The sequence below is a fragment of the Antechinus flavipes genome, chromosome 5, assembly GCF_016432865.1.
Source record: "Antechinus flavipes isolate AdamAnt ecotype Samford, QLD, Australia chromosome 5, AdamAnt_v2, whole genome shotgun sequence".
NCBI lineage: Eukaryota > Metazoa > Chordata > Mammalia > Dasyuromorphia > Dasyuridae > Antechinus > Antechinus flavipes.
The window spans coordinates 127,415,049-127,703,406 of record NC_067402.1 but is presented as its reverse complement, the minus strand read 5'-3'; positions in this window follow the sequence as shown (position 1 = coordinate 127,703,406).

Genomic DNA, 288,358 nt, shown 5'->3' with positions numbered 1-288,358 from the left:
ATAGTAGAACAAACTTGTCATGAAGACATTATGCTTAGACTCCCCAAAGACCATCTGGAAGGTCTTTTCTAGATTTTACTTACACATTTTCCATTTAATAACAGATTTAGACACCTCTTAATCAATCTCATCTGTCAAATGAGGCTGGAGACAGACCACTAAACTGGAAATCCTCAAGGACAGTCAGGCTTTAACAATTGACTAAGGGTTTAATTCACTCACAGAAAGAAGTTATGGAATTTGATGTGTATCTTTCCTGATGTCCTTTATCTCCACATACATTGGTCAGAGTAGAAAGATGCAGTAGCCACACTGTCATGTTGCATATGTGTTCATAATCTACTCTGACCACCTTCTAGTGCCTTTCATCACTAATAACTATAATTAGCTAACTTGAATTTTTGAATTTATTCAACATGTAGTCTTTCTGTATCATCTCTTTTGTGTATCTCTCTTTGTCTCTGTGACTCTTTCCACTCTTTTTGTCTCTCTACTTGTCTCTTTTCTACATACTGTTTCCTCCAATATGATGTAAGTTACTTGAAAATAGTAATTGAATATATTTTCTTTCCCCCTCTTTTGAAGGGGTGTCTTTGTGTCTGAGACAGCACTTAGTCTAGTACATGGCATATGGCTATTGCTTAATAAATATTTTGGATTGATATTATATATTATAAATGTAAGTGATTACTTGCTTCAATACTTCAAGAACTTGTGATTTAATCAGTGCTGATTCCATAGAAGTTCTCACAGATACATTTTTATTGGTAGGGGGTGGGGGTGAGGAGGAGGTTTCTGAACAAATTCATTATCTGGTACTGAACTTCATTATCTGGTACTGAACTTCTGGTGACCAACATGACTGAGTATAACCAAGTTTCTCCTCAGGTGACACATATGGTATTTTGGAAGCTTTTTTACTCAAGGCAAAGCTTGCATGCTATTGACATAGCTTTGTAAAATACACAGTCATCTTCAGGGGTATGCTAGAAACAGCTTGAATTAGCTTACTCTCTAATTGTTAAATTTTCAGTGTGTAATTTATACTTTGGAATTGAACAAAAATTACAAATCAAAGGTTGATTTGTTTTATTATTGTCTATACTTAAGAAAATGATAAGAGAAAATGTTAAAAATACAAATTAATGTTAAAAGTATGTCAGAATATATGGTTTTGAGGAAAGTCTTGTTAAACATGTACCAAAACTTTATTTATTTTTACTAGCAATTATGTGTAATGAATGCAGGTATAAACTTAAAAGTGATAGTATTGAAAAGACTTGTTGATCACTACTCCTTTCCTTTCATTCCAAGCCCCAAAATAGCAAGTAGAGACATGAAGTGTTAGACTAAAGTGTGTATTAGGGGAGCAAAAGGTACTCCAATTTGGCTAAAGCATAGAATATAGGAAAAGCATAATATGAAGTAAGGCTTGATGGTTTGGATGTTGCCAGATTTTGTGTGTGTGTGTGTGTGTGTGTGTGTGTGTAACTTGCATATTAAGCAAAGGAGTTAGAAATTTTCTCAGTAGAAAGTAGAAAGCCATTAGAGGTTTTTGAGATGAAAACAGAGGAATAAGAAAAATATTTCTGGAAATAATATGAAGGACGTATTGGATGGTAAATATGAAAGTAGGAGGATCTATTAAATCTTTTGCAATAGGCAAGGTGCAAAATAATAAAAGGCTGTGCTTGATTGATGATGGAATGAAAGAGGAGAGAATAGACAGAGAAATTTAGAGATGTTGTGGAGATGCAATTAACAAACTTTTAGTAATTGAGTGGATATTTGAGGTCAGGGAGTAGGATGAGCCAAAGATAAATTTTAAATACAGAAAATAAAGTAAATGTTGATGCCACAGGCAAAAATTTGCAAAGTTAGAAGAATATGCACATTTAAAAGGAAAGATAATAAATTTCACTTTAGATATGTTAAGTTTGAGGTAGCAAGGGGGTGGGGATATTTTGACAGTAGCTGGAAATGTTCTATAACTGAAATGAAAAGTCAGAGATAGAGGTATCAATTTGAAAATTATCTTTATAGATGTGAGCAGGTAAATCCAGGAGATTAATTGAGATAGCAAAACCAAAAAGTGTAGAGAGAGAAGAAAAGAGGGGTAAAAATAATTGTTTGCAAAACATTCTCAATAAAGGGACAGGAAAAAGAGTGCCTAAAAAGCTAAGAAAGTAACTAGAGTACAGTGACTCAAAATGCAAATGAAAAGTGTCCTTTGCTTATGAATGGCTCTGCAAATAAAATTTTAAAATGGTGACAATTTTGGGGGAAAAGACCACCAGGTTTGTCAATTTCTCAACTGATCACTATAGCAGAGTGGTGGAAATGGAAATCCATTTTCAGTGTTGAGAGTAATGAGATCTTGAACTCTGGACGTAGATAATTGTTTCAAAAAGAATAGTAATTAGGTGGAAGAGAAGGATGGGACAGTAGCTAAGAGGTAGATAACAATGCAATGCTGATTTGGAAAGCCAAGATGGTAGAGAGAAGCCAGGACATTGTTTGAGTTCCTCCTAGCTTCCCTTTAGATCAAGCCTCTGAATGGATTTTGGAGCAATAGAACCCACAATTCCCTTTTGTGACTGTTTGAAACTTTCCCCCTCTTTTCTTGGAGTGTAACAATTTTTTTTCCACCTAAGATATCTTGGAAAGATTTCAGAAAAGCTCTGCCTGAATTGGGCAGATGGGGGAACACAGCCCAGTGTAGGCACAATTTAAGGAAGCCTAGTTCAAGATGTCTGGTGTGGGAAATCTAACAGGAAGTTCTTAGCCAAAGTACAGCAGTATTGGCTACTCTGTCCTGGTTCAGGGGATCAGCATCAGCAGGCTATCTGTAAGACAAAGTAACTACAAAAAGCAAACCCAACCTAATAGCTAGGTCATCCCAGCCCAATGGGAAGACCTGCAGCACAGCTGGCCCCACTGAAGTGGAAAGTCTGTGAAAGGACTCTGTTTCCCTGCAAAAAAATAAAGCTTGGGGCCATCTCCCCTGTGCCCTAGAAGCAGAACCCAATTTTTAAAACTGAGCAAAAAAGCAAAAAGAGCTCCAATAAAAGCAAGCTACAGTAGTGACAGGGAAGTTCAGAATACAAACCTGGAAGAGGACATCAGCAATGGCAAAATGTCTACAAGTGAAGCCTTAAAATGTAATATGAATTTCAAGAGAGCTCAAAAGGTTCTCTTGAAAGAGCTCAAAAAGGACCTTTTGAAGAGACATAATAGGAAAATGGGGAAAAGAAATGGGAGGTATGCAGAAGAATTATGAAAGTTTTTTGGGAAAAAAGTCAGCAGTTTGGATAAGGAAGCACAAAAAATGACTGAACAACTCCTTAAAAAATAAATTTGGCAAAATGGAAAAGAAAAATATAGTGAAGAAAATAATTCTTTAAAAATAGAATTGATGAAATGGGAAAAATTCATTGAACAGAACAACTCCTTTAAAAATATAATTAGACAAAAGCAAAAGGAAGTAAAAAAGCTAACCAAATAAAATAGTTCATAAAAATTAGAAGTGGACAAAAGGAATAGCATGATTCAATTGAGATATGAAGAACCAGTCAAACAAAATAATATGATGCTAAAACTGAGGAGACTTGAAAATTTTTTAGGCAATTGGTAATGCCATTTTTCAGTTAAAGTAGACAAACTGAGTGTAAAAAGAGAAAAATATTGCTAACTAAAGTGAAGTCCTGAAGGAAATAAGATGAAATAACTGCAAGGATTGGTTAAGAGATAATAGTGAGTAGAATTGCTTCTCCTATGATCAGATGAAAAGAAGAGAATAAATAATGAAGATGAAAATGAGGGGTATAGGAGAGCCAAGAAAGTTCATATTAAAAGATCTCACTCTTCTGAGTGAAGCTAGAATTCAAGTTAATTTTGTTAAAGTGTGTGTTTGGAAAAAATGTGGAAAGAAGAAGTTGGGGAAAGTTTAAAACTACAAAATGGGATATACTGGAACTTTATTTAAGGATAGCAGAAAGAATGTTAAAAGCTAATTAAACCACAACTGAAGGTTTGTATTACAAGTTTGTAGTAACGAGAACTCAATTAACAAATGTTTGCCAGTCTTAAGGCAGGAGTAGAGAAATTGGATAAGAATGAGGATTTATAGATTGGATATAGTCAAAGGATTCTAGGATAGGAAGTATGATTGAATGAAAATATTCAATTCCTGCTTTGTATCAAGCACTGTACTAAGTTCAAGGACAGAAATATTAAAGGGAAGATTATTTTTGAGCATAAAGTTTACATTCTAATGGGAGAATCCTATAAGATCATCACATTATCTAAAGGAGTGGTTTATCATCATTTGTTAGAGTTCAAATGTTGGAGTTTGTTCTTCTCAGAGGCACAGCTGGTTTAGAGGCTTGGAGCCCTTCGGATGTCTCCAAATCCAAAGGTTCTGTCCTTCAGCCTCTGACTCTGCTTTCTTCTGCCTCCAACCAAGACAGAGATGGAAGGTCTCTCTTATCTCCTTCTGGGGAGCCCAGCCACCAACTTGCCATGGAGAGAGGGCTTCTGGCATAGCTCCACTGAAATCCGTCAAAGTGTTCTCTGCAATAGAGTCGTTCCTTTCGAGTCCAGCGCGATCAGCCAGCCAAGAGGAAAAAATGTATTCTGGAATGGCTGTCTCGCCTTATATGTGAACCTTCTGAAAGAATGGGATTATGGGTTTTCTCCCATAGTGCTCTCTGGCCCAAAGAGCTTTAAGGTGTGGACTCTCTTGAAGTTAGAAAGTGTACTTTGTGAAGCTAGCATACTTGTGGACTCCAATGAGTAAAGGTGGGAACACAAGCCTTGTCTTGATTAGTTCTACTTAGTACATTGTTTCAGGTTCTGGCCAAAACAACTTCTTGTAAGATTAGATCAACTCTAATTACTTAGCAGTTAGTAAGGATTCCAACATCTCCCCCTTTCTTTTGTTTTAAAACACAGGGGTTTTCTGAGGAGGTACACATAAATCCATCAATATGGGAGGCATTATACATAATTTACATGAGCACATAGCAATATAACACAGGCTAGTAGTAATGTAACAAATAACAAGAATCAATCTGAAAATTTACACATGTCCATAAGTCCTAGAAACAGTCCAATAGGATTCCATTGTCCATTAGTTCATGTGCCAGGAATCTAATAATTCTTGTGAGCACAATCAGCAACAGAACCACCCGATATTTCTTGGGTCTTCTCCTTTGTTTCAAGGGTCTGCTCCATCTTTCTGCGATGGACAAGGCGAATGCGGCTCGTAGGCACCCATCTGATTCCTTCTCCACCTGTAGAGATGCAAGCAAATCCTCTCCCCCAAGCAGTTAGTCTATCTGGTCCCTTCCATTCACCACTTTCTGGGTCTCTCCACATCACCTGGCGATTATCTAAAGATAGTGGAGCTGCTCGCACTGGACACTGCTCTTCTGGTGGGTTATAAAACCTGTCTGCTGGAGCCAGTGCATCTTTATCAAAGATTAAAAAATTAATGGTATAGAGAACTAAATTTAGAAGTTCTCTAGGGTTACCCGTGGCTCCCCCTTTCTTTTGTTTTTGGAGGAGTGTCTTAATGTCTCTGTTTCTTCTTTCTACTATTGCTTGACCTTGAGGATTGAAGGGTATGCCAGTAGTGTGTAAAATCTTATACTGTGCACAAAAGTGTTCAAAATGTTTGGTGGTATATGCCGGTCCATTATCTGTTTTTATTTCTTGTGGCACACCCATAATTGCGAATGCTTGAATGAGGAATTCAGTGACCACTCGGGCTGTCTCTTTTGCTGCTGGTATGGCAAAAGTGAATCCTGAAAAGGTGTCTACCACAACGTGGATAAAAGACAGACGACCAAAAGATTTATAATGAGTCACATCCATTTGCCAGATTTCATTGGGTCTCAAACCACGAGGATTCTTCCCTGGAGGCAGTGTAGGAGCGTGGAAGGGAAGGCAAGCTGTACAGCTTTTCACTATGCTCCTAGCTTCTTCTTTTGTAATCCCAAACTGTAAACGCAAAGCTCGAGCAGCCTGATGGTATTTAGAATGGGATTCCTGGGCCTCTTGAAATAAAGGCGTACTGGCCAACATAGTTAAAAGGCTATCTGCCTTTGAATTTCCATCAAAAATAGGACCTGGAAGTCCACTATGTGAATGGACATGCAGGATATAAATCTTTCCTGGATGCTTTCTCACTTGCTCTTGAAGTTCCTTAAAGAGCTGATATATATTAGAAGCTGCAAATTTTATTTGGGCTGTGGCAATTCTTTGTACCACACCTACTGAATAGGCTGAATCATATTATATTTATGTCGCCTGGGTAATAAGTGAGAGCTAGCATGATCGCATATAAGTTATGGAAAGCCAAGGTTTAATTATAAGTTTACAGCAAATCACTGAACTTTTACAAACTGTAAAGGATATATGTCCTTGTTTCTCTCTTGATAAGGAATTAGATCTAAATGAATGGAAATTAGTTGGAGAGGATCTTTGTCAATTCTATGATAAAAATGGGCCTAACTCAATAATTAATACATATAATGTAATACAATTGGCTATAAGAAGTTATTTAAGTGATAGAATTATGAAAAGGAAAGTACAGGAGGAAGAAAAGCCAACTTTACTAGGTGAAAAGGAGGACGAATCAGATGAGAATGGAGTTAATTACAATTCTGAGTATGATACTTCACAGCAGGAGGAATTAGGTGATTCCACATCTCATGACCCTCCCCCCACAATGAACCCTTCATGGGTGGAACAAGGGGGAGGGAGAGAGACAGAAACACAGTCAGCTTCTCCTGTAAAGCAGAATTTGACAAGATTAGAAAAAGCATTAATTAAAGCAAAAAATGAAGGAGAAGATATATCTAATTTTATAAATGCATATCCTGTGATTGAAGAGCTCAACTCCTCAGGTCAAAAAGAGAGAAAATACACTCCTTTTAATTTGGGAAAAATTAAAGATTTGAAAAAGGGTTGCACTCTTTATGGGGCTACATCATCTTATGTGAAGATGTTACTAGATAATTTGTCTTATGAAATCCTAACCCCGAATGACTGGAAATCCATAACGAAAACTTGTCTAGAACCGGGACAAAATTTATTGTGGCTTTCGGAGTTTCATGAATTATGTAGGATTCAAGCCCAACGCAATAGGCAAACAGGAGCTATTGTACAAGTTGCTTTTGACCAACTAGCTGGTGAAGGTCAGTATGCAGAGAGTTCAGAACAGATTTATTATCCCATAACAGTGTATGAGCAAATTTCTAAGGCTGCAATAAAAGCTTGGAATTCTCTCCCTGGACAGAAAGATGGAAATAATGTTTTCACAAAAATAGAGCAAGGTCCCAATGAACCTTTTGCAGATTTTGTGGGACGTTTACAAACAGCTGTAATAAGAACCATTGGAGACAATGCAGCAACAGAAATAATGACTAGACATTTGGCTAAGGAAAATGCCAATGAGATTTGCAAGAGAATTATATGGGGGCTAGACAAAAATGCTCCTTTAGAAGAAATCATTAGACGCTGTGCCACAGTGGGTACAAATGCTTATTATGCCCAGACTATGATGAACATGGAAAGACAAGGTCCTTCTTGGCAGAGGAATTCTAGAGAAACTCGTCGATGTTTTCAGTGCGGAAAAATTGGACATTTGAGAGCTCATTGTAGATATGGAGATAGAGTGAGAAGACAGGGTGAGAGAAAACCCAAAACCCCATGTCCAAAATGTAACGGAGGCTTTCACTGGGCCTCTAAATGTATATTGACCCAGAGGAATGAGAGGCAGGGCCCAGCTCTAAAGTATCAATCAAAGGACAGGTGGGGCATGATAGCAGCTGAGGTTACACCCAGAGAGACTTTAGAACATTACTACTAGCCTGTGTTATATTGCTATGTACTTATGTAAATTATGTATAATGCCTACCATATTGATGGATTTATGTATACCATGTATATCTGTTACAAAGTTCTGGCCCATATTGATGGATTTATGTGTACCCCCTCAGAAACCCCCTATGTTTTAAAACAAAAGAAAGGGGGAGATGTTGGAATCCTTACTAACTGCTAACTAATTAGAGTTGATCTAATCTTACAAGAAGATGTTTTGGGCAGAACCTGAAACAAGGTACTAAGTAGAACTACCCATAATCCCTCTCTCTGGAAGGAGCATAAATAGGCCAATGGGCCAGTCGGAGAGTTCTTCAGAGGAAGACGCTACAAGTTGAGATTTCACCGAGTGAAGAGTGGAGCTGGCTGGAGGCTGAAGAAAGCAGAGGCAGAGGCTGAAGGACCAGACCTTTGGATTTAAAGACATTCGGAGAGAGCTCTTGGAACCAAGCAGAGAGATAGGCCTCTAAGCTAACTGGGCTATATTGGAGATAATAAAAGATCTGAACTTTTACCTGGTTGTGTTTGAGAAGAAAAAGATCACAACATTTTGGCGCCCAACGTGGGGCCGATTCAGATCCATCTGAACTAGACCACCATGTTTTGGCGCCCAACGTGGGGCGCCAAATGTTAGAGTTCAAATGTTGGAGTTTGTTCTTCTCAGAGGCACAGCCGGTTTAGAGGCTTGGAGCCTTTCGGATGTCTCCAAATCCAAAGGTTCTGTCCTTCAGCCTCTGACTCTGCTTTCTTCTGCCTCCAACCAAGACAGAGATGGAAGGTCTCTCTTATCTCCTTCTGGGGAGCCCAGCCACCAACTTGCCATGGAGAGAGGGCTTCTGGCGTAGCTCCACTGAAATCCGTCAAAGTGTTCTCTGCAATAGAGTCATTCCTTTCGAGTCCAGCGCGATCAGCCAGCCAAGAGGAAAAAATGTATTCTGGAATGGCTGTCTCGCCTTATATGTGAACCTTCTGAAAGAATGGGATTATGGGTTTTCTCCCATAGTGCTCTCTGGCCCAAAGAGCTTTAAGGTGTGGACTCTCTTGAAGTTAGAAAGTGTACTTTGTGAAGCTAGCATACTTGTGGACTCCAATGAGTAAAGGTGGGAACACAAGCCTTGTCTTGATTAGTTCTACTTAGTACCTTGTTTCAGGTTCTGGCCAAAACAACTTCTTGTAAGATTAGATCAACTCTAATTACTTAGCAGTTAGTAAGGATTCCAACAAGTCCTCTTCTCCACCCTCTTTCAGTCCCAATATTATTGATGAATCAAGTGTAGATTCTCAATCTTTAGAGGTCTCTATAGTTCAGAACCCTGGAATTTCAGCCTCCATATGGTTTAGAAAAGAACACTTTTCTACCACATCCAGCCATATATAGTTATTTTTTTGTTTTCATTTTTGTTTCAGAATGCTACAGATGTGTTGAGAGAAAAACATTAAGTAACATATCAAGTAATAAACATGGGATATCAAGGTGAATTTAATCTGAGTTAAGGAGAGAGTAGAAGAACAGAAATAGATCAAAGGATTGAAGATAATGGAGGTAAGAATCAGGTTTAATACACATCAAAGAGTGAGAGAGATTGCAAAATATGGGTTTGTATCATATGAAGTTTCACATTTTGGAAATGGAGCAATTGCCAGATGTAAGATGTAATGTATATAACTATACCTTTTGAGAAAGGCAGAAAAATGCTGAAGGTGATGAATTATATAGTTATATTATTAATGAGGTCACCAAAATAAAATTTGGAAATCCTTGAAACTGAAATCAAGAAGCTGCGTTGTCTAGACATGGACAGGATTTTGGGCAAATAGATCCTGAATCTTTTTCTTTTTGAGAATTTGCTCTACAGATTCATGCTCTTTTCCACATGGTTGCTCAGAGAACCATGCTATTTCTGGATATCATACACATCATATGTATGTTTGGACATTTGAAAGGTCCATATGCCAGAAACATATCAGAGGCAAATCTCTGAGAAGCAGCATTTCAAAGTATTCTTAGTGCTCCATTTTCCTCACAGAATCTCCCATTTTTCTTGGTACTATGAACATTTTTTTTTTTTTTTTTTTGCTGAGGCAACTGGGATTAAGGGACTTGCCCAAAGTCACACAACTAGTCTTAAGTGTCTGAGACCAGATTTGAATTCAGATGCTCCTGACTTCAGGGCTGGTGCTCTCTCCACTGTGTCATCTAGCTGCCCCATTTAATAAGACTCATTTCTTCAATTTTTTTGAAAAGCAAGATTAATTTTGATAAAACTACATGAAAAATTACTTGAAAGGACAAATTTTTCTTTTGTTGCTTGGATAATTTACTCTTATCAGGGCCTAATTAATGGTAACATACTTTTAGATGCTTTGAAACTTTGGTGAAGATGTACTTTTGAGGTAAATGCTCTTTCCATTTTATTATTTTGTGGGAGTTCTTGGCACTAACATTTAATAACCAACTATCCTTTTGTAAACTGGATATTTGGAGTTAACAAATTTGTGAGAAAAAATTTTCATACTGTGATATCTTTCTACTTGGAGCCATTTTGTCTGAAAAAAATGTTGTTTGGAGTTTGTATGGTATAAAACTCAGTTCTTATTGAAAAAATATGCTGCCAAAGATATATAACTGATGATAGTTCCTACAATTTGAGTCCTTTCCATAATTCCCAGTTGTGTATTTGAAGGCTTAGAATATAGTAAACAGTGAGAAGAGGAGTTTCCTTATGGCCTACCAGATGCATGCATATTTAATCACTCATGGAAAGTATGAGCTTTTGGAGGATAGTGTTTTTTGATTTTGATACATAGCAAGTACTTTGAAAAATCTTGTTAGATTTTGGTTGGCTTGAATGATGAGTGAAGACTGGAAAGAAGTCAAGAGACAATGCAGAAAATTCTTGAGTGCTAATGGGGAGAGGGATTCTACTGCCCATCTCTGATCCAGCTTCAAAATATTTATGCTTAGCATATAGAGACAATCAAAATCAAGCAGCATCCAGAGCACAAATACTTCAGAAACAGATAGTAACAATATTAATCTTGTTATTCTTAAGGAGGAAACAAGATCCAAATTAATCCAGGTGCCAGGAATGTTTAACAGCATTTATATTGTGGAAAACTTCAAGACTGTTTTAGCCAAAATGAAAAATCTCTTCCTAACTCCCCAGTGAGTTCAAAGAAAAGTCTGGAACAAAAAACAAAAACAAAAAGCAAACCTTTTACTGACCAATTTTTATTGTTGTTGAATTGTTTAGTTGACTCTATATGACTCTAATTTTAAGTTTCCTCCCCCCCTTCTCTTCCTTCCTTCCTTCCTCCCTCCCTCTCTTCCTTCCTTCCTCCTTCCTCCCTCTCTTCCTTCCTTCCTTCCCCCTGTCTCTTCCTCCCTCCCTCCTTCCTTCCTTCCTCCTTCCTTCCTTCCTTCCTTCCTTCCTTCTTTCCTTCCTTCCTTCCTTCCTTCCTTCCTTCTTTCCTTCCTTCCTCCCTCCCTCCCTCCCTCTCTCCCTTTCTCCCTCCCTCCCTCTCTCCCTTTCTTTCTTTCTTTCTTTTCTTTCTTCTTTCTTTCTTTCTTTCTTTCTTTCTTTCTTTCTTTCTTTCTTTCTTTCTTTCTTTCTTTCTTTCTTTCTTTTTTTCTTTCTTTCTTCTTTCTTTCTTTCCTCTTTCTTTCTTTCTTCTTTCTTTCTTTCTTTCTTTCCTCTTTCTTTCTTTCTTTCTTTCTTTTTCTTTTTTTCTTTTTACATAGATACTAGAATGGCTTTTCATTTTTACCTCAGGCCCATTTTACAGATGAAGAAACTGAATCCAATAGGATGATTTGCTCAGCCAGATTTGAACTTAAGAAGATGAATTTTTCTGACTCTAGGCCCAATGCTCTATTCATTGCATCCCTTGCAAAATGAATATAAGTTTAGAACACAATCAAATAACAAGATATTTGTCAGATAATTTAGACTCAGTAGGGGTACATAATCATCCATAGTAAAGAAGGTTTTTATCTGCAGAGGAACCCTTTAGTAAATCTGACCTATAGTAGATCCTAAATCTTGTTCATTTCATGTTAAGTCTCTCTAGGCTTTTCTTAAATCATCCTGTTGGTCATTTCTTACCGAACAATAATATTCATATACCACAATTTACTCAACCATTCTCCACTTGATGGGCATCCATTCATTTTCCAGCTTCTAGCCACTACAAACAGGGCTGCCACAAACATTTTGGCACATACAGGTCCCTTTCCCTTCTTTAGTATCTCTTTGGGGTATAAGCCCAGTAGAAATACTGCTGCATCAAAGGGTATGCACAGTTTGAAAACTTTTGTAGCATAGTTTCAAATTGCTCTCCAGAATGGCTGCCTGTGTTCACAATTCCACTAACAATGTATCAGTGTCCCTGTTTTCCCACATCCCCTCCAATATTCCACATTATCTTTCCCTGTCATTCTAGCCAGTCTGACAGTTGTGTAGTGGTATCTCAGAGTTGTCTTAATTTCTCTGATTAAAAATGATTTGGAGCATATTTTCATATGGCTATAAATAGTTTTAATTTCTTCATCTGAGAATTGTCTGTTCATATTCTTTGACCATTTATCAATTGGAGAATGGCTTGATTTCTTATAAATTAGAGTCAGTTCTCTATATATTTTGGAAATGAGGCCTTTATCAGAACCTTTGATTGTAAACATGTTTTCCCAGTTTATTGTTTCCCTTCTAATCTTGTTTGCATTAGTTGTGTTTGTACAAAAACTTTTCAATTTGATATAATCAAAATTTTATATTCTGTGATCAATAATGATCTCTAGTTCTTCTTTGGTCATAAATTCCTTGCTCCTCCATAGGTCTGAGAAGTAAACTATCCTATGTTCTTCTAATTTATTTATAATCTCATTCTTTATGAGACTATCTTTTTTTTTTCTCATAACACTGATAAGTATGCAACAGAATGAAATTATTTTAAAGTTTGGTTTTGGAGGGCAGACCTGAGACCCAGGAAATCTAATTCTTGCTTTTATTAGTAGATGTGTCTATGAGATAGGCAAATTTGCAGTGATTGGCCCAATCTAGTGCTATCCCAAACAAGGAGGATCATATGAGTAACTTGAGAAAGATGCTTGCAAGAAAGGAAGGAGGAGGTGGTATTGAGCTAAATTAATTCAAACTTCAATAAATATTAAGTATACTTTATGCTCAAAAAATTAAGCTAGGAAGTGAGTGAAAATACAAAAATTAAATTCAAGAGGTTTTTCAGAGATTGATGAGTCCTGTCTTGTAGCTGTTGTATTTACTTAAGACTTGGAGTCAAGATATTCCAAGTTAATCATTAATAATAATAATAAAAATATTAATCATTATAATCCAAGGCAACTAAATTAAATTAAGAAAATCTTGTTAACACTGTACAAAACAACATAGAATCTTCAAACCATTTAAATTTTCTCCACATTTCTCTTACTTAGAATCTGATCTCTCTCTCCCCATTCTTTATTTTTCTTTCCCCAGGCTCTAATCTAGGGACTCACATAGACCCTGTGCTGCATGTACACCTATAGGATGAGAAATCAGGCTGTTTCCTGTTGAATTAATTGAGAAAGAGAATCTTTCAACCATTCATGGAAGTAATGTGGACATTTGGAGGACTGCTTTGAGGTTTGTTGATCAAACTATACTTTTTAGGTTTCAGAACCTTTGGTTGCATTCCTCATTTGGTTCCTTGCACTAATTGATCATTTTGTCTCAGCAGGATGTGAACAACCTACATGCAGGTGCTTTAACTCTTTTGATAGAGGTAGAGCAAGGCATTCTAGACATGGGGAGCACTATTAGTTAACATATTGAGACAGTAAATAGCAGGAAAAGGGGATAATTAGTAGTCTAGGAAGAAAATAGCAAAAGGAACAATGCGAGATAGCTAAAAATGAAAGGATGAACTAAATTGCAGATAGCCTTGAATGCCAGATCTTAGTTTAATCTCAGCTTAATACATATACAATTTCTTTCTTTTATTGAAATATTTTTATTTTTAATTCATGAAACAAAACAAGCTTTCATCATAATAAGTATTTTGCGCATGATACTGCAAATCTATCACCGTTACTATTTTATATTGTATCAGAAATGCTAGCTTTGACAATAAGAGTTGAGAAAGAGATTAAAGAAATTAGAGTAGGCAAATTATTACTCTTTGCAGATGATATGATGGTATACTTAGAGAACCCCAGAGATTCTACTAAAAAGCTATTAGAAATAATCCACATCTTTAGCAAAGTTGCAGGATGCAAAATAAACCCACATAAGTCATTAGTATTCTTATATATCACTAAGAAAATCTAACAGTTAGTTACAAAGAGAAATCCCATTTAAAGTAACTACTGATAGTATAAAATATTTAGGAATCTACCTCCCCAGGAAAATCAGGAAGTATATGAGCAAAACTACAAAACACTTTCCACACAAATAAAGTCTAACCAATTGGAAAAATATTAAATGCTCTTGGATAATAAAAATGACAATACTACCTAATCTATTTGTTTAGCGCTATACCAATCAGTCTCCCCAAAAAACTATTTTAATGACCTAGAAAAAATAACAACAAAGTTCATATGGAAAAACAAAAGGTCAAGAATTTCAAGGGAATTAATGAAAAAAAAAAGTCAAATGAAAGTGGCCTAGCTGTACCAGATCTAAAATTATATTATAAAGCAGCGGTTACCAAAATTATGAGGTATTGGCTAAGAAATGACTAGTTGATCAGTGGAATAGGTTAGGTTCAAAGGACAAAATAGATAATATCTTTAATAATCTAGTGTTTGACAAACCCAAAGACCCCACCTTTTGGGATAAGAATTCACTGTTTGACAAAAACTGCTGGGAAATTTGGGAATTAGTATGGCAGAAAATAGGCATTGACTCACACTTAACACTGTATACAAAGATAAAGTCAAAATGGTTTCATGACCTAGGCATAAAGAATGAGATTATAAATAAATTAGAAGAACATAGGACAGTTTACCTCTCAGATCTGTGGAAGAGGAAGGAATTTATGACCAAAGTAAAACTAGAGATCATTATTGATCACAAAATAGAAAATTTTGATTATCAAATTGAAAAATTTTTGTACACAAAAAAATAATTCAGACAAGATTAGAAGGGAAGCAATAAACTGGGAAAATATTTTTTATAGTCAAAAGTTCTGATAAAGGCCTCATTTCCAAAATATATAGAAAATTGTCTCTAATTCATAAGAAATCAAGCCATTCTCCAATTGATAAATGGTTAAAGCATATGAGCAGACCATTCTTAGACAAAAAATTGAAGCTATTTCTAGCCATATGAAAAGATGGTATACTTAGAGAACCCCAGAGAGTCTACTAAAAAGCTATTAGAAATAATCCACATCTTTAGCAAAGTTGCAGGATGCAAAATAAACCCACATAAGTCATTAATATTCTTATATATCACTAAGAAAATCTAACAGTTAGTTACAAAGAGAAATCCCATTTAAAGTAACTACTGATAGTATAAAATATTTAGGAATCTACCTCCCCAGGAAAATCAGGAAGTATATGAGCAAAACTACAAAACACTTTCCACACAAATAAAGTCAGGTCTAACCAATTGGAAAAATATTAAATGCTCTTGGATAATAAAAATGACAATACTACCTAATCTATTTGTTTAGCGCTATACCAATCAGTCTCCCCAAAAAACTATTTTAATGACCTAGAAAAAATAACAACAAAGTTCATATGGAAAAACAAAAGGTCAAGAATTTCAAGGGAATTAATGAAAAAAAAAAGTCAAATGAAAGTGGCCTAGCTGTACCAGATCTAAAATTATATTATAAAGCAGCGGTTACCAAAATTATGTGGTATTGGCTAAGAAATGACTAGTTGATCAGTGGAATAGGTTAGGTTCAAAGGACAAAATAGATAATATCTTTAATAATCTAGTGTTTGACAAACCCAAAGACCCCACCTTTTGGGATAAGAATTCACTGTTTGACAAAAACTGCTGGGAAATTTGGGAATTAGTATGGCAGAAAATAGGCATTGACTCACACTTAACACTGTATACAAAGATAAAGTCAAAATGGTTTCATGACCTAGGCATAAAGAATGAGATTATAAATAAATTAGAAGAACATAGGACAGTTTACCTCTCAGATCTGTGGAAGAGGAAGGAATTTATGACCAAAGTAAAAACTAGAGATCATTATTGATCACAAAATAGAAAATTTTGATTATCAAATTGAAAAGTTTTTGTACACAAAAAAATAATTCAGACAAGATTAGAAGGGAAGCAATAAACTGGGAAAATATTTTTTATAGTCAAAAGTTCTGATAAAGGCCTCATTTCCAAAATATATAGAAAATTGTCTCTAATTCATAAGAAATCAAGCCATTCTCCAATTGATAAATGGTCAAAGCATATGAGCAGACCATTCTTAGACAAAAAATTGAAGCTATTTCTAGCCATATGAAAAGATGCTTCAAGTCATTATCAATAAGAAAAATGCAAATTAAGACAACTCTGAGATACCACTACACAACTGTCAGATTGTCTAGAATGACATGGACAGCTAATGCAGAATGTTGGAGGGGATGTGGGAAAACTGGGACACTGATACATTGTTGGTAGAATTGTGATTACATCCAGCCATTCTAGAGAATGATTTGGAACTATGCCCAAAAAGTTATCAAACTGTGCATACCCTTTGATCCAGCAGTGTTACTACTGGACTTATATCCCAAAGAGATCTTAAAGAAAGGAAAGGGACCTGTATGTGCAAGAATGTTTGTGGCAGCTCTCTTTGTAGTGGCCAGAAACTGGAAACTGAGTGGATGCCCATCAATTGGAGAATGGCTAAATAAATTGTGGTATATGAATGTTATGGAATATTATTTTTCTGTAAAAAATGACCAACAAGATAATTTCAGGAAGTCCTGGAGAGACTTATATGAACTGATACTGAGTGAAATGAGCAGCACTAGAGATCATTATATACTTCAACAACAATATTATATGATGATCAATTCTGATGGACATATGCCTCTTCAACAATGAGATGAATCAGGTCAATTCCAATAGAGCAGGAATGAATTGAACCAGCTACACCCAATGGAAGAACTCTGGGAAATGAGTATGAACCACTATTTAGAATTCCCAATCCCTTTATTTTTGTCTGCCTTCATTTTTGATTTCCTTCACAGATTAATTGTACACTATTTCAAAGTCCGATTCTTTTTGCACTGCAAAATAACTATATGACATGTATACATATATTGTATGTAATATATACTTTAATATATATAACATGTATTTGTCTACCTGCCATCTGAGGGAGTTACTTTTGTTACTTTTCAGGACAGTAATGGCTTTTTTAAATCTCACTATCTTCCTCTGAAGATAAGTTCAGATCATCCTTTACAACAAAGTAGTCATTTTTTTGGTCATGTTATTTTTCTTTTGCTTATTCATTTTTATTTTTATACTTTTTTTGTTTTTTTTTAAAGTAGCTTATTATTACAATGATGTTTTAATCCATACAATTTCAATGCTGAAACATACTTCATAATATTCCATTTCATCATCCATGTATCCTCAGACAATCACAATGAATGTTTTTGCATTATATTCTATTATTCTTTAAGGTTTCTGTTGATATTAATTTTAACTCAATTAGCTTCCAAAGATATTGAGAACATAAGGGAAGAAGACATTGGAATATAATATGAATAAATAAATGAATTATGTGCATTTATTAAACACTATGTATCAAATACAATGTACTAATTGCTGCGGACAAAAATAGAAAAAAGTCAGGCAGTCCTTTCTTTTCAAGGAACTCATACTCTTATGAGGGGAAACAAAATATCTATCATGATTCAGCTATTGGGTGGATGGAAAGTCTTAGAAATCCTAAGATTATAGCAGCAGGATAGCTAGCAAAATCCAGAGATTCATAGTGTCTGTCACCAGCTTATAAGGTCATTTTTAGGCATCTGACTACTGGGCCAAATGTTAAGTCCTAGTAATCTTTTATCTTACTTTGAGAATTTAATTGAATTTAATATAATTTAACATTATAATATAACCAATTAAATGACATCATTTATTTTAGTTTTTAACCCCTTCATTGGTATAACAACACATATAGTTGTTTTTATTTTTAAATGTTTTAAAAGTTAAAGTGTAAAATAGGTGATATATAATCATGATAATGGAGAAAATCTAACATAGAATTCAATTTAAGGAGGTATTTCCTATCAATAGTGTGGTCTTTAGATACTTCTATTTGCAGATCCTATTTTGTTAATTATATCAGGCACTAAGACATTGTATAATTTCCTGGTAGAGATTTGGAATCTCTGAAAGGAATTTGAGCTGTCCATCCACATAAGATAGAACAAGTGAATGAGGAATGTCTTTTGTTTCAATTTAAATATCCACCTGAAAAGACACCCAAGAGCTTGCCAAACAGAATATATAATGCACATACACACATACATATATATGTATACATACATACATATATATGTATGTATATATACACATATACATGACAATAAAATTGAACAGTGAGCTGGACTCAGAGTATAATAGGCAGAGAGAAGACTGGGTTTCTTTGAGGAATTTGCAAAGAGCTCCTGCTCTCAAGTTTTCCAAAATAATTAAAATGTCTCTTCAATATGAAATGTGCAGTTTTTGCATGGCAAAACATTCTAGAACACGCTCACTTGAAAGATGAGCATATTATAGAAGAGAATGGAAAGGGAAAGGTGAGTGTGAATAGGCTGCAAGAAAAGACCAAAGAGAAAAATCAAAGAATCAAAGGAAATTATGTCATCAAGTAATTTATGGGTTAATCACGTGGCAGAAATAAATAGCCAAGAGAACAAGAACCACAAATGTTTTAAATTAAATAAAATTTAAAAAATTCTCAAGAGCTTTGTATTTTCAAATATATATGCAAAGATATTTTTCAACATTTACCTTTGCAAAACCTTGTGTTCCCAAATTTTCTCCCTCCTTTCCTCCCACCTCTCCTCTAGACAGCAAGTAATCCAATATATGTTAAACATATGCAATTTTTCTATACATATTTCCACATTTATTAAGCAGCACAAGAAAAATCAGATCAAAAAAGAAAAAAATGAGAAAAAACCCTAGCAAATAGCAACAACAAAGGTGAAAATACTTATGTTGTGATCCACATTCAGTTCCCACAGTTTTCTTTCTGGATGCAAATGCTTCCCCCATCACAAGTCTATTGTAAGTAGCCTGAATTACCTCATAGTTGAAAAAAGCTGCATCTGTCACAATTGATCATCACATAATTTTATTGCTGCTGTGTACAACAAAGAACCACAATTTAAGAACAGAGTTTTTAATTAGTATAGAACAATAAAAATATATTTCCCTCCATTCATAAAGGAGTACAATTTGTCAGATTCTGCTATCACCAGTCCCCAGACATCTCCAATAGTTATTCCCAGTTACAACATTTATCATGGCTCTGACTTCTAATAAAAAGAATCAAAAGATAGAAAACATCCAGTATTTTACTAATAAATAGCTATCTTTAATTTAATTTTTGCTTTGCCATAATGGCTACACTATTTTGCTTCCCCAATTATAGGATCTGGAAGTCTATTCTCTGACATTTTTAGTTCTTGATTCTTGCAGCATTGGTCATCTGAAAGCTTCTTCTGACTGTGTTATCAACAGAATAGAAAACAGTGAAGTAGTTTTTAGGTACAGATACAGTATCTATCTCATTCTGGTATGTTCATAATCAAAGTCAAAATTCATAGTTTGAAAAAAATGACTCATTTTTGAGTTGTACTTTAAATTATATCAGAAGTTAACAGTTGATATTGAATATCTAATAGTTTTTTGCAGATCCCTAATAAGTGGAAAAATGGATACTGATAGGCAGTGTGATAATAGGTAATGTGCTGGATTGGATATGAGGTAGGATCCACCCCTAATATTTATTGTTTTACTGTGTGCAAATTTCTCTGAATTTCAGTTTCTTCACTTACAAAATAGGCATGATACCAGTGGTAGCCACCTCACCAGGTTCTCATGGAGATCAAATGTGATAACTTATCAAAAGTACTTTATAAAGTTTAGAACAATAAATGTCAGACATCCATGAGGTGTAGAAATGATTTTAGCTATTACATTTAACAATCCTTTTTGAACATCACATATTTTTAAATTTCATACTAGCAATTTAATCTTATTTTCCCATAGTAATCCTTCTCAAGGTCTTAAATAACCAAATAATGAACTTTGAAGATCGTGTAGTATATGAATGTGTGATTAATGGAAAGCCTAATGTTTTTGTTGTAGCCATTAGTGAGAATTTGCCCTTTAGATTTAGCATTGATTTTGCTTTCTTTTTATTTTGGTGTGGTCTTCTGAGTTTATTGTTGTAGTGAATTTCCTGTGAAGAAATTCCTCTCCATGTCCTGTTTGGTAACTATTCTGCAATTTCTAGGAGAGCTTCCTAGAACATTGAGAAAGTGAGTGATTTATCCAAGATAATACAGACCCAACTTGAATTAAGTTGAAACTTTTTCACATCTATATCTTAAAATCAACACCCTCTGTCCCTTTTATCTAACAGAGTTTCTAACATAATGATCCATGACACTTTAGAGAAAATGAGGGACTTTAAAGCATTGTGTTATAAGCAGCTTTACAGAGTTTCTCTTCTACCAAAAAAAAAAAAAGACTGCTTAATTATCTTCAATAATAAATAATATAATCCCTTATTCCTGATTTTGTAATAAATCTGACAGTTTAATATTGTAGAAGATTGAAACCATTAGCAGTCTTTTAAAAGCTAAGTTCTCTTGGGATATTTTAAAGATATTTTTCAATTCTCAGTCAGCCTGTTTGAATTAAATGCTACTAGTGTGATGAAAATAAAGCTAGCAAATGTTAAAAACATTTTTTCTTTAAAAATGATTTTTCTAATGTGAATGACTATTAATAATTAAACTTTCAGGATAATTACAATTAAATTTTAATGACAATGAACTAAATTTATTCACATTCCAAACACAATCTCTACTTGTAATGTTTTTTCCTTAGGGTATTGATTTATATTAAATTTCATACAGGATAAATAAATCCTGTAATTAACTGTACTTCATAATCAGTTCAGGTTGAATATACTAGGAAGTCAATTTCTTTTTTCCCTGTGTTTAAGAATTGGGATGAAAAATCTCTAAATTTTAGATTAATGCCAATTGAAGATGTGTAGCTATATATTTTAAAACTTAAAAAAAAGGCTACTTTGTTATCTCTATAGCATTTTGGGGGCCCAGCTTTCTTAATTCTGAGTTCCTCAGGATCCCCACATCCCCTTATGGACTCTCAATTGCTCAGCACATATTGTACTTGTGGTTTTTAGTTTTATATTAAAAAGCAGCCAAAAGGTCAGGGAAACATTATTTTCAATAGATGATATTCATTTCTGAGAGTCCTTTTTACTCTTAACTTGAATGATGAAAAATCAAGAATATGACAGAAATTGAATGTCAGTGTGCTACAATGGAAAAAATTATGTTTTTATCATTTTTCTACTTAGTACTTTTAGCCTTCTCTGGGCCACTATTGCATCACCTTAAAAAAGAAAGAAAAGTATGTCTAGGGAATGAATGTCTCTTTAAAATCTTAATCTAGAATCCTATTGCTTATATTAATTCCTAGCTTATTATACATTCCTTTGCTTTATTATATATTCTTCTCTCTTGACCTGTCAAACTGGCTTCCTTCCTGTTTCTCAAATATTTTCCTTTCTTCTTGCCTTTGCACAGAGTCTCCTCATTTGCCTTGATGTATTCCCTTTTTTACTTTGCCTTTGAGGCATCTAGATAGTCTAATGAACATGGATAGAACATTAATCCTAGAGTTGGCAAAACCTGGTTTGAATCAAATCCAGACACTTATTAACTGTGTGAACATCGGTATGCCTCTGCCTCAGTTTCCTCATGCGTGAAATGGGGTAACAATAACATCAAATTTCTGGGTTTGTTATGAGGATAAAAAATATTTATAAAATGATTTGCTATTATTATTATTATTTTAGAATTCCTACTTTCCTTCAAAACTTACTTCATAGGATAGCATAGTATGCTTCACATCCTATATGATCTTTCCTAATTCCTCCAATCTAGTAGTGACCCCTCACCAATTGCTTTATATTTATTGTGTGCCATGTGTGTTTATATTTATATGAATGCATATTATTTCTTCCTAAAGAATATAAATTTCTTTAGAGTAGGGGCCATTTCAGTCTGATTTTTGTATTCTCAATGTCTAGCAGAATGCCTGTCACATGGGAGTGTTTAATAAATTCTTGCTGACTGATTTATCTACTGTCTTTTGCAATTGTAATTAGATCCTGTGGTGATTTTCAAGGTCTGCTTTTCAAAAAAGCAGACTTACCACTTGGTCAACTAGATTTTCTGAATCTATTCCTTATTTTGAAACATCATATGTGTACTTCCAAATTCAAATAATAAACCAAAATTTATTTGCATCTATTTAGTTCATCTGGGAACAAATATGACTTTGGTTTATTCCATTTATATACCACAGCTTATTTAGTTGCAATTACTCTGACATAGTACACCCATAGGAACGACATATATGTTCACATCTTTAGTTATACAAAGACTCAGAGCAGATATTCTCCTGAAAGTGATGACACTAACTGTTTTTAAAATTTTTAAATGTGGAACAGGAAGCAAAAAATGGATGAAACTTTTGGATCTTCTTACATTTTAGGGCCATGCAATAGTAGAGGAATGTCCTGTGAAAAATTTGCTGCCTCTTTGGAAACAGCTCTTTTCTCATTGGCTTCCTTTTGCCCCAGGCATAAAATTTAATATTAGCAAAAGTATTATTATTTCTGTTTAGTATCATTATCATCATTATTGTTTTTATTAATTTTTATATCCCTTCTTATTAGAGTATCAGGATGGCATAGTGAATAGAGAATTGGCCTTGTAGTCAGGAAGACCTGAGGATGAGAAATAATGTGTATGATACTTATAAACTGTATTAGATCTTGAGCAAAGGATTTGATTTCTCAATTCTCCAAGTTCCTAGTCTATGAGTGATGGACCTAATATGTATATATAGAAGGAAGTTTACATACTTGGGAGTGGCTAAAATGATGAATTCACAGAACCTGAAAATGCCTCATATGTGTGGCTCATAGTACTTAGTATTGGTAGTCAAAGAGAAAAAAATATTATAATTCCTGTCCTGTTTTATTTTGTTTGAAGTATAATATTAAAAAAAGATACATAGGGATAAGTACAATTGGGGAAAAAAATTAAAGAACAACTGTAGATTGATAGATTGTGGAATGCATCTGGAGATAAAGTGAAGTATAAAAAAATTCTCAGGTTTAATCTCTACATTTAGGTGCTATTTTTCATTTTATCTCAAGGGTTTTTACCATCATTATCTTTTCCTCAGCTCTACCAAATGGACATCTGTTATTAAAATATTCAAATGGATTGATATGGATGTTCTCTTGAGTGATACCAATCAAAATCCATCTGTATCTTCCCTATCTTATATGATTCTTATCTATGACAAGTTGTAGGAGGTCCATCAGTCTCAGAATCTGTGTGTGTGTGTGTGTGTGTGTGTGTGTGTGTGTGTATGTGTGCACACTCATACATGGGCACACGCGTATAGGAGAAAGACTCCCTCAATTTCAATTTCTCTTGACTCCCTGAGGAAAACAGTGTATCATATAGTGGTCCATCTGTTATCCCTCATTCTCTTCATATGACCAACTAATCTTTTCTTATCATAACATTTCTTTTGAATTAACTGGGCAGAAAATGTGGAATTGTCCTTGAAGGCAATTACAAAAGAGGTTGTGTATTGCAAACTAATGTGCACAAAACAGGTTGTCTGTAACTGAGCTAATATGAAAGTCCCAACATAATTTGATGTCACAGTTCAAACATGTCTACTTTGTTAACAAAATAGAAATAGCAATTAATCTTCAGCCTTCACCATATGGCAGAGATATTGATTTTCAACAAGCTAGCAGTCAAATTAGCATCAACCACAAACCCTGCTCATCTGGATAACTGAGTCAATAATTAGATCTATTCCTTCTCTCTCAACTCTCTGGGATTTACACCAAACCTTATCATCTTTCCTAATTAAAAATATCCAGACTCTTCCTGGCAAATTCATGTAGTGTGAGTAATTAGCAGTAATATAATCATGTAATTCAGATAATTTTCTCCCTTGCCTTGGTTGTTTCATTTAACATTTGTTTTGAGTAAGAAAGCAAATGATAAAAGTTTCTTTGAAAAGTATAGAAAGGTTGATGTCTCTAGCTAATGGAAATGAATCAGTTCCTAATTATATTACCTTAGCAGTCTGGAAATTCTCTGAATTTTTATAGGGGTTCTGGGCATTAAATGACATAAGAAAATTGATTTAGGCTACTCTAAAAGCATAACTTCTTTAAATATAATTCAGTGGAACTGAGTGGCTTTGATGTCTGTTTTAATATCAGTTTATAAAAAACATATTTGGAAAGAAAACTGAAAATTCAGATTTGGCACTTAGCTGTTAATGCAAACAGGATTGCAATTTAACATTTACCTAGTCTTTACTGTTTCAGATTTGTTGCTGTTGAAATCAGAACAATTAAGTATATTTTAACTTTGAAGGAAGCTTGCCATTTGCAAAAGAATTTATTATTTTATTTCAATAAATTGTCATTTTTTTCCTAAACTTGTCCCTGCTAGTTTCTCATAGAAGACAAAGTCCTGATCCTCAGGGATACCGCTTTAACCTGATATTTCAATTTTTCTATTATTTATCTCCCCATTAACCTTCTCAGGTTTTTTTACATTGTTTTCTTGTAACATCCCAATTAAATGCAATCTAGGTTTTGTTCATTATACTTTATAAAACTTTCTTCTCATTTCTGTCCTCAATCCCTATTCATTCTTATCTTCTGTCAAATCTCATCTCAAATATTATCTCTTTCTTTTCCCTCTTCCACGAATTGCCTTGTGCATTCACTCTTACTGTATCATTTATTTATTTCATACATGTTGTACCTTCCAGTAGAACAGAAACTCCATGAATACAAGAGCCATTTCTATTATTTACATATCTCCTTAAGTAAGCTACTTGGCACATAGTATTTATTTAATAAATGTTTGTTGAATAGAATATGTATGCTTGTCTAGCAGTTTAAGAACTAAAATGGCTAGGAGAAAAGAGCAAATTTGCACTCCAAAATTCTATGTATTTTACTAAGGTAAATTAACAACTAATAATAAATAATATTTATATAGCTTTTTAAAAATTACAAAGCACTCTATATATGTCTCGTTTGGTCTTTGAGCAACTCTGTAAGATAGATGCTATTCTATCTATATTACTGATGAGGAAATTGAGGCTGTGAGGTTATGTGAATGACTCAGGGTCACACAACTAGTAAATGTCTGACGCAGAATTTGACATTGACTTCTTGATTCCAAGCTTAGCATTTTATCTATGTCATTTAGCTTCTTATGCACAGGGTAGAATTAATTTTCCTTTATTTTCGATTACAAGTAGACTACATATTTATTTTCAATTTCCCCTAACCACCCCCAGTTTCTATCTTTGTTAATTCTTTTGGATTTTTTTTTTGTAAAAAATCATTTTCTTAACTTTTGAGAGCCATTTCTTTCTTTCCTTTAGCATTTTCATTCCTTTTTTGATTATTCCCTTTAGTTTTTGAAGCTGACCGATCCCTGAACTCTGGCTTGTGAAGCTAGTAAGTACTGAGTTCATGAATTAAAAGTACTGCAAAAATGACATTTATTTTCTCTAAACTCTGATATTGATTGCACTGTAGCTTTTATCAAGAAATATATTAGACATCACATCACTAGGATTGATGGGCTGCAGTTGAAAGTTTTGAAGGCAGCCTGCCATTTATGGCTTATTTTTCCTTTAAGAGACAGCTGTATGGTAAAGGGAAAAGAAAGCCCTGCTTCTAAATGTTTGCTTTAAAATTATTCTAGATACAAATTTGCAAATAATTCCAGAATGAAATATTAATGATAACCATATAAAACTACATTTGTAGAGACATATTGGGTGCCTTTAACATAATATCAAGTACTTCAGGACATACATAATTTGGGTTGAACTGGATCATTCTCTCAACTTTCAGTAGATGAGATAATATGTATGTTCATACATGATATGATATAATGCAAATCGGCAAACATTTATTAAACTTCTTTTAATGTAGAAGGCTCTGTAGCATTTGGGGATATTAAGATAAAATAAGAAAACAATTCCTCACTATAATATTTGGGCTAGCTTTCTGGAGGTCCTTCAGACAGGCCTTGGTCTCAGTAGGATAGATACCATGAGAATAATCAAGAATAGTGTAGATTCTTTATTCTGGCCCAGTCTTGATCTTAGTGCAAGAGGAATGCGAGCTACCATGAGGTTGGTCAAAGATAGAATGTCTATCTTCTAGTCCTTCTTGGCCCTTATATACCTAATTGTAATTACATCATTACAGTACACTGATTATGTGTGAACTAGAGAACTGTTACATCCCCATATTAAGCACTAAGTATATATGTGAACTAGAGAACAATCATAGCATCAATTCCACTGCATTAACACCTTGTTTCAAGTAATCTTCTCCAAAGTTCCACCCTTTACATCTCACTTCAAACAGTATGGTTTCCATTGAGAGGAAAAGAACTAAATCTGTGATTTTATTAATGTAAAGAACTGTGTGTGTATGTGTGTGTGTGCATGTGTTTGTGTGTGTGTGTGTATGTGTGTGTGATCATTTGAGGCAAAGGAAGTGAATACTAATAAAACCAGGAATTTAAAATAAAAGCAAAAATATAAGTATGAACACAGATAGAAGGCATAGAATACCTAGATAAAATTAATTGAAATGAGACCTACTGCAGAACTTAATATACACATTGTAAGAAATATGTTGATAGCAGTTTGTAGAATTCTAGCTCCAACTGAAAATGACTTTGCATCCTCACACTGTTTGAGACTTCTTCATACTTAGCACTTTTTGCCTTGTGTCAGTTATTACATATATCTCACTTTCAGAGCCATAAAACAGCTTGAAATGAATAAGGTTTTTTGAAGGGGGAAAATATGGCCTACTTTCTCCCTGACAGATGAAGTTTCTATTCATGGTGCCAATATATGTATAACTCCCCTCTTAATTTTCTATTAGTTTCTACCACCAAGTGATTCAGTCGTTCCTGAGCCAGTCTCTCTCCCTCTCCACCGTCAAGTCCTGTCATCATAGGGGCAAAACTTGAACTACTCTTTCACTCAATATAAATGTACCCAAAATTATATATTTTCCTTAGATAAAATTATTATTAATTATTGTTCTACTTATCTGTTTATCTCCAGCTGCCCACATTTGTTTAGAATTTCCTTAAAGTCATATTCTTTGTCTATTTCATCTTTGTTGCCTTATACAATTTCCAGCATATACTGGCTAGTCAATATATGTTTGTTTAAATAAATAAATTATATTGGACTCCCAGGGGCAGAGCCATGATGGCGGAGATGATACATGTTTCTCGCTGACCTTCTCTGAATTGGAAGAACCCACAAATATTGGTCATACAGAAAATTATCAGCAGAAAATAATTTCAAAGATAATCAGAAAAGATCTGTTTCAATTGGAACCAGGAAAGAGGCAGCTAGTGCAAACAGCTGAGTACAAATGCCATCACAGACAGCACAGAGTCGTGGGGTAGTGCAGTCTTAATGTGGTAGTGCAGACTCTGAGTGGCAGAGACTCTATGGGAGGAAATAGACCAGAAAAGGTCTGTTTTAATCAGAAATAGGAGGGAAGCAGCCTAACCAAAAAAGCTAACCACAAACACCAATGAAAATAGCACAGAGTCCTGGGTTGTTGCTGACTCTGCCAGGTATTGTTGATTCCACATGGCAGAGATTCTATGGGGAAGAATCCACAGGAATCTACAGTAGTGTTGGGCACTCTGCCCTGGTTGCAAGCCAGTAGATTAGCAGAGAAGTTATAGAACACCAATACAAACACAAAAGATCAATAGTGAACCCCAAAATGTCAGAATCTTAGAGGACCTGACAATGCATACCCCACACCAGGAGTAAATCAGCACTGACCCAGCACAGCTGCAGCTACTTGGAAAACCTCCCTCACCCTAAAGGGAGACCTTAACTTTAAAAAGTGAGTAAATAAAGTAAAGATGACTCTTAACAATTGCCAGCTTTTATGGAAAAAAAAGAGAACAGATTTCAAACCCCAAGGAGACTAAAGGCAGATTGTCTCCAGATGAAGCCCCAAAAGGAAATATAACCTTGTCCCTATCACACAAAGCTCTCCTAAGAAAAAATAAAAATTATCTTAATGAAGAGCTAAAAGAAAAATGAGGAAAGGAGGTAAAAAATCTGCAAGAGGGTCTGGAAAAGGCAACACAGAAACTATCTGAAGAAAATTCACTATAAAATGTACATAGTGAAATGGAAAAAAAGATTTCATTTCATGAAATGGATCAATTTCATGAAATGGAAAAAAAAAGCAACTCCCAGAAAAGCAGAATTGGTGAAACAGAAAAAGAAAATAACTTCTTAAAAACAGAATTTGTGAAATGGAAAAAGAAAATAATTCCTTAAAAACTGAATTTGTGAAATGGAAAAAATCCATAGAACAAAACAATTCATTTAAAAATTCAATTGGACAAATACAAAAAGAAGTAAAGGAAGGAAATAACTCACTAAAATTCAGAATTGAACAAATGGAAATGAATGACTTAATAAGACAAGAATTAGTCAAGTAAAACAAAAAAAATGAAAAAAATCAAAAAAAAATGTAAAATCCCTAATTTGGAAAACAACTTACCTGGAAAATAGATCTAGGAGAGACAATCTAAGGATTATTGGACTCTATGAAGTACATGATAAAAAAAGAGCCTAGAGACTATCTTTCAGGAAATCATCAAAGAGAACTGCTTGGATATCATAGAAACAGAAGATAAAATGACCATTGAAAGATTTCACCAAATGCCTCCTAAAAGAGACCCCAAATTAAAACTCCAACGAATATTGTGGCTAAATTTGATAACTATCAGACTAAGGAAAAATATTACAAGCAGCTAGAAAGAAACAATTCAAATACCAAGGAGCCACAATAAGGAACTCAGGAACTAGCAGCTTCCACTTTAAAGGATCAAAGGGCCTGGAATCTGATATTCTGAAAAGCCCCAAAGGAACTTGGAATGCAGCCATGAATAAATTAATCTGCTAAACTGAGCATTTTCTTTCAGGGAAGAAGATAGACATTCAATGAAACTAGTGAATTTCATTTATTTTTATGAAAAGACCAGAGCTAAACAAAAAAATTGACCTCCAAATATAGAACTCAAGAGAAACATAAAAAAGTAAAAAGAAAAAAACCAAACTCTTGAGAACTGTATTTCTGTTACAGGAGTACATTGAAAGTACATGTATAATCTGATTTTACTGTTATAATATAAAAAGAAACTAGAGATGGAAAGGCAATTGTTACAGAAAACAAAGGGAAAGTGGAGGTAAAATGAGAGAAATTACATCTCAGGAAGAGGCAAAGAAAATATATTATAATTGAGGGAAAGAAGGGAGGATGATGAATATTATAATCTTACTCTCATCAGATTTGGCCCAAAGAAAGAATATTAGACATATGTGGTTTCATTTAGAAATATTTCTCATCTTATAGAAAAGTGTGAAGGGAAAGGGGAAAGGGAAGGGGTAAGCTAAATACAAGGAAAAAGAGAAATAGTAGGGAAATGGTATAGAAAGGGGGAAGATTTTTCTAAAGAGGAAGGAATGCTTGAGGCAAGTATTCTTCATAAGTAAAATACTAAGGAGGAGGGAAAGGAGGAAAGGAAAGAGAAAAGTATAATTTGGGGTTAATAAGATGACCAAAAATACAGAATTAGTAGTTTTAACTGTAAATGTGAATGGGGCAAACACTTCCATAAAATGTAAGTGGATAGAAGACTGGATTAAAAAGTTCAAATCCTTCAATATGTTGTTTACAAGAAACACATTTAAAGCAGAGTGATATACAGACTAAAGGTAAAAGGCTGGAGCTGAATCTGTTATGGTTCAGGTGAAGTAAAAAAGCAGGGGTAGCCATCCTCATCTCAGATCAAGCAAAAGCAAAATTTGATCTAATAAAAAAAGATAAGGAAGGAGCTATATCTTGCTAAAGGGTACCATATACAATGCAGCGATATCAATATTAAACATATATGCACCAATGGTATAGCATCTAAATTCCTGAAGGAGAAGTTAAGAGAGTTGCAAGAAGAAATAGACAGAAAAACTATAATAGTGGGAGATCTCAAACTTGCTCTCTCAGAACTACATAAACCAAACCACAAAATAAATAAGAAAGAAGTGAATAGAATACTAGAAAAACTAGATATGATAGATCTTTGGAGAAAATTGAATGCAGCAGAAAGGAGTACACTTTCTTCTCAGCAGTTCAAGGAACATATACAAAAATTGACCATATATTAGGACATAAAGACATCAAAATCAAATGCAGAAAGACAGAAATAGCAAATGCATTTTCTCAAATCATGATGCAATAAAAATTACATTCAGTAAAGGGCCAGGGGAAAATAGACCAAAAAGAAATTGGACACTAAATATCATCCTAGTAAATGAATGGGTGAAACAGCAAATCATAGGCACAATCAATAATTTCATCCAAGAGAATGACAATAATGAACAACATACCAAAATTTGTGGGATGCAGCCAAAGTGGTAATAAGGGGAAATTTTGTATCTCAAGAAGTTTACTTGCATAAAATACAGAAAGAGAAGATCAAGAAATTGGGTTTGCAACTAAAAAAGCTAGGAAAAGAACAAATTAAAACTTCCCAATCAAATACCAAACTTGAAATTCTAAAAATAAAAGGAGAGATCAATAAAATTGAAAGTTAAAAAAAAAACTATTGAATTAATAAATAAAGTTTAGAGTGGGTTTTATGAAAACACAACAAAATAGATAAACTTTTAGTTAATTTGATTAGAAAAAGGAAAGAGGAAAATCAAATTGTTAGTCTCAAAAATGAAAAGGGAGAACTATCCATCAATGAAAAGGAAAATAGAGCAATTATCAGGAGCTACTCTGCCCAAATTTATGCTGATAAATTTGAAAATTTAAGTGAAATAGAGGAATAACTACAATCTATATATTGCCCAGATTAACAAAAAAGGAAATAAATTACTTAAACAGTCCCATTTTAGAAAAAGAAATAGAACAAGATATTAAATCAACTCCTTAAGAAAAAATCCCCAGGACCAGATGGATTTACATGTGAATTTTACCAAATATTTAAAGAACAAGTAAGTTCAATACTATGTAAACTATTTGAAAACATAGGGAATGAGGGACTCCTACTAAATTCCTTTTATGACACAGACATGGTACTGATACTTAAACCATTCTCTGAAAACAGAGAAAGAAAATTGTAGACCTGTGAAGTCCCGGTTAGTACGCTGGATGCTTTAGAATCAGCTGGAGTCAGGATAAGCAAAAGTCCTTAGTCTTTATTTTTGGTCTTTAGGGGGAGAAGTGAAGGGAATGGACACAAGCTCTCCACGACCTCCCTTCTCCTCATCCACAGCCAAAGTGACTCTGGCTTGTCTTACTCCACCCCTTAAACTCTTCCACAATTATTTGTATACACTGAAAGATCAAACCAGCCCAGAATAGTGGGAAGGGCTATTTTCCAAGCATATGCTAGAAATCTCACTTAAAATTAGTCTGATTCCAGTGCACCTACTCAGAGTTTCAGCCCTTTACATAGACCAATCTCCCTAATGAATATTGATGCAAAAATCTTAAATAAAATATTAGCAAAGAGATTACAGATAATCATCCCCAGGATAATATACCACGACCAAGTAGGATTTATACCAGGAATGCAGGATTGCTTCAATATTAGGAAAACTATTAGCATAATTGACTATTATCAATAATCAAATTAACAACAACCATATGATTATCTCAATAGATGCAGAAAAAGCATCCTATTAAAAACACTAGAGAGTATAGGAATAAATAGATCTTTCCTTAAAATAGTCAGTAGCTTCTATTTAAAACAATCAGCAAGCATCATATGTAATAGAGATAAACTAGAACTATTCCCTATAGGATCAGAGATGAAACAAGGTTGCCCACTCTCACCATCACTATTCAATATTGTATTAGAAATGCTAGCCTTGGCAATAAAAGAAAAAAAAAGAGATGAAAGGAATTAGAATAGGTAATGAGGAAACTAAATTATCACTCTTTGCAGATCATATGATAGTATACTTTGAGAACCTCAAAGAATCAAGTGAAAAGCTATTTCAAATAATTCACAACTTTAGCCAAGTTGCAGGATACAAAATAAATCCACATAAATCATTAGCATTCTTATACATCACTAACAAAATCCAACAGCAAAAGACAAAAAGAGAAATCTCATTTAAAATTACTTTTCATAATATAGAATGTTTGGGAATTTGTCTGCCAAGGGAATGTCAGGAACTATATAAGCAAAATTACAAAACACTTTCCACAATTGGAAAAATCTAAGCAATTGGAAAAATATCACATGCCTGATAGGCCAAACAAATATAATAAAGATGACAATACTCCCTAATCAAATCTATTTATTTAGTGCTATACCAAACTGCCAAAAAACTATCTTATTGAACTAGAAAAAATAACAACAAAATTCATCTGGAAGAACAAAAGGTTAAGAATTTCAAAGGAATTAATGAAAAGAAAAGCTTGCCTCACTGTACAAGATCTAAAACTATATTATAAAGCAGTGATCATCAAAACCATTTGGTACTGGCCAAGAAATAGACTAGTTGATCAGTGGAATATGTTAGGTTCACAAAACAAAATAGGCAATGATTATAACAATCTAGTATTTGATAAACCCAAAGGCCCCACGTTTTGGGATAAGAATTCAATATTTGACAAAAACTGCTGGGAAAATTGAAAACTAGTATGGCAGAAAGTAGGCATAGACCCACACCTAACACCATATAAGGTTGAAATGGGTTCATGATCTAGACATAAAGAATAATACTATAAACAAATTAGAAGAACATAGGATAATTTACTTCTCAGATGTATGGAGGAGGAAGAAATTTGTAACCAAAGAAGAAATAGTGATCATTATTAATCATAAATAGGAAATTTTGATTATATTAATTTAAAAAGTTTTTGTTCAAACAAAACTAATGCAGACAAGATTAGAAGGGAAGCAATAAACTTGAAAAAACATTTTTGCATCCAAAGGATCTGATAAAGGCCTCATTTCTAAACTATATAGAGAATTGACTGAAATTTATAATAGTTCAAGCCATTCTTCAATTGATAAATGGTCAAAGGTTATAAACAATTTTCAGATGAAGCAATTGAAACTATTTGTAGCCACATGAAAAGGTGCTCCAATTCACTATTGATCAGATAAATGCAAATTAAGACAACTCTGAGATACCACTACATATATGTCAGATTGGCTAAAATAACAGGAAAAGATAATGACTAATGTTGGATGGGATGTGGAAAAACTGGGAGACTGATGCATTGTTGGTGGAGTTGTGAATGGATCCAACCATTTTGGAGAGCAATTTGGAATTATGCTCAAAAAGTTATAAAACTGTGCATACTCTTTGATCCAGCAGTATTTCTACTGAGCTTATATCTTTCTTCACAACTTACCCTCCTTAGGGAGATGTTTTGCATGAGACACTTCTACTCTCCTTAAATTTATATGATGTGTGTACTTCCTTATTATGTTGTTTCTAGAATACTAATTTGTGTTCAAGCTATGTTATTTTGTAAAAGAAAATATTTTGCATTTTAAGAGAGACTAACTAGATATAATAACATCTACATGTGTATGTCTCTGTGTATGTGTGTGTTTTTTCTTAAAAGCAGACATTTTCATTTTTGTCTTTTATCCAATGCCTCGCACTATAATTGTTTGTTGATTGATTGTTGCTTGATTAATGTATTAATTGGGGACCTTGTTTAGACTTTTAGTCAATAAGTGCTAAGGTACAGAGAGAGTAAAATATAAAGGAAAAGTTCTTTCAGAAGTAAAGAAAACATTTCATATCTTAGATGAGTACTGAAGCCTGAATAGTTCAATTGAAAATGATGAAGTTAATGAGAAATTGCCCAGGGTATAGACTGCCATCACATCTTTTTTTCTAACTAATCATCTACTTAAGACTCAAAAAGAGTCTAAGAGTAATAAATGGGCTAAACACCATATACACCATATATAAAGGGGAACCCCTATTGAAGGATGGTATCTTCTAATTAGGAAGGATTGAATAGGAGAGGTCTCTCCTACTTTCTGTCTGACAAACTTCAGATCTAAGGCTAATCCTGGTCTGAGGTTCATGACCCTTGTGAAAAGAGCACAATAGCCTTCTAGTTGAAAAGAGTATTGTAATACTGTCGAGGAAGCAGCACATTTAACATGAGTTTTGTCAAAGGTTGAAAATGGAGAAGACCTCAGCTACCCATTGAAAGTGAGTTCAGTGGATTGCCCCATCTAGTGGACTTGCTAAATTTAGTAAAGGGCCCAAAGATGGAAGGGCCTTCTTGGCTCTACTTGACAGCAACAACCCAGCAACAAAGCAATTTGCTTAGCCAGGTTCAGCAATATCTTCAAACTGAGTTAACATAGTGAAGAGTCAGTTCTATAGCTGAGGGACCTGCTTAGCCTGGCTAGCCCAGTGTAACAGTAGACTAATTCATCCAATTTAGACTCAAAGAGCTAGATCATCTCAATAGTAGAGGAGTTCCTCAGATACCACTGTTGTGAATGGTAGCAAACTTCATGAGAGTTTTCTATAAAAAGAAAGAATGTTGAGGCCTTTAGTTCTGGAGTTGTAAGTTGTTTTGACTACTGTTTGTTGCCTTGACTGTCATGTTTTCTCTGTATATGAACTACACTGCCATTGTACTTTAACTTTGTACTCATTCTTTATCCCATAGTTTTAGTGCAGAGTTGTAGGATAGTTTATATTAGATTTTTTTTTTCAGGGAAAACATTGAAACTATTGTTCTACTAGGCCATTTGAGTAAATACCTCTGCAGCATACGGTCAGTTCTCTATAAAAAGGAAGCACTTTAGTGGAAACTTATACACTATGGTATTAACAGAGTAGACACTTCCAGGATTATTTACAAAACTCTCAAAATAGAGCAACTACCTTCTGGCACCAGTAGGAAAATGAACTCAGATAGAATGCTATTTATTTATAGGTACTCTGTTCTTCCAATCACACCAACTCTGTCTACTTATAAATGTTCACTCTAGCCAAAGTGTAAACAGAAAATATTTTAAAAACATGAAAACTAGTATAAAAGGAGCAACAAATTGGTGTTTTCTGTCATATTTATTAAAAAAAATTCAACAATATGCTGGGAATAGTACTTACTAAGGTCCTGAGAAATGAATTTGGTTTGATTTTGATAGGATTATGATGCCTAGGAAGAAATTTTTTTTTACACCTCCAGAACAGAATATCTTGTTTAAGAGAAAATTGTCATGATCTGAGATTGTATTCACTTTCTATTGAGTTGAGTTTTCTGACTTCAAGTCCCAATAAAATTCACATCTATAAGAAGTCTTTCTCAATTACTTTTTTCTTTTTAAAGCATATGAAAGGATAATTTTTTCAACACTAATCCTTGAATAATCTTGTGTTCCAATTTTCCCCTTCTTTGCCTCACCCACATAGTAAAAATATATATTAAATCCAATATAGGCATACATATTTATATAATTATCTTGCTGCACAAGAAAAATCAGATCATAAAATTTAAAAATGAGAAAGAAAATAAAATTCAGTACAGTTCTGTTTCTATCCCTTAATGTCAGAGTCCATTTACAAGCAAAAAGTGAAATGCTATTTTGTAATCCATGCACAGTTTCCACAATTTTCTCTCTTGGTGAAGATGACTCTCATCATCACAAGATCAATGAAACAGGCCTGAATCATCTCATTGTTGAAAAGAGCCATATCCATTAGAATTGATCAGTGTATAATCTTCTTGTTGCCATGTATAACGATCTCCTGGTCCTGCTCATTTCACTTATCATCAGTTCATATAAATCTTTCTAGGCCTCTCTGAAATTATCCTGCTGAAATTTCTTACAGAACAATAATATTCCACAACATCCACATACCATAACGTATTCAGTCATTCTCCAATTGATGGGCATCCACTAAGTTTCTGGCTTTTTTCCACACAAAGAGGGCTGCCACAGACATTTTTGCACAAGTGGGTTCCTTTTCCTCCTTTAGATATTTTTGGGATGTAAATCCATTAGAAACCCTGTTGAATCAAAGGGTATACACAGTTTGATAACTCTTTGGGCAGTTAAAAATTACTCTTCAGAATGGTTGGATATGTTCACAACTCCACCAACAATGTTTTAGTGTTCCAGTTTTCCTATATCCCCTCCAACATTCATCATTATTATTTCCTGTCATCTTAGCCAATCTGAGAGGTGTGTATTGGTACCTCAGAGTTGCCTTAATTTGCATTTATCTGATCAATAGTGATTCAGAGTACCTTTTCATATGAATAGAAATGGTTTTGGTTTCTTCATCTGAAAACTGTTCATATACTTTGAATATTTATCAATTGAACAAATGGCTTGAGTTCTTAGAAATTTGATTCAGTTATGTATATATTTTAGAAATGAGGCCTTTATTAAAATCCTTGAATGTAAAAAATGTTTTCCCAGTTTATTGTTTCCCTCTTAATTTTGATTGCATTAGTTTTATTTTTACAAAAAACTCTTTAGCTCAACATAATCCAAATAATCTATTTTGTGTTCAATAATGATCTCTAGTTCTTCTTTGGTCACAAATTCCTTCCTCCTCCATAAATCTGAGAGGTAAACTATCCTATGTTTTTCTAATTTACTTATAATATCATTCTTGATCTCTAAATAATGAACCCATTTTGACCTTATCTTGGTATATGATGTAAGGTGTGGGCCAATGCCTAGTTTCTACCATACTAGGTTCCTATTTTCCCATCAATTTTTGTGAAATAGTGAGTTCTTATCCCAAAAGCTGGAGTCTTTGGATTTGTCAAATACTAGATTACTATAGTTTTAACTATTTTGTCCTGTGTACCTTACCTGTTGCACTGATTGACTACTCTATTTCTTACCCAGTATCAAATATTGAGTGCTGCTCTATAATATAATTTTAGGTGTGGCACAGCTAAGCCACCTTCATTTGCATTTTTTCTTTATTCTGTTCCTCCCCCTCTATTTTAATAGGTCTTTTGTCTTTTTTCATGGGATCTAATTTGTCCCATTATATCTCCCTTTTCCTCTTCTTCCAATACAGTTCTGTTTCTACCCCTTAATGTCTTTTTCTTTTATATAATCACATCAGAGTCCATTTACAACCATGCCCTCTATCCAAATATGCCCCCTCTAACTGCCTCAATAACAGATATTATTCTCAAAAGTTAAAGATATATTATTTCCCTATTTAGGGATGTAAACAGTTTAACCTTTAAATAATATATATTTTTCCCTTGTTTGCCTTTCTATGATTCTCTTGAATCCTATGTTTTGAAGATCAAATTTTCTGTTTAGTTCTGATTTTTTAATATAGAAATGGTTGAAAAGCTCTTACTTCATTGAAGATTCAGCACCTCCCCTTAAAGATGATGATCATTCTTGCTGTATAATTAATTCTTAGTTGTGACCTCAGGTTCTTTACCTTCTGGAATATGGTATGCCAGATCCCCTGATCCTTTTTGGTAGATGCTGCCAGATCCTGAATAATCCTGACTATGCAAGCTATTTAATTTGGGGCAGAGCCAAGATGATGGAGTTGACACATACATTTTTCTGAGCTCTCCTCTACTCTCAAACTATTTTACGAAACTCAGTCTCTGAATTAGTGCTTGATTGTCAGAACCCACAAATATTGAGAGTACAACATATTACCAACAGAAGATCATCTCAAAATTCACCAGAAAAGGTCTGTTTTTGCTTGCACATGGAAATGGAATGGGGATAGGCCAGGTGCAGACTCAGGCAGATAGGTAGTAAGAGCATAGAAAAGAGCTCATGTTGAGCAGACCAGAGGAGGCCAAGGTGTGGGCTCCATGGAAAATCTGCGTGAAGAACTCTGCCATAGTTTTGGCTACACTGCCCAGGCAGCAAGCCAGTAGATCAGCAGAGAAGCTATAAATATAGAGGGTAAAGACTATAACCCCAAAATATTGGCCACACCCACCCAGCACTGGGAGGGACTCAACAAGATCACAGTTTGCAACAACTAATCACAGCACAGCTATTGCTGTCCCACTCTGGCTTCATTACTATTTCCTGTTGTCTGTAGAGGCAGTTTGGAAATAATTCATAACCCCATAAGCAGACTGCAGAGTTTTTTTTTTTTTTAATGAATAAAAAGGCAAAGCAGAGTCTAATTATAGATAGCTTCTATACTGAAAAAGAGCAGATTTCAAACCCTGAGGAGACTAGAAACAGTCTGTCTCTAGATGAAAACCCAAAGGTGAATATGATCTGGTTCCCACTAAATAAGGCTCTCATAGAAGAAATTAAAAAGGGTTTTTAAAAGATAGAAGAAAAATGGGGAAAGGAAAAAAAAACTTTGCAAGGGGGTCTGGATAAGACATATAACTCATTAAAAGATAGAGTGGAAAAAGAAAACAACTCTCTGAAAAACAGAATTTGTGAATTGGAAAAAGAAAATAACTCCTTAAAAAACAAAATTGGTGAAATAGAAAAAAATTCCATAGAACAAAACAACTCATTTAAAAACTCAATTGGACAATTACAAAAAGAAATAGAAAGGTAAATGTAGAAAACAATTCATTAAAAATCAAAATTGAGCAAATGGAAACAAATAACTTGAGGAGACACCAAGAATCAGTCAGGCAAAACCAAAAAAAATAGAAAAAAAAGTTAAATACCTACTTGAGAAAACAACAGATCTGGAAAATAGATCTAGGAGAGATAATATAAGGATTATTGGACTCCCTAAAAATCATGATGAAAAAAAAAAGCCTAAACACCATTTTTCAGGAAATCATCAAGGAGAACTGCCCAGATGTCATAGAATCAGAAGGTAAAATAGACATTGAAGGAATTAATCAATCATCTACTGAAAGAGATCCCAAAATTAAAACTCCAAGAAATATTGTGGCTAGATTCCAGAACTATCAGACCAAGGAAAAATATTACAAGCAGCCAGAAAAAAATTCAAATACTCAGGAGCCACAATAAGGATTACTCAGGATCTATCAGTGTCCACATTAAAGGATAGAAGGGCCTGGAATATGATATTCTGAAGCACAAAGAAACTTGGTATGCAGTCAAGAATAACTTACCCAGTCAAGCTGAACATTTTTTTCCCCCAGGGAAGAAGATGGTCATTCAATGAAATAGGTGAATTCTGTTTATTTCTGATGAAAAAAAACCAAAGATAAGCAAAAAATTTGACCTCCAAACACAGGACTCAAGAGAAGCATAAAAAGGTAAAAAGAACTCTTGAGATATATATTTCTGTTATGAGTTTAGATAAAGAGTACATATCTAATTTGGTTTTACAGTTATTATATCAAAAACTCTCTAGAGGTTCTATGAAAAAAAACAACAAAATAGGCAAACCCTTGGTAAATTTGATTAGAAAAAGAAAAGAGGAAAATCAAATTGTTAGTCTGAAAAATGAAAAGGGAGAACTCGCAACTAATGAAGAGGAAATTAGAGCAATAATTAAGAGTTACTTTGCCCAACTTTATGCCAATAAATTGGATAACTTAAATGAAATGGATGAATACCTTCAAAAATATAAGTTGCCCAGATTAATAGAAGAAATAAATTGGTTAAATAGTTCCCTTTTGGAAAAAGAAATAGAACAAGCTATTAATCAACTCCCTAAGAAAAATAATCCCCAGAACCAGATGGATTTACATGTGAATTCTACCAATCATTTAAAGGACAGTTAACTCCATTGCTATATAAACTATTTGAAAAAATAGGGATTGAAGGAGTCCTAACAAATTCCTTTTATGACACAGACATGGTACTGATACCTAAACCAGGTAGGGCAAAAATAGAGAAAGAAAATTATAGACCAATCTCCCCAATGAACATTGATAGAAAAATGTTAAATGAAATATTAGTAAAAAGATTATAGAAAATCATTTCTAGGATAATACACTATGAACAAGTAGGATTTATACAAGGAAGGCAGGGCTGGTTCAATATTAGGAAAACTATTAATATAATTGACAATATCAATAACAAAATTTATAAAAAACCTCTCAATAGATGCAGAAAAAGCATTTGATTAAATCCAACACCCATTCCTATTAAAAACACTAGAGAGTATGGGAATAAATTGACTATTCCTTAAAAGAGTAACATTTATTTAAAATCATCAGTAAGCATCATATGTAATGGTGATAAACTGGAACCATTTCCAATAAAATCAGGAGTGAAACAAGATTGCCCATTATCACCATTATTATTCAATTTTGCATCAAAAATGCTAGCTTCGGCAATAAGAGATGAAAAAAAAGATTAAATGAATTAAAAAGGTAATGAGGGAACCAAATTATCACTCTTTGCAGATGATATGATGGTATACTTAGAGAACCCCAGAGAGTCTACTAAAAAGCTATTTGAAATAATCTACAACTTTAGTAAAGTTGCAAGATACAAAATAAATCCACATTAAATCATCAACATTTTTATACATTACTAACAAACTCCAACAGCAAGAGATACAAAGAGAAATTCCATTTGCAATAACTCTCGATAGTATAAAACATTTAGGACTCTATCTACCAAGGGAAAGTCAGTAATTATATGAGTAAAACTACAAAACACTTTTCACACAAATATCAGATCCAAATATTTGGAAAAATATTAAGTGCTCTTGGATAGGTCAAACAAATATAATAAAGATGATAATACTACCTAAACTTTAATCTATTCATTTAGTGCTATACCAATCATACTCCCAAGAAACTATTTTAATGACCTAGAAAAAAATAACAACAGAATTTATCTGGAAGAACCAAAGGTCAAGAATTTCAAGGAACTAATGAAAAAAAAAATCAAATGAAGGTGGCTTAGCTATACCTGATCTAAAACTATATTATTATAAAGCAGCATTCACCAATACCACTTGGTATTAGCTAAGAAATAGACTAATTGATCAGTGGAATAGGTTAGGTTCACAGGACAAAACAGTCTATAACTATAGCAATCTAGTGTTTGACAAACCCAAAGACCCCAACTTTTGGGATAAGAATTCACTATTTAACAAAAACTGCTGGGAAAATTGGAAATTAGTATGGCAGAAACTAGGCATTGACCCACACTTAACACCATACACCAAGATCAGATCAAAATGGGTTCATGATCTAGGCATAAAGAATGAGATTATAAATAAATTAGAACATAGGATAGTTTACCTTTCAGACATGTGGAGGAGGAAGAAATTTTTGATCAAAGAAGAACTAGAGATCATTATTGATCACAAAAATTAAAAAATTTTGATTATATCAAGTTAAAAAGCTTTTATACAAACAAAACTAATGCAGACAAGATTAGAAAGGAAGCAATAAACTGGGAAAACATTTTTATAGTTAAAGATTCTGATAAAGGCCTCGTTTCAAAAATATATAGAGAATTGACTCTAATTTATAAGAAATCAAGCCATTCTCCAATTGATAAATAACCCAAGGATATAAACAGACAATTTTTGGATGAAGAAATTGAAACTATTTCTACTCATATGAAAAGGTGTTCTAAATCATCCAATTTTCTCTGATATTCCAACAATTATTGATCAGAAAAATGCAATTTAAGACAATTCTGTGATACTACAACATACTCCTCTCAGATTGGCTTAGATGACAGGAAAAGATCATGACAAATGTTGAAGGGGATGTGGGGAAACTGGGACATTGATGCATTGTTGGTGGAGTTGTGAATGGATCTAACTATTCTGGAGAGCAATTTGGAACTATACTCAAAAAGTTATCAAACTGTGCATACCTTTTGATCCAGCAGTGTTACTACTGAGCTTATATCCCAAAGAGATTAAAGAAAGAAAAGGAACCTGTATGTGCAAAAATGCCCTTTTTTGTAGTGACTAGAAACTAGAAATTGAATGGATGTCCATCAGTTAGAGAATGGCTGAATAAATTGTAGTATATGAATGTCATAGACTATTATTGTTCTGTAAGAGTTGACCAGCAGGATGAATACAGAGAGGCTTGGAATTACTTACATGAACTGATGCTAAGTGAAATGAACAGAACCAGAAGATCATTAATACACTTCAACAACAATACTATATGAGGATCAATTCTGATAGAAGGTGGCTTTCTTCAACAATGAGAAGATCCAAATCAGTTCCAATTGATCATTAATGAACAGAACCAGCTACACCCAGTGAATATACTGGGAAAGGAATGTGAACCACAATCTATCATTTCCACTCTTTCTGTTATTGTTTGCTTGCATTTTTGTTTTTCTTCTCAGGTTATTTTTACCTTCTTTGTAAATCTGATTTTTTTCTTGTGCAGCAAGATAACTGTATAAATATGTATACATATACTACATTTAACATATACTTTAACATATTTAGCATGTATGGTATTACCTGCAATTTAAGGGAGGGGGTGGAGGGAAGGAGGGGATACATTGGATCAGAAGTTTTTGCAGGGGTCAATGTTAGAAAATTACCCATGCATATGTTTTGTCAATAAAAGGTATAATGAAATGAAAAAAAAAAGATATTTCATTTTTCTGGCTCTCATTTCCTAATATGTAAAGTGAAGCAATGACCTTTATTATCTCTTTCTGCTTTAAAATTCTGTCTTTCAGACTCTACCAATGTACCATAGCTGTGAACACATATTTCATTTCTGCCTCTTCCTGGCATTTACTTTACTCTCATTACCACACTAGCATAGGAAGACAGATGACAATAGTGACCTCTACTATCACTGTATATTACTGAACTTCATCATTAGTTTTAGTATCATCATTGTAATGGATATTTGACAAGAGCATTCAGTAATGTCAGAATTTTTCCTCCCATTATGGCCCAAAGGGATTGTACAGAAATAGCTTATCAAGCATACCGTCGTGGCATGTACAAAAGACCTCAAGGAATAAAGGTCAACACATAAAGAAAAAATACCACGGGAAGATAAACTCTTTCTCTTATTAATGATCAGTTATCTACTTCCTGCTCCTGACAAGATAAAATATAAGTGTTATAAACTCTTGCTTCAATGAGTCAAGAAAAGTACTATGGGACTTGGAAAATGATGTTTTGGTTGGATAAAGTGGAGAAAACTTTAGTCAAATGCACCAAAAAAATAGAATTTAGTTGTTTATCCTAGAAAAAAAAGTAATTGTAGGATAGAGAATCAATAAATTATATAATTTTCTTATGTAAAGATAGTATAATGTCATACTATCATACACTCTGAATTTGCCTTCTTTTCTTCTTTTGATGGATTTGCAATAAGTCTGTGATCTCATCATTAGATTTTTCTTTATTATCACAGAAGAAAAGTCTGGGTTAAAATCCATCATGTTCTAATCTTTTGGCTTGCATGATCCAATCATAAGTTTAACAGTTCATGATTTTGATTTGTTATTACAGTAAAAATTACAGGTGTTTTAATTAAGGTATAACTAAATGGTATGGCAATTTCTGAGTAAGAACTTTGAATAAAAGAAAAAAAGAAAGTATTGTATTTCTATTCTCTCTCTCAAACTTACTTAAAAAGAAAGGGCAACAATAAGTTGAATATTCCCCTGTTTTTTCTTTCTTTAGAACTACTTTGAGGAAAAAAAAAAGGGTTATCTTGTAACACTTGAAGTACCAATAATTAAATGTCAAAATGAGACTTGTATAGCATTAAAGTTTTCCAAAGCTTTCCCCCATGTGCTACTATATAAACAAGATCAGTTAGTTTTGACTCTTTTCATTTTACAGATGAAGAAAAGCATATATGAGAAAGTGAAGAGGCCTGCCTAAGTCACACAGATAAGAGTGAGGCAGTCAAGAATGTACATCTCTCTCTTTATTTCAGATTTAACATTTTGTTCTGTCATATTGCCTATAATAAAGAAGCCCCTTTCCCTTTCTTTTCCCCAGTCTCTCTCCCTCTTTTCTTTCTCTTACTCCCTCTTCCCAGTATAAAAAAATACTGTTTTCTCTCCTAACCTTCATTAGGTTGTGGTTATGTAGAGGAGAAATGACAGAATCCCTGTCTTCAAGGAAGTTAGTAGGTGGTAATGATATACAGAAACAACTATAGATTAGATTTTGATAAATTCACGATAAAGTTGAAACAGTATGGTTGAAAGATTCAAGGAAGAAAAAGTTGGGCATGGAGATCAGGAAGGGCATCGTTAAAGATATAACATCACAACCTTCATTGGGCTTGTCAGTAGGCATATTTGATAGAGGGGCAGAAAGGTCTTTTCCAGGAAGTTGAGGTTTTGGAGATGGGAGAGGATAGAAGAAAATTGGGAAATAATAAATTGTGCTCATTGGCAGAAGTTCAGAATAGAATAATCAAAAGTGAGTATTTTGAAATAAGACTGGAAAAGCATATGGGACAATTTTGTGAAGAACTTTGAATACCTATGTATTTTAGATTTTATTCAATTCACAGATTAACTGAAGATTTTGGATATTGGTAGATGATATGGATGTGACTACTTATTAGGAAGATTACATAATATATATAACTATATATTACATATTGACTATATTATAAAGAATAAATCTTAAAGAGAAGTGAATTGAGGCAAGAAGAAGGGAAAAGGGTATTATTGTTTCTGAAGAAAGATAATAGGGAATTAAAGTAGATTGCTAGTATTGGAATAGAAAAGAAATTGATTTGACAACTATTGTAGAGACAGAATTGACAGGATTTGACTAGTAATCGCTTGTAATGGGTTAGAGAAGTAGAAGATAACTTTGAAGTTTTGGTATTGAATGACTGGGGAATGGTAGGGCCATCAAAAGAAATGGGGGGATTAAGAGGAGAACAGGTTTTGAAAAGGACATAATAAACTCATTTTATGTTTTTTTTTTTTTATAAAAGAAACCTTACACACTGAATACTTGGCTGACAAAAAGGTTTGCGTTCTGATAAGCTAAACAAATCTTTTCTAAAGAAGTGAATTGTAACACATTTTCACTTAAGGTCTATAATATTTCCTCAGATGGTATCTTAGACTTAAAAGTTCTCTAGAGCATGATTCTTATTTATCAGAAAATATATTTGCAATCAATTCTCTGAAGCATAATTGAGTTTTCTTAGTGAATACTGTTATTTCTTTTAGTGTCACAGATTGAAAAAATATAAGATGGTATGTAAGTGGGCTTTGATGCATTACTAAAAAGACAGAATGAATATTAAATATTGTAGATTATAGTTAAAATATTTAAGCATCATGATAAAATATTGTTTTTTTTTTAAATTGATGTCAGATACCAACAGGTGGACAAAGTCCTTGAACAGATATGTAATAAAAAGATGGCATTTAATCTTTTTGCCTCAGAAATGAGAAGAGAGGAGTGGAGAGGAAAAGAGTAAAGGAGAGAAGGTGAAAACAAATATGAGAGAAGATAAGATAAGAAGAGGATGGGAGAAAAATGGAAGGGGAGGAGAGAGAAGGGATGAAAGTGAGGAGAGGGAAGGGGAGGGGAGAAAAGAAGAGGAAAGAGATGGAAGGAAAAGGAAGGGGTGACAGAAGATGTTGAGGAGAGAGAGGAGAGGGGAGGAATGAGGGGTAGAAAAGAGAAAAAAGCAGAGGAGAGGAGAAGGGATCAATGAGGAGCAGAAAAGAGAGGAGAGGAGAGGGGAGAAGTAATGAAGAAAGGAATATATAAGAAGGGAGAAGATCATGTCATCATAAGTCTAGAGGTGCTGGGAACTTCCAAGGTCATCTAGTTCAGCCCTTTCCTTCTATAAATGAGGAGACTAAGCCAGGAGAGGCTTAAAGGATTTGTTCAACATAAGACTGCAATCATCAAAGTACAATTTGATGTTTGTAGCAGCCCTGTTTGTAGTGGCTAGAAACTGGAAAATGAATGGATGCCCATCAATTGGAGAATGGCTGGGTAAATTGTGGTATATGAATGTTATGGAATATTATTGTTCTGTAAGAAATGACCAGCAGGATGAATACAGAGAGGCTTGGAGAGACCTACATGAACTGATGCTAAGTGAAATGAGCAGAACCAGGAGATCATTATACACTTCGACAACGATATTGTATGAGGACATATTTTGATGGAAGTGGATTTCTTTGACAAAGAGACCTGAGTTTCAATTGATAAATGACGGACAAAAGCAGCTACACCCAAAGAAAGAACACTGGGAAACGAATGTGAACTATCTGCATTTTTGTTTTTCTTCCCGGATTATTTATACCTTCTGAATCCAATTCTCCCTACGCAACAAGAGAACTGTTCGGTTCTGCAAACATATATTGTATCTAGGATATACTGCAACATATCCAACATATAAAGGACTGCTTGCCATCTAGGGGAGGGGGTGGAGGGAGGGAGGGGGAAAAAAAATCGGAACAGAAACGAGTGTCAATATAATGTAATTATTAAATAAAAAATTAAAAAAAAAAAGTACAATTTGAACCCAGTTTCTTATTTTAGAGCTGGGACTGTTCAATGTACCATGAAGAGAAGGGACAAGCTACCTTCAGTTTTTCCTTTATCTTTTTACTTGTTTTCCTTCCTTTCTTTCCCTATTTTTCTCTAGATACTCATCTTATGTCTCTTAGAAGATACCTTCTCAACTTAAAGAATAATGAAATCTGTTCTGACTTTGGACAATTAGAGACATGTAAGCCACAGACCAGTTGAAGTAAATGACAGATAAATTCCTAAAATGGAGTTCATTACAAGGGAAGGCTTTAAAAGCCAACTAACATCATTCCAAAAAAACTTCCATGAGAGAAAGCTTAAAAAACTTCATTCAGATAATAAATAAGTGAAGTATAGAATAGTTATATAGTTAAGGATAGGAAGAGAAGGAAGGAGATTAGACAGTCTCCACCCCACCTAACTCCCCCAGTGTAAATTGAATAGATTCTTCAGTCTCCATGTTGCCTATTGGCATTGCATTATACTGCTAAGATTTTTCCATGACTGAATAATTCTTTGAGTAAAGGAATTGTTGTTTCTTTTAGACCTGTGGTTGTGGGTTGCCTCATGATTACTTCCTTTTTCCATAGGACAATATCTATCTATCTATCTATCTATCTATCTATCTATCTATCATCTATCTATCTGCCTGTCTATCCTTCTGTTTATTTATATAGATAGATATATACATATTTATACACACACACACACACATATATATACACACACACATACCCACACATATGTATGTATATACAACTATAATGATGACCATGAATCTTCTTCTCTCCAAGCTAAATATTCTCATTTGTTTTTGACAATTTCTTGTGTGTTGCTTTCTAGACATTTTCCATTCTAGTCACTCTGGAGGCATTGAGCTTGTTAAGGGATCTCTTAAAATATAATAATAAAATATTATGGATGTGATTTGACCAGCTAGAGTACAATGGAGTTTTCTGAATTTATGTACTTTTCCTTATGAAATGTATTTTTGTTTACTGTTGAGCATAGTGCCTAGAAACATGTACTTGTTTACTGATTGATTGAAAGTATCACTTAATGATATATGGATGGATGCAGTGATTTGGATTTTTTATATAAATTTATTTCATAGGTTGGCACCCAGGTGATTCAGCTTAGAGTTCTGGACCACAAATCAGAATGAGTTTAGTCCAAATCAGTCTCAAGCACTTGTTTAAGTCACTTAACTTGGATTTACCTTTGTTTTCCCAAATGCATAATGAGAATAATAAAATAACACCCTTAAGTCAAAGTTATTGTTAAAATAAAATTTGTAAAGCACTTTGCAAACCTAATAGTGCTATGTCAATACTATTATTCTTAGTATTACTGGCTAAGAATGGATGTGATTGGGAGGAACAAAAGAACTAAAGTAGTCCTGCAATTGTGGGATATCTTACAAGTTATTAACACTTTTATGGGAAAAGTTGTTTATCTGATGGTATACAGAAAAAAATACAGCAAAGAAGACATCAATGATGGCATACCAGAAAAAGGAGGTCAGCAGATGTCCTCTGCTTTGTGAAGAAGCAATCAATAGCTTTGGAAGCAGAGAAAGTTTTGGCTGGGATTTTACCGATAGAAAATGTGGCTTTTTTTTTTTTTTTTTTTTTTTTTTTTTACTGTTCTCTTCCATGTTGGTAGGGAATTTGTGCTCCTTTATGTAAATTAAAATGTTGTACTCTATCCTGTTCTTTTACTTTTAATGCCTTTTCTTTTGATTACTATGTCTTCATGTTAGTCTGATAAAAGGGAACCAGCAGATGGGGGTCTGTGAACTGTTGTTTTAAATAGGTAATGGTTCAAAGGTGATTTCAATCTGAACATACCTTTTTTAAAGAGCTTTATTTAAAGGAGATTCTAGGTCTCTTAGATTGGCTAAGATGACAGGAAAACATAATGATAAATATTGGAGGTAGTGTGGGAAAACTGAAACACTAATACATTGTTGGTGGAGTTGTGAAATGATCCAACTATTCTGGAGAGCAATTTGAAATTATGCTCAAAAGATGATAAAACTGTGCATATACTTAATTTTTATTAGTTTTTTTTATTTTCAAAACATATGCATGTATAATTTTCAACATTCACCCTTGTAAAACCTTGTGTTACAAATTTTTCTCATGCCTTCTCTCTACCCCTCCCTTAGATGGCAAGTAATCCAATATATGTTAAACATGAGCAATTCTTCTACACTTATTTCCACAATTATTGTGCTGTTTATATCCTTTAACCTAGCAGTGTCACTACTGGATCTGTATACCAAGAAAATCATAAAGGACAGAAAAGTACCCACATGTGTAAAATGGTGGTAGCTGCTATTTTTGTGGTAGTAAAGTGGAAAATGAGTAGATGCTCAGATGGGAATGGCTGGATAAATTGTGGTGTATGAATATAATGGAATATTATTGTTTTATTAAAAATGGTGAAGAAGCTGATTTTAGAAAGGCCTGGAAAAACTGACATGAACTGATGCTGAGCAAACATATAGAATCAAGAATACATTGTATATAGTAGCAGCAAGATTGTGTGATGATCAACTATGAAAGACTTGATTCTTCTCAGTGCTTCAGCAATCTAAAACAATCTGAATAAACTTTGAATAGAGAATACTATATGCATCCAGAAAAAGAACTACAAAGACTGAATGCAAATCAACACATGCTATGTTCATTCTTATTTCTGCATTTTTTCTATCATGGTTTTTCCCTTTTGTTCTGATTTTTCCCTCCCAACATGATTCATAAAACAATATGTATTTAAATTTAATAAATAAATGAAAATAAAAACACAAAGGATGCTTCTAGGTATAGTGATAATATTGGTGGAATTACATTAGAACAACATTATATCATAAATAATACGATGCATTTTGTTTTGTACCAGGAGTTATCCTCTTCAGAATAATTTTGGTTGTTTCATGCAGATAAAAACAGAAAGTATAACTGGACTGGGATAAATTCCTTTTACAATTTGATTTAAAAAATTAACTAAATATTTAGATTTTGGAGGATAAAACTATTCTTTTAAGGGCAAGATCAAGCAGCCACTACACAGCCTTTAGTGATGAATATAACAAGTATCTCAAATACTGTAGTATGCATCAGTCATCTATGAATGTGTGGACTAGAAGAAAGACCTCTACAATATTTGTGTTACTTGTCTGAGAATGAAGTGTAAAATCATAAAGACATACCAAGAAAATGAGGTGAAGTGAGCATACCAAAACTATAGTGATGTAGTGATGGGCATATTGCAAGAAGCTGGAAAGCTGCTTGCCTGAAATTTATGCCTAACATTAGGTATACATCATTTAACTTTATCCTTGTTCATACTGAGGAAGGTAAAATCATTGAGACTGAGGGTTCACAGAGTAAAACCCAAAATTGACTGATAGTTTCTATTGCTTAAAACTGTATCTAGGCTAGCAGAATTTGTGCCATTGAGAAAAAAAGATCAAAACAAACCTTTCAGGGGTTATATAGAGACACGTAAGAAATGTTCTTATTTGCTGAATAAAACAAAGGAAAATAATGGCCAGATATATATGTTCAAAGAAAAACAAATTTTTTACAGAGGCTCTCTGTTGTCTGTTTTCTATAACACATTTTAGCTGTTATCAAAACAACCTACATTGTTATCTAGTTTTTTACACGTGGGTCTTTTCTGTACAAATAAATTGCAAAATCTAAAAACCAGAACTAGAGATTGTACTTCTTTTAAATCCCACATAACACTGATACAGGTATACTAAATGCTCAAAAAAGTGTATAATGAATAAGTAAAGAATACCTTCTTTAACCAATTTTCCTTTGAATAAATTCATTTCACATGTACTATACACACAGCAGAGTATTAAGTGCTGTAATCCATAAAGAATTATATATAGCAGAATCCATACTCTCTCTCTCTCTCTCTTCTCTCTCTCTCTCTCTCTCTCTCTCACACACACACACACACACACACACACACACTTACACAGAGTACCAAAATAGATCATCACCACTATTAGCAAGGAAGAGACTCAGCATTGTATATAAGTTAAATAGAGCCTCCCCAGAAATGATGAAAGTCTTTTAGAATTTATTTTAGGTGATGTGGCAATGATACTATAAAGCCCCCAGAATTGCAGTTACCTGAATGACATCCATAACCATAAAAACTAAATGGATGAAGAATGCTTATGATACAAATTATGGACATATAGTTGATGGATAATTATAGACCTTTACCTTAACATACATGTGCATATGTGTGTGTATTGAGTGTTCATGTGTATGCATGTGTACAGTAAGTTGGCAAATTGGGTCCAGAATTAAATATGAGGAAGAAGAGATTAGATATTGCATAGAAAAACATTATGAATCTTCCAAATGGCAGAAATGTTAGAGCATTGGGGGTATCTGATTCTGACATTTTGGTTATGGTTAGTTATTAAGTAATATTAAGTTATTTTACTGTCTGGATTAAATAAAAGAAAGAAATTTTTCAGCACTCTAAAAAAAGCTTTTCCAATCAAAAACTCTGAAAGTTACCTAGGAAAACAGTGAGAAAAAGATTCCTGTGTAGATTTTCCTGAAATGATCTTTACTTGAAACTTGAAGTTAGAAAATCTTTAATAGAGTAGTGAAAACTGACTCTGTTGTAAATATTAAAAATATCAAATCTTTAGAATATGATAAGCTAGAACAAATACATTTAATAAAGCTTTTAAGAAAAGAAAGCATTCCTCTGAGGATTGAATTGATGTGTCCTTTAAGGTAACAGAATTGAACTAGGGAACTTCCATCCAGTACTCAATTTTCATAAAATACTAATAGGTCTAAAAGAAGCAGGGAAAATTATCTCCTGGAGAAAGGAACACTGTTTGAAGGATCAGATAATGCAGAGCTGGAAGAGAAATTGAGAGATTATTTAGTCTGACTCCATCATTTTGCTGATAAGGAAGTTATCTGTGGCTTCAGAGAGGTTAAGAAAAGTGAGTTGTCTCAAGTCACATAAGAAATGAGTAGATCCAGAACTACAGCCAAGAATCATGCCTCTAAATCCAATGCTGTTTTCCCTATCCTATCCCATGGTTTTAAGTTATCATTGAAAAGAATACTGCTGTGGAAACAATAATCTTAACAATAACCTAGGTGAAATTAAGAGACAAAGGTTTTTTTTTAAAGTGTTTCAGATATTCTACAAGTATCAAAATATTTTGCTAATATGTTCAATTTTTATTCTTTAAAATAAAAATTTCACATGAACAAATTGTACTTTTATTTTACAAAATATCACTGGACATTTTTATGATTAATAGAGCTGAGAATCAGGCTCAGTGAGTCTCACAGTGTTGAAGCAGTAAGCAATTCGTTGTTATAAATATTTTTGTGCTTCTAGGTTGAGCATTGAAGAGTAATGATGATGATGATGGTTATGATGGTGATGATGATAATGATAATTATAAAAACTCACTATACAGAATACTCTCTATTCCAGTGGAAAGAATATTGGTTTTAGAATCTGTCCTTCTAAAGAAGGACATAAAGAAACATGTGTTTGAATCTGTCCTTCAAAAATAACCCTCCTGAGCTTCTATTTCCTCAACTATTATACAAAGATATTGTGATTATCTTTAAGATCCCTCTAAATTTAAGATAAAAAATTTTGTGCCATCCTTTCTTACAAAAACTCTGAGAGGATTTGCTCATTAGCTCCCTGTTTAAAAAAAAAAAAACAATAATAAATCCACTAATGGAGCCAACAAAGAAAATATTCACTAGGTACATATGACCTAGATAAAGTGGAATATGCAAAGAAGTATAGCATATGATTTCTGCCTTGGAGAAAGCAAAATGTTTCATGAAATGTGAAATAATAAGGAAGCAGGTAATTAAATGTAAAATAAATGGTGAGGACCATCTATCCTACATTTGCTTCTCTTTGGGCAAACCAGATTTCAGGGACTCCCTTGCCTCCTTTGAATGGTTGAAAGAATTTTAATCTCTCAGTGTAGGGACTGATGAAATCCCTTCTCAGCTTATTGAGTATTGATCTTTCCATTACAGAATTGTTATTTGATATCATTGAGAGATAGAAGAAATAAAAGGAACAAGGGAATTCACACATTATATGTGCTTCTGAGAAGGAGAGAAACAAAATATAATTTATTCTATAGCACTGAAGATAACTCAAATGTGAATGTGTTCTAGACTTTGATATGAAATTTAGAACTTTTGCACAATATAAATCAAGAATGGCAAAAGCTGATACAGTGAGACAAAGAATCAAGCATTACTGTTTCTTTTTATGGGAATTTGGTGCTTGTAACAGGTTCTTGTTGGATTAGGATAATTCTTCAGGGGAACTGCTGGAGAATATATAAATGGATAGTGGAGAATTAGTTGCAACTTTATTACTGATACTAAGCATAGTGTCATGACAGCAACAACTATAACCCAACAGTAGTGAATGTGTAGTCTTGGTAGACCTAGCTGAAGTTTAGAAATGGCTTCATCTGAAATAAAAATAAACTAATCATAGCCACCATTGTGAGAAATAGTGACACCCCCCAAAAAAACAAAAACAAAAACAAAAACAAAAACAAAAACAAACAAACAAAAAAAACTCCCTACTTTGTCTTCATGATGCCTTCTTCTAACCAACATGCTAACCAGGCCTACCTGTTACCACTGTTTTTTTAGCCATTGCTATTGAACTGATATTGTTTTATAAATACACTTTAGAAGTAAAACATGGTGGAGGTGAAGATGGAGCTAAGACGACAGAGCAAAGAAAGCCCTAAGCTGGGAGACTTCCGGTTAAGATGGCGGAGAGGAGGCTCACAGCTGCATAAGCTCCACGCTTTCTCTCACTATCCATTTCATTACAAGCCTCTGAATTAATGCTTGACTGAAAAAAAACCCACAAATAGTTACCAAGAGAAGCCATCCTTGAGATTCGCCAAGAAAGGTCTGTCTTTACTGGAGGGCTGGGGCGGTTTTAGATCGGGCGCAGGCGGGTGGGCAGCAGCAGTGAGAGCACAGGAGCAGACTGGAGAGGGGGTGGGGAGTGATTGCAGCCGTCTCTGCAGGGAGAGCTTCGCTACAGGATTAGATACTTTGCTCCGGCAGCAAGTCAGCAGCCCAGCAGAGAAGCTAAAAACACCGGGGGTGAAGAATACAACCCCAAACAGCTGGAGTCTCTCGTGACCTGGCCGCCCCCCCCTTCTCTCCCCCTACAGTGACTCAGCACTCTCTGGGATCTCAGCGCAGGCGCACACAGTCCTGCTAGTGCCTCACTGCTGCCCCCTGCAGTCTGTAGAGGAAGCTCGGTAATACACCCAGCCCCTCCCCCAAAGAAAGACTCCAGTTTTTTCTGTTTTTCTTTGGTAGTTTGTCTCTGATTATTAGACAGAATGAGCAAAAAGCTGAAGAGGACTTTAACCCTTGACAGATTCTATACAGATAGAGAGCAGACTCTAAATCCTGAGGAGACTAAAAACAGACAGTCCCCAGGTGAATCCCCAAAGGAGGAGACCATCTGTTCCTCAGCAAAGATGAACCTCATAGAAGTAATTAAAAGGGCTCTCACAAGGGAGCTAGAAGAAAAATGGGAAAAGGAGAGGGAGGCTTGGCAAAAGAAGAGGGAAGCTTGGGAAAAGGAGAGGGAGGCTTTGCAAAAGAGCCTGGAGAAGTCAGTTAAAGAGAGAGTGGATAAAGAAGTAAAATCCTGGAAAAATAGGATTGGTGAACTGGAAAACAAAATTGGCGAAATGGAAAAAAATTCCACAGAACAAAAGAACTCAATGGGACAATTAGAAAAAGATTTTTAAAAAGTGAGTGAAGAAAATACTTCACTGAAAATCAGAATTGAACAAGTGGAATTGAATGACTCGAGGAGACAAGAAGAATCAGTCAAGCAAATCCAAAAAAATCAAACAATGGAAAAGAATGTGAAATACCTTCTGGGGAAGACAACAGACCTGGAAAACAGATCCAGGAGAGACAATCTGAGAATCATTGGACTCCCAGAAAAGAATGATGAAAAAAAGAGCCTGGACACTATTTTCCAGGAAATTATCAAAGAGAACTGCCAGAAGTCATAGGAACAGAGGAAAAAATAAACATTGAAAGGATTCATCGATCACCCACTGAAAGGGATCCTAAAATCAAAACACCAAGGAATATAGTGGCCAAATGCCAGGACCCTCAGATGAAGGAAAAAATATTGCAAGCGGCTAGAAAAACCCAGTTCAAGTATCAAGGAGCCACAATAAGGATCACCCAGGATCTGGCAGCATCCACATTAATAGATCGAAGGGCCTGGAATATGATATTCCGAAAGGCTAAGGAACTTGGTATGCAACCAAAAATAACTTACCCAGCGAGAATGAGCATCTTTTTCCAGGGAAGAAGATGGACATTCAACGAAGTAAGCGAATTTCATCTATTTCTGATGAAAAAGCCAGAACTTAACAAAAAGTTTGATCTACAAATATAGAACTCAAGAGAAATCTAAAAAAGTAAAGATTAATCTTGGGAACTATATTTTGACTATGTAGATGTATAAAGAATACATGTATACCTTGTTCTAGAAATTGATGTGGAAAGGATATTGTACCAGAAAATGGGGTAAAGTGGGGGTAGTACATCTCATGAAGAGGCATAGGAAAGCTACTATATCTGAGAGAAAGAATGGAGGGGGATGAATATAGTGGGTATCTTACTGCCTTCAGAATTGGCTTTAAGTGAAAAACCTTAAGACATATTCAATCTGTGGTGAAACTTCTCCCACCTCATTGAAAAGTGAGAAGGGAAAAGTGAAAAGGGAAGGAATAAGCTAAGAGGGAGGGAATACGGAAACTGGGAGGGAAAGGGGTAAGATAGGAGGAGGAACTCTAAGGCGGGGGGAGGGATACTAAAAAAGGAAGGCTGTGAGAAGCAAGTGGTGCTCACAAGCCTAATACTGGAAAGGGGGGAAAGGGGAAAGAAGGGAGAAAAGCATAAACCGGGGTTAACAAGATGGCAAGTAATACAGAATTGGTCATTCTAACCATAAACGTGAATGGGGTAAACTCCTCCATAAAGAGGAAGCGGTTAGCAGAATGGATTAAAAGCCAGAATCCTACAATATGTTGTTTACAGGAAACACACCTGAAGCGGGGAGATACATGCAGGTTAAAGGTAAAAGGTTGGAGCAAAATCTACTATGCTTCAGGTGAAGTCAAAAAAGCAGGGGTAGCCATCCTGATCTCAGATCAAGCTAAAGCAAAAATTGATCTAATTAAAAAAGATAAGGAAGGGCACTATATCTTGCTAAAGGGTAGCATGGATAATGAAGCACTATCTATATTAAACATATATGCACCAAGTGGGGTAGCATCTAAATTCTTAAAAGAGAAATTAAGAGAGCTGCAAGAAGAAATAGACAGTAAAACTATAATAGTGGGAGATCTTAACCTTGCACTCTCAGAATTAGATAAATCAAACCACAAAATAAATAAGAAAGAAGTCAAAGAGGTAAATAGAATACTAGAAAAGTTAGATATGATAGATCTCTGGAGAAAATGTAATGGAGACAGAAATGAATACACTTTCTTTTCAGCAGTTCATGGATCCTATACAAAAATTGACCATATATTAGAACATAAAAACCTCAAACTCAAATGCAGTAAGGCAGAAATAGTAAATGCATCCTTTTCAGACCACGATGCAATGAAAATTACATTCAACAAAAAACCAGGGGGAAGTAGACCAAAAAATAATTGGAAACTAAATAATCTCATACTAAAGAATGATTGGGTGAAACAGCAAATCATAGACATAATTAATAACTTCATCCAAGAAAATGATAATAATGAGACATCATACCAAAATGTATGGGATGCAGCCAAAGCGGTAATAAGGGGAAATCTCATATCTCTAGAGGCCTATTTGTATAAAATAGAGAAAGAGAAGATCAGTGAATTGGGTTTGCAACTAAAAATGCTAGAAAAGGAACAAATTAAAAACCCCCAGTCAAACACTAAACTTGAAATTCTAAAAATAAAAGGAGAGATCAATAAAATTGAAAGTAAAAAAACTATTGAATTGATTAATAAAACTAAGAGTTGGTTCTATGAAAAAACCAACAAAATAGACAAACCCTTAGTAAATCTGATTTAAAAAAGGAAAGAGGAAAATCAAATTGTTAGTCTTAAAAATGAAAAGGGAGAACTCGCCACTAACGAAGAGGAAATTAGAGCAATAATTAGGAGTTACTTTGCCCAACTTTATGCTAATAAATTCGACAACTTAAATGAAATAGAAAAATGCCTCCAAAAATATAGCTTGCCCAAACTAACAGAGGAAGAAGTAAATATCCTAAACAGTCCCATCTCAGAAAAAGAAATAGAACAAACTATCAATCAACTCCCTAAGAAAAAATCCCCAGGACCAGATGGATTTACATGTGAATTCTACCAAACATTTAAAGAACAATTAACTCCAATGCTAAATAAACTATTTGAAAAAATAGGGATTGAAGGAGTCCTACCAAACTCCTTTTATGACACAGACATGGTACTGATACCTAAACCAGGTAGGCTGAAAACAGAGAAAGAAAATTATAGACCAATCTCCCTAATGAATATTGATGCTAAAATCTTAAATAAAATATTAGCAAAAAGATTACAGAAAATCATCCCCAGGATAATACACTATGACCAAGTAGGATTTATACCAGGAATGCAGGGCTGGTTCAATATTAGGAAAACTATTAGCATAATTGACTATATCAATAACCAAACAAACAAAAACCATATGATCATCTCAATAGATGCAGAAAAAGCATTTGATAAAATCCAACAGCCATTCCTAATAAAAACACTTGAGAGCATAGGAATAAATGGACTTTTCCTTAAAATAGTCAGGAGCATATATTTAAAACCATCAGTAAGCATCATATGCAATGGGGAAAAACTGGAACCTTTCCCAGTAAGATCTGGAGTGAAGCAAGGTTGCCCTCTATCACCATTATTATTTAATATCGTATTAGAAACACTAGCCTCTGCAATGAGTCGAGAAAGATATTAAAGGAATTAGAGTAGGCAATGAAGAAACCAAACTATCACTCTTTGCAGATGATATAATGGTATACCTAGAGAACCCCAGAGATTCTACTAAAAAGCTATTAGAAATAATTCATAATTTTAGCAAAGTAGCTGGCTATAAAATAAATCCCCATATATCCTCAGCATTTTTATACATCACCAACAAAACCCAACAGCAAGAGATAGAGAGAGAAATTCCATTCAGAATAACTGTTGATACCATAAAATATTTGGGAATCTATCTACCAAAGGAAAGTCAGGAATTATATGAGCAAAATTATAAAAAGTCTCCACACAAATAAAGTCAGACTTAAATAATTGGAAAAATATTAAGTGCTCTTGGATCGGCCGAATGAACATAATAAAGATGACAATACTCCCTAAACTAATCTATTTATTTAGTGCTATACCAATCAGACTTCCAAGAAAATATTTTAATGATCTAGAAAAAATAACAACAAAATTCATATGGAACAATAAAAAGTCGAGAATCTCAAGGGAATTAATGAAAAAAAAAATCAAATGAAGGTGGCCTAGCTGTACCTGATCTAAAATTATATTATAAAGCAGCAGTCACCAAAACCATTTGGTATTGGCTAAGAAATAGATTAGTGGATCAGTGGAAAAGGTTAGGTTCACAAGACAGAACAGTCAACTATAGCAATCTAGTGTTTGACAAACCCAAAGCCCCTAACTTCTGGGAAAATAATTCATTATTTGATAAAAACGGCTGGGATAATTGGAAATTAGTATGGCAGAAATTAGGCATGGACCCACACTTAACACCATATACCAAGATAAGATCAAAATGGGTCCATGACCTAGGCATAAAGAACGAGATTATAAATAAATTAGAGGAACATAGAATAGTTTATCTCTCAGACTTGTGGAGGAGAAAGAAATTTGTGACCAAAGATGAACTAGAGACCATTACTGATCACAAAATAGAAAATTTTGATTACATCAAATTAAAAAGCCTTTGTACAAACAAAACTAATGCAAACAAGATTAGAAGGGAAGCAACAAACTGGGAAAACATCTTTACAGTTAAAGGTTTTGATAAAGGCCTCATTTCTAAAATATATAGAGAACTGACTCAAATTTATAAGAAATCAAGCCATTCTCCAATTGATAAATGGTCAAAGGATATGAACAGACAATTTTCAGAGGATGAAATTGAAACTATTACCACTCATATGAAAGAGTGTTCCAAATCATTATTGATCAGAGAAATGCAAATTAAGACAACTCTGAGATACCACTACACACCTGTCAGATTGGCTAAGATGACAGGAAAAAATAATGATGAATGTTGGAGGGGATGCGGGAAAACTGGGACACTAATGCATTGTTGGTGGAGTTGTGAACGAATCCAACCATTCTGGAGAGCAATCTGGAATTATGCCCAAAAAATTATCAAATTGTGCATACCCTTTGATCCAGCAGTGTTTCTATTGGGCTTATATCCCAAAGAAATACTAAAGAAGGGAAAGGGACCTGTATGTGCCAAAATGTTTGTAGCAGCCCTATTTGTAGTGGCTAGAAACTGGAAAATGAATGGATGCCCATCAATTGGAGAATGGCTGGGTAAATTGTGGTATGTGAATGTTATGGAATATTATTGTTCTGTAAGAAATGACCAGCAGGATGAATACAGAGAGGACTGGCGAGACTTACATGAACTGATGCTAAGTGAAATGAGCAGAACCAGTGATCATTATACACTTCGACAACGATATTGTATGAGGATGTATTCTGATGGAAGTGGATTTCTTTGACAAAGAGACCTAACTGAGTTTCAATTGATAAATGACGGACAAAAGCAGCTACACCCAAAGAAAGAACACTGGGAAACGAATGTGAACTATCTGCATTTTTGTTTTTCTTCCCGGGTTATTTATACCTTCTGAATCCAATTCTCCCTATGCAACAAGAGAACTGTTCGGTTCTGCAAACATATATTGTATCTAGGATATACTGCAACATATCCAACATATAAAGGACTGCTTGCCATCTAGGGGAGGGGGTGGAGGGAGGGAGGGAAAAAAAATCAGAAAAGAAATGAGTGTAAGGGATAATGTTGTCAATATAAAGTAATCATTAAATAAAAATTAAAAAAAAAAAGAAAGCCCTAAGCTGAGCTTTCCCAGCATTTTCCTCTGAAAAATTTTAAAATAACAACTCAAATAGTTTGGAGTAGCTGATCCAACAAAATGACAGAATAAAATATTCTTCAAGCCTAACAAAACTTAGGAGGTCAGGAAAAGACATAGAATGAAGGCTAACCTAGAGATCACATGTATGAAACATCATAGGTATCCCTAGGTAGTAGCAACAGAAGCAGCAATAATTCCAGGGGCTTTCTTCCAGAGATGGTAAAGAGATCTGGAAAATGATCACTTTTGGTCACAAGAGATCAGGAATACTGAGGAATTTTATCATTCCTGGTCACAAGGTTGCAAGATACTGCAGAACAATATTAATTGCAAATTCAAGATATTTGGAGCCCTTCTTGGGTAAGGACAAAAGTGCAGACTAGGAAAGCTGTAACCACACATCTTCCTAGAAGCACCAAAACTTCCATCTTGCCCCTCACTCTCACCTACCTCAAACTAGGTCTGAAAACAGGAGTTTTACCCCCCCCCCCCCCACTCTCACTTTCATGTTGGGAACAGAACTAAACTCTGTTTAGTTGAACAGAGTTCAACTACAGCATAAAGTTAAAAATCAAGAAATATGCTGGAAAAAATGAACAAACAAAAATCTCCACCTGACCATAAAATGCTGTAATTATGACAATTTAGACACAAATTCTAATATATATCTTTGAGGAAGCAGCTTAATGAAACTTACATAGTTTGGCTCAGTTGGCTCAGAGGAAGTGTAAAAAAGGAAATGCTTGTAACTAAATAAATGACAAACTAGAAAACAATTATGATTATCTGGCCAGAATTAAAAATTGCCCCTCCAAAACCTTCAGACGTCTTTGAATGGTCCAAGAAAACAGCACCTCCAAAACTAATAGAAAAGCTGCTTTGTGTGGAGTGTGGGATTGTGGGACCAGAGTAAGCAGATAGAAAAATTTGAGGCATGAAGATAGCGGTAACACAGTTAGCCAATATTCCATTGTAATCATTATTTATGTCCAAGATAAACCTGGACTCTCCTCAGAAGGGATTCTCTGACACAAATGTTGCATTGATTATACATACCACATTAAACCTTTCAAATATTTTAATCTGAAACTTATTCAATGATCCTATACAATCTGCCATACTTGGGCAACAAAGTGTGAAATAGAGTTCATTGATTGTGATAAATTTTTCTTAAATGAGATTGTAACCAAAAAGATTTTTCATATACCATGCCTGTTTTTTACATTAGCATACTGAGTATTTTCTATTTCAAAGGCATCTTCTATTATGAAAATTAGATAAACACCTCACAAGTTTCTAAATAGGAGCCTAATGAAAACTGGTATTTTATATCTGAAAAACCTAATCGCTCATAATTATCTCTTTTTCTGAACAAAGATTTGTGAATAATGAATAAGAAAAATTCCTAGAAGTAAATGAAATATTTTCTAAAGATTTCTTAATTCTGTGGCTCATGTAGAATTCTTCATATATATGTTATATGCATATATATAATATGAATAATAGATATGTGTATATATATATATATATATATATACACATATGTTGTTCCACTATATTATATATTCTATGATATTATTCTGGTATTATAAATGCATATTTTATATATAGGCATATATATTTTCTTTTTTCTTCTCAATTGACATATTGTAACTTTATTTTTCCCTTTAAAATATTTTAACCTACTTTTATAATTCAAAATATATATGCTGTAGAACTGTTTTAACTATAGTTTAGCACTAAAAGTTTGACTTATCCTAAATATTATCCAATGATATTTTGTTACACTTATCATTGTAAAGAATAAAGCAATTTTACCATTAAGGCAATCCCATAACATGATGCCCTAGGGCAATATTGCAGTGAGAATCTGGTTTATTTAACTTTAATAATGCTAGTAAAATTTAGGTTACTTTATCACTAGACCATTTTGCATATTTTATTGATGAGCCAGTCTGGTAAGCTTGTATCAGTAACACTATCAGAAATTATTAAGCCAATCTAAATTGCTGGAGGCTTTTAACAAATCTGTTGGACTTGTTAAAATATCACACACATGGTATTTCCTTAATTGAGTTTCATCTCAAAAGTCATTAAAAGAGCTTAAAAAAACTCACTAAAAACCAAAGTGATTTTCAAAGTTTTACTCACATCCTTTCATACTTGTTAGTGAAATAATTTGGATATGTATATATCAAGGTTTCAGGATGAAACTGCTCAAATACTTAAAAAAAATTTTTTGGGGGGATTTTTGTGTTGTAAGATTGGCACCATCTGTAACAGCTGAAATATGAAAAAAAACAGCTATAATTTGACTTTCAAATATGTAAGAGGCTTTTTCTGTTGTCAGCATCTACCTAGGTCCTTTTAAAAATAATTTTTAGCAGTCACTTTTGACAACTCAAATTTCTAAAATTCTGCTCATTTATTGTACTTCAGTCTAAATAAGAAAAGAATTATAAATGCATAGGGAAGTAATTTAGTGATACTCACACATACACACACACACATACACACACAGACACACAAACACACACATACATTGCATTTTCTTGCTATTAATGGAACTGTTATGGGCCCTAAGGAATTTCCTATGGTATCCATAATATAAATGTAATTTCTAAATGACATTTATTATTTGAGATTTAAAACAGATAATTTAATTTATTTCATTCAATCTCTATGGTTTCTTCCAGCTCTAAAATTCTCTGATTCTTCCTATGAATTCACTCTATTTTCTTGCCTTTAATTCTTCAGAAAATATTTAAATTTGTCTAGCTTAAAATCTTTCTTCTTTATGTAAGTTCAACTAGTGCAGAGGTGTCAGAATCTGTTACAAATAACCTGCAAAACTCATTAGTGCTGTGTAAATCAGATTAAAATGTATTGGAAAACTTAACAAAATAAATAAAAATACAATACTGCAAGGATAATGTTAATCTGTGATTTTCTAGGTCAATATGCTGCCATAGAGATTGATTTTCATTTGAGTTTTATACATCTGGTTTAGTGAATGGGAGCATTGAGTAAGAAAACATATGTGGTGATAGAAAAACTATTTAAATAATAAGCTTAACACACAGCAAATAGGAAAGAAATATACTTATCTGAGTTGACAACAAAATAAAAATCAGATAATTTATACATATGAGAATATATTTTAGACAATACAGTTAGGGATTTCTCCCATTGGGAGTGAAGTAACAACTCAATCAAGAGAGAGAATTTAAGATCTTACCCAAAAGGAAAAATTCCTGAAATCTCTATTGTAGTAAGCTAGAAATAAGGATATGATCTAAGTTCTACATTTTATGTTCTCCTAGAGTTTTCTCCCTCCAGAAACCTAATGTAGGGTTGGCATATTCATTTTCTCTTGAAGCTGGAAGACAGAAAATAAACTCAAAGAAACTGAACAGACTGAAAAGCCTAGATCATTCTTTGTTCTTTCTTTTGCAAACTGTACTCTATCCTTTCCATAGGTGCAAGGCATTGAGGTTCAACAAGGAGAAAATTGTATACCAATGGACTTTGGGGCTCATTTATTTCCATTTTATAATATGAAGAAAAAAAAGAAATGACATCTCTTCATTATTCTGCAAGATTAGCTGATTGGTCCTACAATTTAATTAAGTGTTATAGGAAGTGATTGTAGGAGAAATATGATTATAAATAAAGAATATGTGTCAGTAGTCAAGAACACTATGCTAAAAATGAGTGATCAAAGGTCACTTTCAGGAGAGAAGTGAACCTAAGGGAGGTTGAAAAGACTTAATGGCTTCTAAATTATCCTCCCATTCTATAATTAAATTCTTATAATTCTGATATATAACCATGTTCCCTTTACTCATTACATGAAGAAAAGTTCCTGGAGGGGGAGAAGTAATGGTTTACTTTTCAAGACAATATTCTCTCTAGCTTCCCCCCCCCATTGTATCTATAATGAGGAGATAGAAGAAGATGGAGGCTGATTTTAGCAAGACAAACACCTGCGATAAAAGCATAACTATCTCATTGATGAACAGGAAGAAAAAAAGGTAGGATTGGTGTAGGGGTCAAAAATAATTGTACAATGAGTATAGGATTTAGGCTTCTCAAATTAATTTGTGAATATATTGACTTCTTGTCTTCCTACTTTTAATTGAATTCTGACCAATGTCAAGCAAATGTGAAAAATCATTTAGTGTTATCTTCATCTGTGTTTCTCAAACTGTTTTTCTTGTTAAACTAAGGTTATATGAGATGTTTTGTAGAGGGTGTGGTTGAAATAAAGACTGGGTTATGATAGATGTAAATAATTTGTGGCTCTAGTATTATTTCCAGGCTCATTTCAAGAATTTTTTAAATGAAAAAAATGTACAAGTTCAAAAAATTAATAAGCAAAACCAAAAACCTGGGAAAGGCTATTTTTATCTTATTTATTGGAATAACATGGAAAAAAAGGAATAATGATATGTTAGAACTAGAAGGAAGTTAAGTGGACATTTTGTTCAATCTCTCTATCTCACTTTTTTATGAAACTTTTTTATTTACAAAGCATATGCATGAGTAATTTTTCCAACATTGACATTTGCATAACCTTTTGTTCCAAATTTTACTCTCCTTACCTCCCTCCCCTAGCTGGCAGGTAGTCAAATAAATGTTAAATATGTTGAAATACATGTTAGATCCAATATATGTATACATATTTATAAAGTTATTGCACAAGAAAAATCAGATCAAGAAGGAAGAAAAAGAAAAACTGAGAAAGAAAACACAAGGCAAGCAAATAACAAGAGAGAAAGTGAGAATGCTATGTAATACAAATTTTACATTCTGTTCCCTTGGTTCTCTCTCTGGATGTAGATGGCTCTCTTCATCATTGCACAAGCTGAACTGGTTTGAATCATCTCAATGTTGAAGAAAGCCACATCTATCAGAATTGATTGCAGTATAGTCTTGTTGTTGCCATGTGTAATGATCTCCTGGTTCTGCTCATTTCACTTAGCATCAGTGCATGCAGGTCTCTCCAAGCATCTCTAAAATCATCCTGCTGGTTGTTTCTTACAGAACAATTGTATTCAATAGCATTCATATACCATAAGTTATTCAGCCATTCTCTAATTGATGGGCATCCACTCAGTTTCCTGTTCCTTGTCACTATAAAGAGGGCAGCCACAAATATTCTTGCACATACAGGTCCCTTTCTTTCCTTTAGGATCTCTTTGGGATATAATCCCATTAGAAACACTTCTGGATCAAAGAGTATGCACAGTTTGATAACTTTTTGAGCATGGTTCCAAATTGCTCTCCAGAATGGTTGGATCCATTCACAGTTCCACCAACAATATACAGTGTCCCCGTTTTCCCACATGCCCTCCAACATTTGTCATTATCTTTTCCTGTCATCTTAATCTGACAGGAGTGTAGCGGTATCTCAGAGTTGTCTTAATTTGCATTTTTCAATCAATAATGATTTGGAGCACCTTTTCATGTGGCTACAAATAATTTCATTTTCTTCATCTGAAAATTGTCTGTTCATATCCTTTAACCATTTATCAATTGGAGAATGGCTTGAATTCTTGTAAATTTGAGTCAATTCTCTATATATTTTAAAGATGAGGTCTTTATCAGATCCTTTGGATATAAAAATGTTTTCCCAGTTTATTGCTTCCCTTCTAATCTTGTCTGCATTAGTTTTGTTTGTACAAAGCTTTTAAACTTAATATAATCAAAATGATTTATTTTATGATCAATAATGATCTCTGGTCTTCTTTCATCACAAATCCTTCCTCCTCCACTAATCTGAGAGGTAAACTATCCTATGTTCTTCTAATTTGTTTATAGTATCATTCTTTATGTCTAGATCATGAAAGCATTTTGATCTTATCTTGGCATATGGTGTTAGGTGTGGATCTAGGTCTACTTTCTGCCATACTAATTTCCAATTTTCCCAGTTTTTGTCAAATAGTGAATTCTTATCCCAAAAGGTGGAGCCTTTCGGTTTGCCAAATACTAGACTGTTATAGTCATTGGCTATTTTGTTCTATGAATGTAACATATTCCACTGATCAACTTCTGTATTTCTTAGCCAGTGCCAAATAATTCTGATAAATGTAATGTTGGAATAATATTCTGGAGGTCCTTTGGACGAGCCTTGATTTCAGCAAGATAGATACCATGAGAATGGTCAAGAATAGAGTCTAGATTCTTTATTCTGACCCAGTCTTGATCTTAGTGCAGGAGGCATGAAAGCCATCATGAGACTAGTCAAAGACAGAATGTCTGTCTTCTAATCCTTTTTAGCCCTTATATACCTTATTGTAATTACATCATACTGATTATTTGTGAACTTAGAGAGACATTATATCACCATACTAAATACTAAGTATATATGTGAACTAAAGAACCATTATCTCATCAATCCCACTGAGTTAATACGTTATTTCAAGTATCAATCTACAAAGTTCAGGCCTCTACATCTCTCACTTTCTTTTGTTTTGGAACACAGGTGGTCATGCCCTCTCTGACTTCTCAGGAAGGCAGGTGAAAACACCAAAATAGGGGGTGATCACACCACACCCTGACTTCTCAGGAAGGTGAGAACACAAAACCAGATATTGTTAGCAGGTTTCCTCCAGGCTGAAGGGGCTTACATAAATCCATCCCCTCAGGTTATAATCTTTCCCTCTTAATGTTTGATGAGATGAAGGTCTACTTCAGTTGCTCTGCCCCAAAATCTCAGGCTATAATCATTCCCTCTTAAATGGTTGGTGAGATGAAGGTTTTATATCTTTAGATTATAGACATTCCTTCTTAATGTTTGACAGGATAAAGGTTTATCCATTTTAGATGTCATTAGAATATCAGTAACCTCCCTTCATTGTATCAACCCAGGGGTCTCCCCCACCATTAGGTTATCCCCACCTAGGTACCTCCCCCATTATGTCACTGTTCTTGTTATACTATAAAAAAACTTGCTGTCCCAGTATACATAAATCCATCAGCATGGGCAGTTTTACACAAGCATGTAGTAATATAGCAGAAGTTAGTAGTGATGTAACAAACAATATGAATTAACATGAGGAATTATACATATTCATAAGTCCTAGAGATAGTCCAAAACCAATCTATTGTCCATTACTTCACATGTCAGGGAATCCAATAATTCCTGAAGATTTTGAAGTCCTACAACAGTCTTATCATGTCAAGGAATCCAATGATTCCTGCAGATTTTAAAATCCTACAACAGTCTCATCATCAATTTTTGTTGTTCATTGGTACATGTAGTCAAAGATGGAACCATCTGATGATTCTTGGGTCTTTTTCTTTGTTACAAGGGTCTTCACTTTTTCTGTCTCTCTCTGATGGACAAGGTGAATATGGCTTATTGGCAACCATATGATTCCTTCTCCATCTGTAGAGATAGAAGCAAACCCTTTCCCCCAAGCAGTTAACCTTTCTGGTCCCTTCCATTCACCACTTTCTGGATCACTCCACATCATTTGATGATTATCTAAAGATAGTGGAACTGCTTGCACTGGACACTACTCTTCTGGTGGGCTATAAAACCTGTCTCCTGGAGCCAGTGCATCTTTATCAAAAATAAAAAAAAATAATGGTATAGAGAGCTAAATTTAGAAGTTCTCTAAGGTTACCTGTGACTTCCACTTTCTTTTGTTTTTGGAGAAGAGTCTTGATGTCTCTGTTTCTCCCCTCTAGTATTGCCTGTCTTTGAGGATTAAAAGGTATGCCAGTGGTGTGTAAAATCTAATACTGTGCACAAAAGTGTGCAAAGTGTTTAGAAGTATATGCAGGTCTATTATCTGTTTTTATTGCTTTTGGCACACCCATAATTCCAAAAGCTTGTATAAGGAATTCAGTGACCACCCAGTATGTCTCTTGTCCTGCTGGTATTGCAAAAGTAAATCCTGAAAAGGTGTCTACTACAAATGGATAAAAGACAGATGACAAAAAGATTTGTAATGGGTCACATCCATTTGCCAAATTTCATTGGGTCTCAAACCATGAGGGTGTTTTCCTGGAGGGAGCATAGGAGTATGCAAAAGAGGGCAAGTTGTACAGGCTTTTACTATGCTCCTAGCTTCCTCTTTTGTTATCCCAAGTTGTAAATGTAAAACTCAAGCAGCCTTTCTTGGGCTGTCTGAAATAAAGGAGTATTGACCAACATAGTTAGAAGGCTATCTGCCTTTGAATTACCATCAAAAATAGGACCTGGAAGTCCATTATGAGAGTAGACATACAAGATAGAAATCTTACCTGGATGCTTTCTCACTTGCTTCAGAAGTTCCTTGAAGAGCTGATATTTATTAGAAACTACAAATTATATTTGGGGTGTGACAATTCTTTGTACTATACTTACTGAATAATCCGAATCAGATATTATATTTGCATCTCCTGGATAATAAATAAGAGCTAGCATGATTGCATACAATTCATTCTGCTGAATGGACTGAAAAGGAGTTCTGACTACTCTCTTCACAGAGTATACACATACAGAATATACAGCACAAATGTTATGTTTGGATGCATCTATAAAGATAGTTGGTCCTTTAAGGGAAATTTTAGAAACCTTTTCTTCAAGAATCCATTGCCAATTATGTAATAGTTGGATTATCTTTAATGGAGACCCATATGTAAAATTTGGAGCTGTGGCCAATAAAATTTGCAACTCTGGGATGGTTTCACACCATACATTAATTTGTGCATTGGTATAAAAGGTGTATATCTTGTCAGGCTTTATCCCTGATAATTGTACTATTCATTTAATGGCCTTTAATAAAATTCTGGCTACAAGCACTGGGTAAGGAGTTAGGCTTTGTTCTGGTTGTGCTGGGATGTTCATTCACTCTATCACACTGTCTTCTTGATGAAGGAGTGCTGTGGGTGCCTTTTTGTAGCAAAAACTGACATTTCCAAGGGTTTTTGAGAACTCTTTCAATCACATTGGATAAAGCCAGTTCAACTTCTCTCTAAGCCTCTAGAGCTTCTTTTGTCAGCTGGCATAGTGAGTTTAAAGCATTGTCTCACCTTAAAAATCATATGATGGTTGTAATTGATAAGTAATTAAGCCTAAAATTAAGCTACATCCATTGGATATCTCCTATCAATTTTTGAAAGTCATTTAAGATGTTCAACTATTTTGTTCTTAAAGAAAGTTTTTGTACTGTAAGCAGCTTAGGATATACTTCATATCCTAAATATTGAAAAGGAGCGTGTCTTTGAATTTTTTCTGGAACTATATGCAATTTGTAGTTCCTTAGTGTTTCTTTGATCTTTTGTAGACATGCTTCTAACATTTCCACCTCAGGTGCACACCCCAAGATATTATTTGTGCAATGTAACAATATAACTTTTGGAAATATTTTTCTTACTGGAGTAAGAGCTGCAGCCAAATACATTTGACACATAATAGGGCTATTTTTCATCCCCTGTGGCAAAACTGTCCATTAATATCTTTTATAAGGCTCAGCTAAGTTAATGCTGGGTACTAAAAAGGCAATATCCTCCTTATCTAGAGGAATAGAATAGAAACAATCATTTTTTTTTTTACTTTCAATTTTATTGATCTCTCCTTTTATTTTTAGAATTTCAAGTTTAGTGTTTGACTGGGGGTTTTTCATTTGTTCCTTTTCTAGCATTTTTAGTTGCAAACCCAATTCATTGACCTTCTCTTTCTCTATTTTATACAAAAAGGCCTCTAGAGATATGAAATTTCCCCTTATTACCGCTTTGGCTGCATCCCATACATTTTGGTATGATGTCTCATTATTATCGTTTTCTTGGGTGAAGTTATTAATTATGTCTATGATTTGCTGTTTCACCCAATCATTCTTTAGTATGAGATTATTTAGTTTCCAATTATTTTTTGGTCTACTTCCCCCTGGTTTTTTGTTGAATGTAATTTTCATTGCATCGTGGTCTGAAAAGGATGCATTTACTATTTCTGCCTTACTGCATTTGAGTTTGAGGTTTTTATGTTCTAATATATGGTCAATTTTTGTATAGGTTCCATGAACTGCTGAAAAGCAAGTGTATTTCTTTCTGTCTCCATTACATTTTCTCCAGAGATCTATCATATCTAACTTTTCTAGTATTCTATTTACCTCTTTGACTTCTTTCTCATTTATTTTGTGGTTTGATTTATCTAATTCTGAGAGTGCAAGGTTAAGATCTCCCACTATTATAGTTTTACTGTCTATTTCTTCTTGCAGCTCTCTTAGTTTCTCTTTTAAGAATTTAGATGCTACCCCACTTGGTGCATATATGTTTAATATAGATAGTGCTTCATTATCCATGCTACCCTTTAGCAAGATATAGTGCCCTTCCTTATCTCTTTTAATTAGATCAATTTTTGCTTTAGCTTGATCTGAGATCAGGATGGCTACCCCTGCTTTTTTGACTTCACCTGAAGCATAGTAGATTTTGCTCCAACCTTTTACCTTTAACCTGCATGTATCTCCCCGCTTCAGGTGTGTTTCCTGTAAACAACATATTGTAGGATTCTGGCTTTTAATCCATTCTGCTAACCGCTTCCTCTTTATGGGGGAGTTTACCCCGTTCACATTTATGGTTAGAATGACCAATTCTGTATTACTTGCCATCTTGTTAACCCCGGTTTATGCTTTTCTCCCTTCTTTCCCTTTTCCCCCCTTCCCAGTATTAAGCTTGTGAGCACCACTTGCTTCTCACAGCCCTCCCTTTTTAGTATCCCTCCCCCCGCCTTAGAGTTCCTCCCCCTATCTTATCCCTTTCCCTCCCAGTTTCTGTATTCCCTTCCATTTAGCTTATTCCTTCCCTTTCCACTTTTCCCTTCTCACTTTTCAATGAGGTGGGAGAAGTTTCACCATAGATTGAATATGTCTTAAGATTTTTCACTTAAAGCCAATTCTGAAGGCAGTAAGATACCCACTATATTCATCCCCCTCCATTCTTTCTCTCAGATATAATAGGTTTCCTATTCCTCTTCATGAGATGTAGTACCCCCACTTTACCCTTTTTCTGGTACAATGTCCTTTCCACATCAATTTCTAGAATAAGGTATACATGTATTCTTTATACATCTTTATATCAGAAATATAGTTCCCAAGATTAATCTTTACCTTTTTAGATTTCTCTTGAGTTCTATATTTGTAGATCAAACTTTTTGTTAAGTTCTGGCTTTTTCATCAGAAATAGATGAAATTCGCTTACTTCGTTGAATGTCCATCTTCTTCCCTGGAAAAAGATGCTCATTCTCGCTGGCTAAGTTATTTTTGGTTGCATACCAAGTTCCTTAGCCTTTCGGAATATCATATTCCAGGCCCTTCGATCTTTTAATGTGGATGCTGCCAGATCCTGGGTGATCCTTATTGTGGCTCCTTGATACTTGAATTGGGTTTTTCTAGCCGCTTGCAATATTTTTTCCTTCATCTGAGGGTTCTGGCATTTGGCCACTATATTCCTTGGTGTTTTGATTTTAGGATCCCTTTCAGTGGGTGATCGATGAATCCTTTCAATGTTTATTTTTTCCTCTGTTCCTATGACTTCTGGGCAGTTCTCTTTGATAATTTCCTGGAAAATAGTGTCCAGGCTCTTTTTTTCATCATGTTTTTCTGGAAGTCCAATGATTCTCAAATTGTCTCTCCTGGATCTGTTTTCCAGGTCTGTTGTCTTCCCCAGAAGGTATTTCACATTCTTTTCCATTGTTTGATTTTTTTGGATTTGCTTGACTGATTCTTCTTGTCTCCTCGAGTCATTCAATTCCACTTGTTCAATTCTGATTTTCAGTGAAGTATTTTCTTCACTCACTTTTTAAAAATCTTTTTCTAATTGTCCCATTGAGTTCTTTTGTTCTGTGGAATTTTTTTCCATTTCGCCAATTTTGTTTTCCAGTTCACCAATCCTATTTTTCCAGGATTTTACTTCTTTATCCACTCTCTCTTTAACTGACTTCTCCAGGCTCTTTTGCCAAGCCTCCCTCTCCTTTTCCCATTTTTCTTCTAGCTCCCTTGTGAGAGCCTTTTTAATTACTTCTATGAGGTTCATCTGTGCTGAGGAACAGATGATCTCCTCCTTTGGGGATACACCTGGGGACTGTCTGTTTTTAGTCTCCTCAGGATTTAGAGTCTGCTCTTTCTCTGTATAGAAGCTGTCAAGGGTTAAAGTCCTCTTCAGTTTCTTGCTCATTCTGTCTAATAATCAAAGACAAACTAGCAAAGAAAAACAGAAAAAACTGGAGTCTTTCTTTGGGGGAGGGGCTGGGTGTATTATCGAGCTTCCTCTACAGACTGCAGGGGGCAGCAGTGAGGCACTAGCAGGACTGTGCTGCGCCTGTGCGCTGAGATCCCAGAGAGTGCTGAGTCACTGTGGGGGAGGAAGTGGGAGCGGCCAGGTCACGAGAGACTCCAGCTGTTTGGGGTTGTATTCTTCACCCCCGGTGTTTTTAGCTTCTCTGCTGGGCTGCTGACTTGCTGCCGGAGCAAAGTATCTAATCCTGTAGCGAAGCTCTCCCCGCAGAGACGGCTATGATCACTCCCCACCCCCTCTCCAGTCTGCTCTCGTGCTCTCACTGCCGCCACCCGCCACCTGCGCCCGATCTAAAACCATCCCAGCCCTCCAGTAAAGACAGACCTTTCTTGGCGAATCTCAAGGATGGCTTCTCTTGGTAACTATTTGTGGGGTTTTTTTTCAGTCAAGCATTAATTCAGAGGCTTGTAATGAAATGGATAGTGAGAGAAAGCGCAGAGCTTACACAGTTGTGTGCCTCCTCTCCGCCATCTTAACCGGAAGTCCTAGAAACAATCATTAATGTCTATAACTCAAAGAGGCCATTTTCTAGGCAATTGAGTAGGATAAGGAAGTCGAGGCTGAAGAGATCCCATAGTTTCCATCTGTTCATTTACTTTTCTTAAATCAGTCAACATCCTCCATTTTCCATATTTTTTTTTTTTTTTTTTACAACATATACAGGGGAATTCCAAGGATTTAGAGAATGTTGTAAGAGTCCTTGGTCAAGTTGCTTCTGTACTATTTCTAATAAAGCCTGAATTTTATCACTTGCTAAGGGCCACTGTTCTACCCACACTGGTGTATCAATTTTCCTTTTAATGGGAATAGGTGAGAATGTTGGCAGACCTTCAACAACTGCCCTGACTAAAAAGCCAAAGTACTCAATTGTTGTAAGATGTCTCTTACCCACAGATTGATGGGGATTTTTTTTAATACAAAAGGAGTAAAAACTACTGTTTTACCTTCAAATATCCATCTCAAAGGGGTAGCACTAACTTCAGCTGCTATTGATCCTCATATGCCAGATATATGGGTGTCTGCCTTAATCTTTGGTCAGTAATTACTGTACGTTTTGCACCTGTGTCTACCAACCCTTCCAATGGTTTGCCATTTATATAGATAGTGAGCATAAGATGGTCAGCTATAACAGCTGCAGTCTAGGATATTCCTGGATTCTGTTGCTGGGAGTCAAAAGCTGGACAAATATTACTAAATTGCCTATCAGGAGTGTATATTAGTAAATCTGATGCTACTGTTTCTCCTGGTTGATGAGTCATACATTGTCCACCTGTATTAGTGACTGGGATATTATCTACACATTCCCCAGTTTCCCAGTTTCTTTAGCAAGTTGTCTTATCATAATTTCTGTTGCTACATTTTCACAAATAATTCATGACAGCTGTCTGCAGATGTCCCATGAAATCAGCAAAGGATTCATTTGTACCTTGTACTATTTTCATGAAGGCTTTCACTCTATCTTGTCTTCCTGGATGGATGCCCCATACTTTGATTGCAGGAGCAGCAATTTGCTCATTTGCTGCTATAAGGTAATTAATGTTTTAATAAGGTGATTAACACATTAATTATGCTAAAGTGTCTGCATAAATACCTAAACCTGTTAGTTGATCAAAGCTGACTGGTATATTAACTCCAGGTTGTCTATTTTGTTGGGCTTATAATCTACAGAATTCATTATACTCAGAAAACCACAACAAGTTTTGTCTAGGTTCTAAACATGTCCTTGCTACAGACTTCCAATCATTAGGGGTCAAAACTTCAAAAAACAAATTCTTTAATATCAATTTAACACAAAATGATGTAGATTCATAAAGAGTGAAGGCTTTTTCAGAGCTTTATTAATTTCCAAATTAAATGAAGTGTATTTTTTTTCTTGACCTGAAGAGTCAAACTCTTCAAGCAGAGGGTATACTTCTATTTTTAAATCAGATATTTCTTGCCTTTCCCCTTTAGCTTTAATTGGTACCCTTTGTAATTATTTCATAGGGGGTGGAGAAAACTGCTGTATGGGTGGTGCTGATGATGTCACTGTCCTCCCCCTTCTCCTTCTCTCTCCCCTCAAAAGGGTGAAATTGAGTGAAAATAGTCAAGAGATGGGGAATGCCCTAATGATTCCTGTTTGGATATAAGTGAGCTATGAAAGTGAGAAGTACCATACCTCTTAAGTTCATCAGCACTGTTCTTGTCCAATTCTCTGTGCCTTTCAACTGCTTTGTCAGAACAATACCCCTCCTGCTCTTTTTCCTTTTTCTTTACTTGAAAACTTGTGGGATTCCTTAAAACCAATTGGATTATGTTGTATATATAGAATGTTTCCTTAGGAATTGAATCAGGACCCTTATCATTGCAATATTCAATTAGTTGCTCTCCCACTAGTTTTCACTTATCTGATTCTAATTTTTCTTCCTTAAATTACCAAGGATACATATTAAGAGTCCAATGATCTGCTTCCAAGTTACAATAAAACCTTGCCATTTTATTAACCTAACTATGCTTTCTACACACTTCCCTTGGGGTAGAGAAGGCTCTTTTCTTAGTATTTGTCCCATTTTAGTTGAAAAACGAAAGTGACTAATTTGCTCACCTTATTTCTTGGTCAGAGGGACTTCTCCACTGAACTTATAATTATGTCAGTCAAACTGTTGAGTGTAGGGCCTCATGTCCAGAGCCTCAAAATGTAGTGTGCTTCTTTCAGTGCCCCATGTTTGGCCACCAAAATGTAATGTTTGGGCTAGCTTTTTGGAGGTCTTTTGGATGGGCCTTGGTCTCAGCAGGACACCACAAGAATATTCTTGACGAATAGAATCCAGATTCTTTATTTAGACTCAGCCTTGATCTAAGTGCAGGAGGGATGAGAGCCATCGCAAGGCTAGTTGAAGATAAAATGTCTATCTTTTAGTCCTTCTTAGCCCTTATATACCTTATTGTAATTACATCATTACAGCATACTGATTATGTGTGAACTTAAAGAACCATTACATCACCATACTAAGTACTATGTATATATGTGAACTAGAGAAGAATTATCCACTGAGTTAACACTTTGTTTCAAGTATACTTCTTTCAAGTATACTTCTCCTAAGTTCTGCCCACCACAGACCACTGCTTAATAATATAATTTTCTATCTCGTACAGCTAGGACACCTTTATTTGCTTTTCTCTTCATTAATTCCTTTGAAATTCTTGACCTTTTATTCTTCCAGATGAATTTTGTTTTTATTTTTTTCTAACTCAGTAAATGAGTTTCTTGGGAGTTTGATTGGTATAGCACTAAATAAATAGATTAGTTTAAGGAGTATTGTCATGTTTATTATATTTGCTCGACCTATCCACAAGCATTTAATTTTTTTTTCCAATTGCTTAGATCTGACTTTATTTGTGTGGTATTTTGTAGTTTTGCTTTAAAGCCCTTGGCAGATAAATTCCCCAATATTTTATATTATCAGCAGTTATTTTAAATAGAATTTCTCTTTGTATCTCTTGCTGTTGGATTTTGTTAGTGATGTAAAAGAATGCTGATGATTTTTGTGAATTTATTGTGTATCCTGCAACTTTGCTAAAGTTGTGGATTATTTCTAGTAGCTTTTTAGTTGATTCCCTGCAGTTCTCTAAGTATACCATCATATCATCTGCATACTCTATTTCTTTTAATCTCTTTTTGGACAGGCTAGCATTTCTCATACTATATTGAATAGTAATGGTGATAGTGGGCAACCTTGTTTCACCCCTGATCTTACTGGGGATGATTCTAGTTTATTACATATGATACTTGCTGATGGTTTTAAATAGATGCTACTAACTATTTTAAGGAAAAGTCCATTTATTCTTATACTCCCTAGTATTTTTAGTAGGAATGTTGGACTTTTAGTAGGGTGTTGGACTTTATCAAATGCTTTTTCTGCCTGTATTGAGATAATCATATGTTTTTTGTTAATTTGATTATTGATACAGTCAATTATGCTAATAATTTTCCTAATATTGAACCAGCCCTGCATTCCTAGTATAAATCCTACTTGATCATGGTGTATTATCTTGGGGATGATTATCTGTATTCTGTTTGCTAATATTTTATTTAATATTTTTTGCATCAATTGGTCTATGACTTTCTTTCTCTGTTTTCATTGTACCTGGTTTAGGTATCAGTACCATGTCTGTGTCATAAAAGAAATTTGATAGGAGTCTTTCTTTCCCTATTTTTTTTCAAATAATTTATATTGTATTGGAGTTCTTTAAATGTTTTGTAGAATTCACATATAAATCCACCTGATCCTGGGTATTTTTCTTAAGGAATTGATTAATAACTTGTATTATTTCTTTTTCTAAAATGGGACTGTTTAAGTAATCTATTTCCTCTTTTGTTAATCTGCACAATCTATATTTTTGTAATTTTTCCTTCATTTCACTTAGATTACCAAATTTATTGGAATAAAGTTGGGCAAAGTAACTTGTGATAATTGCTCTAGTTTTCTCTTTATTGGTGGATAGTTCTCCCTTTTCATTTTTGAGACTAACAATTTGATTTTCCTCTTTCCTTATTCTAATCAAATTAAGTAAAGTTTTATCTATTTTGTTGGTTTTTCATAAAACCAACCCTTAGTTTTATTTATTAATTCAATAGTTTTTTAGCTTCAATTTTATTGGAATCATTAAAATGTTTTTTTTCCAGCAGTTGCATTTGTCACTTAATATAATATTATATTCTTAGTGTCAAATCTAATATTGAGGTGTAGAAAAAATCGATGTAGCATGGAAAGAAATAAAATTTAAAATTATATCAGAAACTTGTTAGAATTGTTTTCTATGGTTAGTTTTGGAACTGTTTTCAATCTAAGGCAAAATAACCCAACAGACTCTATACTATATTAGTTTCAGGGGAAAAATATGCTATACTCCCTATTCTAATTATATTACTACTATAAGTCTAAAATAATGGGGAAACAAAATTTGTGAAAAGTATTATTTATTGCTATAGGTTTAAGTCTGAAAAAAGCACACATATCTAACATGTTAGATTTTATTAAGGTATCCTTTGGAAGACTAGTGAAAAAAATGAAATAAAAGTAAAAATACATAGACATAAATAAATATTGGAAAGATCTAAATAAGTAAATCAATGGAATAAATAGATGATAAAGATCTTTTAATTTCTGGTTTAGGTTTTTAGCACATGATCTTGGGCAAAATTATGATAAAGATAAATACTTCTTTAATATTTCAAATTGCTATCTTTAGTTAATACTGAAACAATCTTGAAAAGATTTTTTTCTTAGAAGGAAAGAAATAAAATTTTAATCTTTTTCAATATGTCATAAATTTGATTTTAAACCTCAGAAATGAAGGTAGACAATTCCAATAGACTTTCTATAGCTGCGAACATTATTTTGGCCTCCTTAAATTATAATTTGACTTTAGAATGGAATAAAATGATTCATTTGAGGAAAATTTTTCTACTAAATACAATCAAGAAAATGAACTAGAACATTAAATAATAGTTTTGTCATTGATACTTGAGAATCTTAGGATAGACTAAGACCCCTAAAATTAAAATCTGCTTCAATTTAAAGAGGGACATATACTTTGAGAACTTGACTATAAGATTTCTTTGAAAGACACTATAATTAATTCAGTTATATAAATTACACATAGAATCAGAACCCTATTCCAAATTCTTATCGAAGTCACATTACTAGTTTTATTTTACTAGTCCTATGGGTAGTTTAAATGGTAGGGAAAATTGAATTAATTAAGATAAAATAATAAAAGAAGGGCATAGTTTTGGATTTGAAATTGGGAAGACCTTAGTTTAAGGATCACCTCAGATGTTTGCAAATTGTTTGCCCCCTGGAAAAGTTATTAAACTTGTTAGTCCATCAATCAACAAATATTTATTAATCATCTACTATGTGCCAGGTATTGTGATATGTATTGAGAAAATATGTGCAAAGAATGAAACTCAATAAATTCTACACTATTTTTTGCCTTATTATTATCTAGAGTGATGCAGAGATTTCTCAATGCTGAGGATATCATAGATCCTCTAGTACAAGTTAATGATTTACTGTAGATTTTGCTTACTTTTTGAATTTCCTGATCTCAGTAAAAATATTTGAATGGTTACTTTATCATCTTGAGGTAAAATAGGTCATTTAAAAAATCCTAACCTCTTCCTCATTCTTAGAAATTTTTTTCTCTACCCTTCGCTGGATCTTTACTAGTGATCCCCATAGAGCTGAGACATCACTTAAGGAAGAATATATTAGTTAAGAAAGATTTCTAGGTCATTGACATTTTTATGTCACTTTCACACTTCTCAGAAACTTTCCCCACTATAGTCTGCTCTATAATTTCAAGGGCACTTTGCAGGATGGGCACATTTCTATATTTACAGCTTTCACAGAATTATGGTTTAATTTATATATCTCCTCTGAATACTGTATTTAAGATGTAATTAAATGAACTAATAATTTCTAGGGATTAAACCATATGATAGTTAACTCACCAATAATTTTAGAGACAGGCAGATATACTTAATTAATTATTGGTATCTTTCCAAGTCTAACACCTTTAAAATGAAAACCTAGAAAATTAATCATAAAAGCATGGCACTTAGTTTCTATTTTGCTGACCAAATAAGTTGCAGAAATGAAAATCCCAGGATCACAGAATGTTGTCCATATAGACCTAACTGAATTCCTCTCTACAAATAAAAAATTAATTTCTACCACAACATAACTAGTTTTTTTTTTTTTATCTCTTGCTTGAAGAAGTGAGGGGATCATCCTTACCTCCCTCCCACCTTTTATGGTAGGCACAAGATCATTGATTGAGAGTTAGAAGGATCTACGGGGGTAAACTACTTCAACCATTGAAGTTTATTGATGAGGAAATTGAGTTCCAAAAAAGGTAAGAGAAACTTGCAATGTCACACACATTGTTAATTAGAATTATAAAATTCTAGAATTAGAATTATAAAAATCTAGAACCAGGTTCTCTGAATTTTTTTTTATTAGTCCTAAATATGCTTTCTTTGCTACCTGAATTTATTGTTTCCAGAATTAAACAGAACAAGTGCAGCCCATTTTCTTTGTTACAATCCTTCAAATTTGAAGACAATTATTAACATTTCTTTATTCTTGGAGATTCTTTTACCTCCAATTATTATTTCTTCTTTATCTTATGCTCTACTATCCAGCTTCTTACATTGTGGGTTTTGACCTCATATGGGGTCTTGTAACTGATTATGGAGCTATGAAATTATGATTTATTTTCAATAAATGTTTTATTTGCATGCCAATTTTATATATACTTGGTTTACTTAAAATTTTCTTGGGTGAAAAAGGGTCTGAGTGGAAAAAGTTTAAGAAGCCCTGCTCTATTATATAATAAGTCAAAGTTTAAAAACCACACCCACACCCACCCACACACACACCCCTACAGACATAATAAAACTATAAATATATTTGTATCTATTTCTCTCTGTATATAATGAGGTAGAAACAAAAAATAATGTAAACAATACTCCCTTTCCAATCCAACCAGTATTTAATATAATAAATCCCTTGAGTATTTATTAAGCTGCTGCTATGTGCAAAGCACTGTGCTTGGCATTGAGTATATAATGATAAACTGGTAAACACTTTCTGTCCTTCAGAAACTTATTATTGGGGAAAATGAAATTGCCTATCCTTATTTCATTTTTTTTGTCCTAAAATTTCAGATTCATCTAATAGGTTTTTCTTCAAGCTACAGGTCATTTTGACACAGGATATTTTCAGAATAATTTTTTCCATTTTTAATGGTTATGTTCACTTAAATGAAATAATACTCTAGCTTACTTCCTATTAAAAATAGGAATATTATGACTACCACTGTCATACCATGTGAGCTGCTTACAATCTCAGTAAGATAAAATGTTTAGCTTTTTCTAGGCATGAAGAATAAACTAGTAACACTCTCAGTGTTCAGAGTACCTTTAAAATGAGACTGTATAAACACATATCCATTTTTTGACTGAGGAAAGAAATCTGAATAATTAACAAAATTACATGTGTCATTAAAGCCAGTCAATAAGAAAATCTTTTTAGGAAGCAGCCACTGATTTCCTGACATCAGTTCTCTCTTGGGAATAAAAAAAAAAAAAAAACTTTTCATAAATAAGAAAATCTCTTAAATGGAAGTGTAGTTCAATCTCTGTTTTCTTTCATAAAGTCAATTGTGACTATTGAACAGCTTAACAACATGGTTGCCTTTTGGATCTTTAGTTGACTGTGTAAATTAAATTTCTATTAGAAGAATTAAATTTCACATGTAATTGGCTTTTAACTATCTTCAGAGAAATATGCTGCTTTAAAGAGTGAACATGGTTTTCTCCCCTATTTACTTGACTTATTTGTATTATATTAAACAATTTTTAAAAGCAAATCTAATATATATATATATGCTAGGTGTTACGGATGCAAAAAGTAAGGGGATAGACCTTGCTCTCGTGGAATTTATGATCTAGTAGAAGAGATCAAACAGGTAGGTAACTGACATTGAGATAGAGTGGAAAGAGCATAAGATTTAAATTCCCAGGATCTGGTTTGGGGCTTGATTATGTCATAACAAAATAGCAAACCTATCCCCCTCCATTACATGTAAAAACAATTTTTAAATTTGTTTTTAAAAATTTTGAATTACAAATTTTCTCCTTCTTTCCATCTTCTCCCCTTTCCTGATTTGTAAGAAATTGAATGTAAGTTATACATTCAATAATATTTTCATATTTTTCCTTTTATAGAAGAAAACACAAATAAAAATAAAGGATAAAAGGGAAAAAATAGTTTGCTTTGATCTGCATTTAAATGTCATCATTTCTGGAGGTGAATAGCATTTTTCATCATGAATCGTTGTTGTGATCTAGTTCAGATGGATCTGAATCGGTCCCTGTTCGGGCGCCAAAATGTGGTGAGCTTTTTCTTCTCAAAACGCAGCCAAGTGATAAAAGTTCAGATCTTTTATTGTCTCCAATATAGCCCGGTTAGCTTAGAGGCCTATCTCTCTGCTTGGTTCCAAGAGCTCTCTCCGAATGTCGCCAAATCCAAAGGTCTGGTCCTTCAGCCTCTGCCTCTGCTTTCTTCAGCCTCCAACCAGCTCCACTCTTCATGTCATTCCGGTGAAATCTCGACTTGTAGCTTCTTCACTCTGAAGAACTTCTTTGACTGGCCCATTGAAGCTCTATTTATGCTCCTTCAAGAGAGGGATTCTGGGTTTTCTCCCATAGTGCTCTCTGGCCCAAAGAGCTTCAAGGGAGGTGTGAACTCATTGAACTCCAATGAGTAAAGGTGTGAACACAAGCCTTGTATTAATTAGTTCTACTTAGTACCTTGTTTTCAGGTTCTGCCCAAAACATCTTCTTGTAAGATTAGATCAACTCTAATTAGTTAGCAGTTAGTAAGGATGCCAAAATCTCCCCCTTTCTTTTGTTAGATGAAAACGCCAAAGGAAATAGGAAATCTAATCAGATTAGTGGGTTTCTGAAGGGGTACACATAAATCCATCAATATGGGCCAGAACTTTGTAACAGATATACATGGTATACATAAATCCATCAATATGGGAGGCATTATACATAATTTACATAAGCACATAGCAATATAACACAGGCTAGTAGTAATGTAACAAATAACAAGAATCAATCTGAAAATTTACACATGTCCATAAGTCCTAGAAATAGTCCATAAGGAATCCATTGTCCATTAGTTCATGTGCCAGGAATCCAATAGTTCCTGTAAGCCCTGAAGTACTGCAAAAGTCTCATCAACAATTTTTCATCTTAAGGAATCCAATGATTCTCGCTGGTTTTTCAAGAACTAAAACAGTTTCATCTTGTGTTAGGAAATCCAATGATTCCTGAAGATTTTAAAAGTCTTTTTAACAGTCTCCTTGTCAGCTATGCTCTTTCAATGGTAAGCACAATCAGCAACAGAACCACCCGATATTTCTTGGGTCTTCTCCTTTGTTTCAAGGGTCTGCTCCATCTCTCTGCAATGGACAAGGCGAATGCGGCTCGTGGGCACCCATCTGATTCCTTCTCCACATGTAGAGATGCAAGCAAATCCTCTCCCCCAAGCAGTTAGCCTATCTGGTCCCTTCCATTCACCACTTTCTGGGTCTCTCCACATCACCTGGTGATTATCTAAAGATAGTGGAGCTGCTCGCACTGGACACTGCTCTTTTGGTGGATTATAAAACCTGTCTGCTGGAGCCAGTGCATCTTTATCAAAGATTAAGAAATGAATGGTATAGAGAACTAAATTTAGAAGTTCTCTAGGGTTACCCGTGGCTCCCCCTTTCTTTTGTTTTTGGAGGAGTGTCTTAATGTCCCTGTTTCTTCTTTCTACTATTGCTTGACCTTGAGGATTAAAGGGTATGCCAGTAGTGTGTAAAATCTTATACTGTGCACAAAAGTGTTCAAAATATTTGGAGGTATATGCCGGTCCATTATCTGTTTTTATTTCTTGTGGCACACCCATAATTGCGAATGCTTGAATGAGGAATTCAGTGACCACTCAGGCTGTCTCTTTTGCTGCTGGTATGGCAAAAGTGAATCCTGAAAAGGTGTCTACCACAATGTGGATAAAAGACAGACGACCAAAAGATTTATAATGAGTCACATCCATTTGCCAGATTTCATTGGGTCTCAAACCATGAGGATTCTTCCCTGGAGGCAGTGTAGGAGCTTGGAAGGGAAGGCAAGCTGTACAGCTTTTCACTATGCTCCTAGCTTCTTCTTTTGTAATCCCACACTGTAAGCGCAAAGCTCGAGCAGCCTGATGGTATTTAGAATGGGATTCCTGGGCCTCCTGAAATAAAGGCATACTGGCCAACATAGTTAAAAGGCTATCTGCCTTTGAATTTCCATCAAAAATAGGACCTGGAAGTCCACTATGTGAGTGGACATGCAGGATATAAATCTTTCCTGGATGCTTTCTCACTTGCTCTTGAAGTTCCTTAAAGAGCTGATATATATTAGAAGCTGCAAATTTTATTTGGGCTGTGGCAATTCTTTGTACCACACCTACTGAATAGGCTGAATCAGATATGATATTTATGTCTTCTGGGTAATAAGTGAGAGCTAGCATGATCGCATATAATTCGTTCTGCTGAGTGGACTGAAAAGAAGTTCTGACTACTCTTTTTACAGTTAAATCATGAGAGTATACAGCACAAATATTTTGTTTGGCTGCGTCTGTAAAAATAGTTGGTCCTTCAAGAGGAACCTTAGAAACCTTCTCCTCAAAAATCCATTGCCAATTATGCAGTATTCTGGTTATCTTTAATGGAGATCCATGTGCAAAATTTGGAGCCATGGCCAATAAAATTTGCCACTCTGGGATGGTCTCATAGCACACATTAATTTGTGCATTTGTATAAAAGGTGTATATCTTGTCAGGTCTTGTCCCAGATAATTGTACTGCTCGTTTAATGGCCTTTAAGAGAATCCTAGCCACAAGCACTGGGTAATGCGTAAGGCTTTGTTCTGGTTGTGCTGGGAGGTTCACCACTCTATCACACTGTCTCCTTGATCAAGGACTGCTGTGGGTGCTTCTTTCCTAGCAAAAACTGATATTTCCAAGGGTTTTTGAGTTACTCTTTCAACTACATTGGATAAAGCCAGTTCAACTTCTCTCAAGGCCTCTTGAGCTTCTTTTGTAAGCCGGCGTGATAAATTTAAAGCAGTGTCTCCCCTTAAAATGTCATATAGGGGTTGCAGAAATAGGGTTCCTAAGATTTCTTTTTACCTTTTTAGGTCTCTCTTGAGTTTTATATTTGTGAATCAAACTTTTTGTTTAGTTCCAGTTTTTTTCATAAAAAATAGATGAAATTCACTCATTGCATTGAATGTCCATCTTCTTCCCTGGAAAAAGATGCTCATTTTGGTTGGCTAAGTTATTTTTGGCTGCATACCAAGTTTCTTAGCCTTTTGGAATATCATCTTTCAGGACCTTCAATCCTTTAATGTGGATGCTACTAGAACCTGAATAATCCTTATTGTGGCTCCTCTATATTTGAATTGATTTTTTTCTAGCAGCTTGCAGTATTTTTTTCCTTCATCTGATAGTTCTGGAATTTAGCCACTATATTTCTTGGGGTTTTGATTTTAGAGTCCCTTTTAGTAGGTGATCAATGAATTCTTTTAATGTCTATTTTACCCTCTGTTTCTGTAACAGAGTTCTCTTTGATAATTTTCTGGAAAATAGTGTCTAGGTTCTTTTTTTCTTCATATTTTTCAGGAAGTCCAATAATTCTCGGATTGTCTCTCCTAGATCTATTTTCCAGTCTGTTGTTTTCCCAAGAATGTATTTGACATTTTTTCCCATTGTCTCTCTCTCTTTTTTTTTTTTTTTTTGGTTTTGCTTGACTGATTCTTGGTATTTCCTCGAGTCATTCACTTCCATTTGTTCAATTCTGATTTTTAATGAATTATTTTCTTCACTCACTTTCTTTATATCTTTTTTCTAATTGTTCAATTGAGTTTTTAAGTGAGTTGTTTTGTTCTATGGAATTTGTTTTCCATTTCACCAATTTTATTTTTTAGAGAGCTATTTTCTTTTTCCAACTCACTAATTCTGTTTTTCAAGGATTTGATTGTTTTATCCACTCTCTCTTTAAATGAGTGAGATGACTTATCCAGACTCTCTTGCCAAGCTTCCCTTCCCTTTTCCCATTTTTCTTCTAACTCTCTTGTGAGAGCCTTTTTAATTTCTTCTATAAGAGTCTTGGGTATTGTGGACCAGATCATATCCCCCTTTAAGAATTCATCTGGAGACAGTCTGTTTTTAGTCTCCTCAGGGTTTAAAGTGTGTTCTCTATTGATATAGAAGTTATCAATAGAGTTCATTTAAATTTTTTGCTCATTTTGTCAAAGAAGAATCAAAGAAAACAAACTAACAAGAAAAACAAATACAGTCTGCTTTTTTTTGGGAGGAGGGTGCAGATAATATTACCAAGCTTCCTCTACAGACTGTGGGGGATAGCAGCAAGGAACTAGCAGGACAGCAATGGCTGCTCTGTGTCTGTCCTCTGAGACTCTGTGATTCTGAGAGCATGCTGAGACACTCCAGGTGGGTGTGGCCAGGTCCCGAGAGAGGGTAGCTTTTTGGGGTTATAGTCTTTATCCCCTGTGTTTTTAGCTTCTCTGCTTGTCTACTGGTTTGCTGCCAGGGCAAACAAGCCAATACTGTAGTAAAGCTCTCCCCACAGAAATGGCTGAGATTACACCCTTCTTCTCTCCAGTCTGCTCAGCTATGAGCTGCCTGCCTTCAGTTTGTGCCTGATCTAACTGTCCCTACCCTCAAGCAAAAACTGACCTTTTTTGTTGAATTTTGAAGACATCTTCTCTTGGTAATTTTTTTCAGTCAAGCACTGATTCTTAGGCTTGTCATGAAATAAATTATTCTGAGAGAAAATTTGGAGCTTAAGTAGATGTGTGTGTCCTCTCCGCCATCTTGGCTGGAAGTCTCAATACTTGTCCCTCAACTTCTAGTTCTTTGCCACCACAAAAAACTACTATAAATTATGCATAAATAGTTTCTTCCTCCCTTTATCTCTTTGGAATATTTTGTGCTATGTATTATATTATATATTATACTTGAGATATATTGTGGTATAATTGAAACAAATAGTACACACAGGATAATAGCCATTTGAACATTGTTCCAAATTGCTCTCCAGAATAATTGAATGAGTTCACAGTTCTAAGCCCAGTATATTAGTTTTCTAATTTTCCCACATCTTCTTAAATATTTCTTATTTTCCTTTTCAGTCATAATAGCCAATTTGACAGATATGAGATAGTGTCTTAAAATTGTTTCAATTTGCATTTCTATAATTAGTAATGATTTCGATAATTTTATATATAATTATTTGTAACTTTAATTTCTTCATTTGAAAATCATCTGTTCATATCCTTTATCATTTATAAGTTAGGGAATGACTCTTATTTTTATAAATTTGATTCATTTCTCTATATATTTGATATAAGGCCTTTATCATACTGTAAATAAATTCCTAGCTTTCTGTCAAGCAAGTCTCTTGATTTCTGAGTCTCAGTTTCCATATTTGTAAAATGAGGCTATTGGAGTAGACTAAGTCTTCTGAAATGTTGATGTCTGAGGACACTATAACTTAGGACATTATAAGTGCACAGGACAAGTTACTTAGAGATATTAGAAAGAAGAGACTGGGGATTAGTAGTACCTTTGTGTAGAAGGATAGGAGGTTGGACTTGAAATCATAACTTGGAAACAGGTCCTTCCTCTGAGACATACTAGCTATGCTAGGTAACACTTGGAAAGTCTCTTAATTTCTTAAGTACCAAGATTATTTCCTGAAACTATAATCTACATGGTATAATGAACTCCTCACTCTAAATTCCCCTTTCCAGTGAATTCATAGGCCCAACTCTTTTCTTAGGGTCCTCCTAAAGGATACTATATAAGGTTCATTTAACTGCTAGTATAATTATCCCACATTCTATCTAACAGAAATGTAACTCTTGTGTTAGAAATGGTTTTATGAAAGTGTCTGTAATATAGGGTATTTTTATAACTCACTCTGCTCTTTTGTTCTCAGTCAACAACTCTAGAAAAATGGTGTTTTTCCCTCACCATATACTGACCCCTAATTTCAAGCAAATGTTATATGAAACTTGATGAAACCAAGATAAAATTCACCTTAGAAATTTTTCAAAGGCATATCCTTTATCAAATAGATCTATATTGAAGAGTTGTGTAGAGGCCAAACATGTATAACTAAATATGTCACACAAGCAATGTACTGTCATGATGAACTTTATACATCTTTGAGAAGCAGGTGGTCTCAGGAATCATTCCCCACAATACTTTCTCCTAAAGTTCGTTTTCCCAGGAGGCAATGTTAGACTTTGTTGTTAGACATAATGATTTCTCACTGCAGTGTGGAATATTCCAAGGTCTTCCTATTCTGAAAAAAGACCCAGTTCTTCCTGCATTATATCTCTATTGTTGCAAAATCAGGGAAGGGACAGCTACTCCAAGGGACTATTCATCCTTCTTATAAAATTGCTGATCCTGACCTCATAAAATCTTCTCTGAAAAGCAGGAATATTGCTACTTTTCACGCCAAGAAAATTCTTATTTTCAATTTCTGGTTAAGATATGATGAGTGCCAACTTCAATGTCCTTTCCCCCTCAGGCACATGAAGGTAAGGTTATCCTTTGTCTAAGGGAGTACTTCCTACTTTTCAAAGGTGACAAAGCACTACAGTGTTTCTCTTAAATTTCTCTTAAATCCCAAAGAATTCTTTTAGGGAAATGGAGCAGGGTTATTCAAATCATCTTAGTCTTTTATGCAGTGAATTTATAGAAAAGGTAAGAAAAAAGTAACAGTCATTCTAGAAGCTAGTCAAATTGTATGTGTATTAACTTCCTGAATTTTAAATAAGTCAAAATTCAAAATAGGAGCTTGCCATTTAAGTGAATCCTGTGTTAAGTCATTTAGAAAATGGATAATCATCCTAATTCATCCCTTTTTTTTGGTTGTTTCAATATTCTTACAGCAGATTTTCTTAAGTTTTTCTCATCTATGCATTTTTCAGGAGAAAATCCATATGAGCTGAGAGACTTAATGAATAATGAAACATAAAACAGCTCTAAGGAAAAAGTAGGAAAAAAGGCAATTCTGTAATATAATTCAGAAGGCAATCAAAAGTCATATGGTGGATCTGAAGACTGAATCATATAGCAAATAAGGGACTATGCAGTAACACAGGAATAAAAGATGTCATCAAAGAAATATACAATTCAAACAAAAAAATGAACTGATCAAATGTTGAGAGTGAAGAGTGACTGATGAAAAGTTCCAATGCTATTAAGTGATGAGAAAGCGAGGAAAGTTCACAGTATTTTGGGTAGATCCCTTGTAGGCAATTTACAGAATGACAGGGATTAGAATTGCACAGCATGGGCAGACATGGATGGGAGGTGATATGCACCAGTTAGATGGAGCAAATATGTTAGTGATATCAATTTCCTCGAATCCTACAGAAATGGCTTCTTTTAAAAAATAAATCTAACTCTTTACCTTTCTACTTAAAAGATGGGATGGAAGAAGTATTTCCCACTGTATATATCTTATTAGAAAGACTTTTACTGACTTTGTGACCTTGGAAAAGTCACTCATGTATCTTGGGCTACAGTTTCCTCATGTGGAAAATAAGAATATTGTACTAGAGAGCTCCTGAGGTACTTTCTAGATGTAGATCAATGATTTTCCAAAATTATTCTTTTGTATATTGAAAACCTAATTAGAGTTCCAAACAATTTCTGTAAAATATGTATATCACATTAAAATATATATATAAGTATATGTGAGGAAGATATGTGTGCGTGTGCACACATGTGTGTCTCTGGCCATATGAGTATACACACACATACATAAACGTGTACATACATATTCAAATATACATTTCATTAAAATTTTACTGAATATACTGCCAACACACTGAAGCAAAAAGTCTTCAGTCAAATCTTCTATCTAAAAATTCCCATGCTTATGACCACAAGTGAATCAAAGCAGGCACTTCTTTCTTGTTCCCACCATGCTAACTTTGATTTTGCACTTCAATGAATTTTACCACACAGCTCAATGACCATTAAAATAATAAACAATCACAAGGCTTGACAATTCTAATAACCTGAGGACTCTCCTTACAAGGTATAAGACTGTCTATATTGTCCCTGAAAGATTTGCATGCATAGGCCTGCTGTGGGAACTAGTTACCCAAGATCTTTTTTTTTTTTCTTCATTAAAGTTTTTTTATTTTTAGAAAACTATATGTGGACAATTCTTCAATAGTAGCCCTTGCAAAACCTTGTGTCCCAACTCCCCCCCCCTTTCCCCATGTCCTTCCCTAGGTGGCAAGTAGTCTAATATATCATAACATGGTAGAAATATATGTTAAATTCAATATATGCATACATATTTATACAATTATTGTTACACACAAGGATAATCAAATGAAACCAGTTAAAAAGAGAGAAACAAAATAAAATGCAAGCAAACAACAACAAAAAGAATGAAAATCCTATGCTGTGAACCACACTCAGTACCCACAGTCCTCTCTCTAGGTATAGATGGCTCTCTTCATCACTAAACAATTGGGACTAGTTTGAATCATCTCATTGTTGAAGAGAGCCATGTCCATCAGAACTGATCATCATATAATTTTGTTGTTGCCATGTATAATGATGTCTTGGTTCTTCTCATTTCTTTTAGCATCAGTTCATATAAGTCTCTCCAGGCCTCTCTGAAATCACCCTGCTGGTCATTTCTTACATAACAATAATATTCCATCACATTCATATATAATAATTTATTCAGTCATTCTCCAATTGACAGGCATCCATTCAGTTTCCAGGTTCTTGACACTACAAAAAGGGCTGCCACAAACAATTTTGCGCATGTGGATCCCTTTCCCTCCTTTAAGATATCTTTGGGATATAAGTACAGTAGAAACACTGCTGGATCAAAGGATATGCACAATTTAATAAATTTTTGAAATAGTTCCAAAATGTTCTCCAGAACAGTTGGATCTATTCACAGTTGCATTAAAAATGTATTAATGTCCCAGTTTTCCCACATCTCCTGCAACATTCATTATTACCTTTCCCTGTCATCTTAGCCAATCTAAGAGGTATGTAGTGATATCTCAGAGTTGCTTTAATTTGCATTTCTCTGATTAATAGTGATTTACAGTACCTTTTCATATCACTAGTAATAGTTTCAATTTCTTCATCTGAAAATTGTCTGCTCATATCCTTTGACCACTTATTAATTGGAGAATGGCTTGAATTCATATACATTTGAGTCAATTATATATCTATTTTAGAAATGATGCCTTTATTAGAACCTTTGAATGTAAAAATGTTTTCCGAGTTTATTGCTTTCCTTCTAATCCTGTCTGCATGAGTTTTGTTTCTACAAAAACTTTTTAACTTTATATAATCAACATTTTCAATGTTCTGTTCAATAATGATCTCCAATACTTCCTTGGTCACAAATTCCTTTCCTCTCCACTCATCTAAGAGGTAAACTATCCTATATTCTTCTAATTTATTTATAATCTCATTCTTTATGTCTGGATCATGAACCCATTTTGACCCTATCTTAGTATATGGTGTAAATTATGGATCAATGTCTAGTTTCTGCCATACTAGTTTCTAATTTTTCCAGTTTTTGTCAAATATGAATTTTTATCCTGAAAGCTGGCATCTTTGTGTTTATCAAAGACTAGATTACTATAGTTATTGGCTATTTTGTCCTGTGAACTTAACCTATTCCACTGATCGACTACTCTATTTCTTAGCCACTATCAAAAGGTTTTGATGACCACTGCATTATAATATAGTTTTAATTCTGGCAGAGCTAGGCCATGCTCATTTGCATTTTTTTGTGAATTCCCTTGAAATTCTTGACCTTTTGTTCTTCAAGATGAATTTTGTTGTTATTTTTTTCTAGTTAAGTAAAATAATTTCTTGGGAATTTGATTGGTAAAATAGATTAGTTTAGACAGTATTATAATCTTTATTGTATTTGCTCAACCTATTCAAGAGCTTTGATAATTTTCTAATTGTTTATATCTGACTTTACTTGTGTAGAAAGTGTTCTGTAGTTTTGCTCATACAGTTCCTGACTTTCCCTTGGCAGATAGATTCCCAAATATTTTGTATTATTGACACTTATTTTACATGGAATTTCTCTTTGTATCTCTTGCTGTTGAATTTTGTTAGTGATGTATAAAAAACCTGATGACTTATGTGTATTTTTTGTATCCTGCAACTTTGCTAAAGATGTGGATTATTTGTAACAATTTTTAGTTGATTCTCTAGGGTTCTCTAAGTACACCATCATAGAGTGACAAATTGGTTTCCTCATTACCTACTCCAATTCATTCAGTCACATTTTCTTCTATTATTGTCAAAGCTAACATTTCTAATACAATATTGAATAGCAATGGTGATAGTAGGCAAACTTGTTTCACCCTTGTTCTTACTGGGAATGGTTCCAGTTTATCTTTATTACATATGATGGTCGTTTTGGTTTTAAATAGATGCTACTGACTATTTTAAGGAAAAGTCCATTCATTTCTATACTCTCTAGTGTTTTAATAGGGATAGATTTTGAATTTTATCAAATGCTTTTTCTACATCTATTGAGATAATCATATTTTTTTAGTTTGGTTATCGATATAGTTAATTATGTTAATAATTATCCTAATATTGCAACAGCCCTGCATTCCTGGTATAAATTCTACTTGGTCGGGGTATATTATCCTGAGGATGATTATCTGTAATCTCTTTGCTAGTATTTTATTTAAGATTTTTGCATCAATATTCTTTAGGGAAATTGCTCTAAATTTTTTTCTCTCTTTTTATCCTACTTTGTTTAGGTATCAGTATCATGTTTGTGTCATAAAATGAATTTGGAAGGAATCATTCTTTCCCAATTTTTTCAAATAGTTCAAATAATATTGGAGTTAATTTCTTTAAATGTTGGGCAGACTTCACATCTACATCCATTTGGTCCTGGGGATTTTTTCTTAGGGATTTGATTAATAACTTGCTCTATTTCTTTTTCTAAAATGGGGTTAGTTAAGTAATTTATTTTTTCTTCTGTTAATCTGGGAATCTATATTTTTATAGGTATTCCCCCATTTCACTTAGGTATCAAATTTATTGGCATAAAGTTGGGCAAAATAACTGCTAATTATTGCTCTAATTTCCTCTTCATTGGTGGGTAGTTCTCCTTTTTCATTCTCCCTTTTCATTTTTGAGACTAATAATTTGATTTTCTGCTTTCCTTTTTCTAATTCAATTAAATAAATGTGTATCTATTTTACAGGTTTTTTCATAAAATCAACTCTTAGTTTTATTTATTAATTCATTTTTTTTACTTTCAATTTCATTAATCTCTCTTTTTATTTTTAAAATTTCAATTTTGGTATTTGGAGGATTTTAATTGTTCTTTTTCTAGCTTTTTTAGTTGCAAGCCCAATTCATTGATCTTCTCTTTATTTTATGCAAGTATCTAGTGATATAAAGTTTCTCCTTTTTACTGCCTGCATCCCACAAATTTTGATATGTTTTCTCATTATTGTCATTCTCTTGTATGACATTACTAATTATGTCTATGATTTGATGTTTCATCCATTCATTTTTTAGGATGAGATTATTTAGCTTCTAATTAGTTTTTGGTCTATTTTCCCCTGGCCTTTTATTGAATGTAATTTTTAGTGAATCATGATCTGGAAAAAATGCATTTACTATTTCTGCATTTCTGCATTTGATTTTGAAGTCTTTATGTCTTATTATATGATTTTTGTATAGGTTCCATGAACTACTGAGAAGAAAGTGTACTCCTTTCTGTCTCCATTCAATGTTTTCCAAAGATCTATCATACCTAGCTCTTCTAGTATTCTATTTACCTCCTTAACTTCTTCCTTCTTTTTTGTGGATTGATTTATTTAGTTCTGAGAAAGTAATTTCCAGCTATTATACTTTATATATGATTTAATACTATTATAGTTTTGTATATATATATATATATATATGCAAACTATATTTGCCTATATAGTTTATATATGATTTCCTGCTATTATAATTTTGATGTCTATTTCTTTTTGCAGCTCTCTTAACTTCTCCTTTAAGAATTTAGATGCTATACCACTTAGTGTATGTATGTTTAGTATTAATATTACTTCATTTTATATGGAACCCTTTAGCAAGGTATAGGTTCCTTCCTTATCTCTTTTAATTAGATCAATTTTTGCTTTTGTTTGATCTGTGATCAGGATGGCTACTACTGCTTTTGTTTTGTTTTGTTTTTTAACCTCACCTGAAGTATGATAGATTTTGCTCCAGTCTTTCACCTTTACTCTGTATGTATCTGCTTTAACTGTGTTTCTTGCAAACAACATATTGTAAGGTGCTGGCTTTTAATCCACTCTGCTATCCACTTCTGCTTTATGGGAGACTTCATCCCATTCACATTTACAGTTAAAACCACTAATTCTGTATTTCCTCCCACCTTATTTACCCCAAATTATACTTTTCTCTTTCCCTTTCCCCTTTCCTTCCTCCCCAGTATTTTACTTATGAGCATCATTTGCCTGAAACAAACCTTCCTTTTTAAAGTCCTTCCCTCTTTCTTATACCTTTCTCCTACTATTTCTGTTTTCCCTTCTATTAGCTTACCCCTTCCCTTTTTCACTTTCCCTTCCACTTTCCTATAAAGTAAGAGAAGTTTCTTTGTGGAACAAAATATGTCTAATATTGCCTCTTTGAGCCAAATCTGATGAGAGTAAGGGTCACACACAATGTTCACCCCCTCCCTTTCCCCCCTAAATTATAATAGGTTTTCTTTGCCTCTTCTTGAAATACAATTACCTTCATTTTACCTCCATTTTCTCCTTTTTCTAGTACAATCAATCCCCTTTTCACTTCTAATTTCTTTTTTTATTTCATAACAGTAAAATCAAATTATACATGCACTCTCTATGTATAATGATAAGAGAGATACAATTCTCAAGAATTCTTTTCTTTTTACCTTTGTATGCTTCTCTTGATTTCTATATTTAGAGGTCAATTTTTTTTTTTTTTTGTTCAGCTCTGGTCTTTTCATCAGAAATAAATGGAATTCACTTGTTTCATTGAATTTCCATCTTCTTCCCTGAAAGAAAATGTTTAATTTAGTGGAGTAGTTTATTCATGGCTCCATTGTTAGTTCCTTTGCTTTTAGAAATATCAGATTCCAGGGCCTTTGTTCTTTTAACATGGAAGCTGCAAGGTCCTGGGTTATTCTTATTGTGGCTCATCAATATTTGAATTATTTCTTTCTGGCTACTTGCAATATTTTTCCTTTGTCCGATAGTTATTCCTTTGAGTTTTAATTTTGGGGTCTCTTACAGGAGGTGTTTGGTGAATTCTTTCAATGATTATTTTACCTTTTGGTTCTAGGACATCAGGACAGTTCTCCTTGATGATTTCCTGAAAAATGATATCTAGCTTCTTCTTTTCATCATGGTTTTCCTGGAAGTCCAATAATCTTTAGATTGTCTCTCCTAGGTAAGTCGTTTTCCCAAATAGGTATTTTATATTTTCTTCTTTTTAATTTTTTTTGTTCCTTTTTCTATTTGCCCAATTGATTTTTTAAATGACTTGTTTTGTTCTATGAATTTTTTTTCCATTTCACAGATTCCATTTTAAGGAGTTATTTCCTTTTTCAGTTTCACAAATTCTGTTTTTAAGAGAGTTGTTTTATTTTTCCATTTTGTCAAATCTATTTTTAAGTAATTATATGCATTTTCCATTTCAGTCAGTCTATTCTGTAATGAATTTTCTTTAGATAATTTTGTGTTTCCTTTTCCAAACCCTCTTGCAAAGTTCTCATTTCTTGTCCTCATTTTTCTTCTAGTCTTTTTTTAAAGGATCCTTTTAAATTTCTTCTAGGGGAGCTTTGTATGATTGGAACCAATTTATATCATGCTTTGAGGCATCATCTGGAGATGATCTGCTTTTAGTCTCCTCAAGGTTTGAAATCTCTTCTTCTCTTTCACCATAAAAATCTATCTATGGTCTAAGTTCTTTTTGCTTTTTTTTTTTACTCATTTTTTAAAAAGGCAATTATCTGCTTTCAGGGTAAGGGAGATTGTCCAAGCTTCCTCTGCAAGTGCTAGTGGCTGCACTGAGTCAGTGCTGACTGACTTCTGGTCCTGGGTGGACATGGCCAGGTCTTATGAAATTCTGATATTTCAGGGTTCACTATTTATTTTGTGTTTGTGTTAGATGTTTTCTAACTTCTTTGCTGATTTACTGGCTTGCAAGCAGGGCAGAGTAGCCAACATTGCTGTAGATTACTTCCCATAGAACCACTCTGGACCTGCCTTCACTGGTGTCTGTGCTCAGCCTGCTTGTGCTTGGCCATGTCCCTTCATGTCCGATTGAATCAGACCTTTTCTGGAGATCTTCAAAATTATCTTCCATTGCTAATTTGTTACACTCCCAATATTTTTGTGTTCTGCTCATCCAGAACTAATTCAGAGGCTGGATTTGCTAGTTAATCCTGAGGGACGTGGGAAGAAGTCAGAAAAAAAAATGTGTGTCCTCTTTGCCATCTTGGCTCTGCTCCCCTGGTTATCCAAGATCTAAGAATCATTATGTTGTGTTCTATTTCTTTGTGGTTCTCTTACTTACAAACTCTACCTGTAGTACAAGCTGTATGTGCTGGCATTTTTGGAACAATACAAGCATTCTGGGGTTTTATGGGAGCAGTCCTTAAGTTATTAGAATTGTTGAGCCTTATACCTCAAGTCTGGAGAAATGAACTTTGTGATTGTTTAATGGGGTACAGGATCAGAGTTAGCAATGTGAGAATAGGAGAGAAACACCTGATTTGATTCACTTAATTGTCTTAAGCATGGATTCAATTTCGGGAGACTTGACTGATGACTTTCTGCTACAATGTGTTGAATATAGCTCCAGTGTTCCAGTTCAGGATCCCTTGGGAAATAGGGCTAAATAGTTAAAAACCAAACATCTTAATTCTGGGGGTTTGTTGTGTTTGAGGTCATCCAGAGGGTAAGTTCAAAGCATAGCCTGTTTACTGGACCTTAATTCTGGAAAACATGGTTTCTCCTAATATCCTAATAATACATTTAAAGATATGCACAGACTGACACAAAGTACACTAAAGAATTGATTCATAAAATGAACCAGCCATTATGTTAATTTATTATCAAGTTTTTATATAACAATTACTTTACATTTACTTCAAAAATAAACTAGAAAGATTTAATTGATATAGATGTATATCATATTTTAAGATTGTGGATATGAAATATAAGTTTTGGAAAACACCTAAGTTTTATGATGCAGAGAAGATGAGCCAAGAATTATTCATGAATTTTAATGTAGTTGAAGAATTAAAGAAGAACATCAACCTTTTAAAAATATTTTATCCTTTTTGGCAAACCATCACTTTTCTCACTATTTAGAAGATAAGTTTATGTGATATGCAAGCAACAATTTTTCTATAATCAACCATTAGGATATTATATATGTTCTATGTGCTAGAACCTCTGATTGATGTTGCAAGTTTCAAAAACAATGACTGCAGGAACCCTTACTCACAAAGAGTTTGAAATCCACTTGGGAGACAAAACACTTATTTTTAAATATAGTGAATAAATACAAAATTATTAAATATAATGTAATATGGGAAGAAGGCTACAGCAATCCAGAAAATCCAGAAAAACACAAAAATTGTGTAGAAAATGGTGCTTGAGCTTGGTCCTAAAAGAAAATGGGACTCTATAAGGGAGATATAAGGTAAAGTATTATAACTACACAGGATAGTTGCTATAGAGTCACAGAATTGGGATCTGGAATGTGTCAGTCAACAGTCAGGTTTATGCTAAGTGCTGAGAGGATACAAAAAAGAAAAATAGCCCCTGTACTCCAGCAGCTTATATTCCAATGGGGAGAATATGTGCAAGTAAATACTTAAATACAAGATACATATATACATACATACAGACACATATCAATGTATTTGTTTACATTCACATAGGTATATGTAATCTCTGTCCCAAAGTCAATTGTTTTGGGATTCTCTCCTCACTGATAAAGATCTATGTTCACCCTTCTACAGCACTTGGAAGTGAATATTCTGCTTTGTTGGAGGGGGGAATGCCATAGCAATAGGTTTTGGGAGAGGTGATACATGTGGATATCCATATAAACATACATATGCACAATATTGTTTAATATGTAATTACTTTGGCACACATATCTATCTCCCTCATATATGTTTATATAGAAATTTTATGTAGCACATATATTTTATAGAACCTATTTGGAACTCTTATTAGATATCCAATATGCAAAATACTATTGTCTAGTTTAATATTGTCATTTTCACAAGGAAAGTGACACCCAAGGGTGGTGAATGACTTGTCCAAAGTCACAGAGGTAATAAAATCTCTTCTAATCAAATGTTTACTTTTATAGTAGCTGACAATATTGTTATGTATACATATGTCTGTAATGGGCTGAAGCTTGAGTTGATGCATTGAGGTCCCAAGCACGTGAGACTAAATAATAATTGGACCATACTCTATTAATATATATGCTTGGAGAAAGAATGGCCTCTGCCCACTCTTTGTGCAAGTCCTGATGTGTTGTATAGGAAATGGCGATTTTGTTGGGTGGAGGCAAGGGAGTGGAAAGGGAAGCAGAAGGAGAGACTGCTGCCTGGTGTCTTGACACAGCTGCTCGCATTGCCATTGCGACGGCCTTTCATCTCCAATCTCCCTCTGCTAGCTGGCTTCCTGTCGCAGCTGCCCATATTGCTATAGCAATCCTTCTTGTCCATATTGCTATCTCAATCCCCCGTCACCTCTACTGAGAATAAAGATTGAAGATTTTTCCCTTAACCTAAATTGCTGACTCTGGCTGATTTTAAATACGCAGTCATCACATTTGGCGCCCAAGTGTGGGAACCAAGGACCCTACTTTCACTGAAGAAGTCTCCAGTGACCAGGAACTTAGGTGAGTATAATAGACTAAACTAGTAACCTTTTTTGGCTGAAACACATGGAAACTATGGGAACTCTTCAGCCTGGACTTCCATCTCCTACTCAGCTTCCTAGAGAATGGCCTCTTTGGGTTATAGACATCAAGGATTGTTTCTATTCCATTCCTCTGGATAAGGAGGATATGAAGAGATTTGCCTTTTCAGTGCCCAGCGTTAACTTAGCTGAGCCTTATAAAAGATATGAATAGACTGTTTTGCCACAGGGAATGAAAAACAGCCCCACTATGTGTCAAATGTATGTTGCTGCTGTGCTTACTCCAGTAAGAAAAGCATTTCCAAAAGTTATGCTATTACATTATATGGATGATATATTAGGATGTGCACCTGAAAAACAAATGCTAGAAGCATGTCTACAAAAGACCATAGAAACACTAAGATACTACAAATTGTACATCGCTGAAGAGAAAATTCAAAGACATGCTCCTTTTCAATATTTAGGATATGAAGTATACCCTAAGGTGCTTACAGTACAAAAACTGTCCTTAAGAACAGAGAAGCTAAACACCTTAAATGATTTTTAGAAATTGATAGGAGATATCCAATGGATGCAACCGGTGTTAGGCTTGACTACCTATCAGTTACAACCATTATATGACATTTTAAGGGGAGACAGTGCTTTAAATTCACCATGCCAGCTTACAAAAGAAGCTCAAGAGGCTTTGAGAAAAGTTGAACTGGCTTTATCCAATGTGGTTGAAAGAGTCACTCAAAAACCCTTGAAAATATCAGTTTTTGCCACACAAGAGGCACCCACAGCAGTCCTTCATCAAGGAGACAGTGTGATAGAGTGGGCGAACCTCCCGGCACAATAAGAACAAAGCCTTACTCCTTACCCAGTGCTTGTGGCTAGAATTTTATTAAAGGCCATTAAGCGAGCAGTACAATTATCTGGGACAAGACCTGACAAGATATACACCTTTTACACCAATACACAAATTAATGTGTGCTATGAGACCATCCCAGAGTGGCAAATTTTATTAGTCATGGCTCCAAATGGACCAATGGGTCTCCATTAAAGATAATCAGACTTTTACATAAATTGATGATGGATTCTTGAAGAAAAAAGTTTCTAAAGTTCCTCTTAAAGGACCAACTATCTTTACAGATGTGCCCAAACACAATATTTATGCTGTATACTCTCATGACTTAACTATAAAGAGAGTAATCAGAACTCCTTTTCAGTCCACTCAGCAGAACGAATTATATGCGATCATGCTAGCTCTCACTTATTACCCAGAAGACATAAATATCATATCTGATTCAGCCTATTCAGTAGGTGTGGTACAAAGAATTGCCACAGCTCAAATAAAATTTGCAGCTTCTAATATATATCAGCTCTTTAAGGAACTTCAGGAGTAAGTGAGAAAGCATCCAGGAAAGATTTATACTTGCATGTCCACTCACATAGTGGACTTCCAGGTCCTATTTTTGATGGGAATCCAAAGGCAGATAGCCTTTTAACTATGTTAGCCAGTACACCTTTATTTCAGGAGGCCCAGGAACCCCATTCTAAATACCATCAGGCTGCTCTAGTTTTGTGTTTACAATTTGGGATAACAAAAGAGAAAGCTAGGAGCATAGTAAAAAGCTGTACAGCTTGCCTTCCTTTCCACACTCCTACACTGCTTCCAGGGAAGAACCCTTGTGGTTGAGACCCAATGAAATCTGGCAAATGGATGTGACCCATTATAAATCTATCTTTTATCCATGTTGTGGTAGATGCCTTTTCAGGATTCACTTTTGCAATACCAGCAGCAAAAGAGACAGCCCGAGTGGTCACTGAATTCCTCACACAAGCATTTGCCATTATGGGCGTGCCACAAGCAATAAAAACAGACAATGGTCCTGCATATACCTCCAAACATTTTGCACACTTTTGTGCACTGTATAAGATTTTAAAAACCACTGGCATACCCTTTAATCCTCTAGGACAGGCAATAGTAGAGAGGAGAAACAGAGACATTAAGACCCTGCTCCAAAAACAAAAGAAAGTGGGAGCCACAGGTAACCCTAGAGGACTTCTAAATCTAACCCTTTATACTATTAACTTCTTGATTTTTGAAAAGATGCATTGGCTCCGGCAGACAGGTTTTATAACTCACCGGAAGGGCAGTGTCCAGTGCAAGCAGCTGCACTATCTTTATATAATTGCCAGGTGATGTGGAGAGACCCAGAAAGTGGTGAATGGAAGGGACCAGATAGGCTAACTGCTTGGGGGAGAGGGTTTGCTTGTATCTCTACAGGTGGAGAAGGAATCAGTTGGTTGCCAACAAGCCGTATTCACCTTGTCTATCGCAGAGAGATGGAGCAGACCCTTAAAATGAAGGAGAAGACCCAAGAAATATCGGGTGGTTCTGTTGCTGATTGTGCTCACCATTGAAAGAGCGTGGCAGTTATGGTGTTTGACTCATGGACATAGAAAATTATTGGACTTGAGAACCCTCAGGAATCATTGGATTCTCTGAGACATAAGATTGTTGTAGGACTTGAAAACCCTCAGGAATCATTGGATTTTCTGAGAAATGATAAGACTGTTACAGGACTTCAAAATCTGCTGGAATCATTGGATTCCCTAATACATAAAAAGACTTTTGCTGGACTTCAAAAACTTGGGGGGATCATTGGATTCCCTGATATATGAAGCAATGGACAATAGATTGGTTTTGGACAATCTCTTGGATGCTGAAGAAGGCGTATGTGTGACTGCTGTTTACATACTCTCCTTCTAGGACTTCTGGTAATCTTTTACAACACCATATTGATTTATATTGTTTCTTATACTGTTACTTGTGTGTACAATTCATGTTTGTTACACCACATCAAACCTGCACTGACTGTGGGGAGGGTCATCACTAATAGCCTCTGTGTTATTGCTATGTGCTTGTGTAATACCTCCCTTGCTGATGGGTTTGTGCATAATAAGATCCTTCAGCCCAGAAACCCGCTAGCAATCCCCACTTCCCTTTGGTGCTTTTCATCTCCCTTCCTGAGATGTCAGGGAGGGCATGATTATCTCCTTTTTAGTGCTTTCACCTCCCTTCCTGAGAAGTCAGGGGGATCGTGATCACCTCCTTTTCGGTGCTTTCATTTCCTTTCCTGAGAAGTCAGGGAGGGTGTGATCACCTCCCCTTGGGGGCCCTGACCTCCCTGAGGAATCAGAGATGGCATGACCACCTGTGTTCTAAAACAAAAGAAAGTGGGAGATGTAATGGACTGAGGGTTGAATTGATGCACTGAGGTCCTAAGCACGTGAGGCTAAATAGTTATTGGACCATACTCTATTAATATATTTGCTTGGAGAAAGAATGGCCCCCGCCCACTCTTTGTGCAAGTCCTGATGTGTTGTATAGGAAATGACGATTTTGTTGGGTGGAGGCAAGGGAGTGGAAAGGGAAGAAGAAGGAGAGACTGCTGTCTGGCATCTTGACACATCTGCTCGCATTGCCATTGTGAAGTCTCTTCATCTCCGATCTCCCTCTGCTAGCTGGCTTCCTGTCGCAGCTGCCCATATTGCTATAGCAATCCTTCTTTCCCATATTGCTATCGCAATCCCCCCTTACCTCTACTGAGAATAAAGATTGAAGATTTTTCCCTTAACCTAAATTCCTGACTCTGGCTGATTTTAAATATGCAGTCATCACATATGTCTATATGCATATTCATGCATGCGTATAAATTCTGTCTTAATGCGAGCATGTGCGTGCATGTGCATGTGTATGTGTGTGTAGGGGTGTTGTTGTCTGTAGTCAGTGAAAAAGAATCAACTTGGTATATGAGGAACAGAGACAGATCAGTTTGACTCAATCACAGAGACTAGGTAAGAGCGTCACTTCCAGTGAAGCTGGAAAGATAAGTTGGGATCAGGTTGTAAAAATAACCTAAAGCTATAACAAATACCCTAGATTTTATTAAGCAGAGGATCCACATGGTCAATTCTGCATTTAAGGAAAATTATTTTGGCAACAATGTATGGGATGCTAGATTGGTGAGACTTGAGATAGGAAGAACAATAGGAAGAAATTGGACTAAACAGTATCAGAAGTGATTAAGGTAGATATACAATTAGAAAAGAGGAGGTGGATGCAAGAATTGTGGAGGTAGAAATGGCAACATTTGAAAACTGATTGAATATGTGAAGTCCTGAAGAGAGAGGGATCTAGGATAATGCTTAGATTATTAATTTGGGTATTAGAAGAATGGTGGTGTCTTTGATAGAAACAGGCAAGTTTAGAAAATAGGAGAATTTTTAAGTCACTATTGGTGATTTTATCAAATGGCAGTAGCCTAGCTGTACCAGATCTAAAATTATATTATAATGCAATGGTCCTCAAAACCATTTGGTACTGGCTAAGAAAGAGACTAATTGATCAGTGGAATAGGTTAGGTTCAAAGGACAACACAGTCAAAAACTTTAATAATCTAGTTTTTGAAAAACCCAAAGACCCCAGCTTTTGGGATAAGAACTCACTGTTTGACAAAAACTGCTGGGAAAATTGGAAATTAATATGGCAGAAACTAGTCATTGACCCACATCATACACCAAGATAAGGTCAAAATGGGTTCATGACCTAAGCATAAAGAATGAGATTATAAATACATTAGAAGAACATAGGATAGTTTACCTCCAAGACTTGTGGAGGAGGAAAAAATTTATGACCAAAGAAAAACTAGAGATCATTACTGATCACAAAATAGAAAATTTTGATTATATCGAATTGAAAAGTTTTTGTACAATCAAAACTAATGCAGACAAAATTAGAAGAGAAGCAATAAACTGGGAAAATATTTTTACAATGGAAGGTTCTGATAAAGGCCTCATTTCCAAAATACATAGAAAAGTGTCTCTAATTTATAAGAAATCAAGCCATTCTCCAATTGATAAATGGTCAAAAATGTGAACAGACAATTCTCAGATAAATTGAAACTATTTCTAGCCATATGAAAAGATGCTCCAAATCATTATTAACCATAGAAATGCAAATTAAGACAACTCTGAGATACCACTACACACCTGTCAGATTGTCTGGAATGAAAAGGAAAAATAATGAGAAATTGTAAATATATCCAGCCATTCTGGAGAGTGATTTGGAACTATGGCCAAAAAGTTATCAAACTGTGCATACCCTTTGATTCAGCAGTGTTACTACTGGGCTTTTATATCCCAAAGAGATTTCAAAGAAGGGAAAGGGACCTGTATGTGCCAAAATGTTTGTGGCAGCCCTCTTTGTAGTGGCCAGAAACTGGAAACTGACTAGATGCTCATCAATTGAAGAATGGCTGAATCAATTGTGGTATATGAAGATTATGGAATATTATTGTTCAGTAAGAAATGACCAGCAGGATGATTTCTGAAAGGCCTGGAGAGACTTATATTAACTGATACTGAGTGAAATGAGCAGGACTAGGAGGTCATCATATACTTCAACAGCAATACTATATGATGATCAATTCTGATGGACGTGGCCTTCTTCAACAATGTGATGAACCAAATCAGTTCCAATAGAGCAGTGATGAACTGAACCAGCTAAACCCAGCAAAAGAACTCTGGGAGATGACTGCGAACCACTATATAGAATTACCAATCCCTCTATTTTTGTCCGCCTGCATTTTTTATTTCCTTCACAGGTTAATTGTACACTATTTCAAAGTCTGATTCTTTTTGTACAGCAAAATAACTGTATGGACATGTATGCATATATTGTATTTAACATATACTTTAACTTATTTTACATGTATTAGTCAACCTGGGGATTGGGGAGGGGGTGGGGGGAAGGAGGGGAAAATTGTAACAAAAGATTTTGCAATTGTCAATGCTGAAAAATTACCCATGCATATATCTTGTAAATAAAAAGCTATAATAAAAAATAAACTATAAAAGACAGAATTTAAAAAATGGTGATTTTAGCTTAAGACTTTCTGAGTGTGAGATATCTCTAGCCATCCAGAGAAGGGAAAATAAAATGAGTTTAATCTTAGGAAAACCTAAATGAAAAGGTGTGTCTCTTCTGTAACCAAAATGAAGAAGGTTAGTGAAAGATGATGAAAATATGTGGCAGAATTCATAGCAGCTGTCCTGTATGTTATAAATGATTTAGAAGGCTAGCTTTGGTGACTTAAGTAAGAGTGAGTAGGTAGGTTGTGTGAGAAAATAAGAAAAGGTTTGTAATCTTGTTGTTGACAAATTAGATAAGGAGTTGTTAAAGATTAAGGAAAATAATTCTGCAAATTTTATTTTCAGAAATCCCAACTACACAAAGCATCCAGGTTCTTCTGTCTCTGGGGATACAAAGTTTCATGGGGAAAAAAAGCTAAAGATTAAGAAAAAAATGGGAAAGACCAAAGATTTGTTTGGGGAAGGAGAATTTAGTAGTAATTGAGAAATAACTTAGGGATTCTAGCTGAAAAGAGGCTTTAAGAAGGGAGACTTAAGCAGATAGTTTTGAAAAAAAGGAAAAAGAAAGGAAAAAAAAAGGAAGAAAAATACTTGAAACAAAGAAGAAAGATTTGAGGAAGAATCTATCAGAAATTCCTAAAGATAAGGAAGAAAACCAGAAGAAGAGTAGAAAAAGAAGCTTATCACCTCTCACATGGATCATTATAATAGTCTTTTAATTAGTCTCTTCACATATCTTTTCCTGTTTTAATCTACTGCTATTCAGCTGCCAAAATGATTTTCCTAACTCAAAGGACTAGCCTGCTGGCATTCTCTTCCACTCAGCAAAACTCATGTGATGACTTTTATCTCTAGGCTCAAATGTAAAGTACTCTAATTATTAATTCAAAACTCTTTTATAACTCAGATCATTCATACCTTTCCAGTCTTCTTACACTTTACTTTCTTATTATCCAAAGAAGCTGGACTATTTGACTGCCTTCTGTAAGTCTTTCCCAAGACACCTTTTGGCCATGCTTGGGGTTACTTTCTATGTAACCCCATCTTGCCATGTAACACTATCTTGCCAGCATATAATTATTTACACTTTGTTTACCTTATTATAATGTAATATCCATAAAAGAATGGACTATTTTTACCTTTCTTGTTCCTAGCATAATGTGGTATATAGTGAAAAAAAATAATATTTTGAAAGATGTATTGAGTAAGTGTTCTCTTCCCTCTTCTACATTAAAAAAACAAAAACAAAAACAAAAAAAACTTAAATGTCATGGAATCCATTACTATCTGGCCTCTATAACCTGATATTCCACTTTTAATTTGTCATTCTAGAAATTATCAGTAGAATCTATTCTAAAAGAGGGTTATCTTCTAAACCATATTAGTATTTAAATATTTCTAATAGTGTTCATTCATACATATATGCATTTGTGATAGGTACTTTTATGTATATTATATATGTGTTTATGTGCATATATACACATGCATATCTATCTTAAGGTATGTACTTGTATGTATATTATATTGTACTTATATATATTATATATGTATGTGTCTATCTTACATGAAACTTTGGCCAAGTTTGCCCTTAAAATCTTTAATTTCCTTATTAATGATTTTAAATCTTTAGTTAATAACATATGAAATAACATTTACATATATGTATATTATATATAAATTCATTTTTTATAAAAGAGTTGTTTATTCTTTGCTATCTATCTAGCTATCTAGATTATCTAGAATATTTTCTTTGATAACTGTGGCTTCCTTATCCTTCATACTTTTCTTTTCATAGTTCCTTTATTTACTATTCTTTTTTTTCCCCCCCAGACACCAGGTAGTACTACCTTTCGTTTTTCTATCTGCAAATTACTCAGGAACTTGACTTTTATAAATGCAAGTTCATTAATTCTTCTTCAAATTATTGCAAAATTATTTATTCTATTCCCACTCTCATGTGTTTCTAATAACAACTTTGCCAAGGTGACTCCACATATTTCATCCTTCCTTAGATTATTTTTGCCATTTGCCTAGAATTTCCTACTTTCACCTCATATTGCTTCCTTCCTTAGATTATTTTTGCTATTTGCCTAGAATTTCCTACTTTCACCTCAAAAATTTTGTGCCTCTCTTTATAACTTAAATTTAGTTTTCCAAACTTTCCCACATTGTTTCTTCCCATGCCCTTTTTTTTTTAGTGCTATCTTTTTTTCCTTAAGTGATCATTGTTATTGGAAAATCATATTTCCGATGATATTTTTAATGACAATCCATCTGTTAATTTTTTACTTTCCCCTGTCTAAACTTAACATTTAAAGTCAGGAAAAAGCATATTTCTGAAATGGAACCACCTTTCTGACACAGGTTCTTATAAAAGATTTTCTATTCTATAATTTCAATAGACCAGAAATGGTCTATTGTCAGTTTTGTTTTATTTTAAAGGATATCAGTTACATCCTTTAAAATAAAAAAAAAATCAAATAACAGACCTTATATTTATTTATTTATATTTATTGAATTTTAGTTAATTCACAAGGCCATGAAACATTTTCAGCATATGCTTCATGATATTTAGTGATCTTATTGACAACAAAGGTTATTTTGAAGGTTTATAGAATCAAGCAAATCTCTTATCTGTCTGGAATAGATTACATTATAGTGTGTTAAATCATAAATAGGTCACAGTTGTTCCAGGTAGCAAATAAATAAATAAATAATGCCTGAAGATGCATACACATACATACATACACAGACATACATATAATAAAAACTAAAAAGTTCTGGGCTTCTACACATATTTGTGGCCCTATGTGAGTGCTAGTCATATCTAACAGCTAAATATTTCCTCTGTGTTGAGCTTCAGGAACCTTTTTGAGCTTAGTGCCATTCATTGCTGCAAAGATGATTCTGTTCCAAGCTTTAATGGTCCCCAAAGAACCAGACAGGGACCCATTACCTTATGGAAAAGTGAGAACAGTGACAATAAAGTTTTGTCATTGTGGAGGCCAGTACTCTAGTGCCCTATATAAAAACAGACTGTGTCTGGAGTTGTAATAACAGAGAGGGAGAGTTTTACTGTACTTAAAGTACGTATTGCCTAATCTCCTGGGATTCAGAATAGGCAATCGGGAAATTTTCAATAATATCCATGGTTTGTATATTATCAATGAATCTTGTTGAGCAAGATTTAAGCAAAATGGAACTGGCCTTATAAAAGTGGGTTTTGGTTCTTTGTTTCTTGTTGCTTTTGTTAGCCTGCATATTTTATATTTCTATATAGAGGCAGTAGTAGAGAGTTTTCTTGAATATTTTCTATCTTGCGACCATGTAAAGATTACTTAATTTCTGTATCTCTACACAATTCTCCTTTACTTAAGATTGTTGATGTGTGAGGGAATAGTTTGCATTCTTCAAAATCTTAACATTGATGAAACAATAAATATACCTCCCACCATTATATAAATATCCATTTCCTTTAAATATTTCTGAGAAGAGCTTATTTTGTGGTTCTTATTCAGGAATTCTATTCTTAATTTTTTATTTTATTAACCTTTTTTTCTTACTTTCTGTCCTATTGCATGAATATTGTTTATAAAAATATAAAAGGGGAAAAATTGTAACAAAAGGTTTTGTAATTGTCGATGCTGAAAAATTACCCATGCATATATCTTTTAAATAAAAAAGCTATAATAAAAATTTTTTTAAAAAGCAATACATACTTGATCTCAGGGCACAGATGAGGAATCTTTTAAACATCTTTTGTGACCACTGATGAAAAGGGGTCAACAAATAAGGGACCTGCCCAGAGAGGCAAAGGAAGGGGATGCCCTTATCTCCTCTTCTGTATATATGTAAAGCTTCATTTTAGTTGGTATTTATTAAATTTAGAATATTAAAAAATAAAAAAAAATGCTCCTGAATTTTTCACCCAAGAGAATTATAATAGTATGTCAGTAACCCTGTTCCTAATGTTCGTCAGCAAAATCTTTCACCATTTTCAGTACTTATAAGTGGAAATGTACATAGATTCTCCAAAACTAATATTAGGAGGCATCATGGTACAATGGCAAAAACACTGGCTTTGTATTCAGAGGATTTGGTTCTAAATTTTGCCTTTGACATTGACTTTCTGGGTAAATTCCTGGGACTCCATTTTTTACTGTGTGAAATGAGATTCTCCTAAATGCATTCCTATTTTTTAATTGGGGTGATTTGATTATGGATGTATGATATAAATAAACTATATTACTTTAGATACAGGATTTCTAGTCAGAGTTATGTACAAAATTATTCCTATTGCTTAATGATTAAATTCAGGATTTTAAAAATTAAAAAAAAAAACCCTCACAATTCTGCACTTGAATCTTTGTGTTTTTTTTGGTTTTTTTTTAAGGGAAGGGGGTAGGATACATTAAAAATATCACCCTCAAATATAGCTTTTAGCCCTGAACTTCTGAAAAGGGTCAAAGTTGAAATCATATAAGAGGGATAATTTATCTTAGTTTAAATACCCAGTCTACTTTGCTTACATAGAATTTTTGAGACCACTTCTCTATAAACCTGTTCTCTCATATCTTATCTCACAGAGAATAAAATCATAATACATACATTTCTTTATCTGCTTTTAACATTATATAATGTTTAAGAATTATACTTTAATACTTCAATGTATCTGTGCCGTATTTGCTTCCATAATTGTGTGACTGTGTGTATTCACCATACCGTCAAGAAACTCTTCATTATCTCAGAGTTCTTTTGCTGTATATTGGCTTCTCACTTAGATTTCATTGTCTATGGAGACTGAGAGTGACAGTGAGTAGAGAGTTGGCCAGGAAGATTTGGCTTCAATTTTTGCTCCTTACACATACTGGCTATGTGATCCTGGGTAAGTTATAGTCTACATGCCTTAGGGAACTCTCCAAGATCATAAATTACCTAGCTGTAAAGATAGAGTTTTCCCACTCAGGAGTTTCATCATTGATATCTAAATTTTAGTTTCCTATTGCTGTGGAGAATAACTCTACATTAACTTTTCATACACTGCAAGATAATGAGATACTGTTTAGTTGTTTCTCCAGGCTATATAACGCCACTCTTTAACCTTTTATTTTTTTTTTTTATTATTTTTTTTTTTTAGCATTTATTTGTTTATTCCCTATTCATTTTTATTGTTCTTTGTTGGACTTCTCCAAGTTTTCTCATTCTTCTTACAATTTAAATTCTAAAAATGAATGTTAAATAAATACCTTTTTCTTGGAAATTCACTGTTTATTTAATTGCTTTAAAAAGAGAAATTTAAAAGAGTAATGATGGACAAAATTCAGCTCTTAGTTCCCTATTGAGAAAGACAGGATAGTTGAATTATAAAGCTGGCAAGACACCAGCTGCTGCTAATAGCCCTGATCAGTGCTCCAGCTGCCCTGCCATACTGGGCTGCTTTCATTCAGCACACAGAAGCTGGGGAAAGTAATATATCTTCACTGGTATTTAATTCCTGGTTTCATTATAACTCCATTGTAGAGCTGGTTGATTCGTGAATGTGTGATTGAGAGTTAGGGTAAGATTTCTTAGAGTAACATATGTGACTGAAGGGGTTTGATATTTTTGGGTGGCTTTCTTTTTGCTCTGAATTTGTGTGCCTGGGATAATCTTGTGTACTAGGCTTGAAGTCCTTGACTTAGTCCTTAAGATTGAGGTAATCTTCCAAAGGTCTTAGACACAGAGGACACGGAAGGATTTCTTATAATGAATATGTCACAAGGTCATTAACAGCCATGTCCTTAGCATTTTTGTTTCTATTCCTTTTCTCTGAAGATATTCTCTTTCAGAGATCACTGAGCCCTTGTAGTCCAAAGTAAAGATAACACAACACTCCTTAGCAGGAAAGCTATTTTCTTGGACTCCTCTTCCAGGATTTAAGTCAAGTGAAATAGTATCTTCATTTAGTCACCCTGGCAAGGACTTGCTTATCTAAAAATAGTTCATGATATTGGCAACTATAGCAGAAACCCTTGGATTATCTCAAGGTCAACATATTTTCTAGCTTAATGTATATAATGATAATTACTCGTGAACTTTATTTTTTTTTGAATGCCATCTCACATAAGAGCAATATAAAGCAGTTTTAAAAATTTTCCCTAAGATCAAATTAACTAAAGACTGAAATCTTTTTTTTTTTTTTGGGGGGGGGGCTATTTTACTTGTCTCTTCATTTAGTTCATCTGTGAATTCTCTCCACAGCTAGTTTTGTTTCTTTCAGTTAACCATTAGAAAAAAATGCTTATAAACAACCTTCCAGATTGACTGTAAACTAAGTACTTAATACCTAACAATGAAAAGGCCAAATGTCACTGTTTTGTCTCTTCTGAATAATGCAGGACCCCAAAATAAAATGAAAGATGGGGAGTAAGGCAGGACTTGTACATGCTTATTGGATTGTCAATATTATAATTACATCACTTATATGTAGTGAACAGCATTAATAGATTAAGTCCATAACATAACAAGCTGAATGAATATAGGGTTCTGCGGTATTTTGTAAATGTGAATTTCTCTTGCTGTAACTATGACAATACCCATGCAATGCTTTTAGAGTTGCTTTTCTAGCAATTCTTTAGAGTCCTGATGAATATGGGCAGGCTACTATTTGCATGCCTTCAAGCTCAGCAAAACAAATTAATCACCACACACAGTATTCTGTTGTTTTCCCAGTCCTCTTATTCTTTTCCATAAAGAGCCTTCTGACATTGACTTTATGCCATTAAGAGAGAGCCTGAAGACTAAGTTAACATTCAAGTCTTTTGAACAATGTCTTGGGGATAAGAGAGTAGATTTCAAAGTCATTTTGAAATTCACCACCACCTTTAATTAGGCTTCTTTAACCTTGCAGGCTCAACAAATGAGCCAAGTTGGATCATTGAGTGAGTTTTCATTCCTGTTTTCAGAATGACCCTGTATATTAATTGAAGGGTTGCACACAGACTGAGTGCCAATGAAGCACAGGAAGTGGGTGTGCTTGGAACTCTAGAGCATCATTCCTTCCTCCAGGAAAATGGAAATATGAATAAACATGGATGGAAATTTTTCAGGCTTCTTGTAGGAAAGCATAGATTTGTTTGGACATTTACTTGGCTTAATAGGCAGTTCATGCTAGAGTGCTAAATTATTTGACGTAAGCAGAAGTTAAGACCTCATTAGAGGAAACATACACTATGAGGTTATGCTACTTTGCATTTGATTACCATGCTTAGATTTCTCTGATTAAAAGTGATTCATGTGTTGAACTTGATGGAAAAGGGAATCTTATAGTAAGGACATAATATTCGGACAAATGGGAAAACTTCTGTTCCACAGAAAGAGATTACTGTTGCTATGCAACAACTGGAAACATGCTGATTTATTGCTAGTTTTGCAAAAGCATCAGAAATGTTTAAAACATGCAAACTTAATCACATAATGTTAAGTATCTTTGTGTAGATGCTTACCAAAGTACTGCAGTGTCACATTTAGCAGGAATATTAAGGCACATTCAATATTCCCCTCTAGCAGGAATTACTTTGTAATGACATAGATCTTATTTCAAGCATTTCATCAAAGTTTGAAAAGTACATTAGTGACATGAAATTTTTAGCATCCCTGTGAAGAGAGTGCTTAAAAAACACAGCAAAAATCTCATTAATTCAAAGCCCAATGATTGAGAGGTCCTAATAATTTGGTCAAGGGTTAAGATCAAGTTTACTTTTGTATTGCCTATGGAAAAATGTCTTGTTAAGTAGATCAAGACTGTAAGAAAGCTTGAACTTCTTGGCAATATAGGAACGGGATCTGTGATTTTCTTCCTATCATATCCTCTGACCATTTATCAGTTGGAGAATGGATTGATTTCTAAATTTGAGTCAGTTCTGCATATATATATGTATGTATGTATGTATATATAGAGAACACTCAGATGAGGAAACTTCCTCTATTGATGCAGGAAGATACTTTCTTTATAGTTTATATTCTTACAGTGTTTCCTTGTGCACTGAGCTGTTATGAGTTGGTTGGAGATACTCAGCTAATATGTGTCTGAGATAGGACCTGACCCCAGACCTCCTTGGATTTTGGTTGACTCTCCATCTGATTCATCTTATTCTTATTCATTCATTTATTTATTTTTATTGTTATAGCTTTTTATTGACAAAACATATGCATAGGTAATTTTTCAACATTGACCCTTGCAAAAACTTCTGTTCAAACTTTTCCCTTCCTTCCCTCCACTATATGGCAGGTAGTCCCATACATGCTAAATATATTAAAATATGTGTTAAATACAATATATGTATACAAATTTATACAGTTGTCTTGCTACACAAGAAAAATTGGATTTAGAAAAAAGGTAAAAATAACCTGGGAAGACAAACAAAAATGCAAGCAGACAATAACAGAAGGAGTGGACATGCTAGTTGTGGTCCACACTCATTTTCTAGTATTCTTTCATTGGATGTAGCTGGTTCTGTTCATTACTGATCAATTGGAACAGATTTGGATTCTCTCATTGTTAAAGATAGCCACTTCCATCAGAATTGATCCACATAGAGTATTGTTGTTGAAGTGTATAATGATCTCCTGGTTCTGCTCATTTCACTTAGCATCAGTTCATGTAAGTCTCTCCAAGCCTCTCTAAAAGGCTTCATCCTGCTGGTCAATTCTTACAGAACAATAATATCCTATAACATTCATATACCACAATTTACTCAGCCATTCTCCAATTGATGGGCATCCATTCAATTTCCAGTTTCTAGCCACTATAAAAAAAGGCTGCCACAAAGATTTTTGCACATACAGATCCCTTTCCCTTCTTTAATCTCTTTGGGATATAAGCCCAGTACTAATACTGCTGGATCAAAGGGTATTCACAGTTTGATAATTTTTTTTAGCATAGTTCCAAATCGCTCTCCAGAAAGGCTGGATGTATTCACAATTCCATCAACAAAGCATCAGTGTCCCAGTGTCCCCACATCCCTTCCAACACTTGTCATTATCTTTTCCTGTCATCTTAGCCAATCTGAGAAGGGTATGTAGTGGTATCTCAGAGTTGTCTTAATTTGCATTTCTCTGATCAATAGTGATTTGGAACACCTTTTCATATGGGTAGAAATAGTTTCAGTTTCATCATCTGAAAAATGTCTGTTCATATCCTCTGACCACTTATCAGTTGGAGAATGGATTGATTTCTAAATTTGAATCAGTTCTGTATATATTTTGGAAACGAGTCCTTTATCAGAACCTTTAATTGTAAAAAAAAATGTTTTCCCAGTTTATTGTTTCTTTTCCAATCTTGTCTGCATTAGTTTTATTTGTACAAAGCTTTTTAACTTGATATAATCAAATTTTTTTTCTATTTTGGGATCAATAATGATCTCTAGTTCTTCTTTGGACACAAATTCCTTCCTCCTCCACAGGTCTGAGAAGTAAACTATCCTATGTTCTTCTAATTTATTTATAATCTCATTCTTTATGCCTAGATCATGAACCCATTTTGACCTTATCTTGGTGTATGGTGTTAAGTGTGGGTCAATGCCCACACTTAATAGTGGCATAAATAGTCAATTTTGTTAATAGTTTTCCTAATATTGAACCAGCCCTGCATTCCTGGTGTAAAATCTACTTGGTTGTGGTATATTATCCTGGGAATGATTTTCTGTAATCTTTTTGCTAACATTTTATTTAAGATTTTTGCACCAACATTCATTAGGGAGATTGGTCTATAATTGTCTTTCTCTGTTTTCTTCCTACCTAGTTTAGGTATCAGTATCATGTCTGTGTCAAAAAAGGAATTTGTAAGGACTCCTTCATTCTTTATTTTTTCAAATAATTTATATAGCATTGGACTTAATTGTGCTTTAAATGTTTGGTAGAATTCACATATAAATCCATCTGGTCCTGGGAATTTTTCTTAGGGAGTTGATTAATAGCTTGTTCTATTTCTTTTTTTCTAAAATGGGATATTTGGACTTCCGGCCAAGATGGCGGAGAGGAAATACACTTCTGTGTAATCTCCGTGTTTTTCTCTCACTATTCATTTCATTTCATGCCTCTGAATTAATGCTCGACTGAAAAAAAACCATACAATTACTTACCAAGAGAAACCATCCTTGAGACTCGTCAAGAAAGGTCTGTTTTTGCGCGAGGGCGGGGACGGTATTTGGAAGCAGTCTGCGGGCAGCAGCGGCAACCAGAGCACAGATAGCAGCTCAGAACCGGGTGGAGCGGAAAGGGGGTAGGACGCGATCGCAGCCGTCTCTGCGGTGAGAGCTTTGCTATAGGAGCAAGTCAGCAGCCCAGCAGAGAAGCTAAAAACACCGGGAGTGAAGAATACAATCCCAAACAGCTGGAGTTTCTCGGGACCTGGCCACCCCTCCCCCACAGTGTCTTAGCCCGCTCGGATCTCAGAGCGCTCGGATCTCAGTGCGCAGGCGCCATAGCACAGTAGGACCTGTGCCTCACGAATACCCTGCCCCTCCCCCAAAGAAAGCAGCCTCCATTCAAGGGGTTTTTTTTTCCTTCTGTTTCTTTGATAGTTTGTCTTTGATAAATAGACAGAATGAGCAAGAAACTGAAAAAGAATTTAACCCTGGACAGCTTTTATACAGATAAAGAGCAGACTCCAAACCCTGAGGAGACTAAAAACAAACAGTCCCAGGTGAATCCCCGAAGGAAGAGACCTTATGTCCCTCAGCACAGATGAATCTCATGGAGGAAATTAAAAAGGCTCTCACAAGGGAGCTAGAAGAAAAATGGGAAAAGGAGAGGGAGGCTCTGCAAAAGGAGAGGGAGGCTTGGCAAAAGAGCCTGGAGAAGTCAGTTAAAGAGAGAGTGGATAAAGAAACCAAATCCTTGAAAAATAGGATTAGTGAACTGGAAACAGAAAACAGCTCTCTAAAAAACAAAATTGGCGAAATGGAAAAAAATTCCACAGAAGAAAAGAACTCAATTGGACAATTAGAAAAAGATCTTAAAAAAGTGAGTGAAGAAAATACCTCACTGAAAATCAGGGTCGAACAATTGGAATTGAATGACTCGAGGAGACAAGAAGAATCAGTCAAGCAAATCCAAAAAAATCAAACAATGGAAAAGGATGTGAAATACCTTCTGGGGAAGACAACAGACCTGGAAAACAGATCCAGGAGAGACAACCTGAGAATCATCGGACTTCCAGAAAAGTATGATGAAAAAAAAAGCCTGAACACTATCTTCCAGGAAATTATCAAAGAGAACTGCCCAGAAGTCATAGAAACAGAAGGTAAAATAGACATTGAAAGAATTCATCGATCCCCTACTGAAAGGGATCCTAAAATCAAAACACCAAGGAATATAGTGGCCAAATGCCAGAACCCTCAGGCAAAGGAAAAAATACTGCAAGCGGCTAGAAAAACCCAATTCAAGTATCAAGGAGCCACAATAAGGATCACCCAGGATCTGGCAGCATCCACATTAAAGGATCGAAGGACCTGGAATATGATATTCCGAAAGGCTAAGGAACTTGGTATGCAACCAAAAATAACTTACCCAGCGAGATTGAGCATCTTTTTCCAGGGAAGAAGATGGACATTCAACGAAATAAGCGAATTTCATCTATTTCTGATGAAAAAGCCAGAACTTAACAAAAAATTTGATCTACAAGCACAGAACTCAAGAGAAATCTAAAAAGGTAAAGATTAATCTTGGGAACTATATTTCGGCTGTAAAGATGTATAAAGAATACATGTATACCTTGTTCTAGAAACTAGTTGTGGAAAGGACATTGTACTAGAAAAAAGGGAAAGTGGGGGTACTACATTTCATGAAGAGGCAAAGAAAACCTAGTAAATCTGAGAGAAAGAATGGAGAGGAATGTAAATAGTGAGTATTTTACTGCTTTCAGAATTGGCAATAAGAGAAGAATTTTAGACATATTCAATCTATGGTGAAACTTCTCCCACCTCATTGAAAAGTGAGAAGGGAAAAGTGAAAAAGGAAGGAATAAGCTAAGTGGAAGGGAATACGGTAACTGGGAGGGAAAGGGGTAAGTTGGGGGGGGGGAACTCTAAGGGGGGGGAGGGATACTGAAAAAGGGAGGGCTGTGAGAAGCAAGGGGAGCTCACAAGCTTAATACTGGGAAGGGGGGTAAGGGAGGGGGTAAGGAGTAAGAAGGGAGAAAAGCATAAACCGGGGTTAACAAGATGGCAAGTAATACAGAATTGGTCATTTTAACCATAAATGTGAACGGGGTAAACTCCTCTATAAAGAGGAAGCGGTTAGCAGAATGGATTAAAAGCCAGAATCCTACAATATGTTGTATACAGGAAACACACCTGAAGCGGGGTGATACATGCAGGTTAAAGGTAAAAGGTTGGAGCAAAATCTACTATGCTTCAGGTGAAGCCAAAAAAGCAGGGGTAGCCATCCTGATCTCAGATCAAGCTAAAGCAAAAATTGATCTAATCAAAAGAGATAAGGAAGGGCACTATATCTTGCTAAAGGGTAGAATGAATAATGAAGAAGTATCTATATTAAATATATATGCACCAAGTAGTGTAGCATCTAAATTCCTAAAAGAGAAATTAAGAGAGCTGCAAGAAGAAATAGACAGTAAAACTATAATAGTGGGAGATCTCAACCTTGCACTCTCAGAATTAGATAAATCAAACCACAAAATAAATAAGAAAGAAGTCAAAGAGATAAATAGAATACTAGAAAAATTAGATATGATAGATCTCTGGAGAAAATGTAATGGGGACAGAAAGGAGTACACCTTCTTTTCAGCAGTTCATGGAACTTATACAAAAATTGATCATATATTAGGACATAAAAACCTCAAACTCAAATGCAGTAAGGCAGAAATAGTGAATGCATCCTTTTCAGACCATGATGCATTGAAAATTACATTCAATAAAAAGCCACAGGAAAGTAGACCAAAAAATAATTGGAAACTAAATAATCTCATACTAAAGAATGATTGGGTGAAACAGCAAATTATAGACATAATTAATAACTTCATCCAAGAAAATGATAATAATGAGACATCATACCAAAATGTATGGGATGCAGCCAAAGCGGTAATAAGGGGAAATCTCATATCTCTAGAGGCCTATTTGTATAAAATAGAGAAAGAGAAGGTCAATGAATTGGGCTTGCAACTAAAAATGCTAGAAAAGGAACAAATTAAAAACCCCCAATCAAACACTAAACTTGAAATTCAAAAAATAAAAGGAGAGATCAATAAAATTGAAAGTAAAAAAACTATTGAATTGATTAATAAAACTAAGAGTTGGTTCTATGAAAAAACCAACAAAATAGACAAACCCTTAGTAAATCTGATTAAAAAAAGGAAAGAGGAAAATCAAATTGTTAGTCTTAAAAATGAAAAGGGAGAACTCACCACTAACGAAGAGGAAATTAGAGCAATAATTAGGAGTTACTTTGCCCAACTTTACGCCAATAAATTCGACAACTTAAATGAAATAGAAGAATACCTCCAAAAATATAGCTTACCTAAACTAACAGAGGAAGAAGTAAATATCCTAAACACTCCTATCTCAGAAAAAGAAATAGAACAAACTATCAATCAACTCCCTAAGAAAAAAACCCCAGGACCAGATGGATTTACATCTGAATTCTATCAAACATTTAAAGATCAATTAACTCCAATGCTAAATAAACTATTTGAAGAAGTAGGGATTGAAGGAGTCCTACCAAACTCCTTTTATGACACAGATATGGTACTGATACCTAAACCAGGTAGGCTGAAAACAGAGAAAGAAAATTATAGACCAATCTCCCTAATGAATATTGATGCTAAAATCTTAAATAAAATATTAGCAAAAAGATTACAGAAAATCATCCCCAGGATAATACACTATGACCAAGTAGGATTTATACCAGGAATGCAGGGCTGGTTCAATATTAGGAAAACTATTAACATAATTGACTATATCAACAACCAACCAAACAAAAACCATATGATCATTTCAATAGATGCAGAAAAAGCATTTGATAAAATCCAACAGCCATTCCTAATAAAAACACTTGAGAGCATAGGAATAAAAGGACTTTTCCTTAAAATAGTTAGGAGCATATATTTTAAACCTTCAGTAAGCATCATATGCAATGGGGAAAAACTGGAACCTTTCCCGGTAAGATCTGGAGTGAAGCAAGGTTGCCCACTATCACCATTATTATTCAATATTGTATTAGAAACACTGGCCTCTGCAATAAGAGTCGAGAAAGAGATTAAAGGAATTAGAGTAGGCAATGAGGAAACCAAACTATCACTCTTTGCAGATGATATGATGGTATACCTAGAAAACCCCAGAGATTCTACTAAAAAGCTATTAGAAATAATTCATAATTTTAGCAAAGTAGCAGGATACAAAATAAATCCCCATAAATCCTCAGCATTCTTATACATCACCAACAAAATCCAAGAGCAAGAGATACAAAGAGAAATTCCATTCAAAATAACTGTTGATAGCATAAAATATTTGGGAATCTACCTACCAAAGGAAAGTCAGGAATTATATGAGCAAAATTACAAAAAAGTTTTCACACAAATTAAGTCAGACTTAAATAATTGGAAAAATATTAAGTGCTCTTGGATAGGCCGAGCAAATATAATAAAGATGACAATACTCCCTAAACTAATCTATTTATTTAGTGCTATACCAATCAGACTTCCAAGAAAATATTTTAATGATTTAGAAAAAATAACAACAAAATTCATATGGAACAATAAAAAGTCGAGAATCTCAAGGGAATTAATGAAAAAAAAATCAAATGAAGGTGGTCTAGCTGTACCTGATCTAAAATTATATTATAAAGCAGCAGTCACCAAAACCATCTGGTATTGGCTTAGAAATAGATTAGTTGATCAGTGGAAAAGGTTAGGTTCACAAGACAGAATAGTCAACTATAGCAATCTAGTGTTTGACAAACCCAAAGATTCTAAATTTTGGGATAAGATTTCATTATTTGATAAAAACTGCTGGATAACTGGAAATTAGTATGGCAGAAATTATGCAAGGACCCACACTTAACACCACATACCAAGATAAGATCAAAATGGGTCCATGACCTAGGCATAAAGAACGAGATTATAAATAAATTAGAGGAACATAGGATAGTTTATCTCTCAGACTTGTGGAGGAGAAAGAAATTTGTGACCAAAGATGAACTAGAGACCATTACCAATCACAAAATAGAAAATTTTGATTATATCAAATTAAAAAGCCTTTGTACAAACAGAACGAATGCAAACAAGATTAGTAGGGAAGTAACTAACTGGGAAAACATCTTTACAATTAAAGGTTCTGATAAAGGCCTCATTTCCAAAATATATAGAGAACTGACTCAAATTTATAAAAAATCAAGCCATTCTCCAATTGATAAATGGTCAAAGGATATGAACAGACAATTTTCAGATGAAGAAATTGAAACTATTACCACTCACATGAAAGAATGTTCCAAATCACTATTGATCAGAGAAATGCAAATTAAGACAACTCTGAGATATCACTACACTCCTGTCAGATTGGCTAAGATGACAGGAAAAAACAATGATGAATGTTGGAGGGGATGCGGGAAAACGGGGACATTGATGCATTGTTGGTGGAGTTGTGAACGAATCCAGCCATTCTGGAGAGCGATCTGGAATTATGCCCAAAAAGTTATCAAACTGTGCATACCCTTTGATCCAACAGTGTTTCTATTGGGCTTATACCCCAAAGAGATACTAAAAAAGGGAAGGGGACCTGTATGTGCCAAAATGTTTGTAGCAGCCCTGTTTGTAGTGGCTAGAAACTGGAAAATGAATGGATGCCCATCAATTGGAGAATGGCTGGGTAAATTGTGGTATATGAATGTTATGGAATATTATTGCTCTGTAAGGAATGACCAGCAGGATGAATACAGAGAGGCTTGGAGAGACCTACATGGACTGATGCTAAGTGAGATGAGCAGAACCAGGAGATCATTATACACTTCGACAACGATATTGTATGAGGATGTATTCTGATGGAAGTGGATTTCTCTGACAAAGAGACTTAACTGAGTTTCATTGGAGAAATGATGGACAGAAACAGCTACACCCAAAGAAGGAATACTGGGAAATGAATGTGAACTATTTGCATTTTTGATTTTCTTCCCGAGTTATTTTTACCTTCTGAATCCAATTCTCCCTGTGCAACAAGAGAACTGTTTGGTTCTGCAAATATGTATTGTATCTAGGATATACTGCAACATGTTTAGCATATATAGGACTGCTTGCCATCCTGGGGGCGGGAGGAGGGAGGGAGGGGGAAAAAACGAAACATAAGTGATTGCAAGGGATAATGTCGTGTAGAAATTATCCTGGCATGGATTCTGTCAATGCGAAGTTATTATTAAATAAAAATAAAATTTATTATAAAAAAAAAAAATAAAATAAAATGGGATATTTGACCAATTTACTTCTTCCTCTATTAATCTAGATCACCTATATTTTTGAAGGTATTCATCCATTTCATTTAAGTCATCAAATTTATTGGCATAAAGTTGGGCAAAGTAACTCCTAATTATTGCTCTAATTTCCTCTTTATTAGTTGAATGTTCTCTCTTTTCATTTTTAAGACTAACAATTTGATTTTCCTCTTTCCTTTTTCTAATCAAATTTACCAAAGTTTTATCTATTTTGTTGGTTAGTTTTATTAGTTTTATTTATTAATTCAATAGCTTTTTAAAAATTTCAATCTTATTAATGTGTCCTTTTATTTTTAGAGTTTAAAGTTTAGTGTTTTGGTCTTTTTCTAGCTTTTTAAGTTGCAAGCTTGATTCATTGGTTTTTCTCTTTTTCTATTTTATGAAAGTAGGCCTCTAGAGATATACAATTTCCCTTTATTACCACTTTGGCTGCATCCCACACATTTTAGTATGTCATCTCATTATTGTCATTCTCTTGGGTGAAATTATTAATTGTGTCTATGATTTCCTGTTTCACTCATTCATTCTTTAGGATGAGATTACTTAGTTTCCAATTACTTTTTAGTCTATTTTCCCCTGGCTTTTTGTTGAATTGAATTTTTATTGCATCATGATCTGAAAAGGATGCATTTACTATTTCTGCCTTTCTGCATTTGAATTTAAGGTCTTTATGCTAGGTCTGCCACGTGGAGTTGTCTGCAATGCCTCAGGACTCTGTGCTGTCTGCCCTGGTGTCTGTGGTCAGAGTCTGCTCAGCCAATCTAAGACTGCACTGCTCCAGGACTCTGAGCTGTCTGTGCTGGCATTTGGTGCCCAGGCTTAGCTGTCTGTCTCTCCCACTTCTGAGTGAAACAGACCTTCTCTTATCCTCTTCCTTCTGCAAACTCTCTGGCCCATGGAGGTCACACCACCACACTGTGACTGCTCTTCGCAGAGAGAGTCTGTGAAGACAAGAATTTTACTAACATACTAGATAGTCTATTATCTTGTAGAAATATAATCTAGTGTGGAAATAATAATGATGAAGACACAAGAAAGACAAATCTAAATCTTGTTTCCAACTTGTCCATTTACAAGAACACCCATCTCCCTAATCTTCTGTTTTGTTTTTCTTAAATATGGCAGTAATTATATCCTATCTTATAGGGTCATCTTGAGGACCAAATGTGACAATTAATATTAAATACTTTGTAAAACTTAAAGTTTCAAGATAAATACCAGCTATAATTATAAGGAATGTTCTTTGAGGAGTAGGCTGTCACAAATACATTTAGATAGTCTTCTTGTATATATCTCCAACAAGGAAATTTCCACTCTTTCCTTGTATTCCATTATAATAGTAATAAAATATGAAATTCATGGACATAATTCAATTTAAACATTTATTAAGGGACTATTGATTAATCAGGGTGAGGGTCAACATGGGTTAGTGGGTAGAGTCAGACTTTGGAGTCAGGAATGTAGTCTTATCTCTGACACCCTTGAATAAAACAAATAACCTTTCAGTGTCCCAGACAACTTTCCAAGGCTGTAAATTAGAAATTATATGTTTTCGGTCTGCATTTGATCAGTAAATTTCACACTGAGCTCTCCACATTGACAAAATTTTAGGTTTAAATTATTCTCTCACATTGTCTCTCTCAATTACCAATTACTGTGCTAGGTGCTGGGGATACAAAAGAAAAATCAAGCAAGGAAAAATCTTTGTCCTTAACTTATATTCTATTTGACTGAAATAAATATAATGTCCCTAAATTTGAGGAGAATGAAAACACTAGTAATTGGAAGTAGTGATCAGAAAAGACTTCATAGTGGAGATGACCCCTAACTGAAGATAAAGATTCTGAATGACATAGGGAAGAAATAAATTCTGGACATGAAATATGTTATGAATGAATTGAAGCTAGATGTATAATGCCAGGTTCAGAATACACATAGCAGCAGGTCATCATGATTGGACTTAAAGTGTGTGTGGAAGAGCGAAGACAGGGGGAGTTACATATATTTTAAAGGTTTTACATATATTATCTCATTTGAATCTCATGACTATCTTGTTAGATGCTTTTATTATCTTAATTTCACAAATGAGGAAACTGAGGTAGACTTCAGGTTAAATGACTTCCCCAGAAGAACAGAGGTATTATAAGTCTGAGGCAGGATTTGAGCTCCATTCTTCTTGACTCCAAGCAAAGTACTCCATCAACTGAGTTAACTAGCTTTCTCATAATCACTGTATTTCAATGTAATTAATTGGTTGCCTTTGTAGATAAAAGAAAGGACATGATTACTAGAGTTTTTGCCATCACAATATATCTTTTTAAGGTGAAATGGGCAAATGATGTTCCTTCTGTTATTTTTAGTTCTCTGGGATGCTCATGGGAAGAGTGAAGCTTTGACAAGGTTTTGAAATAAGGAAGTTTCACCTGATAAGGATACAACTAGAGTTGAGCAGTTAGAATTAGGATCTGGGAGATGACACCATAAATTGGACTTCTGTGACTCACCATCTGCTCCTTCAACTAGTATTTTGAGATTTGTCATAATGGACAGCTAGAACCATTTATTACAGGTGTTCCTCCTAGGAAAGCAGACTGGGGCTTGTGAATAATAGATAAAAAAGTGAATGTTATACTTTTTAAAGCTTAAGCTATTTTGGGTCTGCATTTCATAATGTCTAATTATGTTGTTGATGTGTGTGGTGTCAGTGCCATAAGGAAACTGCATTTCATTTTAGTTAAGTTGAGCTGCTGCCCTCTAAATAATTGATTTTCTAAAAGGGGTATAAAAAAAAACAGCCAGGGATTCAGCTGATGTTCAAAGGTTTTATTCCTCTGGCAGTCGGCTCCCAGTGCCAGGTGTGTTGTTAGAAGCAGCCAGCCTGTCTTTCTCTATTGACGATTGCTGGAGGCACTGTTTGCACTTGAGTGGCTTGAGTCCAGTATAATCTGTGAAACAAAAAGGGTTGAGACTTTCAGTGCAGAAAATTACAAGCAAGTCCTCACCACCTGGTGGGCTTTATCTAGCCCCTCCATCATTGGGGCTTGAAGCCTGCTTAGATGGGCATCTGAGGAAAGGATGTATTATGGGGGGAAAAAAGACAAACCTACCATTCAAGCTTAGGTCTGTAAGCTGATCTCTCCAGGTTCCCTTGGTTAATAAGAAACAAATGATTCTTTATGGTACAGCTAGCCTCCTTCTCTCAACTTGAATACTGATTCAGTAGCTGTACAGAAATTTTTCTCTGATTATTAGAGCCAAGCACTGAGTTTAGATGGCTGATATAATCCCCTTTTATCTATTTGTGTTTTCCAAATGCAACATCATTTACAGAAGCAATTGATGCTTTATTATACCATGATTTTGATTCTAATAGGAATATATTTTATAAAAGAAACAGAATGATCAGCAACACTCGTGGCAAGAATGTCACCTACATTATCATTTTTTTTTCCTAAAATGAGATTAAGATAACAGAGCAAGTGTAAAGCTATACTGAAATGGTCTCTCTCTCTCTCTCTTTCTCTCTCTCTCTCTCTCTCTCTCTCTCTCTCTCTCTCTCTCTCTCTGTGTGTGTGTCTGTGTGTGTGTGTGTGTGTGTGTGTGTGTGTGTGTGTGTATAGTTGGTCTAAAAAATGAAGGTCTTATGTTCCCATTTTGTCTTTGCTTCTAATATCCTTTTTGATGAGAGAGAAGTCCCTTAACCTTGTGAATCCCTAGTTTCTTCTGAAATAACAAGGTATGTTTTTAATATTAGTATTCTGTTTTTACTAAGGAAAGATGCAAAAATTAAGAAAATATGTTCATATTTTAAAATTAATTCATTTATTAATTCATCATTCACTCTAATATAAGTTCCTCAATAGCAGAAACTAATTTGATTATTTTGTCTGTATTTCTTGCTTAGTACCTGGCACATAATAGGAAATAAATAAATACTTATTTAATCGATAAGCAAGCATTTATTAAATGCCTACTATATTCCAAATACTGTGCTGAGGACTGTGAATATGATTATAAAATAAGAAAAATTGCTTGTAGCTTCAAGAACCCTATATTCTACTGGGAACATAAAATACATATAAGTATGAATAGAGAATACATATAAATCAATTACAAAATAGCATCTAGGTTACATCCTGCCATCTTTGAGTGTCTTTCCTGTTATGTTTTCTTTCTGACAGGTGGGAGAAGGCTATGAAGAAAGGTAGTTCTGTAATCAGTTGCTGAAAGCAACTGTTCCTCCCTTCAAAACAATTGAACCCATGCTTATTTCTTATAATACAACTTTGTTGATTGATCTCAGATTCACCTAGAGAAGGATATTATCATCAGGCCATGTATCACATGGAAAACCAGATGAAACCCTTGTGCCAGAAAGGTCAAGATTGACTGCGGTCCTTTCAAACCAAAAAAGTTCTGGATGAGTTTGGAGCTTACCAAAGTTGCTTAAGAACAATAGTTTAGACACTGGTCTGAGCCTTATGTCAGCACAACTCTCAAACAACTATCTCTAGCAGAGGTCATCAGACTTTTAAACTAGGGGGCCAGTTCACTGTCCCTCAGACTGTTGGAGGGCCAGACTATAGTAAAAACAAAAAACTTTGTTTTGTGGGCCTTTAATTAAAGAAACTTCATAGCCCTGGGTGAGGGGGAGAATCATCCTCAGCTGCTGCATCTGGCCTGCGGGCTGTAGTTTAAGGACGCCTGATAGAGTTTGGGATATACCTGAATTATAAACTTTCTGATTTTGAATTACCCAATTTTGTCTTTTGTCTGGTTCTTTCTAATGTTCCTTTTAACACATTCTAATGCTCTCAATCCAACTGATACTGGACTACTTAATTTCTGTCTTTTTGACTGCTAACTCTGTTGATAGACTATTTGAATGTTTGTCCTATTCAATACAGAGCAATATTAATATATCCCAGTTTTCCTATAATGAGAGGTCTTTTAAGACCCCAAATTACCAAATGAAAATTAAATTACATTAAACAAGGCAAGATAAAAGTATATTAATACATTTTGTGTGATTGAAGTTTATTAAAACATTTATTCAACAAATTAGATCTTTTCACTCCTAGACCATTATGTTTCATCAAATTTGGAGATAGGAGCAAAAAAAATATATCTATATCTATATCTATCTATCTATCTATCTATCTATATATACATACGTAAATACACACATATATATGTGTGTGTATGTGTGTATGTGTATATACATATATAAAGCCTTTTTAGAGCATTTACTTATATAATATCTACTTTGTACTAAGGCATTGTGCTAAACACTTTACAAAAATTATTCCATTTATTCCTCATAACAGCACTCCAAAGACAATGCTATAATAATTCTCATTTTATAGTTGGGAAAATTGAGGTAGGTTAAATAACTTTCTCAATAGCTAATAAATATTTAAGACTGACTTTAACTCTGGTCTTTTCAAGTTTATAATTTGTTAAGAGAGTAATAATGACATCAGTAATAATTTGCATTAATAATAATATAAATAAAATGAAAAATAATAATTTTAATGTTTGCAAAATATTTTATATAACTTCTTATTTGACACTCCCAATAACACTATGGCATAGATACTACAGTGTTATCACTATTATTTTAAAGATAAGAATACCAAAACTTTGAGAAATTAAGTGACTTATGGTCATATAAGTAGCAAAGTTTGGACTGGGTTCAAAATTTATAATCTGGAACTCTGCTGACTACAAATTTAGCTCTTTCCTCCCTACATAATGCTACTTTTCACAAATAAGATGAAGATATGTTCATGAAAGAGGTATAAAGGTGGAATGAGAACTGAGATACCATTTGGAGGTAGATGGGATAGAGTTTCTTTATATTGAAGAAAATTTCAGGAATGACAAGACATTTAAATTGGATCTTTAAAATTGAGTAGAAATTTAATAGTTTTAATGATAAGTGTTGTAAGTGGTAGAAAGAAGGACCATATGAATAAAAATGTGGAAAAAGAAAAATGATGGATACACTCATATATGATAAGGGTTTTATTCAAGTGTACAATATTTGAGAATGAATAGCTGTGTAAAATGAAGTTGAAAAGGAAGTTTGGAGTCAGATTTTGGAATTTAAGTTTGGTTCTTTATCCCCTAGAAGGCTAGGATCATGTGTGGTTGCTAGAACAGCACCATATGGATTCAAAAGCTTAATTAATGTTTAATTTAGATAAGTTGTTCCTGGGTTATGTACTGAAATCTCTGACGAGCCTATGGATTTATTACAAGGAATATATAATATGTATGCATATATACATGTATATATACACATACATACATACATGTATACATATGTATATATGTATGCCAAATATTGCTATTTTGACCCAACAAATATAACACAGTGAAAAACATTAAACATATATTCTGTTTTAACTGAGAAGACAATATACACATATTTGTCTTTTCAAAGTTAATTCAAAAATTAAGTACAGATCAAAACCTGAAACCATGGATTGAATTATTGTTTTGCCAGTTACTAGTATGGGCCCCTGAGCCTCTCTAAGCCTCAGTTTCTTAGTCTATAAAACAGACCTATTTTGCATCACCTTTATGAGGAAAATGCTTTGTAAATTATCATTGTTCTATAAAAATAACATGCTTTTGTTATTTAAATGACAATGAAAACTTCATAAATGAATTAATTGCCATTGCTTAAATAGTCATTTGGAATAATCAATATGAAGTAGCCACTAGAATTCTGTAAAAATTAGTTGAATGTCATATGTTCATTGTGAGATGTTAAGTGCAGAGATTTTTTTTTTTAATTTGTCTCTTGTGCTTTGTCCTTTGGAGAGTTTCTACTTTATTCTCCAAAGTACTTCTTATCAAAGGAACACTAGAAAGGCAGTAGCATAATGGTGAATCTACGTTAAAAACTGAGATCTTACTGACTCATATCCATATTTTTAGCCATTTCAAACTGCCTGTGAAATGCATTTTTAATGCTCATACTACATCTGGCTCTCCCATTCAAAGTTCTAAGTTTCCATAAAATTATCTGCTTAAAGAAATACTATAGAAGGTAAAGTTATTTCTAATAATATGCTTAGTCTTTTAACTAAATAAAAGAATAACATATTTTATTTGGGACTTGGATGCATGTCAAGAATAAAAGATATCACTTAAAAATATATGCTATTCCCATTTGAAATTTTATATCTGACAGTTATTGAAGTGGGTTCATATATATTTTCATTTGATCTTCAACACAGTAGATATTATTGTCTTCACTTCACAGATGACAATATTGAGGATCCAGAGTTTATGCAACTTTCCCAAAGTTAGCCAGTTTATAACTGTTGAGGCAAGAATATAATCCTTGCACCTAGCATTTAGTTCCATGGTATAGAACTAAATATATACAACTAAAGAAGCTTCCAATTTATTTAAGAAATCATAAGAAATTATATTAATTAATTATTATTAAGAAATCATATTAAGAAATCAAATTTTAAACATAAGAATCAGTTACTGAGCAAACATAAAAACAATAAAAATAATGAAAATTTAATGTAATTTAATGTGATGCAAACTATAAATATATTATGAACTTAGGAAATGGAGAAATCAGTATAGGCCAATGAAATCTGAGAAAGCTTCAAGAAGAGTGGATTTTTACTTGAATTTTGAAGGACAGTATTGGGATGAGGTACACTGAATACAAGGTATGAATGCACAAGGCATATGTGAGTCATAACTACATTGGTTTGGATGAAGGGTAAAATATGGGTAAGTGGGTAGTAGGACATAAGATTCAAAATGAAATCTGTATTTTAGGAAGATTAGAAATATGAGAGGCAGCATGACATAGTACAGAGAGAGCTGTTCAAAAGGATCTGAGTTCAAGTTATGTCTCTGACATGTATTTGTTGTGTAATATTTGACAAATTACTTTTTAATGTCTGAGAAAACTGTTAAAGATTTTAAGTTACAAAAAAGATGCTTAAATTCACCACTAAAAAGAAATTACTCAACAATTAAATTTACCAATAAAATTACAAATTCATTAAAAAGACTCTGGAAATTTAATTCAGAATAGATTGGGATTGAGTGAAGGGATGGAAAAAATGTGACATCTCTTACAATGTACCAAAAGTCTGAATGAGGAAAGTGACTGTGATTTCAAAGTATAGAAAGGATATGAGATATTATGAAGAAAAACAATTTGAAGAAAAATAATGAACAGGTTGGTAAGAGATTTCTCATATATATTGGATGAAGTTGAAGGAATGAATCTAAAGGTAATTCACTGATTAATTCGGCAACCATTTATTAAGTGCATAATAACTATGTATGAACAGAGTCATTAGGAGAGTGAATCACTCTTCCTGCCTTCATGAAATTTATATTTCAGATGGGTGTGGGGAGATACATGTCACATATGTGAATATATAATACCACCTGCAATAAAAATATATGAATGTTACTTCACAAAAAAAAAAAAAAATCTTTTTTTTTTTTTTTTTTGGCAAAAAACCCCCCAACGTATTTTGTCCCTATCATTTTCAGTTGCTACATTCCCCTCAAAGTATTCCTTTAAAAAATAAATAAGCATAGTGAAGCAAAAAATACATATAGTTATATTGTTTAACTTTGGAGATGTGTGTGTAATCCATACCCGGTGACTCGGGGAGGAGGAAAATCAAGATAATACAGCTGAAAATCATTCAGCCTCTGAGTAAGGAGATAGATCTGAGTATACTCACACAACTCACTTCTTATTTCTTTTGCAAGGGTGATGCTTCTCTAGAAGCTTGCTTCTCATTCCTTCAGAAGGGTCTGAGCATTCTTTCAAATCTGGGATGACAAAGAGCATCTTTTAGGAAAAATAAGGGGGAAATACCTTGTCATTTCTTCTTCACAGAGTGATGAATATTTAGGATTTGGTTGATTTTGCCAGATTTGGAGCAGTACACTATTAGTTTCTCCACTTTTTTCCTATTGACTCCATTTTACTTCAGTAGCTAAATTTCTTCTGTAAAAACAAGAACTCACTCTCATATTTTTTCTTGTTCATAAACATATTCCTTAACTAAAATTACCAAAGATATTTTGGGTTTGAATCATTCAACCATTTCATCGCATTTAATGGCTTAAGAAATGAAGTAAACATAGGAAACAAAGGTTAATGGCTTTCTGAGATGAGCCCAAAGCTGATGACTCATAATATATTCATCTCCCTCTCTAGAGAGGGACAAACAAAAAGGAGAGGATCTTCTCTACATCTGCTTGATTCCTCTACTCTAATCATAAGTATATTTTTTAAGATATAAATTTTTAATCGGACCTTGGAGTGACACTTCCTTAACCAAGAATGTCATCATCATATAATCATGGCTTAAGCCATCTAGCTTTGACTATACATTTTCTATGGCTCCAGGCTCATGTGCCTTACTTGTAATGATCTCTATTTTCTGCTTTTTCTTGCTTGCCCTCCTTTCAGCTTAGATATAAAATCTAAGATTCTTTGGATCTTAGGGAATGCTTGGAAAACATTCTCAGTAGCAGTCATCTCCTTTCTTTGTTTTTTCTTTGTGGCATGATTTTTTAGGTGGAGCTCAAAAAGTAAGATGCATTTTCCTCATTCCCACCTTTTGGTCTACCACCTCTTTGGGGGAAGATAAAGAAACTGGAGTGTTTTCTTAGACAATTACCAAGATATTGCCTTGAAAATAAACTCAGGGCGAGCAAGCATAATTGAACTGGAAACCATTCAGCCTCTTAGTAAGGAGAAAGATCTGAGCATATTCACAACTCACTTCTTATTCCTTTTGTAGGGAATTATTTGCTTTTCCCATTTCACCAAATATATTTTTAAGGAGTTTTCTTCAGGTAATTTCTATTTTTCCTTTTTCATACCCTCTTACAAAGGAAAGATTCCTTTCCCCATTTTTCTTCTATTTCTCTTTTAAGATCTTTTTTGAAATCTTCCAAGAATGTTTTGTCAAACTCATATCTCCCTTAGGGGCTTTATCTATAACTGATTTGCCTTTAGGAACCTCAGGTTTTGGGGTCTGTTGTTCTGTCTTTCCATAAAAGCTGTCTATAGTAAGAGTTCTTTTTGATTTTTTGTTGATTTTTCAAGGGTTGAGATTAGCTCTTACTGCGAGGAGTGTCAGCTGCTTTAGTTTGCTCTGGGCAGTTCTGCTAACTGATTTCCAGTATTGGGTAATCTTGGCCAGGTGCTGAGTTCTTCCAGGGCTCAGCAGTTTATAATTTTCCTTTTGTGTTTGCTTTTGGATATCTTATAGCAAATCTGCTAAACCATAAGCTAGCAACCAGGATAGAGTAGCCTAACAACCTTACAGAAAATTTCCTATGGGCAGAGGCCTCAATGCTCTGGTTCCCTGCCCCAGGTCCTTGTCCCAGGCTCCGTATTCTGTGTGCTGGGCTCTGCAGGCTGTCCCCCTGCCCAATTGCAACAGACTTGTTCTGAAGTTCTTCCAAAATGTCTTCTTCTAGAAATCTCCAAATATTTATGGGTTCTGTCACTCCAAAACCAGTTCAGAGGCTTAATTTACTGTTGATTTGAGAGAGGGTCAGAGGAGGTCACAGAAAATCGTGTCTGCTCTCCACCATCTTGGCTCCACTCCTCTCCTTATTCCTTTTGAAAGGGTGATTCTTTTCTAGCAGCTTCTTCCCAGTTCCTTCACAAGAGCCTAAACTTCCTTTCTCTAGATTCTCTAGAGCTTTGGTTTCTCAAGATTCTCATGTAATGCTGGAGAAATTGAGCAAGACAGAGGTTAGAGGCCAATTTAAAAGTTTATTAAATGGAGAGATATACTGGGAACAAATGGATCTTGGTCCCAGAGTTGGATGAGACTATCATCTCAAAGAATCCAGCCCTAAGCTGGAGCAATATTTTTTAAATAGGATAACAAGAACAATGGCATAATGCGGGAGATATCTGGATGGGGATAATCTAATGAGGAGAGGCACCTAGAATGACACAATGGAGGGAGTTACTGGAGAGGTTGCTGGTATTCTAATGACATCTAAAATGGATAAACCTTTATCCTGTCAAACATTAAGAAGGAATGACTATAAGCTAAAGATTTAAAACATTTATCTCATCAACCATTTAAGAGGGAATGATTATACCTGGGGTTTTAGGGCAGAGCAACTGAAGTAGACCTTTATCTCATCAAACATTAAGAAGGAAAGATTATAACCTGAGGCAGAGAAACTAAATAGGACAATGGGGACACTAGGTCAGGACATCAAAAGGGAACTATGGCACAACTCAGACCTTCCATTTTTCTAGATAAAGAAATTTTATGTAATGAAAATCACCAGATCCTTAAAGTATTAGAGAAATGTTAGTTTAATAATAAGTTGATTTACTAAAGACATAGGATATCAGAGCAAATTCTTAATTAATATAAACATTGGATTATAGCAGTCCAAGTACCTTAGAAGTCATCTAGTTCAACTCCTTATTCTTATAAGGGAAGAAAGTAAAGTCCAGTGAAGTGAAATAACTTCTCAAAGATATTATATGGCAGAGCCAGAATGAAACTCCATTTCCTCTTACTCCAAATCTAGCTTTCTTTTCACTGTACCATGCTGTCAAAAATTATCTCAGTGTAACAAAAACAAATCTTAATAAACAATCCTAAAAAATCTAAGGCACACAATTTCTGAAAAGAGGATATCTCTTTTGGGACTATCCAGAATCTATTTTGATGTGAGGCCAGGAAGACTTTCCAACTTTTATTAGAAAGAAAGGAAAAATAGGAAGTTCTCTTATAAAAGTTACGAAGAGGGTTGGAGGGTGAAATTAAACTTTTAACAGGCATATTGAGAGCTTCAGAGAGAATTATTAAATCTCAATGCTCATGTAAAAACAGTTATAAAATGTTATAGTACAAATATATATTTTTTTCTATTTAGAATGAGAATCTTGCAAAATAGATTTGCAATGGTGGTTTTTGGATACAAAAAATAATAGATGAATTTGATCTCACTTAGATGATTTGTTCATTAAAAAGGATTTTTTTCTGTAGACATAAATTCATATATCAGTGACATCTTGAATTTTTAGGTTGGTTATAGCAATCACACAAAGGTACAATCAAGAAACTTGCCACATCTTCTGTCTTTTTTTAACTGACATCTACTCCTCTAATATATTTCTCAACTTTGTTAATTCTCTAGTGAATCTCTTAATCCCTTGCCATTGCTATATGACTACTATAGATTTTTACAGATCATACTTTTCTTTGAAGATACTCTTTATACTATTTTTACAGTCAGATTTTCAATGCTATATCCCTACACACACACACACACACACACACACACACACACACACACACACACCCCTACTATATGATTCTTTGTTGTCTTTTATCACAGCTGCCCTTTTGGTTCTTCAGAGAGTATCATTTCATCTTAAATTTTGGCAAAAAAAAGAGATATATGGGTTTGCTGAAGGTGTTTACTTATTTCATGGAGGATGTTTTCTTGAGAGTTAAAATGGAAGTAGATACCTTCTCTATTGTAAGATTCTCCATATTTTGGATAACATTTTGCTGACTGAATCAAATCCTAGAAAATTCACATCCTCTTGTTAAGCCACTTCTAATCATTTTATGATGGGCAGTTAGTTGGATAATTCCAATATACTTTGGATAAGGAAAGTGTTTATATATCAGGTCCTGAAAATGAACAGGTTATGGAGTCTAGATACAATTAATAGAAGAGCAGTCTGGATTACTTTTAGAAAGTTGCATAATGTTTCCAATGACTTCAGATTTTTCCCTGATATAAATCATTTTAATACATTTTAGTGATATATTGCATATATAAACATATACATACACACAAATTGTATAAATGAATAGTGAATGCATACTAATTTCTACATATATATATATAGATATACACACACACATATATGTATAATACATGTATAATGTGAAGCAGAGACTTTTGATTCTGTTTATTCCCTCTCATTTTTTTTATAATATCCTTGCAGAAAATGGGAATCTTCATCTCTTATTGCTCAGTCAAGGACTTTCTGTGTAAGATGAGGAAATAGGATGTTCTTTGCACACGTTAAGCAAAGGGCCTCTTCATTTTTCTGAAAAAGGAGACATTGGTAAATGAGAACTTTAGTCAAGTTCTATCCATTGTTAAATGGACTACTTGGAACATTTTAGTTTGTATGGTCTGAAATCTGGGCCACCTAATAATAATGATATAATTACTGCATATCATGTTCTTTTATATTAGATGTTAATGGATGCTGCTAAATTACAAACAATAATATCAACAACTATCTAACCATCTTGGCATTCATTTGTAGTAGTAGGAAAGAACAAGATGGCTAATTGAAATGAAGTACTGCTTCAGAATGCTACTTTGAGAGTACATTTATAACTATCTCTTTAACCAAGAGTCTTTGAATGATACTTGCCAGAAGTATAGAAAAATATATATGAAACATTCCTTCATAGATAGATTTAATGGTTTCCCTTTTGATTGTTGCCGTTTGTTTGAGTTGTGATGGGATGATTTTAATGGGTGTTAAGGGCCACCAGATGTCAGTATGACCTTCTGTAATGTAATGTAATGTAATTAATGCACATTTAGTCAAGCACAATTGGGAGTAGTTTCAGTATACACAGTTGCCTAATATTTCAAGAAAAGCCTTTGCTTCCAAAATTGAAAGTATTACATGATATGCTAATTGTATTCTGTGATATAACAACATTTATTCATTATTTCCAATTACTAGAGAATTATTCCAAACATTAGGACATTTGTAGAATGTTTCAAACAGATGAAATTTAGGAATCAGGTTAATAAGAAAATAAAAAATTCTTCTGATATTTCAGGCAATGGGTATTTGAATATTTTGTATCTCTTTTTGAAGTTTCCTTCTTTATTCGGAATAAAAAAAATTAATAAAATAGGATTGAAAAACACAAAATTAAAAACTATGGCTTGAAATAGGTTCCTTTGGATATTACAATATTATAATTATGCCTTATGGCTTTATTACATCCTTCTATAAATTATCTTCTTTTATTGATCCATATATATATGACTTAATCAAAATGAAATAATCACAAAATACTGAAATGAGGCTTCTGAGTTTTGCTGTACTTTTACATATGTGTGTGTGTGTTATGTATGTACATATCTACATATATAGCTATAGCTTTATGTGTTCTACAAACAAAAATCATTCTCTAATTAAGAAGTACTAAAAGAATATGAAGATGTTTTCAAATGAAAACATTCAAGGTATCAACAATATAAAAATATGCCGTGAACAATCATAATAGAAATATCAATTAAAACAACTTTAAAGCTCGTTTTGTTTACAAATCAGATTAGCTGGGGTAAGAGGAGGAAAATTAGCATTTGAAAACTAATAAGAAGATAGACATACAAATATGCTATTGGTGGAACCATGAACTGGTCCAACAATACTGGAAGACATTGAAGACATTTTGGAACCATACTCTAAATGAACTCTTTACCCTAGCAATATCACAACCAGATATATATGCTTAAAAAGGTAAATTAGAGAGGATAAGATTTCATATGCACAAAACTTTATAATGGTACTTTTATTATGGCACATAAATAGAAACAAAATTGATGTTCTTCAATTAGGGAATGACTAAACAAATTCTTTTGTACAAACATAATGTTATAACAAATGGCAAATGTGATTTCTGATAGAGTTGGGTAAATTTATGTGACTTGAAGTAAAGTGAAATGAGTTGAGCCATGAGAACAATTTACATGAACACTACAAAAATGTAAAGCAAAATAATTTTCTAAAACTTCAGAATATGATCAAAGCAGTAACCAATTATATCTCCCTACAACTGATGATGAAACCTGCTTTATTGTCTTTTCTCAGAAAGTGATGGACAATGGTACAGGAAAAAAAAATATTTTCACACATAGTTAATATTTATTTGTTTGATTTGACTATACTTTTTTGTTATAAGAAAAGGCTTTTAATGAAGATATGCAGAGCATTTTATTACTGAATTAAATTATAAAAATATTGAAAAACTATATATATAAAACATACTATTACACACACACACACACAGAGAGAGAGAGAGAGAGAGAGAGAGAGAGAGAGAGAGAGAAAGAGAGAGTGAGTTTATAACATTTGTGAAATCACAGAGTATACAAAACAGGTTCATGAATATATGCAATTCTCTTTTTCCCATTTGTTACATGTTAAAATATTTTTGTTTGTTGATATAAATTTATAATGTAGCAATTTTCTTGCCACTTACTTCCTTAGGGGGGACCCATTCTTTCTTTGTGACTCATTTCCTCTTTACCTGCTAATATAATGATAGGTTGGGGTTTCCCCAGAGAAATAGAAATTGCTGAAAGGCACTGCTTTCAGGTATCCTAGGGATAACTATTGAAGTGATTAATTTTTTTTTTAACTCCTCAGCTCATGACATTCTACCAATGCATTGGCAAATCAGCAACTAACACTCAACCTGAAATAAAACATTTATTAAAATGCCAAACAAATATATACATTTATATAATATAATCTTATGATTAAAAACTAAATCGTCTTTACTTATAAACTTGGATCATTCAATCCCACCAATGCACATAGTGTTACTGGACAAAGTGTATACATACTTAAAATTTCAGGGTCACAAGTTACTTAAGATCATAATACTTGTGGAGGCAGCAACTCTTAATTCAGAACCATAGTTTTCACTATGCTCTTTCTGTCTTAGGAACTATATATACAAATTTCTTTTCAGAAGAATTTGTGTATGAACACATATTTATAGAACTGTCTCATGTGTTGTTGAAATAACCCCACACTAAGCATAGCTTTTTACCTAGAAAATATGATCCACTGGATCTTTTCTGATGCTCTAATATTAGATTCTTTCTATGTTAAAATATTTACTTCAATATTGAGCTCAATTGAGCTTTCTGTCTGGCAGCCAATATCATAGCCATCACTATTAATTTCAAGCTTAGGAGATATCTTCAGCTGAAGTTCTTACTTTTTTTTTTTTTTTTTTTTTTTTTTTTTTGCTGAGGCAATTAGGTTTAAGGGACTTGCTGAGGGTCACACAGCTAGGAAGTGTTTAGTGTCTAAACTCAGGTCCTCTTCTGGTACTCTATCCACTGCACCACCTAGCTGTCTCCTTGTTACATATTTTTAAAAGAAAAAGTCAACTTTTTCTTTGACAAAATTCAATTGTCTTTATATTAAGTTTGAAAAAAACATTCTCTACTAGCTTCTGCTCCTATGTTTCCAATTATTTTAACAAAATATATTTATATAATGAGGATTATCTATTATTCCTAATGGAATGTTTAAACACAATAGTGACCTCAGATTTTAATTTGTAATAAAAGATATTATAATTAAATTTATTTTAAAGTCCACATGTAGTTATTAAGCTCTTACTATGTTTTAGGCAGTACGTGCTGAGAACACAAATATGACCTGAAAGAAAATTCTTGCACTCAAGTAACTTAGAAGACAACATAAAAAGAAGTTAAAAAGGAGGAGGAGAGAGTTGTCATTAAAAAAGTTTATTGCAAAAAGTCTGGATCATCAGAATAGAGTCCTGGAGAAAAACGAAGACATGCCCCAGGGAACTTACTTTAAAATAGGGATTCTAGATAAAACTGACCAATGAGAAGATATAACTACAGATGTGCAATGTACTTCTAATGTGAAGATACTATGTAATGTAAGAGAAATTCTAGAGATTTAGGAGTGGTACCTAGAGAGGACCAAATAATCTTTGATTATTAGCTTCTCACTGATTTACATTTCACTATCTCACATTTAATCTGAGATAATTCTTATTTTACTTCCTGCCTATTTGACTCAGTAACTTTTAAGGAAAGTTGTTAAAAGTAATATTAGATTACTCATTAACATATTAAACCATGTTCCTACTGATTCACAAAATGAACAAATTCTGTCTTGAATATTCTCTAGCATAGTATAAGTTTCAGATAGTTTCTTTTGCTTCTTACTCTATTTCTACTCTCTCTACTCAATACATTTCCGTTCTAGCCATGTTTCCCAGGATATCCAGACCTCATACAAAATTTATGAATAAAAGATGTGTATCAAGAAATCAAGTGCACTTCATGATCACTGATTCCCAGTAGTATACATTTTTCCAGCCATTATCAACCTTGAAGCAGTTGCTACTTTTTAGACATATCAATATCTTGGCTTCCCTGATTCTATCTACCCCACTTCTGCAAATTTTGTGCTTAAATGGGATATATGAGACTATAATTTAACTATGAGACCATTGTTCTCAGTTTATTAGGTAAACATACATAATTATATCATTTTGTTTGATTATTGCATGCTCACACATTTTTCTTTGTATATTTATCATACTTTGATGAAATGTTAAATTGATATGATTTTGTATTTTCTGAATCAAAATTTTCTTTTACAACTTTTAATCTTTGTTATATACTAAAGTAAAAATAAAGCTACATTGATTGATTATTTTAATATTTTAATCTTAAATATTAATTAAAATATAAAAACTTGGCAAGTAAAATAAGCTTATTTTTTCCAAAAAATATAATAAATAGATTTTGTAAACAATGTTGCAATCTATAAAGAAAAAAGCCTGAAGTTCTGACTCAAACGAGCTCTAGATTGTTGTAATTCTTTTTCTTCTTCTTCTTCTTCTTCTTCTTCTTCTTCTTCTTCTTCTTCTTCTCTTCTTCTTCTTCTTCTTCTTCTTTCTTCTTCTTCTCTTCTTCTTCTTCTTCTTCTTCTCTTCTTCTTCTTCTTCTTCTTCTTCTCTTCTTCTTTTTCTTTTCTTCTTCTTCTTCTTCTTCTTCTTCTTCTTCTTCTTCTTCTTCTTCTTCTTCTTCTTCTTCTTCTTCTTCTTCTGGCATGGTATAACATTTTCATTATATCTTAATCCTTAGGGAAAAGACATTTCTAAAATATAAAGTAATATTTTTCTCAGAGTTGTTAACAATAAACTTTTGGAATTATCATGCTAATGTTAAGAAGTTTTGGAAAATGTGATTGGACCTGTGTCAATCCTATTCAACTGCTGTGAAAATAGACTTTCCTCCAAGTAATGCCTAAGCTTATTTGTTGCATGACTTAGTTTGGATCCATATAAATTTTTTTTTTGTATCCAGTTTTAATCTAGCTTGGGGGTATATTATATAAATAGCCTATAAAAGGTTTTAATTTTATTTCCCCATCCAAACTTGGTCACAATGAGATTTGAATATAAATGATTCTTGTTGTTTTAAGCACTGCTTACGTAAATTCTTTGAAACAAAAAGAAATAAATACTTTTATTTGAATCTTTAAAAGTTCTGATCAGCAGGTTCTAGTGATCAGGGCAAGAGTTACCAAAATATAAACAATGAATGAGCAAATTAATGTGAGGACTCAGAATGGTGCCATATTTGAGGATTTTCTTCTCCTTTATTCCTTTGAATCAAATTATCCTAGCCTCTAAAAGTCTTTAAAGTTTATTTATTATTGTTGTTATTATTACTTAATTAGAGTGACAAGTAAAATACTTTATGCTCACTTTTCATATATACTATCATAGATTATGAATAAGTTTGAGTGCATTAATAGGAAGGACATCAGGATGATGAGAAGACTACAATTCATTCCATAATAGGTCCAGTCAAAGAGACTAGAGACATTTAGCCCGTGGAAGACTTAGGGGAGATATGATAGTTGTCTTCAAATAGCTGAAGGATTGTCATGTAAAGTAGAGGTCAGACATTTTCCTGGACCTCAGAGAACAGAACTATGAGTAATGAGCAGAACTTGTAGAGAGGCAGTATTAAATAAATCAACCTTTCCTAATAACTAGTGATATCAAAATGGAATGTGCTTTTTTTTTTACTTGAAATATTGAAGCAGCTGGAAGGCACAGTGATTGGAGCATTGGATCTGCATTTCAGGAAGACTTAATTTCAAATCTGGCCTCATATACTAACTGTTTGACCGTAAGCAAACCACTTAACCTCTATTTGCTTCTATTTTCTTATCTGTAAAATGAGTATAATAAATACTTATCTCTTAGAATTTTTGTGAAGATCAAATGAGAGAATATCTGTAAAATGCTTTGCAAAGCATAAAGCAGTATAGCAATATTATGTTATTATTATTATTTAGCAGATGCCTGATGACCATTTTTCAAAATATTTTAGAGAAGATTCCTATTCAAGCAAATTATGGAGTACATGCACTCTAAAGCTCCAATATTCTGCTTTTGTGATTAGAGAGAGCCTTAAATGGATCCTATTCATCAGAGGATCCTCTTCTATATCTCTGACACTGAAAAATTATCAAAGTTCAATTTCTCTTGATTTCCTTTAAGAGAAGGAGTTCAGGGCTTTCTTGGATACTTATTAACATCATTGATCTCCATCTTATAAATTTCCACATTGGAGGCATAAATGCTTTCTTTGGCTGTCTAGGCCTTAAGTTTTTGCTTGCTGCATTCAGTACTCATAATAATTTGAAATGGCTGATGCAGGTCTCAATACATTAGATTTTATACACACACACACACACACACACATATATGTATATGTGTTTATGTAAGTATGTATGTGTATATATACATATATATTTAGTTATATATGATGCACTAGGTACACATACTACAAATATACAAAAGAGATACAAAGAACAAAATAAAACCTTCCTCACTCCCAAGGAATTTATGATCTATTGGGAAAAACAAAATGTACACATGCAAGTCTTAGAGAATAAATAATTTTGGAGGGAGGATGAATGGCACTAACAGTTTTACTAACAGTAAAAGCCTCTTATAAGAAAAGCTGGCAAGTCAGTGCTGATACTCCAAAGATGATTCTTAGATTTGGATATCCCAGGGTCATAGTATTTACTGTTGATACACATGACTTCCCTAAGTAATTCCTGTCTCTCTCTTGTGTAACTCAAAAGGGATAATCTTCATATAGTACACTGAGTTCTACATCCTGAGTCAACAATGAAATGTACAATAGAAGAATCTTTCATAAAATAGTTGGCATTGGTATTCATTGTCAAATACAGAAGGACATTGAATTTTTAATCTTCACAGTCACTGTTGCACATATTCCAGTGAGGTCAGATTGAAAGGAACCAGGAAACATTATTGAGACAAGGATTTGGATCTTTGGAGTCTAGCATGTCTTTTGACTCTATTGATTCTGGTCCATCGACTTTCTGCTTCTAATCAATGAGTGCTGAATTCTTTTTTTGGGAGCACCCAGCATATATAGATCTATCTTGATCAAGTTAAAATAGAATAAAACTCCTAAGACTTCTTTCCCTTTTTGGGGAGATGTGATTCTGCATTCTACATCATGGTCCAGCAGGTTTGCCCCCCAAATTATCTACAGCATCTGGCTTACCTGAGTTGGCCTTAGTGGCTCTTAACTGAATAACAGTTTGAGGGAATACTACTTTTGCCAGTTTCTAATCTCTCTGTCCTAGTCTCTCTGTGTCTCCCTGTCTGACTGTGACTTTGTCTTTCTTTCTGTTTCCCTTTTCCTACTCCCATTCACCATCTTTGATTATATTTTCTTCACTGATAAGCAAGAAGCTATATTCAATGTTTTTTTTTTCCCCACAGATAAATGTACCCATAAGGATTTGTCACTCATAACCCCTAATCTCCTTTTCTCCCTCTGACATCATCCATTAATCCCAAATGCATTCTGTGATTGTTACTCTTTCTAATATAATACAAAGTCAAAAGACTTTACTCTTTCATATTGAACTAAACGTATATGCCTTTTGCTCTCCATGAGCTACTAAATTAAATTATCTATTCATCTTTGGAAGCATTCAAGCACCAAAATCTGAGAAACTGATTTTTGAGGGAAAATATAAAGTCAGAAGCAGGTGTCCAACAACTTTGCAGTAGTTACTACAACTTCCTACACCAGTCTTGTATTATTTCCAAGCATTTCCTAGCCAGTACTTAAAAGAAACTCCCCCTTGGCAGGTAGATAAACTTTCCTCCCCCTTTATCTTTTTATATTGAGTCTCATATGGAAATGCTGGTAGGTTGATAACCTAGCCATCATGATCAACTTCTAGTATAGGTTGTTGCTTTTGGAGGAAGATGATGTGTACAGTTCAGTGGCTTCTGAAGAGAGAGAGAGGGAAATGGAGAGGGAGAGGAAGATCTCTTTATAGCTGTCTCCAAGCACACAGACAACAGGCATCTTATGTAGTCCTCATTCTCAATTATTAATTGAAAAGCTTTAAATATTCTCACTATTACCAGGTCAGCAGAAATGAAGTGGGAAAGAAGTTAAAAATTATTGTCAAACAATTTTATTAATAATTGTTCCTTGGAATAGTTGCTATATACAGTTTCAGTTTATGTTATGTAGAATTCCTTCTTTATTCCTATATTCTTTAGCTCATGCTATATTTGTTCAAACTGTTCACAGCAAGAAGTAGAATCTGTACATTATCATTATCATAGTAGAGTTAACCCCTAATCCTTCAATCCTCAATGAATTTAAGACCATTCCTGAGTGCCAGGATTGTAATATTTGACTAACCATGGGGACAATTTGGCTAAATACTCAAATATACAATGCATGGTAAAAATTTCATAATCTCACCTCAAAAGTAACAAAATTACAGTAAAATTTGTTCATGCAGTTTTTAATGAAAACTTTTTTTTCAAATTGCAGTGTAAAACAAAGGCAAAACTCTGATAAATTCTAGAAATACTAAAGTAGATATTCCTGTAGCCTTGATTTAACTTAATATCTAAAACAGTCTTAGCAAATTATATCAAACAAAAAAAAATCATTGATAAGCCTCCACACATATTTCAACTAGTATAAATGAGAAAACATTTCTTTATTCCTGTCAGAATGAATATTCTTAGAGCATGTTTGCTACATTCAAATTAATAGCAAAATATCAGGGTTACAATAATTTTAAAATATGAAAAACATTTTTGGCTCACTGCCAACAGAAAAATGGGTTTGGCCCTTATACTATAGTTTGCTGACCCCTGGATTAAATGAATGATCTCTTTACTCTCTTCCAATAGTAAGATTCTCTTATTTGATGAGTTGTTTGTTAGGGATATATGTCTCCCTATGACATGAAATATGTCTTACATATTTCTTCTAAAGCTCTACATCTATAGAGTATGTCTCTGTATGTGTATGTGAGAAAGAACAAAAGAAACTTTCAGTTTTATTATTCTACATTTTGGAAATTGATAGTAAATTTAAGTTTGTAAATATAATTCTGTATTTAATAGACTTTATTTACTCCAGAGTTGTATTATCCATTTTGGGGATTTTTTGCAAGGTCATGGGGTATTCAGGAAAGTATCAACAAGAAACCTCTTAATGATAAAAGAGTTAAGTGATACCAGGAAATTTAGAAGGCCATTTAAAAATGAATTTGATATCCAATTAAAAAAAATCAATGTTCTTTTTTGCTATCACTATTTTCTTTACATTCAAATCAAGTTATTTCATCTAAGATAAAATATGACCAGCCTACAATAGTATATCTTGTTATGAATTAAAACTTTTAAATGGAGAAAAACCCAATAGGGAGTGAGAAAAAGTCAAATGCATTCTATATTGAGTGAACATTTGGTTTTAATCCATATCTATTAATGAATTGTCATGTTTCTCTCCAGGACAGTGGCTCTTTAGTGGTGGATGAAGTAATTCCTTGTGCTCTTCTCACAGTCTGTTCCAATTTAAATCTCTCCAGGATCCTTGAGAATGAAAAGTAATCTTGAAATTCAAGACTATGAAGCCATCACTATAAACTCAGTTATCTTTGCTCTAACAGTTTTGAACTTCACACACACACACACACACACACACACACACACACATATATGTATCTATGTGTAAATATTGTCCAAATAATTTTCAGACCATGAATATGTCCTGTTTAACAATTATTTTAAATAATTGATAAATGAGAGCTTGCTTTTCCTCAAAGTTAATATAATAAAATATTTTCCATATTCACTAAAGTTTATCATGTCAGTCACATGCAATTAATATGTGATAATTTTCTGAACTTTAAAATTAAAAGTTTTTTTTTCTTATCAGTGAAAGGAATTTCAATGTGTGAACTCCTTCAGCTTTTGTAAGCAGACAATTCATGTGTAATTTATAGTTTCAGAGAATTGCTTGGATTACTTAGAGGTTAGGTAATTTGTACACTTTCATACTGCTAGACTAAGTATTAGGGAGACCTTTAGACTCCAAAGCCTTCAATCCTCAATGAATTTAAGACCATTCCTGAGTGCCAGGATTGTAATATTTGACTAACCATGGGGACAATTTGGCTAAATACTCAAATATACAATGCATGGTAAAAATTTCATAATCTCACCTCAAAAGTAACAAAATTACAGTAAAATTTGTTCATGCAGTTTTTAATGAAAACTTTTTTTCAAATTGCAGTGTAAAACAAAGGCAAAACTCTGATAAATTCTAGAAATACTAAAGTAGATATTCCTGTAGCCTTGATTTAACTTAATATCTAAAACAGTCTTAGCAAATTATATCAAACAAAAAAAAATCATTGATAAGCCTCCACACATATTTCAACTAGTATAAATGAGAAAACATTTCTTTATTCCTGTCAGAATGAATATTCTTAGAGCATGTTTGCTACATTCAAATTAATAGCAAAATATCAGGGTTACAATAATTTTAAAATATGAAAAACATTTTTGGCTCACTGCCAACAGAAAAATGGGTTTGGCCCTTATACTATAGTTTGCTGACCCCTGGATTAAATGAATGATCTCTTTACTCTCTTCCAATAGTAAGATTCTCTTATTTGATGAGTTGTTTGTTAGGGATATATGTCTCCCTATGACATGAAATATGTCTTACATATTTCTTCTAAAGCTCTACATCTATAGAGTATGTCTCTGTATGTGTATGTGAGAAAGAACAAAAGAAACTTTCAGTTTTATTATTCTACATTTTGGAAATTGATAGTAAATTTAAGTTTGTAAATATAATTCTGTATTTAATAGACTTTATTTACTCCAGAGTTGTATTATCCATTTTGGGGATTTTTTGCAAGGTCATGGGGTATTCAGGAAAGTATCAACAAGAAACCTCTTAATGATAAAAGAGTTAAGTGATACCAGGAAATTTAGAAGGCCATTTAAAAATGAATTTGATATCCAATTAAAAAAAATCAATGTTCTTTTTTGCTATCACTATTTTCTTTACATTCAAATCAAGTTATTTCATCTAAGATAAAATATGACCAGCCTACAATAGTATATCTTGTTATGAATTAAAACTTTTAAATGGAGAAAAACCCAATAGGGAGTGAGAAAAAGTCAAATGCATTCTATATTGAGTGAACATTTGGATTTTAATCCATATCTATTAATGAATTGTCATGTTTCTCTCCAGGACAGTGGCTCTTTAGTGGTGGATGAAGTAATTCCTTGTGCTCTTCTCACAGTCTGTTCCAATTTAAATCTCTCCAGGATCCTTGAGAATGAAAAGTAATCTTGAAATTCAAGACTATGAAGCCATCACTATAAACTCAGTTATCTTTGCTCTAACAGTTTTGAACTTCACACACACACACACACACACACACACACACACACACACATATATGTATCTATGTGTAAATATTGTCCAAATAATTTTCAGACCATGAATATGTCCTGTTTAACAATTATTTTAAATAATTGATAAATGAGAGCTTGCTTTTCCTCAAAGTTAATATAATAAAATATTTTCCATATTCACTAAAGTTTATCATGTCAGTCACATGCAATTAATATGTGATAATTTTCTGAACTTTAAAATTAAAAGTTTTTTTTTTCTTATCAGTGAAAGGAATTTCAATGTGTGAACTCCTTCAGCTTTTGTAAGCAGACAATTCATGTGTAATTTATAGTTTCAGAGAATTGCTTGGATTACTTAGAGGTTAGGTAATTTGTACACTTTCATACTGCTAGACTAAGTATTAGGGAGACCTTTAGACTCCAAAGCCTTCTCTCTATTGGCTAAGCAGTGCTGTCCCTCTTTAAAATGGACATCATCATAAATTATTTGTACTCCTCATCTCATCTGGAAACCATGTTTAAGTAATTATCCCAATAAGTTCAGCTGATAGCATCTTGAACACCTTCTAGAAAGAACATGTACTGAAGTTTCATAGACCTGGGTTCTATTTATTTTAAGTTGTAAAGTTGTAGTATAATTGCCTTGGTAAATAGTCTTTATCATCTCTATCATGTGGAAGGGAGAAGATTAAAATGAAATCTTCCACACTAATTAAGTCATAGATTCTTCTCCTTAAAAAAATAGCATGTTCTGCCTAATGATGTGAAGACTTCAGACTGATTGAAGGTGTATTTCTCTTAGTTTTGTTAGAATTTGGTGCCTAGCAAGGATGTGCTACAAAGAATAGTGTTGCTGTTTAGTCATTCACTTCTGACCAACCCTTCTTAAATCTGTAGGACTTTTCTTGGCAAAGGTACTGGAGGTTTGCCATTTCCTTCTCTAGCAAATTAAGTTAAATGGAGATTAAGTGACTATTAAGTGTCTAAGGATGAATTTGAACTTCTCTTTCTGACCCAAGTTCAGTACTCTATCCACTGAACCATTTACTAACTTCTTGGGCCATCTAGCTGCCTCAAAGATTATAGGTGCTAGCATTAATAGTTATCTAGTTAGTATTTTAACATACGTGGGTAATTATCCCCAAGCTCATTCCTTTGGTTTACTTCAGAGCTATACCTAAGTTTTGAATGGTGATGTTTGCAGCCTTTTCCATTTCGAACAGCATAACTAAGGCCTAGCTATTATGAGTTTTTGCAGATAAAATCCAGAATTTTCCTGTGGAATAAACTAAGATTGGTAACAGCATATGAAAACTTGTGAAAAAGAATATCTGGAATAGAAGTGGTATCAAAACTAGAATTGACACCATTCCAAATAGCTAGTCAGAAGTCATATTTTTATTTGGTAATATCATGAAGGGTAAATTTTGAAGTAATCTGCAAGGGTTTGATCTTGTAGGAAAGCTTTCTAAATTTGCTACATTTAATATTCTGAAGGATTATTTTTTTCCTTCTTGACTTTGCCCTCCAGATATTTCTAAATGTGTATTAGTTTAGCTAATAGAGCACCCATTATGGTAGCCCTCATTGCTCTCCATGGCAACTGTCTTTTTTAAGTGGTGGTAGATTGTGGATTAATGTCCTCAGCAGAATATATTTCTGATTTCAGGGAGAAGAGATTAAGCCTAGAGATAGGAAGTGGTGAAATTCCTTTTTCAAAATTTGGGAATAAGATTATCTAGTTACTATTGACTGAGAATTACAAATTATTAAGAAGGCAATGTGAGTAAAAGACAGTAAGGAGCAAAGAAAGATACCATTTGTGTTTTCTTTACCTTTTTCCATTTTAAACATTTACTAAAAAAATTAAGTATTATACTATTATCTGAATCATTTATCATTTAAATGTATGAGTTATAAACACCTACAGCTATCCTGTAATAGCCTTTATCTCCCAAGATGAATAGTCATAATGTATAAGACTGCTTGCCATCTAAGGAAGGGAGGGGAAAAGTTGGAACAGAAGTAAGTACAAAGGATAATGTTGTAAAAAAATTACCCAGGCATGGGTTCTGTCAATAAAAAGTTATAATTATGAAAAAAAGATGAATAGTTATATAGGAATCATCTGCTGTTTCAGTGGCTTTTTGTTTCAGAGGATAAAGAGGAGAAACTCATATTCTATCCCCTCCCTCTAAACAAAAGCTGTTATGTGACTATTTTCTGGGAGGAAAGACCTTGCCCCCCAAACCCCTAGACAAAAGACATACAAAATCCCAAATCAATTACGTTGAATAATCTGATAAGGTTTTTACTGCTATTTTCGATTTGTAATGTTACTTAGACACTTAAGCCCTTGAAAGACCTTGAGCAGCCCAAACAATATTATAAAAGGCTTATGGTTGAGCTCATTCTTATTGCTCACTTAATATTTACTTTAATGCTCATATATTCTAAGGGATTTCGTTGGAATGAATTACTTGTTATTTGGTCCCTTTCCCTAACATATGAATTAATATTGTTATCAATTGGTTTACTTCTAATGGCACACCAAGTTCAGTAAAGCAAGGGCAGGTTTCCTGTTTGTTTCTTTTAGAAGCAGCTTTTTTTTTTTTTTTTTTTTTTTTTTTTTGTATCAGTTCTACCTTTTCCAAAGTATGACACGGGAAAATTAAATGTTTTAGTATAAATATAGCATAATATAATGCATAGAGAGTCAATTTTGAATACTTGCTGTGTGACCTTAGCTAAGTGATTTAAACTCTCACCGTCCATTTAATGGATATGTTTAATATGATAAGTTGCAAAGTTTTGGTAAGTCACAAATATGAAAATACACAGCCATATTTGGCATATACAGAAGTCTGGTTTAATCATATAGGCTTCCTCAAATTACCATTTATCATTGGTTTCTGTCAAATTTTCATTATCTTTCAAATTATGGAATTATAGAATTAGAAATAAAAGAAATATTTAGTCCACCCTCCATTCTTTTTGTGGTTTAGTCATGCCTGACTTTTTATGACCTTATTTGGGGTTTTCTTGATGAAGATCCTTTGGGATTTTCTTGACAAAGATGCTGGAGTGGTTGACCATTTCTTTCTCCAGCTTATTTTAACTGAGATATAAAGGGTTAAATGACTTTTCCAAAGTCACATAGCTAGTTCCAGATATGAATTTTGAAAATGGAGTTTTCCTGACTCTAGATCTGGTAAATTATCCACTGAGCCACCTAGCTGCCTTCTATACCATACAGATGAGAAAATTCAAGTGCAAAGAATTCAATGATTTGCCTAGAGCAACAGAGATCATAGTAATAAAAATGCAAGTTGAACTCATATTTTCCTGACTCCATTTCTAACATTCTACCCATTAACAAGATATGTAGAAATGGGTCATTGATAGATAAAATAGTGCACTTTTGAGAAGGAAAGTTCTTTCACCTTAAATCCTATGTTTAAACTACCCCCAACTCCTCAAAGAAAGAAACAAAAGAAAATAAGATATATGTTGAACAGCTTTTACATCTAGGAGTCAATGATTTACATTTTATACAAATTTTGTTGAGAAAAAAGTAGTAATTGAACTTATTTTTGTCTAGATAACCCTATCCAATGTGGTTAAGAATTTGTTTATCATACTTTCTTCTGTTTGCTGCCAAACCAATATTTTCTTGCCCCTAAATACACAAGAAGTATCTCATCCAATATTCAAGGTAACTATGTGGAACAGTGGATAGACAGTGGATAGAATAGTAAGCTTGATGTCAAGAAGTCTAAATACTAATCTCATCATAAATATTTATCTGTATTACTTTGGACAAGTCAAGTCAGTCTGTAACTCAGTTTTCTTACTGTAGAATGAGTATATTAATAGTACTGCTTCACAGAGTTGTTTTGAGGCTTAAATGAGTTAATTTACATAAAGCATTTTGTAGACCCTAAAGTGCTGCAAATGCCATTGTAAGTCCTGCAAATTTAAAAATAAGTCTCACCTTATCTTTGGCTGCTTTATTTCTCTGATAAAAAAAGAATTGGCATTCCTCCTTGTAAAGGGGCACTATGCCATCCAAACAGATGGACATGAATGTAGGTAGCTGAGAGACCATGTTTGTTTGTCAAATGTGTTTGCTGAGGGCAGCAGCTCTGGCCAGGAATGCAGAAATGCTACCAATCTTGAGTTTTTACAATCTTGGTAAGACTTTTCTTAGCAGTGTTGGATTCACTTTCAAAATGAAGTCTAATATTTGAGATCATATAGTTTTTATTTTTAGTGCAGCAGACTCTCATAATGAAATATTCAATGAATCTTTATCTTTCCTATTGTTAAAAAAAAAGAAGTTTAGGGTGTCAGTGTAATGGCTAAATATATAAAGTTAAACAAGATGATAACTTGTCTTGGAACTGTTTTGACTACAATGTGTTAGTTACTAAACAATGCATATGACTTATTTTCGTCTGTTTTGTATATTAAAAAGAATTTGCCTGGTATTTGTAGTAGAATAATTTACAGGGTTGAATTTAGTGAATGTAGGCATCCTAGATTAATGGGATAGACCTCACCAATTTTACATTCATCATTGGTTGTCATCAGATTTTCATCAGCTCTCCAGGCAGGAATGAGTCATAGAAATTAAATGGATGTTACTTGTTAGGCTGAATAATTAGCTCTAATATTGATTCTTTTCAGCATATTCTGTTTTAATTGGAATGACTGATTGCAGCATATACCTTGGTGGCATGATATTCTTATTCAAGGTATTTATAACCAAGAAATACTCCAAGAAAGATGAGTGGAACAACAGAAAAAAGGTTAATTTGCTCCCTCAAACTTCAGTATTTTTCCCCTCTCTGGAGTTATTGAGACAGTATAGTACAATGAAAAGATCACAGGCTTTCAGATCAGAGGATCTGATTCCATTTCTGGTGCTTATCAGACAGATTTAAAACTAGAAAGGATTGTAGAAAGTGCCACTTTTTTTTTTCATTTTACAGGTAATAGTCATAATAGTAGTATCAATATAGCACTTATATGTCAGACACTTTGCTAAATGCTTTATAAATATTATTTCATTTGATACAACTACCCTGGGAGGCATTTGCTATTATTCTCAATTCACAAATGGGAAGACTGAGGCAAACAGAGATTAAATGATTTGCTCAGGGTCACACAGGTAGTAAATTTGAGGCTAGATTTGAACTCAGATCTTCCCAATTTCAAATCTAGCACTGCATAAGGACATTAATGATGGAAGAGTCAAAGTGACAAGCTTAATATTACACAGTCAATAAGTAGAAGAATTTGGATACAGGTCTTCTAACTCCAGATATCAAGACTTTCCCACCATATCACATTAAGCAAATTATTTCACTTCTTCCTTTTTATCATTTCTCAAGTAATATAATTGGAATAAATATTTTCTGAGGTCCCTTCAAGTTCTAGTAGCATAGTCTCTTAATCCTATTGAGTATCACAATAGTAAGAATATATTACATCTCACAGAAATATTCCTCTTTAGATTCACTTTCCAAATCTAACAGAAATCTCAGGGTCAATGCCATGGAAATCCTTCTGGCTCATTAGAAGTTTTTGGATTTTTTAGGATAAGTCTCTAGCCTCCATATGGTGCTGTTAAGCAAAGAAATGAGATTTTAAAAAATCATTATTTATCATAGTTTAAATGGAATTATCAAAAATAAGGGATTAGATAGGAGATTGAATAGAAGGTCAGTCTTGCAGTTAGTGGACATGGGTTCAAGTGCTTGCTCAGACTCAGGTTAGCTGTGTTCCCAGGAACAAGACATTTAACTCTTCATTTCCCACAAGGCTCTAACAATTTCAGAACAAGGGATAATGTGAATTACTGAGGGAAATTTCCATATCAGGATTTCCCCATATTGAGGAGTAACTGGTTTTGACACCCCAAAAGATGCCATCATATGCTTTATGATGTTTACTCATTTATTTTAATATCTGTAGAGTTAAAAATAATAATTGACCTTTGTGTACACAATAATCAAAATTAGAGAAGTTATATGAGAGAGAGCAGATGAAGTTAATTTTGCCAAAGAGTGGGAAAGTCATAACGAAGAATGCTTGTGACAGAGGATACTATCTGCAAATATTTAAGAATGATCAATATCTGCATCCCTAACACTCTTAGTAATTCATGGCATGGATGTGGTAGTTATATCAGATAGATACTAAGAAGACTAAATTTAAATGGATATGTTTTTGCATTATGAAAACTTTTTAGATGGGGTAAAATACTTCTGTTTGTGTAAGGCTGAAAATAGACCCCTTCTATTTAGGGGATTTTTTTTTTCAATTATTTAACAGCAGCCTGCTGATTGCTCATTAAAGGGTTTGGTTTCTAAAAATGTAATCCTCTGTCACAGTAAGAAAGCAAAATTGTCTAAGGCTATAAGAGGGGTAATTGACAAAAAAAAAAAAAGAAGACAAAGGGTGGTAGTTTCTAACTTTAACTGCATCATTAACTCAGTTTAAGAATTGAACAAGTCATTTGGTTTTCCCTTGCCTCAATCAGCTCAGGTGTAAAATTGGGTAAAAACCTGAACTTGGTGGTCCAGATCACCGATCTGATTAAAAATAGTGAAACAAATAAAGTACTGTTGCATCTGAAACTACATATGAAATTGAAGTTAGTTCAAACTGAATGTTCCATCAGATTTCACAAAGTGTTGTTTTATGGTTATTGTTATATAGCTTAGAATGTTTACTAACTCCCTTAAGGGCTTTAGAGGATTTGGCAGTATCTACAAGGAAGATGAGCCCTTGAAAACAGAAATAATGGGCAGTCCCATTTCCAAGAAAGAAAATATATGGATGAGTTTTCTCAGAAAGGTTTGAGTCACTTATATATTATCATTATTATGGTAATATTTTTAAATCTATTCTAATTTTGTATCCACCATTGACCTTTGCAATGATCTCTGAACACCTCTCGCCTTGTGTTTTCAAAGTATTTCATCAGGATACTTTGGTGAGAAGACTGAGAGAGGCAATGAAAGTTAGAATTTTGCGCAGTTATTTGGTAGTTTAATAATAATAATAATAATAATAATCAGTAATTATAACTAGCATTTATAATGCCACTAGGTTCTAGATAATGTGCTAAGTATTTTATTTTATTGTTTTTTCTTTTTTTAAAAATTTATTAAATATTTTAATTTACAAAACATATTCATGGATAATTTTTCAACTTTGACCCTTGCAAAACCTTCTGTTTCAAATTTTCCCCTTCTTCCCCCCATCCCTTGCTCTGGATGTCAGGGAGTCCAATACATGTTACAGATGTTAAAATATATTTTAAATCCAATATTTATACAATTATCTTGCTGCACAAGAAAAATTGGATCAAGAAGGAAAAAAAAACCTGAGAAAGAAAACAAAATGCAAGCAAACAACAACAGAAAGAGTCAAAATGCTATGGTCCACACTCAAGTTCCTACAGTTCTCTCTCTGGGTGTAGATGGCTCACTTCATCACTTAACAATTGGAACTAGTTTGAATCATCTCATTGTTGAAGAGAGCCATGTCCATCAGAACTGATCATTGTATAGTCTTGTTTTTGCCATGTGTAATGATCTCTTGATTCTGTTCATTTCACTTAGCATGAGTACATGTAAGTCTCTCCAGGGCTCTCTGAAATCATCCTGCTTGTTGTTTCTTACAGAACAATAATATTCCATAACATTCATAAACCATAATTTATTCAGTCATTCTCCAATTGATGGGCATTCATTCATTTTCCAATTTCTTGCCACTACAAAAAGTGCTGCCACAAACATTTTTGCACAGACAGGTCCTTTTCTCTTCATTAAGATCTTTTTTGGCATATAAGCCCAGTAGAAACAATGCTGTGTCAAAGGGTATTGTGCTAAGTATTTTACAGGTATCTCATTTGATCATCATAATTCTGGGAGTCAGGTGTTGTTGTTATCCCCATTTTCCAGATGAAGACACTAGGCCAAACAGGTTAAATAACTCACCTAGATAATTAACTACATCTAGTCTTTGAGACTGAAATTCAAGTTTTCCTAACTCCAAGATAGTACCTTATTCATTGTGTCATCTAAATGCCTACACAAATAAAGCACATTGAAAGATCTTAATAAAGATAATGTTGGCCATAGAAGGAATTTTTAACCTTAAGTCAAGATATTAAATTGATAATCTTATGGTAACTGGCCTCACATAGATAATTAAAGAATAACTAAATAATTATTGAGCATTTTGAAAGCATAATAACAAATAAATTAATGGAGGCAGAGCACTAAGTTGCAATAGCAAACAAATGAAAAATAAATCAAATTTTAAGAGATAAAAACATAATATTATAAGGTTATAAATGATACTTTTTAAACAGAAAATCTGAAAATCAATCCTATTTACATCTAAAAGGAATTTGGATTTAAACATTCTTCCTTGGTATATTTATCTGAATGAAAATTCCATAATATTTTTGAGTTCCTTTGATCATCTGAGTTGAGGTTCTGATAAATCCAATCTTACCCCTTGCAATTTCTGCAATTTAAATCATGGAATGTGTATTTCTTCCTCCATTCTGGCTTTATTGAATTCACCAATTTATTAAATCACGTTTAAAATTAATATCTCCTCACTATCCTGAAATTTGAAAAGTTTAAGTGGTGTTTATGCTTATCAACTTGAGAATCACATAGTAATTAAAAATAACAGAAATGTTCAAGGAAGATTGTTCTTCGATGAATGTTTTTCATGTAATTCCCTGGATATTTTGGGAAATTCTTCCTACATACTTTTAATGCGGTTTGTATCATGAATATATGTGAATATTCATAGATATACATATGATGCCCCTTCCTCTTTCCAGGTGATTTGAAATAGGAACAGAAAAAAATGATAAATACAATGAAGATCAGTTATCACTTTCCTAACTGCCCAAAGGGAAAGGCAGGTCTTTTGTACTTGAAAGTGTCACAGTATTGAGACAATGGTAAGTATTAACCTTTGTGATGTCCCCAGGTATGACTAGCATATTGGTAACACATTCTAGGCTTTGTCATCAGACCAGGAGCAAGAGAACTATCAGAAGCATAAAGGAAATGTTTTATTTGAAAGCTTCCTACTAATGGTTGGTTTTCTTGTCCCTTTTAAATTAATATCTTAGCCATATGAATTTATTGATGGAAGAATGTACCTGAAGGGAAATTCCCTTCTTCAACATATATTGGCAATTTCTTTTAGCAAGCCATTTGACAACAATCAGAGATTGTGTCTTCTTCATGGCCACATCACTATTATTGTGAAGGGAACAACTTAAACCTCTATCTTTGACCCCCAAATAGTCCACCACTTGGTCAATTACAGCACTTCTCATTATTTAGTATAGTTGTTTTTTTTCCCTAATCCTGTCCACTTTAAAATCAGAGCTTTGAAGAAATGTTACCAGATTGGAAATGTTAGTTATTAAGTAATATTCCATTTTACTTAATATCTTTGCTTGGCTTCTGTCTCTAACAACAGGATTTCCCTTTCCCCTCTCCCATTTTTCTTCTTCTCTCCACTCTCTTTTCCACTTTTCCCTATGAGATTATCCAGTGTTACAATCAGGGTTCTAACCCAAACTTTTCCCAAATTGGCATTATTATGGTGTCCAAATCCTTGTGACCCTATGAACGGTAGCATTGCCAATATTGTATGTGGGGTTTTCTTGATCAAGATACTAGAATGGTTTGACATTTCCTTTTCCAGTAGATTAAGTCAAGTGAACATTCTCTAAAAATCAATCAATTTTCCCTTGGACTTTAAAGCCCCCTAACTCCTTTAATGCAGTTTCCTGGCCACCTTGGGGAATTAAAAAAGTCCCATTCTCATGGAGTTGAGGCCTTGACACAAAAGTCTTTATATTTTGCCATGCTGACCAGATAGATGAATTTCCATATGGAGATGAGGAGGACCTTATTTATAGAAATTAAATTTCACTCTATCCTTGTTGCTTATACTTGCTGTCTTAGGGCAAAGTAAACCTCTTTTTATTAACCATTTAATGATGCATTAATGTCTCAATCAATCAATTGAACTGATAAAGAGGATGTTAGAGTTAAGCTTTCTTCTAATGTTCATCCAAAGTGATATGTTCTGACTGTATCTTTTCAAGATGCAAAAAAAAAAAGTTTGTTCAAATTTGCATGGGAAGTTCAGTCTCATATAAGAGAAATTGAAATTATTCTTCAAAATGGCTTCCAAAATCAATTTAGTCTTAAAGAATCCTCCCACACAACTCAAGATCTTTTAAATGTGATGTTTAATTCCTATACTACAATGTATTGTCAACTTTTAGAGGAAAAAAATGAAAAAACTATTCAGTTGAGTAGACTCTAGCTGATGAGAAAGAACAAAGGAAGGAAAGAGATAGAAATATAGATAAACAAACAGGAAGACACAGACAGACAGGGAGACACAGACAGAGAGAGACACACATAAAGATAGTGAGGAAACCAGAAGACAGAGACAGAAAGAGACAGACAGAGATAGCAAGAGACAGACACAGAGAGACAGAGACTTCTTAACTGTTTCTCAACATTATTTCACTTTCTTTGCTTTGGAGCCATCTTTCTATATATTTATGAAGCATCTTTTCAAACTTTTGAAAGTATAAGGCTTCCTATAGCAAAGGCTAATAAAGTCTCAAAATATTTTTCCTTTTGATTTCACTAGTAACTATTATCTTCTTTTTGCTACATGTTTTCAAATAAACATTTGTATTAGGCTAAATGCACTGAAACATTTTTTTCTATAGTCTTCTTTTGAAAGCATTTAAAAATGCTTTTTGGCTAGTTTTATTGTAAAATAGAAACCAAGCAAGTGTCCATAATAGAATCTGTGTTCCCTTACCATTTCCCCTCTTTCCTCCCCACTTCTATTGTTTTATTTAATGGAATGGAAATCACAATTATCTAAAATGTACTTATTGACTGTTCATCTGAATGGAAAGTTTATCAGAACCATCTAAATATACAAAATAAAGTTTTTTTTTTCCTTAGAAATAGCACGTTCAAAGAAGAATAATGATACATTTTTTCATAGGATCATAGATTCAGGCCTGACAGGAATCTCAGGTGGTAATGTCCTCCCTCTTAAAACCTCCTTGTATTCATGTTGTGTTTATACATGTGTGTAGTATGCATATTGCTGAGGCAATTAAGGTTAAGTTACTTGCCCAGAGTCACATAGCTAGGAAGTGTTAAGTGTCTGAGGCCAGATTTGAACTCAGACCCTCTTGACTTCAGTGCTGGCTCTCTATCCACTGCACCACTTAGCTAACCTGAAAAAAATTAGTTCTTAGCTATTATGGAGACAGGGAAGAACAGACTTCATGAAAATCAAGACATTACTCTTGATGTTATTGTCCATTTTCAGAAAAAAAGGCTGAACAAGAATTTATATGAATACCTGATCTGTATGCATATAACATAATATATATTATAAATTTAACACACCTATGTATTATATGTCTATACATATATATGCAGATATATTCTCACATGTCCACACCCACATAAAGGTTATTCCCAAAATCTTAGTTCACTTTTAAGATTTAAAAAAAATTAAAACTGTTCCAAAATTTTGGGATACCTTGTATGCATATATATATATATTTTTTTTTAATTTTATTTTATTTAATAATAACTTTGTATTGACAGAATCCATGCCAGGATAATTTTTACACAGCATTATCCCTTGAAATCACTTATGTTTCGTTTTTTCCCCTCCCTCCCTCCTCCCCCCCCCTCCAAGATGGCAAGCAGTCCTATATATGTTAAATATGTTGCAGTATATCCTAGATACAATACACATTTGCAGAACCGAACAGTTCTCCCGCTGCACAGGGAGAATTGGATTCAGAAGGTAAAAATAACTCAGGAAGAAAATCAAAAATCAAATAGTTCACATTCATTTCCCAGTATTCCTTCTTTGGGTGTAGCTGTTTCTGTCCATCATTTATCCAATGAAACTCAGTTAAGTCTCTTTGTCAGAGAAATCCACTTCCATCAGAATACATCCTCATACAATATCGTTGTCGAAGTGTATAATGATCTCCTGGTTCTGCTCATCTCACTTAGCATCAGTCCATGTAGGTCTCTCCAAGCCTCTCTGTATTCATCCTGCTGGTCATTCCTTATAGAGCAATAATATTCCATAACATTCATATACCACAATTTACCCAGCCATTCTCCAATTGATGGGCATCCATTCATTTTCCAGTTTCTAGCCACTACAAACAGGGCTGCTACAAACATTTTGGCACATACAGGTCCCTTTCCTTTTTTTAGTATCTCTTTGGGATATAAGCCCAATAGAAACACTGCTGGATCAAAGGGTATGCACAGTTTGATAACTTTTGGGGCATAATTCCAGATTGCTCTCCAGAATGGCTGGATTCATTCACAACTCCACCAACAATGCATCAGTGTCCCCATTTTCCCGCATCCCCTCCAACATTCATCATTATTTTTTCCTGTCATCTTAGCCAATCTGACAGGTGTGTAGTGATATCTTAGAGTTGTCTTAATTTGCATTTCTCTGATCAATAGTGATTTGGAACACTCTTTCATGTGAGTGGTAATAGTTTCAATTTCTTCATCTGAAAATTGTCTGTTCATATCCTTTGACCATTTATCAATTGGAGAATGGCTTGATTTTTTATAAATTTGAGTCAGTTCTCTATATATTTTGGAAATGAGGCCTTTATCAGAACCTTTAATTGTAAAGATGTTTTCCCAGTTTGTTGCTTCCCTACTAATCTTGTTTGCATTCGTTCTGTTTGTACAAAGGCTTTTTAATTTGATATAATCAAAATTTTCTATTTTGTGATCAGTAATGGTCTCTAGTTCATCTTTGGTCACAAATTTCTTTCTCCTCACAAGTCTGAGAGATAAACTATCCTATGTTCCTCTAATTTATTTATAATCTCGTTCTTTATGCCTAGGTCATGGACCCATTTTGATCTTATCTTGGTATGTGGTGTTAAGTATGGGTCCTTGCCTAATTTCTGCCATACTAATTTCCAGTTATCCCAGCAGTTTTTATCAAATAATGAAATCTTATCCCAAAATTTAGAATCTTTGGGTTTGTCAAACATTAGATTGCTATAGTTAACTATTCTGTCTTGTGAACCTAACCTTTTCCATTTCTTGTATGCATATATGAATAGGTATATAGATATTTATATGTGCATATATACATAAATATATGCTGGAGGTTCTAGGGGTTGGTTCTTTAATGCCATTGGCTTGAATCTTTACCCCCTCCACCATGAATAGCTGAAAATTATTTAAGGAGTCAGCCTTAAGTAACTTACTATAAATTGATACTTACTTAGTGATACCTTAAGAAGTGGGTAGGAAACCCCCTTATCCCCAAATTCTCTAATACTTTCCCACAAGTACTTATGGAGTCCAAAGGAAAATTAATTCAATCTTAATAAATATGGCAGCAGCATAATTCATATACACTGCCTGCTAAAAGTCTTTTTTTATTCATCCAGAAGTTTCTTAAACATGAATTTTTAACTAGTGTATTCTTGTTCCTGATGTAGACACTGTTGCCAGGGAAGAAAAAGTAAAATTAGAATGCTGACGAAATATGGGAAGATCAAAATTCTTTGACTTCTTTAAACTTTGCAATTATTCTTCTCCCAACTCTGGCCAATTCGTGGGGTGAGGAGATATGGAAGGAAATGAAGGCAGGCTTTCTTCTTCCCTTTCCTACTTCAAAGTGATTTCTTTTTTGGGAATTTTGCTGATTGCCACATTTGCTCAGACCATTCCATTCCATGAAACTTCCCCATTATAATTAAGTAGTTTTCTTCAAAAAGGACCCAATGAGGTAGATGAAATCTCTTAGTCAATCTGAACAGAATTCTTTTCTGGCATCATTTCACTAAATCAAATAGCTTTCAAAGACGTTTCACATGCTGTCTATGGTCTATAATGAGACTGACTGAGTATTTTATGATTTGCAGTACATATGCATGTATGTTTCCCAATAGAATTGAAGTTCTTTGGGGCCAGGGATTTCACTTCTACCTTCTTAGCCCTATCACTAAGCACACCACCTGACAAACAATAAGTTGGGACATTAAAGGAAGAGAATTCTTCTACCCCTTCCCCCCAAAATAATTCTATGCCTCACTTCCTTTAAACATAATGCTTTTCTCACCTTGAATGGCTCCTCTCCAAGAGTAGCTAATAAGGCAACTGCAGTGGACCATAAAATTTTGGGAAAAAAATAGCTATTGTCACTTAAGTTAGTGTTACTGTAAAAAATGTGGGTAATGCTTTTTGAAGAAAAAACAAAGTAAAACAAAATCATAACACAATTTTGTGGAAAGTTATTTTAACAATATTCAAAAATAAGTTAGGGCCAAGCAAGAAGAACAAATAGTTTAAGAAACAGGAGGAGAATGCTCTTGTTGATTTGGCGTTTTTATACCTGCTTCCCATAGTTAAATTATCTGTGAATGTTAAATCAAGAGGAAGAAACAGTACTGTTTTAAATTTCATGACTTGGGGCAAACTATACTTTTCACACTTTGTTAAAGTTCTGGGAATGATCCTTAGTTGTCATCTCAAGCAAGTTCTTCACTTTACAGATGATATTAAGGTACAGAGATCAAATGATTTATCACTGCTTCCCAACAAATTCAGTAACAAACCTAGAATTTGAATCATCATCTAACTCCAAATCTAGTACCTTTTCCAGTACACTACTCATTGTATTTCAGTACCTTACTGTGTACTCATCCAGTACACAGTCACAATGACTGTCCCAAACCATTTTTATTCTCTTTAAGTTTCTAGTCAAATGAGATAATATATGCAAAATACTTACTATAAAGAATTAAATACATGTAAATTGTTATAATTATTATATATTATCTTACTTGATCCTACTTCAATGAAAAGATTTGATCCATTTAATGAAAATGCCTTATATTCTCTTCTTCCATGTGAATACTGGCCTTTGTGATAAGACATCCCTCTTTCTTATTATTAAAGTTTACCACTCCACCTGTACCTTTGATTGAATTTTCTTCTGTTTTCTTACATTTGCTCCATAAATTATTTTTCCTCCATTCTTTGCCTCTTCGATCTTTCTCCAGTGTTTCCCTCCTATTTCCTCATATAACTAAAGAAACCCTTCTCTTCAAACTACTACTCCTTTGAGTAATCATCTTGTCTCTTCTTCCTTTTACTATGCCATAGTTCTTGAAAGAATAATATTCATAAAATTCATCCATTGTCCTACTCCTTTACCACCTATTAATTAATCTACTCCTGGAAACCTACAATCTACCTACCATTTTCTGCTAAAACTGTTTACTCAAAGATCAACAATAGCTTCCTAACTTTTATATCCAATAGGATTTCTTCATTTCTCATGATCTTTTTTTTTTTTTTTTTGCTTTGACACTTTTGATCCCTCTGTAACTTTCTTCCTCTTAATATTCATTCTTTTCTTGGTTTTGACAATTATGAATTCTCCTGATTCTCTTCTTAACTCTGTAGCCATTATTCTACCAATAATAGCACACACATATGCATTTATATAATATACACACATATGAATTTTATGTATACATAAATATCTACACACATGCATACACAAAAGCTGACATATGTGTTTAGCTTTTTAAGAAATTCAGAATGCTTTTCTTTTAAGAACATTCTGAGATATACTGTCTTACAATGTATAAATACGATCATTCCCAATTTATATGCAAGAGAATTCAGGTTGTGGAAAATGAGGTGACTTGCTCATAGTCACATAAATAGTAAATAATGGGCTAAGGTTAAAATGCAGCTACCCTGACAGCAGGATCATCTTTCTACTCCATAACACTGCCTTTCTTTTGGTTATTCCTCTTTTTTGATTTACTCCCAGACCACATGTATGTACTATGACTTTTTAAAAATCTGAACTTAAGCAATAAAACAGGCATTTCCATAACATAGTAGGATAAAAAAGATCATTGCACATGAAATTACAAATCTAGTATATGCAATTCACTATTTCTTTTAAATCCATAATAAAGTTATCATGTAACTTTCTTTTTTTCTTTCATTTCAGTATTGTTTCTCCCCTCTTCTCTCTATTCCGTAAAAATTCATTGTCTACCATGGCTTCAACAATCTATAGGTATTAAGTCTTTCCCCCTGTTGACTTCTCACTTCAACCTCAAACCAGCTTTTCTACTTTTCTCAGTATATCTCAGCATGTATATCCCACTGACATTTCAAGTTGAAATTCTATATACAAGCAAATTCAATGTAATTAAATTTGAAAGAGCTTAAAAATACATGAGATTTGATAAATACCATGAAAAAAGAGAACAATCTTTTAAAGAAGTTTTATGTCTTTCCCATCTATTTTCACAGTGCTCTATGCTAAAATGTTTAGTACCTCAAATAGTACAGACAGTAGACAATGAACATGTATCTGTTGAATTGAATTGAAAAAGTGTTCTTCTTCTTAAATTACTATTGTTGAGAGCACTTTAAATGAGCCCTTTTCTCTACTTTTTACCAATTCCACCATCCCTTAACTGAGAAGGAAAGAGAGTAAAACAAAACTCTTGCAAAAATATTTATAGAGAAGCATTATAAATACCTACATTGACAAGATCTAAGACTGAGTATTTCATTCTATATCTTAGGAGGTGAATAGCTATTAGGAGATCAATAGATAATCACGGGTTCTCCGAAGTCTTCATTGGTTATTGTTTTGATTAGAATATAATCAAGTTATTCTCTATTGTTGTAATTCTCTCTTAAACTCTATATAGGAAAATCCTTCTCATCCTTCAATGCTCTGGTAAAATGGTATCTCTTTCAGAGTCTTTCCTCATCTGCTCAGTCAGAAATAATAATTTTTTTCTATTAGCTCTTATAGTTTTTTGTTTTTGTTTCTCATGCCATTCTTTATTTCACACTTATTTGTAGTATTTCCTTATCCATCCTGCTAAACTTGTATAGAAACTGTGTATCACTTATTTTATGCTCCTTTAATAATCTAAGCCTGCATCTTGCATGTAGTAAACATTCAACACAAATGCTCAGTTGATTTATTTTAATATTATTCCTTTTTTATTGAGTAGTGCAGGCTTATGTTCATAATAAATGCTCATAAATACTCATAGAATGAAGAAATTTGTTGAAAAGCAAGAGGAAGTATTAGGCTAAATTGACCAAATAAATTGTTAATTAAATAAAGATCTTTGTTTACCTGGAATTTTCTAATTTTGAGTAATAAACTTTTGGTCCTAAACTCTAGACCAAAGTTGCTTCTTCTTTTTTTTTAATAGGTTTTTATTTAAAAGATATATGCATGGATAATTTTTCAGCATTGATAATTGCAAAACTTTTTGTTCCAATTTTTCCGTTTCTTCCTCCCACCCCTCCCCCGAGATGGCAGGTTGACCAATACATGTAAAATAAGTTAAAGTATAAGTTGAATAAAATATATGTATACGTGTCCATACAGTTACGTTTCTGTACAAAAAGAATTGGACTTTGAAATATTGTACAATTAACCTGTGAAGGAAATAAAAAATGCAGGTGGACAAAAACAGAGGAATTCTATGTAGTGGTTCATAGTCATCTCCCAGAGTTCTTTTGCTGAGTGTAGCTGAATCAATTCATTATTGCTCTATTGGAACTGATTTGGTTCATCACAGTATTGAAGAGGGCCATTAGACCAAAGTTTCTTAAACCATGGGTTGAAGCTCTATATGGGATCGTGTAATTATATGAAGGGACCTAAAAATTATGGTTTATTATCAGTAAATGTTTGATTTCTGTAATTATTTTATATACCAACATATGGGGATTTCTGTAAAAATTTCTGAGTGAAAAAAGATTATAAGTCCAGCTCTAGACTACCAATTTAAGCTTTTTAAAAATATAGTTTCTTTAGGTGGTCATTCTTTGTATTCCTTTGATATTGTTTTTTTTTTTTTTTTTCTGCTCATTTCCCAGATAAATAATGCTGCCCGCAGGAACTCTGTTTTTTTATCGGCATTTTCCACAATCCAGATTATTATTTTTTTAATTTTTAATAGCTTTTTATTTACAAATTATATGCATGGGTAATTTTACAGCATTGACAATTGCCAAACCGTTTGTTCCAATTTTTCCCCTCCTTCCCCTCCTTCCCCCCCACCCCCTCCCCTAGATTGCAGGATGATCAATACATGTTAAATATGTTAAAGTATAAGTTGAATATAATATATATATGTACATATATAATATATATATATACATGTCCATACAGTTATTTTGCTGTACAAAAAGAATCAGACTCTGAAATATTGTACAATTAATCTGTGAAGGAAATCAAAAATGAAGGCGAACAAAAATAGAGAGATTGGGAACTCTATGTAGTGGTTCATACTCATTTCCCAGAGTTCTTTTGGTGGGTGTAACTAGTTCAATTCATTCCTGCTCTATTGGAACTAACCTGTTTCATCTCATTGTTGAAAAGGGCCACGTCCATCAGAATTGATCATCATATAGTATTGTTGTTGAAGTATATAATGATCTTCTGGTCCTGCTCATTTCACTCAGCATCGGTTCATATAAGTCTCTCCAGGCCTTTCTAAAATCATCCTACTGGTCATTTTTTACAGAACAATAATATTCCATAACATTCATATACCACAATTTATTCAATTCTCCAATTGATGGGCATCCACTCAGTTTCCAGTTTCTGGCCACTACAAAGAGGGCTGCCAGAAACATTCCTGCACATACAGGTCCCTTTCCTTTCTTTAAGATCTCTTTGGGTTATAAACCCAGTAGTAATACTGCTGGATCAAAGGGTATGCACATTTTGATAACTTTTTGGGCATAGTTCCAAATTATTCTCCAGAATGGCTGGATATATTCACAATTCCACCAACAATGTATCAGTGTCCCAGTTTTCCCACATCCCCTCCAACATTCTGCATTAACTTTCCCTGTCATTCTAGCTAGTCTGACAGGTGTGTAATGGTATCTCAGGGTTGTCTTAATTTGCATTTCTCTGGCAAATTAAGACAACTCTGAGATACCACTACACACCTGTCGGATTGGCTAAGATGACAGGAAAAAATAATGATGAATGTTGGAGGGGATGCGGGAAAACTGGGACACTGATGCATTGTTGGTGCAACTGTGAACGAATCCAACCATTCTGGAGAGCAATCTGGAATTATGCCAAAAAGTTATCAAATTGTGCATACCCTTTGATCCAACAGTGTTTCTATTGGGCTTATATCCCAAAGAGATACTAAAGAAGGGAAAGGGACCTGTATGTGCCAAAATGTTTGTGGCAGCCCTGTTTGTAGTGGCTAGAAACTGGAAATTGAATGGATGCCCATCAATTGGAGAATGGTTGGGTAAATTGTGGTATATGAATGTTATGGAATATTATTGTTGTGTAAGAAATGACCAACAGGATGAATACAGAGAGGCTTGGAGAGACTTACATGAACTGATGCTAAGTGAAATGAGCAGAACCAGGAGATCATTATATACCTCAACAATGACACTGTATGAGGATGTATTCTGATGGAAGTGGATCTCTTCGGTAAAGAGATCTAATTCAGTTTCAACTGATCAAGGATGGACAGAAGCAGCTACACCCAAAGAAAGAACACTGGGAAATAAATATAAACGGCTTGCATTTTTGTTTTTCTTCCCAGGTTATTTATACCTTCTGAATCCAATTCTCCCTGTGCAATAAGAGAACTGCTCGGTTCTGCACACATATATTGTATCTAGGATATACTGCAACATATCTAACATATATAGGACTGCTTGCCATCTAGGGGAGGGAGTGGAGGGAGGGAGGGAAGGGAAAAATCGGAACAGAAGCGAGTGCTAGGGATAATTTTGTAAAAAAAAATTACCCTGGCATGGATTCTGTCAATATAAAGTTATTATAAAATAAAATAAAATAAAATATTAAAAAATTTGCATTTCTCTGATTAATAATGATTTGCATCATCTTTTCATATGGCTAGAAATAGTTTCAATTTCTTCATCTGAGAATTGAATCCAGATTATTTTAGCTATCATAAGTTACCTCATGACCTAAAGAGAATGATTTTATGAAATAAAAGAAAATGTTCAAAAATAAGTCTTAGGAAAATGTGCAAGCTTAATGGAGAATTGAATCTCTACTTTAGTGTCAAAATCATATTTTGGATAAGTGTGTACTTTTGTTGGTATACTAATTTTGAAAGCTATTACTTATCCTGCAAGTCTAATACTTGTGTGAAGCTGTCATAATCAATCAATCTTTTGAGTTTGCCCATTAGGATATTGACTCAATAATTTGCAGATACCAGCTATATATATATATATATATATATATATATATATATATATATATATATATATATATATATATATATATATATATAAAATATCACTAGTAAACACAGCATCATTGAAGATATGTATTGTACTATTTTGATATTGTTAAGATTTCCACATGTGAGGCTAACATTATCAATATGTACCTTTAGACAGATAGTAAAATATTATATTAATTTATATAAATAATATAAATATAAATAAAATATTGTATAAATTTTCTCAAATTTAAGCACTAAAATAATATTATATGCTTTTTTAAGAAACACAAATGTCACCAAAAACTTTGTTAAAAGGAAATATGAATTATTTAAAAACAATATATTTTATTAACTTGAAAAACTAGCCATTGTTTTCTCTTGAAGTCCCTTATCCAGAGACCAGAAACACAACTTACAACATCAGTGGCTGATGATCTGTATGAACTTAAATTTCCTGTTCATAACAGTGCAATATGCTTTGGGAAGATAATTGCATTCATCTGAAAAACAAATGTTAACAATAAAAGTCAACAAGACTTAAATTCTTTGTTATATAGGCTAAAAATAAGATTCTATGAATTGAATATTTTCAGTGTTCTTTTAAAAGAAACTTTCCTTTAAAAATCTATAGTAGACAAAAATACTTTTCTTTTTGAACCTATTCATTCTCATATTCAATTGCTGACCTCTTCTGCTAATGTAACATAATGTTTTTCAGAATATTTTTTGTTGTTTTTTTAGTGGTTTAATTTTTTTTAATGTATCTCATGTTGTAGCTGTTACAATTTCAGTTAAGGAAAACAGCTCTTGGCTATTGGTATACATTTCTTTTCCCTTTCAGAGTTAGAATTATTGCTGTTAGAACATTTGATTTAATTACGTATCATTTTTGAAGTTAGAAATATATCTATGAAATTGTTTTTCCTCTTTCCCACTTTATGTTTAATTTGCTTTACATAGATTTATATTTAATTATCTAAATCATGGTATTTGAAAGGAATGGTGTCTATTCTACAGTATTCCAAAGGATATAAATTTAATTTTTTATTTTCTTCACCGATATAGATATTAACCCCTCCAAGCCTTTTTAGATGATTTTTTAAGTTGATATCACCAAAAAAGTCATCAGGAGGAAGCTAACCTTTTGGCTATGAGTTTTTCCTTAACTTAATTATAGTGATACTCAAATGATAGGAGTAGTTGGTCATTCAGTGTCCTTTCCATCTTAGGAAAAAAACCCAGCAGAGTTTGTGCTCTGCTGGTAGAGGCTTAGAGAAGCCAGTGTCTTTTCTATATAATGATGAGCAATTAGAATAAAACTAATTTCCGTGGACTAAAAGATATAAATATACATATCTAATTTTTATCTTCAGAGTTGGCCTTTTCCTAACATATTATGTGTGGATAAAGTTCTTGTGATGACTGGTATTGGTCCTTATTTGAAAATGTATAAATTGTCATAAAACCTAAGAAATGCAATTTTGTTCCATTATTTCATTGGATGGGGTACTATAGAATTTTAAACTGTAAGGGATTTCTGTATAATCTACTAATTTTAGACTATGAAATAGGTTCTGAGAAAGTGACTTAATTTGACCAAAATCACAGTCACCAAGTAGTTAAGTCTTCTTTTAAATCTCATACTCTTTCCTACTTTCCTGCTGCCTCTCAATGTTATATGCAATCTCCTTTGCAAAATGAATTCATTTCCATTATAACATGAGGTGAAAGAACTCTTTAGATTTGTTTCATTTTTCAGTGCCAGATGTTACCAACTACCATATGGGAACATTAACTTAGAAATTTTTTTTCATGGCTTCATTTTACTTTTTTGTCTTGCCATTCTTATCTCTGTGAGGCATACATATTATTGTACCTTTGACTCCTTTTAACTGATGTGCATTAATCTCATGGAAACTTTTTTTTGAAAGTAATGAGAGAGCAAATGATATTCATACCTTATTTTTATCTTTCAGAGTATAAATAGGTAAGTATATTTGATCTTTATCAATTCTATGTATACTTTATGCTCAGTTACATTTCAACAATTTTCTTTATATAAAAAAATCAGTGCCTACATGGAACAGTCACAAGAGACTCTTTTATGATAGTCTTGTATATGAGGAATCTTTGAAGGTCTAAAATAGATAATTTGAACCTCAAAGGAAATTATGTTTGGGAAGTTATAGGCTTCTCAAAAGAGTGAATGCTCAGAAAGTTGCATTTTAGTATTGAATAAAGCATATTGGAACAGAAAAAAAATCATTTCAGACAGCACAATTGACTGTAGTATGTTAGACAAAGATTTTTCATAGTCCCATAATAATGCAGGACTATGTAGGATGTCATTTGATAAATATTGAGTTCCCTGTTTTCTCTTGCCAATTCACTATTATTTTTTTTCATTGTGTTGCTATAAAGAGAGAATTGTCTGTGCTTAGTAGAACAATACAGTATAATACAAAGGTAAAGGAGGAGGATAGTCATTTTGAATAATGAGCAATATTTTTCATAAATATTAACTATAAATCAATTAATTTAATCATGGATACAATAGAATTGTATATTTGTTTACCAAGACCACATTATGTTCTCTACAGACTAGAAAACACACAGTTCTTTATTTTAAAGTCATTCAAGCTGAGTAAGTTGAAACTCATTATCCTTAAGAGTCAATAAGGGAAAAACCTTAATATTCATCTCTTGGATCATAAGGAAATAAGAAAGATGAAAACTTCCTAAGCTTGTGGCAAGAAAGTACATGTAGCAGATATGGGAGAACTATGGTGAAGGGGGGGAGATCTTGGCAACTGAAACGACTAAGTGTCGAGGAGGGCATCTGTCTCTTCAGCTAATATAGGCAGAGATAAGCAGAATTTCTCTCCACAGGCCAATGGGCAGAACAGTGCAAGCTTGGCTAGAAAATGATCAACAATATAAATGAACTTGGCTATAGAGCAAAGAATCATAGTGACAGCAGAGAGATCTCAAAGTGAGCTTATAGTTATCATTATTTTAATTACAGTGATACCAGTGAGCTTGCCATTGATCCCTGGCAAAATTATAAAATGAATTATTAAAGTGATAGTTCATTAACACATCTTAAAGGAAGTTGTGATCACTAGGAGTCTGCACATTTTCACTAAAAATGAGATATGGCAAACTAATCTCATTTTCTATCTTGATAAAAGCATGAGACTGCCATCCCTGGAAATGTAGACATATTATATCTGTTTCATCAAGTCATTTTACAAAATCATTTTAGGTGAAATAGTTGAATGTCATTTGACAAAAATACTTTGCACATAGTAGGAATAAATGTATGTCAAATTAAATTGAATTGAATGTTGTATTGATTAACACATAAACCAAACTTCCAGGATGTGAAACAGAGCTCTTTCTCTGATTTTGCTCTTTTCAAAATCATTGCTAATGGCTTAGGGAAAGACATATAAAGTACCATAACTACTGATCAACATACATAATTTAAAATCTTATTGAAGATAACAAGAGAAGTTAAGGGTACTGTTATGAAAGCTGAAAACTGAAAGGTCACATTGGGCTTGTCTTTTAATATGCAGAACAAGAGGCAAGGGAAAAAGCAAAACTAAGAAGGGTATTCAATATTCAATTCAAAATTCAATAACCTAAAACATTGCTGTATGTCTGTCTCAAAAGATGAGCAATCAGTATCCAATGGAAAAACAGAATATCGTGGAGACACAGACTGACAGGGAATTGTAGACAAAAGAGAGTACTGCCTAAGGTAGAAGCCCACAAAAGAGGAAAGAGAATTTTTTTAATGTTTAGAAGTTCATATACAAGTCCTTTGTGTTTTCTGTAAGTCCTCTATCTGTTGTTTTATAAATCAAACGTTTGTTATTCCATGTGCTTACATGGCAACTGAGGTCTTTGTAAACCTCAGACAAATTCTAATATTTCTGGGGGAGATAGATTAGATGAGAGAAGAAATAGACAAAAAAAAATATGAGTTTAGAGTCATGGTTCTGTATCATAAGTTGTAGTGGTGCTAATAAAGGAAGCATCCAAAATAAAGTAAAGCAGTGATCAGGCAACATCTTCAATTTTGGGTATCAAACTTCAAGAGAGACATTAACAAGCTAGCATGTATAAACAGAGAAAGACAAAATCATGCTAAGAGACCTCAAAATTCTCTCCATACTTAGAAGTGTTTAAAAGAGATGGGCATGTTTGTCCTGGAAAAGAGTGATAGGAGATATGCTACATGACTTAAAATCCCTGTAGGACTAAACTGTGGAAGAAAGGCTACATATGTGTATTTTTCCCATTTACATAGCTCCATGTAGCTGAATAAAGTCTGATAGGTGAAGGTGATGAAGAGTCAGATTCTGATTCAATATGAAGAAGAGGCTAACCATCAAAGCTGCTTGAGAATGAAGTGAATATCTCTTTCATTGTAAGCATCCTTGCAATTCAACACAGAGGTCAGTTTAAATGCTGACAATGGGCAGAAGATTGTGCTAATATTTGGGAGTATGCAATAATAAATATCCTCTATCAGGGCTCCTCAAACTTTTTAAATAGGAGGCCAGTTCACTGTCCCTCAGACTGCTGGAGGGCTGTTTATAGTAAAAACAAAAACTTTGTTTTGTGGGCCTTTAAATAAATAAACTTCATAGCCCAAATGACTTCGAAAATGCTTTCTAAATATAGTATCCCATGATTCTACAAATTAAATACAAAGCCTAATTAATACAGTGCTTCATAACCTAGAGTCCAGAAAGTAGCCACAATTCCCCACTGTGGGAAACTCCCTGCCTTTGCCTAGAATATTGCAATAGCCTTTTAATTAATGTCTGATTCTAGTCTCTCCTTGTTCCAGTCCTCTAGAATGACTTTTTAAACTCAGATGTAGCTATGCTATTTAGTGTTCAATAAACTGTAGGATTCTCCTGTTACATCTGGATCAAATATAAAATCCTTTGCTTGAGTTTGCTTGATGTAGGGCCTTTTTGTCTTTGCAATCTCCTACAACTTAATTCCCCTCCATGAGCTCTAATCCAGTTAGGGTGCTCTATTTGTTGGCTCTCACACAGGGCAATATATCTCTTTACTCCATGAGTCTACATTGACTATTCTTCATGTCTGGAATGCTCCCTCTCTTATTTCATTGGCTTTCCCCCTCAAGTCTTACCTCAAATCCTACTTTCTACAACATTTTTCCTCCCTTCTTCTTTATATCCATGCTGTCTCTCTTATTTTAACTTCCATTGATAGTTTGTAGGTGCATAGTTATTTGTATTGTGTTTTCCTTTCAAACAGGACCTTTCTCTGTTTTTGATTTTCTTTGAATCTCCATCGTTTAATGTAGTAGTGTAGTTCCTGTAAAGTGATTAATAAATGCTTTTGGACTGAGTTATTGATTGACTTGCACCAATCTTTTGAGGACCTATTTTGCAATTTGAGAAAGATATCTGGGGGCAGTGAGAGGTAAAGTGATTTGCCAAGGATCAAGACACAGGGATAAGTAAGATTTGAACCAATTATCCAGATTTCAAGACCAGCTTTCTGCTGTCCCTCTGATTTATGTTTTTTTTGGGGGGAGGGGAGTGGGGGAAAGTTATTTATGTTTTTTTTAAAAAATGATCTGTTATTTTGCAGTAACTCCTCCCCTCCAAATACAATTCTTGTCACTAAGAAATACAATCTTGCCCACTGACAAAGTGTGATGACACATGTCTCATTCCACATCTGTAGTCTGACACCTCTACCCAGAGGAGAGAGCTGTCTTTTATCATCATCAGTTGTCTAGAGCCAAGATAAATGGTTATATTGCTCTGCTTTTGAATGTCTTTCAATGCTATTTTCAGTTACATTATTGTTGGCCTTCATATTGTTTCTGTGGCTTTATTTCTATATCTTGCAAATGTATATAAAAAATCTTTAAACAAAAATGCTACTGTCATACAAAAACACTTCCAGCTACTCACAGCACAGCTGTTTGGAGACCTCAGACTGTTCAAACTATTTACAAAGTTATCTATACAGAGTTACTTAATTTGGAAATATTTTCTTAACTTGTTCTAGAAGCTGTTGAGACTTAAGATCTGGGAATATGAGAATTTGGTTCAAAATCAGAGGCAAAATCAATACAAGGAACTAATTCAGTCTGCTGAACCTGAGTCCTTGAACACCCTAAGTACTCCCTAAGTACACCCTAAGTAACCTTTCAGTTCAGAAGGATTCTCCAATGCAGATTTACAAAGTAGACATGACTCCCAATTTTTAAATGTTTCTTTTCATATACTTAGCCGTGAACTTTAAGCCAATCTTAAGAAAAGGAGTGAAAAATTATCTGTGGAAAAATCTTTTTTACAATTTTTTTTATATTTCAAAATACATACAAAGATAGTCTTCAACAATCACCTCTTAAAACCCTATATTCCATATTTTTTTCTCCCTCTCTTTCCACCTCCCCTTCCCTAGGCACCAAGTAATCCAAAATAGGTTAAATATGTACAATTCTTCTAAACATATTTCCACATTTATCATGCTGCTCAAGAAAAATCAAAGCAAACAGGGAAAAAATGAGAGAAAAAAACAAGCTAGCAAACAACAATAACAAAAATGAAAATACTGTGCTGCAATCTCTGAGATAAAAATCTTAAAATGTGTTTCCTTCCTATATTCTTCTCTGAGATAAATTTATATTTAAAAGGATACTTTTGGACAATGTGGAATATGATGACTGGTTGTGAGATCAACTTTCTTGAAACAAAAAATAAGGTGTATTTCAGAATCCAGGATGGAATAGTTTATATTAGAAGAAGTTGGTTTGACAAGAGAGGTGTTGGGTTTCCATGACAAGGGGGTAAAAGTGTAGCTAGTAAAAAAGAGGGAATGGAGAAGCACAACTGCTAGCCTCTTTCCATCATGGCTCTAATACATAAAACTGACATATGACCTTGCCCGCATAATTCAGGGAATGAGTTTCAAGAAGTTTAATAGTTTGAGGCATTTGGGAGCTCATATGTATTCTATTCCTTCCATTAATATCTTGATTTTCCAAAGATTCTGTATATTCCTCAGTCCCTGGTCAGGTATAGAGAGGAGAGGAATATAATAAAGAGGTTAAAGGGATCTGTAAGAAGAATCAAAATGCTAAAGGAGAAGAATTTTAGGAGGGCTGAGGGTAACCATTTAAACTTAAGTAGAATTACATAAATTTCTCATAGGCTTGACATAGGTTTAAAGATTTACTTGTAAGGATACTGTCAAGCAAAGGGCAAAGAAACAACCTGATATGCTTGGTCTTGGCTCTCTCCAACATCTCTTGCTCATATCTTCTTCTCTTCATTCACATAAAGTCTGATACTCTAGCTCAGCTACAGGTACATCACTTCTCACATGCATAATTGCAGTAGTCTTCTAATCACTCTATAGGCTTCAAGTATCTCCCCACTAAAATACATCCTCCCATCTGCTGCCACAGTGATTTTTCCTTAAGATCAGGTCTGACTATGTCAAAGCTCTGGTTCAATAAAGTCCATTGGGCTCATTTCCTTCAATCAATTGTAGAAATTGGTTGACCAGTTCCTATTTTTCCAATCTTCATACATTCTATTTCTATACATGTTCCTTTTTTTTTTTTCCCCCGAGGCAATTGGGTCATACAGCTAGGAAGTGTTAAGTGTCTGAAGTCAGATTTGAACTCAGGTCCTCCTGACTTCAGGGCTGATGCTCTATCCCCTGTGCCATCTAGCTGCCCCTATCCATGTGCTTTTTGACTCAGATATAATGGTCTATTCAAGTGATGAATAGTGATGAATTTTCTCTCAGGAAATTCCATATTAATCTCTGTCCCTTTGTACAACCTCTTTCCCATACTGGCAGTGTTCTCTCTTCCAACCTCTGATTCTTAAAATCTTTAACTTCCTTTAGGACTAAAGTTCCATGTCCTCCAGATGACCTTTCTTAATAGATGGAGGCAGAGTTGTCACCTGTGACAAATAGAACTTTCCCCACGATATACAAATTGGGGGGGGGCAAGATTCTTTCATTCTGTGTCTACTTTTCTCAAGCCAGTTCTAGCATTTATCTTCCAGCCAGTGTCATCATGTATAGAATGGCCTTTAGGCTACTATCAAAATGTTACATCATTATAACCATCCTCTTCTCATCTTTCCTACAAAATCTAACAGGAATGAAAACTGGACTTTCTCTTAGAGCTACTCCTTCTGTGGTCATGTTGTCCATTTGTGTGGTAGCCTTCCACATCGCCAACTGTTCTCTACAATCTATCCTCCAGCCTTGACAGTATTTAGTACCATCAACACTATACCCTTACACTTTATGAGACTATTTTCGTTCTAGCCATCTCTCTACCCTAAATCAAATTACCAATATACAACCACTGTCCCTTTCCCTGAAACCTTTTTTTTATCCCAGGTGAAATAATCCCTAGCTATGGGCTATGTCCATAAAAATAGATTTGGGGGGAAGTTTTAGGTAGAAAAAAATTCAGGGAGAATAATGAAAACACTACTGCCACCTCCACCACCATTACCACAACAAAATGTGAGTTACTTGAGTATTTTCTGGCTATTATGCTTTAAGGTATTAAAAAACCAGGGGCATTGCTCAGTACAAGCATATACTATTTGGCTTCCTCAGTGGGAGTAATTTGTATTTATTTTTAAAAGAAAAAATAAATTGCACAACCTGGAGCATTTGTCAGAGTAATATGTATATTATCTCTGTCGTTCCCAACCTTACATCAGCCTTATTGTAGCCTGCACAGCTGCTAAATCATTATTCTCTGCATGAGTAATTGTTGCAGATGCTCTTACTGATTAACTTTGGGTATGGGTATATTTATGGTGAGCCTCTGTGTGGCAGCTGTGATCACAAAAACACTGAGAAATCATAGTACGGACCTAGCAGTGTTATTGGATAAAGAGTATGGAAATGAAAAAAAAATTAATGCTCCATGGTAAAAATCAAGGTTCAGGGGATTTGGAATCAATTTGTTGATACTCTCTTTTTGAGTAGCCCTTCTTCTGAGAGTATGGCCTTATTTTCCAGTCCCTCACTCTCACCCCTTCAGCATTAGTTTTCTCATTTTTCATTTGGACACTCTCTATATATTTCTGATACCTTTTGTCCTTTCTGTTTTCAGCCCAGAAGCATCAACAAAAATCCCATTATTCCTTGTTTTTAATCCTTCTGTGCAGTGACCTTCTTGCCAATTTGGCCTTGGCATTTCCTCAGGTTTGGGGATTGATTATTCTGGGAGCATTGTTTCCAAGTATGGTTACAGAAAAAAAATGGGGTCAGTTCACTTTTTCAAAAGAAGTACAGGTCAGTAAAGAGTGAGAAGATGTCTACAAAGGCAGAGGTAAGTATAAAGCCCATTTTAAGGACACTGAGTAGAACAGTCTAGTTTGACTGGAGAGTTTCTGCATGGAATTAGGAGTACTGGATGGAAAAGAGTTTGGACTGGATCCTATAACCAAAAAGAATTTTTGAGTGGTACAGAGCCACATATCAGTCTTAGGACATTTAGAAGGCCCAGATACTAGAGACAAAGATATCAATGCTGGTATAGCCAAATAATACTGCACTAGAACCCATGTTCTATTACTATTAGCTTTACAACCTTAGGAAAAATTGTTGAAATTTTCTGGTCTTCAGTTATGTCATATCTATAACATGAAAAGGATGAAGAAGATTTTAAAAAATTGGTTTTAGCTCTGAAAATACCTATGACCAAGTTGCATATGCCTTTGCAATATAATTGAACACGGGCTAATGAGAACTCATTTCTTAGAATGTGGGCAAATATTCCCTGCCCACTTAACAACTGATGTAGAGTGTTGGTGATCTTGCTTTGAGGCATTTTTAATCGAACTTCTATAGCTCTCTAACTACTTGTGAGCTTGTCAAGTATCCCGTTTCCTATTAGATCACTATTTATTATTCCATACTGCTCGAGTCCCTCTTTTGGGATATCAGGAGAAGAATATTGTCAGTCCCAAACTCCAGACTTTTTGGTAAAAGGTTGTGGTTTAATGCAATATGCATAATTTATAACTGCAAAGGATCTTAAGAGTTATTTAATTCAATTATCTTATTTTAATGATAAGAAAACTAAAGTCCTGGCATTAGATTCTGTGACTTGTCAGTGACAAATTAAAATGACAGGATTCATACTTAAATCCTTTAAAGTAAGATGCAATACTCTTTTCACTGTACTATACTAGGACTCTTGTACTTAACTCTTAGGTCATTAGTATTCTGCTAAGAATCTGGATTCAGTATCATCATTGGCAAACCTACCTTATACCTTCCTGTTTCCATCATAGCTTATTCTTCTATTCCTTCCTGCCCACATTTGTCTCCCCAAATTGATGTCATTTTTTCTTCTATTCCATAGTCATTTCTGGATGTATTCTTTCCTTTGAATCATATACTTTGTAATAAAGAAAAACATTTGAGTAGAGCTAACTAAAATAATGACCAAGTCTAATAGAATATGCAATATTCTGTGATGATAATGCCACTTTTCTCTTCATAGAGAAAACAGGTAAATACACTATCTTTTTTTTTTTTTTTGTCCTGGTCCAATTGCATCCATTAGAGTTAATTTTAATCGTGCCTGATTTCTATTATTATTTTCATTTCTATGGTTACAGTCATCATGTATTTGTTCTACCTTTTCTCCTTTTTTCACTCTGAATTAGTTTGTCTTCTTATGTTTATCTAAATTCTTTAGATTCACCATCCTGACAAAATGCTGTGATTACATTCATTTATCACAATTTATTTAGCTATCTCATAATCAATTGTAACCTGCTTTGTTTCATTTTTTCTCTTATTAAAGTACTGCCATAAATATTTTATTTTATTTTTACAAAATCTTTCTTTTTGGGTTTTGGCCTCCATGTTATATAGTAAAGGTGTATTTCTTGAATTAAAGGGATCAGTCATTTTTCTCAAAAAATTCTAAATATTTTCCAGATTGGTGCAATTCAAAGCTTCTCTAACAGTATTTTAGTGTGTTTGTCTTGTTACAGCTGCCTCAAATACTGCCTATTTCTGTTTTAATTTTGCAATCATCTTTGTCAATTTGATAAAGACCTGATTTTTTTTTCTGATGTATTCTTTCATGTACTTCCCCTTCTTTTATCTTCCTATTCCAAATTTGCACTGTCTGATTTATTTGCCATGGCATTAAAAAGTATCCTAGAATTCTGACACCTCAATGCTTGCCTTTCAGCAAACAGCAGCTTCTTTGCCCCCAAAATGTGAATGATTGAAGTCATGTTAGAGAACTTTTATTAAGGGCAGCCTATTCCCATTATATATCTATTTGTGTTGTCTTCAAAAATATTTGGCATATAAAACATGGGGAGAAATTGTCAAATATGAAAGAGTTATCTAACTGCTGAGTAGACATAGAATGGAGAAGGGATCAGAACTATCAAGTCCCATGGTTAGTCAAAGGAGAAAGCTGAATTCAGCCTGTGTGCTCCTGGCAACCTGGCTTATAGCAAAAGCAGCAGCTGCTCTAGTCTGTGGGACTCACTCTGGGCACTGGGATTTCAGTTGGTATCCCAGTGAGCTCTTCCAACCCTGTGGGTTAATCATTTAATTCAAGCCCAATCCTCAGAAGCTGGCCCATTGCCTCTGTTCAAGCAGCCATCCTTTGGCAGATATACTTTGCTTGTGTTGCCCATTGGGCAACCTTCCTGTGTTATTTACTTTCTATGACATGGGTCTGGTTTGTTGGCACACTCGTCCTGAATGAGGAGTCTCATAAATTTGGCTGACAGCATTTTCAGTTTAGAGATTAAGAACCTATGAAAGAGGAGGAGACAGGTAATTGTCATCACTGGGTAGCAAGTGAATGCCATTATGGAGAGCTTACAGTTCCTTTGGCAACATCTAAGTGAACTGAGAAAAGTGTGCCAGGTAATAATGCAAGTGACTGCACCTGAGCAGTTAAAGTCTATAGCTTGTGAAATGCATTGTATTTCATTCTGTTGCAGAGACTCTAGTTTGGGGTTATAGGTACTACCTCTAACTTTCTATGCTGACATGGTTCAAGTGATGTCTGAAGATGTTAGTGAGTGCTTTTGGTACTTGAGACCTTGAAAAATAAAGGTGATTACCAAGAATAAAAATATAAAGTTTGCTCTTTAGCTGTAAGAAAATATATCTTTTATGGTATCATATAACAATTAGCATTCACATAGTGAATCTATACTGTAAATTACAGCAAAACATTGTAAAGTGCTGTATTCTAATATTTTTGGCTTCTTAAATAGACAGGCAAGTAGTTAAATTCTAAAGACAGGGAGGAGAAGTGTTTTTTTGGGTAATAACTTAAATCTTGGCCCAGGAAACTTTTGAAAACCCAAGAACTTTTGTTTGCAGTTTGAGAGCTGGAAAGGACCCTTAAAGAATCAATACCTTAAAAAAATTTAAGCAGAGAAAACTGAGGTTGAGACAGTGTGAATAACTTTCTCCATGTCATATATTTAGTTAATGGCATAGCCAGTATAGCGACAAAGGTTCTTTGATTAATACAGCTCACTTTTCACTATATCATGCTGCTGTATCTCTCTTCTCTTTTTCTGTGCTCTCTTCTCAGTTCCTTTGATGAGTGATGCTTTCTTTCCTTCATCACTCTGCCCCACTCCACAAACCCAAATACTGGTCACCAACTTCACTCAGCCTGGCCCAGGAGACCCATCCATCTGCTAAGCCTCAGAATATTAGAGGCAGAATGCCAGCCATAATTTGCTTTGTGTTTTTTAGCCTGAGAAATAGGAAGGGCTCACAGAGAACAGATTGGACTTCTCCTTTAGGTCACTGACTACAGTCTTAAGAAGTCCTGCCTTGCTAATAGTGGGGGAAATAAAGAGATTTCTAGCCATCTTCTTCCAAGGTTCATGAATCATAATTATAGAATACCTGTGAAATCTCTTTCACAAAGAATTGTATGGCTAAATAATTTTGGTCTTTTGATGCAAACTACCATTGGTTGGTTCTTTGGATTCATATATCTCTGCAAATATTATGCCTTTTTTTTCCTAAGACACCATTTTACAGAAGTTGGTTCAAAGATTTAGTTTTCGTTGTTTCTAGTCTAATATAATGGAAACATAAATGTTAGTTGGAAAAATAGGAAATAAAATTAAATTTCAACAACAAAACTTGTTGGAGCAGAACTTTCTGTAAAATGTTACTTTTTCTCATATTAAAAAAATAAACAACATACTGCCTTCATAATTTGACACATGCAATTTTGTTTTCAACATTTATATATTGTCTTTTGTGGGGACAGGTAACAGCCAGTTTATTTAAAAGCAACAACAACAGCAATCATTGATAGTATTTTTTATAGCATAATAATGACACACAGAAGAAGTGAGCACACTGTGTTAATTAAGTGATATTGTCTGTCACTTTCCTGCTGTTTTTTTAGAACACATTTGAAAGTGTTTGTGGGATCCATTTAAAAGAAATTCAGTCTTGAAAATAGGTTATTTCATTTTCCTTTCCATCTTTTAAGAATTTCAATTCAATTGACAATATAGTACCAATATTACTGGGAAACCAACCTTAGTGGTATGGACTATGTTTTACATTTATATTCTAATTTTTATAATTAACGATATGCAAATTTTCCTTTTAGGTCTACTAAATTATGCCATGTCAATGTAGTTTTTCACCTCATCCCCCCAACTTATTCCTGGCTCTTACATCCTGTTCCTGTTCAATGTCTATTCAAATTATTTCTCTAGTTCCTGTCTGAAACTCTTCATCAGTGAGCAAGGTAATATTAAATATATGGCAAGCATTATAAAATTGAAAAAAATAAAATTTTACTTAAAATAGAAATGAGGAATAAGTATCAGAAAAATATATTACATAACAAACAGTCTCAAAGCCAAATTTTCCAAAAGTATTAAGTTCTAAAACTCTGGTTTTCAAGTTTCATAATTCAACATTATATAATGGGAAAAACATTGGCTTTGGAATGAGAACACTTGGCTTCTTTTACCCCTTTGCAAAAAATTTCCCTTTTTGTTTTTTGTCAATACCTTTGACAATGTGGCAAAGACTATGAAGTCTTTCAGAAGAATGTTGTTAAATGAATAAAATATATAGAATTACTAAGGAAACCACTTTCATTGAAATATAATAATGAACATACATACATATATATCAGACTTTAATATGAGAATTCTCTTGAAATCTAAAAGGCTACTGTTCTAACTACAAGTCTACTTATCTAGGGCCAATTCCTACTTCAGGGCTAAATGATCAGAATATAGCATTGGAAACTGGATCATGACAAACTGGATCCTCAGTTTACCATTGCCAAATAGACTCTACCTACATTGGCTTAGTCTTCTCTTGTCTATCTGTTGGTATCCTTGCAATTCTTAATATTTAGCTTGCTCCCCTCATTCAGTTTAATATTTAGTTAAATAAACATATTCACCAGAGTAAAGAGGATATCTGGAGTGGCAAAAAAAGTATATCTGGCTATCATGTTTCTCATTAAGTTCTTTCTTAATAATTTTATAAAAATAATTTTCCTTAGGAGAAAAATCAGGCAAGATGACAGAGTAGGTCAGAAAATTTCAGCTCTCCAGTTTTCTTCCACAAATAAGATAAAATAGTATCTAATGGTGAACAGAGAGTGACAAAAATAAACAAGAATTAAGGTAGTACAGTAATTATAATAATAAGCTACTATAAATAAAATAAAATTGAGCAGAAAAAGTAGAAATAACTCAACTATAAAGTTACTATGAGAATAGAGAAGACTGGTATTCATCTCTCTAGGATGATACTCTAGCAAAAAGAGCATCTCCCACTCCATAGAATAACATCAAATGGTCACTTGCCCAAAAAGAATTCATAGAAGAACTTAAAAAAAACTTTAAAAGTCAAATGTAAGACAGAGGGAAAACTAAGGAAAAATCAGAACAATCCAAAACAAAGAAACAACCAAACTCAAGAAAATGTTGACCAAAAAAATCAACCAGAAGATCCAGAATCTTAAGGAAGAAAATGACTCCTTGAAAATTAGGATTGGACAAGGGGAAGCTAGTGAAGTTATGAGACAAAGAAATAATAAAATAAAATGAAAAAAATAGAAGAGAATGTGAAACATCTCATAACAAAAACTTATATGGAGAACAGATCATGAAGAAAAAAATCTAAGAGTAATTGGACTACCTGAAAGCTATTATAAATAAAAGAATCTTAATACAATAACATAAGAAATAATTAAAGAAAAGTGTCCTGAAGTGTTACCATATGAAGGGCAAAGGCAAGTATTAATAGGAATAAAAAAATCCACCGATCACTACCTGGGAGATCATAATAAGAAAAGCTACAGCAACAAACCAGTCAAATAACAACAGAGCCACAATTAGATTGAGATAAATCCTAGCAGTGCTTATCCTAAAAGACCACTGATCCTGGAACACTTTATATTGCAGAACAAAAGAACTAGAATTGTGACCAAAAATAGCATACCCATCAAAGTTAAACACAATCTTGAATGGAATAAATCAATATTTAATAAATTGCCAGACTTTCAGGATTTTATAGCAAAAGGCTGGAACTTAATAGAAAATTTGATATACAAGATCAAAGAGAAATTTAAGGTAAGCATCTGAGACTAATTATAAGTGACTCAATAAGGATTCATTATTTACTTTTATATGTGGATATGTAAATCATATTATGCTAAGATTGTCATTAGTTATTGGGCATTTTGAAAGAAAACTTGGGGTAGAGTTGAGCATGATGGATTCTAACAAGCAAAGTTATATAGGTAAAGTTAAAAAGTAATTATCTCATAAAAATAAAGTATAAGAAGAATTTATACAGAGGAATTAATTGGAGGTGAAAAATTAGTAATTCTAGAACCCTATTCCCATTGGAAATAAGTTAAAGAGGAAACAATACATGTATATCTGGAAGGGCATAAAAGTCTTCTAAATTAAAAAAAAGAAATGAGGGTAACAGTATAGGGAGGAGGAAGTGGATAAGGGAATGTTTTTAGAAGGAATCCAAATCTCATAAGGTCTGAGTTAAAGAGGGAACAAGATATCCATTTAGAAGGTAATAAAAGTCTTCTAACTTTATAAAAAAAAATATGAAGGTGAGGAAATACAGTAGTGAAGGGTATAGAAGGCTGTTTAGATGAACAGGAATGGAATAAAGAAGCAACAACTTATATATTTGAAAGGCTATAAAAATATTCTGAATTCAGATAGAATGAGGGTAAGGTGACATAATGGGGGAGAGAGGAAAAGGGAAGTATTCTTGGGGGGGTGTTAAGTTATGGGAGTGCAAGGCAGTAGGTAAAAGTAAAGCAGAGGAGATAAGAGGGATAGGAATAGGAGAAAAAATAGGAAGGAAGAAAATATATAAGCAATTATAGCTTGGAATATGAATTGGATGAATTTACACATAATAGACACAGATAGATTAAAAATTTGAACTCAACAATGTATTGCTTTCAGAAAAATGTTTATAAAATGAGAGTTAAATGGAAATATAAGATAAATGTCAGAATAGAATTTATTATGTAAAAAATCAGAGTTGATAATCATTATCTTAAATAAAGTAAAAGCTAAAATAAAATTAATCAAAAAAAGAAAATAGGCATATTACATTACATGTCAGCAATATTAATCAATATTGTTTTAGACTATTTAAAATAACTATCCAGTATAAGGCTGGAATGTTTTTGTGGTATAGGAAATAATGAACTGATGGATTTAGAAAAATAAGGAAAGATTTGGACTTATGAAGGAAGATGTTCTTCACTTTCAGAGAAATAGAAATCAAATGGAAATAAGTGTTGTATGGTCCTACATATATGCATATGAATGTGTTTATATTATTGTTATGTATTTACATATATGTGTAAGTATACATATATACATATGCACGTATATGTATATATACACATTATATATATATGAATATCCTCACTTAATTTCAGCCTTTCTTGAGTGAGTGAAGGGAGAAGGGAAAAAATAAAATAAAAAGTACACAGCAGAGAACAAAATAAAATCTACAAAGAAGCAAAGAAAAAACAGACAGCTTTCAGGACAATGTATAGTGTTTATTATATAGGCTTTCTTGAAATGGAAATTTATTGCTTTACATTTTGAATCCTCTTTTATGTTCTGCTATGCACATGTGCTATACATAATTCCTCCCCCTTTTTCTTAAATTGTATTTAAATTCAAAATAAATTAATAATTAAAATGGATTTTAAAATGTAATCACTTCCCTCTCTGCTTTATATCTGTTATTTTTAGGGCAGCACCAGATTTCCTATGAAGATAACCTTACATAATATAGAAGTGTCAATAATCTACCAGTACCCTCAATTAAATATAATCCCTACCAATTTCCCAATAATAACAACCACTTGTGTCAGACAAATAAGGTGTTTGTCAAATAAATGCAGGATAGAATAACAAAGAGTGTCCAGTGCTGGCCAAAGACAGTTAACCTCTGATGTCCTGAGAAAACCGATGACTCCAATCATGGGCTCCAAGGGCAGTAGAGTTATCACTGGGGAAGGTGTGGGAGGAACCATTTGAATAAACTATAGAGCATCCTGTGGAGCTATGATTTTCATCATTGCCCATAATTGTTGTACTTTTTCCTCCTGGGAGACTCCAACATGCTGTGAGACCTGGCACCTGCATTCTTTTCCACCCATACTTCCTGTGTGCAGCAACTTGCTCTGCAATTCTCCATAATAATGGGATTTTTTACCCTCACAGCAGCTCTGGAAGTGTCAGGAGTGGGAAGAATAAGCAATAAATCTTGGAAGAAAAAATGGCTAGATTTCTATGCTGAGATAAAGAACTATATTTATTATTTTTAAAAGTACAGAATTTTTATTAATGTTACATACATTTCTTATTAAGTCTGCTTTACTTTCTTATATTTAAAACATTTTTCAATGAATTAAAAAGCTGTTTTCCCTTCCTCTTACCCGATTCTTGCTGTGAAAAAGAAAGAAAAACAAAAATTTTATAACAAATATTTATAACAAATTACCACATTAGCCCTATTAAAAATGATGTTTCATTTTACACGTTGAGTTGTTATTCCTCAAGTTTTTCTTCTGGTTCTGTTCACTTCACTCTGCATCAGTTTATACAAGTTAGAGTCAGAGACAAAGGAGCTCACAATCTAATAAGATAAGATAATTTTAAAGAAGTCAAAAATGGGTGGGGCAATAAAAAAGGGTAGGTGTAATGTTCTTCTCTAAAATATAAAGTTCTCTGGGAGCAGGTTTCTTAAGAGGTTTCTGGAGGCAGCCTTCATTTCAGTTCTGTGTAATAATTACCTCAAATGCAGCCAGGAGTTAAAGTCCAAATCCTTTATTGTCTCCTTCCTTGGGCCCAGTTAGCTTTCTTAGAGACCTATCTCTCTCCTTGGTTCCAAGAGCTCTTGCCGCTAGTCCTTTGCCTCTGCCAGCTTCAGTCTCCAGCCAGCACAAAGGTAGAAGATGGAATGAATCTGTCTCCTCCCCTGAGAGCTTCTAGTGGGCTTGTCTCTTAGTGGGCTCCTCCTTATATATGTTCTCTTAACGGTGTGAATCTTGTGGACTGTAATAAGTACTAAGTATATCTAGAGAACTGTTAAGCACTCTGATAAACAACCATTGTCTCTATCAATTCCACTGACTTAGCACCTTGTAAGAATTCTAACAGGTAGGAAATGATATAAAGAGGTGTGAGTTTCTGAGTTTATTTCATCATACGGAATGATGAGTTTCTAGAGATGATAAAATGCAACAAAGCATCTGGGTGGGTAATGATGAAGAAAATTCCTTATTTTCTATCCTTAAATAGGATCTTGGGTCTCATTTTCATTATCTATTAATTTTGTTGTTGTTGTTCATTTTTGTTCAGTTATGAACCCCTTTGGGGTTATCTTGTAACAAGAATGGAATAGCTTGCCATTTTCTTCTCCAAATCCATTTTACAGATGAGGAAACTGAGACAAAAAAAAAAAGAATTAAATGACTTGCCTAGGGTCACACAGCTAGTAAACATCTAAGGCCAGATCTGAACTTAAGAAGATGAATCTTCCTGATTCTAAGCACAATACTCTATCCACTGAACTACCTAATTGTCCACAACATGTGGTTTGTTGAGTAAAGTTGGCCTTAGAGTCTAGAAGTTCCAATCCTCCTAATACATATTGATTTGTGACAATGTGTAAGTCATGTAATTTTTCTGTAAACCAATCAATCCTCTAAAATTATAAATTGCAGAACAAGTACCAGTCTCATTTGACAGAAATTATTTCTTCACTAGAATATCCTTATGCCAAAGAAATCATGTGTTTTGTCTAAAAACAATACAATACCAAGCCTATTAAAATAGTTTGCACAAAGTAACTGTGAAGGGCATAAAGAATGGCAAAACACTTTGTTCAGAGCTGTCATTTAAGTTGGGAATGGGAGTAATTGGAAATACAGAAATAATGACATACGCCAAGTGAGTCATAGAGTTCAGGGCTTTTTAAATTTTTTCACTTGTGACCCTTTTTCTTCCAAGAAATTTTTATGCAATACCAGGTGCATAGTTATATAAAATAAATATACAAATGAAACATCTGCTGATAATAAATCATAATTTGTTGATCCCCATTTTCAATTATGTGACCCCACATGGAATTGTGACTTACAGTTTAAGAAGCTTTGATTCAAATGAAAAATACTATGACTTTCAAAGGAAGACTAGATCCCTATGTTCTGTGGTAGGGCTGAGCTTTATAGAAGTAGAATTTGAAGTAAACACAGATCAATATTATCCTGAAACAAGCCTTATAGTTGGTGTGACATAAAATGTTTGAGAAAAATTGTTTCTAATTAATTAAGCATTTTGTTAATCATGCTAATGAATAATTAATAAAAGGGATCAGTGGTACTCTCAAATACCAAGCATTCCTCATGGAACGCATTCAATATAAGCCTTTGGAAGAATGGCTGTTTCTGAGAGCGACAATCAACTCTGATTAACTATTAATGAGAAGAATGAATATTATTATTTATATTATATATATATATATATATATATATATACACACACACACACACATACATACACATACCTTATTCTAATGAGAGGTTGGTGATTTTGACAACTCAGATCTGTCTAAATAGAAAACAAGAGGCTAGATTTCACTTAGATTAAATTAAATATTTTTGTAATATTCTCTATTTTTATGGGATCATCAAAAGGCAGGAAGAAAAGGCATGGACCCTGAGGATTGGGCAATCTCATCTACCAGCAATGCCTTTCAAAGACTGAACAATCTACAGGTTTTTGAAAAAAAATTTGGTTCTAATTTAATAGTTGATTATTAATATAAAAGAGAAATTATCATTTCTCTCATCAGGTAGGTGCTGTAGTTCTTGTTCTCCATCTTTAGTTACTCAGAAGGTTTATCATTATATTTAATTATTTTCTTTCTACATTGACATCTTTAGTTTAGTAGCTATGCTGGCTCTGAGAGCTCAATATGTGAAAGATGTCAAACCTTGAAGTTCAGTGAAGATAATGGAAGATTTATTTTCCACTAAGACTCTTATTCTTTTGGGGCTACTGCTACTCTATTCCTATTGTCCTTTACATTCTCTTGATTGATGGCAATCAAAGAGTAGAAATTAATTTCAATTCAAGGAATATTAATTAAACACCTGCTATTTAAGAAAGGGTCTTTTCAACATATTCTGTACTGCAAAGATAATTTTAAAAATCCCTACCTTCAAAGTTTTTACATTCTACTCTAATTTAAAATGCAGCATTTATACATACTCATAAATGTACTTTAATTTGAGGCTAGAGAATCCGACAAGGGGAGAATTCAGGAAGGTTTCATATTGGAGGTAAATTGAAACTGAGTTTTGAAAAAACCTCTTTGCATGAATGAATGAGTGAATGAATGAATAAAGCATTTATTAAGTACTTACTGTGTACAAAGCCCTATGCTAAGGCCTGGGGATACAAATTGAAAATTAAAATTATCCCCTAAAGGATGCTTGAGACACATGTGAATTCCTTCTAAATTTTAATTTTTACATTGAATTAATTGGAAAAAAGGTAAGGGGATTTTCAATAGATTAATTTATAGGATAGAACATTATAAAAAATAAAGACCAAATGTAGTTTAGAGAGGAAAAACTCAAAAGATGAAAGATAATGGGGACTGATTCTAACTGCATTCTTAAAATCTACAGCACCCAATTATTCTGGAGTTCTGACAAAGAGTGATTATTTTTATCATAAGAAAGCTTTCTCTATAGGGGAGAAGTACATAAAGTAGAAGGAAAGTCATTTTGGCCATCTGGGGTGCATGGTGCTCATCTTTTCTTCAGTGTTCTATTTCATGCTAGCACAATCATTTTTAATTTGTCAATGTTCCTCCATTTCTTCTAACCACCAAACTCGAAACTAATTTCTATTTCCACACCCCCCCCAAAAAAAAAAACAAACAGAAACAACCACCACCAACAAAATCCCAGCATGTTGAATTTGCCCTTATAGATTACAACACAATGCTGTTTTATTGAGTTATATTTTATGAAGCTCGCCAAACAATCTCACACAAAAATAACTGGATACCCTGTATCTCCTCTGTAATGACTATGTTTGCAAGCTTCTTTATTTAATTCCAAATGTCTGTCAATGGACATAATTATAATCTTCCTAACTACCTTTCTTACTCATATGTGTAAATACACAATCTGTCTTCTTCCTGTCTTTTAATTTCTGAAATACAGACAGCATTGCTGGAAAATTAACTTTCTCTGCAGTAGGATGGTATTATTTAGTATAATATAGAACTAAAATGGGAAATTTTGATAACTGGGTAGGAATTTGAGGAGATGGGATGGGTTGGAATAGGATAGGAGTAAGAAAGATTTGGGGAAACTAAAGAAAAAAATGTTCTTTTCAGGGTTGAAAGAGTGGGAGGGGTAGTTAGAATGCTACTCATCTTAGGGGGAGTTCATATAGATTATGAAAAGAACTTTCACCTTGTGATTAGATGATAGATAAATTTCTTCTGAAGCACCAGCATGTGGAGTTAGGGAAAGAAGATAAGATGCTCATTTGGAAACCTAAAGCAGCCATAGCTTCTCTGGAATGGTAAGAAGCATCTTCACTTGGAAAATTATCCCTTTACCCTCTTAGTACCCTCTCTGGCCTTTTACAACTCCACACTTGTTGCCTCCCTTGTAAGTGGGTAAATGCAGTTCTCTTTCCCAGCTACCTGAAGTTTTATGGTCACTCCATCCTGAGGGTGATGCAATCATTGGAATCTCTTTATTATAAAATAGCCTCGCCATACAACCAGCCCACTACACTTTCACATTTTGCCTCTTTACAGTCTCCCATCATATTATACTTGAAGAAGTAGAGTATTCTCGGGTTCACTGATAACATCTGGGTTTCTATTGCCTAAATTAGTATTTAGAGAGTAACTGAGTGGCCCAGAGGATAGAATATTGGGGCCTGCAGTCATAAGACATCTCCCTGAGTTCAAGTTTGATTTCAATACTTACTAGCTATGTAACTCTGGGTAACTTAGTTAATCCTGTTTACCTCAGTTCCTCATCTGTAATATGAGCTAGGGAAATACATGGCAAACCACACCAGTAACTTTACGAGAAAATAAAACAAAACAAATGGAGTCATGAATATTTGGATATTTATAACAACATTTAATTCAATTTAAGTAGCCAGGTAGCTCAATGGATAGAGTTCTGGACCTGGAATCAGGAAGACCAGAGTTCAAATCTAATCTCAGACATTTACTAACTATGTGGCCCTGAGGAAGTCACTTCATCCTGTTAGCCTCATTTTCCTTATCTGTAAAATGATCTAGAAAAGGAAATGGCAAATGATTCTAATATTTTTGCCTGGAAAACCTCAAATAGGGTCATAAGGAGTTGGACAAGACTGAAACAAATCATCAGGTCACTATTTTAAAAGCATCTCTCACCTTTTAGTAGTATTCTTACTGAATTTACTGAAATGTGGTGAAACAATTTTAGCCCAAAGAAGTCAAGTATATGAGTACTTCAATCAGTCTGATAGTTTTTATCCTCTAGAATTTTGAGAATAGATAGGCTTAGTCTGAATATATTATGTTAAGAAAGACTGGCAAAGAATGACTGTGATCTACTTTTTCAGGATTTAGGAAATAATCCTTCTCACTTGGCTTTATAGGTTATGTTCATGTGGAAAAAATTGATTCAGCCTCTCTGTATATTAAGCATTTTCATATTAGCAAATACTTAGAAACCAAAATGAAATAGTTTAATTTGTGTAAAAAGCTTGTTTTTCTCATGTAGGAATATATCAAGGTTTAAAAATAAAAACTCCTCACAGGGAAAGGGACCAACTTCATGCTAAGTGGGTTTTATTCTCTCACATTAGGCTTTGGAAAGTAAAACAAACACATCACTGGTTTTATGTCATTCTCTCCAAGACAAGAAAGAAATGCACAATTAACACTGCAAGTAGCTTTAAAAGCTTCTTTTCTAACAAGAAAAACAAGCCATAAAATGAGCAGCTTCATTTCTTATGAACTAATGCATTTCTAGTCTTTCACATAGTTTTCTTGCATAATTTAAAATAATTATGAGAATTTGAAACCTTCCCTTATCCATTAGCGATGCTGATATTGTGCCTTCTCTGAATAAAAATCCTCAATGTACTAACAATTTAAAACACTTTATGAATCTTACCCTCTTAGCTTTATATGTTCTCTTTAATATAGCAAAAACTATTTTCAAATGATAGTTTTTGCTTGTATAATGTATAGTAGTTACATGCTTCCTGCTCATTTTTGTAGTAGAACTGTTTTATATAATGCCTTTGCTGTAGGTAATTCTGTTTTAGTGGCTGCTCTTTGACCAGAAAGATTTTCAAAATGCTATTAAGGAAATGAATTCTATAAAGAATTTGTTGCTAGTAAAATAATTGCTGTGTTTAGTGAAAACTATGAGTTTGTGAAAGAAAAAAAATAGGCCAACTAACAAATGTTGCTTAAAGATTCTAAGCAACATAAAAATGTAACAGTAATTTCATTCAAAAGCAATGATATGGATATTTGCCCCTCTCTCCCTCTCCTACTTTTTTTTTTTGCTCTTTGTCTCATCTTTTAAGTATCCAATTTGCTCTAGCTTTTCAATGCAATTAATTATATTTTATAAATATTATATGCTAAAGTTCCCATGTAGAGGCAGTATGTTGTAGTAGGAAGGACTTGGCCTTGAGCTCAGAAAATCATGGATTTAGACTCTGCCTCTCACATGTACGGGATGTATAACCATTCAGAAACTACTCAACCTATTTCCAATGTCTCCTGTCATCTCTATATTATAGAAAAAGTTGCAATCTATGTTACTGGAGTGAATTTCTATTCTGGGAGTTCCACACATGAGTGAAATCATAGGTCTAGGCAAAAAAAAATTATCAAGTTTCCATAGTAAAATCTGTGATTTGGAAGATATGACAGTATTAGAAGGGAAAGTGTATGATTAGTGTAGAACATTATCTTTATTAAATTTTCACCTGTGATCAGTTAACAGTGATCTGCTAAGGCAGTATTAAAATCAGCTTAAAATGTTAGAGTTTCTTTCTGTTAATGTAAGTTTAAATCATAAAGGATTATATTTTCCCATCAAATGAAAACATTCCTCTGCCCTACTAACTTCCCTGATTGATTTTAGGGACAGAACATTTTCTGGTTGTACTGAATTCTGGTATGTGGAGAAAGACACTATGTATGTCAGGGGAGAATACAAGAGATCAGCAGGATAAAATTCAACAGACTAGGAATGAGGCCTTCACTAGAATTTTAGGTCTTTTACTAGAATTTTCAATCACCTTTAAATAAAAGCAGTTCAATAGACTGGTTGGAACTGGACTGAAGTGAGTTGGCATGTAGTATATGAATTATTTTCTTTGGTATATACACATGCACACACATGCACACACATACTTACACACATACATGCATGTATTTATAGGTAGACATACACATATAGTTAGATAGATAGATATACATTTGTATGTGTGTCTCTTTAAAATATAAAATGATTGAAATTAACCATATAATCTTAAGTGAAAAAATTAAAATACCCTCACATGCATTCAGGGGAACATACTGAACCCCCCAACACTTTATCTATCATCCTTTAAAAATAAAAATTAGTGGGGAGAGCATCTGGATTGTGAGAAAATTCCAGTGTAGACATTCTCTCTACTTATGCAAATACAGATCAATTACTTTTCTGTAGCTTACAATTTTAAAAAGTAGCCTCTGGGCACTAAGAGATCAAGTGTTTTGTTGGTGGTCATTCATATCTTAACATATCTTAAGCTAACATATCTTAACCTGGGTGTTGCTGCTTACAATTTCTCTTATTTATAAGGTGATACTTGAATCTTATTCATATTTTAAGAGCTTTTATAATACATAAATATAGCCAAAAAGAATGTATCTTAGTATTTAGTTTTTTAAAAAAGTAAATAAGCAACAAAAGAAGGAAGGAAGGGAGGAAGAGAAGAAGAGAGGGAAGAAGGAAGGAAGAGAGGGAAGAAGGAAAGTAGAAAGGGAAAAAGGAAGGGAGGGAGAAAGAAATGCTGGAATCACAATTTAGAATCATTCTATGACTCTTGGCCTATAAACAAATTAAGAAATCCCATAGCATGCCTAGATCTTGTTATGGAATATATTACTGTACGAATATTCTCAGTGAATTGATTTACTGTGGAAAAACAAGTAGGCATCTCATTGAATATCTATATGCTTTTTCCCTACTAAGCTTTCCATTCAAAAATATATAGCTTCAGGCAGAACAGAGTTATGAAAGAATTCAAATGAGACTTCCAAACCTCAATAAATGTAGATTTACATTGGAGAGAGACTGAGAACAAAACAAGAACAATGATAAGAACCAGCTGAAATTTTAGAGATGAAAGGGGCTTCAAACATCATCTAAATCGGGATGTTTTAACTTGAGATTTGGGAAATTGTTTTTAAGTTATTTTTACTGTTTTACTATGATACATATATCATTTGTATCATTTGTAATTTTAGACATTTTATTATTCATTTAAAAACATTATTCTATAAAGAGGTCCATTGGTTTCAATAGAATGACAAGAGTTCATGAAGAAAAGAAAAGATAAAATAGAAAAAAAAGTTAAGAATCTCTGATTTAGTCCAATTTTGCTTTTTTTTTAATAGCTGAAAAAACTAAGATTAAGAGCAATTAGATAATATGCACCAAAGAATCCAATATTTTAGTAAGAGAGGCAAGGCTAGAACCAGTATCTCCTAATTATCTAGTTTATTCTTTTTGTCACTCTTTTTATGTACATTTTTGATGATATAAATATTTGTATCTGTATCTGAATCTAGATATCATAATTATATCATCTATACCCATTAGAAGGACAAGGGGAGATACTGGATAGAAAACTGATTTTAAAGTCCACATTTATGGGTCTGAATGTATATAAATCTAAACCCAATACATATGCATATATAAACTTATACATAAGTATATGTATACACCCATATAAGTATGTGTAAATTATATATATATATATATATATATATATATATATAAACATATACATATAGTATAAAGATGCTTGAACACATTATATTTAAGTATTGAAAAAATATTAAATTCATTTATCCTGAGAGATGTGTTAGAGTTGGAATAAAGGATGGTTGATTTCATGTTAGCATATGATTAGGTGATGATTAGCCTCTAACTGATTATATAAGTCATATAGAATGACTTAAATTCATACTCAATATGGATTATTTCAAAAGGCAATCCATACACTGTATATAGCAGATAAAATAGCAGACATAGAATCAAGAAGATTTAAGTGAATTCTGTCTCAGATCTGTGTGTGATGCTGAGTGAGTTATTAAGCAGCCTGCACGTCAATATTTTTATATGTAAAATGGAGCTAATAGTAGCCCCAATTTCACAGGATTGTTTTAAGGAGCAAAGGACTTTGCAAACATGAAAGTATATTATTATTATTATTATTATTATTATTATTATTATTATTATTATTATTATTATTATTTTATTATTGTCAGTCATGTGCAATCTTTGTGAGATCATTTAAGGTTTTTTTTTGGCAAAATACTAGTTTGCTAATTCCTTCTCTATCTCATTTTACAAATAAAGAAACTGAAGCATACAGGGTTAAATAACTTGCCCAAAGTCATGGAATTAGCTAGTACATGTCTGATTCTGATTTTGATCTCAGTTTTTTCTGTTTTCAGGCCCAGTACCCTATCTACTATGTCACCTAGATGTCCATCATTATTACTCATTGTCTATTTAATAAGAACACTTAGCAGGAAGAACGACTTTTTGTTTTCTCAAAAAAAATTTTGACCAGTAATATAAGTGATGACACAAAAAGTTAGGGAGAAAATAGAACAGATAAATGAGTATCTGCATGTGCTTAGAGATGATGTGCAAAGTTCTCAAGGCAAGCATAAAAATAATTGGGTTGGGTTCCTAACCTTTCTTATCTGTTAGTGAGCTAATAGTTGTGACGCATTCTAACATCTTGATATATCCAAGTATCCTGATGGTACTATTGCTACTGAAGTGGAACTGATGGAGAAGAAAGTAATTACAAAAATTAACAAAAATATTAATATGATATTTTCCCAAATTAACTATTTTGTACCATAGCAATGAAATATGAAAACACAGAAAATAATCCATGGGCTAATGCATGAATTAAAGTGCTGGAATACCTCTTCCCTTCCCTCTTCTTATATTTTAGATCTAATTAGAATTTACATCTTAAAAGATCACATTTTTTTCCTTTTTTTCTGGTGTCAGGAAATCTTTGTAGTAAGAAATTTGGTTACAGATTCTATTTGTATATACTTCACAGAAACTCGTTACAACAATGAAAATATTCTTTGGGAACTTTGGGGGAAAGTTACATTTTATTTCTCCAGTTTCTGAAGCAATGGATATCTATTAGATGTGATTCATTTTGTCCATATATTTTAGCACTTACCAATCTAGCATAAATTTTCTCTTGGAATTTTTTGTCAAATTTTATGTTTTTCTTTTTGGTATTCTTTAACAGATTACCTCAAATGTTTGAAAAATGTATTTTAAAATGTTGATATCTTGGGTCTGAGAGAGAATTTTTTATTTAAGATTTAAAATTTAAACACAACATAAATATTAAATTTACCATATTGTTCTTTACCTTACCCAATTATTCAGTTTTCCTTAAGTATATTTGACATTTATTTACTCAAAACAAAATAGTACATAGGACACAGTAATGACCTGACACATTTGGACAAATCTTAGGTTGCTATTACAACCTGGGTATTCCAGAACTCTGAGCCAATTTATTTTAATTGGGGATGAGGGAGGAGAGTCAAGCTAGGCGTAATGAGAAATTCTGTAAGCTAACTTAGAGAGGAAATGTAGCAGGGCATAACAAAAATATGTTATGAGATTTGGAATCAGAAGACCTAGTCTGGAATCCAATCTCTGCCACTTGTTGTGTGTGGGCAAATTTTTTTTAACTTTATGGGCCTCTATTTGCATATGTGTAAAATGGAATTGTTTAAGATGACTTCAAAGGTCCCTTCCAGCTTCAACTCTATAATCTTTTAAATAACATATCTAACCTGAAATTTTCTGGTTAATGCAATATTCTGGTTGATATAGTATAGCATATCAATCAATCTTCAGAGAATAAACAAAAAATTTTCCCTAAATTATCTGAACATAATTCATTTTTTTCTTTTGATAATTAGGAAGAAATTTGAATGCCAGGCTCTTCCTATGGTTTATTATATCACTATACACATAATTCTGCGTGACCAAGAATTGAAGCAGACAATATTCCATGTGACAATGAATAAAAATTAAATCAATAATCTCTGAATCATCTTGAAATGCCTAGATCCTCTACAAATCACATTGCCTATATTTTATTTGTCTTTATTCATGATTTTCTTCTGATGCTTAAGTTTTTGCTTCCCAGTTTTGAATTCTTTTAGTGTCTGTCTTTCCCAAAAGATATTTACAATTTTTCCATGACTATTCCTTGAGTTTGAACTGACTTTAGCTTTCTAATTCTTGAAGAAACCTTTTACAAGGCAATTTGGGAAGGATTTTTATTGTGAAAGAATAGAATTCTAAGAGCAGACTTAACAATATTTCTCCATTCTATGGTAATTAGCCTCAGGAGTAAAAATTACATTGGTATGAAATATAATACCAAGCCTTCTTCTATTCCTCTTTAATCTCATTATTTCCTTTGATATTTCTACCTAATCTTTGAGGGATATAAGAGTTTGTTCTCTAGGAAGAGTGTTTTGAGTCACTCAGTACTTGTCCTACCACATCCTCAATGTTTGGGAATTTGGAGTCCCAAGTGATGTGTGGTTGTTTGCTCTTGGTGCAGGGTATGCCATAGGTCATGTGGTTGGCAAGACAATCTTGTGCTTTCCAACAATAAACCTCACTTAATTCTATAATCATAAGTCTCTCTTCTGTCATCATTTCCTCTTCCCTATGATTTGAAATAGGAAATTTGAAGAAATTGAGTGTATTAGAAAAGGAAGTGGCTGATTGTGAGAATTGAGTGAATGCTATTGAATCTATCGTATAACTCAATTCTGAAGCTGCCTCAGTTCCATTTCTATTCAATTATGGACCTAGCCTAAATTCTGTCTAAAGAGAAAAGTTTATCCATTTGTGGTAATTTGGAGAAAAGTTTATAGCTTTGTTTGAACCCAGTCCTACATGGCTGAGGAACTGGATTATCTTTCTCTGCTGCTTAGAAACCCTTAACCAAGAATCTAGGTTATGATAACCAGAAACTCAATCATATTCAAAGATTGAAGCAAGAAGTTTTCTAATGCAACCCATTTGTCTTCTCTGAAAACTGGCCCATACTGATCAATCAGCTGTTGTTTTTATGATCTTTTGAATATTAACAGACACTTGGGAGGAGTGGAACAATTCTTTTTCTAAATTTAGGGAATTATTCCTATTTATACTCTTCTTCCCAACTTGTACATTCCCTAATCTGTCTTCCAAGTAGAAACTAGATTACCTAATGTTTTATTGTTTTCTTTTGATTAGTTTGCTTTATTTGATTAATTGTTTTTAATATATTCAACGCTGTCTGCCCCTATATTTAGGCCTAAACTGAGGAGGTCTAGTCCCACTTTGATAGCTAATTGGCATTCACTGCTTAATAAGATGATATGCTCAAAGTTGATTCTTAGTTTTTCTCAATCATTTCAGATTTTACATACAATAAAACTCGACACTTGTCAGGCTAAACAAATCTCTGATGTACTGTTTTCCTATGTGGTCTGTTGTGCCAAATACATAAAATAAATTATTAACCATTGTTGACTAATCCTAACCTCAAACAAACACAAACATATCCCAGACCAGCAGATGAATAGAAATGATGCATTATTTTAATAGGACCCAGTGTACTAGATTTTATGTGATCTGAATGTGTTATCTTTCTTTAGATACTTATAGACTTTATATAGATTAGTATTACTTTATTCAAGACCATCTTATATGGAGTGATATATATATATATACATATCTATACTATACACATATATAATGTATGTATATATATATATACATATATATATACACATACATATATGTAGAGAGAAGAAAAACATTTACAATAATTCTGTGACCTTGAGCAAGTTATCTCTCTGTAAACCTCAGTTTTCTTACCTCTAAAATGGGGAAATTGACTATATTCTCTTTTGAATTCATTCTATCTTTAAATGCATAATCCTATGCTTTATATTTCTCTATAATTTGTTCATCACCATGGTGCAAAATATATTCTTTTTATGTTAATGTACTTCATTTCAAAATGACATTCATCAGTCATTGTGCATGGAATTTCCAAATTTTGTTAATCACAACATGGATATCATTTATGTATTACAGGCATTGTCTTGCTGTCATAAAACTTCTTGGCTAATGTTACATTATATTATGTTATATATATATATATATTATGTCATTATATGTTATTATATAATATATATATATATTATTTTTGATGAGTAAAGCATCATTTTCCCCCCTTAATAGCTCATATTCTTATGCTAATCAAACATTAGATTTCTGGATGCATTTTAACTCTTGCCAATTGGATCAATTCCACTAATAAATTTTTGTAAATTTTATTAGGTGAACATAGTTTTTAATAATTATTTCTTGTAATATGATCTGAAATCTCACAATGCCAAATCCCTTTTTATCCCTTTTCTCATCATTTCCTATGTTTTTCTTATTCCTTTGTTTTCCATTTGAATTATCTTAATCACAGAAAACCCTAGAATTTCATTTCAATCCATGAATTAACAGTATAAACTAGATTCTAAGGAGTTTTCCTATAACCCCATTAGAACATGTAAGTCAATAATCAACCAGTTTGAGACGATTATAAAGTTTTGATCATTTAAAAGGATCAGACATAGGTATATCTGAAAAAATATGATGAAAGCAGTAACATATTATAAAACTGCATAGGGATTTTCACAAACCAGTTAATTTTTCCTTTATGTCCATAAGTGGTATGCCATGAGGCACATATATATTTAATGTTTACATTACTTATCTATGGTATAGACAAGCATAACTTATTTATTGTTACTTGAGAGTATCTATTTTTATAATAGTCCTATACTAAACCATGATTACCACTCCTGCTTTTCTTTGTAATCAATTAAAGCAAAAAAACAAATAAATAAATAGCACCCATGTTTAACTCTTTATATATCTTGTATGTGTTTTAGGTAATTTTTGGTCTGCAGTAAGTTGGATTGTTTTGAAATCTGTTATTTAATTTTCTTCCATTTGTTGGCTGTACTTCATTAACATTCAATGTTGTATTTGTTTTCTCTTACTCAAAGTCTGACATATTTTGGTAAAAAATATAAAAAGTGTGATGAAGTTCCTGACACTTCTTTGATTACAGTAATTTGACTTTATTTTTCTTTCTCCCATGTTATTAGCCCCTACTTCTATTTCAGCATAAACAAATATTATTTATTGCTTTAAAAAAGTTCTAAGATATTTGATCATTTTTTATTTGACAAAATCTATTTTACTTTCATTTTCACATATAAATATACTGTGATCTTTTTTCTCTGTCCTGGGGAAATCTAGGGATACCTTTACTTATTTTTAATTATTATTATTATATATAATATAATAATGTCATTATATTATTATTAATTGCATTTAATTAAAATAATTTTATTATTTATTTTTCTTTGCTCCCTAAGAAAAGAATGAGAATCATGAGCTATTTTGTTCACTCATATCCTCACTTTTCTTTCTTTCTTTCTTTCTTTCTTTCTTTCTTTCTTTCTTTCTATGATTTTCACCTATGGTATACTGATTTCAAGAAATACTTTGATATTTGTATCTGATTGCTTTCTACAGGATTACTCAATAACTGTTCTTTCTTTGTTCCTTGAATGACTCAGACCAGGAGAGAATTTTAAGGTTCAGTATTCTTGTTTACTCCCTTTATCATGTTAACATTTCGTCTTTTAATAATATATGGATTTTTAATTTTGATTAAATTTCTTTTGTGTTCTCAGTTACAACTTAAATACCTTGTTCAACTTTGGTATTTCTTAACCTCAACCTAAATCTCAACATTTCTTAAGAGAAATGACTGAAAATCCTAGAATTGTTGAAAAATTAACTTTCATGTAACAATATATTCAGCTTTGCAAAAAGCATATTTGGATGCAAAATGTTTTGCTTCTCTTCATATAATAGTTTTGCCTTTCATTTTTTATTAATGCCTAATTATCCTGGTGTTATTGGATATGTGAATTCCCTTCTCTTGACAGTTTTTCTAATTGAATATAAAGCTCTGGATCTTGGCGATTACATCGACAAGTTCATTAAACTTGGTGCCCTATAGATTGAATTCAAGAAGTATTAATTAGGCAACTGCATATGCCAGACCCTTTCCTAGTTACTGGAGATACAAAGACTACATTAAAACAGCCCTCAGTCTCAAAGAGCTTATATTCCTTTGGGAGGATAAATGCATGTAAATCATCTGCATTATAAATACAAAGTAATATCAAGGAAGAAGAATTTAGCAAGTAAGTTGGAGTAGTATCAGGAGAAACCTTAAATTTAAAGTGGTGAAACTGATTAGTCTTCTCAAAACATAGTGTTGTCTTTTTTTTTAACGCTTTTTTTTTTCTTTTTTAGGATTGTGGTATTCAGTTTTTTTTACTGAACTTCATTAAAATGGCGTAGGCATGTCAGCTATTATTTTATTTGGCTCATTACTTGATGTTTTACACTGATAGAGAAACAAGAAAATGATTAATCCCATTAAAAGTGCCCCTTATCCCATCTTATAGAAAAGAAACATATTCGTGAGGAATTGGAGGGAAGGCATAGTATTGTTACACTTCATGGCCTGAATTTGTATTTAAAATCTTTGAATCTTGAGCTAGTTTAGTTTTGTGGCTTACAATGAAGCTAATGAATCATCTAATATGTGATAATTTTCATTTTAATGATATCTTAAACTCCTATTCTAATGTCTTATGCTATGGAGTTGTTCCTGTGTTATTAAAGGTCATGTACTTTTCCAGCCTTCATTGGTAGTCTGGGCCCTTAGAAGACAGCCAACTACTTTTTCTTTTAGTATTCTGTGCATAATTCTGAGGGATTGGCCATGTTTTTCTAACACCAACATGAATACCTACTGATTGCTCCCCATTAATTACCAATTAGCCAGTCAAAATCGATTAATTTTTAGAAATAGGTATTTACTAAGAGTGACAATAATTGGTACAAAAACATTATCTCCAACATCTGAGACACCTTTTTCTAAAATAAATGAAAACTTCAGGATTGAATCTACCCCCTTCATTTTACAAATGAGGAACTGAAACTGAGACAAGTCAAGAAATTTGCCTAAAGTCAGTGAACTCAGATCATCCTGTCCCCAGGTCTAACACACTATTCAATATGTCATCTATTGAATTTTGGCTTTTTAAGGACTAGCCCATCTAAGAATCATAATCAGAAGATTGGCTATAATTGATGACATTTTAGTCACAATATCCAAATCTAATAAATTAAAAGAACATGAAAACATTTTTTAAAAATTTAAGAAACTTGAGAACAAATGAAAATAATTAATAAATGTTTTATATGCTTTAATAGTTATACTTTATATGATGTATAATTTTAAAACAAATCTATATGAAAAAAATTTATAGTACATAGTATATAGCATTTTGTTCATGGCAGGCATAAACTAAATATTAAACAATCAAAACATTGCTAATTCTGTGATTTCTAATTTATTTCAGTTGCACTTCTATTATTAAAGGGATGGAGGACAAAAAGAGATACCAAGAGAGACAAATTCTTTCTAAAGCTAACAGTCTAGCATTTATTAAGCATCTATTATATTTATTAATCACCTCCATGACTGGAGGATATTGGTATTCTTGACAGTAACAAGTAAATTAGGAAAATAAAATGATTAGATTTTATAAACTCTTGAGAGCTGGAATTATGTTTCATATGCTTTTTAAAACAAAATTCTTGGTGCTTAGGTGGCAAATTGAATAGAGTAACTGGCCTGCAGTAAGAAAGACTTTAACTATGACCTAAGACACTAACTAGCTGTGTGACTCTGGTAACTCATTTAACTTCTGTTTGCTTCAGTTTTCTAACTGAAATGAGAATAATAATTTTATAAATGAGGATAATAATAGCACCTACATCCCAAAGTTGTGGTAACAATTATAGGAGGTAACAATTATAAAAGCCCTCAGTAGAGTGTTGGAACTTAGCAAGTGCTATATAATTGTTACCTATTATTATTACCATCTAGTTCAGTAATTAGTCTGTATGTAAAATGTAGGTTATAATTGATGAATGAATTAAAAAAAAAAGAATCCACATTAGAATATATTTTTAGTGGAGATCCTCTATACTGTGTGTGCAATGGAGCAGGACTAAAGGCCAGAAATCATTTTAAGTTACATGATACTCATTTATGAATAGCTCTTTTAAAATCTTGATACACTTAGCAGTACTACCTTGCTAGAGAGCTCACCACAGTATGCAGTTGCAGATAAATGCTCAACTCTTCCCTGAATATGTGGTTTATTGTGACCATTAAAAAGATTTAAATGTGGTCTCAGTGATTTGTGAATATCACAGTGCTTTTCATTGGCTGCATTTGATTTGAGTGGTCAAAATACTGAAGATAGCACATAGGAAGGAAAATATTTACTGGGAAATGGGTACTAAAGCTCTGTCAAACAATATATCTTAACGATAATTTGTATAATTTTACATTTTGGGACACAATGGGCCCACTTTTTGTTTTTACTTTATGATTCTAAATTAATGAGTTTTTAAAATTTGTTTTTAAATTAAATTCATAGTCAATATGTATTTGTATGAGTGTTTATGTATATGTGTGTATACAAAAAAAAGAAAGGCCTGGAAAGACTTGCATGAACTGATGCTAAATGAAGTGAGTAGAACCAAGTGAACATTGTACAAAGCAACAACAAGATTACATGATGATCAACTGTGATGGAGTTGGCTCTTTTCAGCAATGAGGTGATTCAAGTCTATTCCAATAGACTTGTGATTGAAAGAGGTATGCACATCCAGAAAAAGGACTCTGGGGACTGAATGTGGATCAAATTGTATTTTCACTTTTTGTTATTATTTGCTTGCATTTTGTTTTCTTTCTCATTTTTTTCCTTTTTTTGATCTGATTTTTCTTGTGCAGCAAGATAATTGTGGAGATATGTAAAGAAGACTTGCACATGTTTAATATATATTTACAGTTATTTGCTGTCTAGGGTAGGGGGGAGGGAGAAAAAATTGGAACAGTAGGTTTTGCATGGATGAATGTTGAAAACTATCTTTGCATGTATTTTTTAGGGAAAAAAGCTATTATTTTTCCAAAAAGTTTGAAAAACCTCAAAATGTCTGAAATTAAAACAAACAAAAAACTCCCATTACCTCCCCCTTCCCCATTTAAAAGCATAGTGCTTCTGTCTTAGGGAGAAAATAAAAAGATTCTTGGCAAGCTGCCCATTTCTTCCCTTATTTTATGCTACTTGTTCCATTCTTCTAAATTCTTCTTATTTGCTCCCTACACTGAATGTTAGACTTGTGTATGTGACTGTATTTCTTTTCTCTTTATTTAACTCACTCATGCTGTACTCTAATTCCCTATATTTTCTTTAAGATCAGGATATCTTATCATAAATTTTAAAGATTAACTTCTAGAATTTTAAAACAGACTCCAGCATACAGATCAGACCCCTGGTTGTCCTCTGGCTGATTCACAGCTCTGTTTGCAGCTGCCAGATGGCAGGCAATACCTGCACAGAGTAAGAGAGCAAGATGTGGCCTTTGGATGGGTATGACTCACAAAATGTGAGAGATTTGAGAGGTCAAACTGCTGTCAAGGAGAGCTTTGTGGGGGGAAATGCTTCTCTCATCTAAATTTTACCTCCTGGTAGGAAGTGCATCCCTTCTAAGATAACTTTTCTTAGTAGTAGAATATTTGGAAGAAATAAATAATGACTATGTCTAGTCTGGTAGAAAATTTTGTGATAAAAGAAAAGAGTTCTGGAATGCACATATTGCATTTACATTGAGTATTCTAAAAGGCAGTCTGGCCTTTTGAACAAGAATGGTAGCGTTCACCCTAGATAAATTGGTTCAAATCACCTTTCAAATTTATTATCTGTGTGATCTTAAGCAATTCATCCTCATAGAATCTTAAGTTTCTTCATTTAGTGACTTCATGGGTTTGTTGTGAAAAAAATTCATAAAGCACTACAAATATGAATTATAGATTTTAAATTTCTTTAATGAAATGACAAGAAAATTTTCTTGTCTCTTGACCATTTCTCTTCATTTATTCTATCATATTCTCCTTTCTGAGAATATATACTTTGTTTATATAAGTTAAGCAATATTTTACAATAATATTCACAAGGATATGTGTTTAAAATACTGTGAAAGACATCAAGGAAATATGTGACCTAAAAAGAGAGTAGGTAAGTCAATGGAAAGAAAGAAATCATAGATGAAAAATTCAAGTATAGCAAGTATATTAGTATCTATGAAAACAAAAGATGTAGGCTTCATAGTACTCAAATTTGGTGGAATTTATAGAGCAACACAGAAAAACAATACAATGAGAGGGGAAGAATGGGTTTCAATATTCAACAGTGGAGCGTACTCTCTTACCATTGATATAACTTGGAAAGCTGGAATTACCCTTTCAACACAAACATGGACAGTGTAGTTTAGTAGAGAGAAATTTGGCTTGAGCAAATTTAGATCTGTCTGCTACTGTGTGTCCTTGTACCAAGAGTTTTATCTCTTTGTTCCATTTTTACATGCTTATATGTTAATATAATGCTAATATTCCTATCTTGTAGAAATATATCAGTAGAAGAAAGAAGATTATATGTGAAACATTTTAAGTGGCATAAAGAAGAAAAATTTAGATAAGTTCAAGGTCAGGTAGATGATACTTCGAGATAAGAGCATACTTCCCATTAAAATTTTTACTTTCTGTTGTTTCCTTTACTTTCTTTTAATCTTTTCTTTTCTTTAATTTTTCTTTTCCCCTATAATAAAAATAGTAATCCTGATAGTTGTTTTATCCCTTGAAACTCTCAAATCTTTGTTTTCACTTTCTGCAATGTTTCTAATTTGACTATTCATTTGATCTTTTAAGAGAATTTAATTTTTATAACATATAATCAGTGAATGTAATTAAGAAATAATTCAAATTTAATTTGAATTTCAATTTACAATCTTGAAACAAAATGGTAGCTGTAAATATTTTTGAATTTCCATGTCTTTTGTAATTTTAAAGTATTTCACTGAAATATAGTTCAGGGAGAAAGATTTTAATAGAAGTTCTTAAACTTTATATGTACTTTAGACACTTTTAGCACTATGGACTCCTCATGAGAATTGTTTTAATACATAAAACAAAATACACAGAAATGCAAAAGAAAACAATCATGTTGAAATAATTATCAAAATATATTTAAGCATGCTTGTTTATTGAGGTATAAGATCATAAGATTTGGGGCAATTTATGGAACAACACAGAAAAAAAATCTAATGAGAATGGATAAATGAATTTCAATATGCAACAATGGAGGGAATTCTCCTGCCAATTATTCAAGTGAAAGTTTGAATTAGCACTTTAATACAAATTGGCAGCATAGCTTAATGGAGAGAGATTTGACTCAGGCAAACTTAGATCTGTCTGCTATTTTGTGTCCTTGTACCAAGAACTTATTCTCTTGGATCCATAGATGTCATCTAATCTATGTTTCTAACTTTTCCAGATGAGGACACTAAAATTGAAGTAGTTAAATGACTTGTACAATATTCTTCTTCTACTAAAACAAACAGTATCGTTTCATTCTACACTATGATATCACCTCACCTCATATAATTACAATGAGAGAATTCTTCAATTTATAGAATTATTTTTTATAGTTAATCTGTGCCCTAGGATATAGTCTATTTTTATAAAGCTATTATAGGTTTAAAGAAATATTTCTTCATATATGTTCTCATTTAAGCAGGCAATACAACCTTCAGGTCTGAGTTCTATATTAATTTGATAAATTCCATATTCTACTTTAAAAAAATTAAATTTATCCAACTTTGACAAAGATGCATTAAAATCTCCTATAATTATCATGTTATTATATACACATTTCTTTTCTTTTATAGCTTTAGGTGTTTTGCCATTTGGTGTTTATTTATGCATGTATATATACATATTACATATATATGTATATATACAATATGTATACACATAATTAATATTATTATTTCATCACACATTTTAAATATAATGATATTTCCCTATCTATCTCTATTGGTATTATGCATTTTATTCCTTTTTTGTTGTATTAACAAATGTATTGTTTGTTCCATTCTCATTTTTTTGTCTCTTTTTTAAAGGATTTATGCTCTCATTCATTTTGTTATACATTTTCATTTTATTAGATCAGTTTGTACATTCACATATAAAGTTATGATTTTTAGTCTTTATTTTCTTCTTGTAATAGAGTTATGAGAACTTACTGGATCTCTGGAATTTGAAGTTTGGAGGGACAAGTACTTTTTAAGCTCTTAGGGGAATTTGGGACTATTTTGATCTTTGAACCAGAGAGTGAACTTGATTCACACTTGAAAGTTCTTAAAATGACACACAAACATACCATCTCTGAAAAAACAATTGATAGGATGGAGTAGTTACCATAAGAGTTGAAGTAACAGCGGTAGAATCAGAGAAACATCACCAGAAAGTCAAAAAAAATGAGATAAGAGACAATAATCAAAAGAAGGAACTCCCAAAAAGGAAAAACTGAAAGGAATAATAAGCTATATCAAAGAACAGAGAGTTCAAAGTAGGTCAATGAGCCCTCTACACATCTCAGAGTAGATTACCCAAACTGAAGGAAACAGTTGTAATCACACTTCACTGAGTGAATTTTCCAAGGTCAAATTTTCTTTTCTTCCCTTTCCCATGCCTGCTCAGTAAGAGATACTGTATTATACATTGTTCTCCTTTTTTAGGTAAAATTGTCTCATATCCTCATTTTAATTTTGCCTCAAATATAAAGAAGAAAAAAGTTAGCTAGAGATTAACAAATATTTAAATGAAAGTAGATATTAGATTTTTTTTTCTAATTGTGGGCTTTAAAGTATTGTGGTCGTCTTAAGTGTTTTTAATTCATGACAACAAGAAAAGAACACTTGACAAGAGGGCCCATAGATTAAATAGTGAACAATATTTTTTAATCTATAACATTTTTCCCCTCATTCTTAGTGCTTGTTGGAACAGGCTTCTACAAGATTCTGATGTTCCTGATTGGAAAAATTACAACAGAAGGATATCCTTTGTGAAGCATTTTGCATTTCCCTGTAGAATCCTAAAGGATCTAACTCAAAGCACTGTCTTCACATTCTTCCCAGCAATGAATCCTTCTTTTTTTCCCTAAAAGAATAATGCTGATATAGACACTGTATTTGTCAACACCATCAGTTATAACAGGTCTGTTGCTCTTACTTTCTTCTTGTGAATATTTGTTATAACTGGGTATGGATGATTAAATATCCAGAGATAGAGAAAAAAAAAAGTAGGGGGATTGGAGAAAGGATAGTACTTTAGCCTCCAAAGAGAAGACTAAAAACTATAGGGAGCAAGGATTGAGTATTAGTTAATTAACTTTATGCTCCACAGTGACACCAGACAACATCAAGATCCATTTCTTTTATATTGCCTTCCATTTCCCTTTTCTTTTTGATTAATACTTTGTTTCAAAGATCAGTTTCTTATATATTACATTGATACCTTTCTGGTCCCACAAGCTTTCTCCCTTCCCTGTTCTTGTTTATTGGCCTTATTAGAGGTTCTTGTAATTAATTTACTTAAATTGATTATCCATCCTCCTTCCTTTCCTTCCTCTCTCTTTCTCTTTTCTTTCCTTCCTTTTTTCCTTTCTCCCTTCCTCATTCCCTCTCTCCTTCTTTCCCTGCCTCATTTCTTTTAGCACAATAATGCTCCATCAAATACATATACTCTTAATTTATCATATTTTGCCACCATAAAAAGAGCTACTATAAATACTTTTGCACAAGAAGTACCTATTCTTTTTACTTTGATTTCTTGTGGGCTTAGCAGTAGGATAGCAGAGAAAATAAATTTATGTTAATTGTTTAAAGGAGGTGAATAGAGAATAAAAATGTGAAATGTTGCATACACTTTCAAATGAGACTACTATATTTTTCATTTTATTTAACTATTTTGCTTTGTTAAGAGACCTTTCACAAAGTAACATTAATTAAATGATTATAGTATAAAAGCAAAACATAGAATAAAACTTTGAAAAATTACTATCCTTTTATTGTTCACAAATGGATACTTGCTTTTGACTCTTTCCTTCTCTTCCCATATATCTGACTTCTTACTCTGGAAATTTCTGCCATCAAAAATTTCAATCTATTCTTTGTAGGGAGTATTGTCAAATTACCTAGTCCATAATAATGGACTCTTCAACTATTTTTTCTTTTTCTCATTTTCTAAATTATCTTTAATTTCTTTGGCTACTGAGGGTCTTTTGTGTCTATAGGCTTTTATACATACCATTTATTTTACTCCAAAGCCAATTAAGAATATTAGAGTAAGGCTAAAGGGAACATTTGTTGTCCAAATCCCAGTCCTATGCGATACTCTTTTTTAAAATGTGTTTGTATTTTTCAGGGAGAGTCCTTCAAATAATTTGAAGGAACATAGATTCACAAATTTTGATTTGACAGGGCATAAAAGAAAATTATTAATCCTGATGTTCAACTACAAATTATGATAAATTATAGATGACAAGGAATGAGGGAGAATAGCCAAAAAATAAATAAATTTAACCTAGATCCTGTGGGTTTTGCCTGGCATATTATAAGGCAGCTAAGTGGTACAATGGATAGAGTGCCAGACCTGGAGTCAGGAATTCCTGACCAAACCTGACCTCAGGCATTTAAGCTGTAGGACCCTGGGCAAGTCACTTAACTAAATAGCTTAGATATTTAAATCTTTGGAATTTAAATCAAAGATAAATCTTTGATAAAATACCAAATGGAGTCATGAAGTACCAAAGTTGACCTAATAGACAAAAATAAACAATTTTTTATTTCTTCATTTGATTGAAATCTCAGTCATTTTTACTCAATAATTGTCTCACATTGTGGTGAGCTTTTTCTTCTCAAAACAGCGAGATGATAAAAGTTCAGATCTTTTATTATCTCCAATATAGCCCGGTTAGTTTAGAGGTCTATCTCTCTGCTTGGTTCCAAGAGCTCCCTCCAGATGTCTCCAAATCCTTTGGTTCTGTACTTCAGCCTCTGCCTCTGCTTTCTTCTGCCTCCAACCAGCACAGAGATGGAATGAATCTCTTGTCTCCTTCACTTGGGGCTCGGCTAGCTTTCTGGTGAGTCTTTCAGACCAGCTTGGTCTCAGTGGGGGAAGTGCAGGAGCCCAGCCACCTACCACAGTGGTGTGAGATGAAGATGAATCTGGTTGTCCACTGAACTCTCGACTCGTAGCTTCTTCCTCTGAAAACTCTTCTTCCGCCACCAGCCAGCCAAGTGGAAAATATTCCTTCTTGCCTCAGAGAGAGGGCTTCTGGTGTAATTCTGCTGAAATCTCACCGAGAGCCTCTGTCTGTTTCTTTTATACAAGAGGGATGAATTGTGGGATACGAGAGAGAGGGATTATGGGTTTTCTCCCATAGTGCTCTCTGGACCAAAGAGCTTCGAGGGAGGTGTGAATTCACGAAGGTACAAAGTTTACTTTGTGAATCTGGCAAACTTGTGAACTCCAATGAGTAAAGGTGCAAACACAAGCATTGTACTAATTAGTTCTACTTAGTACCTTGTTTCAGGTTCTGCCCAAACATCTTCTTGTAAGATTAGATCAATTCTAATTAGTTAGCAGTTTGTAAAGATTCCAACATCACATCAATATTCTATAGTGTTAGAGATAAACCTACCCTTATATCCCTAAATATAGTGAATGAAGATAATACCTAAATATAAGAAAATCTTATGATTTTAACTTTTTTCTTCTATTTTGCTCTTAATATTATTTACTTAAATCCATTTTCTTCCACAAAGTATAATGCATGTATATGATTTTCTAGAGACCTGATGTCATTTGTTTTCTTACTTTTAAATGCTCCTAAAAGTTCAAAAATGTCTGTTTTACATAGAGGTTATAATAATTGTCTAAATTAATATTTCATCAGACCAAATGTTCCTGTTAATTTAAACCTTCTGTTGACATGGACAGATGTCCTCTATCTTTCCCATTATTTACATTATACGCATCAGTGATTTTGTTGCATTATTCACTACCTGGTAATTATTGTAGCACATTTACCACTATCGTAGGTAATAGACCCCAGTCCAGTCCATGTCCAGTAAGGGACTTCTTTTCTACCATTCAGCACAACAAAGAATCATTTGAGACTCAACTCTATTCATTTGAGTGCTTTTGGGAGAAGTAGAACTAGTTTAATAAGTAATTTCTCATCGTGTTAAATAGGATTGTCAAACCTCTGAGCACAATTCATTTTTCCTAAAGAACCAATTTTATTTTGTTGCGATGAATGGACATAATATCCCCAAACAACTCTAAGGCCCTTTGTCTATGCCATATAGAGGATTGGAGAATTTTTCTTTGGCTTTGGTTTGTAGTTTCTTTTCTTCCCCAGCAAACGAATCAGATTTTTAACCTACAGATAGTTATGTCTCTTAGACAAGAGGTTGTGTTACTATCACTTTTAAGGGAAAGAAAAAAGATGATTGTATCTATTCATATAGAACTGGATAATGTATTAAAAGTACATATGATGATGAACTTTTCAGTATTAGTATCAATGCCTCAGGTTGATAATATCTTGTAAATTAATCATTTGGTTTGGCATATTTACATTGAAATGTTGTTTGTGTTACAGCTGACTTTTAAATGAAAGCATTTTCAAAATGCACAATAGCTCTTTGGCAAGAAAGCACAGCAATCATATACAATTCTAGTATTTGTAAAGATTATAGACAATTTCTGAGTATTCGTGTTAATGCGAGAATTCCCAAGCCTAATAGCTTTACTGTCCTTTCTATTTTTTTTAACAAAAAGTAAAACTGAACACTTTTCATACCCACTTTCTTTTATTGCTAAAAAAACAAGGAAAATGAATAAAAAGTCTCTCTAGAAATAATACAAGTAGAAAAAAAGAGATGTTTGTTAAGTCACAGATTGAATGAGGAGGTATTAATAAACTGTCCAGGACTTACCAGAGGATTTGGCTTAGGAGGCTAGGGTCTAGTTTTCCATTATTTCTTTATGGTCACATTTAGCAGACATATTTAATTCCAGGATCTCCACATTTCAAAAACTGAAAGTATTCCCAATTTGCTGTATTATCAATGTATGCCCTAAATCTTCATTTTCCTCTAAGTCATTAAAAGGTAATTAGATAGGAGTATAATTTGGATTTGCAAAGACAGCTATAACTCACTAACCAAAAGCCACGTATCCAGAAGCCTCAACTGCAGATAAAAAAACTCAAATGAAAAGGCATCTTCTTTCCCTATAAGTTATTGAAAAAAATTTCTCAATACAAAATACTTTTGATTTTATTTGATGGTATAAAAAAGAAACTATAGAGTTGGAAGGGGGATTTTGCTGGAAGAGGAAGAAAATGGAGGTAAAATGGGGTAAATTACATCTCTTGAAAAGGCAAAAAAGACCTATTACAATTGAAGGAAAGAAATGAAAGGTATGAGCATTGTGAATTTTCCTCTTATTAAATTTGGCTTAAAGCGAGAATATCATGTATATTTAGCTCAGAGAGAAACTTTCTCACCTTATAGGGAAGTAGGAGAGGAAATGGGGGGGGGGAAGGGGAAGGCTAATAGAAGGGAGAATAGAAGTAAAAGAGGAAAGAATAAGAAAGGAGAAGGGGAGGGTGACTTGAGGGAGGTTGTGGTCAGAAGCAAAACACTGGAAAAGAGGGGAAGGAAGAAAGGGAAGAGAAAAGTATAACTTGGGGAAAAATAAGATGGTGGGAAATAGTAATATTAACTGTGAATGTGAATGGGATGAATTCTCCCATTAAATAAAAGTGGATAGCTGACTAGATTAAAAGCCCAAATCATACAATATATTGTTTACAAGGAACACATTTTGAACAAAGGGTTACATACAGAATAACGGTAAAAGGCTGGAATATAATCTATTATGTTTTAGCTGAAGTAAAAAAAAAATCAGGGGTAATGATGCTGATCTCAGATCAGGCAAAAGCAAAAATAGATTTAAAAAGACATCAGTTAGGAACTTGTATTTTGTTAAAGTGCACCATAGATAATGAAGTAATATTAATACTAAACATATATTCACCAAGTGGTATAGCATTCAGATTCCTAGAGAAGAAGTTAAGAGAGCTGCAAAAAGAATTAGACAGCAACACTATACTAATGAGGATCTCAAACTTACTCTCTCAGAAATGGATTAATTGAACCACAAAATAAATAAGAAAGAAGTTAAGCAAGTAAATAGAATTCTAGAAGTTAGGTATGATAAACCTTTGGAGAAAATTGAATGAAAACAAAATGGAATATACTTTTTTCTTGGCAGTACATTGAACCTATACAAAAAACAATTATGTATTAGGGCATAAAAACCTAAAAATGAAATGCAGAAAAGCAAAAATAGTAAATACATCTTTTTTCAGATCATAATACAATAAAAATTGCATGTAATAAAGGGCCAGGGAAAAATAGACCAAAAATTAATTGGAAACTAAACAATCAATCCTAAAGAATGAGTGGGTGAAACAACAAATCATAGACACAATCAATAATCTCATCCAAGAGAATGACAATAATAATAAGACAACATACCAAACATTTTGGAATGTAGCAAAATCAGTTCTTAGGGGGAGTTTCATATCTCTAAATGCTTATTTGCATAAAAAATAAAAATAAAATGAATGAATTGAGCAAGCAAATAAAAAAGTTAGAAAAAGAAGAAATTAAAACCCCACAATTAAATACCAAATGTGAAATTCTGAAAATAAAAGGGAAGATTAATAAAATTGAAAGTTAGAAAAATATTTAACTAATAAAATTAGAAATTGGATTTATGAAAAAAACAAACAAAAAAAGACAAACTTTTAATTAATTTGACTAGAAAGGGAAAGAAGAAAATAAAATTGTTAGTATCAAAAATAAAAAGAGAATTTTCCACCAATGAAGAGGAAATTTGGGCAATATATGTAGTGTTTCCTATTTAACCCATTTCCTAAATGAGTAGGTTTTCAGAACTCTGAGCCCTCCTCTTCCCTCTAATGTCTTTGTGTCTGTTCTTCCTCTGCACTTCATTTGTATAATACAATGACTATTTTTACCATCTTTTAGGTTATTTTCCTTTTTAGAGTCAGATTATCCTCACTTCTGTCCCAATCATTCTTTTCAGCCACTCAATTATTGATGTCAATCTTAAACATGTATTATGCAGTTCCATCTAAAAAACATAAACAATTAATTTGAAATTGATATTGGCTCTTCAATCTGGAATTATGCCCAAAAAATTATCAACAAAAGGTACATACCCTTTGATCCAGCAGTGTTTCTATTGGGCTTATATCCCAAAGAAATACTAAAGAAGGGAAAGGGACCTGTATGTGCCAAAATGTTTGTAGCAGCCCTATTTGTAGTGGCTAGAAACTGGAAAATGAATGGATGCCCATCAATTGGAGAATGGCTGGGTAAATTGTGGTATATGAATGTTATGGAATATTATTGTTCTGTAAGAAATGACCAGCAGGATGAATACAGAGAGGACTGGCGAGACTTACATGAATTGATGCTAAGTGAAATGAGCAGAACCAGGAGATCATTATACACTTCGACAACGATATTGTAAGAGGACATATTTTGATGGAAGTGGATTTCTTCGACAGAGACCTAACTGAGTTTCAATTGATAAATGACGGACAAAAGCAGCTATACCCAAAGAAAGAACACTGGGAAACGAATGTGAACTATCTGCATTTTAGTTTTTCTTCCCGGGTTATTTATACCTTCTGAATCCAATTCTCCCTATGCAACAAGAGAACTGTTCGGTTCTGCAAACATATATTGTATCTAGGATATACTGCAACATATCCAACATATAAAGGACTGCTTGCCATCTAGGGGAGGGGGTGGAGGGAGGGAGGGGAAAAAATCAGAACAGAAACGAGTGCAAGGGATAATGTTGTAAAAAAAATTACCCTGGCATGGATTCTGTCAATATAAAGTAATTATTAAATAAAAATTTAAAAAAAGAAAAAGAAAAAAAAAGATATTGGCTCTTCTATGTTAAATTTCCTATTGAGTTTGGTTTGATTGAAACAAAGTCCCCAAAACATGCAAGTACATTGAATATCCATTTTTATTTTCATTCAGTATCATGGATAAGTTTGCTGTATATATTTTTGGCCACAGGCCTACTTTTTTTGTTTACCAGTATATATGATTATAGAACGAAAATCTTTTATTGTGGCTGCTGATAAAATCTATATATCTAATTGTAGCATCAGCTTTGATCTAAGGGTTTCAAAATTTGGCAATAATATTCCAATTTTATTACTGGAATCTCTTTGAGGTAGTTAGTGGTGAATTTTTTCTATTCCTGTTTTCCTTTTTTGGTTCTATCACTCTAGGACAATTTTCTTGGATTATTTCTTGCATTATTGTATCCAGATTCTTTGTTTTAGTCACAGCTTTCAGGTAGTCCAATTATTCTTATGTTTTTCTTCTTCATCAGTTCTGCAGATCTACTGTTTTCTTTTGGTTCACATTCTGTTCTATTTTTTTCATTCTTTATAGATGAACCCCAGTCTTCCCTATTCCCACAGTAAGTTTCTATGATTGTATTCTTTCTTTGCTGGTCCATTTTTTTTTTAAAATGAGAAGTATTAGTATAATTACCTCTAATTGTGGGGAAGGAGATGGTACCTCAAGCTTCCCTTCAGTTCTCTCTTCTGATCTAGATGCCCAAACCAAAAGCTCCCCCATCCTGCAAGTGATTGCAGTCAGCAGCATCCCTGCCCCACTGACTCTGCATTCACTGGCTGTGCTGATTCCTTCTTGCTCAGAGCCTGGAGTCAGCATCACAGTCTGGCCTTGCAAGCCTGGCATTCCTAATCAGCAGAAGTTCCCACAGTTTTCCTGTATTCAGACCCCTAATTCATCACATGATCTGGGAGGTGAAAGTTTCTTTGCTTCTTGATGAGGCTCCAACCAAACCCAGCTCACCACTGGGGCTCCCTACCTGAGATTTCTGCTCAGCCTGGACCTGTTTGCATAGGTTAACCTCCAGGCTAGGGACTTTATTCAGATATTCTTGGATTGTACCAGGAAGGCCCCTGTTCTATCCCAAGTGTTCTTGATTTTTCACCAGTCCCTGTTCACCCTGAGGTGCAAATTTGTTCTATTTGTGGGGGAAATCTGGAGAGTTTCACATTTACTGACTTAGTCCACCATCCCCTCCTTGGGAAAAATAATAAAATTGATAAATTATTATCTGATTTAAAAAAGGAGAAAATCAAATCAATAAAATAGCAGATGGACAAGAAGAAACCATAGGGAAACCAGAAGCAACAAAAAGAAAGAAAAAAAATATGTGCCAAAAACAAAATAAAACTGAGAACACAAAATAAATAGAGAAACACCTTCAAAAATATAAAATAACCAAACTCTCAGAAGACTGGATAGACATCTTAGCCCAGTGTCCATAAAAGAAAAAGATATAGCACTAAAGAAATTATCAAAAAGGGGTGCGGAATCTTGAACCTGATGAATTCACAGGAGAATTAAATTTTTAAACAATATTTAGTAAACATTTCACAAATTCTTCCCCAAACTGAGAAAGAACCATCCAATGTGTTACAAATGTAGTCCTAATACCTTTTGTGAGCCAAATATAGTCCTAATATTTAAGCCAAGGAAAGATAAAACAGAAAGCAAACAAGCCATTATAATTAATGAACATTACCTCAGAAATTTTAAACAAAATCATATTGAACAGATTAGAAAAATATATGCAAGAAATCCTTCAAATGACCAAGTGGGATGTATACCAGGGGTGCAAAAATGGTTGAACATTAGGAAAACAATCACTATAATTAATCATATAAAACTCAAAACATCAAAAGCACACACAATTAAAACACAATTAATTATCTGTTATTTCAGTCCACAAGATCACATCAAAAAGATTACGCAATTATCAAGGAAATTCTTAATCTTCTTGGGGTAGACAGATTATTTGTGACAAGCCAAGATAGGCTGATAATAAGGAAAGAGACAGAAGTATCAGCAAAAGAAATGTTAGTGTTTCAAAGTATTTAACAGTTTAGGTCCATATAATGCAGGTCCAGTTTCTTATTAGCTCCTGAGGAAATCAGAATATTTCATATAGTCCAAAATACTGGTTAATACACAAATGCCTTAGCTAAATTAAATTTCATTTAAGAGGGAAAATGTGTATTTATCTATATAATGCAATTTTACATTTTTGTCCAAAGTGGTATAACAACAATAACATTTTCTAATTGTAGTGCCTTGCTCTAAGTTATCCTTACAACATTTCACCCTCAGGACTTATTAAAGTAGATTTGGGATGTTCTCTGGATCCCATTTCCTTAAACTCAGGCAATTCCAATGATATGTTTATTATACCTTTAAGAGTTTGCCAGAAGGGCACACTTTATTCAAAGTATTCCTGGAAATAATATAGAGTGAACAATAGTAACAAAAGATTTATCCTATAACTTGGGTATATCTTCTTCTAAAGACAGTGTCCAGAGTGAGCTAACTTCACCAGTAGAGAACCACACATAGAGAGAACACATGTAGGTAAAATAACTCACACCATTAATATTACAAGATGAAAATTTCTCTTCTCCCCACCTCCTCACATCCTATCCCATCCACTTTTGGTGTGATCATATTGGTTTCACAATGCTTCTGCGTGCAACCTAAGTTTTCTCTGCAGCTAGATTTTTTAGGTCAGATCCCATTTCCTATGGGAAACTTCTTTACTGGATGAAAAAGTTAGCTGACAGCAGAGTGGGGAAAGAGGTGGTTATTCACCTTTTTGCTAATAGGGATAATGAACTCAGAATATGCTCTTTGACTTTTAAAGGCCATCAGAACAATGGCTGATTATGGAGACAGTCAATGACTAGATTGCTCATGATTTCATCAAGTTGATTTAGGAACTTGTTCATACCTCCTCAAGGAGAAAAGAACTGATTAAAATTATTTATGCTTCCTTTCCACTGGACAATCAAATTCTGAAAGGGACATATCATTTAAAAAAAAAAAAACACAAGTCTGTCAGTGGAGTCAATTGTAGTATCTCATTTTCTTTTTTAGCTTCATCTTATATTTTACAATTTCATCTGGTTTAGGAGGGTCTCAAATACTCTGGCTTCCCTGATGAACTCACTAGTTTCATTACTTTAAAAGATAAGCTTAATTTATATGGAAAATTCATTTATAAAATATCTCTGTTTCCCTGTCAATATTATTTAAAGTTTTACCATAAACTACTGGTAATATTTTTTGCCACAGTTGGACTCTCATTCTGGACATTACATTCACAGCATGAGAGTCAGAAGGAAGTGAGCCAAAACACAACAACCTAAAATAAGATTAGAACCTTTTGTTCTTATCTTTTGTAAGTTGTTATGAAATACAAAATGCAAATGGTATCTGCCCTTTGTTCTGCCTTAAAATTTTTAACTGTTTTATTCAATACCAGTCTTATCTCTGTACTCAAGAATTCTATTTTTGGTATTGAACGTCTTACACTCCCATTTGGGTTTGAAGATACCTCAAAGTAAACCAGATTCTTTGAAAAATGAATGTTTGCCACCACAGCATGAGGTAAAAATTGGTATCACTTTTCATATTCCTGCTTGACACCATGTTTGTTTCAACTCTGCATTCTTAGACATTATAATTCTCTCTGGAATAAATTTAGAGTCAGCTATTGATTTGAAATGGAATTTTTAAAATACAAAAGCCACTAACCATCATTAATTCTGATAGAAAAAGAAACAAATTTCTGTTTAAAAAAAAAAAACAGTGAATTCCTGTTTTACATTTAAAATCATTTACAGTATGACTTTGGCCTGATTTTCTAAGCTTATTTCACATTATCTCCCTTCCTTCATTCCACAATGAAATGCAACTGACCCACTTTCTGTTTCTCATACATGCCAATTGTTCTGCCCTCTCTGCCCCTTTGCACAGGTCAACTTCTATTTCTGAAAATTATCCCCTCTCTCACTCTTAGCTCCTAGATCAATAATTTCCTTCAAAACCCAGTTTATAATGTCATGTGTTAATACAAATAATTTCTTTATCCTCTTAACTCCTGCCTCATGTAATCACTTTGTACATATGTTGCATAAATATATATGGTAACATAATAGGATTCAAGCTCCTTAAGAGTAGGAGTTATTTTTTGTTTTGTTTTGTATCTTTATTATATCTATTACACAGATGATAATATGAAGGCTGGGACTCAAATACAGTTTTTTTTATCTAGATTGAATACTCTTTCCCTCATAACATTATAAAAGTTAATAATAAAATTTAGATTGTTAAGTTGGAGAATAAGCTAGTTTTTACTCCAATTAGCCCTGTAAATATTGCTTGGAGGAACACTATCTCATACTAGCAAAAACATTGAAATGAATTGAAATACCTGGGTTCAAACTTTGATGCTTTTTGTTTGTTCCCATGAGAAACTTGTGTTATTCAAGTTGTTAGACACTAAGGAAGTCAGAAAAGGAGAAATATTTAACCACTAGTGGATAGGGAAATAGGTGAGTTTATATAGCTGTCCTTCATTTTATCTTTTAAGGATATACAAAGTCATCACAAAGTCATCTTAGACCTAATACTAACCCTTTTCTTGGAAGCAAACTGGCAAAGATGTGTTGAAAGGAGGAAGGAATATGGTTGGAAAGGGGGTGTTGTGATAGAGAAAAAATAGTTGAGTGTATAAGTATTGAGTGCTTGGGAATAAGGGAGAGGAAGGAAGTATTCAGGGGGAACAAATGAAAATGGAGTTTGGAAAGAGGTAGTTGAGAACTATTGAATGGAAATAAAGATTCTCAAGTGATATTAGAGAAAAGAGGCAATATGGGGTAGTTAGTAGAAAAGATGACTAGGTTCAAGCCTTAACTTTGACATATATAGGTAATACGTGTCACATATAGGTTATATAGTTAACCTTTCCTTGTACCAGGCAACTCACTAAGGTTATAAGTTGCAAATAAGGTGCTGATTACTGTGGGTAGAAGAAATTTCCTTACCAGGAGTTCTGTATATCAATGAAATCACAGATCCAAATTTAAAAAAAAATGAGAGAGAGTGATTTTGGGAGTGTTTGGTCAGTTTCACCTGAATATTCAGACATGGAAAAAGAGGAAATAAAGGTGTCAGAATATTAAGGTATCCCCTGGCATGCCTTATCCTTATCATTATGCATCTTTTCCCCCATACAATGACCTATACCTGAACAAAAATAATGATGGGAGACTGCTAATTATATGAGTCTTGTGCCATGCATTTAAGTCAAATATTTTCTGAGATCATTATATGCTGTTTGAAGATGGCTCTAAGTGACATATGGCACTGGACATGGATTACCACAAGTGAAAAGTTTGTGTATTTGTGCCCTTCTATAAAAGGAAAACAAATCTATCTATTTCACAGAGCAGATCAAATAATATAATAAACATGAAAGTGCTTTGAAAAGCACTTTGAAAAGTGCTTTATTGATTCAGATGCAGGATATTACTATTGGTCCTTTCAAAGCTGTTTGCTCTAATTATAATGATAGAGAAGTGAAAATAGCATTATTAATTTATAACCAGATAATTCAACAAGGCATTAATTCATTTAGTGCATATGGATTTTTCATCCTCTCCTATGCATATTTCCTTTAAAAACTATTAAGTCAGAAGAACTTAAGTTCCTTAAATACAGTTTAAATTTGGTTTGTGTCTTTCTAACAAGTAGGCAACTTATTGTGATGGAAAGAGTACTAGTTCTGGAATTCCTCCTCAATTTTTCCTTGTGATTATAGAAAAGTCATTTAACAAACATCCTAGTTTTAGTTTCCTTTCCGAAAATGAAGATATTGAACTTGAAAGCCTTTGAGGTTTCTTCTTGTTCTAAATCTGTATGCCAACCTTCCAAATGTTTTAATCACTGAATGGGTACAGCCTCAGTGAAACTGAAACGTGTTGAAGACCTTAGCTTAAAAAGGCCAAGCTTTCCCCTTTCAGCCAGGGCCATCCATCTCCAGTCATCTTGATCGATATCTTGCACTAGATCCAGATGGCTCTGGAGGAGAAAGTGAGGCAGGTGACCTTGCACAGAGCTTCCTCACTTAAATCCAATTGCATATCATAGCATCAGCTCCCTGATGTCATGGTCCACTTCGAGAATGAAAGAAAATAACAACAGTCTTACACATAATAGTTGCTTAAAAATATTTGTTGAGTAGATGCTATTTATCCAGTGTTAAGAAGAAATTAGTTTCTACATTCTTCCTATTTTTTTCCTAGTGTTGAAGTAATTCTTAGTGATCCAGACTAACATTTTACTCTAACTACACATAATAAAAACTACAAACTGTGATTTTCTTTGTGATCAATGCTGCATATTTAGAAAATGGTTCAGACACAGAATTCAAAGTTTGCTTGGAAAATAGTTTTTCCTTGCAAAGGTAGCTAGTTCACAGTTTAAAACATTGTCAGGGAAACTTTCAAGTAGATAATTGCTTTGATATTTTTTAAAGAGCTGGTTTTCACTGACATAAATGAGGGATGATGCTACCATAGCAGATTGGCACTTGACTTGCAACTTAGAAACTGAGTTACCTGATGGCACTGGAAATTTATATAATTTGCCAAAGATCATATAGTTTGGTATGTCAGTGGAAGAACTTAAACCCTGTTCTTTCCAGTAGAAGCTATCTTTCTATCCATTAAATCATAGCGTTTTTCTCCATTCATTAATGAAATGTATTAAATTTTCCAAATATGCATCTCTGGCTAGTAAGAAAATGTATTATAAAAAGTTTACTTCTGAAAACATGTATATTTTCTCTCATTCATTACAATTAGAAGAACAGTGGCTTAAATAATGAAACTTTAATCAACTCCTTTATCACATCAGTGGCTAAATCATATTTCAGCTACCTTAAGGGAAAGTATCTTCATTACTCTTCTAAACTTATCTTTTGGGCATGACTTTGCATTGAATCTTGCCTAGCTTTTAGCTGTCAACATAAACTAATATTATTTATTAAAAAATGTTTATTCATGGACACTTTGTAGAGTTAATAGCAATTTACTGTTAAAAAAAAAAAAACCTTTGTTACCCATTTGAAAAGTTATAAAATAAGTCACTTGGAAGTTACACATTGCCTAGGAATCTTAAAAAAGTTATACTTTTTAATTGTTCATTTGACAAAGACTCTTGCTCTTCCATTTTTTAATAACACCACACCAATTAATATAGACAAATAATCAAATATTCTTTGTAAAATATGAAACTAAACATAATTTCTCCTGCCATAAATACTTGAGTCCATATGGTAAAGGTATAATATTGGCACAAAAGTCTGCAGGTCCATCTGGACAGAGTTTCATTTTACTTCATAAGGCAAAGCTTTCTAAATCTAGCCATCTGTTTGCATAACCTTTTTACCAAAATCTGTAAATAACATAATGTAATATAGAAACAGCAGAGAGTTCACACATACAGCTTGAATTAAGTTAAAACAGAGTAGAACCCTTTCAAATATATATATATTGAGAATTGTCAAATAAGCTCTTATGGCTGTCTTGAAACCATAAACATACTAAATTACCTTTGTAATAACAGCTGGTGTGCATACTGATCATCAAGTATCTAATATACCACCTTTTCCCAATTATGTGCCCTTCACCTGATGAGTTATGATCAAAACTACATGCTAGTGATGATATAGAGTCCAAGTTTTTTAATGCTTTTCAAAATGTATTTATCATTTCTGACATTTGGGGATATCTGAATGCCAGTGAGTGAATGGATAGAAAACTGCAAGTGACTTGTCTTATTTGGTACAATTCTACAGGCAGGGCCTATGTTTATATTCGTATGCTGTTTTCTTAGTGTTTAAATTTAAAAAAAAGATATTTTTGTTCTTCATGAAACCAAACCAAATAAAGAGAAATTTAAACAAGAATTTCATGCCTGGCACATGTCTTTTACTTCGCTCTCCATTTTAAAAAGCCGTAATGACTAGGTGACTTATTGAACATCTTTTAAACACCACTTTTCCTTTAAAATAGTAAGATTTTGGAATACATACTACATAGATAACAAAATTTTAAAAAAAAATGTATTTTAGCCTTTTCTTATAAAGAAGTATTGCCTCTCGGTTCTGTCTCTGCTGGACACTTGTCTCATGACTTTTTATTTACTATCATTTTCTGGGATTGGTATTCAAGTCCATCTTATAAGGTCTTGATTTCCATCCACTAAAACTTCTAACTACTGTTTAGCCCATCATTGAAATCATAGATTTAGAGTTAGAGGGGATCTTGGAGGCTATCTAGTACAATTCCAACATTTTATAGATGTAGAATTAAGGTCCTGAGAAGTTTAGTGATGATGCTAAATTATAGAATTAAAAATTTAAATCAAGTCTACTTTTATTGTTCTGTTTTGATCTTCTGTAACCTAGCCAAGTACAAGATAAAAAGAAAGGAAGGAAGAAGAAAAGGAGAGAAAGAAGGAGGGAAGGGAAAAGGGAAGAGGAAAAAAAAAGAAAAAGTGAAAAAAGACAAAAAATGAAGGAAAGAAGGTAGGAAGGAAAGAAGAAAAAAAATCAGAATTTCCCCAGGCAAATATTGTCTATCCTTTTAATTTCCTCTGTACTATGATGATTTAGAATCTGTGGTTGCAGACAACTCTCTTACCTGTAATTAGATAAGTTCCTTTTTTTTTTTCCATTTAACCTTTGATACAGATTAGTAAAAAAAAAAAAAAATCCATAAAGAGGTATAAAAAGGCTTTTGCTATGAAGTCCCTTTCTCTGACAAAATCCTTTCTGATTGATATGAGAATGAAGTTAAGGAAAGCTAAAATAAAAATGCAATAGTATTGACCTCTAACCTCCTGGACTACATTTCTGCCTTTATTATGTATATCTGACAGAAACAAATATTACCTAAACCAACTCAGATTTTTGTGTCTTCTCCCCCACCCCCAGTTAGAATAAATCTTCACTCTCTATATATGCCAATATGTATCTGTACATGTATCTATCTCTTTACAAGGGCTCCTTCCCTCCCTCTTTCTATCCTTCCTTCCTCCCTTCTCTGTCTGTCTGTCTGTCTCTGACTCTCTCTGTCTCTATCACACACACACATTCATACACATCTTACATCTGTAAGTGATCTTGAGAAATCAATCAGCTATAGCTTTTTCCTTTGGCCTTTTTAAATTCTACTACTTTGATGTTATTGTGCCATGTGAAAACTTTATAGAAAATTTTGGTAGGATTTATTCATGACCATAATCATACTAAAATATCTGTGAGTATTGTCTCTTTAAAGATGGCATCGCCTCATTAAACTTGCCCCTTGTCTGACATCTTCACTGTCATGTGCCCATAACTATATTGATTCCTATATATGATCCTGTGGATGGAAAGCAATCAGTACTAGTACCTAAGATATTCATTTGGGAGAAATTGCAATAAATTGAGTTAAAAACTAGTATTTTGGCCATTTGCCAATCATGGAATATAACTATAATCCTTTAAAGCTATTTTTTCTATTTCTTTATTTTAGATTTAAATACAAAATAGAAAAAGAAAAACAATTCATGTGTACAGTAGATTAAGAGGATTCAAAATATAAAAAAATAAAATTCCATTTCAAGAAAGCCTATTACATAATAAAAACTATACATTGTATTCAGAGCTGCCCATCTTTTCTTTACTACCTTGTAGGTTTTTTTGTTTGTTCTCTGCTATGAACTTTTTACTTTATTCTTTTTTTCCTATTCTTCTCCATGCTCCCTCAAGAAGATTACAATTAATACAGACATATATCCACAATACATATATACATACATATATGCATATATACATATATACAGAACAACATATATGGATACATATATACATAGGTATCTATAATAAATTATCCACATATATTCATATTATATGTTCATATGCATCTATGTAAGATTGTATTATACTTGTTTGTTCTCCATTTTCTGAGGATGTATAATATGTCCCTTCATGAGTTTTTCTTATTTTTTTTAACTCCATCAACTCATCATTTCCTATAGCACAGTAGCTTTATACTGTCAAGTTATTCTAAATAATATGAAATAATATTGATTAATATGGATGACATATAATGTATTTTCCTTGTTTTTCTGTTTTGAATAAATTTATTTTAGCTTTTACTCTGAGATTATGATTACTATCCCTATTTTTTCAAATAACAAATTCTATTCTTGAACTTTATTTTATATTTGTGTGTATGTTTATTTCCTATCACTCGACTTTTCTGATTTATTTCAAGGTAGAAACCTGCTACCTTGCCCATCTATTAAGCAACCTCCTACCTTTTACTTTTGCCATCTTGTTTCTATCTGAATTTAGAAGACTTTTATAACCTTCCAAATATATATGCTTTATCCTATTCCTGTTAATTTTATATACGTTTTCCCATTCCTATTGATCTATATGGTCATTTATTACCCCATTATACTATTCTATCACCCTCTTATTTCTCTATAAATTTATTTTATTCCCTTCTAAATGTATATATCACTCTCTTTTTAATACAGATCTGATGTAAAAAAGCATTCCTCTAAAAAAGCATTCCCTCATCCCTTCCTTCCTCCCTATCTCCTTATTCTCTTACATCTTTCTGAATTTAGAAGACTTTTATTCCTTTCTTAATAGATAGATATCGTTTTCTCTTTAAGCTATACCCCTTGAGAGTAGGGTTCCAGAACTACTAGTTCTTCTCCTCCATCTAATTACTCTGTGAGAATTCTTCCTTTCATACCTCTTTTGTATAATTACTCTCTTTACCTTTTCCTACATGGTTTTGCTTTTTAGAATCACAGCATACTCAGTTCTACCCCAATCTTTCTTTCAAATTACCCTATTACTAATGAGAATCTTAGAATAATATGGTTCACATTTCCACATACAAAAAAGAGGAGTTTATTCTTTTTGAGTCCTTTGATGTTTACCTTAAATTTCTCTTGTATTTTGTATGTCAAATTTTCAGTTACTTTCAAGTTTTTTTGCAACAAAATCCTGAGTCTGGCAGTTCATTGAATTCCTTTTTTCCCCATTCATGATTGTGCTTAACTTTGCTGAGTATCATATTTTTTACCATAATCCCAGTTGTTTTGCTCTTTGATAGATATAATGATATATTTTGAATAATAATTCAATAATGATATTGAATATAATGATATGATATATGTGAAAATATCTATAGTATATATGTGTGTATATACTATATATGTATATATGTATGTGTGTGTGTATATCTTTTATGATTTGCTCCAAGACTGAGGTCTTTTATTGTAAATAATGCTACCTTTTGAATCATTCTCTGGTAAATTTGCTCACGAAATATTTTCTCAATGACTTGGAAATTTCAGAATTTGGCTATGATATCCCTGTAGGTTTTCCTCCTTTGTTCTCTGTCAGGTGTTGATCCATGATTTTTTTCCTATTTCTACTTCCTCTGTCTTGGTCTAACATTTTAGGTAATTTTCTTTAATTATTTCTGGTATTATTATATAAAGATTCTTTTTTTTTCATAATGGCTTTCAAATAATCTGATTATTCTAATGTTTTCTCTTTTCATTCTGTTCTCCAGCTCAGTTGTTTCTCTTATGACATATTTCCTCCTCTCTTTTATTTTTTTCATTTTTTATATTTTATTTTATTATGTCTCAGTCTCTTATAGCTTTATTGGTTTTTCCATGCCCAATCCTAATTTTCAGAGTCATTTTCTACCTTAAGATACTAGATTTCTGGTGGCACAGTGGATAGAGCACCAGCTCTGAAGTCAAGCCCTGAATTCAAATCTGGCTTAAGAAACATAAAACTTACTAGCTGTGTGACCCTGAGCATACCACTTAACTCCAATTGCCTCAGGGGGAAAAAAGGTACTAGATTTTTTTTTTAATTGGTTGACTTTTCAAAATCTTGTTTTTCTTCAATTGTGCTTTTATTTATTATTTATTTTGAAGTTTTTACTTTTTAGTTTTAAGATTATACAAATTAGGAACCTGGTATATAAAACTTTTCTTAATCCAAATTTGTGTGTTTTATTCTTAAATCCCATTATTGAAAAATTGAACAGTATTGGTTTTATATCTATATTGATTTTTGTGGTAAATTTCTAATAAATTAAGAAAAGCAAAGATCATTAGAAAAGATCGATAATTTTTATTTTCTTTTAAAAAGAATTATATTTATTTTTTCCCAGTTACATTCTAAACTTTTTTTTTTAACATTTGTTTTTAAGATTTTTGGAGTCTAGGTTCCCTCCCTTATCCCCACCCACAATTAAAAAAGCACATGTGAAGTTATGCAAAACATTTCTATAAAAGTCAAATTGTGAAAGAAGACATAGATTTCCTACCCTAATTTTTGTGTCCTGCTTTCTAGAGCCCCCAAGTTGGGATCATGAAATGTACCATGCTTTCTAGAGCCCCCATGCTGGGGGTGATTAAAATATACCCTGCTAGTGGAGAAGTAATGAGGTGGGACTCCTGAGGATGATGGAAAAATGCAGTCTGTTTATTTCAAGGGCTTTCCCCTTTTAATACCCTCATACTCTTATGTAGCAAAAACATTGGGCATGGTCCCAGTACATACATGGAACCACATAAACAACTTGCTATTGTATGTAGATTGCTACCTGGTATCACTCTTCTACCTGGTATCACTCTGCTTCAATCACAACACAGGTTGTCACCACTCTCTGACTTCTCAGGAAGGGTGAGAGCTTTTAAGGGAGATGAGGAGCTGAACCAGACATTGTTAGCAAGTTCCCTGTGGGCTGAAGTGTCTTATACCTCACCAAGAATTTCCCCACAGACTGTGACCCTCTACACCTAATGAAAATAAAAACCTTCCTGAAAGACTAGGTTAAAAAGAAAGAGAGAGAAAGAGAAAATGCTTCAATCTGCATTTAGACACAATCAGTTTCTTCTTTGGGTGTGTATAGGATTTTTCATAAGTCCTCCAGAATAATTGTGGGTGATTGTACTCCTGAGAATAACAAAATCATTTATAGCTGGTCATCCCAAAACATTGCTATTATTTTATATACATTATATTTCACTTTGTTTTTAGAGGGCTTTCCAGGTTTTTTAATTTCCTGAGAGCATACTGTTCATCATTTCTCAGAGAATGATAAAATTCCATCACAAACACATACCAGTTTACTGAGCCATTCTCCAATTGATTGGCATATCCTCAATTTTTTGTCTTGATGTTAGAGCTGCTATGTATATTATTTTTCATATAGGTCATTTCCCCCTACCCTTTTTTGTTTTTGTTTTTTCCTAATCTCTTTTGTTATTTATGCCTACTAGTGGTGTTGGTAGGTCAAAGGATATGCATGAATTTATAGCCCCTTGGACACAAATCATATATTTTTATTTTTTTATCAGGTGGAGCATGACTCTTATTTTTTATAAATTTGACTCAGTTCTTTCTATCTTTGAGAAATGAGGCCTTATCAGTGATACTTGCTTCATTTATTTTATAATTATTATTGCTAATTGTATCCCCCCCATTTATTCTCTCTCTCCTTTCCACCTGTCCCTCCTGAAAAGTGTTTTGTTACTAATCACTCTCTTCCTCAATATGCCCTTTCTTTTATTATCCTCCTTCCTTCCCATGTCCCATTCCCCTCCTATTTTCCTGTATAAGATAGATATTCTTATTGAATATGTATGCTATTTCCTATTTGAGCCAATTCTGATGAGAGTAAGGTTCCTTTATTTCTCTTGTCCCCCCTTCCCATCCAGTATAAATACTTTTTGTTGCTTCTTTTTATTATGGCACATAACTTGCATCATTATGCTTCTCCCTTTCTCTTTTTCTCAGCACATTCCTCTCTCATATCTTACTTACATCATTTAAAAAAAAGATAGGTGCAGAGTCAAGATGACTGAAAACAGATACATCTTTTTCTGAGATCTTCCTAACTTCTCTCAGATCAACACCAGATTATGCCTCTGAAAGGGTTTTGGAGTGACAGAACTCATAGAATTTTGGAGAATAACAAATTTTCAGCAGAAGATATTTTAGAAGAACATGAGGAAAGGTCTCTCTAAATGGGGCAGGAAGTGGGGAAGAAGGTAAAGTGTAGGGAAATGGGAGAATGGATTGCAGCCCAACACAACAGCAGTCCAGCACAGCATAGTGCAGGAGACCCAAGGAAGAGAGGTTTCTGCAAGCTGGGGTAATCTAGTGAGGCTCATAACCAAAGCAGAGAAGCATTTGCTACTTTGTCCTGATTTAGAAGCCAGTGGATCAGCAAACTAGTTACAAGACCACCAATACAACTACAGAGGCTAATTAGTGAGCCCCTGAAACTCAGAATAACAAGTGTGACTTGACCATATCTACTCAGCATAAGAAGGAAGCAGGAAACACTGGCCCCAGGAGAGCATGAAGACACTGTCATCTGTACAAGAAGCTTGAAACAATCTTCCCTTTGACCTAAGAGCAGACCTCAATCTTTAAATGTGAGGAAATAAGTATAAAGAGCTCTGACCATAGATAGCTATTTTGGTGACAGGAAAGAATGACCTCAAACCCTGAGGATACTAAAGTGAAAACATCTCCAGAAGAAATCTCAATTGTGTTATGAGTTGGGCTCCAACTCAGAAGGCTCTCTTGAAAGAATTCAAAAGGGATCTCTCTCTCTCTCTCTCTTTTTTTTTTTTAAAGGAAATAAGAATTTATTATGTGCTTTGAAAATACCATCTCATTTGATCTTCAAAACAAGATGGATATTATTATTGCCCCATTTTTCTATTATTTTTATCTGTTTTTTATTTATTTTTATTTTTTTTGCTGAGACAATTGGGGTCAAGTGACTTGCCCAGGGTCACACAGCTAGGAAGTGTTAAGTGTCAGATTTGAATACAGGTCCTCCTGACTTCAGGGCTGGTGCTCTATCCACTGTGCCACCTAGCTGCTCCTATTCATTTTTATTTTAGAAAAGGATCGTTAAAAAAGAGAAGCAAATTGGGGAAAGGAAATGAAAGCTTTGGAAAAGAAGCAAAGAAATTGTCTCAAGAAAACTACTTCTTAAAAAATAGAATTGCCGAAAAGGAAAAAGAAAACAACTCCTTGAAAAACTGAATTGGTGAAATGAAATCAGAAAACAGCTCCCTTAGAAATAGAATTGGTGAAATGGAAAAAAAAAATCTAATGAACCAAACAATTTATTTAAAAGTTCAATTGGCCAAATCCAAAAGGAGCTGAAAAAGCTTACTGAAGAAAATAATTCACTAAAAGTTAGAATTGAACAAATAGAAGCAAATGATTGAATGAGACATCAAGAACCAGAAACTTGGGACAATCTCCCCTTTGCCTAAGAGCAGACCTAAACCTTTAAAAATGGGCAAAAAAGCAAAGAGACCTCTGACCATAGATAGCTTTTCTGGAGACAGAAAAAACAAACTTCAAACCCTGAGGATACTAAAGTCAAAATATCTCCAGATGAGGTCTCAATGGGTGATATAAATTATTCTCCATCTCCTAAGGCTCTCTTGAAAGAATTAAAAAAGAATCTCTCTCTCTCTCTTTTTTTTTAAAGAAACAAGCATTTATTAAACACCTACTATGTGCTTTATAAATACCATCTCATCTAATCCTCACAATAACCTTGTGAGATGTGAACTGGCCTCCTATTTAAAAAGTTTGAGGACCCCTGGCCCTAGAATATGATATTCTTGAGGGTACAGGAACTGTTACTACAGACAATAACCAACTATCCAATAATATTAAGCATTATCTTTCTGGGAAAAAGATGGACATTCAATAAAATAGGGGGATTTTCATCTATTTCTGATGAAAAGACCAGAGCTGAACAGAAAAATTGATCTTCAAATATAGAATTCAAGAGAAGCATAGAAAGATAAAAAAGAAGAAAAAAAAACTTTTTTTAAAGGTTAAAATGCTTACATCCTTATATGGCAAAATGATATGTTTTAACTCTTGAGAGCTGTATTATTGTTAGTGGCATATTTAAAGGGTATAACAACGTTACTGTGATGATATAGAAAAGAAAATAGTGGTGGAAAGAGATTTACTGGAAGAAGAGGAAAGGGGAGGTAAAATGGAATAAATCACATCACATGAAGAGGCAAAAACAAAGCACCTATTAAAGTTTTTTTTTTTTTTTTTTTTTTTTTTTTTTTTTTTTTTAATTTCTTTTCCTATGCCTTCTTTTTTTTTTTTTTTTTTTTTTTTTTTTTAATTTTTTTATTTAATAATTACATTATATTTACACTCATTTCTGTTCCGATTTTTTTTTCCCCTCCCTCCCTCCACCCCCTCCCCTAGATGGCAAGCAGTCCTTTATATGTTGGATATGTTGCAGTATATCCTAGATACAATATATGTTTGCAGAACCGAACAGTTCTCTTGTTGCGTAGGGAGAATTGGATTCAGAAGGTATAAATAATCCGGGAAGAGAAACAAAAATGCAGATAGTTCACATTCGTTTCCCAGTGTTCTTTCTTTGGGTGTAGCTGCTTTTGTCCGTCATTTATCAATTGAAACTCAGGTCTCTTTGTCAAAGAAATCCACTTCCATCAAAATATGTCCTCATACAATATCGTTGTCGAAGTGTATAATGATCTCCTGGTTCTGCTCATTTCACTTAGCATCAGTTCATGTAGGTCTCTCCAAGCCTCTCTGTATTCATCCTGCTGGTCATTTCTTACAGAACAATAATATTCCATAACATTCATATACCACAATTTACCCAGCCATTCTCCAATTGATGGGCATCCATTCATTTTCCAGTTTCTAGCCACTACAAACAGGGCTGCTACAAACATTTTGGCACATACAGGTCCCTTTCCCTTCTTTAGTATTTCTTTGGGATATAAGCCCAATAGAAACACTGCTGGATCAAAGGATATGCACATTTTGATAATTTTTTGGGCATAATTCCAGATTGCTCTCCAGAATGGTTGGATTCGTTCACAACTCCACCAACAATGCATTAGTGTCCCAGTTTTCCCGCATCCCCTCCAACATTCATCATTATTTTTTCCTGTCATCTTAGCCAATCTGACAGGTGTGTAGTGGTATCTCAGAGTTGTCTTAATTTGCATTTCTCTGATCAATAATGATTTGGAACACTCTTTCATATGAGTGGTAATAGTTTCAATCTCATCCTCTGAAAATTGTCTGTTCATATCCTTTGACCATTTATCAATTGGAGAATGGCTTGATTTCTTATAAATTTGAGTCAGTTCTCTATATATTTTGGAAATGAGGCCTTTATCAGAACCTTTAACTGTGAAAATGTTTTCCCAGTTTGTTGCTTCCCTTCTAATCTTGTTTGCATTAGTTTTATTTGTACAAAGGCTTTTTAATTTGATGTAATCGAAATTTTCTATTCTGTGGTCAGTAATGGTCTCTAGTTCATCTTTGGTCACAAATTTCTTTCTCCTCCACAAGTCTGAGAGATAAACTATTCTATGTTCCTCTAATTTATTTATAGTCTCGTTCTTTATGCCTAGGTCATAGACCCATTTTGATCTTATCTTGGTATATGGTGTTAAGTGTGGGTCCATGCCTAATTTCTGCCATACTAATTTCCAATTATCCCAGCAGTTTTTATCAAATATTGAATTCTTCTCCAGAAGTTAGGGGCTTTGGGTTTGTCAAACACTAGATTGCTATAGTTGACTATTCTGTCTTGTGAGCCTAGCCTTTTCCACTGATCCACTAATCTATTTCTTAGCCAATACCAAATGGTTTTGGTGACTGCTGCTTTATAATATAATTTTAGATCAGGTACAGCTAGGCCACCTTCATTTGATTTTTTTTTCATTAATTCCCTTGAGATTCTCGACTTTTTATTGTTCCATATGAATTTTGTTGTTATTTTTTCTAGATCAATAAAATATTTTCTTGGAAGTCTGATTGGTATAGCACTAAATAAATAGATTAGTTTAGGGAGTATTGTCATCTTTATTATGTTCGCTCGGCCGATCCAAGAGCACTTAATATTTTTCCAATTATTTAAGTCTGACTTTATTTGTGTGGAGACTTTTTTATAATTTTGCTCATATAATTCCTGACTTTCCTTTGGTAGATAGATTCCCAAATATTTTATGGTATCAACAGTTATTCTGAATGGAATTTCTCTTTGTATCTCTTGCTGTTGGGTTTTGTTGGTGATGTATAAAAATGCTGAGGATTTATGGGGATTTATTTTGTAGCCAGCTACTTTGCTAAAATTATGAATTATTTCCAATAGCTTTTTGGTAGAATCTCTGGGGTTCTCTAGGTATACCATCATATCATCTGCAAAGAGTGATAGTTTGGTTTCCTCATTGCCTACTCTAATTCCTTTTATATCTTTCTCGACTCTTATTGCCGAGGCTAGTGTTTCTAATACGATATTAAATAATAATGGTGATAGTGGGCAACCTTGCTTCACTCCAGATCTTACTGGGAAAGGTTCCAGTTTTTCCCCATTGCATATGATGCTTACTGATGGTTTTAAATATATGCTCCTGACTATTTTAAGGAAAAGTCCATTTATTCCTATGCTCTCAAGTGTTTTTATTAGGAATGGATGTTGGATTTTATCAAATGCTTTTTCTGCATCTATTGAGATGATCATGTGGTTTTTGTTTGTTTGGTTATTGATATAGTCAATTATGTTAATAGTTTTCCTAATATTGAACCAGCCCTGCATTCCTGGTATAAATCCTACTTGGTCATAGTGTATTATCCTGGTGACAATTTTCTGTAATCTTTTTGCTAATATTTTATTTAAGATTTTAGCATCAATATTCATTAGGGAGATTGGTCTATAATTTTCTTTCTCTGTTTTCAGCCTACCTGGTTTAGGTATCAGTACCATATCTGTGTCATAAAAGGAGTTTGGTAGGACTCCTTCAATCCCTATTTTTTCAAATAGTTTATATAACATTGGAGTTAATTGTTCTTTAAATGTTTGGTAGAATTCACATGTAAATCCATCTGGTCCTGGGGATTTTTTCTTAGGGAGTTGATTGATAGTTTGTTCTATTTCTTTTTCTGAGATGGGACTGTTTAGGATATTTACTTCTTCCTCTGTTAGTTTGGGCAAGCTGTATTTTTGGAGGTATTTTTCTATTTCATTTAAGTTGTCGAATTTATTGGCATAAAGTTGGGCAAAGTAACTCCTAATTATTGCTCTAATTTCCTCTTCGTTAGTGGTGAGTTCTCCCTTTTCATTTTTAAGACTAACAATTTGATTTTCCTCTTTCCTTTTTTTAATCAGATTTACTAAGGGTTTGTCTATTTTGTTGGTTTTTTCATAGAACCAACTCTTAGTTTTATTAATCAATTCAATAGTTTTTTTACTTTCAATTTTATTGATCTCACCTTTTACTTTTAGAATTTCAAGTTTAGTGTTTGACTGGGGGTTTTTAATTTGTTCCTTTTCTAGCATTTTTAATTGCAAACCCAATTCATTGACCTTCTCTTTCTCTATTTTATACAAATAGGCCTCTAGAGATATGAAATTTCCCCTTATTACCGCTTTGGCTGCATCCCATACATTTTGGTATGATGTCTCATTATTATCGTTTTCTTGGGTGAAGTTATTAATTATGTCTATGATTTGCTGTTTTACCCAATCATTCTTTAGTATGAGATTATTTAGTTTCCAATTATTTTTTGGTCTACTTCCCCCTGCTTTTTTGTTGAATGTAATTTTCATTGCATCGTGGTCTGAAAAGGATGCATTTACTATTTCTGCCTTACTACATTTGAGTTTGAGGTTTTTATGTCCTAATATATGGTCAATTTTTGTATAGGTTCCATGAACTGCTGAAAAGAAAGTGTATTCCTTTCTGTCTCCATTACATTTTCTCCAGAGATCTATCATATCTAGCTTTTCTAGTATTCTGTTTACCTCTTTGACTTCTTTCTTATTTATTTTCTGGTTTGATTTATCTAATTCTGAGAGTGCAAGGTTAAGATCTCCCACTATTATAGTTTTACTGTCTATTTCTTCTTGCAGCTCTCTTAGTTTCTCTTTTAAGAATTTAGATGCTACCCCACTTGGTGCATATATGTTTAATATAGATAGTGCTTCATTATCCATGCTACCCTTTAGCAAGATATAGTGTCCTTCCTTATCTCTTTTAATTAGGTCAATTTTTGCTTTAGCTTGATCTGAGATCAGGATGGCTACCCCTGCTTTTTTGACTTCACCTGAAGCATAGTAGATTTTGCTCCAACCTTTTACCTTTAACCTGCATGTATCTCCCCGCTTCAGGTGTGTTTCCTGTAAACAACATATTGTAGGATTCTGGCTTTTAATCCATTCTGCTAACCGCTTCCTCTTTATGGGGAGTTTACCCCGTTCACGTTTATGGTTAGAATGACCAATTCTGTATTACTTGCCATCTTGTTAACCCCGGTTTATGCTTTCCTCCCTTCTTTCCCCTTTCCCCCCCTTCCAAGTATTAAGCTTGTGAGCACCCCTTGCTTCTCACAGCCCTCCCTTTTTAGTGTCCCTCCCCCCGCCTTAGAGTTCCTCCCCCTATCTTACCCCTTTCCCTCCCAGTTCCCGTATTCCCTTCCGCTTAGCTTATTCTTCCCTTTCCACTTTTCCCTTCTCACTTTTCAATGAGATGGGAGAAGTTTCATAATAGATTGAATATGTCTTAAGATTTTTCACTTAAAGCCAACTCTGAAGGCAGTAAGATACCCACTATATTCATCCCCCTCCATTCTTTCTCTCAGATATAATAGGTTTCCTATGCCTCTTCATGAGATGTACTACCCCCACTTTACCCTTTTTTGGTACAATGTCCTTTCCACATCAATTTCTAGAACACGGTATACATGTATTCTTTATACATCTATATAGTCAAAATATAGTTCCCAAGATTAATCTTTACCTTTTTAGATTTCTCTTGAGTTCTATATTTGTAGATCAAACTTTTTGTTAAGTTCTGGTTTTTTCATCAGAAATAGATGAAATTCGCTTACTTCGTTGAATGTCCATCTTCTTCCCTGGAAAAAGATGCTCATTCTCGCTGGGTAAGTTATTTTTGGTTGCATACCAAGTTCCTTAGCCTTTCGGAATATCATATTCCAGGCCCTTCGATCTTTTAATGTGGATGCTGCCAGATCCTGGGTGATCCTTATTGTGGCTCCTTGATACTTGAATTGGGTTTTTCTAGCCGCTTGCAATATTTTTTCTTTCACCTGAGGGTTCTGGCATTTGGCCACTATATTCCTTGGTGTTTTGATTTTAGGATCCCTTTCAGTGGGTGATCGATGAATCCTTTCAATGTTTATTTTTTCCTCTGTTCCTATGACTTCTGGGCAGTTCTCTTTGATGATTTCCTGGAAGACAGTGTCCAGGCTTTTTTTTTCATCATGTTTTTCTGGGAGTCCAATGATTCTCAGATTGTCTCTCCTGGATCTGTTTTCCAGGTCTGTTGTCTTCCCCAGAAGGTATTTCACATTTTTCTCCATTGTTTGATTTTTTTGGATTTGCTTGACTGATTCTTCTTGTCTCCTCGAGTCATTCAATTCCACTTGTTCAATTCTGATTTTCAGTGAAGTATTCTCTTCACTCACTTTTTTAAAATCTTTCTCTAATTGTCCAATTGAGTTCTTTTGTTCTGTGGAATTTTTTTCCATTTCGCCAATTTTGTTTTTTAGAGAGCTGTTTTCTGTTTCCAGTTCACTAATCCTATTTTTCAAGGATTTTACTTCTTTATCCACTCTCTCTTTAACTTTCTCCAGACTCTTTTCCCATTTTTCTTCTAGCTCCCTTGTGAGAGCCTTTTTAATCACTTCTATGAGGTTCATCTGTGCTGAGGAACAGATGATTTCCTCCTTTGGGGAATCACCTGGGGACTGCCTGTTTTTAGTCTCCTCAGGATTTAGAGTCTGCTCTCTATCTGTATAGAAGCTGTCAAGGGTTAAAGTCCTCTTCAGCTTCTTGCTCATTCTGTCTATTAATCAGAGACAAACTACCAAAGAAAAACAGAAAAAACTGGAGTCTTTCTTTGGGGGGGGGGCTGGGTGTGTTATCGAGCTTCCTCTACAGACTGCAGGTGGCAGCAGTGAGGCACTAGCAGGACTGTGCTGCGCCTGCGCTCTGAGATCCCAAAGCGTGCTGAGTCACTGAGGGGGGGGAAGGGGGGGGGGGCCAGGTCCTGAGAGACTCCAGCTGTTTGCGGTTGTGTTCTTCAGCCCCGGTGTTTTTAGCTTCTCTGCTGGGCTGTTGACTTGCTGCAGGTTCCAAACCTGTAGCGAAGCTCTCCCCGCAGAGACGGCTACGATCACTCCCCACCCCCTCTCAGCTCTGCTCCCGTGCTCTCACTGCCGCTGCCCTCAGCCTGCGCCCGATCTAAAACCGCCCCAGCCCTCCAGTAAAGACAGACCTTTCTTGGCGGATCTCAAGGATGGCTTCTCTTGGTAACTATTTGTGGGTTTTTTTCAGTCAAGCATTGATTCAGAGGCTTGTAATGAAGTGGATAGTGAGAGAAAGCGCGGAGCTTATGCAACTGTGAGCCTCCTCTCCGCCATCTTAACCGGAAGTCCCGCACCTATTAAAGTTAAGGGGGAAAAGTGAGAAGTATAAGCATTGTGTGAATTTGGCTTAAAGAGAGATTATCAGACATATATAGTTTAATATAGAAACTTGTGTCATCCTTCTTCACTGAGGAACATAATCCCTTAAAATTAGAATTAGATAAATAGAACACATGACTCCATAAGATATTAAGAATCAAAAGTGAAGAAAATGTGAAATATCTTACGGAAAAAAAAGAACTGAACTGGAAAAAAGATGGAAGACAAACAATTAAGAATTATTGTACTACCTTGATTTTTTAAAGCATAAATATCTTATTTTAAGAAATTATTAAGTAAAACTACGTTGAAATCCTAAAGTCTAAAACAGATTATGAGGCATTTTTAGTTTGATAGACAAACTTGCCACACTCTATAGGGAAGTAAGAGGAGAAAGGGGAAAGGAAAGATGAAGGCCAATAAAAGGAAGAAAAGAAAAAGGGGAGAAGGATCAGATGAGGGGGAGGTCTGTAAAAGGGGAGGGATGATTGAAGGAGGTGGTGGTCAGAAGCTAGGGTCAAGGAAAGAGATCAGTATAAGTGAGGGAAAATATGATGGCAGGAAATACACTTAGTAAATTTAACTGTGAATGTGAATGGGAGGAAATCTTGCACAAAACAGAAACAAATAGTGGACTGCATTAGAAACCAGAATCCTACAATATGTTGTTTACAAGAAGCACATTTAAAGCAGAATGATACATACAGAGTAAAGGTAAAAAGCTGGAACAGAATCTTATGCTTCAGCTGAAATAAACAAACACAGCAACAAACAAAGAAGCAAACAAACAACAACAACAACAGAAACCAAAAACAAAACAGAGGTAATCATCCTGATGCTAGATAAAGCAAAAGCAAAAAATAGATCCAATAAAAAGCAATAAAACAGGACATTTTACATCTTGATAAAGGTTACTTTTGGTACTAAACATATATACAGCAAGTGGTATAGGATTCAAATTCCTCAAGGGGAATTTCAGAGAACTTTAAGAAGAAATAGACAGCAAAACTATATTAGTGTGGGATCTCAACCTCACTATATTAGAACTAGATAAATCAAACCACAAAATAAACAAGAAAGAAGTTAAGCTGATAAATAGAATTTTAGAAACATTAGGTATAGTAAGCCTTTGGAGAAAAATGAATGGAGACAGAAAGGAATATAATTTTTTTCTTGGCAGTATGTGGACTCTACACAAAAATTGATTATGTATTAGAGCATAAAACTTCAAAATGAAATGCAGAAATACAGAAATAGTAAATGTAGCTTTTTTAGATCATGATGAAATAAAAATTACATGTAATAAAGGATCAGAGAAAAATAGGCCAAAAATTAATTGGAAGCTAAATTATGTAATCCTAAAGAATAGATAGGTAAAACAGCAAAACATAGATACAATCAATAATTTCATCCTAGAAAATGACAATAATGAGACAACACACCAAAATTTATGGAATGCAACAAAAATAGTTCTTAGAGGAATTTTATATCTTTAAATGCTTACTTGAATAAAAGAGAAGATCAGTGAAGTAGGCTATAAATCAACTATAAAGCTAGAAAAAGAACAAATTAAAAACCTCCAATTAAATTCCAAATTGGAAATTCTGAAAAGAGGAGATTAATAAAATTGAAAGTCAGAATACTATTGAACTAAAAAAATTAGAATGAGTTTTATGAAAAATCCAACAAAATAGACAAATGTTTAGTTACTTTGATTAGAAAAATGAAAGAAAATTAAAATACTGGTATCAAAAATGTAAAGTGTGAACTTTCCACCAAATAAGAGGAAATTAGAGCAAAATTTTTGCTGAAATATATGCCAATAAATCTGACAATCTAAGAGAAATGGATGAATATTTACAGAAGTATACATTGTCTGTATTAACAGAAGAAGAAATAAAATACTTAAACAGAGCCATATCCATTAGAATTGATCTTCATATAGTCTTGTTATTGCCATATATGATGATGTCCTGCTTCTGCTCATTTCACTTAGCATCAGTTAATGGAAGTCTCTCCAAGCCTTTCTAAAATGATCTTGCTGATCATTTCTTATAGAACAATATTCCATATTATTCCATAATATTAATATAATATAACTTATTCAGCCATTCTCCAACTGATGAGTATCCCTTCATTTTTCAGTTCCTTGCCACTATAGAAAAGGCTACTTCAAACATTTTTGCACCTGTGTGTATTTTTCTGTTTTTTTTTTTTTTTTAATGATCTCTCTAATACAGACTCAGTAGAATCACTACTGAATTAAAGAGTGTTCACAGTTTGATAACCCTTTAGACATATTTCCATATTATTCTCCAGAATTGTTGGATCAGTTCAGAACTCCACCACCTGTATTAATGTCCCAGTTTTCCTACTTCCTCTCCAGCATCATCATAATCTTTTCCTATCATCAGTCAATCTGAGAAATAAGTAGTGTTACCAGAGAGTTGTCTTAATTTCCATTTCTTGGATCAATAGTGATTTAGAGCACTTTTTCACATGATTTGATATTCCTTTAATCTTCTAAAAATTATCCATTCATATCCTTTGACCATTTACCAATTGGATAATGGCTTGATATTTATAAATTGAGTTAATTCTCTATATATTTTAGAAATGAGGCATTATCAGAACTCTTGGTTGTAAAAATTTTCCCCAGTTACTGCTTCCCTTCTAATCTTATCTGCCTTTTAAAATTATTTTTAAATAATCTTTAAATTATCTCTGCTCAATCTATTTTCCAGGTCAGTTGTTTTTCCAATGTGATATTTCACATTTTTTCTATTTTTCTGAATTTTTTGAGTTTTGCTTTATTGTATCTTGATTTTTCATAAAGTCATTAGCTTCCATTTGCTCAATTCTATTTTTAAGGAATTATTTTCCTCAGTGAGCTTTTGTACCTCCTTTCCCAATTGGCCAATTTTGTTTTTTAAGTCATTATTCTACTCATTAGCAGGTTGTATTTCCTTTTGCCTCTCAATTCTTTCCTTATTTTTTCCTCTCTCTCTCTTATATGATTTTCATAGTTCTGTTTGAGGTTTTCCATGGCCTGGACCCAATTCTTAGTTTTCTTGGAAGCTTTATATATAGGAGTTTTGACTTTGTGATCATCTTAGTGTGTTTTCATCTTCCTTGTCACTTTCAATAATTTTGAATGTTCAGAAACTTTTTTGTCTTCTCATTTTCCTAGTGTATTATTTTGGTTTTAAATTTTTGTTAAAGTAAGACTCTTGTTTCCAGGGTGAAAGGTGTACTGTCCCAAACTTTAGAGATTTTTATGCAGCTGTTTTCAGAGATCCTTTCAGGAATCTAATCATATATTTTTTTCTGCCTCAGAGCTGTTAAGAGTGTTCCTACCACACTCTAGCTTTAAAATCTAGAGTGCTGGCTGGGGTTGGGGTTCCACTGATTGGGAATGCATTGGGATTGTACGCTGGACTCCCACCCCATTGTCCCAGATCCTTTCTGCTGACCTTGTGAATCCTCCCAGGTGTCCCTAGGCTCAGAGGTGCAGAAGCCTCCAGCACTTTTGCTGATTCACAGGTCCTGCTTCACTGAAGCAAGTATCTGTGCAGGGGCTGAGGCTGGACTGGGGGTTACTCTGGGATTGTGCACTGGGCTCTCACCTTGGTTCCATAGACCTTTTCTGTTGAACTTCCAGGTCTTCTTTGGTGTTTCTGGGCTAAGAGTTCTGGAAGCCACTAGTACTGCTACTGATTCAGAAGCTGGCCTGGGCCTGGGATAGGTCTGGGACTGGAGCTATACTGGTGTCACAGACCTTTTCTATTGAGCTTCTAAGTTGCCTTTGGTGAAAAATTATCTACTTTGTCTTTTTGGGTGTTATGATGCACTACAAAGTGTTTAGAGTTATTATTTAAAGGAATTTGGAGGTGTTTGATGGAGCAGTTGGCTCAATTCCTACCTTTACTCTGCCATCTTGGCTCTGCTCTCCTGTTCATTCATATATATATATATATATATATATATATATATATATATTATATATATATATATTATATATATATATATATATATATATATGTATATATGTATATATATATATATTAAATCTTTTCTCCAGTTAGATTTAAAACAATTTTTTTTACATTTGTTTTTAAAGACTTTGAGTTCCAGGTTTCCTCCCTTATCCTCACCTCATCCCCCATTAAGAAACCACATGTGAAGTTACACAAAAATTTACACAAGAGTCATCTAGTGAAAAGAAAACAAAGATCTCCCACCCTAAAGGAAAAAAATAACCTCAAGAAAAATAGAGAGGGAGAGGGAGAGAAGAAGAGGGAGAGAGAGTATATGTTTCAATCTGTATTCAGACACAATCAGTTCCATTTTTTGTATGGGTATGGATAGGATTTTTCATCATATGTCCTTCAGAGTAATCATGAATCATTATACTGCTGAAAATAGCAACTCATTTACAGCTGGTCATTCCAGAACATTACTATGACTTTAGATACAGTACATTTCAATTTGAGTTCAAGGAGGACTTTCTAGTGTTTTTTTTTTTTTTCTGAAAGCATCCTGCTCATCATTTCCCATAAAATAATATTCTATCACAAACATATACCCCATTTTATTCAGCCTTTCCAACTGGTGGGCATCCCATAAATTTTGAATTATTTTTGCCCTGAGAAGAGAGTTGATACACACACACACACACACACACACACACACACACACATATATATGTATTCATGCCTAATAGAGGCATTGTTAGGTCAAAGGATATGCATGATTTTTAAGCCCTGTGAGCATAGATCATATCTTTTGATGGGACATGGCTCTTTTCTTATAAATATGACTCAGTTCCCTCTATGTTTGAAAGGAGGCTTTTTCTTTCTTTCTTTCTTTCTTTCTTTCTTTCTTTCTTTCTTTCTTTCTTTCTTTCTTTCTTTCTTCCTTTCTTTCTTTTTTTTTTTTTTGATTGTTTAGATCTAACTTTGTTTTTGCTTTTTTTATATAGCTTTTTATTTACAAGTTATATGCATGGGTAATTTTACAGCATTGACAATTGCCAAATCTTTTGTTCCAATTTTCCCCCTTCTTTCCCCCACCCCCTCCACCAGATGGCAGGTTGACCAATACATGTTAAATATGTTAAAGTATAAATTAAATACAATATTAGTATATATGTCCAAACAGTTATTTTGCTATACAAAAGGAATCTGACTTTGAAATAGTGTACAATTAGCCTGTGAAGGAAATAAAAAATATAGGCAGACAAAAATAGAGAGATTGGGAATTCTATGTAGTGGTTCATAGTCATCTCCCAGAGTTCTTTCACTAGGTGTAGCTGGTTCAATTCATTCCTGCTTTATTGGAACTGATTTGGTTCATCTCATTGTTGAAGAGAGCCATGTCCTTCAAAATTGATCATCATATAGTATTGTTGTTGAAGTATATAGGGATCTCCTGGTCCTGCTCATTTCACTCAGCATCAGTTCATGTAAGTCTCTCCAGGCATTTCTGAAATCATCCTATTGGTCATTTCTTACAGAACAATAATATTCCAAAATATTCATATGTCACAATTTATTCAGCCATTCTCCAGTTGATTGGCATCCACTCAGTTTCCAGTTTCTGGCCACTACAAAGAGGGCTGCCACAAACATTCTTGCACATACAGGTCCCTTTCCTTGCTTTAAAATCTCTTTGGGATATAAGCTCAGCAGTAACATTGCTGGGTCAAAGGGTATGCACAGTTTGATAACTTTTTGAGCATAGATCCAAATTGCTCTCCAGAATGTCTGGATATATTCACAATTCCACCAACAATATAGAAATGAGGCTTTTTCAAAGAAACTTGATTTAAAATTTTTTTTTATAATTTCTATTGCTATTTGCCCCAAATATTCTCTCTGCCTTTCACCCTGTCTATCCTCAAAAAGTGTTTTGCTACTGACCACTTTGTCCTCTCTTTTATTACTTTTCCTCCCCTCCAGTAACCCATTCCCTTCTTATTTTCCTGCAGGATAAAATAGATTTTGATTCCCATATTAAATGTCTATGTTATTTCCTCTTTCTGCCAATTCTGATGACAGTAAGGTTCACTCCTCTCCCTCTCTTCCCCCTCTTTCCCTCCACTGTAAAAACTTTTTCTTGCTTCTCTCTCTCTTTGCTAAGGCAATGGGGGTTAAGTGATTTTGCCTAAGGTCATACAGCTAGGAAATGCTAACTGTCTGGAGCCAGATTTGAATCAGATCCTCCTGACTTCCAGGCTGAATCCACTTCTATCTACTTTAGCAACTAGTTGCCCCTCTTAAAAAAATCTTTTTTTATAGCAGATAATTTACCATTCCACTTCTCCCTTTCCCTTTCTCCTAGTTCATTTCTCTCTCATTCCTTAATTTCACCTTTTTTGAAAAGATATTATGTCTCCATATTCAACTTATACCTGTGCCCTCTGTCTATATGTACTTCTTCTAACTTCCATAATAATGAAAAAGTCTAATGTAATCAGATAAACCTTATTAAGCCCCTTATGATATTAATTCCTGATTACCTTATGTTTCTCTAGAGTCCTCTATTTGAAATTCAAATTTTTCATTCAGCCCTGATCATTTCATAGCAAATGCTTGAAAATCCTTTATTTCATTGAATGAACACTTTTTTCTCTGAAGGATTATGCTCAGTTTTGTTGAGTAGGTGATTCTTGGTTGTAATACTAGTTCTCTAGGATATCACATTCCAAGCCTTCTTATTCTTTAATGTAGTAACTGCAAAATCTTGTGTTATTCTGACTGCAGCTACACTATACTTGAATTGCTTCTGGATGTTTGCAATATTTTTTTTTATCTAAGAGTTCTGGAATTTGGCTGTAATAATCCTGGGAGTTTTCATCATTGGATCTCTTTCAGGATGTGATCAGTGGATTCTTTTCATTTGTATTTTACCATCTGCTTCTAGAATATTAGGTGTATTTTCCTTGATAATTTTTTTGAAAAATAATGTCCAGGCTTTTTTTTTTATCATGAATTTCAGGTAGATGAATAATTTTAAAATGATCTCTCCTGGATCTATTTTCCAGGTCAGTTGTTTTTCCAATGAGATATTTCATATCCTTCCCCTCTCATTTCCCCCCATTTTTTGTGTTTTCCTTTATTGTAGCTTGATTTCTGTTGAAGCCATTGACTTCCATTTGCTCATTTCTAATTTTTAAGTAATTATTTTCCTCAGTGAGCTTTTGTATCTCTTTTCCCAATTGGCCAATTTGGCTTTTTACTACATTTTTCTCCTCATTAGCTTTTTGTATTTCCTTTTGCACCCCCTCTCAATTATTTTTCTAATTTTTCCTTTGTTTCTCTTAACTTGATTTTCAAATCCCTTTTCAACTATTCCATGGCCTGAGGCAATTCTTATTCTTTTTGGGAGGCTTTGCATGTGGGAGCTTTGACTTTATCTTCTTCTGATTGTGTTTTTTTTTTTTTTTTTTTTTTAGTCTTCCTTGTCACCATAGTAACTTTTTATGGTCAGAAATTTTGTTTTCTGGCTCTATTTTCAGGGTAGAGAGTGCATTGTCCCAAGTTTCAAGAGTTTTGTGCAGCTGTTCTCAGAGATGTTTTTAGTTATCTGACAACAGTCACTCTTTTCTGCCCTGCAGGTGTTAGGAGTATCCCTGACCCATTGTAACTGTAAGCTCTAGTGAAATGCAGCAGAGTCCTGCTTTGCTGTTGCTAGGACTGGGGTTGTGGTAGCACAGCCTATGCTGGGATTGTATGCTGGACTCCCACCCTGGTTCCACAGACCTTTTCTGCTGAGCTTTCAAGTCTTCTTTGATGTCTTTAAGATGAGAGGTCTAGAAAATACTGATGATGCTACTGATTGAGAGGTGGCATAGGATCATGGCTGGGGCCAGGGCTGGGGCTATGCTAGTGCAGCTTCACTGGGACTTCAGGATGGACTCCAGTCCTCATCTGCAGACCTTCTAAATTCCTTTTGGCTAGAAAATGTTCTACTCTGCCTTTTGGGGTGTTTTGATGCTTCAAAATTTGTGTAGAATCATTATTTAAAGTAATTTGGAGTGTCAGCCATCTTGGCTGAGCCTCTCTGAATTGTTCTTATTTTAAAAATCCTCAATCTCTTTCTTTTGATTTTTAAAATCTTTTTTGAGTTCTTCTATGGATTTTATTTGTATAGGTGATGATTTTATGTTACTTTTAGGATAGGAGAGGCTTTTTTTTTTTTTTTTTTTTGCTTCAGTGTCCTCCTTTGAAGAGGAACCTCAGTTTTCTATATCCCCATAGTAACCTTTTATGATTGAGTTCTTTCTTTTTTACTTGCTCATTAAAATATATATATATATATATAACAGCTTGCTACTATAATCATCTTTAGTCCTGGAGTGTGGGTCTTAAGCCTCAGGTCTTAAGTTCTCCAATCTGACCTGATACCAAAACTATGAATTCTACCCTATTTCAAGAGCCCATAGCCAATAGCATTTTTACCTCACTTTTGTACTTGCTGAGCATGTACTCATTCCTTCTTGCCTAAGGCAGCATCTTGCAGCACAGCTGTCCTGGCATCCCTTATCACCAGAGGTTTCATCAATCTTCTGCCACTCAGGTGTTCCCATCCTCCCTACTGTGTAGGAGGTGAAAATTCCCATTGCTGGGGAGAAGGCTACTTCCCAATCTGGCTAGCCCCAGGACTCATCACTTGCAATTTCAATGGAGCCAGCCTGGAGGTATCATACTTTATTTGAGCCAAACCTTAGTCCTGGGGTCTTTCTTTGGATATTGTCAGGTTGTCCCAAGAGGTTGTCTCCAAACTACCAAATTCCTATTGGACTCCAATTCTTCTTTATTTTTATTGCTCTGTGTTTGCTATTTTGTCTTGTTTATGGAGGAAATCTGGAGTGTTTAGAATTTTCTGACCTCTGTCACCTCAGAGTCATCTCTCTCTCTCTCTCTCTCCCTCCCTCTCTCTCTCTCTCTCTCTCTCTCTCTCTCTCTATATATATATATATATATATATATATACACATACATACATACATATACACACACACATTGCTCTGTTTGTTTTGAACTAGGTGATATAGCAAATATATTTGCTCTGAATTAATGCTTGACTGAAAAAAAAACCCACAAATAGTTACCAAGAGAAGCCATTCTTGAGATTCACCAAGAAAGGTCTGTTTCTACTGGAAGGCTGGGCTGGTTTTAGATCGGGCGCAGGCTGAGGGCAGTGGCAGTGAGAGCACGGGAGCAGACTGGAGAGGGGGTGGGGAGTGATCGTGGCCGCCTCTGCGGGGAGAGCTTCGCTACAGGACTGGATACTTTGCTCCGGCAGCAAGTCAGCAGCCCAGCAGAGAAGCTAAAAACACCGGGATTGAAGAACACAACCCCAAACAGCTGGAGTCTCTCGGGACCTGGCCGCTCCCCCCCCCCCCCCACAGTGATTCAGCACGCTCTGGGATCTCAGAGTGCAAGCGCAACACAGTAGGGCTAGTGACTCACTGCTGCCCCCCGCAGTCTGTAGAGGAAGCTCGGTAACACACCCAGCCCCTCCGCCAAAGAAAGACTCCAGTTTTTTCTTTTTTTCTTTGCTAGTTTGTCTTTGATTATTAGACAGAATGAGCAAGAAACTGAAGAGGACTTTAACCCTTGACAGCTTCTACACAGATAGAGAGCAGACTCTAAATCCTGAGGAGACTAAAAACAGACAGTCTCCAGGTGAATCCCCAAAGGAGGAGATCATCTGTTCCTCAGCACAGATGAATCTCATGGAGGAAATTAAAAAGGCTCTCACAAGGGAGCTAGAAGAAAAATGGGAGGCTTGGCAAAAGAGCCTGGAGAAGTCAGTTAAAGAGAGAGTGGATAAAGAAATAAAATCCTTGAAAAATAGGATTAGTGAACTGGAAACAGAAAATAGCTCTCTAAAAAACAAAATTGGCGAAATGGAAAAAAATTCCACAGAACAAAAGAACTCAATGGGACAATTAGAAAAAGATTTAAAAAAAGTGAGTGAAGAAAATACTTCACTGAAAATCAGAATTGAACAACTGGAATTAAATGACTCGAGGAGACAAGAAGAATCAGTCAAGCAAATCCAAAAAAAATCAAACAATGGAAAAGAATGTGAAATACCTTCTGGGGAAGACAACAGACTTGGAAAACAGATCCAGGAGAGACAATCTGAGAATCATTGGACTCCCAGAAAAACATGATGAAAAAAAGAGCCTGGACACTATTTTCCAGGAAATTATCAAAGAGAACTGCCCAGAAGTCATAGGAACAGAGGAAAAAATAAACATTGAAAGGATTCATCGATCACCCACTGAAAGGGATCCTAAATTCAAAACACCAAGGAATATAGTGGCCAAATGCCAGAACCCTTAGACGAAGGAAAAAATATTGCAAGTGGCTAGAAAAACCCACTTCAAGTATCAAGGAGCCACAATAAGGATTACCCAGGATCTGGCAGCATCCACATTAAAGGATTGAAGGGCCTGGAATATGATATTCTGAAAGGCTAAGGAACTTGGTATGTAACCAAAAATAACTTACCCAGCGAGAATGAGCATCTTTTTCCAGGGAAGAAGATGGACATTCAAGGAAGTAAGCAAATTTCCCTTATTTTTGATGAAAAAGCCAGAACTTAACAAAAAGTTTGATCTATAAATATAGAACTCAAGAGAAATCTAAAAAGGTAAAGATTAATCTTGGGAACTATATTTCGGCTATAAAGATGTATAAAGAATACATGTATACCTTATTCTAGAAACTGATGTGGAAAGGACATTGTACCAGAAAAAGGGTAAAGTGGGGGTAGTACATCTCATGAAGAGGCATAGGAAACCTATTATATCTGAGAGAAAGAATGGAGGGGGATGAATATAGTGGGTATCTTACTGCCTTCAGAATTGGCTTTAAGTGAAAAATCTTAAGACATATTCAATCTATGGTGAAACTTCTCCCACCTCATTGAAAAGTGAGAAGGGAAAAGTAAAAAGGGAAGGAATAAGCTAAGCGGAAGGGAATACAGAAACTGGGAGGGAAAGGGGTAAGATAGGGGGAGGAACTCTAAGGCGGGGGGAGGGATACTAAAAAGGGAAGGCTGTGAGAAGCAAGTGGTGCTCACAAGCTTAATATTGGGAAGGGGGGTAAAGGGGAAAGAGGGGAGAAAAGCATAAACCAGCGTTAACAAGATGGCAAGTAATACAGAATTGGTCATTCTAACCATAAATGTGAACGGGGTAAACTCCCCCAAAAAGAGGAAGCGGTTAGCAGAATGGATTAAAAGCCAGAATCCTACAATATGTTGTTTACAGGAAACACACCTGAAGCGGGGAGATACATGCAGGTTAAAGGTAAAAGGTTGGTGCAAAATCTACTATGCTTCAGGTGAAGTCAAAAAAGAAGGGGTAGCCATCCTGATCTCAGATCAAGCTAAAGCAAAAATTGATCTAATTAAAAGAGATAAGGAAGGGCACTATATCTTGCTAAAGGGTAGCATGGATAATGAAGCCCTATCTATATTAAACATATATGCACCAAGTGGGGTAGCATCTAAATTCTTAAAAGAGAAATTAAGAGAGCTGCAAGAAGAAATAGACAGTAAAACTATAATAGTGGGAGATCTTAACCTTGCACTCTCAGAATTAGATAAATCAAACCACAAAATAAATAAGAAAGAAGTCAAAGAGGTAAATAGAATACTAGAAAAGTTAGATATGATAGATCTCTGGAGAAAATGTAATGGAGACAGAAAGGAATACACTTTCTTTTCAGCAGTTCATGGAACCTATACAAAAATTGACCATATATTAGGACATAAAAACCTCAAACTCAAATGTAGTAAGGCAGAAATAGTAAATGCATCCTTTTCAGACCACGATGCAATGAAAATTACATTCAACAAAAAGACAGGGAGAAGTAGAGCAAAAATAATTGGAAACTAAATAATCTCATACTAAAGAATGATTGGGTGAAACAGCAAATCATAGACATAATTAATAACTTCACTCAAGAAAATGATAATAATGAAACATCATACCAAAATGTATGGGATGCAGCCAAAGCAGTAATAAGGGGAAATTTCATATCTCTAGAGGCCTATTTGTATAAAATAGAGAAAGAGAAGGTCAATGAATTGGGTTTGCAATTAAAAATGCTAGAAAAGGAACAAATTAAAAACCCCCAGTCAAACACTAAACTTGAAATTCTAAAAATAAAAGGAGAGATCAATAAAATTGAAAGTAAAAAAAACTATTGAATTAATTAATAAAACTAAGAGTTGGTTCTGTGAAAAAACCAACAAAATAGACAAACCCTTAGTAAATCTGATTAAAAAAAGGAAAGAGGAAAATCAAATTGTTAGTCTTAAAAATGAAAAGGGAGAACTCGCCACTAACGAAGAGGAAATTAGAACAATAATTAGGAGTTACTTTGCCCAACTTTATGCCAATAAATTTGACAACTTAAATGAAATAGAAGAATATCTCCAAACATATAGCTTGCCCAAACTAACAGAGGAAGAAGTAAATATCCTAAACAGTCCCATCTTAGAAAAAGAAATAGAACACACTATCAATCAACTCCCTAAGAAAAAATCCCCAGGACCAGATGGATTTACATGTGAATTCTACCAAACATTTAAAGAACAATTAACTCCAATGCTAAATAAACTATTTGAAAAAATAGGGATTGAAGGAGTCCTACCAAACTCCTTTTATGACACAGACATGGTACTGATACCTAAACCAGGTAGGCTGAAAACAGAGAAAGAAAATTATAGACCAATCTCCCTAATGAATATTGATGCTAAAATCTTAAATAAAATATTAGCAAAAAGATTGCAGAAAATCATCCCCAGGATAATACATTATGACCAAGTAGGATTTATACCAGGAATGCAGGGCTGGTTCAATATTAGGAAAACTATTAGCATAATTGACTATATCAATAACCAAACAAACAAAAACCATATGATCATCTCAATAGATGCAGAAAAAGCATTTGATAAAATCCAACATCCATTCCTAATAAAAACACTTGAGAGCATAGGAATAAATGGACTTTTCCTTAAAATAGTCAGGAGCATATATTTAAAACCATCAGTAAGCATCATATGCAATGGGGAAAAACTGGAACCTTTCCCAGTAAGATCTGGAGTGAAGCAAGGTTGCCCACTATCACCATTATTATTTAATATCGTATTAGAAACACTAACCTCGGCAATAAGAGTCGAAAAAGAGATTAAAGGAATTAGAGTAGGCAATGAAGAAACCAAACTATCACTCTTTGCAGATGATATGATGGTATACCTAGAGAACCCCAGAGATTCTACTAAAAAGCTATTAGAAATAATTCAAAATTTTAGCAAAGTAGCTGGCTATAAAATAAATCCCCATAAATCCTCAGCATTTTTATACATCACCAACAAAATCCAAGAGCAAGAGATACAAAGAGAAATTCCATTCAGAATAACTGTTGATACCATAAAATATTTGGGAATCTATCTACCAAAGGAAAGTCAGGAATTATATGAGCAAAATTATAAAAAAGCCTCCACACAAATAAAGTCAGACTTAAATAATTGGAAAAATATTAAGTGCTCTTGGATCGGCCAAGCGAACATAATAAAGATGACAATACTCCCTAAACTAATCTATTTATTTAGTGCTATACCAATCAGACTTCCAAGAAAATATTTTAATGATCTAGAAAAAATAACAACAAAATTCATATGGAACAATAAAAAGTCGAAAATCTCAAGGGAATTAATGAAAAAAAAAATCAAATGAAGGTGGCCTAGCTGTACCTGATCTAAAATTATATTATAAAGCAGCAGTCACCAAAACCATTTGGTATTGGCTAAGAAATAGATTAGTGGATCAGTGGTAAAGGTTAGGTTCACAAGACAGAATAGTCAACTATAGCAACCTAGTGTTTGACAAACCCAAAGCCCCTAACTTCTGGGAAAAGAATTCATTATTTGATAAAAACTGCTGGGATAATTGGAAATTAGTATGGCAGAAATTAGGCATGGACCCACACTTAACACCATATACCAAGATAAGATCAAAATGGGTCCATGATCTAGGCATAAAGAATGAGATTAGAAATAAATTAGAGGAACATAGAATAGTTTATCTCTCAGACTTGTGGAGGTTAAAGAAATTTGTGACCAAAGATGAACTAGAGACCATTACTGATCACAAAATAGAAAAATTTGATTACATCAAATTAAAAAGCCTTTGTACAAAAAAAACTAATGCAAACCAGATTAGAAGGGAAGCAACAAACTGGGAAAACATCTTCACAGTTAAAGGTTCTGATAAAGGCCTCATTTCCAAAATGTATAGGGAACTGACTCAAATTTATAAGAAATCAAGCCATTCTCCAATTGATAAATGGTCAAAGGATATGAACAGATAATTTTCAGAGGATGAAATTGAAACTATTACCACTCATATGAGTGTTCCAAATCATTATTGATCAGAGAAATGCAAATTAAGACAACTCTGAAATACCACTACACACCTGTCAGATTGGCTAAGATGACAGGAAAAAATAATGATGAATGTTGGAGAGGATGTGGGAAAACTGGGACACTAATGCATTGTTGGTGGAGTTGTGAACGAATCCAACCATTCTGGAGAGCAATCTGGAATTATGCCCAAAAAGTTATCAAATTGTGCATACCCTTTGACCCAGCAGTGTTTCTATTGGGCTTATAATCCCAAAGAAATACTAAAGAAGGGAAAGGGACCTGTATGTGCCAAAATGTTTGTAGCAGCCCTGTTTGTAGTGGCTAGAAACTGGAAAATGAATGTATGCCCATCAATTGGAGAATGGCTTGGTAAATTGTGGTATATGAATGTTATGGAATATTATTGTTCTGTAAGAAATGACCAGCAGAATGAATACAGAGAGGACTGGCGAGACTTACATGAACTGATGCTAAGTGAAATGAGCAGAACTAGGAGATCATTATACACTTCAACAACGATATTGTATGAGGACATATTTTGATGGAAGTGGATTTCTTTGACAAAGAGACCTGAGTTTCAATTGATAAATGACGGACAGAAGCAGCTACACACCCAAAGAAAGAACACTGGGAAACGAATGTGAACTATCTGCATTTTAGTTTTTCTTCCCGGGTTATTTTTACCTTCTGAATCCAATTCTCCCTGTGCAACAAGAAAACTGTTCGGTTCTGCAAACATATATTGTATCTAGGATACACTGCAACATATCCAACATATATAGGACTGCTTGCCATCTAGGGGAGGGGGTTGAGGAAGGGAGGGGAAAAATTGGAACAGAAATGAGTGCAAGGGATAATGTTGTAAAAAAAATTACCCTGGCATGGATTCTGTCCATATAAAGTAATTATTAAATAAAAATTAAAAAAAATAATTTCTGGAAATATTAATAGACACTATACTAATATATATGTAATATATTTCTTGAGAATATGAATAACCAATATTTTAAAATTGGTTTAACTTCCATTATTTTGGTAGATGATTGAGAATGTAGAAGAGATAATATAGTTTGCTGGTGCTAGCCATGAACTTGCTCCCCTGTATATTTTGCTCATATGTTCTAATGCCATTGTTGTAATGCCATGGACAGGAAGGAATCGCAATATTAGTAATAGTAGTAGTAGGAGGAGGAGGAACATCTGACATTTGTATAACACTTTAAAACCTTTGAGATAGTGTGTATATGCCATTTCACTGTATTTCATAACATTCCTGTAAGGTAAACACAGATCATTTTATGCTCACATTTTACATAAGGAAATTGAGGCTCAAAGAGATATGAATAACAATTTTGGATCCTGGTTCTATTAATCAATTTGGTATGATTTTATGTCAGGGTAGTGATTATAAATTTTGCATATTGGGCCCCAGAGCTGTGAGCTAAAAATTCTAAATTCACTTGCTTAATCATAGTAAATTAATTAAGGATCCTCTACCCTTGTTTTTCCTTATCATGGAGACCAAGTATAATGTAGCAGAGGTGGCTCAACTACATGGAAAGTTCTTCAAATTATTTTCATGCCTTTGGAGAATTCCTTCTTGTCCAATATGAGCAGCCAACTGTCTTATGATTAACTTGTCATCACCTAGATAGTAGAGATATTCCTTGCTTCATCTAACTTGTGATCCTGTTGACATTTTATTTTGCTTATTTTAGCTTATACATTATATGACAACAAAATTATTATGCATTTGGTTTAGCCATTTTTGAATGTCCAAATTTCTAGCCCTCTATTAAATAGGGCCCTTGAAAAAAGGGTAATCTCAGATTGTGAGAAAGCTCTGAGATCTCAGGAAAAGGGACAATGGATCTTTTAATAAGATGTCTTTGACTCCGAACTCTGCTTCAGTCTCTTTTGTTGTAGGTGGGACAATTTTAATTTGTACAGATACCTGCATATGGTCACAAATTAGTCATTGTAAAAGGCAGCACCTTCCTGACTCTAAAATCAGCATTCTGATCATTCTTAATGAGCAATAAACTATGAAATTTTAACACATGTAGAGTTTAGTGTTTTGATAGAATAAAATTAAGAACAAAATTAAATTTAATGATAATCACAAACTTTGTTGTAGAGTTTAATAATCAGGCAATAGATAGCAAGCAATTCACACTAATTTCAAGGACACCCATTTTTATGTTTTTCTCTTCTTTATTAACTCCCCAATATCTATAACCAGTCTTGAAAATAATAATAATAATAATGTCAGAAGTAACACAAAACTATTTTAAGATATACAGTGTAATTTTATCCACACCAAATCTATATAGTATCAATAGAAGTAATGGGTATTGTGTCTCATTTTATAAATTAGGAAACTGAAACTCATTGTTACACCTCAGAAGGCAGGATTCACACAGTCTTTTGCCTTGAAGTTCAGAACTCTTGCTACAATTTTAGCAGTAGCACCAGCAGCAACAGCAGAAACGGCAAAAGCATCCAGATATTGTCATCTGAAGAGTGAGAATTGTTACACATTCATATAGAATTCAACTCTCCCAAAACAGGTTTCCATTTTATTAAGGAATTAGAGTTTTGAGTAAATTATAAATGCAGATAAATTACTATTTTGATCAAAAGAGGGAATTATAAAGGAGGGAGTCATTAAGTTTGAGGAAATGAAGATATCAAAGGGTAAAAGGAAGATAGAGATCAGAAGACAGTTTTGCTACTGTATAGTCTTGGTTCTGTTTCCTGCATACCAACAAATACAATCCATGTACTTTGTTTCTTTAGTAAACTTGTACTTATTAACCTTAATGGAAATGATAATATTGACTCTTGACCCCTACAATCTTTGACATGTTATGCTATTTACTCTTTGGCCCACTAAATCTTGTCTTTTTAATTTTTGACATGCATGTCATAGTATAACCCATATTCTACAATACACTGAGAAGATGGAAAGATCATGCAATTGATAAATGTCATTTTAGGAAATGAGAGAATATTTAGTTTGAGGAATTGGTCATTGGATGGTAGGAAAAAAAATAATTTAATTTCCTAGCCTTGGATCCAAAACTCTATCTGAAGAAAAATATTTATTTGATTATCCTTTTAGTAAGTCCAAACTCTTTTATATTAGAAAAGCAAGTTTTCTAGCTGTTATCTGTTGATCTATAGTTGAATTGCCACAAGGGACATTTTTCCTTCTCAGACAAGTCATATGACTCCTGTCCAGAAATTGCTTGTTAACCCTTTTCCTGAAGTGAATTAAATTGCACACATGCTACAATATTTATATAGTGCTAACTCGGCGAGTAGATATAGAAAATGTGGTTCCTGACCTTAAAGGCTTCTCAGTGTGATAGCAGAGACAAGACAGAAGTATAAGATATCTACAATGGAAACATGAAAACAAATACCTAACCAATTACAACAGCACAGAAGTGTATATGTTAGTGCTGAGGGGCTGCCAGAAGGAATGAACTCATCACAACTATATGCATTTGAAAAGGAAAAAATATGCAGGCTCAGCTACCCATTCCTGTATACAATAAATGCATTCTTTATGGAGTTAGTCAGAATCCTTATTGGTTTGCTATGTTTTGAATTTGAGCAAAAGCAGTGGCAAATAAATTACATGGCATACAGGGCCTGGAGTTCTGTAGCTCCTATTTGCTGAATGTTGACTTTAATCTGTCTTGTTTTCTATTATTAAAAATTATAGTTTTCCCCAGTTTGAACAGTACAGAAGTGAATTCCTATCCTTGGAAGAAAACAGATGAGAACCAGTTTTTCTTTATCTCTAGTACCCCTGCCAAATAGGGGACTGTGAAATTTTTAACCTATTTGAGACTTTTGAAGTTGTGGTTTTTCATCTACTAGCTCAATAACATCATTAATTAGATTTTTTGTTTCTTTTCTGGAAACAGAGAGATCTACTTTTGTCTCATGAAACAATTAAAGTACATTTTTGAATTAACTATTCATGAGCATGTGGCTGTCTCTTTTTGAATTGTGTCCTTTATCACTATGTTACACAAAGGACAAAATCACCTCAGCTATTTTGTGATTCTGCATTTTTATCTTAATATTAAGTCATAAAAAACCATATGCATGGGAAAAAGAAGATCTTTTGACATGTGTCATATTTTTTAAATCTTCTTTAAGTGTTGATAAATGACTGTGCATAGTTTTGATTATTATTTTAAATTTTCTTTCCTCCTCTTTTACCTCCCCTTCCATTGGAAATATCTTAAAAAGAAAATAAATGAAAAATAGAAAATAACTGGCACAAGAATCAAAGCTGAATTCTACTATAGCCTGCATTTTTTCTAACTTCTATTTTTTTGGCATAACTATATTTGGTTAGTAATTCAAAGTGCTTTTTTTCCCCCATTGCTACCCAAGTTTCCCCTCTTACTACTTCTAAATTTCTCCACTCCTAACAAAGGGTAAGCATATGTGCTTGGTTTGCAGAAGCATGGTATACTAAAATGGGTCCATGATTTCACCTCTGTGAATGTTCCCTGTACTTCTTGTTCATATCTCATATCTGCATATAAATTCAGCACAGAGGATCCACCCAATATTCTGTATTTTTAATATTGTTTTGAGATGATATCTGACAGTCGAGCATCTGTATCTATTATATTCCTCACTCTTAACTAATTTATCTTTGTTTTTTCATCTTGGATTTCTTTGATGCCTTGCTTTAGTTGCTTTTTTCTGTATTTTCATATCATTTTATGGTATTGCCTATGGACATTCACCCTATGTACCTCTTGAATTTCTTCATTATCCTTTTTTAGTACTCATTTTTAGTTCTTTGCATGATTTGCAACTAAACAATATTTATGCAAAATTGTTTCTGAAATATGAATTATTATTTCAGGTAGAGGTCAATATTCTTTAATATATTTTTACATATATATGTATTAATTCTCAAATATAATCCTGCAAACTTTTTTCTTTCTATTCAGTTTCTGATTTATTTTATTGTGTATATCTAGTATCTGTTAAAGTTATGTTTGTATTGATAGATAAGTTCTAGAAGTTATAAATTGATGTTATAATCTGGCTAATAGTCATTCTTCCTTCACATTTCTCCATCGGTATAGATAATTTGATTAAATCATTCTGAGCACTTCAGAATCTTGTCTTGGAGGTTGATGCAATCAGCATACCATTGTTCATAAACAGGATATTGGGAGGACCTTTCTATTTAATTCATATCATATGATTTTTAACAACAATTTTCAAAAACAATAATGAAACAACTAAAAATCTCCACAAGAAACATGGAGCCCATCTTAAACCAGCATGATCTAATAAGAGTGCTGGACAATACAGACAGCGTTTGCTATGCACAAGTCACCAAATGGTAATTCTCAGAGTTGAACACAATCTCATATGTCTCTTAGAGTCCAACCACTATCTATAAAAAAAAAAATAAATTCTCTAACTACCCAGCAAATGTCTATCTATCCTCTACTGAAAAACCTTTAGTGATCTGGTAGGGACACCTGTCAACTTTCATAAAATTATGAATTGTAGTGGTTGTGAAGTGAATTATTCATCAACTATTTATTAAGCACCTATTCTGCTGATCACACTATACTATGTATGTGGGGTAAAAGGCATGTAAGACCTGAACTTACTTTCTAAAAGTTTATAATCTTTTTGGGAAGATAAGCATTGTAATGGCATGGGATAATAGAGAAGATAGCTACATAGATGTAGATAGATTAGTAGAACATTTATTACTGTGTTCCAGGCATTATGCTTAAAGGCTGGAGATACAAATATTAGCAAGATTGTATTTGTCTTCAATAACTTCTATTTTAATGAGGAAGATAGAACATCAAAGGAAGTTGGAAAAGAGAAGGGAATGGAATGCACAAGGGTATGGTCTAAGGATGGCCAAGATATAAGTTTAAAACCTCAATCCTGATAGAGAATTTTACATTTGATCAAGGAGGTGATGTGCAGCCCTTGAATTTGTTCTTACTCTGCTATTTACTTTCTTTAGGCAAATCAATTCATCTCTTTCAGCCTGTTTCCTCATCTGTTAAAATGAGTAGAGGGATTAGATGACATTTGTAGCTTTTTTTTATCTATAAATGCTAAAAGGAACTTTATAAAAATACCAATACATGGCTCTCAGCTTCTATTTCTTCCCACCGATGTTTTGGTGCCTCTTTGAAACCTATAAATGTTACCTGATATGTCTGCATAGCAAGCCATAGTGGGAATTGACAGCAACAAAAAATGTTTGAATATATTTCACTGACAGCCTCAGAAAACACTAGTATGAGGAAGAGAAGAGGTTGGAGAAAGTTATTTTTCCTAACCCAGGTGATAGTCAGGACTAGAGAACCAGCAGAGAAAAGTAAATAAAAACTTTCAAGTACTAAGCCCATTTAGATATCATCTAGATGGAGCTATGACACAAATGAAAAATTAAGACAAAAATGGGACAATTAGTTCCCAAATATTTAGTCTTGGTAGATACAGGCTTATGTAGGTTCTCTTAAACCCTTGTCTCTTTACCAACACCTCTCTGCAGCCCCTTTTCTCCTAATCCTTTTAGATAAAACCTGAGTAATAACAGCAAGCAATAAGGAAGAACATAGATTTATCAAATGGCAATGAAAAAAACCTGAGACAAACAAATGGCAGAAAAAACTATGGAATCAGGACTTCAATACTCAGTGGCCCAAAGGATTAGTGGTTTCAGCATAAAAAGGAGGCCACCTTTTTCTATCCTTGTTCCAAAGCCTCTTATCTACATGAATATTAACTCAAAGAATCTATTTTTGTTGTTATCATTATCATTTAGCTGTATTTTTTACTCATCCTGAATTTATTTTCAAGCGCTCATTTTGTTAGCTCTTGGTTGAGTATGGTACCTTGTCTAAAAGTTTTAGTTGGTTGTGAAATTTTTTTATTTTTAATTTGTAACTTTCCATAAGAACATATATATTTTAAAGCATCTGGTTTTAAATTTTCATCATGTAATTGGCATAAGTCTTCCAATTCTGATGAGAAATGATAATTAAGTTGCATATATATTAAAATCAGATAGGGATGCAAAAGATCTCTTTGATTTAGTAAACTGGATCTTATCTGGAGGGGGCCAAGAAGTCAAAGATTACGATTGGGAATTTAATGTCAAGATGACAGTTAAAAATCAAAACCAAACACAAACACCCAAACAACCCATAATAATTTGAAAACACTGACTCAACAAATGAACATTAATCACAGGACAATGGGGTTTCATTTCTATACTGAAACAAATCACATCTGTCCTCTCAGTTGGTCTATACATGAGTCATTGGTTTTTTCAATTTATGAAATGAAGAAAGGCCATTAATGTTTTGTAGTCAGATGAAAGTAAATTTTCAAGCCTTTAAAAATTGTATCAACTATTTTAACTAGGTGAGTTTTGGTGTTGTCAGATTATTTTAACAAAGCTACCAGAGGAAGCTCATCAAATTTCTGTCAGCCTCAAAACACCATACCCAAAACTACAACCAAAAACAACTGTTATGTCAATGGATAATGATAAAATTTCACTGGGGACTAGCACAATTTAAGAACAGACTTGCAGTGAATACCAAGCATGACAAAGAAGCAGACGCACTTTGTTGTCTAGACAGTTGAGGGAGGTAAAACCACAGCCTCAGACACTTGAAGAAATGTGGGCAGATTTCATCACTAAATTAATAAAGCTCAAATGGGGACTTGGGCATTTGAAATTAATGATTAAATTGAGATTTAATAATTGCATATCCATGTCTACTAAATTTGTGATTAGTTTATCTACATTTATAATATTATACTTTTTATTTAACATTCATTACAATTTCATTAAACTCCAACGACTGACCATTTGTCCTTTATTTCTCAAAATATACTCAAGAGAATATTTTTGACAATTGCAAAGAGGTGGCATCTCACTATTTCAAGGAGGCCTTAGGGTTCTACAGTTAGGATGTACTAAATCAAAAAGAAAATACTCCTCTGTCCTTTGCTATGATAAGGGAAGGCTTGAGTTAGGGGAAAATGTGCAAAAAGCAATATCCATCTGTCACAGGAGGTACTATAGCATGCTGCTTGGATTGAAGAGGAACATAACCTTCCTTTCCCCTGCTGGTTTGACAAAGCTTGAGCCTGTCATAAAAGTGCATAGTTTGAGACAACCTTCCTACCCTCCTTGTTTAGGCCTGGTCTATCTATCAGACTTCTGAGGCTATCTGTATGCCATCTACTTGCTACTCTTGATCAATGATTTTACATTTTTTAAATGCTCAGCCCTGGAACATTATTTTAGTCCACTCACAGCTTTAATGGCAGAGGGGCACAGGGTAATAAATTTAGCCAATAAGTGAATGACCTCATGTCTGGTAGTTGTTCACCTTTGTTCATAAGGGTCTGGAAGAATGGTGTGAGTCATTTCAAAGGCAAGGACATTGTATTATGTCTCTTCCTTACTTCTGTTACACACTTTGTAAAATACCATGCAATTCTAAATGTACCTATTGAGTGTCTGCTGTACCTAGGAATGTTGAGAGATCCAAAAGAACCATAAAGCATTGCCTTTGATTTCAAGAAGTTTATGATTTGGTTAGGAAAACCATTTTTAGGTACATAAATCTGAACAATTTAAAACTATAATAAAATGCTAAATCATGTGATAGAAACAATAGAAATTCAGGGAAAAAAAAGAAGATAGTAATGTGGACTGAAATAGTTTGAGAGAATCTACCTTTATGAAAAAGACAGAGCTTGAATTGGAGGATATGTAGTTCTGTATTGGTCTCAGAGGCTCCTGGGAAGTATAGAAAGGAAGCTGAAGAATTCTATGGAACAAAAGAAACCCTGCAAAGTGGAGGTACAAATGTGTTTGAACCATGGGAACCAATAACAAGTAGAGGATACTTAGCTCCCCTGGAGTGATCATAATCCTGAAATAACTGGAGTCTTGCTTGCCTTGCTTGCTAAAACACTTATGGGGTGATTCATTCAGCTAGAATTCTATGTTCATCTAAAAATGCCTTCCTCATATGCTGCTGGAAGCTGGTAGATTTAACTACTCTTCATTTCCCTAATTGTTTACTTCTTGGAGTTTCTTGTTTTTTTAAGTATTGCATTTTCCTGTTTTGTTTTGTTTTTTTCTTCTCTGATGGGTTTTTTTCTTTAGGTATTTTTTATATTCTCAGAATGTGTCTATTATAGAGGACATAGATAGAGGCACTGGGATCTAAGAATACTTCAAGTGAGAGGAACCAGTCTTTACCCATCAATTAATTACGAAAAAATATTTCTTTCCTAACTGGCACAACTAAGCTCTCTGGCAAAGAACAAGCTGAATCCTTGGGACTATTTGCCTTGGATTCGAAAGAAAAACTATGAATGATCAAGCTGAGTAAGGAATAGCTTGAACACAAAACAATAATAACAATTGCAATTTTCATGAGGTGTTCAGGGAATAATCTGACCAGCTTGGCTAGAATGCCAGATCTTGAATTTTACTGAAGGGAAACAGAATTATGTGTCAATTTCACAACTTTTTGTCTTCTTATTAATACCTCAGGAATTTCTGAATCTAATTTTCAAAGGAATTGATACTCTGCTTTCTCAATGGACATATATGCTTCTGAGTAGGTAGTCCAAATTGCTTCTTGGAATAATAGTTGTCCAATTCAGTCATTTATTCATCATGTTACTTAGTTTATTTAAAATCCCAGACTATAGTCTTCCAAAATAGTTTTCCATTTTACTCCTTAGAATTTTCTGCTCTATTTTGTGATGGCTGCTCCTAAATCACCACCATGTTTTCTGTCTATAAGTCTATACAGTATGTGCTTTGGGAGTGTTCTTGGGGACCAGAGTGTAAATCAAGCTCAGCTTGTCACATAGCTGCTGAGACACCTTATCTCTTCTCCATCCTTCCTGGAACATACTGCTGTTTCAGCACTTCCCAATCAGCTTTGTCCATTGTGGTAAAATCAGATATACACTGTGTGATAAAACAGGTTGCACAGAGGCAATTCATCCATGCCCTGCCTGGCTGATAAAGAGCAATGCCCTAAGGCCTGCTGTACAAAGAAAGTAATATGATTTTTGGAACATTGGGAAAGTCTTCTCTTGCTACCACCCAGATTACCTTTTCACATTTTCTTTCTAATTCCTTGAATTTCATAATTTTATTTACATTGAAATGAAAATGTTCTTGGGAGAAATAATATTAACACATTACTGTTTATAAGTTATGTTAAATACTTAGGGAGTTGGGAAAATGTCACATGAGAGCATTGAAAATGGGGAAATGAAAAGTATAGAAGATACCAGGCACCAGAGAAGAAAGAAGACTAAAGATACACTGGGCCTTCATAAATTTTTCTAGGGATGACCCTACATATGATTCATATTATGAGCCTTAGAATCTATCTAGTTTAACCTTATCATTTTGTTCTTGCAGAAACTTTGAGTGGTAGAGTTAATATTTTACCCCAGTTTTTCTGTCTTTATACTGTCTCCCTCCCTTCCTCCTCCTTCTCCTCCTCCTCTTCTGTCTTGTCCTCTTCCTCCTCTCTCTCTCTCTCTCTCTCTCTCTCTCTCTCTCTCTCTCTCTCTCTCTCTCTCTCTCTCTTCTCCCCCTCATTCTTTCTCCCCCACCTCTCTCCCCGCCTCTCTTTCTTTCCTTCTTCCCTCCCATTTTCTCTTTCTTTATCTCTCATTTCTCCTTCCCTTCTCCCTTCTCTTTCTTATTTTTCCTTTCCCTCTATCCCTTTCAATCCCCCTTTACATCTTGTCCCTATCTCCTAAAAGTTCAGCTACTAGAAGTATTTTAAAGGATGAATCCAAAAATTTTCCAAATGGGGCATATATATGCCTAATCTTCTCTGTACCAGCAGGCAATATGAGATATATGTTAGTATTAGGAAGGCCTAGAAAATCTTTCAATCTTCATGGTTTCTTTTCACATCCCCTAGGAAAGCCGTTTTTTTTTCCCCTTTGTGTTACTACTGACTTTTTAAGATTTTGAAGAGAAAAATATGTGAAGAAATAGAATAGCAAGGAATTTTTCTGGGAATATGTGGAAGTATATTAGGCACATTAGAATACCCAATAAAATAAACATCTTCCACAATCCTAGATGCTAAAAGAAATTCAGAAAGGCCTAACAATCATATAAAGGATTTTAAAACAATTTAATATATACCACATCTCCTTTTCTATTCCTTTGTTGTTTTATTTCATGGGGATTTTGTAAAAGAATAGCTTAATGTTGTTGCTGTAAGGAATGGTAATTTTCCTTTAGCCTTTGAGGATGGGGAGATCAAGAAATAGACGTCATCATAAATAAAAATATAAAAATATTATCAAAAATAAAAAAAGTAAAGTAAATGCAAATTTAGTAGAGTTAGTAGAATAATCAGTACTATTATAATTTGGAAGATAGCTCTTTTTAAAATAAGCATTTTATATTCCAGAGAAGAATTGTTAAACACTAAGTTCCACAAGAAGCAAGCAACCCATAATACTCCTGAATGTATTGATGTTTTAATAATAATAAAAAAGAAATATACTGCATGATTTTTCTAATTCAGTGTGACCTATAGGCATGTTTATTTATGGATTAGTGGACCTGTTTATATTTGAGGCTAGAGATTCCCTCTTCTCTGTAATTCCCCATATGTATATTGAAAGTGATATATGCTCTTTACACGTGAATCTGTCAAGATGTGACTCAGAGAATCATCTCTCCATTTTTCTCTGCTTTCTTCTTTCTCAAGGGAATTGATTACTGCCAGGAGGAGAACCAGTATGTTATGACTATAGGCTGAGTACTCTGTTGTCCTCAAACTGAAGAGGTACTGGGTTAGAATTATATCTGTCTGCTTCCCTAGATCTCATGAGTCTGGAGGAAATAATTTTTTAGTTTCAAGTTTAGCTTCTGATCACTATTGTATAGTAACAAGTAATGAGTGTTTCAAACTATATATGCAAACCTGACTCCTCAGAAAACACCAGTTCCACAAAGATCATTAGAAGTGAATAGCATATAAACCTATGTCTTCAAATCAATAGCAAACAGAAATAAGATATAGTACAACAGGTGAGAATATGCCATATGGTACTAAAAAGGAATAGAAGTTTTCCTATTGAGAGAAAGATTTCAACTCAAACAAAAGAACTAATCCCAGATATTATCCAAAGGGAAATGTCTGAATTCTCTTAATGTAGTGAGCTTGCAAAGGGACTTGATTGAGGGGCCAGCTCTTCTGTTGGCTTGTTTTCTAAATCTTTTTCTCCCTTCAGATATGTGAAGAGAGTCTGGAACCTGGTGTGTTTTCTCCAAGTTTAAATCTTTGTGTAGCTCTTTCAACTTCACTTCTTATACAGGCATAGAACTTTGAGTCATCAATCCTCATCAATAAGGAAATTTTTATGCAAATGATTTTTGAGCAGTAGGTTACTTCACTTTTCTCTTTTTTCTACAACTCAATTTAAATATTTTTCCTTGGATGAGAGGAAATGTGCTTATTTTAAAAAATCCATTGACTTCAGACATGCTACAGTATTGCTAAACTTGGTTTTACAAAGCTCTAAGTTGTTCAATATGCCTGAAATTAACTACCTTCTTGCTTCAATCGCTTGGAATGCATTTTTTCTGTAGTGAATCATCTCTTAATTATTATCAGAACAGATTTCTAGTATTATAGTTATTTTGCTATCATTTCAGTCATGTCTGATTCTTTGTGATCCTATTTGGAATTTTCTTAGCAAAGATATCATCTCTAATTCATTTTTACAGATAAGGAAACTGAGATAAATAGGATTAAGTAACTTGTCCAGGATCACACAGTTATTAGTAGTTAAGTCCTGATTTGAATTCAGGAAGATGAGTTTTCCTAACTTCAGGCCCTGGTACTCTATCCACAGAACTATCTAGCTGCCCTAAAAATTATTGTCATTATCATAGGTATATCAATCATTAGAATTTTCAGACACTTAACTTGGGGGCAGTTTTATGATTGGAAGCAGCACGGCCCATGGAAATAAGCATTGAGTGTCAAATCAGATCGTGTTGGTTAAAATAGTAGTGCTTTTGTTTACACCCTTTCACATTAGGCCTTTTCCATTGTTTCTCCCCCTCCCATTGATGTGAGACTTTCTCCTTATTGGTAAAGACTCTGTCTTCCTTTAAGGGCCAGGGCAGAGTTGGTAAGAGACAAAGAGCTTCATTTCTCAGTAATTCCCTGTTTAGGATTGATCAAGCTTCAAGTCAATAGTTGGATTCAAGTTGTGAGTGAGAATATGGGAAGGGCCAATCCCATTTTAGTTTCCTGAAGGAAAAGATTCTAGTAAGAGAAGAACAAATGGGTTCCATCATTTTCCTGAATTTCCTCTTAGGAGAGATCCAGGCTCTCTATCTTGGTTGTTAAGTTGAGTAATAACGTTCCCAGTGAGATAACTCATTCACTCCATGCTGTCTAATATATATTCTTCTATGATTACAATCGTTGATTTCTGTGTTCCTATGATTTGGATATATATATATATATATTTTTTTTTTTTTTTGCTATCTTCTATATGTGTTTATTGTGAAATTGGTATTGGATAGGAAAGGAGTCAAGCTTTGGATATAGAGCACATCTCTGAAATTACAAAGGAATCAAAAGTTATTTCAAACCAAAACACATTCCCTATACAAATAATATTTAATTATTAATTACATTAATTAATATAGTTAAATAATATTTAAGGGAATGATATTTAAAGGAATCCTAGTATGATACTACATTTTCTTTAAAGTAAACAGAGTAGTGGTTTCTATCCCCAAACTCCCATTTCCCTTCCTGTCAGAAATGAAACAAGAACAAGCGAGGAATGGTATAATGTGAGGCTTCCTTGCCACATGTGAGACCCATTCCTCTCACTACATTATCTTGTTTTTTAAATATATGATGCACACATACACACGCACCCACTATCATTTTTGTATTTATATGTCCATTTCCTACTATGATCCTGACACATATTATGTGTTTAATAAATGATGTTAATTATTTTTTCTTTTAGCCCTTTTAGCTGGTTTGCATCTTCTTTGGAAGTCTTTTTAGTACCCAAAAAGCAGCTATTATGGGCCAGGGCAAATATAATAATAATTATATTCCTGTTATATAGCATTCACATTTATGTAATAGTTTATAAAGTTTACATATATTATCTCATTGCACTATAGAAATAGCTCTATGAAATAGGAAGGGTTTATGAATTTGATGAATTGTTTAGCAAAATTGGTTAGGAGAATTGTCTGAGGCCATGTACTAGCACTAGGTTTGGAACTTCTTACCTGTTGAAGGAAAATTCTTCTAATATCTGCTCAGAGATAGGCTCCAGAATATCTAAAGTGTCTAAAGTATAGATGTATCTTGTAACTACAAATGATTTGGAAAGAAACTCAGTGTACTAAATCAATAGCAAATGTACGTTTTCTTTCAATCTATCACAAGGCAGTGTTAGCGATGGTGATTTATTTTGTGTGGCAAAGCTCCATCCTGCTAGTTTTCTTGATTAAATTTGCTACTGGATTCTGAATGAGCTGTTTTGGGGGCACCATGAGAAAGCTTAGTCACCATTTTGTTGATCATTTTTATTAATCTATGCTTTAAAAAAAAGTATTTGTGCAATTCCAAGAAGTGCTGAATTTCATTCTTTTTCAGCCTAAATAAGACATAATCTATCTCTCCCTGATGCCTGGTTACTGACAAATCCCCAGGCATCCTTGGCTTTTAAAATCAATCCTACCTTGTTCTTTTCTCAGCATATCAGAACAAACACAAGGCATAGTAGTGTCATGCCTGTTTTAGGAATTGCAGATTATGATATTTAAAATGCGCTGATGCACTCTGATAACTGCAATTAAAATTCATCAAAATGTGGCAGTACATTCTGCTCCCTACACACTGTTTACTTCAGTATAATGGTGCTAGCTTGATGGTATTTTTCATCCATCATTATTTGTTTGATTCTCCCTTGATCACCTCTCAAAGTAAGTCAAACCACATTTTTCTTTTCAAAATATTAAACACTAGTCATGTCTTTAAATCTCCAATTTATGTACTATGTAAGCAATATCAAAGAGCTGAATATTAGTGACTAGCTCATTAGTAAGCTATCCATAAATCCAACTTTTTGAAATTTGTTCTGAACTTAAGAAATAAAGTAAGCATTTCCAAAACATAGTAGAAAAAAACATAGTACATGACTTGCAGGTCTATTATAAACAATTTGCTATTATATATATATATATATATATATATATATATATATATTAAACTTATCATACAACTTTCTATTCTTTTTCTTTTCTTCCCTTATCCCCAAGAAAAGGATACTATTAGATACAAATATACATTTGTATATATGTGTGTATATAAATATATGTGTGTGTGTGTGTGTGTGCATACACACACACATATCCATAAATTCTTTCCATATACACTTTTTAAAAAATCAATTCTTTCCCTGGATTTACAGGTCTTTTGTAATTAATTTAAAAATTTGTAGTCAAAATGATAATTGCTGAAAATTGTTTTTAAAACAATATTTCTGTTACTATATACAACGTTTTCTGATGCTTCTCATTTTGCTCTTCATTATTTCATGAATTTTATCTACATTTTGCTACAATTATCAAGCTCACCATTCTTACTACTCATAGTAGTATTCCTTCATAGTTATATACCACAGCTTGTTTAGCCATTCTTTAATTGGCAGGCATCCTCACAATTTCTGTTTTTTGCCACCACAAAAATGACTGCTATAAACATTTAGAATATATGTTATTTTCTCTTTTCTCTAATCATCTCTGGAAACAGATCTTGTAGTAGTACTGCTGGGTCAAAGGATGTACATAATTTTATAATTCCTTGGGCATAATTGCAATTTGCTTTCCAAAATGGTCAGATAATTTCACAGCTCTACCAACAGTATATTAGTGTCCCAGTATTTCCACATGCCCTGCAACATTTGTAGCTTTTTCCTTCAATTATTTTAGCCAGTTTGATAGTACTTTATACTATATAGAGTTATTTTAAATGGTGTATCTCTTACTATTTCTTCTTGAAGGGTTTTCTTTGTGATATATAGGAATACTGAGGATTTATATATATTTAATTTTTTCAACTAACTTTGTCATTGGGATTTTTCAAGCATATCATCATATAATCCATAAAAAGAAATCATTTTATGACCTCATTTTCTATACTGATTTGTTCTTTCTTTTTTTCTTATTGCCATTGCTAGGGTTTCTAATACAATCTTGAATAATATTTATGACAGTGGTCACTTGTCGATGATATTAGATAACTGCTTTTTTTTTTTTTATAAAACCCATTTAAGGGAAAATCCATTTATGTTTATGCTTTCAAGTCTTTTTTTTAAAATAGAAAATGCGTGTTATATTTTATCAAGAATATTTCTGTTCAGTTGGTGTTAACATATGATTATTATTACTTTATTATTGACATAATCTATTATGCTAAAAGGCTTTCTATCTGGGAGTACATTTGCCAAATTAGTAATTATGTGAACAAAATTATATGACCTTTTAATTCAAATTCCTTGAAATCTTGAAGAAACCGTGTTATAATAGTAAAAATAAAAAAAAAATACAAGATTTTGGGTCAGGCTGTGGGAAAACTAGGACACTAATACATTGTTGGTGGAATTGTGAACTGATTCAACCATTTTGGAGAGCAATTTGGAGGCCCAAAGGACTATCAAACTATGCATACCCTTTGATCCAGCAGTGTCTTTATTGGGCCTGTATCCCAAAGACATCATCAAAAAAGGCAAAAGGACCCACATGTGCAAAAATGTTTGAAATAGCTCTTTTTATAGTGGCTAGAAACTGGAAAGTGAGTGGATACCCATAAGTTGAGGAATGGCTCAAAAAGAATATTATTGTTTGTTAAGGGACAGATCAATTCTCTAAGAACCTCCACAGCTGTAAATCATAACATCTGAAGGAGTTGCAAGGCAGCCTTTGCTGACAGATGTTGTGTACTAGGAATGAGATAAATTGGAGACAGAGGGAAGAGAAGAGAAGTAAACAATGCAATGGCCTCTCAGTGAGAGAATTCAGAAAACAGCAACTGCTTTTTTCAGTCTCCTTGTATCATCATCTCACAAGAGGAGATCCATTCTGGGTTGGACCTCCAAGCAGCCACTGTCAGGTGGCTCCCGTGTATTTCAACAGCTCTCGTGTATTCCAACAATTGTTCTATTTAAAAAAAAAATGATCAGCAGGATTATTTCAGAAATGCTTGGAGAGGCTTACATGAAATGAGTGGAGTGAGTACAACCAAAAGAACATTATACACAGTAACAACAATATTATATTGTAAAGGACTGAAACTCTTGAGTCAATACACTAAGTTTGGACAATCGAGAACTTAAGGCTAATTACTGATTGGACAATATTCTATAAGCATATGCTTGGAAAATGGCCCTTCCCACTATTCTGTGCTGGCTCGATAATTGATGTATACAGAGAATTGTAGGAGGGAGTAGGGGGTGGAGTAAGACTAGCCAGGGTCACTTCTGGGCGGGAGATGAAGAAGGAAGGTTGCTGAGATTCTGCTTCCATCCAATTCAATCCTACCTCTAAAGACCAAGAATAAAGACTAAGGACTTTTGCTTATCCTGACTCTGGCTGATTCTAAGGTATCCAGGGTGCTAATGTGGTCATCACATTATTTGATGATCAAGTCTGATGCAGATGGCTCTTTGCAACAATAAGGTGATTGGGGACAATTCCAATAGACTAGTGATGAAATGAGCCATCTGCAACAAGAGAGAGGACTATCAGGATTAAATGTGAATCACAACATAGTTTTTCACCTTTTTGTTGTTGTTTGATTGCTTTTTTCTTTTCTTTTTCATTTTGTTTCCTTTTTGATCTGATTTTTCTTGTGTAGCATGATAATTGTGGAAATATGTATAAAAGAATTGTACATGTTTAACATATTGAATTACTTGCTGTCTAGGGAAAAGGAGTGAGGGAAGAGAGGGAGAAGAATTGGAACACAAGGTTTTGCAAGATTGAATGTTGAAAATTATCTTTGCATATATTTGGAAAATTTAAAAAAGCCTTAAAAAAAGATTTGGCATCAGAAGATGTGAGTTGAAATCAGCTTTTTGTTAAATGGCTTTGTTACCTCAGGCAAGCTACTTAACCTTTGCAGGTCACAGCTTCTCAATTTGTAAAATAAGAAATTCTAGTTACATGACCAAAAGATATCTTTTAGCTCTATGTCTACAATAATATAGGTACATACCATCTATCTGATACAGATCAAGCAATTTGATCTGTAAGTGCCTAAGCTATATACAAAATTATCTATTGTGAAACATATTTCAATTTGCATTAATGGGGAGATCATCACTGGAAATTTCCTAAAACATTGAAGTTATGTTTGAAATAGGAGGAAAAATAACATAAAAAAAGAATCTAGACATAAATTGTTTCAATAACTAAAATTATGCCAATTTATTTATTTGTCAATTATTCATGTCCAACTTTTCTTGACTCCATTGGTGTTTAGTTGAATAAGATAATGGAGTGGTTTGCCACTTTCTTTCCCAGCTCTTTTGACAGAAAAGGAAACTGAGGTAAACAGGGGTGATTTTCTCAGATTCACACAACTAATAAATTGTCATTTATTAGGTCCCTAATTATATGTCAGAACTTTTATTTAAAGAGTTATAGAACTAGAAAGAGCCATTAGTCTTATTCAAAGAAAATATCACATACTCTCTGAATAGGAATTTATCCTGTGGTTTCTCCTAACAATTTTTATCCAAATGAAAATGTTAGGTAACTGAGACCACAGTGTTTCTTTTTAGGACATTAAATTCCCTATCAAAAAGTAAGCTTGTTCAACAAATTAATGAAATATTAAGCACTAATATTATTAATATTAAGTAGCTGAAGTATTGCTGGAGCTTGGGAGAGAGCTTAGCTTAATTAAAGTACTAGATTTGTTTTTGAGTGATGTAAGGTAAAGTCTTGTAGTTCTTAATTATGAGAGTGTAATGAATAGGGAGGTTAGGGGAAGTAGGGGAGATGAGATGATTGTAGTTGTTGGGATTCATGTAGTAGGTTTTATTGAGTTATTATATCATTGTATTTTAGAGTTGTTAGTAGAGGGGAATATGGTAAGGCTAGATGCATAAATAATTTGTATGTAGAAAAATAGATTTAGTAGGGCTGAAAGAGCTAATGTTGTGGCTATTGTAATGTTGCCATTGGTAATTAGTTCTTGTAGGATGAATCATTTGGGCATAAAGCCAGTGAGAGGTGGCAGGCCTCCTAGGGAAAGGAGTGTAAGAAGGATGATCATGGTTGTTGGTGTCTATTTGTTTCATAGACTGCCTAGGGATTTGATTTTGGGGATGTTTGAGAGGTTGAGGGTTAGAAATGTGGTTAGGATGGCTATAATATAGAGTAAGGTTTAGGATAGTTATGGTAGGATTAATGTGGACAATAATTGCTATTCAGCCTATATGGGCAATGGATGAATAGGCTAGGATTTTTCATAGGTGGGTTTGGTTAAGTCCTTCTCATCCACCTTGGATAGTAGATAAAATTGCAAGAGTGAATTAAAATCTATTTTTGACATATAATAAAATTTTTGATATCTGCATATAGCTTTTTGGGGAAGTATTTTTTTTTATTTCTAAACTATTTAAAGGCTCCTTCCAATGTGTGATATTACTGTGTAATTTCTTATACCTTGGCTTTCTCATGATTTCAAGTTTAATAGGGATATTTAGTCTTCATAAATATTCATTGAACTATTTTTTAATTTTTATCTACCAAGTATTAGGAATGTTAATTCCTTGACAGTCAGCATCATTTTTGTAAGGAATAGATGGAATATAAAAGAACAAGAGAAAAAAAGAATATTTCATAATTGAACTACATTTTTTCTTCAAAACAGATTGGCTAGCCAAACCTCAATGTGAATTCAAGAAAAGTAAAATGACAAAGGAATATAAATCCACCCAGTTTTCTTTGTGTCTTCTCCATTTTCTATTACTTGAATATTTGGGAAGATTTGAACAATTGAATGTGAACAAAAATAAAAAAAAATAAAGTGTTTACCTTTCTTGTTAATTGTCAGTAAAGACTATGTAAGGATAGATTTGCGTGCAATTTGCCTCAGATTTGAGGAATCAATTTGTTCTTCATCCATTCAAGACTTCATGAACTCAAGTTCAAAAAGGTAGAAATGTTCAAGAGGTCATTTATTTATATAGCTCATCTTCACCTGTTTGCAAAATTGTACATCTGTAGTTAACTTGGGTTGAGACATTTTGTTGCTAATGTAGACACAGGCAAGAGACAGTATATAAAAATGAAATATTTAATTGAAATAGAAATTAAAATAAAAACATTAGAAAATAATCAGGCTATACTCTTGAATGGATATACATACTGTATTCTTTTCTTCTTCTGATGACAGATTGAGACTTAAGTTTCCCCAAATTCATGACTAGAATCTCTTGCCCATGTAGCAGTGGGAGTTGAAGGGTTGTTTTTTGAAAGCTGTCTTTTAGTGTTACTCCTAGAAATATGTTGCATTGTGTACATCCAGTTCCTGTATTAGAGTGGCTCAGGTGTTACTCATTCCTTATCCATCCACAGCTATCCCAGTGTTTCATTGGTCAAGATGAAGTAATTCCTTTCTTTACTACAGGCTTATGAAACTGACAGTGATCATTTTGTTGGGAGAAAACACACATGTACATGTCGGTATTAATGCATGCAGATTTTTTCCCTCTGGTTGAGGAAAAGAATGAGTTGAGAAAATAAAACTATAATCAAACCAAGCCAAAATATCTCTTTTCCATATCTTATTCTGCTATATTTGCAAAGATATCCAGTGAAGGATTAGACCTGTAAGTTCTAGAAAAGTAAAGATAAATGTTTTACATATAGACTCCATGATATTTTTTTTTGGTAGAATGATTGTTTAAGGATCAGCTTAGTTAAGTTGAGGAAGACTATCCATTAAGCAATGATTATTTTGAAATACAACTCATGATAATTATCTATTAAGATCTAGAAAGCATTATAATTTTTATTGGTGGAAGACATAGTCATAGCAATGAAATTGGAAATCTTTTAAGTGAAAAATTTGGAAAGGATTTAGAAAAGAGATTAAAAAAATATATTGGGAAAAGATCCCTCACTTAAAGAATTTGGGATCATATGTCCAAAGAAGAGAAAATGTAGCAATGAATAAAATTTGCTGTTCTCATGTTATGGTAGTTTTTACATTCAATCATCTGAGTATTTGCTCACTGGTCTATGGTAGATAATGGTAATTCCCAGGTGTTTTAAAAATCAGGCAATAATGGGGGCTTCTTGAGATAACTCCGTGGTTATTTTCACTTTCTTTACTGGAATTCATATCAATGTTTCCATCTCAGAGTTGCCAGCAATGAAAGCAAAGGGGGAAAAAAAAAGCAAAATCAAAACCAAGGTCTTTCTTTTTGAGATTTACAGCAATTATTGCTAAAATGAGAAGCATTCCAGTCAATGAAGACTTGGGTAGTAAAATACTTTATTTTTTATTTTTATTTTGGTCTGATAGGAAGATCAGTGAACATAACTGTGAGACTGAATTATATGTGTGGGTAATTTGAGAAATGAAGCATAAAATCACATATTTACTCATTGCTAAAATGTGTGAGCTGAAAATGAGTATCCCTTTAGGAGCATCATTACAGTACCTGAAAGACTTTTTGCAGTTGTGATGGTTGTCATCATACTACTCTGAAAGGAGAAGGCCCAATGCAATTTGTGTGTAATGATTTTGTGCCAATTATGCTGAGTTGGCCATATTCCTGTTTAAATGCTGTTATAACTGCATATGCTTGAGATCTTAGAAAAATGCAATCTTATTCCTCTTAATGTTTTTTCTTCGAACCTCAATTTAAAAATGTATAATTTTAACTTTCAGGCTGTTGATAAATACTGGCTAACTGCCACCTTTGGAAGCAAATCTGCAGTGAGGATGTTGGGAATTAAGTAACCTTGATTAGAATTAAGGTTGTTTGGTGCTTAATGAAGAAAAGTGCCAGAAATTATCCTACTTTCGCTAAAACAGGTTTTTTTAGTTATCAGAAGAGCTCACTAAGGAGCATGAACACTTCAAAAAAGTTTCTGAATGGTCTTTGGGAACTCTGCATATCTTTCCCCTCTTTTTCACTAGACTATTCTGAGGAAAATAATTTTTAATGGTAGCAGCTTCAAGTTTTGCCTTGGCTATTAGCTCATATCCTCATAATACTCTTTGCTATGGTAGCTTAATGAATGGAACAAAGCTAATCAAAATGGTTTGTCTTTTGATCAATGTTTTAGATAATTACTAGCTAGGAAAAAGAATGATTGTGATATCCTTAAATTCTCTCTTTTTTCTATTTATATACAAACATTTATAATGTGTGATAGCACTTTATCTTTTCTTTCATCTCAAAAACTTGTGGGGCAGCTAGGTGGCACAGTAGATAGAACACCAGCCCTGACAGGAGGACATGAGATCAAATCTGGTTTCAGTTACCACTTTGTAGCTGTGTGGCCTTGGGCAAGTCACTTAGCCCCAAATGACTCAGTGAAAAATATTGTAAATGTCACGTATAGAACTTTTTTGCTTTGATTGTGATTACAAGACAAGTTATTTTTTTTTAAGTGACAGTATTCTGGAAATTAACAATGTGGTTAAATCTACATAATCCCTTGTCTTTACCTAATCCTTGGAATCTATTTCAACAATCCAAGTCTTATTTCTTTTATTTTCTTTCAATTAGGACAAAAAGAGAAAATAAGATAGCTAAACTTTGTTAATTGAATCTGATTAAATTGGTTAAAGAAGAAATTTGGGTCAATTGGCCTTGAACCACTGAATAAACTGGTATATTCCTAAATCCAAATTTTAAAAGGTGGAACCATATTCTTTTACTGGGTTTTTGGTTTAGTTTTATATGTTTTATTCTCCTTAATAAACTGTAAGCTCTTTAAGGGTAAGGATTCTGAAGAGAGGATTTTTTTTCCAGATGAGATCAGTGAAAGTTTCATGCAAAAGCTAACACTTGGAAGATGGTGGAGAGGAGGCTCACAGCTGCATAAGCTCCGCGCTTTCTCTCACTATCCACTTCATTACAAGCCTCTGAATTAATGCTTGACTGAAAAAAACCCACAAATAGTTACCAAGAGAAGCCATTCTTGAGATTCGCCAAGAAAGGTCTGTCTTTACTGGAGGGCTGGGACTGTTTTAGATCGGGCGCAGGCTGAGGGCAGCGGCAGTGAGAGCACGGGAGCAGACTGGAGAGGGGGTGGGGAGTGATCGCAGCCCTCTCTGTGGGGAGAGCTTCGCTACAGGTTTGGATACTTTGCTCCGGCAGCAAGTCAGCAGCCCAGCAGAGAAGCTAAAAACACCGGGGCTGAAGAATACAACCCCAAACAGCTGAAGTCTCTCCAAACCTGGCCGCCCCTCCCCCTCCCCCCACAGTGACTCAGCACGCTCTGGGACCTCAGAGCGCAGGCGCAACACAGTCCTGCTAGTGCCTCACTGCTGCCCCCCGCAGTCTGGAGAGGAAGCTCGGTAACACACCCAGCCCCTCCCCCAAAGAAAGACTCCAGTTTTTTTTTCTATTTTTCTTTGCTAGTTTGTCTCTGATTATTAGACAGAATGAGCAAGAAGCTGAAGAGGACTTTAACCCGTGACAGCTTCTATACAGATAGAGAGCAGACTCTAAATCCTGAGGAGACTAAAAACAGACTGTCTCCAGGTGAATCCCCAAAGGAGGAGATCATCTGTTCCTCAGCACAGATGAACCTCATAGAAGTAATTAAAAAGGCTCTCACAAGGGAGCTAGAAGAAAAATGGGAAAAGCAGAGTGAGGCTTGGCAAAAGAGCCTGGAGAAGTCAGTTAAAGAGAGAGTGGATAAAGAAGTAAAATCCTTGAAAAATAGGATTGGTGAACTGGAAACAGAAAATAGCTCTCTAAAAAACAAAATTGGCGAAATGGAAAAAAATTCCACAGAACAAAAGAACTCAATTGGACAATTAGAAAAAGATCTTTAAAAAGTGAGTGAAGAAAATACTTCACTGAAAATCAGGGTCGAACAAATGGAATTGAATGACTCGAGGAGACAAGAAGAATCAGTCAAGCAAATCCAAAAAAATCAAACAATGGATAAGAATGTGAAATACCTTCTGGGGAAGACAACAGACTTGGAAAACAGATCCAGGAGAGACAATCTGAGAATCATTGGACTCCCAGAAAAGAATGATGAAAAAAAGAGCCTGGACACTATTTTCCAGGAAATTATCAAAGAGAACTGCCCAGAAGTCATAGGAACAGAGGAAAAAATAAACATTGAAAGGATTCATCGATCACCCACTGAAAGGGATCCTAAAATCAAAACACCAAGGAATATAGTGGCCAAATGCCAGAACCCTCAGATGAAGGAAAAAATATTGCAAGTGGCTAGAAAAACCCAATTCAAGTATCAAGGAGCCACAATAAGGATCACCCAGGATCTGGCAGCATCCACATTAAAAGATCGAAGGGCCTGGAATATGATATTCCGAAAGGCTAAGGAACTTGGTATGCAACCAAAAATAACTTACCCAGCGAGAATGAGCATCTTTTTCCAGGGAAGAAGATGGACATTCAACGAAGTAAGCGATTTTCATCTATTTCTGATGAAAAAGCCAGAACTTAACAAAAAGTTTGATCTACAAATATAGAACTCAAGAGAAATCTAAAAAGGTAAAGATTAATCTTGGGAACTATATTTTGACTATATAGATGTATAAAGAATACATGTATACCTTGTTCTAGAAATTGATGTGGAAAGGACATTGTACCAGAAAAAGGGTAAAGTGGAGATAGTACATCTTATGAAGAGGCATAGGAAACCTATTATATCTGAGAGAAAGAAGGGAGGGGGATGAATATAGTGGGTGTCTTACTGCCTTCAGAATTGGCTTTAAGTGAAAAATCTTAAGACATATTCAATCTATGGTGAAATTTCTCCCACCTCATTGAAAAGTGAGAAGGGAAAAGTGAAAAGGGAAGGAATAAGCTAAGTGGAAGGGAATACGGGAACTGGGAGGGAAAGGGGTAAGATAGGGGGAGGAACTCTAAGGCAGGGGGAGGGATACTAAAAAGGGAAGGCTGTGAGAAGCAAGTGGTGCTCACAAGCTTAATACTGGGAAGGGGGGGAAGGGCAAAGAAGGGAGAAAAGCATAAACCGGGGTTAACAAGATGGCAAGCAATACAGAATTGGTCATTCTAACCATAAATGTGAATGGGGTAAATCCCCCATAAAGAGGAAGCGGTTAGCAGAATGGATTAAAAGCCAGACTCCTACAATATGTTGTTTACAGGAAACACACATGAAGCGGGGAGATACATGCAGGTTAAAGGTAAAAGGTTGGAGCAAAATCTACTATGCTTCAGGTGAAGTAAAAAAAGCAGGGGTAGCCATCCTGATCTCAGATCAAGCTAAAGCAAAAATTGATCTAATTAAAAGAGATAAGGAAGGGCACTATATCTTGCTAAAGGGTAGCATGGATAATGAAGCCCTATCTATATTAAACATATATGCACCAAGTGGGGTAGCATCTAAATTCTTAAAAGAGAAACTAAGAGAGCTGCAAGAAGAAATAGACAGTAAAACTATAATAGTGGGAGATCTTAACCTTGCACTCTCAGAATTAGATAAATCAAACCACAAAATAAATAAGAAAGAAGTCAAAGAGGTAAATAGAATACTAGAAAAGTTAGATATGATAGATCTCTGGAGAAAATGTAATGGAGACAGAAAGGAATACACTTTCTTTTCAGCAGTTCATGGAACCTATACAAAAATTGACCATATATTAGGACATAAAAACCACAAACTCAAATGCAGTAAGGCAGAAATAGTAAATGCATCCTTTTCAGACCACGATGCAATAAAAATTACATTCAACAAAAAATCAGGGGGAAGTAGACCAAAAAATAATTGGAAACTAAATAATCTCATACTAAAGAATGATTGGGTGAAACAGCAAATCATAGACATAATTAATAACTTCACCCAAGAAAACGATAATAATGAGACATCATACCAAAATGTATGGGATGCAGCCAAAGCAGTAATAAGGGGAAATTTCATATCTCTAGAGGCCTATTTGTATAAAATAGAGAAAGAGAAGATCAATGAATTGGGTTTGCAACTAAAAATGCTAGAAAAGGAACAAATTAAAAACCTTAAAAAATTAAAAATTAAAAATTCTAAAAATAAAAGGAGAGATCAATAAAATTGAAAGTAAAAAAAACTATTGAATTGATTAATAAAACTAAGAGTTGGTTCTATGAAAAAACCAACAAAATAGACAAACCCTTAGTAAATCTGATTAAAAAAAGGAAAGAGGAAAATCAAATTGTTAGTCTTAAAAATGAAAAGGGAGAACTCACCACTAACGAAGAGGAAATTAGAGCAATAATTAGGAGTTACTTTGCTCAACTTTATGCCAATAAATTCGACAACTTAAATGAAATAGAAAAATACCTCCAAAAATATAGCTTGCCCAAACTAACAGAGGAAGAAGTAAATATCCTAAACAGTCCCATCTCAGAAAAAGAAATAGAACAAACTATCAATCAACTCCCTAAGAAAAAATCCCCAGGACCAGATGGATTTACATGTGAATTCTACCAAACATTTAAAGAACAATTAACTCCAATGCTAAATAAACTATTTGAAAAAATAGGGATTGAAGGAGTGCTACCAAACTCCTTTTATGACACAGACATGGTACTGATACCTAAACCAGGTAGGCTGAAAACAGAGAAAGAAAATTATAGACCAATCTCCCTAATGAATATTGATGCTAAAATCTTAAATAAAATATTAGCAAAAAGATTACAGAAAATCATCCCCAGGATAATACACTATGACCAAGTAGGATTTATACCAGGAATGCAGGGCTGGTTCAATATTAGGAAAACTATTAGCATAATTGTCTATATCAATAACCAAACAAACAAAAACCATATGATCATCTCAATAGATGCAGAAAAAGCATTTGATAAAATCCAACATCCATTCCTAATAAAAACACTTGAGAGCATAGGAATAAATGGAATTTTCCTTAAAATAGTCAGGAGCATATATTTAAAATCATCAGTAAGCATCATATGCAATGGGGAAAAACTGGAACCTTTCCCAGTAAGATCTGGAGTGAAGCAAGGTTGCCCTCTATCACCATTATTATTTAATATCGTATTAGAAACACTAGCCTCAGCAATAAGAGTCGAGAAAGATATTAAAGGAATTAGAGTAGGCAATGAAGAAACCAAACTATCACTCTTTGCAGATGATATGATGGTATACCCAGAGAACCCCAGAGATTCTACTAAAAAGCTATTAGAAATAATTCATAATTTTAGCAAAGTAGCTGGCTACAAAATAAATCCCCATAAATCCTCAGCATTTTTATACATCTCCAACAAAACTCAACAGCAAGAGATACAAAGAGAAATTCCATTCAGAATAACTGTTGATACCATAAAATATTTGGGAATCTATCTACCAAAGGAAAGTCAGGAATTATATGAGCAAAATTATAAAAAAGCCTCCACACAAATAAAGTCAGACTTAAATAATTGGAAAAATATTAAGTGCTCTTGGATCGGCCGAGCGAACATAATAAAGATGACAATACTCCCTAAACTAATCTATTTATTTAGTGCTATACCAATCAGACTTCCAAGAAAATATTTTAATGATCTAGAAAAAATAACAACAAAATTCATATGGAACAATAAAAAGTCGAAAATCTCAAGGGAATTAATGAAAAAAAAAATCAAATGAAGGTGGCCTAGCTGTACCTGATCTAAAATTATATTATAAAGCAGCAGTCACCAAAACCATTTGGTATTGGCTAAGAAATAGATTAGTGGATCAGTGGAAAAGGTTAGGTTCACAAGACAGAATAGTCAACTATAGCAATCTAGTGTTTGACAAACCCAAAGCCCCTAACTTCTGGGAAAAGAATTCATTATTTGATAAAAACTGCTGGGATAATTGGAAATTAGTATGGCAGAAATTAGGCATGGACCCACACCTAACACCATATACCAAGATAAGATCAAAATGGGTCCATGACCTAGGCATAAAGAACGAGATTATAAATAAATTAGAGGAACATAGAATAGTTTATCTCTCAGACTTGTGGAGGAGAAAGAAATTTGTGACCAAAGATGAACTAGAGACCATTACTGATCACAAAATAGAAAATTTTGATTACATCAAATTAAAAAGCCTTTGTACAAACAAAACTAATGCAAACCAGATTAGAAGGGAAGCAACAAACTGGGAAAACATCTTCACAGTTAAAGGTTCTGATAAAGGCCTCATTTCTAAAATATATAGAGAACTGACTCAAATTTATAAGAAATCAAGCCATTCTCCAATTGATAAATGGTCAAAGGATATGAACAGACAATTTTCAGAGGATGAAATTGAAACTATTACCACTCATATGAAAGAGTGTTCCAAATCATTATTGATCAGAGAAATGCAAATTAAGACAACTCTGATATACCACTATACACCTGTCAGAATTGGCTAAGATGACAGGAAAAAATAATGATGAATGTTGGAGGGCATGCGGGACAACTGGGACACTAATGCATTGTTGGTGGAGTTGTGAACGAATCCAACCATTCTGGAGAGCAATCTGGAATTATGCCCAAAAAAATTATCAAATTGTGCATACCCTTTGATCCAGCCGTGTTTCTATTGGGCTTATATCCCAAAGAAATACTAAAGAAGGGAAAGGGACCTGTATGTGCCAAAGTGTTTGTAGCAGCCCTGTTTGTAGTGGCAAGAAACTGGAAAATGAATGGATGCCCATCAATTGGAGAATGGCTGGGTAAATTGTGGTATATGAATGTTATGGAATATTATTGTTCTGTAAGAAATGACCAGCAGGATGAATACAGAGAGGACTGGCGAGACTTACATGAACTGATGCTAAGTGAAATGAGCAGAACCAGGAGATCATTATACACTTCGACAATGATATTGTATGAGGACGTATTTTGATGGAAGTGGATTTCTTTGACAAAGAGACCTAACTAAGTTTCAATTGATAAATGACGGACAAAAGCAGCTACACCCAAAGAAAGAACACTGGGAAATGAATGTGAACTATCTGCATTTTAGTTTTTCTTCCCGGGTTATTTATACCTTCTGAATCCAATTCTCCCTATGCAACAAGAGAACTGTTCGGTTCTGCAAACATATATTGTATCTAGGATATACTGCAACATATCCAACATATAAAGGACTGCTTGCCATCTAGGGGAGGGGGTGGAGGGGGGAGGGGAAAAAAATCGGAAAAGAAACGAGTGCAAGGGATAATGTTGTCAATATAAAGTAATCATTAAATAAAAAATAAAAATTTTAAAAAAAAGGATAAAAAAAAAAGAGCTAACACTTGAAATGAGCCTTGAAGATTTTTAAAGATAGGGATTCAGAAAGGGTGCTCTATAGAGATGGAATATGTCATATAAATTTACTCATTAGAGAATTAGAAGCAAATGAGAATTTGAAGAAAGGAGAAAGATGAAATAAAGTTATAAAAACAATTCTTGTTATTAACTTGCAGTACATAGTATTGCAAATAGAGGTCCTGTACTTGGTGACTGCCTTAGGTGATGATAATGTACATCATGATATATGTGTAGAATATAACAACTGAGAAACTTGCAAATAAGTAGAAACAAAAGATATCATCATGAAAATTTAGGGAAAGAACAGAGGGGATTGCCAGTGGTTAACAAGTGAAATATAAAGAAAAATAATGAAAGACACCTAGCATTGTAGTTGGATTCCCTCATAGTGAATTTAGAGGAAATATTGACAAAAGTAATACAGGATGGGCAGGAATGGATAAGTGGCAGTTGTAATCATTGGAAGGATGATAGATACTCATTCAACCAAGAAATATTTATTAAGAAACTACCGTTAGTATCTACCTAAAACCATCAGCAAGTGATATATGTAATGAGCATAAACTAGAAGCCTTGCCAATAAAATCAAAGGTAAAAAAAATGCCCATTATCATCATTATTGTTCAATATTATAATAGAAACATTGGCTTTAGCAAGAAAAGAATAAAAAGAAATTGAAGCTATTAGAATAGGCAATGAGGAAATAAAACCATAACTCTCTACAGATAATGTGATAGCTTGCTTAGAGAATCAACTGAAAAACTACTTGAAACATTAACTATTTTTTTATTTTTTTGTTTTCTTTTTTATTGGCTATACATGTACATTAATTTTTAAATGCATATTTTCTTATGATTCATATTGGGAGAGAAAAATCAGAAAAAAGGAAAAAAATCAGGAGAGAGAAAAAAAGAAGAAAAAAGAAAAAAGTGAGCATAGCATTTGCTGATTTACATTCAATCTCCATAGTTCTCTATATGAATGCAGTTGGTATTTTCTATTCAAAATTTATTGGAATCGTCTTGGTTCATTGAACTGCTGAGATAAACCAATTTTTTCAAAGCCAATCATTACAAAATCTTGCTGTTACTATATACAATGTATTTTTGGTTGTACTTGTTTTGCTCAACATCAGTTCATGTAAATCTTTCAAGGTTTTTCTAAAATCAACTTATAGAAAAATAATATTTCATTATTTTCATATCCATAACTTATTCAGCCTTTCCCCAATTAGCTACTCATTTTCCAGTTCTTGGCTACTATAAAAAGAGCTTTGACAAACAGTTTTGCAAGATTTTTTGCTCTATTATGATTTTCTTGGGAAACAAACCCAATAGTAATACTGCTATATCAAAGGGTATACACAGTTTTATAGTCCTTTGGGCATAGTTCCAAATTGATCTCCAGAATACTGGATCATTTCATAGCTCCACCAACAATGCATCAGTGTCTCAGTTTTCCCACATCCCCTCCAACATTTATCATTATCTTTCCCTGTCATCTAAGCCAGGTTGAGAGGTTACCTGAAAGTAACCTCTCAAATGGTGAGGTGGAACCTCAAAATTATTTTAACTTGCATTTTTCTAATCAGCAGTAATTTAGAGTATTTTTCATATGACTATAGATGACTTTAATTTCATCATCTGAAAATTATTTGCTCATATTCTTTCATGATTTATCAATAATTAGCAACTTTAACCAAAGTTCCGGATGTAAAATAAACACATAAAAACCATTAGCTTTTATACTTATTATTGATGAAACTCAGAAGCAAAAGATAAGAAAAGAAATTCCATTTAAAATAAATATAAACAATATAAAATATTTGGGAAGATATCTGTTAAGACAAACACAGGAACTATATGAAAGTAATTACACAACATCTTCCACAGAAATGAAGATAGTTCTAAGCAATTGAAAAAAATATATATATTAGTAATGGCTAGGGCAAGCTAATATAGGTACATAATATACTATAGGTAATTATAATAAAAATTTAAAAATACCTAAATGAATTGACTTATTCAATGTTATACCAATCAAATGACTAAAAAAATCATTTTATAGAGCAAGAAAAAATAATAACAAAATTCATCTGGGAGGCAAATGGGAGACAAATATCATGAGAATTAATGAAAAATGCAAATTAGAGTGGTCTAGCAATACTAGTTTTAAATTTATATTATAAAATGGCAATCATCAAAACTATTTGGTACTACCTAAGAAATAGAGGGGTGAATCAGTGGAATAAATTAGGTACATAAGAGAGTAGTAAATAACCATAATATGCAACTGTTTGATAGACCCCAAAGACTTCAGCATCTGCAATAAGAATTCATTATATGACAACTGCTGAGAAAACTTAAATACAACATGGCAGAATTTAGATATAAACCAGCATCTTAATTATACAGACAAGGGTAGAAATGAAGGGAGGGAGAAAAATTTAGAAATAAATATCTTACAAAAATGGATATTGAAAAGTATCTTTACATGTAATTGGGAAAAATAAAATATTATTAAGTATAAAAATGATTGCACAGGAAAGATGATATCTGCAAAGGGTTTTAAAGAAGTAAGTCTGGAGAGAGAAGAGTAAAGTCTTAAAGAGACTGAAGACATGGAGGGTATGTATACATTCCTTAATATACTGAGATTATCATATTAACATATAATGGCTTTTATCCTTCAAAATTTGGCAAAATGCATAGTAAAATAACACCTCTAATATACCCTTAATATGATACCTGACTTAACTAAAATAGGCTTTACAATGAAATATATTACTACAATGGAGGCCTTATAGCAATAGAAGAAAAATCCCTCAGGACACAATATGCTGTGACCTGGAGGAGATAAAAGGATAAAAACAAAATAGTTTCTTCCCTGAAGATATTTAGAAAATATTGAGGAATGAGAATAGTATAAGAAAGAAATAGAAAGGCTTTATGAAAGAAAACTTCTATTTTAAAGAAAATATCCAGGACAACCATGTCTTCAAATCTGTTCAGGCTCCACTCCTTACTTTCTAGAATTTCTCCATCATGCCACAATAGTCTTCTCATTCCAGAAATTCACTGTGATCCTGTTTACCCTTCTGATTGACATGTTTTTTTCTAGAGCCTCAGTTTTGAGGAATATGTCCAGGCCAAGATTGTCAGAATAGGATTATTAGTTGCCACAAAAATTTCCCCTTAAGCAGGATCAACACCTAAATTATTTCTCATGCAGGTCAGGAGATTTCTCACACTAGAAGTTCACTCTATCTTTATGTATTCACCATGGTGGTTCACACAACCTCTGGGCTTCTCACTGTGTAAATTCATTCCATTTCTGAAGAACCTTCAGAGAGGGTCAATCTTCTCCCCCACTTCATTTTAAGTCAAATTTAAGGAATGTACCTGTGTTTTTCATGTCTTCAGTCTTTTTCAGATTTCACTCTTCTCTCTCCAGACTTTCTCCTCTATGCCCAGGTATCATCTCTGTTTAACAACTTTTATCTCCAACCACCAAAGTACTGCCTTGTAAATATTAGCTATTTAAAAATAGGACTTAGACCTAAAATATTTGAAGTGGGATCATTTTGTTCTATTTTTTAATGAAATAGTCATAACAGTGAAAATGTCCTGCTTAAGGGGAAATTTTTGCTGCAGCTGATAGTTCAATTCAATGCAACAAACATTTGTTAAATAGCTATTTATACACAAGGAAGTTTACTACAGAATGAAAAAGAGTTGATATGCATGACTGAGATCTGACTGAACCCAAATTTTGTCAGAGATGTTTCAGGATTTACAATATAGAGTAAATTTTTCCAGCATTTTAAAAAGAAATCACAGCTAACAGCTTCTTTGCTAAGTCTCAATAAGTCTGATTGGATTCTTTTTGCTTTTCTTTAGTTCCCATCTAGCTAGACACATATGCATGACTGAAAGCTGTAATTAGCACAGACCAAATTAATGGAGTAGCTAAGAGGCAAAATTCATTTTTTCTTCCTCCTTTAAATAAAGGTCAGCAGGATAAAAGTAGGCATAAAAGGAATTTATATGTGACTATTAAGAGAAAAAATATGATAAAATATTTTCAAAGACTTAAAAGAAAGGGGTCATTGGAATAATGGAGTGACTGCTGTTGCTCTAGTCATCTTGCCTACATTCAGTTTCATTTTGTTGCCATAATTAATGAACAGCCTGAATGTTCTATTATCATCCTCATAATATCAAGAGAATTTAGAAAAAGCACTTTGAGTGGATCTGAGATCCTGATGAGAGTTTCAGAATGGACAGTCATTGGTTTCTATCTGCAGCTTTGGAAAGAAAACAACAACATGTCAATGATATAACAGAGACCTTGAAGTATTTTAATATTCCATTCCCTATAGGACAGTTTATGAAAAATTAGCTTACATGAATGAGCAAGGATTTATAAACTCTCCAACACTCCTTTGTTTCCTGAGGGTTTTTTTTTCCCTCTATATTTGTTATAAGGTCTCCATTTTGATGTATTTCATTGTAAGACCTATTCTAATTGGATAGGTAATCTTAAGGTGTTGTTTTACTATTCATCTTGCCAAATTTTGAAAGACAAAAACCATTTCAATTTATAGTCATAATCCTTATGATAGAGTCTGCTTTATTATATATGGTCTAGGTCAATTTGGGGAGATATTTCTTTGCTTCTTAGATTACAATGCCTATATATAGAATCGCAAGAAGATTGCTTTCCTGGGATTCTTGAAACTCCACCTTTTTTTTTTCCAATAGCATTTTATTTTTCCAAATACATGCAAAGATAATTTTCAACATTCATTTTTGTAAGACTTTTTCTATTCTATTCTATTTTAAAAATTTCACCCTTCCTCATTATCCCCTACTACAAGATAGCAAGCAATTTGATAGAGATTATGTATGGAAAATTCTTTTAAATGTATTTCCATATTTGTCATGTTATGCAAGAAAAATTAGACCAGAGAAACCAAGAAACAAAGAAAACAAGCAAAAATGGAAAATACTATGTTTTGATCCACATTAGTTTTCAAGTTCTCTCTTTAGTTACGGATGATACTTTTCATCTTAAGTCCTTTGGAATTAACTTGAATCACTACACTATTGAGAAGAGCCAAGTTCATCATAAATGACCATCACATAATCTTATTCTTATGATGTGCAAAGTTTTCCTGGCTCAGCTCATTTCATTCAGCCAGAGTTCACATAGGTTTTCCCAGGCTTTTCTGAAATCAGCCTAATCACCATTTTTTATAAAACAATAATATTCCATTACCTTTATATACCCCTTTATATACCACAACTTATCAAGCATTCTTCAACATGTAGACATCCACTCAATTTCCTGTTCCTTACCATTACAAAAAGAGCTGCTATAAACATTTTTTGCATATATAGGTTTTAATTGTTTTTTTTTTGGGGGGGATATAGACCCAGTACTGAAACTACTAGATCAAAGGGTATACATAGTTTGATAGCCCTTTGGACATAATTCCAAGTAGCTTTCAAAGATGGTTGGATCATTTCACAACTCTACCAACAATGCATTAGTTAAATCCTATCCTTGTAATTCTGTTGCTATAATTTACCTAACAATGCTCAATTAAAAAAGGAGAAAAAATGAAAAAAAACCCTCACATATGGCTTACTGAATTCTCCATGTTCGCAGGATCTTTAAATGAGTATGCCTCTATTAATCCTAAAAATCCATCTATTGAGTGGTCATGGACAAAAGACTAACCTCATTTCAACTTAATTTCTTTATGAAAAACAATATCAGAAGCACTGTGAACTTGAAATTAAAAAGTTGGCATTGGAGGTAGGCAGCTCTGAGTTCAAGTGTCATCTGTGATATATATAGATGGTGTGATCCTGAACAAATTAGTTAATACTATAATGACTTTGACTACTCACAAAGACCATAAGTTGTAGATAGCTTTCTAGCTTTCCTGACAGACTGTGTCAATTGGAAATTCTTCTGCAAGTATTCTATTTTCTTGGATTTGTGAAATACTGTATGTATGAATGTATGTATATGTACATGTGTACAAACATGTGTATATATGGTACATACATATAGTTCATAGAATATACACTTATGCATATATAGTACATATGCAGAATAGAAATAATACAAAGCAAATGCAAGGCAGTTTGGACCAGGACACTAATATTGTAGAGATCAGGAAAGGCTTCATATGGAAGATAGTCCTTATGCCTAGTCTTAAAGAAACTTTGATTTTGATTTGTGAAAAGTGTATCCACAGGGATGGAATTGGAAGTCTTTGGACATAATGAATGTTGAAACAATCATACTCAACTGGAGGAATTGTTATCTGTTAAATTATTTTGCCTTTTTTAGACTTCTGGAATATAGACATTTTTCATATATGGCAAAAATCTAGAGGAATTATTTGAACAGAAGGGATTTAAGTTAAACATGAAGAAAAACTTCTTGATGGTCAGTGTGGGAAATTACTAATAGATAATGTCTTCTTGAAGATTTTTAAGGAGGGAAAAGAGATTTATATGCAGTTCTGCCTGGAGGAAGAGAGATTAATAATAGAACTATAGATCCAGAGCTAATCAGCATTAATAGAATTAGAGAACTTAGTCAATCAACCAAATACTTATTGAACAACTTTTATTTGTCTGTGACAAATATGCAGCATATACTCCCCCTTCTTCAGAGGGCTGAAACTCTGAATCAGACAAGAGCTCATTTAAGGCTACCTATTTGATGTGAGACAATGGCTCTATTAGCATATATTTGGATAATGGCTCTCCTCACCATCGGTGCTTGCTGAATGTTTTGGTAGTGAGATAATCATAGGCAAGAATTGGAGGGGGAGGGAGAGAGTCAGAAACACTTGGTGGCAGGACAAGGAGGAGAGAGGCTGGTGACTCAGGACTTCAGAATGCAGGAGACATCTTTGGCAAGCCTTGTGGCAGCTTGCCTGCCTCCTTCACTTCTCCCCCTAAACACCAAAGACTTTAATTAGTCCTGACTCTGGCCAACCTTGAAGTCCTCCAGGGAACTAGCCCGTACTTTACACCCTTCCATTCTTTCAGTCAACATAGGATATCACATCCTTATGTACAAATACTCTGCCCAAAGAAATGCCAATTTTGCTCATTCAAAGATCCCAAAATATATGGGGCTTTAATATTTTATTCTTAAAGACTATGACTTAAACACAGATTTCCCTGGCTCTCATTGATTGGTCAACAACAGTTCACTGGCTATGCCCCACTTGGTCATTGTTTGCGTCCTGATTAGCTCAGAGTGAATTTAAATAGCAGTTATATCTCTATTGGGCAGATATTCTTAATGTCTTCCCCTCCTAAGTTGACTTTTTTTTTAACAAGGTAAAAGAGAGCATTCTCTGCTTCATTTTTTTTATCAAGCCTTAATCATTGATTGGATTGCCTCAGTCAAACTGAAACCCAAGAAAAGTTTTAGCTTTCCTACTGAATTGGGTTCATCTTTAGTCATCGCAATCTATATCTTGCCACTGGACCCAGATGATTCTGGAGGAGAAAGTGAAGCAAGTAACCTTGCAAATTCTCCCTCACTTAAATACGATTCACTTGCACATCCTGGCATCATGTCCCTAATTTCATGGCCCTTTTCAAGAACAAAGCAATGACAAGTTGTACAGAAAGTACTGGTTTATGTTGGCAAAGGATATTTCAATATTTAAGGCTTTCTTCTGTCAATGAAATCACAAGTCCAATCTTGATCTATTTGATAATTTTATTATTTCCAAATGTATATTGAGACAAAAATGTTGGAATCAAGAATCAGATGATCAAAGTTCTAGTCCTACCTATTCTGTTTATTCTGTCTATTCTGAAAGCCTATCCATTAGGCTTTCAATAAGTTTTTTCATCTCCTGAGTATTAATTTTCTAATGTGTCAGAAGAGATAGTAGGCTTAGGATTTTGACACAGATATGATGGCCTTGTGGGAGAGCGTAGAACATAAGGTATGTATCCTCCAACTCCCTTTTTGAGTTCCCATCTTGAGCAGATTCATGGGAGTTAATTGTAAAGTTTTCCATGTGAACATTTATACCTTGGAAATCTGCAAACATTATATGTCAGGACCAAATTTATTACTCTGTTGATTATCTAGATTGAAGAAAAAGTGAAGAATGTAGAATAAACTTAAAAGTGTGTTATGCATGCATTTTTTTAGTCAGTTGTTAAACATTTATTAGCATAGGTCTGGTTACAACTATATACATTATTAACTCAACTGAGTTCCTAACACATTGTTTACCTCATATACAGCTTTAGAAAAGTGTTGTAGTATTTGTTTCCTCTGCAGACAGTGTAACTTATCCCAATTAGTCTATAAAGTAAGGAAGATAGATGATGCTGAAGGATTCTGAACAGGCTTTATCTTTCTTCTACTTACATTTGAAAAGGTAAAAAACAAACAACAAACTCTTCATCCTCTCCCCAAAAAGTTCACTAATGGAAGAAACATTCATGGTAAATCTACAAAGTTGATCCAAAATAAAATAAAATAAAATGGTAACCCACTGTAATAATATTTAGGAGTGAGAAGGCAGACTTTGCCTCATATAACAGAGAAATCATAAATAAATGCAATAATAAGAAGAACACTGTGACTCTCCTGAAGAGGTGAGGAGAAGGAATACTTCATGATAAAAAATACTCTCATTAGGACTGATGCAGGATAGTCAGTTGTCATATTCCTCTCAACAAAAACGCCCAAGTCTATAACCTAGCACATATAGGGTTATTCACTATGATTTCAGAGGAAGAACACTAAGGATTATGTCCAATTCCATATAGATTGTGATTGCTTTCTCAAAGGTGATGACTCCTTTGGGATTTTCTGTCCAGACTAGAGTATAGGACAAAGAAAGAGAAATAAAGGAAAGAGAGGTGCTGATAAATTCTAAATGTGTCTCATTCTTGTGTTTAGTGTAACTTTCGAGTTCTGTCTACTATCATGGCTGCCAGATTTGTTACTTATTAAGAGCACAACTTCTTCAATTGGAGAAAGGAAGAGCATCTTTATAATTTTATTGTTTTTTTTCTCTCTCTGATGATCATACCCTGGCTGTGCCTACAATTTAATTCTTTATGGGAAGTATGAAAGACTATTTCATTTCTTTTCTCTTCTTTTATTTGCCAATAACACACACACAC